The sequence below is a fragment of the Verticillium nonalfalfae genome (assembly GCF_003724135.2).
Source record: "Verticillium nonalfalfae strain VnAa140/NRRL 66861 chromosome Unknown scaffold_33, whole genome shotgun sequence".
In the NCBI taxonomy this organism is placed as follows: Eukaryota; Fungi; Ascomycota; class Sordariomycetes; order Glomerellales; family Plectosphaerellaceae; genus Verticillium; species Verticillium nonalfalfae.
Window position 1 is genome coordinate 1 of NW_021167258.1, and position 254,989 is coordinate 254,989.

General features: G+C 54.5%; 80 protein-coding genes and 5 non-coding genes across 85 annotated transcripts; 46 read left to right on the plus strand and 39 right to left on the minus strand.

Annotated features, from left to right (window-relative positions):
- Positions 1-371: 371 nt before the first annotated feature.
- On the plus strand, positions 372-1,681 carry D7B24_005374 (uncharacterized protein; the record flags this gene model as incomplete). Its single annotated transcript, XM_028639531.1, has 2 exons — positions 372-1,394; positions 1,448-1,681. The coding sequence occupies 2 exons, from the start codon at positions 372-374 to the stop codon at positions 1,679-1,681; spliced, it is 1,257 nt and encodes a 418-aa protein (XP_028496052.1).
- A 1,382-nt stretch (positions 1,682-3,063) lies between these two features.
- D7B24_005375 (uncharacterized protein) lies at positions 3,064-7,782 on the minus strand (the record flags this gene model as incomplete). Its single annotated transcript, XM_028639532.1, has 1 exon — positions 3,064-7,782. One exon carries the CDS (start codon positions 7,780-7,782, stop codon positions 3,064-3,066), a length of 4,719 nt encoding a protein of 1,572 aa, XP_028496053.1.
- Positions 7,783-11,594: 3,812 nt separating this feature from the next.
- D7B24_005376 (uncharacterized protein) lies at positions 11,595-12,871 on the minus strand (the record flags this gene model as incomplete). The annotated part of the gene is made up of 3 exons (XM_028639533.1): positions 11,595-11,651; positions 11,725-11,735; positions 11,812-12,871. The coding sequence occupies 3 exons, from the start codon at positions 12,869-12,871 to the stop codon at positions 11,595-11,597; spliced, it is 1,128 nt and encodes a 375-aa protein (XP_028496054.1).
- Positions 12,872-14,753: 1,882 nt separating this feature from the next.
- On the plus strand, positions 14,754-17,480 carry D7B24_005377 (uncharacterized protein; the record flags this gene model as incomplete). The annotated part of the gene is made up of 2 exons (XM_028639534.1): positions 14,754-15,752; positions 15,810-17,480. The coding sequence occupies 2 exons, from the start codon at positions 14,754-14,756 to the stop codon at positions 17,478-17,480; spliced, it is 2,670 nt and encodes an 889-aa protein (XP_028496055.1).
- A 3,157-nt stretch (positions 17,481-20,637) lies between these two features.
- Positions 20,638-21,306, plus strand: D7B24_005378 (uncharacterized protein; the record flags this gene model as incomplete). The annotated part of the gene is made up of 1 exon (XM_028639535.1): positions 20,638-21,306. One exon carries the CDS (start codon positions 20,638-20,640, stop codon positions 21,304-21,306), a length of 669 nt encoding a protein of 222 aa, XP_028496056.1.
- Positions 21,307-22,365: 1,059 nt separating this feature from the next.
- Positions 22,366-23,307, minus strand: D7B24_005379 (uncharacterized protein; the record flags this gene model as incomplete). Its single annotated transcript, XM_028639536.1, has 2 exons — positions 22,366-22,713; positions 22,801-23,307. 2 exons carry the CDS (start codon positions 23,305-23,307, stop codon positions 22,366-22,368), a joined length of 855 nt encoding a protein of 284 aa, XP_028496057.1.
- Positions 23,308-25,415: 2,108 nt separating this feature from the next.
- Positions 25,416-26,856, minus strand: D7B24_005380 (uncharacterized protein; the record flags this gene model as incomplete). Its single annotated transcript, XM_028639537.1, has 3 exons — positions 25,416-25,451; positions 25,715-25,881; positions 26,439-26,856. 3 exons carry the CDS (start codon positions 26,854-26,856, stop codon positions 25,416-25,418), a joined length of 621 nt encoding a protein of 206 aa, XP_028496058.1.
- Positions 26,857-28,648: 1,792 nt separating this feature from the next.
- Positions 28,649-29,343, minus strand: D7B24_005381 (uncharacterized protein; the record flags this gene model as incomplete). Its single annotated transcript, XM_028639538.1, has 3 exons — positions 28,649-29,154; positions 29,206-29,236; positions 29,302-29,343. The coding sequence occupies 3 exons, from the start codon at positions 29,341-29,343 to the stop codon at positions 28,649-28,651; spliced, it is 579 nt and encodes a 192-aa protein (XP_028496059.1).
- A 1,057-nt stretch (positions 29,344-30,400) lies between these two features.
- On the plus strand, positions 30,401-32,417 carry D7B24_005382 (uncharacterized protein; the record flags this gene model as incomplete). The annotated part of the gene is made up of 2 exons (XM_028639539.1): positions 30,401-31,355; positions 31,417-32,417. The coding sequence occupies 2 exons, from the start codon at positions 30,401-30,403 to the stop codon at positions 32,415-32,417; spliced, it is 1,956 nt and encodes a 651-aa protein (XP_028496060.1).
- A 2,693-nt stretch (positions 32,418-35,110) lies between these two features.
- Positions 35,111-36,877, plus strand: D7B24_005383 (uncharacterized protein; the record flags this gene model as incomplete). The annotated part of the gene is made up of 1 exon (XM_028639540.1): positions 35,111-36,877. One exon carries the CDS (start codon positions 35,111-35,113, stop codon positions 36,875-36,877), a length of 1,767 nt encoding a protein of 588 aa, XP_028496061.1.
- A 415-nt stretch (positions 36,878-37,292) lies between these two features.
- D7B24_005384 (uncharacterized protein) lies at positions 37,293-38,804 on the minus strand (the record flags this gene model as incomplete). Its single annotated transcript, XM_028639541.1, has 6 exons — positions 37,293-37,317; positions 37,397-37,674; positions 37,737-37,905; positions 38,193-38,336; positions 38,390-38,568; positions 38,775-38,804. The coding sequence occupies 6 exons, from the start codon at positions 38,802-38,804 to the stop codon at positions 37,293-37,295; spliced, it is 825 nt and encodes a 274-aa protein (XP_028496062.1).
- A 635-nt stretch (positions 38,805-39,439) lies between these two features.
- On the minus strand, positions 39,440-42,191 carry D7B24_005385 (uncharacterized protein; the record flags this gene model as incomplete). Its single annotated transcript, XM_028639542.1, has 7 exons — positions 39,440-39,493; positions 39,583-40,034; positions 40,120-40,182; positions 40,246-40,564; positions 40,793-41,168; positions 41,218-41,471; positions 41,742-42,191. 7 exons carry the CDS (start codon positions 42,189-42,191, stop codon positions 39,440-39,442), a joined length of 1,968 nt encoding a protein of 655 aa, XP_028496063.1.
- Positions 42,192-43,452: 1,261 nt separating this feature from the next.
- On the minus strand, positions 43,453-45,236 carry HXT1_1 (hexose transporter hxt1; the record flags this gene model as incomplete). Its single annotated transcript, XM_028639543.1, has 2 exons — positions 43,453-45,025; positions 45,076-45,236. 2 exons carry the CDS (start codon positions 45,234-45,236, stop codon positions 43,453-43,455), a joined length of 1,734 nt encoding a protein of 577 aa, XP_028496064.1.
- Positions 45,237-47,888: 2,652 nt separating this feature from the next.
- D7B24_005387 (uncharacterized protein) lies at positions 47,889-48,629 on the plus strand (the record flags this gene model as incomplete). The annotated part of the gene is made up of 1 exon (XM_028639544.1): positions 47,889-48,629. The coding sequence occupies one exon, from the start codon at positions 47,889-47,891 to the stop codon at positions 48,627-48,629; it is 741 nt and encodes a 246-aa protein (XP_028496065.1).
- Positions 48,630-49,095: 466 nt separating this feature from the next.
- D7B24_005388 (uncharacterized protein) lies at positions 49,096-50,100 on the minus strand (the record flags this gene model as incomplete). Its single annotated transcript, XM_028639545.1, has 1 exon — positions 49,096-50,100. The coding sequence occupies one exon, from the start codon at positions 50,098-50,100 to the stop codon at positions 49,096-49,098; it is 1,005 nt and encodes a 334-aa protein (XP_028496066.1).
- A 1,610-nt stretch (positions 50,101-51,710) lies between these two features.
- Positions 51,711-52,952, plus strand: D7B24_005389 (uncharacterized protein; the record flags this gene model as incomplete). Its single annotated transcript, XM_028639546.1, has 1 exon — positions 51,711-52,952. The coding sequence occupies one exon, from the start codon at positions 51,711-51,713 to the stop codon at positions 52,950-52,952; it is 1,242 nt and encodes a 413-aa protein (XP_028496067.1).
- Positions 52,953-53,672: 720 nt separating this feature from the next.
- On the plus strand, positions 53,673-53,753 carry D7B24_005390. The gene has a single exon. It is a non-coding gene; the product is annotated as a tRNA-Ser (tRNA).
- A 647-nt stretch (positions 53,754-54,400) lies between these two features.
- Positions 54,401-55,090, plus strand: D7B24_005391 (uncharacterized protein; the record flags this gene model as incomplete). Its single annotated transcript, XM_028639547.1, has 1 exon — positions 54,401-55,090. One exon carries the CDS (start codon positions 54,401-54,403, stop codon positions 55,088-55,090), a length of 690 nt encoding a protein of 229 aa, XP_028496068.1.
- A 112-nt stretch (positions 55,091-55,202) lies between these two features.
- D7B24_005392 (uncharacterized protein) lies at positions 55,203-56,559 on the minus strand (the record flags this gene model as incomplete). Its single annotated transcript, XM_028639548.1, has 2 exons — positions 55,203-55,546; positions 55,605-56,559. 2 exons carry the CDS (start codon positions 56,557-56,559, stop codon positions 55,203-55,205), a joined length of 1,299 nt encoding a protein of 432 aa, XP_028496069.1.
- A 591-nt stretch (positions 56,560-57,150) lies between these two features.
- On the minus strand, positions 57,151-58,600 carry D7B24_005393 (uncharacterized protein; the record flags this gene model as incomplete). The annotated part of the gene is made up of 5 exons (XM_028639549.1): positions 57,151-57,153; positions 57,206-57,559; positions 57,617-57,748; positions 57,803-58,279; positions 58,328-58,600. The coding sequence occupies 5 exons, from the start codon at positions 58,598-58,600 to the stop codon at positions 57,151-57,153; spliced, it is 1,239 nt and encodes a 412-aa protein (XP_028496070.1).
- Positions 58,601-59,666: 1,066 nt separating this feature from the next.
- D7B24_005394 (uncharacterized protein) lies at positions 59,667-60,479 on the minus strand (the record flags this gene model as incomplete). Its single annotated transcript, XM_028639550.1, has 1 exon — positions 59,667-60,479. One exon carries the CDS (start codon positions 60,477-60,479, stop codon positions 59,667-59,669), a length of 813 nt encoding a protein of 270 aa, XP_028496071.1.
- Positions 60,480-62,393: 1,914 nt separating this feature from the next.
- On the plus strand, positions 62,394-64,074 carry D7B24_005395 (uncharacterized protein; the record flags this gene model as incomplete). Its single annotated transcript, XM_028639551.1, has 2 exons — positions 62,394-62,652; positions 62,720-64,074. The coding sequence occupies 2 exons, from the start codon at positions 62,394-62,396 to the stop codon at positions 64,072-64,074; spliced, it is 1,614 nt and encodes a 537-aa protein (XP_028496072.1).
- Positions 64,075-64,826: 752 nt separating this feature from the next.
- Positions 64,827-66,671, minus strand: D7B24_005396 (uncharacterized protein; the record flags this gene model as incomplete). The annotated part of the gene is made up of 6 exons (XM_028639552.1): positions 64,827-65,680; positions 65,758-65,993; positions 66,048-66,147; positions 66,213-66,237; positions 66,307-66,387; positions 66,447-66,671. 6 exons carry the CDS (start codon positions 66,669-66,671, stop codon positions 64,827-64,829), a joined length of 1,521 nt encoding a protein of 506 aa, XP_028496073.1.
- A 3,128-nt stretch (positions 66,672-69,799) lies between these two features.
- Positions 69,800-71,161, minus strand: D7B24_005397 (uncharacterized protein; the record flags this gene model as incomplete). The annotated part of the gene is made up of 1 exon (XM_028639553.1): positions 69,800-71,161. The coding sequence occupies one exon, from the start codon at positions 71,159-71,161 to the stop codon at positions 69,800-69,802; it is 1,362 nt and encodes a 453-aa protein (XP_028496074.1).
- A 1,344-nt stretch (positions 71,162-72,505) lies between these two features.
- On the minus strand, positions 72,506-73,085 carry D7B24_005398 (uncharacterized protein; the record flags this gene model as incomplete). The annotated part of the gene is made up of 3 exons (XM_028639554.1): positions 72,506-72,739; positions 72,799-72,890; positions 72,947-73,085. 3 exons carry the CDS (start codon positions 73,083-73,085, stop codon positions 72,506-72,508), a joined length of 465 nt encoding a protein of 154 aa, XP_028496075.1.
- Positions 73,086-74,758: 1,673 nt separating this feature from the next.
- D7B24_005399 (uncharacterized protein) lies at positions 74,759-76,798 on the plus strand (the record flags this gene model as incomplete). The annotated part of the gene is made up of 1 exon (XM_028639555.1): positions 74,759-76,798. One exon carries the CDS (start codon positions 74,759-74,761, stop codon positions 76,796-76,798), a length of 2,040 nt encoding a protein of 679 aa, XP_028496076.1.
- Positions 76,799-77,178: 380 nt separating this feature from the next.
- On the minus strand, positions 77,179-78,147 carry D7B24_005400 (uncharacterized protein; the record flags this gene model as incomplete). The annotated part of the gene is made up of 2 exons (XM_028639556.1): positions 77,179-78,057; positions 78,115-78,147. The coding sequence occupies 2 exons, from the start codon at positions 78,145-78,147 to the stop codon at positions 77,179-77,181; spliced, it is 912 nt and encodes a 303-aa protein (XP_028496077.1).
- A 903-nt stretch (positions 78,148-79,050) lies between these two features.
- On the plus strand, positions 79,051-80,144 carry D7B24_005401 (uncharacterized protein; the record flags this gene model as incomplete). Its single annotated transcript, XM_028639557.1, has 2 exons — positions 79,051-79,214; positions 79,271-80,144. The coding sequence occupies 2 exons, from the start codon at positions 79,051-79,053 to the stop codon at positions 80,142-80,144; spliced, it is 1,038 nt and encodes a 345-aa protein (XP_028496078.1).
- A 1,318-nt stretch (positions 80,145-81,462) lies between these two features.
- Positions 81,463-83,099, plus strand: D7B24_005402 (uncharacterized protein; the record flags this gene model as incomplete). Its single annotated transcript, XM_028639558.1, has 3 exons — positions 81,463-81,679; positions 81,855-82,162; positions 82,275-83,099. The coding sequence occupies 3 exons, from the start codon at positions 81,463-81,465 to the stop codon at positions 83,097-83,099; spliced, it is 1,350 nt and encodes a 449-aa protein (XP_028496079.1).
- Positions 83,100-84,762: 1,663 nt separating this feature from the next.
- D7B24_005403 (uncharacterized protein) lies at positions 84,763-85,453 on the plus strand (the record flags this gene model as incomplete). The annotated part of the gene is made up of 2 exons (XM_028639559.1): positions 84,763-84,875; positions 84,934-85,453. 2 exons carry the CDS (start codon positions 84,763-84,765, stop codon positions 85,451-85,453), a joined length of 633 nt encoding a protein of 210 aa, XP_028496080.1.
- A 2,420-nt stretch (positions 85,454-87,873) lies between these two features.
- On the plus strand, positions 87,874-89,741 carry D7B24_005404 (uncharacterized protein; the record flags this gene model as incomplete). The annotated part of the gene is made up of 4 exons (XM_028639560.1): positions 87,874-88,046; positions 88,099-88,200; positions 88,263-89,098; positions 89,152-89,741. The coding sequence occupies 4 exons, from the start codon at positions 87,874-87,876 to the stop codon at positions 89,739-89,741; spliced, it is 1,701 nt and encodes a 566-aa protein (XP_028496081.1).
- A 609-nt stretch (positions 89,742-90,350) lies between these two features.
- Positions 90,351-91,826, minus strand: D7B24_005405 (uncharacterized protein; the record flags this gene model as incomplete). Its single annotated transcript, XM_028639561.1, has 3 exons — positions 90,351-90,518; positions 90,573-91,486; positions 91,571-91,826. The coding sequence occupies 3 exons, from the start codon at positions 91,824-91,826 to the stop codon at positions 90,351-90,353; spliced, it is 1,338 nt and encodes a 445-aa protein (XP_028496082.1).
- A 6,430-nt stretch (positions 91,827-98,256) lies between these two features.
- Positions 98,257-98,574, plus strand: D7B24_005406 (uncharacterized protein; the record flags this gene model as incomplete). Its single annotated transcript, XM_028639562.1, has 1 exon — positions 98,257-98,574. The coding sequence occupies one exon, from the start codon at positions 98,257-98,259 to the stop codon at positions 98,572-98,574; it is 318 nt and encodes a 105-aa protein (XP_028496083.1).
- A 2,283-nt stretch (positions 98,575-100,857) lies between these two features.
- Positions 100,858-102,039, plus strand: D7B24_005407 (uncharacterized protein; the record flags this gene model as incomplete). Its single annotated transcript, XM_028639563.1, has 2 exons — positions 100,858-101,007; positions 101,068-102,039. The coding sequence occupies 2 exons, from the start codon at positions 100,858-100,860 to the stop codon at positions 102,037-102,039; spliced, it is 1,122 nt and encodes a 373-aa protein (XP_028496084.1).
- Positions 102,040-102,614: 575 nt separating this feature from the next.
- Positions 102,615-103,187, minus strand: D7B24_005408 (uncharacterized protein; the record flags this gene model as incomplete). Its single annotated transcript, XM_028639564.1, has 2 exons — positions 102,615-103,039; positions 103,115-103,187. 2 exons carry the CDS (start codon positions 103,185-103,187, stop codon positions 102,615-102,617), a joined length of 498 nt encoding a protein of 165 aa, XP_028496085.1.
- Positions 103,188-103,967: 780 nt separating this feature from the next.
- On the minus strand, positions 103,968-105,729 carry D7B24_005409 (uncharacterized protein; the record flags this gene model as incomplete). Its single annotated transcript, XM_028639565.1, has 3 exons — positions 103,968-104,084; positions 104,138-105,355; positions 105,406-105,729. 3 exons carry the CDS (start codon positions 105,727-105,729, stop codon positions 103,968-103,970), a joined length of 1,659 nt encoding a protein of 552 aa, XP_028496086.1.
- Positions 105,730-108,265: 2,536 nt separating this feature from the next.
- Positions 108,266-108,811, plus strand: D7B24_005410 (uncharacterized protein; the record flags this gene model as incomplete). The annotated part of the gene is made up of 1 exon (XM_028639566.1): positions 108,266-108,811. One exon carries the CDS (start codon positions 108,266-108,268, stop codon positions 108,809-108,811), a length of 546 nt encoding a protein of 181 aa, XP_028496087.1.
- Positions 108,812-109,050: 239 nt separating this feature from the next.
- Positions 109,051-110,410, minus strand: D7B24_005411 (uncharacterized protein; the record flags this gene model as incomplete). Its single annotated transcript, XM_028639567.1, has 2 exons — positions 109,051-109,728; positions 109,799-110,410. The coding sequence occupies 2 exons, from the start codon at positions 110,408-110,410 to the stop codon at positions 109,051-109,053; spliced, it is 1,290 nt and encodes a 429-aa protein (XP_028496088.1).
- A 1,547-nt stretch (positions 110,411-111,957) lies between these two features.
- On the plus strand, positions 111,958-112,893 carry D7B24_005412 (uncharacterized protein; the record flags this gene model as incomplete). The annotated part of the gene is made up of 1 exon (XM_028639568.1): positions 111,958-112,893. The coding sequence occupies one exon, from the start codon at positions 111,958-111,960 to the stop codon at positions 112,891-112,893; it is 936 nt and encodes a 311-aa protein (XP_028496089.1).
- A 149-nt stretch (positions 112,894-113,042) lies between these two features.
- Positions 113,043-118,222, minus strand: D7B24_005413 (uncharacterized protein; the record flags this gene model as incomplete). The annotated part of the gene is made up of 3 exons (XM_028639569.1): positions 113,043-117,710; positions 117,781-118,032; positions 118,088-118,222. The coding sequence occupies 3 exons, from the start codon at positions 118,220-118,222 to the stop codon at positions 113,043-113,045; spliced, it is 5,055 nt and encodes a 1,684-aa protein (XP_028496090.1).
- Positions 118,223-119,761: 1,539 nt separating this feature from the next.
- On the plus strand, positions 119,762-121,651 carry D7B24_005414 (uncharacterized protein; the record flags this gene model as incomplete). Its single annotated transcript, XM_028639570.1, has 4 exons — positions 119,762-120,093; positions 120,158-120,369; positions 120,441-120,746; positions 120,834-121,651. 4 exons carry the CDS (start codon positions 119,762-119,764, stop codon positions 121,649-121,651), a joined length of 1,668 nt encoding a protein of 555 aa, XP_028496091.1.
- Positions 121,652-127,710: 6,059 nt separating this feature from the next.
- On the plus strand, positions 127,711-129,249 carry D7B24_005415 (uncharacterized protein; the record flags this gene model as incomplete). The annotated part of the gene is made up of 1 exon (XM_028639571.1): positions 127,711-129,249. One exon carries the CDS (start codon positions 127,711-127,713, stop codon positions 129,247-129,249), a length of 1,539 nt encoding a protein of 512 aa, XP_028496092.1.
- A 1,085-nt stretch (positions 129,250-130,334) lies between these two features.
- Positions 130,335-131,240, plus strand: D7B24_005416 (uncharacterized protein; the record flags this gene model as incomplete). The annotated part of the gene is made up of 1 exon (XM_028639572.1): positions 130,335-131,240. The coding sequence occupies one exon, from the start codon at positions 130,335-130,337 to the stop codon at positions 131,238-131,240; it is 906 nt and encodes a 301-aa protein (XP_028496093.1).
- A 258-nt stretch (positions 131,241-131,498) lies between these two features.
- Positions 131,499-132,425, minus strand: D7B24_005417 (uncharacterized protein; the record flags this gene model as incomplete). Its single annotated transcript, XM_028639573.1, has 2 exons — positions 131,499-131,591; positions 131,658-132,425. 2 exons carry the CDS (start codon positions 132,423-132,425, stop codon positions 131,499-131,501), a joined length of 861 nt encoding a protein of 286 aa, XP_028496094.1.
- A 2,212-nt stretch (positions 132,426-134,637) lies between these two features.
- Positions 134,638-135,812, plus strand: D7B24_005418 (uncharacterized protein; the record flags this gene model as incomplete). Its single annotated transcript, XM_028639574.1, has 3 exons — positions 134,638-134,768; positions 134,827-135,382; positions 135,441-135,812. 3 exons carry the CDS (start codon positions 134,638-134,640, stop codon positions 135,810-135,812), a joined length of 1,059 nt encoding a protein of 352 aa, XP_028496095.1.
- A 98-nt stretch (positions 135,813-135,910) lies between these two features.
- D7B24_005419 (uncharacterized protein) lies at positions 135,911-136,360 on the minus strand (the record flags this gene model as incomplete). The annotated part of the gene is made up of 1 exon (XM_028639575.1): positions 135,911-136,360. One exon carries the CDS (start codon positions 136,358-136,360, stop codon positions 135,911-135,913), a length of 450 nt encoding a protein of 149 aa, XP_028496096.1.
- Positions 136,361-138,180: 1,820 nt separating this feature from the next.
- On the plus strand, positions 138,181-139,850 carry D7B24_005420 (uncharacterized protein; the record flags this gene model as incomplete). The annotated part of the gene is made up of 5 exons (XM_028639576.1): positions 138,181-138,355; positions 138,423-138,681; positions 138,733-139,480; positions 139,533-139,724; positions 139,785-139,850. The coding sequence occupies 5 exons, from the start codon at positions 138,181-138,183 to the stop codon at positions 139,848-139,850; spliced, it is 1,440 nt and encodes a 479-aa protein (XP_028496097.1).
- Positions 139,851-141,511: 1,661 nt separating this feature from the next.
- D7B24_005421 (uncharacterized protein) lies at positions 141,512-143,035 on the plus strand (the record flags this gene model as incomplete). Its single annotated transcript, XM_028639577.1, has 1 exon — positions 141,512-143,035. One exon carries the CDS (start codon positions 141,512-141,514, stop codon positions 143,033-143,035), a length of 1,524 nt encoding a protein of 507 aa, XP_028496098.1.
- Positions 143,036-143,318: 283 nt separating this feature from the next.
- On the minus strand, positions 143,319-144,165 carry D7B24_005422 (uncharacterized protein; the record flags this gene model as incomplete). Its single annotated transcript, XM_028639578.1, has 2 exons — positions 143,319-143,513; positions 143,563-144,165. The coding sequence occupies 2 exons, from the start codon at positions 144,163-144,165 to the stop codon at positions 143,319-143,321; spliced, it is 798 nt and encodes a 265-aa protein (XP_028496099.1).
- A 2,085-nt stretch (positions 144,166-146,250) lies between these two features.
- FAEB-2_2 (Tannase and feruloyl esterase) lies at positions 146,251-147,567 on the plus strand (the record flags this gene model as incomplete). The annotated part of the gene is made up of 1 exon (XM_028639579.1): positions 146,251-147,567. The coding sequence occupies one exon, from the start codon at positions 146,251-146,253 to the stop codon at positions 147,565-147,567; it is 1,317 nt and encodes a 438-aa protein (XP_028496100.1).
- Positions 147,568-147,770: 203 nt separating this feature from the next.
- D7B24_005424 (uncharacterized protein) lies at positions 147,771-149,504 on the minus strand (the record flags this gene model as incomplete). Its single annotated transcript, XM_028639580.1, has 3 exons — positions 147,771-147,928; positions 147,987-149,327; positions 149,402-149,504. 3 exons carry the CDS (start codon positions 149,502-149,504, stop codon positions 147,771-147,773), a joined length of 1,602 nt encoding a protein of 533 aa, XP_028496101.1.
- A 3,778-nt stretch (positions 149,505-153,282) lies between these two features.
- Positions 153,283-154,944, minus strand: D7B24_005425 (uncharacterized protein; the record flags this gene model as incomplete). Its single annotated transcript, XM_028639581.1, has 4 exons — positions 153,283-153,371; positions 153,458-154,237; positions 154,317-154,393; positions 154,853-154,944. The coding sequence occupies 4 exons, from the start codon at positions 154,942-154,944 to the stop codon at positions 153,283-153,285; spliced, it is 1,038 nt and encodes a 345-aa protein (XP_028496102.1).
- A 4,220-nt stretch (positions 154,945-159,164) lies between these two features.
- On the plus strand, positions 159,165-160,873 carry D7B24_005426 (uncharacterized protein; the record flags this gene model as incomplete). Its single annotated transcript, XM_028639582.1, has 3 exons — positions 159,165-159,782; positions 159,846-159,939; positions 160,008-160,873. The coding sequence occupies 3 exons, from the start codon at positions 159,165-159,167 to the stop codon at positions 160,871-160,873; spliced, it is 1,578 nt and encodes a 525-aa protein (XP_028496103.1).
- A 1,066-nt stretch (positions 160,874-161,939) lies between these two features.
- On the plus strand, positions 161,940-163,416 carry D7B24_005427 (uncharacterized protein; the record flags this gene model as incomplete). Its single annotated transcript, XM_028639583.1, has 2 exons — positions 161,940-162,571; positions 162,624-163,416. 2 exons carry the CDS (start codon positions 161,940-161,942, stop codon positions 163,414-163,416), a joined length of 1,425 nt encoding a protein of 474 aa, XP_028496104.1.
- An 80-nt stretch (positions 163,417-163,496) lies between these two features.
- D7B24_005428 (uncharacterized protein) lies at positions 163,497-166,559 on the minus strand (the record flags this gene model as incomplete). Its single annotated transcript, XM_028639584.1, has 1 exon — positions 163,497-166,559. One exon carries the CDS (start codon positions 166,557-166,559, stop codon positions 163,497-163,499), a length of 3,063 nt encoding a protein of 1,020 aa, XP_028496105.1.
- A 5,814-nt stretch (positions 166,560-172,373) lies between these two features.
- D7B24_005429 (uncharacterized protein) lies at positions 172,374-174,122 on the plus strand (the record flags this gene model as incomplete). The annotated part of the gene is made up of 1 exon (XM_028639585.1): positions 172,374-174,122. The coding sequence occupies one exon, from the start codon at positions 172,374-172,376 to the stop codon at positions 174,120-174,122; it is 1,749 nt and encodes a 582-aa protein (XP_028496106.1).
- Positions 174,123-175,403: 1,281 nt separating this feature from the next.
- Positions 175,404-176,303, plus strand: D7B24_005430 (uncharacterized protein; the record flags this gene model as incomplete). The annotated part of the gene is made up of 3 exons (XM_028639586.1): positions 175,404-175,835; positions 175,911-176,028; positions 176,119-176,303. The coding sequence occupies 3 exons, from the start codon at positions 175,404-175,406 to the stop codon at positions 176,301-176,303; spliced, it is 735 nt and encodes a 244-aa protein (XP_028496107.1).
- A 331-nt stretch (positions 176,304-176,634) lies between these two features.
- D7B24_005431 lies at positions 176,635-176,729 on the plus strand. Its single transcript has one exon. It is a non-coding gene; the product is annotated as a tRNA-Asp (tRNA).
- A 478-nt stretch (positions 176,730-177,207) lies between these two features.
- D7B24_005432 (uncharacterized protein) lies at positions 177,208-178,974 on the minus strand (the record flags this gene model as incomplete). The annotated part of the gene is made up of 1 exon (XM_028639587.1): positions 177,208-178,974. One exon carries the CDS (start codon positions 178,972-178,974, stop codon positions 177,208-177,210), a length of 1,767 nt encoding a protein of 588 aa, XP_028496108.1.
- A 646-nt stretch (positions 178,975-179,620) lies between these two features.
- Positions 179,621-180,881, minus strand: D7B24_005433 (uncharacterized protein; the record flags this gene model as incomplete). The annotated part of the gene is made up of 3 exons (XM_028639588.1): positions 179,621-180,093; positions 180,206-180,670; positions 180,734-180,881. The coding sequence occupies 3 exons, from the start codon at positions 180,879-180,881 to the stop codon at positions 179,621-179,623; spliced, it is 1,086 nt and encodes a 361-aa protein (XP_028496109.1).
- A 981-nt stretch (positions 180,882-181,862) lies between these two features.
- D7B24_005434 (uncharacterized protein) lies at positions 181,863-184,499 on the plus strand (the record flags this gene model as incomplete). Its single annotated transcript, XM_028639589.1, has 2 exons — positions 181,863-184,370; positions 184,422-184,499. 2 exons carry the CDS (start codon positions 181,863-181,865, stop codon positions 184,497-184,499), a joined length of 2,586 nt encoding a protein of 861 aa, XP_028496110.1.
- Positions 184,500-188,541: 4,042 nt separating this feature from the next.
- D7B24_005435 (uncharacterized protein) lies at positions 188,542-189,608 on the plus strand (the record flags this gene model as incomplete). Its single annotated transcript, XM_028639590.1, has 2 exons — positions 188,542-189,020; positions 189,071-189,608. 2 exons carry the CDS (start codon positions 188,542-188,544, stop codon positions 189,606-189,608), a joined length of 1,017 nt encoding a protein of 338 aa, XP_028496111.1.
- Positions 189,609-191,697: 2,089 nt separating this feature from the next.
- D7B24_005436 lies at positions 191,698-191,769 on the plus strand. The gene has a single exon. It is a non-coding gene; the product is annotated as a tRNA-Pro (tRNA).
- A 761-nt stretch (positions 191,770-192,530) lies between these two features.
- Positions 192,531-192,602, plus strand: D7B24_005437. The gene has a single exon. It is a non-coding gene; the product is annotated as a tRNA-Pro (tRNA).
- An 863-nt stretch (positions 192,603-193,465) lies between these two features.
- D7B24_005438 (uncharacterized protein) lies at positions 193,466-194,212 on the minus strand (the record flags this gene model as incomplete). The annotated part of the gene is made up of 2 exons (XM_028639591.1): positions 193,466-193,717; positions 193,772-194,212. The coding sequence occupies 2 exons, from the start codon at positions 194,210-194,212 to the stop codon at positions 193,466-193,468; spliced, it is 693 nt and encodes a 230-aa protein (XP_028496112.1).
- A 3,335-nt stretch (positions 194,213-197,547) lies between these two features.
- D7B24_005439 (uncharacterized protein) lies at positions 197,548-198,991 on the plus strand (the record flags this gene model as incomplete). Its single annotated transcript, XM_028639592.1, has 2 exons — positions 197,548-198,821; positions 198,877-198,991. The coding sequence occupies 2 exons, from the start codon at positions 197,548-197,550 to the stop codon at positions 198,989-198,991; spliced, it is 1,389 nt and encodes a 462-aa protein (XP_028496113.1).
- A 43-nt stretch (positions 198,992-199,034) lies between these two features.
- D7B24_005440 (uncharacterized protein) lies at positions 199,035-200,234 on the minus strand (the record flags this gene model as incomplete). Its single annotated transcript, XM_028639593.1, has 1 exon — positions 199,035-200,234. The coding sequence occupies one exon, from the start codon at positions 200,232-200,234 to the stop codon at positions 199,035-199,037; it is 1,200 nt and encodes a 399-aa protein (XP_028496114.1).
- A 2,003-nt stretch (positions 200,235-202,237) lies between these two features.
- On the plus strand, positions 202,238-202,734 carry D7B24_005441 (uncharacterized protein; the record flags this gene model as incomplete). Its single annotated transcript, XM_028639594.1, has 2 exons — positions 202,238-202,505; positions 202,568-202,734. 2 exons carry the CDS (start codon positions 202,238-202,240, stop codon positions 202,732-202,734), a joined length of 435 nt encoding a protein of 144 aa, XP_028496115.1.
- Positions 202,735-203,004: 270 nt separating this feature from the next.
- D7B24_005442 (uncharacterized protein) lies at positions 203,005-204,432 on the minus strand (the record flags this gene model as incomplete). Its single annotated transcript, XM_028639595.1, has 4 exons — positions 203,005-203,548; positions 203,612-203,763; positions 203,871-203,903; positions 204,301-204,432. 4 exons carry the CDS (start codon positions 204,430-204,432, stop codon positions 203,005-203,007), a joined length of 861 nt encoding a protein of 286 aa, XP_028496116.1.
- A 5,012-nt stretch (positions 204,433-209,444) lies between these two features.
- Positions 209,445-210,036, minus strand: D7B24_005443 (uncharacterized protein; the record flags this gene model as incomplete). The annotated part of the gene is made up of 2 exons (XM_028639596.1): positions 209,445-209,534; positions 209,587-210,036. The coding sequence occupies 2 exons, from the start codon at positions 210,034-210,036 to the stop codon at positions 209,445-209,447; spliced, it is 540 nt and encodes a 179-aa protein (XP_028496117.1).
- Positions 210,037-214,818: 4,782 nt separating this feature from the next.
- Positions 214,819-216,337, plus strand: D7B24_005444 (uncharacterized protein; the record flags this gene model as incomplete). The annotated part of the gene is made up of 5 exons (XM_028639597.1): positions 214,819-215,057; positions 215,154-215,291; positions 215,368-215,462; positions 215,622-216,140; positions 216,192-216,337. 5 exons carry the CDS (start codon positions 214,819-214,821, stop codon positions 216,335-216,337), a joined length of 1,137 nt encoding a protein of 378 aa, XP_028496118.1.
- A 650-nt stretch (positions 216,338-216,987) lies between these two features.
- On the minus strand, positions 216,988-218,557 carry D7B24_005445 (uncharacterized protein; the record flags this gene model as incomplete). Its single annotated transcript, XM_028639598.1, has 3 exons — positions 216,988-217,394; positions 217,448-218,195; positions 218,261-218,557. 3 exons carry the CDS (start codon positions 218,555-218,557, stop codon positions 216,988-216,990), a joined length of 1,452 nt encoding a protein of 483 aa, XP_028496119.1.
- Positions 218,558-220,555: 1,998 nt separating this feature from the next.
- D7B24_005446 (uncharacterized protein) lies at positions 220,556-221,686 on the plus strand (the record flags this gene model as incomplete). The annotated part of the gene is made up of 2 exons (XM_028639599.1): positions 220,556-220,952; positions 221,007-221,686. The coding sequence occupies 2 exons, from the start codon at positions 220,556-220,558 to the stop codon at positions 221,684-221,686; spliced, it is 1,077 nt and encodes a 358-aa protein (XP_028496120.1).
- A 249-nt stretch (positions 221,687-221,935) lies between these two features.
- On the minus strand, positions 221,936-223,670 carry D7B24_005447 (uncharacterized protein; the record flags this gene model as incomplete). Its single annotated transcript, XM_028639600.1, has 3 exons — positions 221,936-222,046; positions 222,120-222,548; positions 222,600-223,670. The coding sequence occupies 3 exons, from the start codon at positions 223,668-223,670 to the stop codon at positions 221,936-221,938; spliced, it is 1,611 nt and encodes a 536-aa protein (XP_028496121.1).
- Positions 223,671-228,981: 5,311 nt separating this feature from the next.
- On the plus strand, positions 228,982-230,860 carry D7B24_005448 (uncharacterized protein; the record flags this gene model as incomplete). Its single annotated transcript, XM_028639601.1, has 4 exons — positions 228,982-229,384; positions 229,498-229,778; positions 229,853-230,624; positions 230,685-230,860. 4 exons carry the CDS (start codon positions 228,982-228,984, stop codon positions 230,858-230,860), a joined length of 1,632 nt encoding a protein of 543 aa, XP_028496122.1.
- A 2,169-nt stretch (positions 230,861-233,029) lies between these two features.
- Positions 233,030-233,110, plus strand: D7B24_005449. The gene has a single exon. It is a non-coding gene; the product is annotated as a tRNA-Ser (tRNA).
- Positions 233,111-233,939: 829 nt separating this feature from the next.
- Positions 233,940-235,254, minus strand: LAP1_1 (Leucine aminopeptidase 1; the record flags this gene model as incomplete). The annotated part of the gene is made up of 4 exons (XM_028639602.1): positions 233,940-234,170; positions 234,218-234,507; positions 234,570-234,993; positions 235,042-235,254. The coding sequence occupies 4 exons, from the start codon at positions 235,252-235,254 to the stop codon at positions 233,940-233,942; spliced, it is 1,158 nt and encodes a 385-aa protein (XP_028496123.1).
- A 305-nt stretch (positions 235,255-235,559) lies between these two features.
- Positions 235,560-237,668, minus strand: D7B24_005451 (uncharacterized protein; the record flags this gene model as incomplete). The annotated part of the gene is made up of 5 exons (XM_028639603.1): positions 235,560-236,443; positions 236,489-236,725; positions 236,772-236,844; positions 237,120-237,526; positions 237,581-237,668. The coding sequence occupies 5 exons, from the start codon at positions 237,666-237,668 to the stop codon at positions 235,560-235,562; spliced, it is 1,689 nt and encodes a 562-aa protein (XP_028496124.1).
- A 719-nt stretch (positions 237,669-238,387) lies between these two features.
- D7B24_005452 (uncharacterized protein) lies at positions 238,388-241,369 on the minus strand (the record flags this gene model as incomplete). The annotated part of the gene is made up of 5 exons (XM_028639604.1): positions 238,388-238,395; positions 238,515-238,729; positions 238,788-238,909; positions 238,971-239,028; positions 240,003-241,369. The coding sequence occupies 5 exons, from the start codon at positions 241,367-241,369 to the stop codon at positions 238,388-238,390; spliced, it is 1,770 nt and encodes a 589-aa protein (XP_028496125.1).
- A 644-nt stretch (positions 241,370-242,013) lies between these two features.
- On the plus strand, positions 242,014-243,882 carry D7B24_005453 (uncharacterized protein; the record flags this gene model as incomplete). The annotated part of the gene is made up of 1 exon (XM_028639605.1): positions 242,014-243,882. The coding sequence occupies one exon, from the start codon at positions 242,014-242,016 to the stop codon at positions 243,880-243,882; it is 1,869 nt and encodes a 622-aa protein (XP_028496126.1).
- Positions 243,883-244,383: 501 nt separating this feature from the next.
- D7B24_005454 (uncharacterized protein) lies at positions 244,384-245,496 on the plus strand (the record flags this gene model as incomplete). The annotated part of the gene is made up of 3 exons (XM_028639606.1): positions 244,384-244,518; positions 244,602-245,395; positions 245,451-245,496. The coding sequence occupies 3 exons, from the start codon at positions 244,384-244,386 to the stop codon at positions 245,494-245,496; spliced, it is 975 nt and encodes a 324-aa protein (XP_028496127.1).
- Positions 245,497-245,786: 290 nt separating this feature from the next.
- On the minus strand, positions 245,787-246,638 carry D7B24_005455 (uncharacterized protein; the record flags this gene model as incomplete). The annotated part of the gene is made up of 1 exon (XM_028639607.1): positions 245,787-246,638. The coding sequence occupies one exon, from the start codon at positions 246,636-246,638 to the stop codon at positions 245,787-245,789; it is 852 nt and encodes a 283-aa protein (XP_028496128.1).
- A 693-nt stretch (positions 246,639-247,331) lies between these two features.
- On the plus strand, positions 247,332-250,945 carry D7B24_005456 (uncharacterized protein; the record flags this gene model as incomplete). The annotated part of the gene is made up of 8 exons (XM_028639608.1): positions 247,332-247,952; positions 249,015-249,096; positions 249,150-249,350; positions 249,402-249,533; positions 249,582-249,749; positions 249,802-250,043; positions 250,092-250,178; positions 250,226-250,945. The coding sequence occupies 8 exons, from the start codon at positions 247,332-247,334 to the stop codon at positions 250,943-250,945; spliced, it is 2,253 nt and encodes a 750-aa protein (XP_028496129.1).
- A 674-nt stretch (positions 250,946-251,619) lies between these two features.
- On the plus strand, positions 251,620-252,587 carry D7B24_005457 (uncharacterized protein; the record flags this gene model as incomplete). Its single annotated transcript, XM_028639609.1, has 3 exons — positions 251,620-252,087; positions 252,148-252,257; positions 252,314-252,587. The coding sequence occupies 3 exons, from the start codon at positions 251,620-251,622 to the stop codon at positions 252,585-252,587; spliced, it is 852 nt and encodes a 283-aa protein (XP_028496130.1).
- A 443-nt stretch (positions 252,588-253,030) lies between these two features.
- On the plus strand, positions 253,031-254,594 carry D7B24_005458 (uncharacterized protein; the record flags this gene model as incomplete). Its single annotated transcript, XM_028639610.1, has 2 exons — positions 253,031-253,252; positions 253,642-254,594. Coding segments are annotated over 2 exons (1,175 nt in total), but the record flags the coding sequence as incomplete, so codon positions are not given.
- Between the last annotated feature and the right edge of the window lie 395 nt (positions 254,595-254,989).

The window sequence follows — 254,989 nt, forward strand, 5'->3', positions numbered from 1 at the left end:
GGGGCGGAGGGGTTTCTTGGTGTGTCTGGGCGCCTGCCCAGTCTCACTTCAATCGCCTGGCGTCTTGTCAGCACGCAGCACAGCACCAATGCCCAGAGCATCCATCGTATTCAGCTGCTTCGCCTTCCCGTCACCCAGCCCACCCTTTTCCTCCCTCTCTCCCTTTTCCCATCACACGCCTCACTCTCTTTAAGGAATTCACGTCCCCCCCCCCACCGTGTCGTCAGCGTCGCATTCGGCTTCTTTTTCTCTCGCTCTCTCTCTCTCTCCGTTTCTTCATTAACTTTGTGTGGTCCTCTCTTCGAGAAGTTCCTCTTCTCAGTCTCTCGTTCGGATTTCGAATCCTCTCACAATACATCAAACCCGATACAATGCGTCACACCACCTTCAAATCGGCGGCCCTGTCGCTGGCCGTCGCCGGTATGGCCTCGGCGCAGACCTGGTCTCTGTGCAACCCCGTCGAGGGCGACGACTGCAAGCCCAACCCTGCCTTCGGTGGCGCCGCCAAATACGACTTCACCACGGCCACCAAGCTCGACGACCTCAACTCCTTCTTCACCGTCGACCCCGGTGTCGTCTACAACGACAAGCAGATGTCCTTCGACGGCGGCGCTGGAGCCTCCATGATCATCTTCGAGGAGAGCAACGCCCCGACCCTCACGTCCAAGGAGTACCTCTTCTTCGGCAAGGTCGAGTGTGTCCTCCGCGCCTCGCCCGGCCAGGGCATCATCACCAGCATTGTCCTCCAGTCCGACGCTCTCGACGAGATTGACTGGGAGTTCATCGGTGGCGACCACACCCACGTCCAGACCAACTACTTCCACCTCGGCAAGAAGGACTACACCTACGGCCGCGAGCACGAGCTTCCCTTCAACGCCATGGACGAGTTCCACGCCTACACCATCGAGTGGACCCATGACGCCATCACCTTCTCCATCGACGGCAACGTTGTCCGCACCGCTACGCCCGCCGAGGGTTCCTACCCCCAGACCCCCATGCAGCTGAAGCTCGGAACCTGGGTTGGCGGCAAGGGTGGCAAGGAGCAGCAGGGCACCATCGACTGGGCTGGCGGTCTCGCTCAGTGGGACCAGGCTCCGTTCGCCGCTCACTACCAGAAGGTCACCATCCAGGACTACGCCGGCGGCAAGAAGGCGGCTCGCGAGTACGTCTACACCAAGGGTCAGGGTAGCTGGGAGAGCATCAAGGTTGTTGGCGGCAAGGAGAGCGACGCCGGCAAGTTCAAGGACACCACCGAAGACCCCGTCAAGTCCGAGACCTCCTCCATTCTCCCCTCGACCACTTCCAAGCTTCCCTCCTCTGCCGCTGCCTCCGCCTCCGCCTCTATCAGCGCCGTCGTCTCCTCCATTGAGGACGTTTTGAGCTCCATCGTCAAGGTACGTTCGATACGGAACCCCCAAGAAAGATGTCATTGCTAATAGGAAAACAGACCAGCACCATCTCATCGGCTCCCGTGAGCTCCTCGCTGCCCGCCAACACGACGACCATCAGGACCACCAGCTCCGCCGCGACTACTCTCACTAGTGCCGAGGCCACCACCACCACTGGAGCGGCCGCTGCCCAGAGCTCCACCGCGTCTGTCGATGAGAGCGCTGCCACTCACATGCAGGCCAGCGCCCTTGTTCTGACCCTGGCCGCCGTTGCCGGTGTCTTCCTCTGGTAAACGACGCCAGTCAACGAGCAAGACCAGTTTTACCCCTCTTCAAAAATACCCAACGCAGAGAAAAGAGATTTACGACCAAAGACGAAATGGAGAGTTTGCTCGCCAGGAAATCAGGTGGCGGCTGCTGGATTGAGCCCTGCCACGCGAACACCACGCATAATACCAGACTACCATGTCATTTGTCTTGGCCGGTTTCGAGGATTGGAAATGGACGGCACTGTTTTGTTTAGCCTGTTCTTGATTACATACCATGGTGCGCTCGGGAGAGCAGGGTGGTTGGTTAGCTGTGGAGGAGGAGAGGAGGTCAAATCGACCGGGCTCATTTTCAGTTTGCCAGACCGGTCCATTTTTTTATTTTATTTTTTGTTTCAGAGGGGTCATTGTGTTTCTCCCCTGGCAGGCTTGTATGATAATCGTGTCATATTGATAGAGTAGAGTGCATTCACCCAATTCTCTTTCCCCCTTTCCGTGCTTGCGTTTCGTCTCGTTCCAGTGCCCTTCTCGCCGGCCAACGCTGTGCCATTGGATGGACGGACGAGTGACCACCATACGGGCACGCGAGGGGGGCTGGGCACACGCGCCGGCGCCGTTGAGGAATCAAGGGCCCACGGAGAGTTCACGCCTACCGCCCGCCATGCCTTGATTTTAGGCTTCGGGCGCCCGGACGACGGCGCCTGCGCCCGCACCCCGCACAGCATACGCAAGCGGGGCCCCTCTTCGTGTTTCGATTTAGAGCTCGACATGCGCCGTGCACCTACCTAGTTATACACAGCGAGAAAAAACCGCTAGTGCAGGCTGACAGACACGAAGAGACCTACGAATTGGCACGCGAAAAGCCTCTCTCATTCTCAACTAATCCTCGTTTTGTTTTATTTCGGGGGCGGCTGGCTGCGTCTGCTACAGTGCACCAATCGTACATGCCCCGCCCCGTACGCGTCCCGTCATGAATCGTCCCATCTCCCCTTTCGAGCCATCATCAAGAGACAGAGCCAAGTTGGTTTTCTTCTCCATCATACCCAGCCCCGATCAAGTGGGTTGGTCATCTTCTGCTCCCCTCTCACCATCTCGCTCTCTGCGTGTGTGTGATGACCCAAGAAGGAATATTACAACATAGGTACAGCAACAGTACAGACACGCCTCGCCCCTGGGGCGAGAAGCCGGGTATCAAACTGCTTGTCATCCGCGTGTCATGGTCAAGATAAAGAAAAAGCAGAAACCGGAATAAGAGCACAAAAAACGAAAAAGCATCCCCGTCGTAAAAAGATGTAACAAAAGAAAAGAAAGAAAGAAATTAAAAGGGGAATCAGTGTCGCCAGCATCGTCTCGTGGAACCAACCGCCCGGATTGGGATTCATCCTAAAAGTGGCTGGACAACTTCAGCCTCACGCTCTTAGCGTCGCATCGCCGTCTGCGGCAACCTCGACTTCCTCGTCGCTCAGGTCGCCGAGCGCTGCTCGTCGCGCGGTGTCTCTCTCGTTGTAGATCTCCTCGCGCCGCGTGTCGGCCTGCTGGAGACAGTCGACATAGGTACGGAACTTGACAATCTCGCGGAGCAGGTAGGAGCTCTTGCGTTCCCAGTTGGCCATGGCGCGCCCGGCATTGTGGCCACGCGGTGTGAACGCGAGCAGCATGGGGCTGCGCAGGCTGTTGTGCACCTGAAGCTCGTCCTCAACACCCTTGACATAGGCCAGCAGTGTGAGGAGTTGTTCTGCCTCGGGCTGTGTGGAGGGCCGCATGCTCTGCGTTGGTGGCGCCCACTCGGAGATGTGGATGCGGTCGCCCGGAAGCTTGACGCCGCGGCTACCACTGCCGTAGGGGCCCGAAGGGTAATCGAAGGAGGCGGACCGGAAGCTACGCGACGACTGCATGCTTGTTCGAGCTGCCGGCGGGTTAGACGCGTTGGCGGTTGCGCTGCTTCCAGGACGAGACGTCCGACCAGAGGGAGGTGCACCGCCAGTAGATTCGTGAATCGCCGTGACGAGAGCGTTGTTGATGATGGCGTCACTCCAGCCGTATTCAATGTTGCTGATGCCACCAATGAGCGGGTGCGTGCTGAGGCGCGCGCTCCAGTAGTTTGCTGTCGTGACAAATTCCTTGCTGATCTCTGGCGTGCCTACCTGGAACAAGTGCACGGCACCGGTTGGAAGGCTCAGTGCCCACACATGCGGTCGTGTCCTAGAGTACCCAGGTGAAGGGAGTGCCGAGGCAAGCGTCTGTCGAAGGCTGAAAGTTCCGAGATTGGTCGCGTTGTCCTGCCAGTTACCACCGCCGACTGCGACAGTGCTGCTCTTTGCAGCATTACGCGCCATTTTGCTCTTGCGCCCCATTGACTTGTTCGCCGTGAAGGAGAAAAGACTCATCTGTCCCTTCTGCACAACTGCAAACACTTCGGTCCAGTTCCTGTCCTTGGCCTTCTTAGCGACTCCGTCCAGGTGGTGCTTGTGAGTGACCATGCCCTCCTTGACCCAAGGGGGACCAGCCAGCTCAAGAGATTCATCTTCGAGAAGAGGCACATGGGCCTCGTCGCTCATGATGGACGCAGCAGGGCCAAACCCTGAGGCATCATCGCGGATAATGGCTTGGCTGAGTGCGTTCGCGAATCCAATCGATTGCTGGTAGTCGCCGCGAGGAAACGGTGTGCCGAAGGAGTCCATGGACATGCTGCCCTGTGTGCGGCCCAAAGAATACCGGCTCCATGTTGCAGACGACGGCGTCGGACTCCAGATGGAATTGCCATCATCGAAACTGGTTCTCGAGGACGAAAAGCCATTGTGACCAAGGCGAGGCCTGGACCTACTCTTAGAGCCAAAGCGGGCCGTGTTGGTGCGAGAGTTCTCGGCGAGGCGACCGCGGATAGACGAGTGACTTTCCGACGGCGCCTTACTGAGCACACTCGGCGAACGCTTGAGCATGCCCATCACTGACAGGTTGCTGTGGGAGGTCGGGCCGAGGTTTCGTGACGGTTCGGCACCGAACAACGGGAGTCGCTCGTCCCTGATCGACGCGTAGATGAGCTTCAACACGATCTCGACCTGTGCCTCCCAAGCCCGCATGGTGCCGCCGAAAGGTGCCTTTACTAGAGGACCACACTCGTCTTTTTCGACACCCTCAGCGCCATCTGCGCTGGGCTCGCGTCGTGGCGCAGGCTTGAAGGAGAACCGGTTCGAGCGCTCGTCAGCAGAAGGTCTGACGTCTTCGTTGGTAGCGTGTAAACTGTCCTTCTCGGGGAGAATACTGGGCCGCTTGAATGCGTTGGGCGCCGCTTCACCAACAGCCTGGATGATCGTTGTGATGGTGTTCTTGACAAACTGGCTGCGGGTCATCTTGGATTCGATGTCTGCCAGATGCAAATCTGTGTTCAGAAGCATAATCGAATAACAGATGGTATGGATAACGTCTGTCCATGTTAGCTTATCGTTCGGCAGGAGACAGGTAGGGGAATGCTGACCAGACGCCTTGAATCCATGATTGGGGTTACAATCGCACCACCTCTTCGAAAAGGCAACCAGAATGCGATCAACCTGCTGCGTCTCCGCTCGGAAGACGAGCCTTTCACAGACCTGTCGCAGAGCCTGCACGACGCTCTTAGTGGCAAAATCGTACAGTTCCATGTAAGCCTGGAGGGTGCGCTGTCGAACAAGGCCTTCTTCTCCCATCCACGCCGCCGCCTTTTCCTTCTGGATGAAATCTTCGTTTCCGTCATAAATCTTCTGTGCTTTTTGCCGGTCATCGTCGGTCGGGTCGCCAACAACGAATTCGGGCTCGTCGAGGGGCTTGCCATTCATGGAGTCGAGCATCTTTGAGCTGTCTTCCACTGTCACGCTGGGTGTCTGGAGTGCCGACTTGTACTCTGTGCCGGTCGACCCTGATCGAATACTAGCCGATCGGGCACCCTCCAGCGGCAGGACAAGTGTGGACCGATTTTCGTCCTCTGAATCAACCACCTCGGTTTCATTGGCCTTCGGCATTCTCGCGCGGTGCGCATTCTCTTTGACGACAGGTGGTGCTAGAGCCGGTGCAGACAACAGTTCTTTGCTCGCCTTCCTCATCCTCTCCGTCGATGCTGTCTTGTACTTTGTTGCAACCTCCACCTCGTTATCATCAGATCCATCCAGATTCAAGAACGAGTCGTCCCTCTTGCCGATGGGTTGTGGTACTTCGGGCGGGGGTCGCGTCGGGGTGTCGTTGCGTCGCTCATTGTCCGAAATTGCCTCGTCAACGTTTGAAGGCTCCGGCTCTTTCTCCGGGTCTGACTTGACCTCTCGGATGCGCGCGTTCGGGCTCGGTTCGTAGTCGGGAGAGAAAGAGCGCTTGTATCCTTGCGGTTCGCGCTCTGGGGTGGAGGGCCTCACGACCTCGGGCTCGGGCGATGCTTCCGCATTTTGGGCAGTAGTTTGGAATGGGTGAGGTGCATTGGGTGTCACCGGGCTACCCTTGAGATATGGGTTCATAACCCTACGCAGACTGCTGACCGGGCTCGGTTCTGGCTTGACGGCCAGCTTGTCCTTGCTGGGAGGAATCAGGAACGGGGGCGGCACCGCAGAGGGCATGGGAGGCTCAATGCTCGGAGCAGGAACCGGCGGTACTGGTGGTTCGGCATTCGATTTTTTCCTTCTCCTGAAAAAGGACGAGGGCTTCTTGTGAAGAACAGGCTGGTGTGACTGGGACGAAGACGTGTCTCGCGAGGGAGGGGTTGATTGCGACTTGGCCTGACTAGCACCGTTCTGGGGGCGGCTGCCGGGCCGGTTTTCGGTATCAGTGACACTGGCCTGTGCCGGCTCGACATTGTTGCTGGCAGCGTTACTCTTAGACGAGCCAAACACTCGCCTGAAGAACCCCGGTCGCTCTTTTGTTTGCGACGGCGGCTGTGTTGGGGCAGGTGCTCCGTGCACGGCAACTTTCGTCTTCTCGTACCCAATATGAGGCGCCGGCGCTGAGTCGGGTTCAGGCGTTGGCGTGTTCTGGGGTATGGACTCGCGCGTCATGGTATTGCTCTTCGAATCGGTCTTGCGGCTTGTTGCTGTGCTTTTCGCAGATCGGGCAGATCGTTTGCGCTCGAGGGCCGGGGCCTGAGGCTCAATCGGTTCAGGGGGTACGGGAGGGAAGGTCGGGCTCGTGATGACGGGAAAGCGACGCGGACCGCCAGGAACAGTCGGGGTCGGTGCCGCGTCGTAGTCGTCGCTAAGGAAAGTGTTGGAGAACTCGACGTGCCAGGGTGCCTGTTGGGAGTTATTGGTAGTTATTTGGGGCCGGTGGCCGTAATCGAAGCTCGACGACCGTTTGCCGAATCCGTGAGCCCAACGCTGACTGCTGAGCACCTGGGCGTAGCCGGCGTCGACGCTATTTGTGCTGCTGCTCTTGCTCCCTTTCCCACCGCCTCGTGAGTGCATGTGCCGGGGCGTGCCCGGGGTGCTGCGAATGCTGTTAATGCGGCCGAGGTTCGTCTGAAAGTTCGAGCTGCTGTTGCTTCTCCTGCCGCGGGAGTGCTGGCTAGAATATCGGCTGGAATCGTCGGCGCCGTCAAAGTCGGAGCTGTAGGAATAGCCGTGTCCGTTTGCGCGCCTGTCTCGACCTGCCGTCGCTCGTGCCAATGGGTCGGCGTCGCTGTTGTACACGTAGCCTTGTGATGCGTCGTCAAACAAAGCGCCTTTGCCGTTGCCGCTGATTGTACCACTTCCACTCGCATTCGTTCCAAGAGATGGCATAGAAAATTGGTCGAGGGACATGAGCATATTGGTCATCAAAGAGTCGCGTGTCACCTGTCTAGCGGGTAGGGACAGGTCGTGGGAGTCCCTGGCCCGGCTGTAGGCGGGATTTGTGTTTTCCTTATTGGACATGTCTGTGTCGATTGGCGTCGGCGTCTCTAAAAAGGAGTCGTCTGCATTATGGGTGGAGTAGGAGGGTGCTTTAAGCGCCCGCGGTGCTGGCTTTTTGGGAAGCGGTGCTGATGTCTTGGATTTTCCAGGGGGCGTTAGGGGATCTGCATCGCACAGTGACTTGTCGCGAGAGACGGCGTGGGTGTTGGAGTCGTGCTTGGGCGAGGTATCAATGTTGAGATCAGGGCGACGACGGCGTCGTTGAGTCGAAGTATCGCCAGACATGACAATGGTGTAGGGGGGAGGACGAGGGACGGTCGACGGGAGGTCGACGGGATGGTCGCTTCGAGGTCGGGGTCAGGGTCGAGGAACGCTCAAAGGGGTTTCTCTCATTTCGCGACCCGAGACCAAGCGGCAGAGATTCCAGAAGCGGGATCCGAAGTAGCGGGTCTCGTGGCGGGGGAAATGACGATGGGCTGGCAATGTTGCACTGTCTTGCAAGCCGGCAACCGATGTGTTCCTGGCGGGCTGGCGGCAGCGGCAGCAGCAGCAGCAGCAGCAAGAGACAGAATAGAGCACGACGGTTGTGCAACGGGTCTCTGCCGCCTCGTCGTGATAATCTAAATGGATAGCGATGCCAATGGACCCCCTAGGTACTTGGTTTATTGCTTTTTTCTTTTGCCTAGGCAGGGTGGTGCGTGCGTGCGTGCGCTGACAAGCTGATTTGGCAAACGAGTTGGTGTTGTAATGTCCAGTTTACTACTGTCGCCGAGAAAGTCTACCCAAGGGATCGAGAGAGTGAAGAGAACAGAGACGACCGACCGGTCAGTTGATTGACTTAATTGATCGATTGAGGGCAGAATGATTGGGCGCTTCGGTTGATTCGGTCGGGTATCAATGATGAGGACAAATGCAGGGTAGAAGAGTAGGAAGAAACAGAGGCACGACATTCACTGCGGACAAGCAGGTATTGGGAGCCCCTAGTTGGACCGGTCCTGCTGTGCTGTGCTGTCTTGCTCCTTTGGGTCTTGAGGCAGCTTTGTTGGCGAGTTGTCGAAGCGTGGTTGCAGCAGTAATGGGGTCAATCGCCTGTGACCATGTATGGCAAAGGCCATGGCGGAGGCGGGTTGAAGAGCTGGACGGCTTGACCTGACCAGGCACAACATGGGGCTGTCTACCTAGGTATCAGGTTCCTTACTGACTGCCTCCCTCGACAGGTACTTACAGACGGGCCAGCAAGTACATGGAGTCGGCAGAGAAGAGGGGGAAGGTTGAGTACCTAGCTCCTACTCACCCAGCCAGCAAGTACATCGAACTCTTGTGGCCGGCAAGATGCAGTGGCCCCGGGACGCTGCGCTGGCTCTGCGACTGCCCACTCACAACACTGCTCGGGTACCTAAAAGCAGGGAGCACTAGCCCCAGTCCGCCGAAAAAAGCTGCAGCGGGAGATGAAGATCCATCGGTCGAAGCTTCACCCCAAGACGATTGCAGCAAGAGGTCCGACCTTTGCCTTCAATAGCACGTTTGGCCTCCCCCCATCTCTGCCAGCTGTCACACAACATCAAGGCCAGGCCATCCGTGCTGACCACTCGTTCCAGCCCCACCAGCCAAATAAACAGGGGCTCCGTTCAGGGGTCACCCCCCCCTTTCCCGCACCGATTGGGACTGACAAGGCTACAGGGCCCACCAATCGAGCGAGGCCCCTGTGGCTGATCTGGGTGCTCCGTGCCGCAGCTGCTGGGTGTTCTGCCATGTGACGGACGGCGCCTGTCATTCTGTGCCCCCAGCTCGAACATGTCAGCAAAGTCGTTGTCCTCCGAGAACCGCCACCCGAGTTTGAGCATCACCCATGGGGCACTGCTGGTGTGAAGGAGGGGATGGAGTCGGGCAGGGACAAGCCGAGGAAGACCGGCCGCCAGCAGCAGAAAACGGCGGTGGCCCTGCCGAAATGAAGTCATTAGCACGCGCAGCTAATGTTTCTGCTCCTGAGCAGCGCCCGGCGCGCTATGCAATGCATGCTGCTCGCTGCCACGACTTCCCCTGAGTCGCGGGGTCCGTGTACCGGCCTTGGCATGGGCTCACCAAGACGTCTGTCAGCCAGGCGCGCGAACCATTATGAGGCTCGAAATATTCTGAGCGTGGTTCAGAGCTATGAGATTGCGCTGCCTCATGAAAACAAGACTGTTCGCGCAGTGGAATGCCAACCCTAAGCTGCAAATCACGCTGTTCTGAGGGAGCCAACAGTCGTTTTCAACAGACATGCGTTCTCGTCCTCAAACACAGAGGGATAAATGCCCCATGTCGTATAGGCTGTGATCCAAAAATATGACTACGAAACACAAATTTTCAGAAGAGCCTCATATTTGCAAGGCATCCATCCCTCGGCACAACGGAGGCCCTGGGTAGAGTACAACAGACGATGGGGGATATTTTCGGACTGTGATGTCTCCAAGAGATTGCTGCACCAGATTGGACATAAAACAACGCCCATAAACTTGCTGAGCTATCTGCAGCCTTGCCAAGCAACGGCAATGGCTGACAAGACTCCACGAGTTGGCATGGCATAGGAATTTCTGAATAGCTTAGGAATCGCTCTGTGGTTTGTGACAAAGTCTGAACCGTGAGGGTCGAGCACGCCAGCGCCGTTGTGTCAATAGGCATGCTTCGGTGACATGATGTCGCAGAGACCTCCTGGTACAGCAACACGTCCAGCAAGTCAGCCGTCCAGTGTTCCCTTGCAGCTGCATGTTGAAAGTATGCCGAGTGGAAAGGGTTAGAAAACAGTGTCGCGCAGGAAACCTTTGAGCCAAGGCGTATGCGTCCATCCTGCGGTCATGATTTCGCTTCTTGCCTTTTGAGTTTGGGTGTATGAAAAGGGGCTATGATCCTATCCCTACCCATGTAGACATGACGAAGATCGTGATACTCGGACTGGAGGAGACAGTGACATTGAAGCCGAGTACCCAATCGATTGCCAGGCTCGTGCAACGTCAGGATAAAGCGTCCGAGTCCAAAGGCGACAGTCATGTAGCTCATGACAACTAACCGAAAGGCAAAACCAGCACCCCTTTGTGTTTGATGCTTCATGATAGCTTCAGGAGTAGACATCTTCTTTGTCCAGAGCAGAGACACTTGGTCGAGGCTGCCCCTTGGAACCCGTCACTTTATTAAGCTTGCATCTGTCGTGCTCCTCTGCACCGCACCCTCATCGCCCAGAGCGACCCTCTGGAACGATTTTCAGAGTTAAATTGGGCGCACAAATGCTCCCTAGCCGCTGTGTCTCTGGCCAACACGTCGCATTGCATCGCTCCAGCATGAACTGACCAACAGTTCTTCCCTCCCCTCGACGAACGCACCCACACGACGCCCATCCTCCATGCCTTTGCCCTTGCATTTGGCCTGCACGTAGTCTCCACAGAATGTCGGGATGCGATTCGTCCGTCAGGAGTGAACGCCACGGAATGACCACCGCTCATCGCAGCGTCAATGCGGGCGCCAGGTTGGGCGAGTGCCTACATGTACCTCTAAACACCGAGATACCTACCTAGGTCAAGACGTGCCTCCACCAGGATGACGAGAGCGGCGGTCTCCAAGTACTCCAAGTGGAAGCCAAATTTCAATTACGGTACAGATTTCCACATGATTGCTCAAGGTCAACTCGGAACAATTCCTACCTGTATTGCCATCCAAGCCCTGCCGTATCGCTCGAGCGCTCTCTCACCCGCAGCGAAACCCCACCTCCCCGCCGCCCCCGACCGTGTACCTGCATCCACCCGACAGCGCGTTGTCCGCCCTGGATTGACGGCACATGTGTACACACCGCCGCAGCCTCGCGGCATGCAATGTGCCCTGCGTCTCGCTGGTGACGCATCGCACCGTGGCCTGAAACACGTCGCTGGCTGCCGTGCTACCTGTCTCGCAAGAGGAAGCGAGACCGCCGAGGCCAGGGCTCAGCGCTAGGGTACGGCAGGCGTTGTGGCGGGTGCGTGGATGGCTCACTATTGTTTCTCTTGGCTTGGAGCTGTCTCCCATTCATCGCCTGCAGTTCGGTTCCAGGCCCTGTGCCGGGATCGTGGTCAGGGCATGGCGGCAGGCTATCACGAGTTGGAACCTTCTGATGATCTCTGCAGTATACCATGAGTGATGAGGTCGATCTTCAATTAGAAGTTTCCATACATATTAGTTTACTGTCGCACTTATGCTAAGAAGGCTCTCTTGAATTATTACCAGAATACCGCCTGTGGTTCGTTTGTCAATATCCAGGTAGCAACATCTTCTCTCTTTTCTCCTCGCCCTCTCCCTCGTCTCGCTCACCCCTTTCTACTCTTGATCTCGTGTCTAGTGGCGCGCCGTCTGCTACCTGAGTCTGATCGTTGACAGCCCCAACAGCCGCCTGCGTCAACTTGGCTCCGTCGTCGCTGAGCCAGTGTCGCATGGCAACGATGGCCGCCTGGTATTCCACGGAGACGCTCGCTTTGGGCGCGAATGGGGGTGGCTTGTCCCACGCGTGCTTCTCTCCCAGCACGACCCTCGAGGTGACTGTGACACCTGCTTCGCGCAGATTATCGGCAAACTTGAGGCCTTCAGTGAGGAGCATGTCCATCTCGCAAAGGCAAAGGTGTACTGGCGGCAGTCGCTCCATGTACTCGAGCGGCATGAGACCGGGGCTGAGGCGGGGGTCGTCGCGGTTGTCGTAGGGGATGGCAGGATGGATATACGAAGCGTCAAAAAGATCTGTCATACTCTTGGGAAGTGTCTCGTGCGGCTTGACACATAACCGGCGCTTAACCGGTCGGCTCGTGGTGAAGTCGAGAAGCGGGTAGAATAGTGCAAGACCCGCGATCGAGGGAGACGATGAAATTTCATACCCCCAGCGAGAAGGGTCTTGAAGGATCACCCACGCGGCCAGTGAGAGGGTGCCGCCTGCTGAGAAGCCGGAAAGGAGGAGACGGTTCGAATCGACGTTGAATTCTCCCGCACGTGCATAAATTTGAAGAATAGAGTCGAGAGTATCTTCAACAGGGGTAGGAAATGGGTAGCCGGGGGCCAGCCGGTAGTTGACGGAGAAGACAACGGCGTCGAGAGACTCGACCACGGCGCAGGCCCAGCGGGCATCATCTGTGCCCGAGCCCAGTATGAAGCCGCCGCCGTGGAGGTTGATGACACCGACACGCTTGACAGGATCGGCGGCAGCACGGGCTTGACTTGGCTGCGTGTCGGCCGACGGTTCGTACACGTCAACTCGAATGGCGTCTTTACCCTTCCATTCTGACAGTGTTGAGTCGAGATAGATGGTTCGTGAGGGAGATGGGGGCGCGGGTGCAGAGCGGTTGCCCCAGTTGAAAGCAAAGGAGGCACCTGAGCGCAACGCCATGGCATTCGCTGACAGTCGCCATCGAGCGACATTTTCTAACGGATTCACATATTCTTCGTCGCAGGGCCCTTCTCCCGGCGTGCTGCGTGATGCAGAACGTGATAGCTTGGCTGACAGACGTGAACGCTTGCTGCTGCTGCTACTGGCTGAAGAGGTCGACTGACCTCCCGAGGTTGTGATTTTGCGCAACATGGCGCCCACCGCGGGGTAGGAGATGACAGGTGCCAGTTGCAGATGCGGTGTGCGAGGCTCAAAGTCGAAAAGAAGGTGGGGGTTGCGATGCGGGCGATGCCGGTGATGCCGGAGAGTCAACACACCACGTGGATGGTCGAGGTACAGGTACCTCAGGACGATTCGGGTCTTTCGGGTGCTTGAAGGGGGCCGACAGTCAGATATGGTCGGCGGATTGTTGTCGGGCAGCTTCGGAGGCCGAGGGAAAGGGTGAGGACGGTGCGTGGCAAGGCGGAAGGTTGCGGTTCATTGAGGGACCTGTGATCGCTGTGAAAGTTCCCGTCATACGATGCCTCTCTCAGTCACTTCCTTCCTTTGTCGAGCTCATGTCGATGCAAGGCAAGCGATCAATAAGTGGACACGCCATGTCCCTTCCGCTGGTGGGGAGAATGGCGTGGCGGGGAGGCTGAAGACCCAACTGCATGTGAAGTGGGGTGACGTCATGGACCCTCGAGTCTTCTTTCCGCATCACGAACTTTCTACGGAAGACAGTTTGTGCTCAGCAGAAGGACATTTCAGCGAGTCGCGCCTTCTGAAGCACGGGGCGGACTCGGCATGTCGTCCCGGCCGAGACAGAACCACCTTGCTGCCCCTGCCCATTCCTGGTCAGCAGACCAAGGCGAATCCAGAGGCAGGTAGGTGTACAGCAACGGAAGGCACGTTCGGCAAGAAGCGAACGGCAGGCGTTGTGTGCAAAGGCTGGGTTTTCTTTTTGGGGGGGGGGCGGTGGAGGATTTGGTCCGGCCGTTCCGCAACCTTTCGGCGTTTGCATCAGAGGGCATCACAATGCGATGCGAGCCGACCACCCACTAATCCCGGTTTGTCTCCCGTGTAAACATCCTACTCGTTCTATGTCCAGTCTTGGAGACGCTAGAAGCCTTACCGGGCGAGATGCTGGACCGACGTGACAGTCGATCTGGTGGGAACCTTCGATCTAGCATGTCCAGATGACTTCACTCGCGAGTCTGCTGAGGGTGCACCCGCCGGAAAGAGCTTGAAGAGCTTGAATAATGGAACCCGGGGCAAAGAACAGGCACCATAGTCAAGTACAGCGACTTGGCTGAGGCTTGTGGAGTGCCGAGCCCCGTCCGACACTGTCGTGACGCCGGCCACGGACACGTCAACTCTTGGTCATGGCCCTGGTCTTACCAAGCCTTTCCACCAAGATCCGAGATATCCATCCCACCCGCCAGTTTGCCAGCTTGAACGACGAGCGCGGGCCCAACTAGGACTCCGAACTGCCTGATCCTTTATTAACCTTTCAATGTCGCCTCCCGCCCTTCTGTTCTCGTGTTTCTTTGCTAATGTTCATGATCGTACTTCACCCAAGGGTCTTGGATCTGTCGCGTTGCCATCACATCTATCAACACACAATCTCACGAAAGTGTCTGCTACGCACACACACCATCAGTCGTCCAACGAACACTGTCCCCTGAACGAACAACACTAGATCGGTCCAATTCGACCTTGCGCCCTGGTGTCCGAGTCCAGAAGGAGGCGCCCTGCTCACCGTTCAGCCTCCACGCCCAACATCCCTGCACCGCAGCCGCTGCCGGTAGTCCTGGTCTGGCCTTGTGCCTGGCAGTCTCACACTGCACACCTAACATCCGGCCGAGACGGCTTGAACCCCGCCGGCACTTGACAGCACATTATGACGACAACCAGCCGCCGCTCAACGGAGAGCCCCTCTCCGGGCTCACCTAACCCATTCTTACGAATTGCACACAAACTCGCCGCCCTCCGCCACGATCACGAAGCCAAGACCACATCGACCGTCAGCCTTGACCGCGTCCGCAAATCTCCCCGTAACAGCAGCAGCACTACAAGCAGCAGTGACAAGGTGCCCCGACTCGACCTGCGCAACGGTGTCAATAGCGCTCCCGATGTTCGACCGAGTGCAAACGCTGCCATCAGCAGTATCCCCTCAACGCCACAAAGCCCGCGAAGTCAGCCCAGAACCGACGATGAAGACCCTGAGACCCCCGAGGAGCACAATCGCTATGGCGCAGAGCTCCATCACCCCGCCAAGCTGGTGACGATCGCTGAAGCGTCCGGCATGCCCGTTGACTCTGTCGTCACATTCCGAGCTCGGATTCACACACAACGCCGAATGTCGAAACATCTCGACTTTCTCTTGTTCAGGGACCAAACGCATACCATCCAGGGCGTGCTGTCGCATACTCACCCGAACATGGTACGGTGGGCTCAGCACCTCAATCCCGAGTCCATTGTCCAGGTCACCGGCACACTTCAGAAGCCCGTGCAGCATGTTCGCTCGGCAACTCACAGCGGCGTTGAGATCAGTATCGACACCATGTATCTTGTCAGTCCTGCGCATGACTTGGCGTTCAGCAACTACAAGGCACCGAGCACGATGCACCGGCGTCTCGAAGCGCGCGTTCTCGATCTACGGCATCCAGCAAACCAGGCTCTCTTCCGGGTCCGCCATACCATCACCCGGACATTTCGCGAATCGCTCGAGAAACAGAACTTCATGGAGATGCACACCCCAAAACTTCAGCCAGCGGCTACGGAGAGCGGGGCGTCCGTGTTCAAGGTGAACTACTTCGGTCGCAGAGCGTTTCTTGCCCAGAGCCCACAGCTAGCCAAGCAAATGGCCATCTCGGCTGATTTCGGTCGAGTTTATGAGGTGTGTTTCTTAGAATGCATTATAATCGCTTTAGACGAGAAACTAACGTGATCGCAGATTGGCCCCGTGTTCAGAGCTGAAAATTCAAACACGCATCGCCACCTCACCGAATACACTGGCCTCGACCTGGAAATGACTATTCAGGACAACTATCATGAGCTCATCAAGGTTCTTGACCGTGTGCTCAAAGACATCTTCACGGCAGCTCAGGCCATGCCGGAGCTTGATGTGGTCCGCGAACGATGGCCGAGTTCTCCCATAGAGTGGCTGGAGGAGACCCCAATCATCCCTTTCGTCGAAGGCATCCAAATGCTGCGTGATGATGGAAGAGATGTCGAAGAGGAGGATTTAAGCACCCGCGACGAAATCCGTCTCGGTGAACTCGTCAAAGAAAAGTACAAGACCGACTACTACATCCTCGACAAATTCCCAAAGAGCGCGCGCCCTTTCTACACGCACAAGGCGGAGGACCCCAAGTGGACCAACTCTTTCGATATTTTCGTCCGGGGACAGGAGATCTGCACTGGTGGCCAACGCATTAATGATGCGGCGGAATTACGGGCAAGCATGGTAGATGCCGGCATTTCCGAGGACGACATGGCCGAGTACCTTACTGCGTTCGACCTGGGAGTACCTCCCCACGGCGGCGCAGGATTGGGCCTGGACCGACTCGTCACCCTTCTCCTCAACCTCGGCGATATTCGATACGCGACGCTCTTCCATCGCGACCCGAAATCGCTGCCGGCGCGTCCCCCCGGTCTGCCACACCCCAATGCCGACACGACAAAGCCGCGGCCTGGTCATGACTTCCCAGCCCTAGAAGACCTCATCGCGAACTATGGCGACGCTTCCAACACCTCATGGCTTGATGATCGATTCCAGATCTGGCGTCACCATACCGGTGCGGCGGTGGGGTACGTCAAGCAAGGAAGGCTTGCCATGGTCATTGGCGATCCTCTCTGCGACATGCGCCAGTATGCCGAAGTCATTCCTGCATTCATCGACTTCACGGCACGTGAGCTTAAGCTGACACCGATTTGGATGCTCGTGTCAGAGGAGGTCCACGAAGTTCTTGGCCACGAGCTGGGATGGCGCACCCTCAGCTGCACAGAGGAACAGCGTACTGATGCCGACCAGCACACGGGACCCCACGGCCAACTCGCTCGTCGGGTTGAGCGTGAGGGTGTCAAGATTCGTGAACTTCGACCTGACAGCGCATTCATTAACCGCGCCAACACAGCAATTGAAGCCTGGAGATCGACGCGAAAGGGCAAGCAAGTTCACCTGACAGAGATTCGGCCCTGGGTGGATATGTCGCATCGCCGCTATTTCGCTGCCGAGAAGGGCGACCAAGTCCACGGGCTTGTTGTGCTGGCGCAACTGGCCCCCAGGCACGGTTGGCAGGTCAAGTGGGCGCTCGACTTCCCCGGCGCGCCGAACGGCACTATCGATGTACTCATTGAGACGGCTCTAGCGAGCATCACTGGCTCCGTCACGTTTGGTGTGGGTGCTGCGGACAAGCTGACACCGGGTGAGCAGCTCCACGGAACGAGGGCCAAGTTCCTGGCGAAAACGTACGAGGCTATTGTTAAGAGCCTAGGTTTGAACAGAAAGACGGAGTTTAGGAGAAAGTTTGGAGTGCTAGGGGAGCAGGTTTACATTTGTTACCCGAAGCACGACGTCACTTTGAAGGACTTGAGAGATGTGGTCAAGTTCTTCGAGGATTAGACTAAGTGTGAAATTCACGTGGGGTGCGCGGCGTCTGGGTTGTATTTCGAATCAACGGCAATTGTCAGTTATAGCAAGCAGTGTCTGGTAGTTGTAGCCTTTCCATCGGAAGATACACATTCTTATGAAATGATTAACTGAATCCATCTTCATCTCCTCATTATGCTGCATACAGACAGATGACCGCTCTTACATGTGTGGCATCTGGTCGGAGGCTGGCAACCAGATGCAAGAATCACGCCGGGTGAATCAGGAACTCGCTTACGTAGAGTGACAGACTGCGACAAATGCCTGCTGGGCCCAATGACTCCGGTCAATGGTCGGCGAGGAGGGGCTGGTATTTGTGGAGTGGACTGGCCAAACCTTGACGTTTTTAGCCTCACTCGGGTAGAGATCTGCCCAACACCGACATGGAGCCCGAGAAGGATGGAATCGAAGTGGCTTTGTGGCCTCGAATGCCCACCTCTAGAGTCAATGCAATAGTCAGCGTGGCCTTGCTCAGACTCATCCTTCTGGCCCACTGCACAAGGTCACGCAGCCCTCAGAAACAGATGAAGGTATCCCATGGCCTCCACGTCAAGTTTCCCCCGGGTGATCCGGCTTCGGGGACGCGCTCGAGAGTGGTGGCTTGATTTCCGGTCGGCATTTCAACCCCATGGAAATGTCACATGTGCTACTTGCCCTGCCTCTCACTCTATAAGCTGTCGAATTATCGATGTATGTCCGGCTGGTCAGAACGATAGGATCACTGCGCCATGCTCAATGATTTCCCTAAGCAGGCTTGCACATCAATATCTATCATCCTGACGCCGCTCACTCCAGCAAATAGACTCTCCACACTGATGCAAGTGGATGGTGCTGACGCGTTTCTGTCGTCGGCACAAGTCACTATGCCAGAAGTTGATCAGGTGAACTCGGTCTCGAGTCTTGTGCTGTCTGAGCCGGCAACTCGCGTCTCATGGTCAGAAACGCCCATGCTTAATCTCCTCTCGTGTTCTCTTCTATAGCTTCCGCCCAGCGGTTTTTAGCCAGGTCCTGATGGGTCTCGGTTTACTTAAGCGGCATGGCATGATTCATTCCAAGGGTGCAATGGTGCGCAGCAATGGGTTCCTTCAGGCAACGAACGAATCGAGCCCTCGGCCACGAAAGCGCCGGCGACTCAATCCGCTCGATTCCACCCATTCCTCAATCGAGATTCTGGGGAAGAAGTGAGGGAGGAAAGAGATGTGTGTGGTCAGAGTGGCGCCATCTTGAGAAGCGTCCACTTCGTGTAGGAAATGGAGCTTCACGAGCTGTCAAGCCTTGTGGGCACGTCTGAGGACAGGCAATCCCAGATTTTGCGATGATGACAAGCCGCACAGCACGGACAACTCAGTGCCCTGATTTTCTGGGGTGCATTGAGGCATCGATACTCGCGCGTCTTGGAAGAAGCTTGACGAGTGCTAAGGTTTCGGAAGTTCAAGATCACATGCAAACACATCAAATCAGGGGGTTTCTTGACTGGCTTGTGCAGAGCTTGTTGGTATCCAGAAACGGGAGAATCCGGCGGGCAGCGAGCTGATGCCGACCTCGTGATTGATCCGCCGCCTCGGGCAAAAGGAGCGCGGCCGACGCCTTGATTGCGCAAACGTGTCGCAACAATTGCCCCTTTCTTGTTGGACCTTGTCACACAAAGCACAAAGAACGCCACGGAGTGTGTGCCTCGCGCTGGTGTTGGTTTCCTCCCCATCGGGACAGCTAGCAAAATCTAGAAGGCCCGCGTCCCTGAGTAATCCTCATTGCCAGAGAAGCCATCGGCAGAGTCAGTCAACCCGGATTTTCCCACGTTCCAGAACCCTTCTGTGCGAGCCGCAGCGCCAGACCAACTGCAAAGCGACTACTCAGAACAGTCGAAGAAGCCCCACCTCCGATGACGGTGTTCCGTCGCCAGTCACGGTACCTGGGCCGTGGTGCAGTGGTCGGTTGTTTGCCGGGAGAAAACTCAGACTCCCCAAGGCCGGACCGACAAGTCCAACCGTCGGCTGGAGAACCACTCATGTCGCCGCGATGACTGGGAAAGGTGGCCCTCGCTCCTCCAGCTCCGAACTTCTGGGTACTTCTGACATATTGGCCCCCTCATTCATCACGTCAAAGGCTGGGTCAGAGGCCGGCGCCGGGAGCCGGCTGTTTTGTCTTTCTCCGCAGCGAATCACGGGCCTCATGCAGACGAGCCGCCCGTGTCGGCGTTACGCCGCCTTTGTCGGCAACCCTTTCGGTCTTCAGTCCGGTGTGCGCCGCCGCGTCGAGGGTGGGCCTGTTGATGGAACCGGGTGGCGTCAAGCCGTGGGCGTGCAAGGCGCGTTCCTGCGCTGCTGCACGGCATCCCACGCTGTCACCACGGCGTGCCTGGCGCGATGCCGTTTCCGGCGACAAAATCGCGGCACCTGCGGGAATTTTTCAGGGGTGGAGGCGCAGGGGCGTTCCAGGTTCTCTGCTCCCTCTTCCTCCCTCTGGCATTCTTCGCTTCTCCTCTAAACGGCCGATAGAACATGGCGAACCGCTTGGCCGGTCCACCAAGGGGGTCCGCCTAATAGCACCGGCGTGACGATTCATGACGGTGGCTTACGGGTCCGCGTGGAGTTTTCGACTCGTGGCCCCGGGCCTAGAAGCCTTTCTCCTCACCAGCTGGATCTCGGCAGCTGTTTCCTGAGGAATCGATCCCTTTCTCCGTCTTACCGAGATCCAGCCTTTTTCGCAAATGCGGAGGTAGTCAAGGGGAGAAAGGAGGGGGAAAGCAATGTGAGAAGAAAAAAGTCTGAAAGAAAGTTGTTGGTGCCTTGGTCTTGGTTTGTTCCTTGTTCAGCCGGCGGAAAACAAAAAAGCACACACACATTCATTGTATTTAACCCGAGGGGGATCCTCGACTTCAGATCTCTTGATCTCTGTTCATCCTCACGCACAACACACAACACTTCCAATCATTTTCTCTCTTCAGTCTCTGCCTCAGCTTCGACAGCTCCAGGACAAGTCATCATTCCTTTTTGACTTTCCATTACGGTATCCACCACGTCAAACATCATCATCGCAGAGCGTTGAGATACACTTGTCCCACCGACAAAAATCCCCTTACTTTTCCAAACGAGGACCTTCTTGCTTCTTTCCCTTCCCTACCATCAACATGTTCACCGCCATCACTGCTCTTCTCGCCGCCTCGGCCACCCTTGTCTCCAGCGCCAGCATCCCTGCGCGCCGTGCCACCAAGGGCTCTGCCTCCATCACCCCCCACGACCAGTACTCGTCTTCCATCGGCGTCCTTGGCTGCAAGATCAACACCAACCGTGTCGCCTACTGGCCTGGCGCTCCCGGCTGCGACGACCTCTGCGTCAAGGTCTCCCACGGCGGCCGCAGCCTCAACCTGCTGCGCATCGACTCCTCGGCCGGCGCCCACGACATCTCTTACGATGCCTGGAACTACCTCGCCTTTGGCTCCTCCGCCACCGACGCCCCCCACATGGGCGGTGGCGTCGACATGGACTACGAGATCGTCCCCATGTCCGAGTGCAAGGACCTCCTCGACGATGGCAAGCTGCCTCTCACCGCCGCCAACAGCATGAACTATGTTTCGGCCTGTATCGCCGACACCAACTCCTGGGCCGGCAAGAACCACGTTCTCTACAACATTGGCAACGCCGTCTGCACCATTGGCCACGACGAGGTCTGCAAGCTCGACCTCGCCGTCAGCAACCAGCCCTCGTGCCCTCACACCCTTGGCGCCGTCGACGCCCTCAAGGAAAACGAGGTCAAGAACATTGCCTACGGTACTGGCAAGGTCTCTGTCGCTCTGTGAGCACGGGACCTCTGCAAAGCAAGCATGACATGAAACTTTATGACATAGATATCAGGATAAACATACAGGATACAGGATACGGTATACAGGATACTAGGTACAGGACAGGCGTTTTATGATGACAATACACTCTTTACCTGAAAGCTCGGTTCGCGCTTGATGGCGCTTGATCTTAGTGATACATCTTGTAGTGTTTCCACTGATCCCAAAGTTACAAGCCGATAAAGCAACAAGCAACCTTGTCGGCGTCGGCCTTCATGATGATTTAATATCGATCGCTGCTTCGGATGGGGGGCTTGACAGTCCACACGAACGCCGTGTTGCCCATCTTCTGGCGGGGTGTGATGTTGAACGTGCCACTTTGATGAGTTAAAGCGAGCGTGTGAAGGAACCACTGTGCGTCAATTGCTTGCTTGTCGTAGAAGCCTGACTTGGAGGCAGCCAATCAATCCATTTTGGCAAATCGGACATTTGAACAATAAAGCATTGCAATTAGTGCGATGGTTGCTGCGATGGTGATTGAATGAAAGGCCCGGCGACTCCAAGAACTTTGACTGAGGCTTCGGAGTTCGGTTGTTCGGAGCACAGACCGATGACGGTCAGACAACAAAGAATATTCTTGACATCTTCCACACCACATGTCAGCATTTTGGCTGGACCTTTCAAGTTGCAAAAAGTGTCGCCGTCCACCGCCTACTGCGTCCTCGTAATGGCCAAGGCGTAGCAGGGGTTGTACATCTTGCCACCCGCAAAATTTGTTTCCTTTTGTTTTATGCACCTCATACGTGGAATGATATGGCGAAGGGGCCAGCAGGAAAAAGGGAGAGCTTGCGCGCGGACCAAGATCACTATTGTAGAGGTGGACGAGAGGGCAAGAGCCATGCCATCTGTCCCCTAGCATTGTTAGTAAAGACACTCTGACGGACCGCTGTTTATTGTGGAACAGGCCTCAAAGTGCGATGCCCTCGCGCATCAACGCGCATACACATGCTCGACCAGTCTAGGAACAGCCGCTTGATGGTATTATAACATATGCTACAGTCATTACAATATCTATTGTCACAGAATCAGAGCTCCAGCCACGGCGGCTACCGCTCCGTAGACAAGCCAACCGCCGACGCTCGTGCGACATGGGGCTGCGCTGCCGATGCGCTCGACGAGCTTATTGCCGCGCTCGGCAATGCTCTCCTGAAAGACGGTGGCGTTGTTGGCAGCCCAGTCGGCGCCATCGTTGCCTGGGACTGCATCGCTGCCGGTGAACGCGATAAAGAGGACGTCGTTGTCGTCATGGCCGTTATCGCCGTTCATGCTGTTGCCAAAGCATAGCGTCGCCAAGGAGATGGAAGCCTCACCCACCATGGCCTCGTCGCCGTCGTCGCCGTTCGTGTCGCCCCAGATGCCGTAGTACTGCGTTCGTCAGCGATAGCCGCTCGATACATCAATCGTCCGAGACTGGTGGTGGCGAAATAAATGAGAAGAGAGGGGGAAACATACGAGCTGGTCGTTGCAGACAACGGCCATGATGCTCAGCGGCTCAATGCCATGAGCGCTGGGGTCAAAGGTCGGCCAACCCTTCTTGTTCTCCTCGCTTTCGTTGCCAAAGACGACGTAAGGGTGGACGTTGGCGTCGAGGTCGGTTTGGTTGGCGCCGTAACTTTGAAGATCCTCCTGGAAGCTCGTCTGCGACTGCGTATCGCCGGACGACCCACAGCGACCGTCATCAGCGGGCCCGCCCTGGATTCCGTCACAGTCAATGTCCAAATTGACAAGCTCGCCGTTGCGGCCCTGAAGGTACACGATATTGTACTTTTCTAGATAGTCGCCGCAGTAATCAAAGTCGCCGCTGTCGCCGTCCGAGCTGTGGAATCCGGTGGCGAGGGCATTTTTGCATTGTTTCTGGTCGCGAATGTGATTGTAGAAAGACCTGAGGTTGTCGGGGATGTCGCGGGCGATGGCCGTGGACAAAGCCGCTGTCGCGACCAGAGTTTTGGCGAGGATCATTTGACCACGAGAGGTGTTCGGAATGAACGAAAGACTGGGTTGCTTGGCAGATGAAAGGTGCAATGGTCAGAGAAACGGACGAATGAAAGGAACGACAAAGTAGGACAAGATGATCGCTTGCTCAGGAACAGGATGCGAACGTCAGTGCGACGAGGCCAATGGCGATGTTCAGGAATCGAGAGCACAAGCAACAGACGGAAGGGCATTGTTTTAAGTACGAAGGGCAGAGGCTCGGTTGGTACCGAGTACGCACAGCTAATACCGATCGGGCGCTTCGAGTAGGGGTGACCTGTGGCAGTCCCGTCTCCTCATCCAGGGGCTCGAGACTCTTGAGTGGTCGCTTATTGTCCGTGATTCGCGCTGTGACAGCAAATACGGGTGGGCGCGGCCAGGCCCGGCGCTAGGGTCTAGGGGAGAAGCAATGGCAATCTCGAAGCGTATTGGGGGGCCGGATGATCACTGATGACGCCCCAGTCAGACAGGGGGGCTGTTAAGGATGCTGGCACCACCACGTTCAGTCAGCTTCTTGATGGAAAGGAAGTATTGAAAATAATGCGGAGTGAATGTGAATCTCTTCCATCGATGGTTCACCATAAATCGATACTTGATCTGCCTATTTTAAGATAAGTGGCTTGAGAAACTCTAGACTCACTCCAGTCGTATCATCTACTTTATCTTTTTGCCCTGGTCTCGGGAAAGCCCTTCTGTTGACTGCGGGGACCGTCATCAATGGGGGGACCTAGGAACCTTGCCTATCTGGATGGGTACTGTAGATGTGTGGTTGTAATTAAAGAGCACGTCTTGAAGTATGGTTTGAAGATCCTTCCCATATGATCTTTCCGGAATTTCGTTTTCTCTGGGGTAACACGCTGCTGGCCTAAGGTAGGGCGCGCTACAAGCGATCGACGAAACCTTGAGATTGCCGGAACTCTCTTCATCCTCAATTCCTACGTTAAGCATTACTAGAGCCCACTGGCTTTGACTTTCGACGCAACACTGCCGATGCAACGGAGATCCACTCTCTAAAGCACAACCTCATTTCGACAACGCGACGATCCCTTGACCATACGCCCGCTCGTCACAACGATGATGTGGTCCAGCTTTCTGAATCTCGCTTGAATTTTTGTCACACACCTACCGGCCAGGACTCGATGCATCTTGATGTGGCTGTTCTTGACCGTGTCGAATATTCTCTACCAATACAATATACATTTGACGCGCGGCCCGTGACTGGGCACTACATAGGTAAGAATCTGCGGGAATCGTATCACAACTGCGGTAGGCAGAAACACGTGCTCAGAAGTTTACACTGCTCGTGCCTGAGCATGTTTGTCGGAAACTGTAGGCAAACGGAATAGACTGGTTTGAAATAATGAGGCACACTCGCCAGGCGATAGGTCCGCAGCTCTGGCTGTGCATTGTGCTCATCAGTGAAGCCTGAATGTCCCACTGCTTGCTTGAACAGCATCTAAGCAGCGTGATACCGTGGACGCAGCACCTAGCTTGTAAACTTGGCCACGATGGGAGTACTTCGCTTGTGAAAGGGGGGTAGAAGAAGGGCGCCAACTTACGCTGGAGGTGTCGACGTCGCCGCATTGCTGCCGCGGGGCTACAAAATCCGGGACGCCGATCCATCGCGTGAGTGATTCCCATGAAAGCAAGTGCCAGACCATAATGTGAATGGGATGTGGATTCCTGTTCGGCAGGTAGTTCATAAGGGAACGTGGAAACGACCATTTTGCTGCATTCGTGAGTGATACACACAAACCTGCACGAATGGGTACTTGCGGCAGGGCTCGATCACTAAGGGGCCACCTATTGGTGATGAGAAAGTTTGCGAGTACAGCCAAATCTTGGTTAGGTTGTTGAATATAACGGTCATCTGTAATTTGCCCTGTATCCTCCGTGATCTGCTTGGTCGACAGCTTACTTGAACCTCCAATGTCCCCACGTACTTTTCTAGGCCTCGTTTTTTCTGCACTCCTTAAGCTGCTGTATAGAACCCAATTTTCATGTCTTCCGAAGCGCAGTGCCTCAATATTGATCTGGCAACATGATCGAGCAGTCTGAAATGACAGAGTTTTCCGTTCCACTCCCTTCAAACGAGCTTACGACTGCGCATATGATGATCGCCCAATGGCCGCCTGTGAATCAGACCATGTAACATATGCCTGGTGCTAATTACTAGGTCATGCTTGAGGCTTCAAAGATCGAAGTTCGTCGATCTTTCGATGAATGACAATATATGAAGACTTAAATCGTTGCCTACATATGGCAGCGCTGGCTCCAAGCTTTCAAGAACCAAGCGAAGACCAGTCGACTACATCCGCGACCGCCCGGCCGATTGTTTATGGACAACCTCTCATGTACTCTGAAGTATCATTTACCTTGGCCTCAGCCCACTCACCTCCCCGGAGATTTTAACACCCGGAGGAAGTCGACCGTACTCAATTAGCGCAAGACTGTGACGGAAAGGCTTGTAGGCACAGTTTTCAGGGGGCCAGCCCTGCGACTGGCATGGGTTGCGGCGCATCATGGGGAGATCATCACTCCAGGATAAGGATGAAGTCGCCACTGAAAACCTCCTGCAGCGACCGGCAGTTCGAGTTATCTGCGGCGGTGACTGCGGCAGATGAGGCTGTGTCATGTCAACATTCATCTTCCCTCTAATGCTTGGGATTTTCGGAGCCGGTATCGATCTCAAGTACGTCTAAATTGCCTGTAGAGAGGGGTAAACCAAACAATAGGCGGGCCCAACCGATATATCGAAGTACCTAGGGATGGTTTACCTGCGTGTCCATTGAATATGGGAGCGTTATCTACCCTAGCCTGGTGGCACCCCTCAGAATGTTGAAAAGACGTAGTTAGACAAAAGACTTGAAAGTGGCTGAATCAATCTTCTTCAAGGTTGGTTACACTGGTCGGAAAAGGCTGGGCGAACACAAATAGGTTTCATTAGCTTCTAGAGCGATACTATCGTGCACGTCATGTTTCTAGCAATGCAAGTATTCAACATTTGACTATAAACCAAGTTATACAAATGGTTGACAAACATCATCGCTCAATGTTGACACATCCTGGTAGCAACAGTCTGCTTCGGTGCCAGGTAGCCTTTTAGTCATGGCGTCCACCCTGCCAATTGTTTCCTGGCCTGTTGTGGTGCTTCCAGGGCTTGTCGCCCCTCCACGGCTTGTTGCCATCCCAGGGCTTGTTGCCGTCCCAAATCTTCCCCGGCTTGTGCGGCTTCTCGGGCTTTCTGGGCTTGCCTGTCTGATCCGAAGCACAAGGGCTGGGGGGATCAACAACTGAGGGCTGCGGGTAGATAGACTCCTCGATTGCACTGGAGTGCTCCGGGATAGGGGGAATGGGCCCGCCAGTGGGTCCGGCAGTAGGGCCAGCGATCTCTGAGCTTGTGACGGTCAGAGTAGCAAATGTGGTGGTCGTCTCGCAGTCCGGGGGGCTGTGGCCCTTGGGTGGTGTCCAAAAGCTAGCTTGGACGGTGGACGCAGCGAGGATAGAAAGCAGGAGTGCTGATTTGTAGTTGCCCATTGTGAAGATAACAGTGATTGTGTCCCTTCGCGCAGGCTGCTTGAGTCGGCTTGCAAGACACTGGTGAGAGGAATACGAATTGATTTGAAGTAATGGGGCAGAAGTAAAATAGTCACTTTGGTTTTGTTTCTGAGGCGCAGTCGATGAGTACACCATCCATCAATCGAGAAGCGAAGCCATCATTATATACGAGCCTCGATCCTGAAGGCTGCTTCAATCACTTTCTTAGCCCTGACTTTTGCAACTAGTTAGCAGGTTACGTGAAGGGGACATGTGTGAGAAACTGAATTAACGATTGGCCATCTCCACCCATCACGTCAGGTCTGGTCGATAGGTTTTGTCGATCCCCCCGCCGCCGGTGCCCTGAGCCATTGATGCATCAGACGCTGTGATCTTAGAATAGCATAAAATCACCAGACATAGGAGAATACTCAGATCGCACCTGGAACAGCCAATCCACACGATTTCTTGCATCAGCTCTATTAGATAGCTTCAGGGGTTCGACGCCACACCCGCTGAGAAGGTTGCGCCTGGACCCGACAGCACGATGACGCTTATAGGCAGAGGTGAGTATGTGGCGTTGATGAGGATGAATCCCCATGTTTTATGACGCTCATCATTAATTCAAGTACTACGTAGGATCAATCCTCCCGTTGAGGGAGGCAATGTTCTTTTTTAATGGTTGTGTAGGATTCTGAGTGGGGTGCTTTTCTCAGCCTGCTGCGATGATCCTCGATGGTCACTAAGGAACTTTTGTGCTCGTGCAGCTTCGACAGTGCTCAGGCCCGTCCCGCTTGCTGAATGGTACCTCGGCAATCAACGATCTGCCTTCAAATGGCTTCGACCATCGCCTATGACTACCATATCACATGTATTCGAGGCTTACAGTATTGTAAGCTGACACTCATATCGTGGCTTGTTCACCTATCGTCTCAGGATGCTCTGAGCTCAAGCATGTTGCTGAGGATGCGACTCTCGGGATTCCTACCCCATTGAGTCGGAGTGCGAGCAGCGGCAGCACCCTCTCCCTCAGGTGAACCACCAATCATCGTGTATGATCCAGTGGCAACTTTTGTTCAGATATGAAGTCAAATTTGCAATGCGATTCAATGATTCGCTGCGAAGATCTGATTCTTAGTCGTTCCAATTGATGCATTGTGTCGGCTTCCATTGATGTAGGATGCGCAACATGACGCGAAAGGTGGGGGCGGCATCGGCCGCCTTGGCGCCCGAAACGCCATTAATAGAACTGCCTTCTTCGGTAATCTTGTCAACTGGCATTGGCTGGGTGGTAAGGGCGTGGTGGGTGAGCTTACGAAAGTGTCTGATACAGATATTATTGTCGACCTGGTCGACCCTTGGGTTGAGATAAAGAAGAATGCTTGTCATTCTAGATCCGAGGGACTAAGAGCGATCTATCCATCGTTGGCCTGTACTTTTGAGAACGTTGATTTCTGCCGAAAACAGATGGCATCCTCGCATCGAGGTGCAGCCTCAGTACTTGCTGTGGGATGCACGAAGACAGCATTGAGGTTTTTCCTATAGGATTTCGGGAGCCTATTTGCAATATCGTCACTTCTGCGTTTGTGAATGATTTGTGGCTATAGGTCTAGACGATGCTGTGGCCAATGCAGCGGCGTATCCCTATCTCCCAAGACGGATTTTATCAAGACAGCACACTCCTCGATGACAGACCATTGGCTTGATAGTTCAATCTGAGCAGTAGCACCGACAACATAATCTCCCAAATCGACCGGAATTGCCATGTCCACACTTGAATTCTGGAGTTTGCCTAGCTGCAACACACGGTCGTCTCATCGATGCCTGTTGCTTTCTCTGCAGCCCCGCCGCCGCCACCAACCTGCACTTTGATAACTAGCCAGTCACAGAGAAACTTGCCTAAGCCTGCTCCGATGATGATGGAGATGATGATATATCCATTGAAGTACATGGCGAGAAGCATGACAATGTACGCAACACCAAAGGTCACAGCGTGGATTACGGCTCTCGCGACCTGCTGTAGTGGAGATGCTCTGAATGTGAGCATGCGCGGCGTCATGATGGCGACTGAGTCTTGTGGAGCACAGCAGCCGCTGCTCTCTCTTGGGCCTTTGTGATCGGTTGCCAAATACGCAGCGTGACGTTGTACCTGATGGATAATCATCCCGTCGTATTCTTTGCCCAGTCGCCGAAGGCATTCTAGTACCACGACGAGAAGGGCGACACCGATACAAGATGCGGCCATCATTCCATTGTTCTCGATCTGCCAGGATTCGGCGAGGAAACCTGTGGCGAAAACTGTCAGAGAATGGAGTTGGCAGCCGTAGGATGCGAAGGGCGTTCACTTACAAGCGTCAACAATGTCCCAGTTCCATAGCATCTAAAATCCTCATGTCAATACGCCAGTGTTCGAATGTGGGAGCAGTGACAGGCAGAAGGCAATACCGAGACCTTACAAGCCGAGCCTTCCGCGGTGCCGTGATTCATGATGGACGGTGTTTATGGCGTTAATCTTGTGGCCTAGAAGATTTGACATCTGCGATCGAGACTTAAATTCTAGGACCGTAGTCGAATACAAGATGAAGGCTTAAGGTCGCGGGAGAAAAAGTCGAGATTCCACAAAGAAGTTTACCCTCTCTTGGAAGAGCTGATGAACGGCCTGGCCTATATCAAGCCACTCACCTTCCGTCGGCAGATTTCCCACTTGCCGACCCGGCATCGTAACAGTGGCGTTACCAAGCATAAAAACCTTCTCAACACTAGTTATTCGGAGCGCAAAACAAGCTTGACGGGCAGGCAATGGAACACTGAATGGTAGACGAAGGAAAAGTTATCGCTGAATACCAAGCCGTGGGGCCAGCGCGCGCCAATGGAAACTTGCTCAATAGAGCTCATTTTGGACCCGCGGCCAGGGATGACGGATGATCGGCGCTCAACAACGTGGATATCTTTCAATCACAGTTCACGGCATTGGTTCGTTTGACGATGGCACATAGCACACATGGCATGTTCCGGATGTCGGGCCCGCCGAATGCTTGGGATTCGGGTTCCAAACGCGCCACTGACCCCGTCGAGCGGTACTTTGAAGATGAAAGTTGGACCGTTTCCCTTGTCAATATGGCAAGAAGGGGCTGGGAAACTTGCTCTTGACTCGAGTCATGTTACACCTTGAGCAAGCCATGTATCATTTTGCCTCGATCTCGGCGATCCACCAACTTGCTCACCAAGTCCACCCCCGGCGAAACCGCCCATAGAGTAGGGTACACAGACTGCAGCATGAAAGGCTCTTCAGTTTTTAATAGCGTACTTGAACCGGCCATGTAGGCCTGGGCCTGTGGCGAGGATATTCGACTGTCTCTTTGTGCATATATGCAGCCGAACCTTGTCGTAAGTCGGCCGGACTGACGTTTACTTCAACCATTGACGCCATCTCCTATGCGTCTTAAGGTAGCAGAGTCTCCCGACTGCACCATTTGTTCCTGCTTTTGCTTTCGGACAGAACAGATCGATAACGAAAGGCCGTCATCAGAGACAACAAGGAATCATGGAGTCCTCATCACAGCTGGTGGCTCGCCAAGGCTACCAGTCTCAGAACATTAGCGAAGGATCTCTGGTCAACTATTGGGGCTACGCGGTTCGGGTTTTGCCCTGCGCAAACGATCCTGGAACATGCGAGTACTTTGAAGTTGTCTATGGCTCTCACGCCGTCGGTATGAAGTACACGGGGGTGCTTTGGGCTACGTTGGGCGGCATTCTCCTTATTCTCGCTGTCGGTCGCCATTTCTGGGCGTCACCCAAAGCCGCCGAAAGTATGCCAGGCGTTGCCGACGACGAGAAGATCAAAACCCCTCCGTCCTCCTTCATCCGGTTGGCAAGGTCTATATCTGCGATGCGGCGCCGGCATCTTCTTCCTGATTCAATCAGGTTCTTATTTGGGAGGACCACTCGCCTGCAGGTGCTTGTCCTTGTTGTTCTGACCGGCTATCTCGCACTTTTCAGCTTCATGGGAATTCACTACCAGACATGGAGAACGCCGGTCAAGGCTCATCCGGGGCTGTTCCAGACGCGATCCAGCGTTGGTGCATGGTCTGATCGAGTCGGCACTCTCGCGTACGCCTTGACACCATTTTCAATTTTACTATCAAGTCGCGAGTCGATTCTCTCGATTCTCACAGGAATTCCCTATCAGAGCTTCAACTTTCTTCACAGGTGGCTCGGATATATCATTTTCGCGCAGTCTCTAGCGCACACCATCGGCTGGACCGTCATTGAGGCGGTCTTGTACCAACCTCAGCCTGCTGTCGCTAACAAATGGATCAAGCAGCTATATATGATCTGGGGCTGTGTCGCCATGATCCTCATTTTCATCATGGTTGCTCTGAGTACTCCGTGGGGTATCCGCCTCACAGGCTACGAGTTCTTCCGAAAGTCGCACTACGTGCTTGCCATGGTGTATATAGGTGCCTGCTGGGGCCATTGGCAACCTTTGAAGGTCTTCAGTATGTTTTGCGGCTGCACAGGCCTTGTTTCAAGGATGATTGCTGACAACATTACCTGCAGTGGTACCCGGCCTCGCCATCTGGCTCTTCGACCGTTTTGCCCGCCTCGCTCGGTCTGCCCTCGTCCACTACCAGTACCTCCCCAACGGAACTATGGGCTTCAAAGCCGCCCAAGCTGCGCTCTCCGTCTTCCCTGACGAAGAGAACGGCGACATTGTGCGCCTTGATTTCAGGCACTCGCAAAGTCCGTGGCAGCCGGGTCAGCACTTCTACATCTGTTTCTCCGAATGCTCCATCTGGCAGTCTCACCCCTTCACGCCCCTCAGCCTCGCTGTAGACCGAAACGGCACCGTCGAACACGCTTACATATTCCGCGCCAAGAAGGGCGAGACCAAGAAGATTGCCAGCCTCGCTGCCCGGAAGCTTGCCGTGCAGGATGGGTCTGCCAAGACGACGCCTGTGATCCTTTCTGGCGCGTACGGCGAGTCCCTCACCGAGAACCTAACGCCCGAAGTCAACGTCCTATGCGTTGCTGGCGGGACGGGCATCTCCTATGTGCTTCCCGTTCTGTTGCACCTCGCCCAACAACCAGGCATTCCTGACAGAAAGATTGAGCTTGTCTGGGCGGTTCGCCGCCGCCAAGACGTGCAGTGGGTGCGGCCTGAATTAGAAGTCCTTCTCGCGGCGGCGAAGTCGCATGGTATCCAGATCCACGTCCGCGTGACGAGGCAAGGAGAGGCAGATCTGGGGTCTGAAGGCTTCAGCCCAAAAGCAGAGAAGCAGGTGGCTGATGCGACCTCATCGTCATCTTCGTCGTCTTCGCGAAACAGCGCTTCGCTCGATCTGCAAATGACTGGAACTCACCCTGATTTGGATACCATTGTGCCAGCCTTTGTGGAGGGAACAATTCGCGGGCGGACGATTGTCTTTGCCAGTGGGCCTGGTTCCATGATCTCTCAGTTGCGAACTGTGGTGGCGTCCTGCAACTCGGGAACCAAGGTCTGGAGGGGAGATGCGAGGTTTGACGTTGCTCTTGAGTGCGATGATAGATTGGAGTGGTAGTCAGTTTACTTAGAGAAAAGTCACCATTTCGCGTTGAACACAAGACACTGGGACAGGATCTTCTGCTCTGTCAGCAATGCCAGCAGGACCCCCCTGTTGTCCAACGTTGCCGTGGCGCACGATCTAGTATATTTTGGGCTGCCTGCATCGCCGTCCAGGCTCGAAGAATACCGCAGCTGAACAGCTCTCCCAGGGGTCTGAATGCTTAGCCTGACGCTCCTCACCCTTGATTCGCCGTCATGGCGAATGGCTTGAAGATGGCTAGGCATCACCCTGCACCTCCATGCAGCCACCAGAGGCTCGGCCATCACAGTATGCCTCACGTAGGCTGTCAGCGGGGGAACAGGCATCCGTACTACCAGAGCGCAATCATCTCTGGCGGCAATGTCTGCTGATTCCAGCCCAGTGGGGATGCGTGCCCCTCATTGACACTGCATACTTATTCCGACAAGGCGCCAGGGGTGTTTCGAAAATCGCCTGGCGGAACGACTCGTCTTTTGGAATCTACTTGCCCTCACGATCACCTCACATTGACGAGCCAGCATATTGCCGAGGGGCGTTATTCGATGGATCACAACTCTGCGCCTTCGGGTCATCAATACCCTCCGCCCCCTCCCAGTCCTTACCGCCAGGTTGACCATCAGGGAGCAGGACAATCACCGCTTCATGGCCTGCACGATGCTTCACTCGGTAGGGCCAATTCCGTTCCATCGTCAATTCACCAACCCATGGTTTCCCAGGACAGCTTTGGACGAGGGCTGTCTCCTGCGGCTCCTCAACAATCCCACTCGTATTTCCCACCCCCGCCGGCTTCGTACTCGGCCCCTCCAGGATCAACATCGCTGCCAGTGCCCGATCACGCGCCAGCAGCTCTGAGTGACACGCCTAGTCATCATGAATACGCTCAGCCTGCTCAAACATGGCGGCCATCGGCCCAATGGCAATCTCCTACTCATCAACAATATCAACAGGCCGACCACGGATCATACGGACAGCATGGGTATAGCCAACCCCCACAGCAACAGCAGCAACAACAGCCGCCACAGCGACCGCCAAATCAACAGCGAATGTCCCTGTCCTCGTTTTCTGGGAAGAAAACAACAGCATGGCTGAAGAAGAACGTTTCACCCCACCTGACAGAAGTCGCAAAGAGCTCGCTAGTCAAGGGAAGCATCAAGGAGCTGGAAAATGTGTACACAGCGGCCAAGGGCATGAGTGCGAGATACTCGAGCCCTCCCTCATCGAACTATAACATATCGACGATTAACCCCCCCAATGCGGCCAACCAAGCCCCTCAGCCGTGGAGCCCTGCCCATGTTGGGGATGCCATGCAGCAACAGCAGCAGCCGCAACATTATAGTGCTTCAACTGTTCCCCTAAATGTCCAACATCAGTCGACTGCGGCTACGTATAGCCCTGCAGCCCCTCAGAGCATAGCCCAAGCCAGTCATCACCAGCAGCCGGCGCTGACACCATTTAGCCCACTGTCTGAGCAACAGCCTTCACCAGCAGTATATACCTTGACACTTCAGCATCATTCGGTGCCCGCCACTCACCCGTCCACGCACGGCTCTGCCACTCAACAACACTATGAAATCCCATTTATCCCGTCGCCAGGTCAACATCACACGTCAATCCCTACATACACTTCACCAAGCCCAAAATTATCAGTCTCGCCGTTAAGCGGTTCACCTGCTCAGCGGTACCAGACCACCCCCTCCAGCCCGCCGATCCAGCATCAATCGGAATCGACTGTGACAGTGTCTCCATCCCACAATCCAGCCACCAGCAGTCCATCAGCTTCAAGTCCCCCAGCTCCAATCGCCCGAAAGCCCGTCGGTGCCGTTCAACGCCAGGACTCTGACCGACGGCCTATCTCCCAGGTAACCTCTCCTGTCACACCGATCCTTCCAGCCGAGGCTGCGGACCGATCTCAAGGTTACATTCTCTCCATCGACCACGAGAGAAAGAAGGCGATACGTTTCATTCCCAGCCCTGACGGCAACGATCGGTATGTTGTCGAAGATCTCCCTGGCTTTGTGCCAAGTGAGGCCGCTGCGGAATTGCCGCCTACTCCTCATGTTCCAGGATACAAGCCACTGCAAGTCGACGCTTCCGCAATTAACCAAGAGCCTGTCGAGCTTTATGCGCCGCCGTCGGTCCCCATGCCAGCGCCAATCTTGCCAAAAGAACCAGCAGCAACATTTGCATCGGCCACGCATCCAGTAGCAGTGTTATCTCCAGCTACCGCTACCGTACCAGCACCACCGCCAGCAGTTCAAGACTCATCACCTACCGTAGTTTCGATACCAGCCCCGGCGTCATATCAAGCGTCGGTACCTCTGCCTATCACAGCGCCAATCCCAAAGCCAGCTTTTGCATTACCATCCCTGCCGCAGGCCTACGACGCTCCAGCCCCGAGTATCGCCCATCGAGAGCCACTTTGGGCTCCTCAGTTATCAACCACCCAACCTTACTCCCTCCCAGTCTCAAACCCCAGCGACAGTAGCCTGATCCCTCAACCGCTGTTTGGTGCAGCATATTCCCACGGGGCCGTGAGACTGTCGGAGCCTCTGGCGCCGGCTCCTCCGCCGATTCCGGAGAAGAAAGGTTTCATGTCGAAGCTCATTTCAGCTGTGTCCCAAATCCAGCTGGCGGACCAACCTGCGTCTATAACGTCCCAAGGATATAGCATGGAGATTGAGGACCCTACGTATGAGCCCCTCGCATTTGCGACGCCGGTCACCGCAACGAACACCCCAAGCTCACCTCTTCGCGTCTGCCCCCAGACTCGTGTTGTCAACTACCAAACAACCTGGCATCATCTCAGAGGCTGTGCCGATTTCGGCATCTGCAGCTGGTGCTTCAACAAATATATTGGTTCTTCACAGTTAACCCACGAATTCGACAGTGAAGTTAAGTCCGGGTTGACTTGCCGCTTCAACGTCCCCCGGATTACCAAGAGCCTCTGGCCGGATGCTAAGCAGACAGCAAATTTGGGATTATTGCGGGATTACATGCTCCGCCACGCCTCTGTTCCTGCCTGTACTAAGGCTGCAGGGGCTGTCGGCACGGATGGGGTCAAATGGTTTGGTCTGGCCGCTGGCGAGCTCGGCATGGTGGCCTGCGAGGCCTGTCATGAAGACATCGTTCTTAGCACGACGTTTGCCGGCCGCTTCTGTCCTCTGAAGCAAGTCCAGGGCGCGTCGGAGCGATGGACCTGCACCATCAGCTACTCCTACGTCAGCCGCGCTTTACAGATATTATCGAGGCGAAGAGACCAAGACACCGCTTGGGTGGAATTCGTCGAAGCAGCGAGGAAGCGCATGGCACTACCGACTTGCGAGGGTAAAGAAATCAACGCTATACAGTGTAACTGGTATCGCCCAAGGCAATCAGTAGCAAACCTCGACTTTTGCGAGACATGCTACCTAGATCAGCTCGCCATGACACCCTACGCCGACGACTTTGCGGACACGGCAGAAGGCGTTGAAGAAAAGCTCTGCATGCGCGCCTGTGACCTGCAACTCATCAACCTCGGCGAATGTGTCTACCTGGCAAGAACCAAGGGCCTCCGTGTTCAGGTTATCCTCCAGGCAGCTGCCAAGATTGCTTCGAGCCCGCGCTGCTTCAAGGGCATGGGAATCATCAATGGCAAGTTTTATAACTTCAAGAGCGGCAGCGCGGCAAATTTTGGCGCGTGTGAGGCATGCCATGCAGGTATCCTCGTGCAGCACGGCGTCGAGGCCTTTTTTGGGTCCGAGCCACAGCTTGTCGCCGGTACAGCGTGGTGTGCTTTCAACCCCAGCGTAGCACGCTTCAATGGCCTCGTCGATCATTGGCAGCAAGCCTCGGAGACAGGCTACTGGGGTGCCTACGAGACGTGGGTGAAGAAGTACGCCGCGCTGCCGGTCTGTCCGAACTTCAATTTGGCGGCGAAAAGCAAGTGGTATGGCTGGCAGGACTGCACCATATGCCCAGAATGCTACGAAACAGCTGTCGAAGGAACCTCTCTGGCTACCAGCATGGAGCTGCACGACGTTGTCATCGAGGGGGAGACGCTTTGTTGCATGTACTCAGATCGCATGAGGGGCAAGTACAAAGAAGCCTGCGAGGCGGGAGACGCGACGGAGCTGCGTGCATTTTGCCGAAAGCGCTGGGAGACTTATCAGCAGACCGTGCCGAGGTTCAAGATGATCTATGAAATGCAAAGCATGCAGTCAGCAATGGCCATGTCGAACATGATGCTCAGTATGTCATACCAACATGCGAATGCCATGAGCGACTGGGTCACTCCCTCTCGTTATGAGTACGGAAACAGCAGTGTGGGATACCATTCGTCGCAGTATGGGGTCGACAGCGCAGAGGCGTGGAACAAAGGTCAGGAAGGGTTTGCGCAGGCGAGGGGAGGCGTTGCCGAAGCAAGCTATCTCAAGGACGTATGGCAGGCTGTGGAGTAGTTTCGTGCTGTCTGTAGTGAAGGTTAAAGTGGAAAGCGTACGCAAGTTTATGAGCCTGAGGAAGCCCGACTATTTGTTCCTTTGCAGGCTAACTCAATAATCATTTACAATCAAAGCTGATCACACTGGTACATATGCATTTTACGATGTAATATAAATGTCATTAATTGTTGCCGTACTGATATCCCTCGGGTAGTCTACTTTGGTAGTGTACGGGTTGTAGACTTGGCCAGTAGCTTCGTTTTCAACCAACAGCTCCCTGTTCTCCTTGCGCAAGAGCCACTCCAGAATGTTCGCCAAGACGATTGTGCAAGCCCCGAAGCTCATCGTCAAAATCATGGCCATCGTATACCTAGGTACGCGCGGATCGATGAAGAAATAAGGCGAGATGATGTTACCGATGGGGCCATGATGTTCACAATAGCATCAGCAGCAGCGCGCTTTTCCGGCGTCAGCGAAAGCGTTGAGACAGTCCATGTATAAAACAAGCCATTCGCAGAGAAAAGGCCGGTAGTGTACAGTAATAACGCGTCGTAGCGAGCAGGAGCGTTGATACTCGAAACAGACATGACGAATCCAACAATGGCCATAGCGAGGTTGGCGCTGATATGGTAGTCTCGCTTCCAATGACGGTCGGAGCTGAAAGCTACGACGAAAGACATAATAGAACCGACGATACAAGGGGTTGCCGCCATAAGTAGAGAATCTGCGCGTGAGCTGATGCCAAAACCCGTGACGATGATGAGGAAGAAATTATTAAAGCCGTAGCTCGAGATCATGCAAATATTGGTGACGACCTGAAAATATCTTCAGCTACAAACTCATGCAAGGGAAATAAGAAGAAGCAGGGACGACTCACGAAGACCCAAGTCCTGTAGTCAGGGACGGCAAGTTTCAGGCCATTCCGAACGGTCTGCTTCTCCTCAGCAGTCGATACTCGGTCGGTAGCCATGCAGACTGCCGCAAGATGACGGAGTCCTTCAAATATGCTCCACTTGGCAGCGGAGCCTGTCTTGGAGGAGGGTAGTCTGGCAACATGAAAAAGGCGAGCAACCCAAGAGCGTTAACGATGGCGCCTGCCAGCCGTGTAGACCAGAGAAAACGCCAGTAGCGATGAGACCAAAAGCGGCTTGGGCAAGGACCAATCCAGAATATAGAATGGCCGTACGCAGGACAAATTCAGAACAGGTATAACAGCTGGACCTGAGGTAGACAACCTAAATATTTTCAGTTTGGATACCTTTCGAAATTCGTGCTTGGGACTATTGTGCTTCCATTAGGGAAGAGAGGAGCTTCGGAGATGCCCTGTACGAACCTAACGGTAATAAGCGAGCTAAAGCTTTTGGTCGTAGCTGTTGTAGCAGAGACTCCGGACCAAACCAGTGCGCAGCACGGTAGGTAGACGCATGGGTAGACCCTAGTGATCAACATCTTTGATGGCAGTCGTGCAACCATGTAACTGGAAAACATCAGTCAGCAGCGCAGTCCGTATTGTAAGGCAAAAAAACTTGCCCTGCTTTTAGGACAGCTACGGCAGTATTGTAGTGACTGCCGTTGATTCCGAGATCCTCTTCGAAGGTATTCAACCTGGCCTGTCTAAGATTCAAATCGGTCCCGTAAGCTCGCACGAGGGCCTGAGGGCCTTGAGACTCCTCACCCCTCACGCAATGGACCACGAGCTTCGATGACCGCTGTGATCATCTACTGCATTATATATCATCTATTCAAATGCAATTAGCCCCTGGTTCTCCGCCCTACTGCTTGTTTTTCTTTTCCACTTGCCCACGAGAACAGCAAGAAGACCGTCGGTCATTCGACAACTGTGAAATCCGGCTCGCTTGTGAACATCCTTGGTCCTATTACAATCAAGATAATGTATCACTGGCATGTCACTCACTCGCCGGGGCTGTCGCCGTCCTTGCCGCATTGGCGCAGCTAGGTGGTTTTGTTTCAAGACTTGAGGCCCCTTTGGTTTTGCTTATAGCCAAGGATGCTAAGACACGAAAAGCTTCGTGTCAGGATGATTGTCTTCTTTCGCAAGCGCACTGCCCCTTGTTCCTCCGGCAGGCTGGTGCGTTGAATTGATAGATGGCAACCAATCTTTGGAGAGACCGAGATACACGTCAGCCACACCACTAGAGGTGATCTGACACCAGCGGTTGAAGTCGGAGCTGTGGAAAGGCATATGGATCACTGGCAACTGATAAACACCTGCATCTATACTTGTAACTGATGCACAGATACGAAGGTCCGGAGTTGCATGTCTGGTCATTCAGACCCAACTCGTGCTAATTAATATGTTGGTACCGTCGAGTGCGTAGTTTGATAGAAAGTGATCGTTTGGAAGAAGTAAGTAACATCGCATCCTTCAAAATACCTGCCCAACCCGTGGAGGACGACCCACCACCAATCGCTGGCGTCAAACTTTCGTCACTCAAGAAAAAGGCATCATCGCTTCCCTGCCAGAAAGTGAACTGGGAGGAAAATCACTCACTCAAGCCCAGCCTCAGTTACATCGCGGCTTGAGACCATCTCGTACGCAAACATTGTCTCAACATGACTCTAGATGCCACCCCCAAACCCTGTGCATCCTGCACCGCCGCCAAACCAGCCAGACTACAATCAAAAGCAAACCAGCGTCAGCATTCAACCCTCAATCGCGGGCAATACATTCGACGGGCAGACAACCGGAAGAGAGAACTTACCCCGACACATCCCGCGGAGCACATGCCCAGCGTCTCGCTCCCGCACCCGCTGTGACCGCCGCACGTCCCCGACGCGCAGCTCCCCACTGACCCGGGCCCAGTGTATACTTCTCCTGGCGGCGTCGCGTACATGGCTGCCGTCGTCGTCGCAGCGGCAATACTGACCCAGGGACCCGCAAGCGGCACCCTCACCCCCCACTTCAGAGCCGTGTCCTCACGTTGCCCCATGCGTGGCTCTCCTGTGGGGAGAGGTTTTGTGGCCTTCTTGCGGGCCTTGACCTCATACTCATCGATGCCGTTGCGGAAGAGCATGCGCTGCATGCGCGTCGTGGCACTGCGGGACTTGGTCTCGACAGTGTGGACGGCATTGTGGGTGGAGATGTGCGCTGACGGAGTGCTCGGCGGCAAGGGGTGCTTTGAGGAGTTGCCAGATGCGTGGTACGACTCCAAAACTAACGAATCGTGTCAGAAGATATGGTAGAAAGCGCCAGGAACTAGCCTCGTGATGAGACCGAAGACCGGATATCTGATGCTTACACTTCTCTTCCTTCGAACTAGCAAACATCTTGGTAATTCTTGGGATGGATTGCATGCGCACGGCTAGAGCTTGTCAGGCTTTCCATCTCTACAACCTTGAACAGAAAACGGAAAGGGTAGACGAACTCTCGCAATACCAGCAACGGCACTCCGCGTACACCTCATTGTACTTCTTCTCGTACGTTTTGGACGTCCACTCAAAAGATACACCGAGCTTCTCTTCATCAACCTTGTCGTTATGGTCCACAAAGTTTCGAGTCATCGATACTGAGTACTCGTAGTACGCTTTCGGACTGAGCTGGTGGGTGTGCCACGCGAGGTCAACATCCAACGTAGGAACAGCCGCCTCGCCTGGGTTCGCGGCCATGATTTCGAAGAAGCGTTCGTACTTGGTCACATTCTTCAGCATGCTTTGCTCTACCGTCGGCAGATGAAGCCAGTTCAACTGAGGGGCGAAGGTCAGTACACTACTAGTTGACAAAAGACACACCAGAAGACCCACTGTAACCATCTTTTCTGTGAACAAGCTCTGTCTTGTGACGCACCCAGTCAAGTCAATCGAAAAAGGCGAGGCATTTTGCCAATACCTTGACATCATTCTCCTTGTCTGCTGCCTTGCCTCCAAGCTCAATCTGAATTCTGTGGCTTTCTTCAAGCCGTGTTTGTCCTGGACATGCTTGAGTTTTGACGAGTCGGCGAATTTACCGGTATAAGTTTCGACGATATCCTTTACGGCGAGCATGGTGGGTATCTTATCATTCTTAGGGTCCATCATGCCGAGAACTTCGATGAGAAGGCCACGACAAGCCAGTCGAGACGGAAATAGTTGATCGTGCTCGTCTTTCTCGTCGTTCTTAATCATAGCAGGGACTCCCGTCTTCAGATCAAGAATAGTTCCCGGCATTGCTGAGCCGCTTTTGGTCGCGTTTTGAATGTCTTTAAGCAGCTTGGTGACGCGAAGGCTGTCGTGCGTGACAATGAAATTGCAACCGTTGCACCTAATTTCCAGCTGTCCGTCGCCGTAGCCGCTGCCTGCAATTCCGGGGCGGCTAACTTTGTGTCAGGTATTTTCCATGGTCCCTCTGTGGCTTCACATACCTGGTGCCGCTGTAACCGTTAGGAAGACCACATGTTGTCCAAGGGACCTGAACTATAGCAGGGCAAGCAGGGCATCGCAGCTCCTTGATGTCGGTATCATCCTGGTTCTTCCAGGCGGCATCTGTTCGTGCGGTCCAATTTGCAAGCCGATCTCCGGTGGAGGTCCAGTTGAACTGGCTGTCGATAGCCTTGTTGACTACATCCCAAGGCATGCCGCCTGCCCAAATGGAGTCGTGTCCATAACGGAGACAATCCTGATCTCGAGGTCAGCAGTCGATCGTGATTACTTGAAAGGATAAGGGAACCACAAACCTCGAAGTAAAGCCTCGGATTCAGCATGTGTGCGTGCCATACCATCAAGACGTCTGCAATACTCCGTTATTACATTGAGTTCCTACAACCACGGTCAAGATCAAAACCAGCTCACCTAGTGGCGGCAACATTTCCTCCGTCCACTTCATTGGTTTTGCCTCTTGAACAAATCCAACATATCTTGACGTTCTTCCAACCCCACCAGGGGTTACGAGATCCGCTTCGAGAAGCATGTCCGGCACAAAACTCTGCCACCACGCCCCATATCGGTCAACAGCCCGGGCAACATACAGGGCCCATCGTTTCTCTCGTAGCGCAGCCAGAACCTGCGCACTTCCCTTGGCTCGCTCGTCCCAGATCTCCCACAGGCCGTCTGTGTAGCCCACCTCGTTCTTGAGCACCTGGAACGCAAACAGTAGGCGCAGATGCGCGAGACAGGCATCAGACGTGAGTTTCTCAGCAGCGGCACCGCTCAGATTGAGTTCACCAAGAGCCGGTGCCAGGTCCACGGCGATAGCAGAGGGGGTAGCATCGTTTCTGGGCTCGGCACTGTAGGCAGGGGGTGCTTCGGTGTTGTCGGTCGGTGGTTTGGTGGCAGCAGCTCGAAGATCGCGTTCGATCAAGCGGGCTTTCTCGCTTACCTTTCCTAGGAAAGAGACCATGATGAGAGTTCTATGCTTGTAGCAGCCAAGCAAAAATGAAAAAGATTGTTTGGTGGGGTGGTCCAGTGTACGAGACTGAAACGTCGACCGATGACCGACACAATATATAGGTGCTGAACATGAAGCAAACAAACGGATTGCGGATAGCCACGAGGGAGAGACGTCACCGTGGGGAAAGCCTAATCATTCTGTGCGGCTGCCGACGCGCGGGCCAACGTGCGGGCGGCACAGCACGACATGGCGCTTGTTCGATGATTTGAGGCCCAGATTTGATTAAAAGCATTGAGGCGCAGTCCCGTGGGTATTGAAGCAACACTGCATTCGGGCGTGTCCAGCGTGGCGAAGCTCGCTGTGGGATTCCCAACCCTGGACTCAACTGCCATCATGAAAGAGGGGTTGCGCTGCAAATGGATTCTTTCACGGCGCCGGGTTCCGGAGCTTCGGGCCACGACCCCGGGACTGGTCCGGCCGTCCTTCCAGCCCCGCACTGAGGGCCACGTACCGCGGAGCTGGGGCGCTCTGCTTGCTTTCAATGACTGCACTGCCTCAAGCCACGCGATTGAGGGTGGCAACGTCAGCATGTGTATCAAAGGGCGCCCAATCCGTTGTACTGAAGTTTGCCTACCGATCCGTTAAGCCTGCTGATTGTAGATGCAGATGTGTCAAGGTGTGGGCTCATCTAGATTCAAGCGTCGTATACGTGCGCACAAAAACCCCTAGAGCCTCTCGCTCATGACATCCTCGGTAACAAGTCAATTTCTATCCTCGCCGTTGATGGTTGCATCCTAGCTTTGGGACCCATAGAGATCTCAATCGGGGAGGCTTAGCATGATCATGGCTTGGGCAGTGCGCGATGAAATGAGGCAACGTGAGCTAATAAATAAATTCATTGATACAGTGGCCTAGTATCTTGGGAGAGTCTAATTTCTTTTCATCTTAAATACTGTTGGTTTGCTAGCTCCTCTCGATGTAGCACCAAAATTCACAAGTGGAACTACAAAGCCAGACTTCACTAAAAGGTTTGGGGATGATAGGTGACCATGACCCCTAACGGACTTGTCAGAGTCGCGATTCGTGGCTCATCAGCGTAATTACAATGGGTTTTCGTTGCTCAGTGGACGATGATCTCCAACTCTCCATTATCCATGCCAACTGCTCTGGCTTCTGACGCCTTACCGCTGTCCAATAAGCCGCTTAGCATACGCATTCATGACGGATGTCGTGGCTGAGACCTCTAGGGTAAGATGCAAGCCATTCCTGATCAAATTCGTTCGTGATGGGTCGGAGGAGCGTCTCCCGCACCATTTGTCTCCTTCTGTGTCGCAGCGCTTTCATCGTTCAGAGCTGTGCCGCTGTCATGGCCGTTGGTGGCAGCCGCCTGTGCTTCCATATCCAGTCCAGCTTCTCTGCGAATCCGGGCCATCTCCTCCGTCGAAGGAGCCACCCACTTTGCGCTTTTCTTGGGGTCGACGCCCTCCAGATACATTGTGTCAATCTCCTCCAGTGTACGTCCCTGGCCCTCCACGACGAAGAAGTAAACGATCAACGCGCCGACAAAATTGCACGCCGCAAACACGTATCCGTAGCGGAAGTCGATTTCGGCAGTAATGAAGGGAGTAGCGAACGCGATGGCAAAATTCCAAATCCAGTTACTGGCCGTCGAGAGCGCCATGCCCTTGGCGCGGTACCGCGATGGGAAGATTTCGGCCATAATGGTCCAAACCATGGGGCCCCAGGTCGTTGCGAACCCGAGGATGAAGAAACATGCGAAGACGATGAGGGCGATGCCCGCACTGCGCGTGGTCTCGGGGTTTTCACGATCGAGCTCGAAGTGACCCACGGAAGCGAAGATAAGGAAGCAAACGAACATCCAGATGGAGCCTGCAATGAGGGACTTGCGGCGGCCGTAGTGCTCAACGAGGTATAGACCGATGAAAGTGACCACAAAGTTGATCGTGTTGAGAATGATCTGGGTGACGTAGCTGTTGATACTGACCGACCGGAAGATGGTGGTGCCATAGTAGAAGAAATAATTGGCGCCCGTGAGTTGTTGGAACATCTGTAGAGCAATACCGAGCGCGAGACGGTAAGCCATGCGCGGTGCTTGCAGCATTTGGACGAATTCCGTAATGACGTTACCCTTGATGGTACTTTCGGCGCGGAACTTGCTTTCGATCTCTTCCATTTGCGTGTGGATGCTCCAATGGTTGGTCGTCGCGCCATACACCTTGCACAGCGTCTCACGTGCTCGCTCGACATGGCCGCTGCGATAGTCGTAGCGAGGCGTCTCGGGGAAGAAGAGGATACCGACGCCAAGGACGATGGTCCAGATCCAACCGAGGCCGATCACAATACGCCAGGACGCAGTACTGTTGGGATAATCTTTCTCCGTGCCGTAGTTGATACACGCGGCCAGGAAGATGCCCATGGTGATAAAGAGCTGGTATGTGCCAATCATGGCGCCACGGATCCAAGGCGGTGCCGTCTCAGCCTGGTACATCGGGACCAAGAGTGACAGTCCTCCAACTCCCAGGCCCGCCACCCAGCGACCCATCATTACCTGTTCCCATGTATCGTCTGCAGCGATCTGGACAATAAAGCCGATAGACGTAATGACGCACCAGAAAGAAATGGAGTATTTGCGGCCAACGCGATCGGCGATAGGGGCTCCGATCAAAGCGCCTATGAGCGTACCGATAGACAAGAGGGCGACGATCAGACCCGACCGCACGTTGCTGAAGTAGTATTCCCCGTCCGAGTTGATCTGACCAAAGCGCTCGAGGAAATCAGGCATCTCTAGAAAGCCCGAGATCTGACCAGTGTCGTAACCAAAGCTGGCACCGATATCAGTCAAGCTCACATTGGACGGCTGTGTCTGACTCACATTAAGCCTCCCATAGACACCAGCATGGCGAGACCGAGAGAACGTCCTGATACTCGTGGAAGTGGTGAGTAGTCCAACCCAGAAAGGGAACGGCGGACGTCTGTGCCTTTCTCATGATTTGGGTTGTGGCTATCAAAGTTTACAGTCATGAACTTGGCCATGTTGGGCGACTGGTGGGCTGGAATTTTGAAAGCCTGACGCAGATGTTGAGGGTGATTTCGATGTGTAACGTATATATTTTTGATGAGTGGCTGGAAACTCATTTGGTGGGCTGCCGTGCATATTTGTAACCTCTGCTGCTCAGCTTACCATGACAAAAACATGAAGCCCGTGACGTCAATCTGTAAGACGGACACCGGGAACTCATCCCACTTGCCTCTGAGCGGCCTCTCCGGCAGGTGCTATGTTGACCACGGGACCCTTTGGATAGTCCCTTCATGGTCTCTTTCGGGCCGTCAGCTTGATCCTAGAGTCTCCAACGATCCATTCAGGAGAAAAGCAACAAGCTTAAACGGCCCGACCTCACAACCTGGAGGTGGAGATATGGGGATGGTGGTACGACGTTGTAGCGTGTGGCAATGCTGCCGATTCGAGAACATGACGGGAATCCAGTCAGCGTTGACCAGAGGCCCTACACCCACGTTCATTTGTTAACGTCTCGTCGTGTGATAGGACGTAACAAGAAAGACATCGTCATAAGCCGCATTGTATATGCTGATCTGCCGGCATGCCCGCTGCTAGCGCCGCTTGCGGCTACGTAGAAGGCTTCCGGGTGTTCCGGACTTTGGTATGGGAAGCTGTCCATGCGACAACAACGTTCTGACCACGCGACGACCTCGTGCACAAAATGCGACCAGCAAACGACCTTTTGTCTGCTGTCTCGAATCGTGTCTTATCGATCTAGGGGTTGCTTCATCTGCGACAACAAGAGTCTTGGATCAGAGTTGGTTTCTCCAACCTTACTCGAGGCTTGCTCGGCGGCCAATTGAGCCCTGAGGTTGCCGACTAGGGGCGCCTCCCGAGTTCCTGGGACCAAGTGCCATCTCCGTTATTCCCGTGACCTGACGTGTTTGTCCGGCTCTCAACCCTGACTTGACGCGGGGCACCACATCGGGCGAGTAAGCTGCGGAGACTCCACGGAGGGTTTCCTCGTGGGGCCGACCCCAGACATACGGCGGCCGAGGGCCTTTCTCGGCGGCACTGAATCGTCTCGTGATGGCATCAAGTACTGCTCCTCGCCGCCGGAAACAAAGAACGATCCGACCAGACCGATGTGCTTACGCATTACGCAGATAGTAACCTTGACCAGCCAAATGCGCGTGTTCCTTCGCGCTGCAGACTGACCTAACCTGCAGGGTTTGCTGACTCCGTCAAATTCAAGCCAGTGTTTTGCGCCAGTGTGTCACATATGGCTTCATCGTGTCGTCCTCTGCGGTTGAGAAGAACGCCAATTGATTCCGATTGCAAGCGATTTCTCAACGCTTTCGATAATTGATCTATTGACATTCTACTTTAATAGGTGTTCGTCAGGTAAACTTCCGGCTGCAAATGATTCATGAAAGGAGCAGAGCCGCCCACGAGAATTCCTCGCCGCCTGAACGAGATGAGTGAGAAGAAGGCTGGCGCTCATGGGCTTAATTTTTTCCACTAAATGAGCGACCTATGTTCATTTGGAGCGTGGTAGCGAACCGATGTACCAACGATGGACCAACACAAAGTAGTGTACAACTCTCAGCATATTCAGAACTTTCCCGCTGGCTGCAGACAAGTTTGAGCGACAACATGTTCGCCCACGAAATGGGTGATGGATCTTCAGATCTCTTGATTTGCCAATAAATGTCTACTGTACGCCTCGCTCTTATGACATTTGAGTGATCTGCCTGAAGAATGATTCAGTAGTCATGATTACCGTTTAGAACCCGCGGCAGCGCCCGTAAGATACCTTGGATTTGTTTCCTATATCATGCAACACATTTATAAAAAATGCCTCCGGCTCCTGAATGGCCCATGCATCCGCTTGGCAACGCAAGTTCCATGTTCACAGCCGACGAATCAAGTGTTGAACGCCACTTGCATGCCCGCTGCCAGCCTGACAAGAGCTAGAAAGTATAGACAACCCCTGTGAGCATCCACGCTATTGCTTCGACTCGCTACACCAGGCGACGAGGAATCATGAAGGGTATAGTGCACCGCGCACTATGCGTCATGCCTGTTTCTCATTCCCCAAAAGCTACAAGCATGAAAAAAGGCAAGATAATCGAAGCTGCGATGACTAGGTGTGAGGATCTCGGCAGACAGCTTTGACCATTAACCAAACAGTACCCTATCGGGCATTCACCACTGGATCCAGGCGGGAGAGGTAAACGCCAGAGATACAATGATCACTCACTATCATCCATTCCTGTTCACTAGACGTACTTGAGAAACTTAAGACAAAATTGGGCCCTGGGGAGTGAATTCACACTCAACACTTCATTTCTCAAATAGACTTTAAGATGAGTTTTTCTAATCCGTCAAGGTTGCTTGTGCCTTGAATGCCCTTTATGGATCGTTGCTGAACCTGGAGAGGTTCGTCACCAAAGTTTAACAAATTTTTACAATATCATCGGAGAAACCTGCAGTTCACGCATATAGTCCGCCAGCTTGACATCCTCTTTGACTGTCCAACCTCGGTTCGCATACTACATCAGGTTCTTATTTGCAGCGTATCTCTCTCGCTTCTCATAGAAGACCAGTATACATCTTCGCATCGCGGGAAAAGATCACGGTCAGCCCCAAGGAACCCGGCCTAGTCAACAACAAGAAAGAAAAAGATGTCCCAAGCACAGGAGAAGGTCCCAGGCAGAGCCAGTCCAATCGAGACCCTCGACGAGGTCCTCAAGCTCTGGGCCCTCGCCGACAAAGCCATGAGCATCAGCGACGCGACCTCCGCTCCACAATCCCCTTACTCGGATCCGGGCTACCGCCTCCGCGACCCGGACCTCTTCGCCGACGACCTGGCAACGCGCCTCGCCCGGTTCGCCGTCTCCGAGGCCAACGCCGCCGACCCGCGCGAAAGTATGCAAACGGTTCTCGAGAGCACCTTTTCGCCCGTAGCCGGCGGACAGCGCACATCTGTTTCGACGCAGCCGACACCCGGCCTAACACGCTTCAACATAAAGCCGACGCGCGGCAGCCCGCCGCCATCACCGCCGCCTGGTTTCGGGTTCGGGTGCTCGCTGAAGCGCATGTCCCGTGCCAGCTTGGACCGGCTTCTTCTGTTGCCAGGCCGCCAGCCGTCGCGCGGTAGTGGCAGAGGCGGCGGCGGCGGGACGGCTGTCCTTGAGATGAGGGAGACCATTGCGCAGGGCCGGATCAGGGCTTCGGCCACGGACGTGGCAGTCCTGCAGGACGGCATCAGGGCGGGGTCGGTCAAGGTGTCGGTGGGACAGCTTTGCCGCTCTGTTGGTCTGCCAGAGCCGCAGGTAGGCGAGAGGTATGAGCTCGTGTTTCGCCCGGGAGAGGAGGAGGAGCCGGTCCGCCCACGGAACGTGAGGAGAGTCACCTGGAAGTAATGAGATACCCCCGTTTCATTGCTGCTTCGAGTTATGGACTTTGGACATGGCACATGGGCGCTCCGAAGGTTGTGCATGCAATGGAATTGTTCGGAGAAATGGTCCCTGGAACTTGGAAGTGGATCAAAGGAACCAAGGAAAAGGGGGGAGGATGGAAAAAGGGAACATGGAGGTAGTATAAGAAGAATACGCTAGTCGTTGATTAAAAATCTTGCTTTAGTGTAAGATCAGTCCCAAAACCTGGTTCAGGGTCCTGTGGATCGGAACGAAGGCATCGGTCGTCCTTAATGTGACATTGATATACCATCCACTGGGGATGGTTTGGGGCGAAGATCGTCGATGCTGGAGCCAGGGTTACCAACAGACAACTTTGTCCGGAGAGCCTGGAATAATCTTCGCATAGCGACCCTGTTCATGCCGCCGACCACCGACCACCCTCCATCACTCGAGGCCAACCACTCGGGGGTCAGCGGCATCTCCACGCGCTGACGTCCTCGTCAGGCTCGTCTTCGGGATCGCTCTGCGGAAATTCGACACCCGCACCATCGTCGTAGAAGGTGCCCCTGCTCTCCTCCTCCCCATCGCCCATCATCCATTCGTCGCTGATGAAGGCACGTCGAAGGTCCTGGCGTACGGCAAAGACCTCGCGCGTCTTGCAAAGGTAATCGACGTCGCCAAAGGAGCCGGGCTGCATCTCGCGGCCGTGGGCGCGGTAGTAGCGCTTGATGCGCGTCTGGCGGACCTTGGAGTCGACCTTTTTGGGGTCGTGCAGGCGGTACATGACGGCCCTCGACAGGGCGATGCGGCTCATGCGTCCCGAGTCGACCGACTTGATAATGTCACGCCACTCGCGGTCGGGGTGCTGCTTGCCGGCCCACTTGCGATACTCCTCCTCGCCGAAGAGCTTGGAGAGGGCGGGCCGCCAGTCAAAGGAGGCTTCAAAACGGTCGTAGTCGACACGCAAGTTGGGCAGTTCCGTATCATTGGCAATGCGGCGCAATACGAGAATGTGCGGAGCCACGTCGTAGCGGTTGGCGGGCGGCGGGGCCAGGTAGGCGGTGACCTTTTCCCGCCACTGCTTGACGCATTCATCGTGCACCGTCGCGTCGCTGGCTATGAGCCTGCTGGTGCCATGCTGGCCGGCCATGGCCTTGTCGGTGTAGATGGCGCGGAGGCCATCGTCTGAGAGACGATCAAAGTCGAGGGCAAAGTTGAGGTCGCGCGGCTGGCGGTGTTCGTCAGTGACGGGTTCAAAGGCCAGAAACTCGAGGCGGCTGCGTCGGAGGTGGCAGTTGGCAAAGACGCGTTCTGTGACTGTTTGGAAGAACCGAGACACGAGGCGCAGATTCAGCCAGACTCGTGGTATGTATCGAGAGTCGGTGATGCAGCCAATGATGTGCATCCAGATTTCGGGAGGGAGATAGGGAAGAGAGCGAGCACGAGTGGCTGTTGGCGGCAGGTCGGTCGTCATGGCGCGATGCGGCGGATGTCCATGTTTGGCTGACGGGTTTGGGCGGCAGCAGACGTCTCGAGCAGCGGCCAGGCGCTTGTCCTTATACGATCTCGTGGGACGATGAGTTGGTGGTATTGGGGACTGCAACAGGCCATCGAGGGTGGGATGGAGAATGGAGGATGGAGGATGGAGGATGGAGGGGTCCAGCGACACGAGCAGACCAGGTGGATTCCAGTGCAACTCGAAGGGCGTCTTGGGTCGATTAAGGGGCGTGGACGAAGCATTCGCTAAGAGCAGGGGCCAAGAGACCCTGCAGGGCCCTGGTGTGGCTCTCTTGGGCGGTGCTCCACCGAAAAGACGTGGGTGCTTGGGGGTTGAATGTCTGGTTGATGCATGGAGATGAAATGCCTGGAGATGAGATGCCTGGAGAAGCTTGAAGTAGAAATGCCCGAGTTGGAGAGCCTGAAGTTCAGAACCAGGTGGAGGGGGGGGGGGGGTGGGAAAGAGAGAGGGGAGAGCACCCTGACAGCCTGGTGCATCAAAGAAGGCAGGGCAGCAAAACAGGTGAGTGAGTGACACCTAGCTGGTGGCGCCCTCCTCATGCTACCCTGTAGGCAGCAGGTATGGGAGATAATTCCAAGGACGAAGTAGGTAGACTGACAATCAACAACACTGCAGTCATGATTTTCAGTAGTGTATACTTCCAAATTAATATACGACAAAAAAAAAAGAAGTGTAATTATGCACCTTGCATTGCACTTCGCCTTCATCACCCTTCACTCGAACAAATCGTGTCCCACGTCGTGATCGAAAAATGGGGGGCAAGGGGCAGTCTGCTCTGTCGTAGTAAGGCAATGTTACACATCATCCCCAGCCTCGAGACAATAGAACAAAGGTCGGCGGCGATTGACAGAAAACGTCGATACCAAGTGCAGCCTCCCATCGGCATGCCACTCTTGAGACCGTTGCGGCAGATCACGCCCAGCTGCTGACACGTCCCGAATCCTGGGGAACACGCTTAGCTTCGTCTACGATGCCATCAGGTCCAACGGCAATAATCCGCTGCCCCTGATCTTCGTCGCAAAGACCAATCCATACCCGAGGCTGTGACCCGGCCGGGTTACGGCAGAAGGGAAAGAGAGTCAGACATTCCAATGCATTCCACTCAAGCATCGATCGAGAGGTTCCTGCTGTCGGCACGTGCTTGACCCCCCGCAAACGGACGCCCCAACGACGTCACCACCTCGGAGCTTCTGGTCCAGCCCGCCCAGAGTCTGGAACAGACAGTGGAGCAGCTGAGGGAGCGAGGTGCGCTTTCTTGACGATAGCTCCAGCTCCGGCGCCGTAGCTCCTGCTGAAGCATGCAGCTCCTGCGTCATCCTGCAAACAGCTTCCCCAATGCCCCTGCTTTCACTGCTGTTACTGCCGCGGCCGCTCCGCCAGACGTTAAGCTCGTCATCCGGCAAGACTATTTCTTGCTCTTGCCTTCCCTTTTTCTCTACCTTCCTCTTCCTTCACCTCAATCAAACCTCCTACGCAGCCCAGTCATCCCTTGTCGTGCTTCTTGCTCCCTCCATCCTACACCTCTCACACCAACCAATCCACACACATCGACAACCACCGCCATCATGATGTCCGCACGCCCCGCCGTTCGTACCATTGTACCCCGGGCCACGCGCTCGGCACGCATGCCAGTCCGCCAGCAGACCCGCCTCCAGTCGACGACCGGCTCTTCCACATCATCATCAGGCGGTGCCGGAGCATCTCACTTCGGTGCTGGTGTCGCCGGCGGCATTGCTGGTGTTGCCCTCTTCTCCGCCATCTACTCCTTCACCCCCGCCGGCCGCACGGCGTCCAAGGTCAACAGCACACTAAAGGACGCCGAAAAGAAGTACACCGAAGCCACGAAGAAGCTGCAGGCCAACACGCCCTCGGCTGACGAGGCTGTCAACTACATCAAGGAGTTTGCCTACTCTTACGTCGGTTGGATTCCCGGCGGCCGCGCCTACGTCGACACGGCCTTTGACGACTGGGAGAAGGTCCGCAAGAACCACAAGGACGAAGCTGATGCCCTCGTCAACGATGCCTACAAGCAGTTTCAGGACCTCTCCAAGTCTGGCCTCAGCGTCGAGACAGCGTCCAAGGCCTACGATGTCGTCGCCGACCTGACGAAGAAGGTCGCCGAGCTCTCGGGTGACGCCATTTCGGACATCATCGACAACCACCCCAAGCTCAAGGAGAAGCTCGGCGGCAACGTCGACAAGCTCAAGGAGATGGGCGAGGCCTACGGTCCCGAGGCCAAGAAGCAGGTTGACCAGACATGGAAGGAGGTCAAGGACATCGTCTCGGGCGGTGTCAGCTTTACGACCCTCGAGAAGGTCCGCAAACTCATTGAGGAGAAGGTCCAGCAGGTCAAGAAACTCGGCGACGAGGCGTGGAAGAAGGCTCTGGAGGAGGCGAAACCCATTCTCGACAAGAACCCCAAGGTCAAGAAGCTTATCGAGGAGAACGCCGACGCGCTGAAGCAGGGCAACGCCAAGGAGCTCTTCGACAATGCCCGCAAGGCCGTCGACTCGGGCGATCTCGGCGACCTCGAGGGCTACGTCAAGGACGCCGTCGAACAGGGCAAGTCCAAGGCCGAGGAGGTCACGGGCGGCAGCTGGAGCAACCTCGAGAAGTACATCAAGATGGTGCCGCAGGGCGGCGACATCCTGCCCAAGCTGCAACAGCTCGGTGAGGTGGCGCAGAAGCACAAGGCCGAGGGCGAGAAGCTGTTCCAGGAGACAATTGAAGAGCTCAAGCAGGTGCTCGAGAAGAAGTCGCAAAAGGCAAAGGAGATTGCCGAAAAGGCCGAGAAGGAGGCCAAATGATTGTATTTACAAATGAATCGGCGTTGGGGACTCGGGCTGGATCTGTACGATACCTTGGGGCACGCATTAAGCGACAGTAGATAATGCATTTGAAGTAACATGATCACAAAATCTTTGCACACGAATGTAACAATGTAACCAGCCCTAGCTCACGGTAGTCGTGATCTGGCGGTATCCTGTCTCGCAACGAAGTGCTTGCATTCATTGTTAAGACGATGGACCAACAGCCCAAAGGCCCGGCGCGGCCCCGAAACGCACATCGACATGATGCCTTGGGGTTCGCGGATGAATGTGAAGATGCTGGGGTGGGCCGAAAACACGATGGAGACTCAAGCATGGGGTTGTCTCGCGGAGCAGGTTCCGTTTGGGGCCCCTGCGCTGATCGTTGGGCACTTTTGTGTCAGTCATCATGGGATAGTAAGCCAGCCACAGCGACGGGGAGAGCAGGGGATCATCACTCTGAGGCATCAAGAGCAGGATGCTTATGAGTCGGGACGCCCCCAATTGATCACTTGGATGATTGTGAAACGCGTCAGAGTAGGGCCGATGGTCCTCTCACTCACCGAGGTAGCTCAAGATGCCTTTGTATTGACATGGGCAATCAGGAGACTGTGGCTTGCTACAGTAGTACACATACCCGGACGGCATTCATCGGCTCTGTAATGGCAGTCCACGGACAAGTGGCTATAATGTCTGGGACTGGGGCCACTAACATCAATTGGCCAGGTGGTGGAGTGGTTAACACGTACCCCTGCTAAGGGTATCTCTCCGGAGGCGCAAGTTCGAATCTTGTCCTGGTCGAACCTTTTGATTTTTGCTTTTGGATTGCAGTGTCGGTAACCGCTCCATCACTTGATGATCCATGGTTCTGTTATTCTGTTGGCACAGCGGCTCGTACACTGGGCTCTACTGTTGTGGCCCTGGTCGATCCCTCCAGCTACCTAGGTACAATGGGCTCGGTCTAGGGTCGGTTTCTCATGTTCATCGTCGGGAGCATGGCAAATACTCAAGCATCTCACTGCCTGCCTCCTCCATGTATGTGTCTGGGGCGCCGAGGCTGCCATGCGCGGAACTAGAGCATGCCATGACCCGCCGACGTCGAACTTAACCCAACGGCCCAAGCCGCCGCGCCGGCAAGACGCGGCCCTCGACTAACACTGGGTTACAACGTCTCACTTCTGCTACACCCTATGAGCTGCCAACACAGACCTCGCCCCTCACGTCTCGGCAGACCTACGCCGCGAGCTTGCAGACATGGCAATGTGCGGCTTAAGCTGGTCGACCGGCCGCCTTGGTCTACCCCAGCCTGCTACCCCAGATCATCCACATCAGCCTTGAGTAAGCTCCTAGATGTTGTGCCAACTGCCTCTTTTACCACCCTGTGAATCCAATCTCATCCCACGTCGAACAAGTGAGAGCGTCCACCGTAGTCGGCCATCATCGTCATCATGTCTGAATACACTCTCTACACATACTTCCGCTCCTCCTCCTCGGCCCGCCTCCGCATAGCCCTCAACTACAAGCAGATCCCCCACACTCTCCACCCCGTCAACCTCCTCAAGAACGAACACCTATCCGACGCCCACCGCGCTCTCAACCCCTCCGCCACCGTGCCCCTACTCGTCCGCGAGCAACCGGACGCTCCCTCTTCCACGCCCCTCCGCATAACCCAGTCCCTCGCCGCCCTCGAGTACCTCGACGAAGCCCACCCGTCGGCCCCCCACCTCCTGCCCCGCGACGACCCCGACAGCAGGGCCGCCGCCCGCGCCCTGGCCGGCATCATCGCTAGCGACACCCAGCCCGTGACGAACCTGCGCATCGTGCGCCGCGTGCGCGCCCTGGGCGGCGATGCCGAGGCATGGATGCGCGAGCTCATGGCCGACGGGCTCGCCGCCTACGAAGCCGTCGCCGCCGCCTCGGCAGGGCGGTGCTCCGTCGGCGACGAGCTGAGTCTTGCCGACTGCTGCCTCATGCCCGCCCTCTGGAATGCCGAGAGGTACGGCGTCGATCTGAGTCCGTACCCGACCATCCTCCGGATCAGGGCGTACCTTGAGACGCTGCCGGCCGTGGCCAAGGCTGGGTATTACGTGCAGCCTGATTGTCCGGCTGATTTGAGGGTGGAACCAGCGGAACAGTGATTCTGTACACATGAGAGCAATTCAGCGAGATGAGAAACGATCAAGTCCGTCGTCAATTGTGATCCCGAAGGGCCGCTTTTGAAAATTCCAATGCTAGCGTGTGTATCTTGCTTCAAAACAGCGGCAGCGCCGCCTCGATCGTGCCACTGACCTCTCCGAACCCGACGAGCGCGCCCTCCTTGCCTGCCCAGCCGCGGATGACGAGCGTGTCGCCGTCCTCGAGGAACTTCCTTTCCTCGCCGCCCTCGAGCCGGATAGCCACCTTGCCGCCCTGCGTCTGCTCGAGGATGCTGCCCTCCGTGCCCGCGTCGGGGCCCGAGATGGTGCCCGAGCCGAGGAGGTCGCCCGTGCGGAGGTTGCAGCCCGTGATGGTGTGGTGGGCGATCATCTGGGGCCACGACCAGAGCAGGTTGCGCGAGTTGGTCCTGCTGATGGTCGTCTTGTGGCCGGCGGGAGCTGTCTCTGTCAGCGCGCGTCCCGCGCCGGCGACGCGATCCGAAGCGTGCACACTTACTGATGAGGTCGACCTCGAGGTCAATGCCCAGGACGTTGTCCTCCCTGCCTTCGCGAAGGTAGGGGAGCAAGTCTGTGTCGTTCTTGATGCCCTGCACCTTGCTGCCGTCGAGCGCATCGGCCAGCACGACCCAGGCGCTGATGCTGGTGCCGAGGTTCTTCGCCGTAAAGGGGCCAAGAGGCACGTACTCCCAGGCCTGCACGTCACGCGCGCTCCAGTCGTTCATGAGGACGTAGCCAAAGACATGCTCTTCTGCCTTGCCCACGGGAACAGGCTCGCCGAGGGTGTTTTCGCGACAGATGAACATGCCAAGCTCGAGCTCTAGGTCGAGCTTGCGGCACGGCTCGAGGGCGGGGATCTTGGGTTCGGCCTTTGGGTCGAGCAGAATCTGTCCCCATGGCCGGCGGATTGGCGTGCCGGAGACGACAACACTGGAGGCGCGGCCGTGGTAGGCAACGGGAAGATGAGTGTAGTTGGGCTGGAAGGCATTGGCAGGGCCCCGGAAGAGAACGCCGACGTTGTACGCGTGATGCTTGCCGGCGTAAAAGTCGGTATAGTCGCCAATCGACAGAGGCAGGTGTGTTTGGACGCTAGACAGAGGGAGCAGCGCAGACTCGCGCAAAGAGGCATTGTCCTTTAGAAGAGCAGCATGCTGTGTGTCCTCGGCGAAGATGGACTGAATGTAGGCCCTGACCTCGCGATGGAAAGGTCGGCCCAGCGCAGCAAAGGTGTTTAGCGTCGGCGATGAGAACACATGAGCCTGCTTTTTTATCGTCGCTGAGCCAGAGAAGCCGTCGGCAGCGGCAAATGCCGCAAGATCAAGCGCATAGTCACCAATGGCAATGGCTGTACGGTGCGTCGAGTCGGACTCTGTAGAGATGACGCCGAAGGGGATGTTGGCCAGCGAGAAGTGGCTCGCCGGCGAGATAGTAAGCCACGAGGTTTGAGACGTCATGGTGGCAATGTGGTGTGTTGGTAGGTATCGGCGGTAAACTGTCAAGGGAATGTACCTTTTCGCGAACAACCGTCGACATGTATGATTAAAAAACGTGGACGCGTGTGCCAGGTCAAAAGAACATTGCCGAGAGCAGTGCTGATTTCATTCAGGAAGGTCTACCATTGCAGGCTGCTGACATGTACACTCAATCCCGCTGCAAGCCGAGCGGCAAGTGGAGGGGTCGCGCGGAATGAGGTCAAGTGAGGGGCAGGGTTGCGACACAGAGTTGCGAACGTTGTGGGGGGCCGAAGGCGGGCGTCAAGGCCGAGTCTAGGCGCCGGCCGGCCTGTGCCGCTGATGCTGCTTTTGTAACGACAATACTTCATCGACCAGAGGGTGCCCCGTTAGCGTACCGCGGAAGAAGACCTTTACCTGCTGTTGTGTTAAACATTCCGGGTCGCCACCATGATCGACGTTTCGTCGTTTCGTTATGCGCGGTGCCGTTCCGAGTTGCTGTTGCTGTTGTGTCGCCTTCCGAGTGTTCAGCCCTGACACTAGGATCCTTCCCAGGTACATCGCTTGATTTAGCTTCTTGACTCGTCCCAGCCTTCACTCCCTGTCTTCCACGCTCCTCCATCCGGCGGCTGCGCCGGGCGTCTCTCACCTGGTCTTTCAGCTTGCTTGTCACCGATATGGCGTGTTTGTAAACGCTGTCACTAGTGAGTCCCATATCCAGCCAGCTGTTATATATCGGCGTTTTCGTGACGATGCCAAACCAAGCAACATGCCAGATGGACCACAAAAACGTCCGGATCCACGTGCTGAAGGCGATCGCAAGCGTGATAGTGATGATGACGATGGAAATGGGGACTGTAGCTTTGTTAGCATGCTGGCCGCGAATTCGGGCAGGTCGTGACTTGCACATGACGGCAAATTCTTCGGCAAGCTTGAGACTTCCATCAGCTCCGAGCTCCATTGCATTCATCCCGAAGATGGCTGCTGTGAAGGTTAACGGGAGCTGCAAACTGTTAGCTGTGGCTACTGGCGCAAAACCTCCACGGTCGTCGTGACGTACGAACACGATTGTCACAACAGTGAACAGCATGATTGATCGGCCTTGTCTGACGGTTTCCTCAGACTGCTTCAGAGACATCCAGGCCTGAACCACACCAGCTTGTTGTTGCTTTAGGGCAAGAAGTCCCTTCACCTGTGAGATGTTATTATGCGGTTCCAGCGCGCCGAGGCAAAGTGATCAGCTCACGCCTTCGCAAGTGCTCATGGCACTGTCCCGCAATTGCTCCAGCTCTTTGATGCGCCACTTGATCTTCGTCTGCACCTCTTTGGCATTCAATTCGAAGAATCGAAAAATATGTTGCCTTGCTTCTGGATTGTTGTACACGGCTGGCGGGCGAGCTTGCATGGCGTTGGGCGTTGGCGATGTCGTATTTTGGCCAGGTGTTGCTCCCGATGTATCGAACAAACTGTCGCCGTCCAGCATGTGCTTCACATGGTTGATGAAACTTTCCAGGACGAAATGGTGTGATCTGACGACATAGATCATAATCTCGAGCTCTTCTTTGATATCTTCGATCTCTCTATGTAAGGCAGCCTCTGGGTTGATGTCGAGCAATGGTACGTGAAGTTCCGACATCTCAATATTCCCCGGACGTCGGTAAATTTTGCTGGCGTTATTCGTCCACTTATAAAGCCTTTCGAATGCAGCTGTCTCATCTCTCGACTGCAGTGCGTCAACACATGTCTTCGCGAAAAGCCCTCATTGACTTACCACATTGCCAATTGCTTCTGAGAACTGGTCAATGACCTGCGGTTGCCGGTCATTCTTCCGCGCGCGATCGAAGAACGTGTTGGAGCATTCATCAATGACCAGCAATCCAAGGTCGAATACTGATCGAATTTGGTTGGGACGAGCTCTGTCAAGCTTTGTGCGGATTGCTTTGTGTACACCAGAGTGGTCGTATTTTTGGGTGCCATAACGTTTTGGAAAGGAGGTTATGATTGTCTTCTCATCCAATATCCACATCCAGAGCTGGTCAACCATCATGACGCGAGAGACCTTTCGGATTCCTGCTGTGCAGCTGCGGCAAGGCGTTTCCACCAGTCCGTTGTGTTCAAGCCAGCCGCCATTAACGAATGTGTGAAAGTCTTGCGCTTTTGCCGTCGTTGCACGATATACGACCTGGTCACGGTCGCGACTCTTGCTGGTGTTTAAGGTCCAGTAGTAGGCCTGGTCGAGGGTCCGCCTGGGATGAAGTGGGGGATCGAAATATAGGTATTTCTTCAACAAGTTCCTGTCCCGACAAGTCGACATGGCCTCGTAGAGCCTAGCAGCATCCAGGAGCAATTGACCTAACTTTCTCTTCGGGTTTTCGTCTGATATGGTGACACGCCCATTCTTTTCGATTCGGAGTCCCTTTTGAACACGGGCAGAATTTGAACCATCGGCGACCGACCCTATGGTTTGGTTCCTTTTGGGCCGAATATCTGGTGCAGTACTCGGGGGAAGGCCAGGAATATCAGGGTGAATGGCCTTTCTAGCTTTAATACGCTCTTCCCTCCTTTTTTGTTCTTTTTGCTGGCGATTCTCGAACCACTCGTCAGCAAGGATGTCCATTTCTAGCGCAAATTTGTTGCGCAACCTGTCAGTCTCCCAGTGAAGATACGGCATCTCAATTCCGGGTCAGCAGCATATCAGGATACGGATTATTCAGGGTCAGCATACAAACAACACCATATTTCTTGGTGTTTGGCTCATGGAATTCGGATCTGGTTGCGTTAGGGTCAACCAGAGTATGAAGAATGACAGAGTCACAAACTAGAAGAAACGGCTTCACACATAGGCCGCATATGGCGAGAATGGGGTGCTGAGCCTGCAGACCCATGCATTTGCCCTCGCCAGTACTGCGGCCTCAGCATCATGTATGTGTCAGTCTTGTATGGCTCTTGTAGCTCACGGTTGACGCTGTCGAAGTTGGGAGGGTCCTGGCCGTAGTACAAACCAAGCGCTCGCTAGCCCTGTTAGAGTAGCCCAGTAACTGCAGACAAGACCCTTGCGGAAGGACAAATACCTCAATCCACTACACATATGATTAGTTTGACAGCGGGTGCTAGGAGCACAGCAAGGGACCACTTGCGCTCATATTGTTCGCAGGAAAGTGCACGTATGAAAGAGACTCCGTTAATCGCAGCTCCGAGAGCCGATTAGGTGTTTCCTCATACTTCTTCGCGAGTTTCAGAATAGTCGCCACATTCGTAGTTTCGAGTTCCTTTTTCAACTTCGAGACTTTCGCCGGTGGTTGATCATTACTCTCACAGCCCCTGGCTTCGAATTCATCCTTGGGAATGCTCTCCGAGTCTTCATAGAGGATGATGTGGACATTGAGATCTTCCTCGGGATCATAATTTTCCTCCGCCGGTTCCGAAGCTGGCGTTTGAGCCTGTGCTGTATTGTTTCTTACTTCTCCTTCGTCGCTGCGGTCCACCGATGCCGATGCCGGCGTGGAAGATTGGTCTGTCCCAGGTGGAGGCTTGGGTGGAGGGTAACATGGCAGGGGATTGATGCCGGAACGTGCGATGAGCTCGACACCTTTCTCGTACTCATCTGAAGCTCTCCAATTCCTTAGGCTCTCTTGGAAGTTGTGCACGACGTGCTTTTCGTCTTGGGATCTAGCCAGCGCCTTTCGGATATGGTCGAACCGCTCCATATTTCGGACGCATTCGTTCTTCCACTTACTTATTTTCTCTTCAACGCGGCTCTTCACAGGCGATCTCTGGTCCATTTGTGGCTCGTTATCTTTGAGTCGATTCCGCTTGCGCTCGCGCTCGCGCTCACGCTCGAATTCTTTCTCCCACACATAATGGCTCACGTCGAAGAAGGCTGCTCGTTCGCCCACTTTGATGCAGCCCAAGTAATGCAGCATGTGGTTGCTGATGTTATCATCGTGTTGTTCAGAGCTGAGACAAGTTGTTTGTGGATAGTCGGACATGGCTTTCCTGAAGAGACCGATTGGAGCATGACAAGACGTTGATCAAACTGAATCACGTTCTCCGGGTACGCCAGGGTAGCGTAGGGCCTGGTTAAATAGGCGATTCGGGGCGGGATGCGGCTCAACTCGACAAGCATGCTACGACGACTGACGACATGCGACCTTGGGGGTGGCTTTGGGGCGCAGCCTCGTCCCGAACAGAACAGGTTCGAACAGGTTCGCCAAGAACAGTCATAACCAGGGGGTTGCGAGGCATGCAAGCCCCTCAGTAGACAGGCAAAAGGTTCAGCCCATTCTGCTCTTGCGCATGAAAAGAACACCGAGGGAGCAGGAGTTGGACCAACAGGAAGCGAGCTGTGGGAGGCATTCACAGCCAAACAAGGTAGAACGGCACCATGTTCCAAGGCTCGGCCGTAAAAACAAGTTGGTGGTCAGCAATGAACTTATCCCACAGATGATGATCGGGCCCGACCTGACTGTCAGTACAAGGGCAGGTGCAGAATGCTTATCGACAACGCAAGGCTGTAGCACTGGCGTCCGGATAGGGTGTCATACGCGCGAAGGATCAGCAAACAGTGAACTATTCCCGGTGGTGCATGATGCGCGTGGCCGTACTGGGACGCCTTGGCTACGCTTCTCCTGAGGTGATCAGGCTGCTCAGTTGAACCGAACACGCGAGGCTGGCGGAAACTGACCAATGTGGCTTGCGATGAGTCCAACGTGAAACGTGACGAGTCGATTTGAGGGTAAGCAAGATCTCGATGGCGGACAAGTGATTTTGCAATAATCGCGTGCCGACAAGAGAGGGTTCACAAATGAGGATGGGGGCCATGGAGCCGCGCTGAGTCGAAGCGTGCGGACGCTGTCGTGTCCTCGGAATCCGTATTTGAAGACAAGATTCTCATGAGAAACTTCACTTCCGTTGCTCATGGCAGCACTGTAATCGACTCTTGGTCGCTACTGCGTTCAGCTGCGATGATCCTGTCTGGGAGCTGTTGTCTACGAAGGTGGCTATGTGATCACAGTACCCAGGTACCCTAGCTTCGAGGTAGATGGCTTGTTCCTGAGGTGGTCAGAGCTCCCACCCGGCCCGGCCCAAGTCCCGACTCCGCTGCCACTGGACCCTCCTCCCTGCGCCCCCTCCTTCCTGCCAAGCCTGCCTACCCACCACCATTTACCATTTCCCCCCTCCTCTGCTGCCCCTCCTCCAGACGATTCCCCAGCAACCATCGCCTGGAGATATTGAAAGCACACCCGCATCTGGACAGACCCATTTGTTCAACAGAAGTTCGAACTTCATCAAGTTGGCAATCCTGATGCCCTGAGAGGAAACAGAAACAAATTTCAGAGGGCAACGCTCCTAACATGGCTACTGCCCCCCACGCCGGGTCCCTCACGTGATACTGGAATAGCCTCAACAACCCGACAGTACCCGTCCCCCAGCGACCATCCCACCCAAGAGATCCAATCGCAGCATCGGCAGACGCAACGATTGCGATGCCAATCCCACGCTCCCAGCCTCAGGGTGCGCTAGCGCCTCGCCTGTCATTTCAACACCTCCGGTACGGATGGACACAACGCGGGCATAACCCAGAAAGCCTCTGAGTGCAAGGCCTGGACCGATCAAAGAACCCAGGGAATGAAGGCTGAAATGCTCCCGAGCAAGCGACCAGGGGAGCTCGACGCGCCAAGCGATGCCACGATCCGCGCTGAAAATTATTTCGCTCGACATCATTCTTTCCTGGGCGCCGCGCCTGGCCAACTCAAAAAATCTGTCATGCCCATGCCACATGCCGTTTGACTCAACGTCTCAAACATTTCTCCTCATTCGCACCCACCGACCGTGTCATGGCTGACGAAAAACGTATTGACGAGTCCAATGCGGTCGCGCCGGCTTCCGCTGCCGTCGCCGACCCCACGCCGGCAGATGTTGAGGCCGCCAGGGCCATGCCCCCGACTGCCGATGTTAGCGGCGCAACCAAAATTCGGGGTGGCGATGAAGCTCTCGCCATGGTTGGCGAGCAGCAGCACAGCTATGATCCAGCCGTTGCGGCGCGTGCTGTGCGTAAGATTGATTGGTTTCTCATGCCTGCCATGATCTTTGGCTGTAAGTCGAGTCGCTTCACCCGCACAACATGATTCATTATCCAGCAGCCCATACTCACAAATGATAGATGGACTCGTCTACTACGACAAGGCCATCTTGGGATCGGCTGTCCTGTTTGGCATGACAAAGGACCTCAAACTCTCGATTGTCGTCGACGCCACCACGACACCTCCCACCATGGACACGACTCGCATGTCTTGGGCGACCTCGCTCTTCTACTTTGGCATGCTCGGTGGCCTGTACCCCATGACATATGCCCTTCAGCGCTTCGACATTGGTCGCATCCTCGGAGGCATCGTCATTCTCTGGGCTGGCATCTGCATGCTGACGGCGGCCGTCGTTGATTACAAAGGTCTCTACGTCCAGCGCTTCTTCCTTGGCTTTGTCGAGTCTATCATCCCCACGGGCTTCATGTGCATCGTCTCTGGCTACTACACGCAAAAGGAACAATCCATGCGCCAGAGCTGGTGGTTTTCCTCCACTGGTCTGTTCACCATTCTCGGCGGTGCCCTCAACTACGGCTTTGCCCAGATCACTGGTGGGGCACTCACCCGATGGCAGTACATCTACCTCCTCGCGGGATGCCTCACGTTCCTCTTTGGCATCTTCTGCTTCTTCATGCCCAACTCACCTGTCAACGCCTGGTTCCTGACGCCAGAGGAGCGATTCGCGGCCGTCGAGCGCCTCCGCTACGGCCAGACCGGTGTTCGCTGCACAACCTTCAAGTTCTCCCAGGTCAAGGAGGCCATCCTCGACATCAAGGTCTGGCTCGTGGCCATCATGATGGCGTCGGCCTACACCATGAACGGCGCCGTCTCGGGCTTCGGCCCCCTCATCGTCTCTACGTTCGGCTGGACCGCCCGCGAGTCCATCCTGTTCCAGTTCCCGCTCGGCGGCCTCTGCTTCATCGTCATTCTCGCCACGGGCTTCGCGGGCTCCCGCTTCCCCAACATTCGCATCTTCATGCTCATCGCCTGCTGCCTCCCCGTCATCGCCGGCTGCGCCATCATCTGGAAGTCGGCCTGGTACCACCACGCCCCGGCCCCCGTCATCGGCTACTCGATCACGGGCTTCTTCGGCGGCGTCGTCTCCCTCATCATCACCGTCGGCATGTCCAACGTCGCCGGCCACACCAAGAAGAGCTTCATGGCCGCCACCATCTTTGTCGCCTACTGCGTCGGCAACATTGTCGGCCCCCTGCTCGTGCGCTCCCAGAGCAGGCCCGACCACTACCCCGAGCTCTGGACCGGCCTCATCGTCTGCTACGTCATTTGCATCCTCGCCGCCGTTGCCCTGTACTTTGTCCTGCGCAGGGAGAATGCCAAGCGGGAGGGCCAGGCGGTTGACGAGGAGGAGCGCGCCAAGCTTGCTTTCCAGGACCTGACGGACAAGGAGAACCCATACTTCCGCTACGTCATGTGAGAAGCGGACGCTGAGACAACAGAAGCCAACATGCTCCATGGTTGAATGCAATGGTAGGAGATGGATACACGATACCTAAAATAAACATGTAGTCGTTGCTTGCCACGAGAAGCACGCTCATCTGTGTGTATGACGTGTGATTTAGGGCCATTTGGTAGGTCACGATGCCAGGCGTGTGGTAGATCCTCATCGACCATTTTTGGACGCTGCCAACACATGACAACATGGTGCACAGGATGGACAGCCCTCGCCCCCATTCAACGACACCCGATACGTGGCGGCCCTGGTGACCCTAGCCCGAGAACGAACGGGAAACCCTAAGCTTTCATTTTGGGAGATCCCAATCTTCGACCCGAAATCTGTCGCACACAAGATTCAAACATCATTCCCTGATCAGCAAGAATCAAGCAAGAAACATTGAAAAGGCCTTTCTCGGCAGCGTATTATCGCTCATGTCCCCCCAGACGCCAATCTATGCAAGAGAAAGAGAAGAGGCACGCGTCGACCCCGACCCCGTGGGCGCGCGAAAAAGGACCCCGAGAGGGAAAATAAAAGAGGTTAAAACAAAGTGACCAAGGGCCCCCGCGTGTACGCCGCGCCTCCGTTGCGCTGCCCTTGTGCCGTCTTGAAATCCAAAATTGCATGCCGCCCATTCGCAGATGCTATGCTGCCCCATCCCCCTGTTCCCGAAATAACGCCAAAAGCCAGAATTGTGTCGCTAAACGAAGTAACTCCCGTCGTCGCCGTTTTCGCTACCTCGGTACCTCTTCTTCTTTGGGCGTCTCTGCTGCTGATGGCTGCTCCGTCGGTGCTTCGTTCCTCGGCAGCTCCACCTGCGCTGGTCGCATCGTTTCCAGGGGCTCAGTTGGTGGCGGTGGCGGCACTTGTGGCGGTGGTGGGTGGTCGTGAGAAGACAGCTCAGCGGGCATGCGCTCGTCGCCAAGCTGTCCGTCGTTGAGCTCTGCTGGTAGGACTGGCCTTGTATGTGCTAGCACAGAGCCCGGTGCCGACGATGCTGGGGGGACCCCCTGGAGATCAGTCTTCGTCGTGGCCATTGGCGCGACCATTGGGAACTGTGGCGAGCCGAACCCTGGCTGTGACTGGCCCGTGTGCTGCGCTGCTATTGGCACCTGCTGCTGGTACATGCTGTAGCTGTGTTGCGGCCAGATGGAGCCTGGGGGACCGTAGTGCGGAGAATGCGGTGGCCACGGCGTGTGTTGTGAGGCACCACCCGGTGAAGCTGTCGCTTGTCGGTTCGGGTCCTGCGGATCAGGTGAATCTTGGTGAGGTCCCTGTTGGGTTGGCGTCGGATACCCCTGAGGATAGGGGTGCATGGGCATCGGGAAATAGGCCGGCATGTAAGGATGAGGACCCGGTGGCACAGACTGTCCGTCAGGTGAGTTGGACGAGGTGGATTGAGGGGGGTAAGGCGCCCCGTAGTATGGGTAGTGAGGGTGAGGTGGGTAGTGAGCCCATGGTGGATAAGCAGCCATGGCGTGTGTCATATGTGGCGATGTGACAGTTTTGTCCGCCTCAGAAGCTTGCGTCGTCGTCTGGGACTTGGTGCTGGCGTTCGACTTTTGGCGCATGTCATGGAGAGCACGACCTGCGATGTGTCAGCTGTTATACCCATTGTCATGGCATGGTGCATCCTGTTGGTCGGCCGGGGAAAGATATGCATACCGAACCGAGCGACCGTGACAACAAAGAGCAGAAAATTGGCAGTTGCCACGCCGGTGGCTGCGAAGGTTGCTACGACAAATCCGCGGGCATATTCCTGTATGAACTCATTATAATGTTTCTTGTACTCAGGGCCGAGGCCAGTGACATAGGCATCGATGGAATCAAGGTCATCCGAGTGGCTGGCGAGAAGTGATGTCACGATGAGCCAGAACACCAGGCTCAGGATTTCAAGACCACTGGGATCCATGTCAGCAAGTGGCGGCACAACATCAACACAGCTCTCCACGTACAGGTGAACCCAACAGTTGTACATGATGGGGAGAACGAGAACTGCTGTACCGAGCCACGCCAGATAGACGAGGGTCCAGGAGAAGGCGAACCATGCAAAAGCTGAAGAAAAGGGTCAGTAACCTGGGGGAGGATGGGCGAGCCAGTCACATTGGGGAGAGACTTACGATACCCCTCGGACCCGCTCCAGTTCTTCCAGAGAGTCAGCCAGCTTTCTTGACTGGATTTGCCTGTAGGATCGCGAATGGAGATCTGTCGTACCGTGATCCTCCTATACCCAACGGCCTTTTGTATAGTGGCCACCCCATATGCAGTCAGGGCCAGTGTGGCTATGGCGAGAAGCTGTATGATCCGTCAGCACGTCGGCCCATGTCACAGATTGACAGACGGGCTCTGCCTACCAGCTGCAAGACGCGAACTCCAGCAATCCAGACAGACATGTGCGGAACATGACTGCGGTTGCGGCCGTCCTTGGCCCAGATGTTCTTTGTCAGGAAACGGTGCACATGTTGCTTGGTGCGCTGCAGGAACGTCGTCGGAGGCGTCGAGGTTTTGGGTTCGGCGTCCACGGGGGAGCCAGAGGGCGTGGTCGCGTCTTCAGCCGGCTTTGGTTCCTGAGCATCCATAGGGCGAAGGGCCGCGGGCGCGGGCGCGGGTGGGAAGGAAGAGGCAAACCCCAGTGGCGAGGTTTGAGTGATCGATCCCGTTGGAGAGTGTAGTGCTTCGTCGGGGCTGTGTTGTTGGTGGTGGTGGTGGCTCGGAAGGTCGGTCAGTTTGGCGAAGTCTCGGTGCTCCTCCCGATTAGAGAGAGGTCGGTCGCGAGGGGAGGGTGAAGCAGGAAGGAGGTGGAGAGAGAGTTAGCGAAGAATCGTGGGCCTAGGTAGGCTCTTGTCGTTGGACGTCACGGGTATGGTCGCGTCGAAGTCGAGGCATGGAAGACGGCGTGTCTCGATTCGGGCGTGTGTGCAGTGCAGGCGAAGCTCGAAAGTTGGCTTTGGAGGTTCGTGACCAGAGACTTGGAAGAGGTGTTCGGTCAAGGGTACGGGTCAAGGTCATCCAGTGGCATGGAATTCGATTGCGGGTAATATGGCGGGCGGCCTGCCTGGCTGGCCGGCTGTCTCCAGTGCGTGGTGCGTCAGGTAGTGCCCAGTTGCAAAGTTGGCCCGGGTGGCAGGTGGGCTTGGGGTGGTGGTGGTGGGGGAGGAGGTGATCCTCGGGAATTGGCACTGTCCTTGATGCCGTTGTTTGTCGCATCACACGAAGAATCAATTCAGAGCTGGCACTGTACTGAGACTGTGCTTCTGGACGCACTTGTCTGCCAAGTTCGCCTTTGGCCCCGGCGCTGGGCAGGATGGGCAGTGCATCCGACGAGATCCATCCTAAGAGACTGATCTGCGGTCATTGGACACATCACTCGGGATGCCCCGCACTGCCAAGAGACAGGCTGATTTTGCTGGTCATGATTCGGCCGTCGGAGTGGCCCAGTGAGAGAAACATCATCATCTCGGACAGGGAACCCACCTCGCAGACACAGACGTCACAACAATAGCCATTGTCTGCTTCAACGCAGTGAGCTGGGGCTACGAGGAAATTGTTCTCATCGTCGGCGCAGCAGGTGCTTGACACCGTCGCTCGTGGCCATGGCCATGACCCACCACGGCGGGCATCGTTCCTGTAGATAAGGTACACAGCATCTCGTTGCAAATGAGCGAGGCGGCAGCTTCTCATCTCTGCCCTGTCAGTACTTCCCACTTTGATCCTCGCCGTCAAGCGCCACAATCGGCCAACCAGACCCGTTTCGCTCAACCATCGAAAACCTTCGTCTTGACTATACATGTACACTCGACCCTTTTAGCCGTGCCTTTGCAACGGGAATGTAGCTTCCAATGGATGATATGGCTCTCTCTCTCGAATCGACCAAGGCTTGCCGAATGCAGGCGGCAGCAACAATGCACCACAAATGACGAATCCTGGTGTGGCTCATCATCCACCTCACTCACCACAACGCCGACACAAGACGACGACCGTTGCTGCGCCCACGAATCGGGCGTGGCATGACGGATAGATCAGCGCGACAGATGCCTCGTCGCTAGGGGGTGCAGATACCCGAGTCAGTGGGAGCAGAAGAGACTTTCCGCGTACGCCTCCTCCGCCTCCACCGCTGGTTCCATCCACTCGCGGTACACGACCGACCACACAACTTGCTTGTCTCTCCATTTTCAAGCCTCGTCGCGGAGGCCAAGCTTCGACATCGCCAAGTTGCCAGGCCGAGCATCAATGGCAAACGAGGATGGGGAAACCCCCGTCCCAATGGCTTTTTCCATCCCAACCCCACTGCTACGTGATGTGACCCCTTTCTACGTACGACCTCAACTCGCCCCAATCCCCCTCCTCAGCTCTGTGTGTGTTCTCCCCCGGTGGTTTATAGTGAGCGACAGGCCTGAAGTGGGTTAGCAGTGTACCATGAAACCACGCTAACAGGGCCATCCTGGTCCAATGCCTGCTCCAATAAGGGCACGTATTCACTGGGCTTCCGTCCCTCCATCTCCCAATCTCTTCGAGCTCGCGCTTCTCCACTGGGCTGGCTGGCCCTCGTCCCCTTTGGCTGTAATTACAGAACACTGGGGCGAGGCACTGCACTGGCGAGGCTGTGAAGTCGAAGGAAGCGCTTTGTCTCTGCATCAAGATGTAGAGGCCAGTCGTCGCGAGGACAGAGACAAATGTGACTGGTTTCGTTGGTCAGTTGACATCTTGTTTTCAATGGGGACGGTGGTCTGATCAGAATTCCAATCCCACGTTTCCCGGCGCAATAAGCTTCAACGGCTGGCCAGAAAAGAAGCTTAAATATCTGACATCCTGGTTCGCCGAGGAAAAGCCCAGCCATCACACTGGATGATGGCCCCCCGCCCAGGTGTGCCGTATTGCCGTGCTACGGATCAACCGGGGGGGGGGGGGTAAGCGCTGGGCGATCGAAGTCCTTGGGTTGACCTACCAAGAAAGAAAAAGAAAAAAAGAAAGAAAAAAAAAAGAGAAAAGACACACTAAAGGAAGCTTTTCGACAACCTTGTATTGTCTCTGATTTTCTCGTGACGCTGATACCAAGCCATGGTTTCTTGGAAAGGCACTTCCAGCGCGCGCTGACTGGGGGCAACAGCACTTTCGCTACTGGGCCATGATGGCACTGTCCATGTGGTGTTTGTCCGACTCTCCCACCTTAGATCGTTATCCTCCGGCGTCGGAAGCTATTCCCAAACGCCAATTCGCCGTCGGCGGCTCGTCACGACGTTCTGCCGAGCCCGTCGTGACTCGTGAACCGCCGTGTGATGACAGAGTTTCAAACTATCGTGTCATTTACTTAACTTTGCCCGGCCCCGGCCAAAAGCCAGAGGAATATCAAATTGGCTGCCATGCACGGGAAAAGCACCCTCAAGCTGATCCAGGAATATGTTTTCTTGAATTTATTGCTTGTTCGTCGTCTCTGAGAGTCGAAAGTCTATGTTGAGGTCGGTATCTACATGCGTGGTTCTGCGGTTGCATGCCGGCCAAGGGCGGCACTCCTTTCGAGCCATACGCCGCGCGCCACCCATGTTTGGCCGTCGATGCGTGGCGGATCAGGAAGGAGTCCGGGTGAACCAAAGCGTCTGTCTATCATCAAAGTCGAAAACGCTTGATCATACAAAAAAAAAAAACATGTAGAAAAAAAAAAAGAAATTAGAAAAAGAACGCTCATGCCGTCCATAAGTCTCTATGATCCTCATTCGCCGCCCGCCTTCTTCATGTCGCGGCCGACGCCGGCCTCGAGCTTCCACACGCCGTTGCACAGAAGCCTGCCATCCTTGTCCGTCTCCCAGAAGATGTCGGGAATGGTCGTGTAGTGGGGGCGCGGGTAGCCAGGCTTGTCGTTGTCGTCGCGGAAATCGTGGTTGTCGATGAGGGGCGCGTCGATGAGGCCGTTCTTGTCAAAGACGGCGGCGACCATGAGCCACTCGTCGTCCTTCTTCAGCTGGTGGATGGCGAGGGCCTCCTTGCCGGCGAGGGCGTGCCAGGGCGACGTGACGTCGGTGCCGTTGCGGGCCCAGGGGGAGTCCTCGCCGCGGCGCGTGTCCTTCTTGTCGAACTCGAACTTTTCCTGCTCGTTCAACACGGCCATGGTAACCTTCTGCTTGCCCTTCATCAGGAGCCAGGCCATGGTGACGTCCTCGCCGGCGATGACGTGGAACTCGTCCTGCAGCACGGGCAGCAGCTCGACAATGTCCCAGGTCACGGTGTAGATGGCGCCATGCGGGAAGGACGTCTTGTGGTGCGAGTCGTAGTAGAACTGGCCGATGACGGTGTAGTCGACGGTCGAGGCGAGCGTCGTGTTGCCGGCCTGGGCCTCGAGCCGCGGCAGGATCTGGCGGTCGTAGTAGCCGCGGGCGTTGACCCAGAGGTCCGTGTCCATCTTGGAGACAAACTCGTACTTGCGCGGGCTCTTCTCGACGAGCCAGCGGTAAAACTCAATCGTCTTGACCGTGTTGGCGGTAAAGTCGTCTTCCTGCAGGTGGTCGAGCACGATGAGGTCGCCGTAGGTGCGGTTCTCCTGGCGGATGACGTCCATCCAGCGAGGGCCCGGGTTCGAGATGACGAAGCGCTGGTCCATGGGCACGTCCTTGTAGAGCTTCATCCACGTGTAGCGGATGAGCATCCTCCTCTTGAGATCCCAGGCCGAGCAGATGACGGCGCCGAGCCACGGGCGCTGGTGGCCGTCGTCGTGGGGCGGGTTGTCCATGGGCGAGTAGGGGAACTTTTCGAGCTTGTACTTGGGGTCACGGCGGATGCCGTCGGAGGCGTGGACACCGTGGACGAGGGCGTCCATGTCGGGGGGCACCCATTCGCGGAGCTCGCCCTCGGCGAGGACGACGGACGTGTCGGGGTAGGGCGGCGGCGGCTTGACCTTGCCCGTCTTGGAGTAGAGGGGAGGCAGACGGGTGCTGCTGTGCAGGTGCATGCCCAGCAGGATGAGGGTCACGGCGACGAAGCTGCTGAGCATGATCCAGTATCGCGTCGTCATCATGCGGGAGCGAGCGACGGATGCGCCGCGCATGCTCTCGTAGATCCAGGATCGCCTGGCCGCCATGACTGTCGACTGTTGGCAGACCGCGTGTGGTCCGACTCGAAGGACCGAACGAACAAACGAGTAAAAGAGTGTGTGGTATGTTGCAGGTCTGGCTGCGTCCGGCAGTCAAGCAGACAAACAGAAACAACGTGGCAAGGAGGCGCGAGGGAGGCAGACAGCAGACAGCAGGCAGCGGCGGGGAGGAGGGGGGGGGGGATACACAGCAATAAAAGCAGACGGATTCGTGAGCGAGCCTTTGAGTTTTTGCCCCGTGCCGCCCCCTGAGCAGAGTGGCCCACGGGTAATCTGCCAAGTGCAGGCGCCAGTGGAAGGATCGGGTGGAAAGGCCCCACTCTCGTATCCATCGAAGAAGGCTTGTCACTAGCCCCGACCTCTTCTGGTTGGTCCTTATCATTCCAGGGCTGAACTGAGGCCCCCCTTCAGCGCACCCTCCGCTGTATTCGCTGCCTGGTGCCGCCCGAAGCATCTCTATAAAAGCATCTCTATAATTGGCATTCAGATCGGACCCTGCAGCCGAACAGCGCCCGAATGCCCGGATAAGGCGGCGGCAGCCGAAGCGAAGGAGCAGAGGCACCAGCCGAAGGAGCAGAGGCACCAGCCGAAGGAGCAGAGGCACCAGCTGCTTGCTACCTGGCGCCATATCGCTGCCGTCGCTCGCCATCGTGCGCCACAGGATCGTTTTAGTGTTTGCCATGTACCTAGGTCCCTGGGCAAGGTCGTCAAGGGAGGGTGAAGGTTCGTTCCACAACATCATGGCATCCCGGCCTACCGGTGCAGGTGGGACGAGCTACCATGTAGCCACTCAGGGTCCGAAACCCACCACGAGCCTGCTGCCGAGCGAACCCTTTCCTTCTTGTTATTCACGTTCCACGCGGCAGAGGAAAAAGCCGGCGGGCAGAACGGTGTACCATGTACATGTACACGGTATACCTGTCGAGAGTGGTCCGAGCTGCTCCCTTCCCATTTTCTACGCTGCACCCCAATACATATACGTCCCGCAGCTACCGCTCTCATGCCTGCCGCTACAAGACGAAGCGGGCCTGCTCCATACCTCTACCTCTACCAGCGCTTAGGGAACAAAGACGGCCATTTCCCTGAGACATCACGACGTAACTTTGCAATGCGCTCGAGGCCAGGTTGGTGAGACGCAAGCTCTGTGAAGCTACTCCTGTGGCGGTGCAGTCTACTCGACAATTGCCTCTTTTCACAGTGTACGGACCCGGTTCAAGCTTCCGTCATGCATTCCGTGTCACTCCATCGCATGCATCTCCCAATCGCAGTGCCAACCAACCCCGTTACACTTGAGCCAGCAACATGATGCGATCGATCGAGTCCGAAGGCTCATCAGCAGTGAGGACGAGCCACCACGGCTTCAATCTCCACCAGAAAGTTGCCTGGCAGCTTGCCCGCTTGAATGGTCGTTCGTGCCGGCTTCGGGTTGGGCAGCAGCTTGCCGTACACGCCGTTCATCGCAGCAAAATCGTCCATGTTGGCGAGGAACACCGTCGTTTTGATGGCCATGTCCCACGACGTGCCCGCTTCCTCCAGAATGATCCCAATATTATTGATGACAGCAGCCTGCTGTTCGTCAGTCGTCGAAGCGTAGAGAGGACAACAACATGTGATTGGTGACGTACCGTCTGGGCCTCGATGCCCTCGGGGATCGTGCCATTGACAGAGGGGATCGTGCCACTGGTGTAGACAATATCCTTGGTCATGACACCACCGGCTGGACAGAGTCAGTAACTGACGAGCTCTGTTGGGACCAAATTTAGACAAACGTACACAAGATGGGGCCCTGAGATCCAAGGTGCGTGATGGGAGACTTGGATCGAGACTGAAGAAGTGTTGAAGGTGCAGCAAAGGCCGACGCAGCAGCAACGAGAAGCAACGTTGCTGTCTTGAGAATCGCCATTCCGAACATTTCGACTTGTTTTTAGTCTTGATATGCGCCAAACGTAATAGTAGTATGATGCAATTGACAATTTCAATTTTTGCTGACGTACGAATGACAATCTCTGCGATGCTTGCCTCAAGTCCTTACTGAAGGTGACGTGCTCGTTTAAATACCATCCTCGCTTTTTTTTTTGTCTATAGTAAGCTTGCCAGTCTATGAGCTCCGATCGGAGACGTCGCCAACCCTGCATTCTGAAGACGATGTTGCGATCGCCAACCTCGTACAATCGTTATCAGCTTTGCCAAGAAAGTTGGCGGCCTTGATTCCCACCGAACCCCGCGCCCTGGCGCAAAGCGCAAGGCGAAGGCATCGCGCCCTTCGCCGACATGATTCTTTCCCACTTTTGTGCATTAATCTCTCAATCTAGAAGGTGACTTATCTGATAATTGTCCGGAGTCTGAAGCCTACAGAACTGCTGAATCATCAGCCTACCGTGGCATCCGTCGGATCGCCGCGTTTGGCTTCCAACTCGGGGGGCTCCTAGCCCAACCCACAATTAACAGCTGAGCCGAGATGTCCCAGAGACGGTAGTTCCAACCCCTCGGGTCCGTTATCTTTGCGCATAGTCTGCTGGATCCGAATCGATTGAACAGTCTCGCCGATGACCCCGCGGGGGGGAGGAACACTCACTCCGGCTGTGCCGTGACTCGAACCATTTTGCTATCGCTCCAGTCTCCAACCTGGACATCTCAAGAAGCGGTATGTCGATGAATCATCTGAATGACACGACGTCATGACCAATGCAGATCAGGTATGACTTCTTTCTATCGCGACTTTTCTGTTCAGACATTCTGCTCGAGATGTCGTAGCTCAGTCACTGACTCGGTCCGTCAACCCACAAGGCCCGGACTCTAGACTCAGCGAATCGAAGTAGCTCTCCCCACACAAGGCTCTGCGAGGCTGGACGATATTGATGAACCTCACTTAGCTCTGCGAATTATGAGAGCGGTGCTGCCATCATCTACGAGACGGACGAGGCAGCAAGCACCAGTTGAAACCTGAACCAGCACGTGGCGCCACGTGCTGTGACGTCCGTTACCTCTTTTCTCCTTCCCGATGGAGATACCGGGTAATTCCATGGCTACCCCGCGTTCCAAGCAGGCGACTAGACACAGACGATCATCCTGATAGGAAAACGTGGTGGTTTGTCTTTATCGCTGCAAGTGCCTCTTGGTGTTATCGCTGCATGGATCCTTCGAGTATACCCGACCAATGGTGAGAGTAATCTTTATGATAAGCCTCACCGACACAAACCGAGGCTTGGGAAAAAACATCAGGGTTGAAAATAAGGCTTGTCAAAATTCGTAGTCATACCGAGATCGGAACTTATCTCATAACGGCCAACCTCGTGGCGTGTCGGAGCGGAGCCGACCAACCTCCGTCCGACGTGATCCTTCTCAGCCCAGCGATTGCAACATCTGCATTAGCCTTGCGGACTACTCGCGGTAGCAAGATGCCAAACTCGCAGATTATGATTAAGAGCTGCTTTGTGGCGGCCAAAGGTCGTAAGCATGGTCGCCGGGCATCGGTCACAGACAACGATATAAGACATCATTGTCGGCGCGCTTCCATGATATTAGAAGTTGGTCGATATCCTCATTTGTTCCAATTTCCCACCAACAGCTCAAACGATATTCAAAATGTTGAGCCCTCAAGCCACCTCGATCCTGGTTCTCGCCCTCAGCAGCAGGGTCCTGTCAAGTCCAGCCTTCATATCTCAAGACACCATCCGCTTCCATGGTCTCGACAGTGTCTCGTCAGAGTCAGTGCATAATATCCATGTCACCTATGAGGACAACTTTCCGCACGGCAATGTTCAAATTGTGTACGGCGAATGTAATTCCAAGAGCACCAACCACTATCAACATGAAGTGGCCTCTCTGTTCACGAGACGGGAGGCTGCCCCAGACCGTCTGGTATGGGTCGTTCCCCATGATGTCAGCCAGGAAGGTTGTCTTCATGCCTACTCTGAGGGCCGTCTGCTTGGTCGTTCCGAGCCTATCAGGTTCTCTGATCCGCTTCGAAAGCGCCAGATCCTACACGAGACGGGCGATTCCAACGGGCTTTGGTTCAACGGCGTCAAGTACTTGAACTCCACCAAGAAGGCCTCTCTGTCTACAGCCGAAGCCAAGAACAAGAAGATCGCCATCGTCGGAGGTGGAATGGCTGGACTCATGACGAGTCTGCTCCTGACCTCAGTTGGCATCACTGACTGGCATATTATTGAGTCTACCGCCCGCGTAGGCGGCCGTGTTCGCACCAAGTACCTCAACGGCACTGGACCCAACGACTACCAATACCAGGAGATGGGCCCCATGCGATTCCCCGTGTCAGTTAAATACACAGACACCAACGAGACCCTCGACATTCAGGACCACAAGATGGTCTTCCAGCTGGCCGATGTGCTCAATGAGATGAATGGCGAAGACTCGGATTTGGCCGTCAAGTTCATCCCCTGGATCCAGAGCAGCCCCAACACGCCAACTAACTCACGCGGATACCGCCTACCGAACGGTCAGATTCCCAGCAGTGCGCAGGCTGCTGCCAGCCCTGACATGATCCCCAAGGCGGCCAATGCCTCTGACCCTGAAGGTGCCGAGCTGGGCGGCAAGTTCCTCGAACGCCTGCTTGACATGTCACCGGAGCGCATGCGCAACATTTCCACGAACGTGTTCCAAGCCCACCGCGACGCCATCGACAGGGGCCTCTTCAGCTGGTCCGAGGCCGCCTACCTCAAGTACCAGCTTGGCCTGGATGAAGACACTGTCGACTTTGTCGGCGGTTCAGGCAACTCGCCCATGTGGGGTGACTGGTATGACAATGTCTACTTCTCGGCCACCACCTGGCGCACTATTGACAAGGGCCTTGACTCGCTCCCTCGGGCTTTCGCGCCTCATGTCGAGGGAAAGATCACGTACGGCCGAAAGATTGACGGGCTTCAGTACAACGAGACGACGTCCAAGGTGGCGCTCACCTGGAGAGAAAGCCCCCTTGACAGGGAGCCCAAGAGTGACGAGTATGACTATGCAGTCGTGGCCGTTCCATTCTCCAAGGTCAGGCTCTGGAGGACTCCCACCTATTCCAGCCTGCTTTCGAGGGCCATCTCCACTTTGAATTACGCCCAGTCTTGCAAGGTTGCTCTGCACTACGAGACCCGCTTCTGGGAGCACCAGGAGAACCCCATCTTCGGAGGCTGCGGGTCAACCGATATCCCCGGAGTCGGCTCCGTCTGCTACCCCGCGTACAAGATCAACTCCACCGGGCCCGGTGTCATCCTTGGCTCCTATACTTCGGGCACGGCAGCGCGCTCCGTCGCTGCTCTCAGTGAAGAGGACCACGTTGCCCTTATCCAGCGCGCCATGGTGGAGGTCCATGGCAAAATCGCCAACGAGCAGTGGACCGGAGCCTACGATCGTCAGTGCTGGGAGGTGGACGAGCACCAGGCTGGCGCATGGGCGTCCCCTACCGTCGGCCAGCAGGAGCTGTTCATTCCTGCGTACCACAAGACCGAGATGAACACCATCTTCGTCGGTGAGCACACTAGCATAACGCATGCCTGGATCTTTTCAGCTCTCGAATCTGCTGTGCGGGGAACCACGCAGCTACTCTTGGATCTCGGCCTTGTCGATGAGGCGAAGGAGATTGTTGACACCTGGATGGCGCGCTGGATCACGGTATAGAGAAGAGTCTCGGCATTCTGGAAGCTAGAGCCCACGTGGTAACGAAAATGGCATACACGTCATGGCATCTGTATGAAGGAGGAGTAGATATAGAGATACTGTTGGCCAGAGTAGTGAAGGTCATCGTGGGGCACCGACTGGAGATGCTCAGAATATAATTGCTATTTACTTGATCGGTTGAACGTTTTCAGTCCATCGCTATTTGATGTTAATTGTGTAAAAGATATCATACCCATGGCTTGAACAACCAGCACTATGCACTAACGAGTGAAGGTTTTCAAACCATACAGTAGTCGCCGAATGAGGAAAGGGTTAGACTTGACGATTAAGATGACATTGTTCATTATCATGACTGGGTATTGAAATCCCTGCATATTTGCTTAAGCGTTCTGCTTGATGGCAGTCTTCACATATTCCTCCAGCTCCTGCCCAGAGAGACCCTTGAGACCAAGAACCTCATTGTCGACATTCTGGAAGTTAGGGCCGTACGACTCGTTGGTGGCGCCCTGCAGAATGTAGTTGAACCAGACCCAACCGTCAAAGACACCCTTGCCGAGAGCTTCGTCCGCCTTGGCCTTGAGCTCGTTGCTGTCGACTTCGGGGGTGCTCCAGCTGCCTGGGATAGCCTCTTGCGCCCACTCGGCAATCTGGCTGTAGGAGACCTTGGCGTCCTCGATGCGCACGCTGCGGTTCGCCGTTGCCTCGGGGTTCTTCAGGACTCCGACAACAGCCTTGCCGACCGTCTCCAGGCGGGTGACGCTAATAGCCAGCTTGCCTCCGTTGTACTGGTTGACAGTCTTCTCCTTGACGTTGAGCAGGCTGCCGTAGGTGATGCCCCAGTCGAGGAAGAGGTTGTTGTAGACGAATGTGTAGGAGAGAGGGGTGTTCTTGGCCTTCTCAACGAGGTAGTCTTCCGTCTTGACCTTCTCGGCGAAGACAGGAAGCTGGCGCGCCAGGGCATTCTGCTGATCGCAGCCAAAGTTGGACGGGATGAAGCGCTGGACGCCGGCCTCGACCGACGCGTCAACAAGGCTGCGCTGGGCGTCACCCACCGCGGGGGCGCCGAGGGTGGAGACGACGGCGTCGATACCAGCTAGCGCGGACTTCAGGGAGGCGGGGTCGTTGTAGTCGACGACAGCCTCCTTAACCTTGTCCGCGAAGCCTGCAGGCACCTTGCCGGCAGCTCTGGTGAGGACGGTCACGTTGAAGCCAGCGTTGACGAGCTCTGTGAGGACAGGCTCACCGAGAGCACCGACGGCCTATGATGAACACTGGTTAGAAGCTGAGACGACCATCTGCTGAGAGGAGAAACTTACGCCGGCGTGAGCGACATTCTTGATGGCAGGCATATTGAGCAGACTGAGTAGAAAGGATTCTGGGTATCACTGATGGAGGAGCCGGATAAGCTGAATGAAGAAGCTCGTTTCTGAGGTATCGAAGTGAGTATGATGATCGTGAGGCCAATTGAGTTTGGTGAATGGATGGGTTGACTCCTAATATAGGCATTCACTCTCTTCCTCGGGCTGGACTTGGGAAAGGGGAATGGAGTCCGGGATCAAATCTCGTCATGTAAGCAGCTAATGGCGACGTGACTTATGCTCAAACTGTGCTGAAATGTCAACTGCCGATCTGGGTCCAGCCCGTCTTCGTCGGCATCTCCATTTGACGAGGGAATCCTAAGACAAGGCCGGTATGGCGTGTCAAGCTTCGCTCGGCTTCAAATCCGGGACGCCCCACCTATGTATGTGCCTGATGAGAGCATCAGTCACTGTCGGAAGATTTTAAATCCCACCTGTTTTATTATTACGAGTTCTACTGGTAGATTCTTAGGCCTACCAATGCAGGAGAAGGCGGGGCAGCCGCCGTCTGTTTGGTCAATGGACATTCCGAGCTTGACCATGGCTTCGTTCCGATGGATTTGACAGCAAGAGCCCCATTTGATTATCAACACCAAGCGTGCCCCACTTGGTTGGCGTGTCGGGTTCGGAGTCAAACTGGTCCCGGGGATTTACGAAGATGGAGCGTGACGCGAGACGATGGTGTGAGTAGCAATTGCGATGGCAGGAGGCGGGAGGCGCGACCTCTAAAGATCTCTCTGATCCAGCTGTCCGTATAAAAGAGATTTCTTGGCATGCAAGGGGAATGGCGGGAGGTCTCACAAGGCTACATGGGTCAATCCCCACGACGCCAATCTGTACTACTTACCTGCCTTACCATCCACCAAGATATTTTTCGCTTGAGTAGTAGTCGCCATGCATCGTTCCTTGTGGTCGTTCTCCTTGAGCGCTAGCCTTGCGCTCTCCTCCTGCCTTCCGAAAGGTTGTCCTGGGGTCAAAGGCGATCTCACCATCGATTCTTTCCAGCTATACCCAGAAAATACCGATTTTGATGCCAAGCGCTGTGTGGCGTACTTCAGGTGGGTAATACCTCAGTAAACTAGCCCCGTGCTACCCCTGTTGACCTCACAATCAGTGTCCTCTACAACGCCACTGTTGCAGTATACGACCCTAGCAAGAATGCTGTCGTTAAGACCCTCGCAATCCCTGGATTGAGTGGAAACCCTCTCCTGCACTCGAGTGGTGTTCAGGTCGATCCTCGGGATCGGCTCTCTATCGTGATTGACGCCGGCTCATCCTTCGACACCGGAGGCCAAAACATTTCGGGCGACAACTTTCTCGTCAAATACGGTCTCAAGGATGACCGGGTCCTTTGGAGAACGAATCTTACAGCTGTCACAGATGGTGTGTACAGTGGGTACCAGGACATTGAGCACGATGAGCTGGGTAATACCTTTGTGCTCGGCACTTTCCCAAGCAGCATCATCCGCGTTAGCGCCGATGGAAAGCAGGCCACGCCTTGGTACCTTGCAACCCCGCCGGATCACACGGTCCACGGCTACAGTGGCATCGTCAACATCGGCAAGAGTCTGATAGTCAGCGACAATACGGATGGGCAGCTCTACAAGTTTGACATTCGCGCTCAAAAGGGCACTCCCGTCAGAATCCCACTGTCGTCTGGGGACGGCGCTATCGGTCTGAATCTCGACGGCGCCTACCTGCCTCCTCGTTACTCGGACAAGGTTCTTCTGATCTCCGACAACGTCAACGGAACCTATGTTCTCCGCTCATCGGATGGCAAGTGGAACACTGCCGAGAACCTTGGAGTGATTCCCAACAGTCTTCTCTCCGAGGGCGGTACTACCGTGGCCTCTCTTCAGATTGGCGAGTCAATCTACACCGTCACCGAGTTCTTTGGGGATGCGCGGGTGCCAGGCACTCTTGCTGGAAACAGGACGAGCTTTCCCCTGGTTGACATTACGTCTCAGGTACAGAGCTTGCTCAAGTAGTTCGTCATCTGCGAATCGTTCAATTCGCCCACTCGAGGAGACACGATGGGCAGGGTTGCGTGTACGCGGGCTTCGGTGTTCTTTTACGGCCGTGTACATGAACTGTCACTTGGAACATCTATGGACACATCTCGCCACGCCAGTAGACCTGTGCAACTCTGGCTCGCACATAAGAGCAATTGGCGATCGTTCTTACCTAAGAAAAGTAATTGGTTGAGATTGGAGATTAATATAGTCACTTCTCCAATCATGACAAGCTCGTCTCGCAAAGACACGTGATGTAAGCCAACCGACGTCAAGGGAGAGCTTTGAACATGATGAGGAAGTGAATCCCTCCCTTGAGGAACCTATGATCAACCCCAGCCAACTCATCCAATCCACAACGGCTGTCGAACCTTTGCTCAGCAACAATGACATGCACCGACGGACGCTGTCGTAAGTCTCCAGTGTGGCAGCCGTCGCTTAGAGTCATCTTCAAAACTCCTGGTAAGCGGGGCACTGGCCGTGTCATGTTTAGCTGCGGAGTGAAAGCGACCAAGACAGCTAGAATGAGCATAACATTGACAACTTGAATGACAAACTTCCCGTTTTTGGGCGCATGATTATGGAAACTGAAAATTGGGAAGGCGTGCGTAAGGCTTTATGGACGGAGAGTACATGGTTGTGTCCTCTTATTCTTTTCTTGTTTCAGGCATCCCAGTGTCGTGCGCGAGCTTTCAACATTTTGTCCGTGAAGAAATTTCCAGTCCTCACCTCTGGCAAAATGGCACTAAAGAGAAAACCTATTCTACCTTTCCTCTATAGATGACTTGCTTTATGGGAGCAAATGTGGCTGTCGCCTCAAACTCTAAAAGGGCGATGCTCGTGCACGTTCAGAACTGAGCGCAGTTCTTGCAAGCGATGTTGAGGACATGGGCTGCTTTTTTTCATCGCACCAGAATGCTGTCATCGCGAGGGATTCTGATAGAAAAAAGAATAAGTTGACGAGTTATCAAAGAAACCCCCAGTGCACCTGCTCAATAATCGTGAGCAAGCCAACCTGCCAAAGAAATGAACGACAAGCGCGTCGCGTATCGGTGAATGCGCAGACAACTCACCAAAAGACAAACAATAGACAAACCGCTCCTGCCGTTGTGTGAAGAAATGCAGCTACATAGAAAATTGTTTGTGCCTGGATTTCCATGCACTTACTAAACTCGCAACCCAGACTCTTCACCTCCTACAGCCGGCACCCTCAATCCGTCAACACAACCGCTGGCGTTATCAGCATCAGCATCACCGCCATAACACTAAAACACGCCGAATTCGCCATTGGAAGATGCCTAAGCAGAATGCTGGCTCCAGCAAGGGCTCTGCCCAGAGCAAAGACTTAGGCTCGCATGTCGTCCAGATTGAACCCGACGCCGAGTACATGCGGTTCCTCACCAGGCTGACCTCAAGCAGCCCTGAGCTGAAGAAAGGAGGCTATATCATAAAGCAGCTCTCAATTAATGATCTCGAGGCTAAAAATCGCTGCCAGCGGTGCGATTTACGTTGTGAGTTTTCATCTGTCTTCTGTGCCTTCCTTCCCTATGCGTCTTTGGATGGCGTGGGTCTTTTCGTGTCACGGAATACCACGAAACGCCACGAAATGCAGCATACCATCGACTTCCGTATCGTGGAGTCTCTTTCCCGAAAGGGTCGAGCTAATTTCTTTATGACGAAAACCAGGCGTCTGCAAGAAGCCCATTGCCGTCACCGTTTCTGTTGCTCAGAATGTGGCTGACACCCTTCCCAACGTTCGCGTCTTCGACGCCGCTGTCAGCGGCAGTACTGGTAGCAAGGGACGGTCTGCTCCTCGAAAGAAGGAAAGCACTCGCGTCAAGTCGTGCAGCGACAACACCAGCAAGAGCTCTGCCAGACTCAGCACCAAAGCTCTCGGAAAGCAGATTGCTCAGGATATCGATGAACACATGAAGGAACACCAGGGACAGAGCAAGTTCAGATGTAACTGGCATAGCGGCGAGATCAAGAACAAGGTCAGTGACGTTGTCCGTGAGCAATCTTTGTCCTCTTTTGTCAAAGCGAAAGAAACCCGTACCCGCTTGGTAATGGCCTATGACAATGTGCAGACGCTGATAATACTTTAAGGTCTGGACTTGCTGCAATCAGCATGTCTCCCAGCCCGGCTGCATGCACGAGAACGAGCATCTTCCCCGCGAGTTCAGCCTCAAGGAGATGACCCTCCGCTTCCAGTGCTACAACACCCCGCGTGCCCACGAGTACTTTCGCAGCCCGAAGCACATCCGCAGCGCCGTCGCTCTCGATTGCGAGATGGGCACTGCCTTTGACAACGAACCCCAGCTCGTTCGCGTCACGCTCATTGACTACTTCACCGCCGAGGTCCTTGTCAACAATCTCGTCTGGCCCGATGTCAACATGGCCCACCTCAACACCCAGTATTCGGGCGTCACCTGGCCGCAGCTGAAGCAGGCCCAGCGCGATGGCATCTGCATCATGGGAACCGGTATTGCTCGCCTCCAGATTCTCAAGTATATCGGACCTCAGACCATTGTCGTCGTCCATGGTGGCGGCTCGGATCTGTCTGCCCTCAATTGGATCCACCCCATCATCGTCGACTCGCACCTCGTCGAAGCTGCTTACCAGAAGGCCAAGCAGGAGCAGGAAGAGGCCGACCGCGAGTCTGCCGAGGCCGAGCGTCAGTGGCTCGAGGGTGGCCCTGGCCCATCCGCTGATGCCGAAAAGATTGACGAGAAGAAGGAGAAGAAGCAACAGTCGTCGCAGCGTGGCAAGCTCACCCTCAAGAGCCTGGCTCAGGAGAGACTCGGCCGCCAGATTCAGATGGGTCGCGGACACGACAGCCTTGAAGACGCTATGGCCGCTCGGGACCTTGTGCACTGGCATGTGCTGCGTCTTCTTGAGCAAGCTATGGAAGATGCTGCTGGTGACGTCTAAAAGTGGTGAGATTGATAACAGTGCACTGCGCAGGCATGAAGCCTGGTCGCTTCTTACAGTGGAAGTGCAGTGCTTTGCATGATTGTGGAGGCTTGGTGCTCAGACCAAGCTGGATTGAAAGTCAGGTCGAGATAGCTTGGAGGGCTTGCACTTTGCCCCATAGGCTTTGTTTACCTTCAGTCAGTCAGCATCGACGACGAGAGGCAGGTCTATCAGCCCGGGAAGCGTGCTAGGCGGCCTCGTTCGTAGGTTGGAACCTGAATTGGAATCTGACTGATCCATCATTGTCTTTGCAAGTGATTTGACACACCATATGTCTGCAATCTTCACGTCAGTCATGTTGGGGAAAATGATATGATCTGCAAGTAGGCACATCCATCACAACATCAAAAGTGGCCCCATTCGCCCAGAAGCCAAGACGGAAACTTGCCCACTTTTACCATGTGTCATGGTGTCCGAAGACCTTGAAAAGGACTTTGAAGAGTCTGCTCGCTGTATCACCTTCCCATGGCAGCCATGGCAGCTGTGAGGGTGGGCAGAGCTTTCGTTAGTCACATCCACCGCTAGCTTGAGTGTTGGTCGTGCGTGGGGGCATCTCTTTTCAAGCACAGTGATGGACTGAAGATTGGATCCCTGGGCATGATGACTTGGCTGAGGACTAAAGCTTCGTATTCTGTAGCAATCATTATCCCGCAGCCATGAACCGAGTCAGAATCGCCAACCGCCGAAGCTAGACGGGTCCATGTGTAGACCGAAGCGAAACTCTTGTCTGTCGGGATTGAAAGGATCAGAACTAGTTAGAGATAAAACGATCGACACGACCTGTTGGCTGCTCAAAAGGCCGGTGGCAACGAGGCTGGCCGGCTGAATAGATGAGCAGGCTCATTTCCATCAAGGTCGACTCGTATGGGGGCCGCAACAAGGGAGGGGGGGGGGGGGGCGAGGTCCGTTATGAGGAGTTTTCTCCCAACCGCCGACAGTGACCAGAGGCAGAATGACGACAAGCTAGACCGAGCAGAAGTCGGCATCGGTGTGGTGGTTGGTGGATGGACCATGTCCGAAAGCGGGAAGAAACCCTCCATCCTCCTCGTGAGGACCCTGATGGCCGGATGGGGAGACGGACTGGAGCCACTGCCAAGACCACCCGCCCCCTCCAGCTTGAGGGCCCTGAGTACTCATTCCCGGTCGATTTGGTAGCTGAGTTGAACGGGTGGCAAGGACGCAATGCCTTCCTTCGAAGCATGAGGCGGCATATGAGCCAATAGGACTCGGGCGGGCTCATCTGTGCAACCAGGCAGTTACTTGCTCACGCCTCAATTCCAATGTCCCTGTCCCGGACCGGGGCCGACGCACATCGCATCGGGGAATCGAGGCGCTTCGTTCAGGTGCCAAGCAACACGCCCGCATTGTGACTGCAAGGTCTCATCCTGGCACAAGACGTTGGCACCACTCTCAGTACGGCCCGGCGCCGTCGAGCCACAGCTCGTGCCATAAGCGTACCTTGAATATAAAGCTCTGGCGCACTCGGTGCCTCTTCTGGTTGACTCTCTTGCTTCTCACCTTCACATTCGTTTCCCACCGAAGAGTCTGCATTCGCTTGTCCCTGTACAATCCATCGACAAAAGCCCATTCCACTTGATACTGATACCCTGCCACCATCAAAATGAAGGCTGCTCAGATCCTCGCCCTCATGGGCCTCGCTTCCGTCTCGGCTGCTCAGTCTCTGCCCCCCGCGCCCACCGAGTCCGTCGGTTGCGTGCCCCACGACGACCACTGGTGAGTTTGTCGCAGCCTCACAACAATTGTCTCACAGGGCATGCTGACTTTTCGCCAGGCACTGCGAGGGCCCTGCCCCCACCAACGCTGCCGTCGACTCGGCCGTCGCCTCGTCCGCCGCCGCCGTCACCACCACGACCGCCGCCGCCGAGGACCACGATCACGACCATGATCACGACCACGACCACGACCACGACCACGAGTCCCACGGCTCCGAGTCTCTCCACCCCTCGCTCCCTCCCTCTCCCACCGCCTCCACCGGCTGCGAACCCCACGGCGACCACTGGCACTGCGAGGCCGCTGTCGAGACGGGCGCCCAGGTGACCACCTCCGCCTCGGCTTCCGTGCACCCCGACCTCCCGCCTGCGCCCACCCAGTCCGTCGGCTGCGAGCCCCACGGCGACCACTGGCACTGCGAGGGCCCTGCCCCTGCTTCCAACGCCACCACCTCGTCTGCCGGCACCACCGGTGACGATGCTGCCGCCTCCTCCACCCCCTCCGACGTCACCGAGGCCGGTGCCGCCAACGTCGCCGCCGGCATGGGTGTCGTCGCCGTCGCCGCCCTGCTCGCCCTGTAAGCGCAAGACGAGGGGTCGGCGTGTCTTGCCTATTGTTTTGGGTCAGCAAAATACTGCAAATCGTGCAGCATGTAATGCGATGGGAATGAAAAACCGAGCCGAGGCTCTGGGGCAACGTTTGTCTTCTTCTTTTCTTGTAGGTCGAGATTGGTCTTGCCTTTTCTTCCTGTGAAGGCATTCTCGGCCTGTACATTACGGATCGACCAAATAGTAGAACCATAGAATGAATTGGGCGTGGCCCTTGCATGAACATGTCACGAGGCCGTGTGATGATAATGATGAGCCGTGATTACAGCCTCCCGCACCCCAAGCTGACGTGGTGGATTTGATCCACGCAACAAGATGCACCAGCGAATATGCCGGCAGCAGGGAGTATGGCCGTTGCAGACACAAGTGAGGCTATGAACATGCACAGCAAAGGTGATTTTTATGGACACGGTAGAGTATAGCCTTGCGAAGTGCGTCTTCAATCTCCTCACCCAGGCTCATTTGCTGCAGTGCCTTCAATACCCTCGCCCACGCTCATTTGCTGCAGTGCCCAACATGAACAGCGCCAGCCACGACCGCGTGGTTTCGGTTGACACGGCATCGTGTGACAGGGCACGAGTCGGGAGAATGCATGGCGAGTTAGGCTTCGGGATAAGCTTAAAAGTAGGGCGCAACTCTCTTTGCGCCGTAGTTTTTGGTTGCATTCGCGAACAAGGTGTCTCTCTCTCTCTCTGTTTGCCTGTCTCCTCGTCGGTTCTCATGACCAGCCACGGCCAGACCACCGGCTAAGCGAGGGCGGCCTCTGCCCGACTGCGTGGACAGGCCCTCGTGGTCGACCAACACCCATCTCGGTCACCCAGTCTCTGTCACCCAGGTCTCGGCGGCACACAGCACTGGCCGTCCTTCATCACGCAGGCGAGGGTCAGCAGGCGGTGGAAGAGGTGAGGTCGAATGTGGGGGTTGTGAGACTAGCGCGGCCATCCAGGTTCTCGGAAGGCGACGCGGGATTTAAGCTTGGCGGGCAGGAGTGGAGCCGCCGGCCGTGTGTTGGCTGCTCTTGCCGGATCCATCCATCTAGAGTTAAGGTTAATTAAGGTCAGTGGTATCTGTCTATCTGTTGGCTTCACACGGCCGCATTTGGAGAACCTCACACGATGGGATGAGTATGGAATGAGACGCTTCTACTGCTGCCTGTCCACGCTGTTGTTGCCCAAGGCACCTGACCTCAGATATTCTGAATGGATGCATGCCACCCCCCAGCGCAGGCAGTCAGCTCCATGACGCGCTTGCCATTTGCGCGCAAGAGGCTGGAGGTGGGACCTGCCAAGAGAAAAAGTAGGCCATCCGGGTCCTCAACCACGTCCAGATGGGCAACAGCGACCGACGAAAGTGGGATGTGGATCCAGATCGTGGCCATCAACGGTTGCCCCCCCCCCCCCCCCCCCTCGGCCCTCAACTCGAGCTCGAGCTCGAGATGCGCACACACTGACCTTTGCCTTTTGCTGCCTTGTCATGATTTTTTTTCTTTCACGCTGTTCTGGAAAACCCGGCGCCTTGGCACCATCCATCGCGGACTCGAGGCCGTCGGCCACATGCTGCGTGTCACCGTACCGTACCACCCACCGCAGCCCGCCCCGGCTCGATGGCAAACTCCGATCTCTCTCCTCTGTCTCTTCTCTTTTCCTCTTCTCTAGCTCACAGTCCCAGGTGCCAGACCAACAAACGAGCCTCAACGTCCACCGACAGGACCCTAGACTAGACCCTGACCCTAGACAGTCAGCCGCCGTCGACGCACCTCCTCTACCCCTTGTCCCTGTGAACGGTCTTGCCGATTCTGTTGCGTCCTGCCTCGATCTCGCTTCTTCCCTCGCACGAAAGCACCGAGGCCTCGAGACAGTCAAGCCCGCCCGTCTCCCCGCCCGCCCGCCGCCGCCGGCACACAACCCGTTGATCAATCTTTCTCTCCATCCTTCAAGCATCACTCCGCCCCAGCCTTGCTTGCGCTGCCCCCCCCCCCTCCTTTGACGTTGGTCCCTCATCCCTCATCCCGCGTCGACAACCGGTATCCATCAGGCCCATTGAACCCTCAAGGTGTTGGCGCCGTGAGAAACTCGACCATTGACTGTCCAGTCTTGGAGGAAAAAAAAACCCTGCCAACCATCATCGTCCCACTGACGGAGGACTCGCCGCTTGATACGACCTACTAAAGGATCCTCGCACCTGCTGAATCGCGCCTTACACTTTGCATCATCATCCGCACCTGCATTGCCCGACTGCAGACCGCCTGCCATTTCACGTGGAACACTGACCGCCTTGCCTCGCACCTCATCGTGAGAGCGCAGTCACCCCGTGTCTCTCGGTTCCCTATCTTATCTCCTCCTTCACTCTCCTCCTCCTCCTCCTCGTCTGCCTGTGCCCATTTTTCACGCGCCATGGCTCGACTTCATGTCTCGGCCCTCGCTGCCGCCGCTGGCCTCGTGGCTAGTGTTGCCGCCTCGGCACACGTTGTTGCTCGCGAGACACCAGGCCCCCGTGTAGTTGCGAGACAGGCTGCCGTTCCCGATGTGTCTGCCATCTCACAATGTGAGGTCGTCGCCAGCACACAGTAGGTTCAACAGGATGCCCTTGGAAGATGAAACTGTACTCATCTTCATCAGGTACTGCACCGGCGACAACACAGAGTTCCGCGTCGTCGCGACGCCGACCACTGGTGACCTTCCCAGCTCATACACCGGATGTCACGCTCATGCCACCGACCTGTAAGTCCTGCCTTCGCATCATACCATCTGGCTCGATGCTGATTTTGCGCCCCTCCCCCCAGGTACTGCTTCTATGAAGGTGGTGCAGAGGTCCAGGTTGTCCTGGCCAGTGCTACCGTTGCGCCGGAAGCTGAGGCATCCACCGCAGACGCGGCTCCGACTGTGTTGACGAGCTGTCACCCCCACGATGCCGCCGTCTACTGTATGCACGGCACCACCGAATACTCCATGGACACCACGGCAACGGCGACGCAGGACATCCCCGCCCAGTTTACCGACTGTCACTCTCACGGCACGGAGCTCTTCTGCGTCGACGAGGCTGGCGCCGATGTCCAGGCTGTGGCCGAGGGTCAAGAGGCCAGCGCCGACGAGAGTGCCAGCGGTGACCCGCAGGGTGAGAACTGCCACTTCCACGCCGGCGTCGAGCACTGCGTTGGCGCTGGTGAGAGCGAGAGCGGTGGCACACGATCCTGCGAGAGGGTCGACCGTGACTACGATATCCCCCTGCGTGTAGGCCTGCTCTTTGTCGTTCTCGTGACCAGCGCCATCGGTGTCTTTGGTCCCATTTTCCTCATGCGTGTGCTGCCGTCGAAGCTGCACGTCATCTTCCTCATCATCAAGCAGTTCGGCACCGGTGTCATCATCTCGACCGCCTTTGTCCACCTGTACACCCACGCGCAACTCATGTTTGCTAATCCCTGCCTGGGCTCGCTCGGCTTCGAGGGTACCACGTCCTCTATTGTCATGGCTGGCATCTTCCTCTCGTTCCTCGTCGAGTACATCGGCCAACGCATCGTCAAGAGGAAGCTGGCCGAAGGGCCAGATGCTAAATCCTGGTTCAGGCCAGAAACTGTGAGCATCATGGTGCTGGAGGCCGGAATTCTGTTCCACTCAATCCGTAGGTTGCTCGACGTCCAGAATCTTGCAGGACGTTTTACTCACACCGTGTAGTCATCGGTATCACCCTGGTCGTCACTGGTGACAGCTTCTTCCGTACGCTCTTCATCGTCATCATTTTCCACCAGATGTTTGAGGGCCTCGCCCTCGGCAGCCGCATTGCCGCTCTCGGCACTGTAGCCCCCGTTCACGCGGCCTCTGGCCATGGTCACAGCCACGGCCACGGGTCAACCCAAGTTGCCCAGACCAAGAGCGCCAGCGACACGGACCCTGCCATTACTCCTTCGGCCGACGCATCCGACCACTCGACAACCGACTCTCTCAAGCCCGCCCACTACTCTCTCAAGAAGAAGTGCCTTCTCGCTAGTGCCTTTGCCCTCATCACGCCCCTCGGCATGGCCATCGGCATCGCCGTCCTCGACTTTTTCAACGGCAACGACCCCGACACCATCCTCGCCATTGGCACTCTCGACGCCCTGTCGGCAGGTATCCTTGTCTGGGTTGGCGTTGTCGAGATGTGGGCCGAGGACTGGATGTACCCCAACTCGGAGCTCATGAACTCGAGCCCCATTGTCACGGCTCTTTCCTTGTTCGGTCTCATGGCTGGCATGGCGCTCATGAGCTTCCTCGGCAAGTGGGCTTAGACGGCATGACAACTTCTGTATTCACGCGTCCCGCCTTTGTACGGCCTGAACGCATCAAAAAGATGGGGAGGATGAACTGGGAAGAATGGATTCTTGTGATTTGAATATCCGGTAATGACCCATATAGATGACGGTCCGAGGGCCGCAATAATACCACTTGCATGGAATGGTACCGTTTTTTTCACCAGTCTGGCCCTGCTGTATCTTTTCACCTGATGCTACCGTGACGGAAATCGTCACACCTGGTCAGATAGGGTACGCTCCTCATTTTGATCCATGGACTGGGTGTACACACATGGTATGCTACCAGGGCCATCTTGCAAATGTGGTCCATCACGACAACAAAGACCAAGTGAATCGACGCTATCATGTCTGCCTGACACGTGACAATTGGCAACGAACAGCAGTTTCTCACATCTGGGCCGGCAAGGTAGGCTGCTCGCCAGAAGACAATTTATCCCAGTTTTGTAATTGAGGCCTTCGCAGAAAAGGTGTGAAAATTCCTCCTGCAGATTCCTTAGTCCATTCTGACAGGGATTTTAAAATGAAGTACCAAACCGGGTGCTCCTTCGCCATTGTTTCAAGCGGCCATACGAAGGTGGTCAGGGGTTAGTTTGATGGCTTCCACCCACCCTCGGCCTCAAAGATCTCGCCGACCTGTTTGCTTACCCTGAGAAGATGCCTGTCGCGATACCTCGGGGCTACAAGCGACACGCCGACGGGCATTCCACGTTCACCCTTGAATCCAGGAACATTGACAACCGGCGTATGCAGGGCCTGGCATTCGAGTCAGAGAGAGAGAGGCGGCTGCGCAGAGCGAAGCATACATACCGTCCAGATGACATTAAACGCCGCGTTTCCTGTCCATTCGATGCCCTCGGGCGCTTCATCCGGCACACTCGGCACCAGGACGGCCGCATACTTGCCCAGCATGGCATCAACCATGGGCCTCGCCGCCGCGATGCTGTCAAAGGCCTTGAGATGCTCGGCATGCGAAGTTTTGCCTCTGTTCTCGACGTGTCCGACGAGAAGATCCGCAATGCTATCCTTGCCGGCGCGATACTCTGACAGAAACGCCGCTCGACCTTCGGCATCCAGCACCGTGGCGTGCCACTTGGGCAGATCCGCCAGGCTCTCGGGGAACGAAATCTCCTCGACATTGGCGCCCTGCGCCCTCAGCAGCTCGACGGCACGCTCCAACGCCCCGACGGTCCCCGGCCCCGCATGCGGCCAGACCATGGTCTTGCAGACGGCAAACCTGGCACCCTGGACCTGAAAGTCCGTCGCTGTCGTCGTCGCTTCGTTGTCGTCGTCGTCCTCAAGCGCAAAGACGTGGGCCATGAGTTCGAGGTCGGCCACCCCCCGCGCAAACACGCCCAGCGTGTCAAAGGTCAGCGAGTACATCTTCTGCCCCTCGCGCGACACGGCGCCCCACGTCGGCTTGAACGCGTACACGCCGTTGAAGGAGCCCGGCCGGATCATGCTGCCGCCCGTCTGCGTGCCCAGGGCGACGGGGCACTGGAAGTCGGCGACGGCGGCGCCCGAGCCGGCCGAGGAGCCGCCGGGCGTGCGCGACGGGTCGTGCGGGTTCGTCGTCGCCGGCCCGCGCGTCGTCGCCGCAAACTCCGTCGTCGTCGTCTTGCCGACGAGGAGCGCGCCGGCTCGGCGGAGGATGATGATGGAGGCGGCGTCTACGTGCGGTGCGTCGTGGGCGTAGAGGGGCGAATTGAACTGCGTGGGCATGTCTTTGGCGCGTCAGCTTGTCAATTCGCCAGGACACGCGCCGTGCAGCGATGGGAGAGGATGAACGCGACACGGCAGATTCTCACCTTTTGTGTAGATGACATCTTTTACGCCAATGGCCACGCCGTGCAGCGGGCCGCGTTCCTCCGGGGGCACCTGGTCCAGCCTTCTCGCCTCGGCGAGGACTCGCTCGGGGTCGAGGTATGCCCAGGCCTTGACGACGGGGTCGCGTGCCTCGATGCGCGAGAGCAGCGAGCGAGCGTACTCCTCAATGGTGACTTGGCCGGAGCGCACCTTGGCTGCGACCTCACTGGCTGTGAGCCTGTACAGTTCGTTGGCCATGGTGAGTTTAATGTTTTGGAAAGGTTTGGTTTAGTGGCTTGTGTCGGCACTGAACTGTGATCACGAGTCTGTCAACAGCTGCATGTGGGTGAGACTGCATGAATAGTTGATCCTGCAGAGCGGCGACAGACAGACAAGACAGTCGTGCTTGTACAAGGGGGGCGGCTCGGACATGGCGTTCTGTGACGCCGCCGCCCTCTCTCCCCGCGCTGAACCCCGCCGCCATCGGGCGCGGGGGGGGCAAAACGTTGTGCGCGCGTCGGCCCGGACGCTGCCGACTGGCGGCGCCCCCCAACGGTGGCGGCCTGCGATAAGCGGCATGTGCCTCAAAGCGTGTCTGTGTGCGTGGGCGTGGGGTGTGGTGTACTCGCAGGTGGGCCAATTACGGCAATATCGGCACCGGAAATCCAGCGATTGACGAGTGGTGGTGTAGCTTGAGACTGGTTCGTCGACGGTGACAATAGTCCATTCATCCTCGATCAAGGGAATCTCTAGCCTTTGAGCGTGGTCAACCTGTTACGTCGCCATGGTCTGCCGCTCTTCCAACGTTTGGCGATGTGACTATGGATCTGAACGCTACCCTTTCTCCTCTGCCTTTCCTGTGCATGTAAAACTGCCGCCGCAAACATGTGGAATCTCAAACCAGTCAAGTCAAGCTCTCCCTCTCAGCTTTCCCTCTCCCTGCTCTGCTCATTCTTCCAGCCCCATCGTCGCCAAGTGCCTCAAACGCCTTTGGCCGCTTAGCAGGAGGGGCATTGACCTTCAGGTCCGCATTGCCCACTCCAGGAGCCAAGGCCAAAGCCAGCGCAGCGCAGACCGCGTAGAGTATGAAGATGCAGTGCAACCCCTTCATGTATACTGCTAGTGTCCTTTCCATTTTTTTTATCCTCAAGTTTCACGACGTCGAGCGCATGAATCGGGCTCATCAGACTTGTCACCTCGATTCACCCATGTAACCACCTTGCGTCAGGTCGCGGCTAAGGTACCCGAAACAACGAGGCCGAATGCGCTGCCAATGGTCAAGATGAAGTTCCGCTGCCCCGTCGTCGCGGCTCGGTCCTCGTTTCGGCTGTTGGCGTACATGCCCACCAGTGTCGGCTGCATCGTCAGTCCAATGCCTCGACGAGTATACGTTTCAGTGCGCCGCGTCCGGTGCTGCGTTTGTACATGAACACAAACTTCGACCTCAAAGTTCACAGGACGAAGCCGACTGCTATGCACGGCATGTACCTGCTCCACTGGCCATGAGATGTCCACTCAGGATAGAGCCGATGGATGCATTAACAACGATGGGAAGTATCAGGGCACCAGAGTCGGAACCGATCGGTCACACCGAGTTCTATCTACCCCAGGCATTTTCCATTCTCCGGCAAGACATGAGGTACTCGATGTGGTAAAGCCAATCACTACCGAAACCTTGGACGCGGTCTGTATCCATGATGATTAAAGCATCGCCAGGCACCTGGACCGCAAATTTAAGACCGCCCTAATTTACCTGCTTCACTATACATCGGCACTATTAAGATTCTTAACCCCACTGAAGGCGAAAGGCCTCATTCCCATTGTATAGCATCACATTGTATGCCGCGCGTCGTACTTTATCAAGCTTTCGTAATATGGATAGCAAGCTTTATACGCGAGGCCGAGAGGCCCGAAGTGTACGGCCAACATGTCAAAGCGTCCATGCTTTTGGACAGGCAACCACGATTAACTTTCAATAACTTAATCGTAAGACTGGAAGATAATATTAGGACTCGCCTTGAAAGCCTCCGCTTGAGAAGCCTCTGCGAAACGAGGCAGTTTCATCCGTGACAAAACTAAGGGAATCCTCCGAGGCGAAGAATAAGAACAAACTTCAAGTCAGTACTACAAGAGACCCTCGTTCTTATAAGTCTCGATATTGGTTTATGTTATTCGCTTCACCTTGGGTCCTAGCGTCGTGAGGTTGATGCTCTCGCCTTGACAGTATTGTTGCCCACGAGATTCATTGGTTGAAAGTGTCTGCAACTATCCCGTGATCTGCTGGTGTGAGAACTGTGACCATCCAAACACATCCCTTGATATGGACAACGACCGAGCTATCGGATATGAGTAACAATATCCTGACACCTACCCAAACGGCCGGCATGCCAGTATTTCATTGCCGTATAGTAATCGCCGCCCTCAATATAGCTTCGATATTCTTAGCATTCTGGATGTCAGGCGGCCCGGCGGAGCCACCAAGCGGGAGTGTCGGTCACGGGCTAAGTTTTGCGAGAAATGTATATATACGGACGGCGGAGGGCCCTCCGGGCTGCGGAGGGCCAGAGTTCAGATGTATTCTGACTCCCAACCTATGTTCTATTGCCTGCGGACCATGTGTGGAAGGCTTCTCCACTCTGCTATACCACGCACTGACAGGGGGCCGGGGAGCTGAGAAAGGTTAATAATGTGTTATTAGCGCACGACTTTTGGTATATGCTATGTAATTACACTTTACATTCTTATCTCCTAAGCATCTCGATTGCCAGATTGTATGCCTGGTTCTTACCAGTCTCCTCAATTGAACCCGGCTTGTAGTTCTTGTCCCAAGCATGATTGCAACCATCCATTCTCTTACATATTACGTACTTCCCTGGAACAGCCTCAATCTTCTGAGCTAGAGCTTCAGCCTCCATTGCGAGGCTGTCACAAGCCCCGGTCATGATGAGGACATTGTCAGGGAAGTCTGCCCCTGGTGCAAAACTCGGCGAGACCATTGGTGTCGTCCTATCGACCCCGGGTGGCAAGTAGGCGTCGTTGAATATTCTTGCTATCCAGCCAGGAATAGGCTTCCCAGACGTATCGGGTGCACGCTTTTCCTTCGCATCTGCACTTAGATCAGTCGGCGGATACACGGCGATGACGTGCCGAATTGAGTATCGGCCGAGGCTGGCTCCTAATGCTAAATTTCCACCTGCGCTAAAGCCTGAGACAGATATCCGCGATATGTCGAACTTTTCTGGTTGCGAGGAAACCCATGTGAGGACATCTTCCGCATCGTTCGTGGCGGCAGGATACGGATGCTCTGGGGCGAGTCGGTAGGATGCATCAATGACAGTCAAGTCGGTCTTTGTCGCAACGTAGCGAGCGAACTCGTCATCGCTGCCATGCCAAGGGATTATGAAACCACTGCCGTGAAAGTTCACAAGCACTGGGCTCGGACTCGGTGCCCGTGATTGATACACGTGAGCCAGAATGGTTCTGCTGGCGTCCCGAGATGGAATGTCGATTCGGTCATCTGGGTGCGGGCTGGCCGGAGCAGGACTACCGAATCGGATGGCGGCAATAGCTGCCTTGTCGAAAACATTAGAGACGAAGGACATGATGATGATGAGACGTGGAGATAAGGTTGGGCAGCGTCCAGTTACAGTCAGACAATGTATAGACAATTCAGCACCGCTGGAAGGAGCTACCGAAGAAGCCGGTACTTGTATACGGTAATCAAATGTGGTGATCGGCAGATCAGCCGGCAATTATTTGCCCAGCGGGAGTGCTTAGGCGGGGCGCGTTAGGATGAGGCGGCCGCCTAATGTAGCCCGTGCTACCGAGCTCGGGGATGTCGTGCACGAAGACGTCCTGAAGCAGTGTGATGGCCTCGATGACCATGTGGACGGCCTCATTGAGGACCCGAACCTGTGTCAATGCAAGCCAGAGTACCTCATCTGTCGCCCCAGTGGGTGCGACACAGGATGCTGCCTCGTGGGCGAGCAGGTTACGGTGCGCGCCGTCTTCTCGCCGTTTTCACGACAAGAACGGCAACCTCACCTATCCCCGACTCCCGCCGAGCGCTGAATCAACTGATTCCTACGACACCGGTATACAGTTCTTTGTTCCTGTCGACTGGTTACGTCGTGTCGTCTATGAAGACCTTACGTGGAATGGTTCTGTTGGCTTAAAAGAGCGTGCCGACGCTGAGGCCGCCGAGCCATTCGGTGTCAACTCCTATAACCCTAAACAATCTCGCGCTCGAGACTCTGGCATCAAGATACTACATTTTCACGAAACGGAAGACTCGGTTATCTCAAGCGAAGCCTCGTCGCGCTACTGTGACCTTATAGCACAGACGATGGAGGTCAGGCCTGGAGATCTCAACGACTTCTACCGCTGCTTTCCTATCTCGGGTATGGCCCACTACTTCGATGGTAGAGGCGCCTTTAGTATCGGGAAATATAGGGGTAACAGTCGCCGTAGAAGACGATGAAAAAAACATTCTAGCGGCACTTGTGACATGGGTGAAGGATGGAAAGGTGACCGAGCATGTTCTTGGCACCGCCTTCACCGACAAAATTAAGTCATCCAGAGGAAGCACTGTAAGTACCCAAGAGGAACAGGTACAGCGGATTAGGAGACCCAAGTCTGCCGACAGCTGGAACTGTGTCTCGGTTTGATGATATGTGACTTGTACCTTGCAGCGCCATTGCAGCTTTTTTGTCCGTATCATCGCCCGTCAAAAAGCGCTGTTGAGGAGACCTGGAGATTCCTGTACACATCTGCCTGGCCAGGACTGAAAATTTGTTGAAACAGCAGAAACCTCTCTGCTAAAGTGTCCATGGCTCCGTACCTTACTCTTCCAGCTTGAAATTTTAGACCGAGGTTATCGGTAGTAGACATTGGAGGATCCGCCGTTTCGTGAAAAGGTCGCTCGCCACTTTGCTCAAGACGATGCATACGACGACACTCCCAGACTGGTGCGCTCTGAAGAAGCCATAGGGTTCGCTGACTCTGCGGTCACCCGCATGATTACTATCCTTGAAGTCTCTCATTGACATCTGGTGTCGGCACCAAGATGCACCGTACCTTAAAGAAGTATCTCGACAAGACATTCTTGAGCGTTCAGAAGATCCGCCGCAGCGCCACAGACGACCAAGACGTTAGCAAGAATATATGGAAGAACTTGCCAAGCAGCTCTCAAGGCCCTCCCACCGCAGCATTAAGGAGGTGACCAGTCTGAAGATAGATGTTGGTTCGAGTGGGAACGGCAGAGCGCGGATTGCTGTCTCGATATCTGCTTAAAGGGCGTCGCTCGACTTGATGAACCGAGGTAGAACAGCGACGATACTACCGAGGGCCTTTTGTAGACCCAGTATAATACGTTCGCGTTCAGAAAACGCGTGGATAACCTAACATTCTACCTTCGGGCGGAGGAATAACTTTCCCGACGCGACCCGCCTGATAGGAAGCCTGATCACGAAGTGGTGGGGGTTCCTTCCTCCGACGAAGATGACAGCCGGCTTATGAGGTAGTCTCGAGTACGAAGTCACCGGACGTCTTAGTATGGACCCGGTAGAACGGCCGAGCATCTCTACTAGTTGCGCCAGAAATTATTTCCGCTGCCAAGTCCGCAGCTACGTCTAGGAAAATGAGACTAGCTCAAGAAGAATACATCGGCCCAAGTCTTGAGTAGTTAAAGAATTTCGCACGACCAATCAGCCCATAGTTAGAAACTACGAAGTATGACAAACGCTTTCATCAAGACTCAGGCAAGAAATGAGCGAGCAGAGTATTCGGTGGTTGAACAAGCTGACACTTTCAGCCCACTTGTAGCCATCTCAAGCTTAATCGACCTGCCCAGGAGCGATATTATCCAACGAAAACGTAGAGCATACCGTGCAATACCGGGAATGCAACTTTTCGAAGGTAAAATCATGTCAATCTGTCACATGGTCCCCGCGCTCATCTGCCGACAGACCAACAGAACGTCTCGAAAGGTGACTGCTACAACACCTCAGTCATTCTACCTCCACCGTGTTAAATTGTCACATGATAATAATATGGCGCTTAAATAATGTGGCTTGGGAAATGGGTTCAGAGTACCACAGACTTTCCGCACTTGATCCCCTCCAACCGACGGTACTTATGCCGATCTCTCGCGTGTGATTTCGTGCTTACGGCCTTGGTTGCCCGTGTATGGATTGGAAATCCAAATTAATCGTGTAGTGGCGAAGATCCTAACAAGCATGGACTTCGGCTCAGGCTCTGGACCCCCGCAGCCAGGAGCTCTTCTCGAAAGCACGAATGCCACATGGTCCTAGCAGTTCCAACGTGAATCTGGGTTGGGTGAGGATTCAATCGTGGGGATCTGATCGATACTGACGACATGCCCTGCGACAAAGTCAAACAAAAGCACACATTGCGACTGGCAACGTCATCAAGTCAATGAACCATATACCTACACCAACGAGGGTTTCACAGCCTCTGTTGATCGGGTCTGTCGAGGTAGGATATCGTCTGGCGATGGCGCCGCTGACTCGCTATCGCTGTGATGACGACTGGACAATAAGGCCAACTACCAAACGTTCGTGACGACGACGTGACCCCTAAGCGAAACGTCAGACCGCTGACGGAATCGTTCCAGAGTACCACGAGAAGCGCGGCACCTATCAACGCCGAAAGTCCGATGCCGGCCACAATGAGCGAGGAAGCAACCTGGCAGGCAAGCGAGCAGTACGCGACCGCCGCGACAAACATCGTTACTGCGGGCTTCAACGGTGTCGAAATCCACGGCGCCAACGGCTACCTCTGCGATCAGTTCCTCCAGACGAGATTCAATAAGAGTATTGACGTGTGGGGCGAAAGCATCGAGAATTGTGCACGTTTCGACGTTGAGATGACGAAGGCTGCTGTTGCGGCGGCAGGTGCAGATAGGGCGGCTATGCGCCTGAGCCCGTACAGTGACCTTGGCGGGATGCTCATGGAGGACCCAGACCCGAGCTTCCGGAATCTCTAGGGGCAGTTGGAGCCACTTGGGCTGGCATGTCTGCACCTCCTCGAGGCCAGGATCAGTGGCAACGACGACGCAGATTTTGGTGGGCAAAGGACTGTTCAGTAGATGGTCGAGCTTTGGGAACAATGTGAGTCCTCGGCTGCTTGCAGGCGGTTTCCAGTCGCACACGGCGCGAAAGGCGGTTGATGAAGTGTTCAAGAAGTACGATGTTGCAACCGTCTTTGGTCGGTACTTCATCACGAATCCTGATCTGGTGTAGCGGGTGCTATCGGGCGTGAATCTTGAGCCCTTTGGCCGCGCAACATTTTATCTACCCAAGAAACCCAAAGGGTACATTGATTGCCCTTTCAGCCAGCAGTTCCTGGCGAGCGTCAAGGCTCGGGACCAGGACGCGTACGAGGACCCGGATATGAGGGTTCAGAGGGAGGTCGAGGACTTTGAGCAACTGCATGAATTATGTAGTTCAGGACGACGTTCAAATGAAGCGAGGCTTGAGATAGCATTCGCCAGAGCGACTTGAATGCTCGCTGGCTGCCGGTCGAAGTGGTGCGGCTGGTATGTCTCCAACAGCATTGGAGAGAGAAGTGTGCGATGCATGTGTTCACAACAGAGATCCCACACCCACAACAGCGTGGATAACCCGCTATCGGGGTTCTTTCCGCCCGACTGGCCATCACCCTCCATCACTAAAAACAGCCATTTCCAAACACCTCCGTCACTGCTGCACCTCCACCCGAACAATGCAATGTAACCCACGCGCGGACATTTGAGGCTCGCCTGTCTTGATATGGGCAACCGAAGGCGTCCGATGAGGATAGATTAACTCGGTGGCGGCCAGCCACTGGCGCGTCCACAACCCCAACACACGAACCTAGGTAGCGATGGCGTGCCCAAATGTTCCGCCTCGCTCGACAAGACATATGCAGGAACAGTCCGTCAACCTTGATGGCCCGATGCCATGCGACTACTTATACATTGAGACACTCCCGCTCAGTGCTTCAGCTCTTCCCATTCCACTTGGTTCCGCTTCCGACGACATCGAGGACCGCCCACCACCCATCTGTTGACGGGCACACAAACGTTTCCTACCCGACTTTCGCATTTCAGCCCGGGCCGAAGATCGAAACCATTGATCAACAAGCGTAACGTATTGCTTGACGCCGGAGTAGCGAACGCCGCCAGACCACATTAGTCATGGTCAAGTCGGTCCCCCGGCGTTGAAGTATTGGACACACAGTTCCATGCGAGCCAAGTTTCCATCAATCGTCGGTTAACACAGCGAGGCAGTGCCAATGCCTCTCGACCTGGCCGGCCGGACCAAAGTCCCCTTGGCGGTATTGTCAGCCTTCCCATTCGGATCATGGGCCAACAACTGCAGATGCATGCCAAGCTTGTTTCCCCGCACAACCAAGCATCCGAACACCAATAGTCGCCATCGGTTCCTGGCCCGAACTGCTTGGCTCCTCCAGTCACCTTCCTCATTCAAACGGCTGCCAAGTGGATGGCCTGTCGGAAGCGTGCCGCTGCACCGACCGGTGGTGTTCCTCGCGCCCAACAAGGCTGATACGGGTTGTGGTGTTTGGATGACAGGGTGTTTGAGTTGTGCGAGTCTCCAGTTGTGGATGCGCGATGACACTCAAGAAAGTTCCTCTGAACAACGAAGAAACAGAAGAGTCAAAAGCATGAGAGCCAGGACCAAATCAGCAGCAACTCGCATCAGCTTCTTTGTGAAAGAAAACGCCTGCCGGTGCTGCTGCTCTTGCAACACCCCTGAGGAGAAAACATGCTCATCAAAAACATGCTCATCAAGGGTACCACAGCGTCGCTTCCGATGCGGGGAGAAAACGAATTCGGACGCACGCGGGCAAGGTACCTTGCACACGCCACAGGATAAATTTGTCAACTGGAGTACCCTCCATTCTGGAAGCTCGGCCTTGGTCCCTGCTCTGAGATGCCCGTCAGCTGTGCCCGCAGCAAGCCGATGCCAATGAGCTTCCTTTTACAGTGTAGCTCTTTCAACTGGGACCGTGGGCAGCATCGTTGCCTCGGGCTCCCAGGCAACGAGGCGAGCAGGAGCGGGGATGCTACAATGGAGCTGAGCAGTGGGTGTCGAATCCATGAAGGCAGAAAGTAGGCACTGCGAGGCTTATATGAAGCTCGTGCCTCCCACTGTGACGCTTCGGAAGCTCTCGGTATCTCCTCAGGATCCAGGTCTGACTGTGTTGATAACCTCGTGTCTCCAAGTTTCACCCCCAATCCCCGAGAACAATAGTCATTACCACCAGTATGCGCTACTCTGCTCCCGTCCTCGCTGCCCTCGTGGCTTCGGCCACTGCTACTGCTCCCATCGGACGTGCTGTCAAGATGTTGACGCTGGAGACCTCCCCTGGTGTCACTATTGAGGTCACCGAGGAGCAGAAGTTTGAGATGATGGACGTAAGTAGCTGCCGACAGGCATCCGATCCTTGTGCAGCGCCGTGCTGATCCCCGCAACAGAGGGGCGCCCATTTCTTCGACATCACTGAGTTCCAGGACAAGGAGGTGTCGGCCAACAGGCTCGCCGTTGCTGCGGCCCTGCCTTTCCCCGACAAGTTCCACCAGAAGTGCACCATCGACGAGCTGATTCCCAAGCTTGACATGGAGAGGATCGAGAGACTTTTGACCAAGTTCTCTTCGTTCCACAACCGCTACTACCTCTCCAACTGGGGCGTCCAGGCCGTCGACTGGCTGCATGACCAGATCAAGGAAGCCATTGATGACAGCGGTATTCCATTTGTCAACCTCCGCCACGTCCGCCACGTTGCCTGGGCCCAGCCCAGCCTGATCGTGACCATCCCCGGCCGCAACCAGCGTACAGTCATCCTCGGCTCCCACCTAGACTCCGTGATCTCGGGCGACCGCGGCACCGGCCGTGCTCCCGGTGCCGACGACAACGGCTCCGGCTCGCTTATGAACCTGGAGGTGCTGCGCGCCGTCCTCTCGGACAAGCGTGTCCAGGACGGCGACATCCTCAACACCCTCGAATTTCACTGGTACGGTGCCGAGGAGGCCGGCTTGCTCGGCTCCCAGGACATCTTCACCCAGTACCGCACCCTCAACCGCCAGGTCGTCTCCATGCTCAACCAGGACATGGTCGGCTACGCTGGCCGTGACGGCATCGAGCGTTTCGGTCTCGTCACTGACTTCACCGACGCCAGCCAAAACGACTTCCTCAAGAAGGCCATCGGCCAGTTCACCAACATTCCCTACGAGGAGACGGTCTGCGGCTACGCGTGCTCCGACCACGCTTCCGCCAACCGGAACGGCTTCCCTTCGTCGTTCATCTTCGAGGCGCCGTTCGGCAACCACAACCCGTACATCCACACGCCCAACGACACGATGCAGCACGTTTCGTTTGATCACGTCAATGAGCACGCCAAGATGGCGCTGGCGTACATGTACGAGCTCGCTTACTGGGCCTTTGCCTAGACGCAGATGCTGCTGCTAGCTTCTCGTGCGACTCGGACGTTGCCCGTAGCTTAATGTATAGACACACAAAACGCACCAATAGTAATGAGCATGAATAATGAAATCTTGGGGTTGGATGCAGTGCCTGTGTTGAATGAGTGAAGACGGCGAATATGCGTTTTAAGGTTCTTGTGAGACCTTTCGTGAGTGGCAGGGCGCAGGGTGTTCGCTTTCACGGCCACCAAGATGGACTCATTCCGTCCGCTCTGCTCAAATTGGTCAACGTAGCAGACAGTAGAAGACGTGCTGCGACGAGGCGATAAATCGGTGACTTGACTTGCTTCCAATTACTCCTGTTGATCCCTATTCCATACAGACCGTTGCCGGTGTCAAAGCCAGGCCTCTGCTGTGAGCAGGGCTCGTCCCGAAACTACCTTTCCCAAGTACACGGCCGAAAACCTCTCCCGAGTACGCGGCCGAAAACATTGCTCCGTCGCCTCATCCGAGGCCAGGCGAGCATAGCAAGCCCCGTCAAATTGACGCCCGTTGTCAATGGTACCCTGTTTGTACCAAGTTCTACACACGTCGAAACAAAGTTATCCCGAATGCGCCCCTGCGAAAAACGACAGAGTCCCCTCTTGCCGGCCGTCGCGTAATGTCGCGGCGCCCATGCCGTCCCGCCGGTCAAGCCTTCGCATCTTGACGCCAAACCCCGTTGCCATGTTTCGCGAGCCGGTCGACGACTCGGCGCCGCTGCCGCTGCTGCTGCTGTCCGAGTCGCTGTCGTCGGAGCTCCGCCTCTTCATCCCCCTCGCGCTGTGGAACGCGTTGCCGCCGGTGCGCACGCCCGCCAGGGGCTCCAGGGACCGTGGTTGGCGCAGCTGGTGGCGGCCCCAGTTGCATCCCGGGTTGTTGCCCGCTTGTTGGCAGCAGGACCATCGGCGGCTCTGAAGAAAGTCTTCCATGGTGGGTTCCGTGTCCATCATGTCGTCAGACGTCGAGGCCATGGGCTGGAGGAAGCCTGGGGGGGCGGTTGTCAGTGGCCTGGCTGAGGTGGAGTTTGGGGGTGGTTAGGGAGGGTAGGCATTGGACGTACCACTGTGGTAATGGCAACCGTCCCGGCCGTGAAGATGCCAGGCAAAATTGCGCTTGCAATTGGAGCACTCCATTTTCAGGATGTGCAATGCAATGTAGGCGTCAGCTTGTTGCTGGCTGGTCTGCGGGTCGAGTATAACAGATGGAAGGACGCGGCGAAGTGCGGGACGTTTGCCGGGAGAAGGAGCGCGAAGATGAGAAATAGAAAGAGTAAATGATTGATGGAGAGCTGTGATGGTTCCTAGAACTGAATCTGGCCCATCAATTGACTCTGAAGAGAGAGGGAGAGGAGAGTAGAGAGAGAGCGGCAAGGTTATGGTAGGCTGGATGGAGGTATGGAAGGTTGAAGGAACGGCCCACGACTGCACCTTACACGGGAAGCGGCCATGAACATGGGGATCCTGTCGCGCCTGCCCACTGAGTTCGAGGATCACCTGGTCGACCACTGGAATTGGTCCAAAAGTAAGCGTTGCCCCACCCACCACTTAACGCGATCGCCATGACAGCACGTGACTCCGCGCCTTGCCCCTCCCGTCTTGGACCCACCCTGACCCCATTGAGGATGGAACACTCACTTTGGTGAGACAACATCCCTTGATCCATGGCCAATTGTCCAATGGAACCGTGTTCAGCTCGCTCGGATCTCCGTCAGTTCAGTCCCCCAATCCCTTGATTGATCAGTCCTCACAGTAGGCTCGCATGTTCGGCATGACATTGGTGGTGCCACTGGCTTGTGTCAAGTCTCCTTCATTGGAAGCGATTACTCGGATATCTATCCAGTCTACTATGCAAATACCATGGAACGCTATCAATCCAGCCTGCCTGGAAAACACCAGGCAACATATGCAGCACGCTCATGAAAAGAAGTTGTGGACCTTGCCCTTGAAGTCCGTTGCAATCGGCTTGGGCGGCGGCTGCTGCGACTCGTGCAGACGACCCGACCACAAATCAATCGTCGCGGCACGTTGGAACTGTCCAATGTTAGCACCCCTGAATCACAGCTCCAAAACGATGACCGACATACCTTGGTCTTGTGCCACAGCTTCCAGCCGATAATGGGCACGATAAAGATGGGAATGCTAATGTACGACGCGATAAAGTCGGCAGTCGACCAGTTGCCCTTGAGGAACACGGGGAAGCCGGCGACAAAAGTAATGATGGTGGCACCGATGAAGCCGAACCACGCCGTGTAAGGCTGGAATGGCGACTTCCACGGCAGAGTGTCACGGCTGATGCCCTGCACCTTCATGGCGCGGTGGAAACGAATGTAGCAGAAGCAGAGCGTCGCCCACGCGATGAGACCCGACACGGTGCTGAGGTTGAGCAGCCACGTGAACGCCTGACCCGCGCCGCCGGAGCCCAGGCTGAGGTATGCGAGAGGTCCGAAGAGCCAGGCCGTGATGACGGCGACGTAGGGCACACCGTTGGACCATGTGCGACCGAAGAAGCTGGGCAGCTGGCCATCAGTGGTCATGGCGACGATCATGCGTGAGCCGACCCAGCAGTACGAGAGGCCGGCAGACCATGCCGATACGAGGATACATGCGTTGACAATGGACGGCAGAATGGAGATACCAGCTTGCCTGATGGCGATGACCCAGGGGGATGCGTTGCCGTTGCCAGCGTCCGAGATGAGGTCTGGGTTGCGAGGGTCCACGATGATACCGATGAGCAGAGCACCGAGAATATAGAAAAGTCCAATACGATATGTGACGCGGCTCGTAGACTTGGGGATAGCCTTGTGGGGGTTGATCGACTCGGCTGCGCATATGACAACCGTTTCAACGCCGATGAAGGAGAAGGATGCGTTGACAAAGGCGGACAGGACACCAAGGAACTGGCCTGTCGTTCCCTTGATGTCGTTGTACTGGACAAAGGGGCCCGGGTTGTTCCAGTACCGGAATCCGATAGCCTCGCCTGTCGGTCCACCTCCGGAGGTGATGACGATGGACACGAGGATAAGGCCAAGGAAGCAGAGCACCTTGACCGAACCGCTGAAGACTTCCACCTCGCCATACCATCGTACATTCAGGAGGTTGATGGCCAGAATCAGCACGAGGGAGATGGTGATGATGACGGCCGGCGTCATGTCTGTCCAGTACGCCACCAGGATGGCCGATGCAGAAGCTTCGGCGGCGATCGAGATGGTGTAGCAGTAGCCATATGAGATGGCCAGCGAGAAGCCGACTGCAGGGTCGATGAAGCGTGTTGCCCAGTGGGGGAAGGTACCCGCCGTTGGAATCTGAAGAGTCAGGTTTGGCTCCCGATGATTGAGAAGCAGTATTCACTCACCAAAGTAGCGAGTTCACCGATGCTCTGCATAACACACCAAAGCACAGCGCCGACGATGATGTACGCGAGCAGCAGACCTGCCGGGCCGGCCTGCGCATACGCCGAGCCGGTGCCGATGAACAGACCGGTACCGATGCCACTGCAGAAGCCAATCATGGTGACCTGGTAGTCACGGAGGTGGCGCTGGGTGCCACCTTGGCCGCCGACGCCCAGCTGCGGCGGTAGAATGGCTTCCTTGTCATCGCTGTCCGCGTGGTAGTCCGGAGCCGCGTGCTCGATGTCCGGAGAGATGTGGTCAACTCCGTCGTGAGAATGGCGCGCCATGGTGATCTAAGCTTCCAATTGCAAACCTTGTTCAGTTGCTGGTTTGGTCATAGAATGGAAGCCGTTACGTCAAGTTTGGGTGGCTAGAGAGGGTCCAGCGTATAAGCAATCCATTCATCCAGACTGCCGCAACATGCAGTACAAGTAGGCTCCAAGTCAGATCAATTTTTTTCTTTCACGATGGCGACACCGGAGCCAAAGAATGGTATCATCAGAGCTAGCCAGGAACATATCCTAGCCATGGTGTGGACCTCGGGCCAGGCGAAAGGATAATAATGTGTGAAGATTTCTTTTCAGACCAGGAGCCTCCGTCTCGGCCACCCTCGCCTCTGGTTCTACGCCTAATGGCAGATCGCAGGTGTGAAAACCGGCACTCCAGTGGATCTTCTCGCGTAACACCAGTGGCCGGACCCAGTTGTGACTGACTCGAACAACGGGGCCAGCGTGGTTTGCTGGAGAGATTTTACGCCACTTGCCTTCACGGTCGGCGGGACCGCCTGTCTCTTGAACAAAACTTACAAGCCGACTTTTCCAGGGTTGGACAAGCGCCGCTGGGCTGAACTGGGTACGCCCTCAAGACCACGCGGCAGGGTAGGGCGGCCCGGTTGTAGGGGTTCGCTCCGGCGCTTGGCGGAGAACATATAGCGAGAAATTCGTGATGGAGCATGTTACGGATCTCGCGGTGTAATTCCGCCGTACTTAATACAATTGTCATCTCGAAGATCGAGCATATCCTCGAAACCGTTTTCTGGCCAGAAAATATTGACCAAGTCGAGGTGAATCTGCCGCTGAGGCAAAGGTCACTGCTGACGTTTTCCGGGTGTGACAAGACCAGCAAAACAAGCCATGGATGCGGCGGCAATGCCGAAAACGACATTTGTGGCTGCCATGTCCTGATTGACCACAAGGTCATTGACGAGTCAGCTGCCCTGTTCGAGCTTGATTGTCTATGGGAACTCGCCTCATGATACCTTCGCTTCCCATATTTATCATTTACCTCGCGGCATGAGTGCCAGCACAGCGGCGGGAGCGCCACGCAGAGGTATCAGTGGCCTAATTACCTTGACCTCAGCCATCGCGTGGTCCTGTCGTCATGGTCCGACCAAGATATCCTTTGCTTAACGATGCCAAGGGGTTTGACTATTACGCGGAGCTTGAAGCTCGAGAAGCAGCCTCGGCATGTGGCACACAGTCTTTCGTCAGCTGCCTGTTCAGCCGAAACAGAACGCGGGCGACACATCCAGATTATCGCCAGCCCCGCACTACCCATCGTTTTGTCACTCGACGCCGCTTGTTGGCTGCTTTGCTCCATGCTGTCACGGATGGGTCACTGAGTCTGGCACAGGTACCTGAACTAGAGCTTGTTTAGCTCGCGGTACACCCTATGGATAGCAAAGCTCCAGCAGTCGCGTCGCGAGTACATCTCTTCTGGCGTACTTGCGAATGGGTCGAACTCGCTAGCACGGACACACCCGACTCCAGATTCAGTGATACGTCAGGTCTATTCTCACTTTTTGCAAAACCCCGTCTCTTGAGGCATGACCATCGTGCCATGTCGGGAGCCGTGGCTGGGGCAGCTAGAGCTGGGTTGTGCCCCGCGTTTGGCTCCCTGACATGAGCTACAGGAATGCTCCGAGTATCGTTGGCCCCGCCGGGTGCACAGTCACGTCGTTTGGGAGCTTTGCATTGTGGTCATGGGCACTCTGGGCCTAGGCCTTTCAATAATTTGCTACGACGCGAGAGAGCCCGCAACGCGCAACTTCATGAGGTGCTTGCAGCCGGGACAAACCCGCTGGGCCTCTCACTGGGATGTATCAGAAAAAGGCTGCGAGGCGCTCAGTCCAACCAGTTGCGGTCGCCCAGCGCAGCTTTTGCTTACATCGGATGCAGAGTGGAACGGAACAGACGCGATCCACTAATGCCGATAGGCCGATATCCGACAGCTCCTTGCCGGACGGCCATGGCGTACCTGGTCCTGGGGCAACATATTGCTGTCATCTGTTCAGATTACCGCCTGTTGAATTCAAAATTGTTGATCAAGAATGAAGAGAGTGTACTCTCGCAGTTTCTCTGATTGTCATACTAATTCTGACGTTGATACCAAATGGAGCGGAGCATCATGACTTGACTGTCACTGTCTCGGCCAGGCTCACTGAGAAACACACTGATTTCATTCACTGACCAACGCAACAAATGGATGGGACGCTTCCATGATACTCTTCGCATCGAGGCCTCCTTGCGTCCTCATGCCTCTGGGGGACTGTTCTGGCATTCTCGCAATCCAAAAATGCCTTGTACGAGATTTGCCAACATCTAAGTCCTGCCTCATAGCAAATCCGGCAAGCTTCTCCTTAGTGTGCGATTGACTTTGTGGCTGGAACCGGAACCCGAACTGGACCTCGATGCGGCTCTAGCGATCATGACCTCATAGACGGGTTGCGCCAAACATACACATACCAGGCGGCTGGCCATCGACATCTCCCAGTCCTTCCCTGCTCATTCTCATCTTGCAGCAGCACAACGGTCACCACTCACCATGTCTCAATCCAACCAGTCTCTTCCTCGCTTCCTCACCAACACCAAGCTTGACCCATCCTTTGATCAGGATATCAAGGATACCCACCTCATATACGACTATGCTGCCCAAGACAAAGATGGAAAGCCTGAGAAATGGCGTTATGAGATGTGGTTTTTCTCCCACGACCGCATAGTTTACGCCATTCACGGTGGGCCTATGGCTGGCCGCATCAACTACCAGACAGCGACATACCAGTGTGTACGACCGGGTGAAATCTGGCAGGTGAACTGGCTCGAGGAGACGGGCACCATCTGCTCTCTCGTTTACGACATTCCCAACCAGAAAGTCACAACCCTGATTGGGTTCTCGAAGGGTCACTGGGAGCACCCACAGGAGGCGCACGGCGACAAGAGAGACCCGGCCGCGTTCGATCGATGGAGGGAACTTGCGAAGATTGGCTCGCAGACTGACCGGTTCATGCTGTCGGAGCAGGCAAACATTCTGGAAAACTTCAAGGGAAAGGGGAATTTGCAGCCAATTGCCAGCGATGCGCAAACCTTTTGAGTGGACATTCGCAATTGGACATTCGCAATTGGACATTCGCAATGACAACGGTCACTAAACAAGGGAAGCATGAAGATTTTGCAACGATGTGCGGTTCTCATTACCTGATCATGGTACATGTCTAACCCAAGTACTCCATGTCGTTCTTTACGTGTACAGCTCCAAATGAGATTCCTACCAATACACACTTATACATACCGATTCAAGCGAGACACACTTTCCCACGGTGAGCACACGATCTATCTCTCGTATTCCGGAGGTGGTCCTGGATACGCAGGAGGAGGCTCGTCGATGGTGGCCTTATTCGGTTCATTTGAATCGGCGATAGCTGCTTGGATCATGATAATCTCGCTCTCAGGCAAAGGTTGTTGCTGTCGATGAGGCGACCCCGCCTCAACATCGACATCGGAAGAGAGCCTTTGCCGGGATTGGTAATAGCCTGCCGGCGATACCACTCGGGGCGGGCTGCTTCTTCTAGTATTGGATGTTCTAAAGGTGGCTGGCGCCTGCAATGTGGCCCCTTGTCTATTCATTTCTGGTGCCTCACCCGGTGTAGTCTCGCGTTGATATTTCACCCAGCCGCTTGTTCCAGGAACGCGGGAGGTGTATTTCACTGGAAGGCGAGGCCAGCAATAGGAAATCAAGCCTACAAGGGCCAGTATGCCTACTGACAGGCCGATCGCCAAGCCAAGACTCTTAGCGCTAGGACCTCCGTCACCTTCACCGTCACCATCGTCCTCGGCGTTTTCACTACTAGCCCTTGTGCTTGTGGGTGACGTCTCTCTGTCCCAGGGAAAGCCAGTTCGAGTTGCTCGAGTCGATTCTGGTGTCTCGCTTGATGTAGTCTTGGTTGTAGGTGTGGCCGCCTGACAAGGCGATGCAGGAACTGGGGCCGTTGTGAACTGGATGTAGGCGCACTGTTGCTTCGTTAATCAAAAATTACCCGTGAAAGTATTGGCATTCTGCAAGGCAGGGGCTCAGACTCACCTGTATGAAAGTTTGTGACGGCAACTCAGTCTGGGAACCTGACAGCTTTTGTTGAAAGCTTATGCCCAATGTCGCGTTAACTCCGTTCCATTGCTCCGGCTTGACCTGGAATATGTCGATAATGCCCTCTTCTTCCCAATTGGGAATCCCATAAGAGTCTGGCGCCAAAAGCCTGTCACCACATGTGACTCCCAAGTCAGACAAGCCGTCGTAGTAGAGGCCGCTGGACCAGGCGAAAGCAGTCGCATTGGCACCATCAAGTCCTTCAAATTGACCGAACGACCAGTCTATCATCCATCTCCCAATTTCGAATGAACTCGAGACGGTCTTGGAATCCCACATCTGTGACAACTGAATATGAAACCCATCAATTGAAAGCAAGGCTCGTTTTGCGTCGGAAGGGGGGTTAACATCTGAGCACTGGAAGTTTCTCGAGCTCGAGCCCCAGTCATCGTGTCCACCATTGTGTGTCACGTTCTTTCCATTGAGGACGCTGTAAAAACTTTCGTTTGCGTCAGGCCAGGTCATTTGGATCAAGGGCTGCTCGTCTTGGCCACGGACAAGCGCTGAGAAGGCTGCCTGTATAGCCATGAAGATTTGCAGCGAGCGCATTGTGGCGTGTCGTGGTTGTTTGGCTGATACTGTTTGGTGACTGAACATGAGCGCAACCTCATTCTCGGGGTCGAGTGTGTCGTGAAAATGATCGGCCTGATGTTGACGTGCTGTTGGTTCGTGAGAAGAATAGATGAACGGACACTCGCCCATTCATATGCTTGTACTTGTGGCTTTTGACACATGGTCGATACGAGGCTAGAAGTGTACCTGGATGCATTGCAGTGGCACAGTGAACACTTGACTGGCCATGGGTCACGGAGGCTGTGTCGAGATGTCGGGGCTTATCGAGGCCAAGAGGGCTGGGGCCTCATTTGAATCTTGGCACACTGTCACGCGAGCAGTGTTGGAAGACACCCAGAAACTGAAGACAGGGGCTGTATGCGACTTTCAGTGAGCCTTGCCGCAATACCATGTGTAGTCATGTCAATACGACAATCACCCGAGGCCAAAGGCTGTTATCGCAGGGCCTACACTCCACCGAACGTTGGCTCAATTGCTTCTGCTTACCACATGTGATCAAAGCGTCAACCTTGTATCTCTTCTATGGTTAGATTATGAGGTTTGGCCTCATTCTAGCACGTCCGACTCTGGCTTAAGCTCATGGTGCCTCAGATGCGTTTGCAGCACAGCCTTTGTCCTGGATCTGTGAAGAGTGCAAGGGTATGAGGCCACTTGACAGCTAGGTCCTTCGCTTCGGATATCGATAGCTGCTCTACATGTTGAGGACATTTCAGCGGTATTAAGTTATTAAATAGCTGCATTTCGGGTATACCAGACCAGCGACACATTTACATGATGTTCAATGGGTGGGTGTCGAAACAAATGATACTATCGCATGTCGACCTGCCCGATTGACACGGAACCATCCAAAACGATACTAAGCTAATGGAAGCGTGCAGGGAATGTATCGAGACGCCTGTTCTATGGAACATGGCCTTCAAGAAGTCAGGTAACCGCTCCCTAGGGTGCGAGACTTGGAATGAGGCTTTCAACGTCGATGAGCCAACATTTACATATGAAGAATTATTTGAGCTCCTCTAGCACATTTCCGTGCTCGGTTCCGCAGCGTTTGCTATCTCCTCTGTAGATAACCACGTGTTCATGGAATTCGTTTGTCGTCGAGATGGTCCCGACAGTAAAAACATCTGAGATGAGCGGGCAGCAAGGAAAATCAGAAAACCGCCGAAGCGCCCAATTGGAGATTGTGAGCCACAAACCTTGGTAAACCGGGTTAGTCAGAAACAGGCCACCGTACAGCTTGACCAAGTCGGCGACAATCTCGACAATATCGAGTCATATATATACGACGCGTTGCTTTCGACGATCTGATGCCCTAGTTACCTACGGAGCTAAACACCATAAAACTAACCTAGCTCGCCACTAACGCCAATACCCAAATCGACCCACGGCTGAGGAGTCTTTACCCCGCTACGCGCTACGACGTTACAAGCTGCGATGTCTCCAGAGCACGAACCCACGACCGTGACCTCGAGGGTGAATTGTTCTTAGACTTCTGAAAAAATACCAGCAGCTGACTCACTATCATGCAGTCCATCAAGATCGTTATCGTAGGCGCCGGCTCTGTCGGCGCAACGACAGCCTATGCTATCCTGCTCAGCGGTCTAGCCGCTGACATTGTCCTCATCGACATTGACAGGCACCGTGCTGATGGGGAGGCTACAGACATTGGTCATGCCGCCCATTTCACACACTCAAAGGTCCGCGCTGGCGATTATTCTGATTGCGCGGGCGCGACCCTCGTGGTCATTACCGCAGGTGTCAACCAGAAGCCCGGCCAAACGCGTCTCGAGCTCGTACAAACAAACTACGCCCTCTTCGCTGACATCGTCCCCCGCATCGCCACAGCTGCTCCGGATACAATACTCATCATCGCCACCAACCCCGCCGACGTTCTTACGCATTCTGCTACCAAGCTCTCCGGCTTTCCTGCTCACCGTGTCATCGGGACCGGTACTTCACTCGACACAACCCGTTTTCGCCGCGAGCTGGGCCACCACTTCGGCATCAGCCCACGTAGCGTTCATGCATTCATCATTGGTGAACATGGCGACTCTCAGCTCCCTGTCTGGTCCCTGGCAAACATTTCCGGAATGCGGCTGCCTGAGTATTGCCGGCAAGCTGGGAGGCCCCACGACGAGGAGGCTATGGCGGCATGCGCGGCCCGTACGAGGGGTGCAGCCTACGCTATCATCGAAAAGAAGGGAAAAACGAACTACGGCATCGCAAGTGTCATTGTCAGCCTTGTGGAGCCAATTGTCAAGGACTCCGATGCTATAATGACCGTCTCTCAGGTCGGAAATTACGCTGGCGTTGAGGACGTAGCCCTCAGCATGCCGTGTAAGATCAACAGGGGCGGAGCGTTTCAGGAAGTGCCTCTGCTCCTTGATGAAAAGGAGACTACGCTGTTGAAACAGTCGGCATCGAGTATTCGAGAGGTTATCTTGTCGATTGAGAAATGATAGGCCTATTTCATGGTGCTATGTAACCCATCGGAGTACCCTAAGAAAATCGCATACTGTCCAACACTATGCTGGTTAGATCATTGAATCGTACAGTATGATCTCAAAATAAAGTTCTCCTTGCCTCCTCCTTGTGAAGCCTCATGTACTCAAACAACAGTGTAGGTAATAGGAGAGATGCGCTGCGCGTTGAAGACATCCAACCAAGCCTCAGCGGCGTCACCAACCTCAGCCCAGCGGGCCTTAATCGTCTCGGCCTCTTCCTTGCCAAATTGGAGTGATGCACCAGCATTCTTCACCTGGTATTGGCTGCAACGAGTATCCATGTCGGACAGAATGTCAGCCATTTGAGCCACGCTGGAGAGCAGGTCCTCCAGTGGCTGCGAGAGGTGTTCCACCGCCGCCACAGAGCGCTCCATGACGACGATAGCTGTCTTGACCAACTGCACAAGCATGCCGAGTTCCTGGAGACTCATCTTGTTGAATAGCGCCTTGCCGAGCTCCGTTCCGCTGGCGGCATCCTTCACCGTGCGGAGAACTCCGCTAAGTGCCGTCCAGGTGTCTTGGGCGGCTTCCACGCGTTTCTGAATGGGGATTTCCTTTTCAGTCTTCTTGGCGGGCGCAGCAGTATCCTCACTCTTGTCTCCAGCCTCCTCAGGAACCTCCTCCTCCTCCGAGTCGACCTTGGGCTTCGCATGGCCGTTGGTGCCGTTGGTGTCGTTGGTGCCGTTGGCAGCCTTGGTTCCATTGGAAGCATTACCTTCCGGCTTGTCTTCTTCCTTGTCTCCCTTTTTGTCGCCATCCTTGCCAAAGACAACCCCGCCGGCTGCGAGAAGGGCAGGAATGGAAGCGATAGCAACCCCTGAATAAGCAGCAAACGCAGCAGCAGCGACCAATCCGCCAGTAGCGAAGCCGGTCAAGCATCCTTCAACAATGATGCCGGTGACCTTGTCGCGATAGGCCTTGTCGCGGCGAGCGAGATCGATGTTGGCGCTTGAGATGGCCTTCTTCAGCTCTCCGATGGACGCCTTCACAAGCTTGAGTTTACCGCTGAGTTCAGCAGATGAGTTGGAAAGCTGCGACTTGACACGAGCAGATTGCTTGCGTGCCATGGAGACTGAGCTGAAGGTACCCTTGAGGAAGACATGCGGAGAGATCTTGCCACTGGCTAGGTTATTTGCGCGGGTGCTCTGCAGAAGAGCCAGCGTGTTGATCTGCTCAACGGTCCCGTAATGGAGCGCGGCCGTCTGGGTGTAGGCATTCCTGATGCTCTGAATGACTTCGTTGAGTGTAACCTTTCGGTTAGAAGCAGCGTCGAAGTAGCCAACGATATCTTCAGTGTAAGTAAGCCTTTGCAACTTGCCGATGTTCTCCCAGACGATTGTCGAGTTGTTAGTCTGGGCCTCAAGCTGTGAAAGCAGAACGGGAGTAGGGGACGCAATCTGCACCAAAGCTGAATCCGCAGCAACGTCTGCAGCAACACCAAGGCCATCGATGTCCATAGCCACCGCCGTGTTCTGGCCTCCCTGAAGCATTGCCTTGACCTCATCCGCTTCCTTGCGGATCTGACCCCACTGCGTATCCGCCAGCTCCTTGTATGCCGCGGCATCAATCTTGATACCGTATTTCACAGACATCAGAGTTCCGTAAATCGAGCCAAGGTTGCCGCTTGTACGCTCACAGAGCTCAACCCAAGTCTGGGTGTGTCCCATGAAGGAGTGGCCGCTTTGGAGGTCCTGCGAACACTGCGAGATTTTGCGTTGAATTTCATCAATCTCGTGGCTGAGTCGGCTCTGCATCTCGTTGGCTCTCTGCATGGCCGACACACGACCAATTCCGAAGTCAAAGAAGTCTGTGACGCGGGGGCTCAGTATCTCCCGGATCTCAGCTTCACCCTGGGCATGGGTGCTTTGGATCCTGTCCCTAAGGAAATTGATCTCACGCTGAAGACGTTCCTGCTCCTGCTGAGCCAGATGATTAAAGTCGACGAAAGCATTGTTGGCAAGCCTAGCCTTTTCCATTGCTTGCTTGCATGTCAGGAGTGCTTGCGCTTGAAGATAAGCAACCTTGGAGATCTCCTCGTCCGACTCAGGAACGGCCGGGATCTGCTTCATCCATCCTTCTGACACTGAAGCCGTGTTGAGAGTCATGTCCAACATGGAAAGTACATTGTTTCGAGCATCGCCCAACATACCGTTGAGCATGCCGCTGCTGGGGTGGTCCGATGAGAACGGGGCCACAGTGGCGAAGATGTTCGTTGCCGCATCAATTGTGTTCTTCAAGAACCAGTTTTGTACTGGGTTCGGGCTGTCGAGCTGTAGACCTCCCAGCGCAAATCCAACGGGAGTGAAGCGCGCAAAATCGGCAATGACTCCAAAAATGTCCGCAGACTCTTGCGACTGGACTTGAGCCTCAGGGATGTTAAGGTCGACGTCGCGCGAAAAGGCGTCCGAGACAAGGTTGACGGTCATACCCATGGGGGTGAAGCGAGCAAAGTTGGCCAAGTCGCCAAAAATGTCGGCAGACTCTGTGCCGTTTGACTGCGTGGTTGCCGGCTGTTCGTTGAGGTCAACATCACGCGCAACGGCCTCGGCCGCTGTCCCGATCGTGTTTACAATCATACCGACGGGACTGACCCTCGCAAAATCGGCCAAAATTCCAAAGATGTCACCTGATTCCCTCTGTTCATCTTGAGGCGCTGACTCAAGGTCAACATCGCGTGACACAGCCTCTTCGACCATTCCGACGGCCATGCCGAGAGGTGTGAAGCGGGCGAAGTTGGCAAGATCACCGAATATGTCCGCCGCCTCGGCGCCCTCCCGCTGGCGAGCTTCGTCCAAGACTTGGGCAACGGCTTCGGGCGCAATTCCCATCTGCCCAGTGTAGACATCAATGAGGTCTGCAACTTCGAGATGCTTCACATACTCGGTGAACTGATCGTTCTCCAAAGCTTGCGTGGCGATATCGACCTGCTTGTTGAAGAGGACAAGGTTCTTGAATCCGGGGTCGACGGGCGAAGTCTCGAGTGACTGCAGCTCAACGTCGGCGGCTTCATCGTCGTCATTGTCCGAGTCGTCGTCAGAATCATCTCGGGGAATCTTGATGCCGGTTCTGTTCAAGACAGCAAGGTAGGTCGCGCAGCCGTTCTTCATCTTGGTCACAACACTGATCGAAGCCTCGATGGATGTTGTGTCCTCAAGAACGCCCGCGCCAATCTGGAGCGCTGTGGCCTCGTTCATGCCGCCAAGACTCGAGGCGGCATTGAACATACGCCCCCAAAACATGTTAAGATTCTCATACATCTTCTCGAGGTCACCAAACCTGTCCGCCACTGACTTGATGTCAGTGATGGCTTGCTGTACACCTCTCGCCTCTGCTTCCAAGTCCTCGATCTGCCCAGCAAGCTTTGCCGACTCGCTGCCAAAGTGGCAAGCCGCAACAAGTCCGCCGACAAACAACGCGCCGCCGACAATGCCCAAGGCGATGACACCAACACCAGTCACAGCGCCGAGAACTGCAAGACCGATGCCGAGAAGCATAACACCAATGGAACCCCAGAAGGCAGCATCCATCTTTGCCTTGGCTTCCTTTGTAGCCTTGATCTGAGCTTGAAGCGAGACAAGCTTATCGCGAAGAACAATGAGCTGTTGGTCGAGCTGAGTACGAACCGAAGAGAGATCGGTACCCATGCCGTTGACAGTATCTTTGACAGAGCTAGACTGCTTGCGCATGATTGTGGCCCAGATCTTCGTCTGCAGGACAAGCTTTTTCGCTTCCTTGATGGCGATCTTTTGCTTCGCCGCGCTGTCCTCGTTCTTCTGATACTCTTCAGCCGTTTCAAGTTGCTTCTTGAGGAAAAGCTCTTGGTTAGTAGCAAATGTCTGCAGCTTGCTGACAACAGGGTAAATGCACTTCTGAGTGTCCATGTAACGGTCTCGCAAAGACCCCGTCAGTGTCTCCAGGTCCAACATCACACCAGGGGAAGCCACACCGAGGTGCGTGACGCCCTTTTGTTGGATCCACCGCTGCCAGCCAGCCTTCTTGTCGTTCTTGGCGGTCTTGTCCGATGGATCATTGACCGTCTCCAGGCGGCGACGATAGATCCAGCCGTCGCTCTGAACAGCGACGGGACCAATGTCAGTGGCGGTCAGCTCGAAGAGTGGGTCTACGGCCATTTGGTCCGAGGCAGTGAAGGTTGAAGCATCGAAATCCACGTCGAGATTCCAAGTGTTACTGCCACTGTCATAGGCCACAATGTTTCCATTGAAGTAGGCCGCCTGCTTGATACTGAGAGCAGCCGCTGCCTTGTTCTTTGCGTCGGAGCTGTTCTTGAGCTCCGTGAACGAGTTGTTGCTTCCAGCCAGGTCGCCGTTCAGAGATAGCAGGCGCCCGTCCTGTCCCAGGATGACGAGATGGAATCGGATGTCTTTGCCGGAGAGACGTGCAAACGGGAGGATACTCCAGGCGTTGCCAACCGGAAGACAGTTGTCGCCAACCTTTTCCCAGGACTCGACGTACAGTTTCGGCCAGTTATCAACTGCCTTCTTGACCTCGGGGTCCCTGTCATCGCGATGCTTCCTGCGCCAGATGGCGGTACCGATGGACATGCAAAAGTCTCCCTTGTAAGGGAAGAAATGAACGGCTTTGCTGCTGTCGATGTTGACATTATCGGGGATACGGCCAAAGACCGACCAATCCTCCTCTACGCCGAGAACCCCGCGGCTCTTGGTTTCGGTGTACATGATGTTGTCGCCCTTTAGCCCGACGATGGGAATTGTGTTGAGCATTGCGTTGTAGTTCTTCAGGTACGGCTTGGTCTTTGGGAAGCGATGTCATATTAGCGAGTCGATTTTGAAACGAAGAGCGCGATGCAAGGGTGTATAGTACCAGAATGTCTTTGAAGGTATCGACGATAGGTCCGATGTTCTCGGCCATCTTCTCGAGTGAAGGGTTCTGCTTGCCAAGGCCAGAATCCTTTCCAGACATGCCCTCTCGGATCACATCGCCTGGAGGCTTGTTGGTATCGTCGGCAACGTCCATTGCTACCAGCTCTGGTTCGACGTCGGCGGCATCCATAGTAACAGAGGACTTCAGAGCAGACTCGACATCTTTGATCTGGCGAGAGATGAGTTTGAGAACCTAAAAGATCGTGTCAGTACGAAATCAACAGTGTTACTGTTCAAGGAGGCCCTACCCGGTTCTTGGCGATGATGCTTTCAACATGCTCTTTAGGCGAAAGGTCAGGAGCACTGCCTGAACGAGCATGAGCATCCCCAATATGGTTGGAGACCTTATCGGCCGCATGGATTATGTCGAGGACAGTATGCATTTTGAAGTAAGAATAAACTGGAGGATTTGGACCAAGTAAATGACGCTGGCAAGAGGTATAAGATGATGTGAGCTCGGAAGAGAGGAAGAGATGATGTCTGCTCAAAACTCCAACTTTCGACGACGGTCGAGTTATCTTAAATAAGTTTTCCAGACCAGTGACTGCCCTCCCTTGTTGGCTGGTCTCTCGTCGAACAAGTGTTGCTCTATCTGGCAAGCAAGAGCGAGCTTCCGTATGCATCGACGCCACACAATGAAGCGGAACTGTGGAATAGACCAGGCTCGTCACTGGTCCTCGTACTGCTGCACTATCGATTTTGGTGACATGGGAGCTCAGGTACGGATACATTCCCCGTAGGACGCTCCTGTGAGCCCGGAGCAAGCTCCCCGGAGACGATCGTGGCCTTTGTCAGGCTGAGCAGACATTGAGATGCCGAGTTCGGTTAGTAGAGACTGACAGGTCAATACGGAAGGTCTTCCCTCAAGCTGAAAACCGACATCTGCTACAGGGGAACGTAGAATGGCCCGAGAGCATCACTTTCTTTCGAATCTGTATGGGGCGAAAGCTACTGGCGAATCGGAACCTTTCGAAGTTCGTACTGTGGTTTGAAGTCTTTGAGGAATTCAGGGGCTTTGGTGTTTATTCGCCTGCTGCCGTAGCCACGCGGATCACCCTCGTTTACCCCACAGGGTCTAGTCGCATGGCTCAGACCCCCGCCGCGACCCTGCTTTTAGTCCATGATCACCAGATTTGGCTTGTGGCTGGCTGGCTGAGCGGTGATCCCTCGTCGTGCATCATTTAGGGGGCGCCCATGATGCGGCCTGGGCCGTTCCCGCTCCTAGCTATCGATCTCGCCGCGCGGCTAGCTCGCGAGGCTGAAGCCTCATCACCATTCTGATGGACGCCCAGGCCACGGTCTCTTGAGACACGGCTGGCAACTGGCTGGCTGAGAGCTGATCGTGTCCCCGGACATTTACAGGGGTTCATGCACGTTACGGCAGCAGCCGTTCCCGCTTCTGGAGCCGACATGGGAAACTCAGTGCTCAATTGGGAGAAGCGTCGAACATGGGTTCTCCGCCACGTTGTTTTCTCTCGGCTGAGTCGCCAGTTCTACCCGCCCGTTTGTCAACAAGTCGGCACGACAGTCCGTAAGAGTTGCCGGTCTTCTGACTTCAAGCTAACGATGTTTGAGATGGAGGAATGGTCTCGACCCATAAACTGTCAGTTTTCGGAATGCCAGTCGTGAAATTTGCGTCAACAGCACAGCTGAACCTCCAGATCCAGTGACACACGTGGTTGAGAAGATTCGATAGTCGGGCCTAGACCGAACACATTGACAAGTCGAACGACGACCGGACTCAGCTTGCCGTTGGCGATGACATTACTATATCCGAGTCGAGCTTATAAGTTGCCCCTCGTCAGCATATTCATGACTTCTGGTCCCACAGCCACTCTAACAAGTGTCTTGCCAATTCTTTACCTCCTCTGTCACAATTCTTAGCGATCACCAGTTTGTTTCGTCACTCACAAATCATCATCATGTCTTTAAAGGCTCATGAAGTATCCGAAACTGTTGAGCACTTTCAGTGCTTCGAGATCCGGAACCCTCCCGAGACGGAAATCGAGTCCCTACGTATTGCCTTGGAAGAAAACCCCCAAAATGCCCTAGGATCGACCCAGGCGCTTCCTGAGTGGACAGGCCCCGATGGTGGAGATGATGAAGAGTCTTATCTCGCTGTCAATATCAAGAAGAACTGGCAGCCAGGTCGCACTCTGAAGATCAAGTTCCTCTCCGGTGAGCCTGCTCTGCATGACAAGGTGAAGAAGTACGCGGACTGGTGGCCGACGTATGCCAACATCAAATTCACCTGGTAAGTGAATTCCAGAACTGCTTCTCGTTCATTGACAGTCCGTCTGATAGCGCTCTGTGCATAGGCTCCCCATGGACGCACCAAAGGCGGACGTTCGCATCGACTTTGTGCAGGGAGGAGGATCGAGCTCACGTGTCGGCACCGATGCCCTGTCTGAGACAAACCAGTCCAAGAGAACCATGAATCTTGATATCAACCTCAGACAGCCGGAGGAGTTTATCCGCCGGAAAGTACTTCACGAGTTCGGCCACGTCATGGGCTGCGAACATGAGCATCGTAGGTGAACCCAATCTACAATCGTCATGTGCCTCAAAAGCCCATCCCCCAGCTTCTAACCAACCACGCAGAGTCGCCCCTTGCCAGCTTTGAGTGGAACACGGAGCTCATTTACGAAGAGCTTAGCCGGCCGCCCAACAGCTGGTCACGGGCGACGATCAACTACAATGTGATCAAGCGCCTCGAGAGCAGCGAGGTCAATGCCAGCGCTTACGACCCCGACTCTATCATGCTGTACCAGTACCCAGCGCGCTGGTTCAAGAACGTTGGAGCCGTCGCGACCAAAAACAACACGACGCTCTCTGAGCGTGACAAGGAGTGGATTGCCAACAACTACCCGCCCTGGTCTAGCGATATTGGGCAGTTCAGCACGCTTCGTATGTATTCCCGACATTGGCCGCGCTGCGCACCCAAGGCACTTCCCTCACCGAGAACACATGACTGACGAGAACACCCCTCACCAGAGGTCAGGTCGTGGGACAGCGTGAACACCGATGCCGACCGTAAGGACGTGGCTTTTGAGCCCGCGTACGCTGACCCTCCTCGCCTGGCCATGGGCCTGAGCTGGCTGGACCTGGATTACACGACCGACATATCCGTCGCCGCCACAGCCGAAGACGTGTCCGACGACCACTTCACAGCCGCGATCGCGCCTGGGCCCGACTCGCGCGTCTTCTCGGCTGCCTGCTCCTGGCTCGAGGCGTCCGCTGCGGAGCCCAACATCAAGACGGGCACGTGGGACGTCAAGACGGACGGCAAGCGCGCCTCCAAGCTCTCGACCATGGTCAAGTACGACGCGCGCTTCGAGGGCGGTGCGGCGCCCACCGTTGTGGCCTGGTTCTCCGGGCTCAGCCTCGGCAAGGACTCGGCATGGCGGCTCAAGACGCATGTGTCCGAGGCCAGCCCCTTCAAGTTCAGGCTCAACCTCGAGGTCGGCGACGACACGGACCTCCGTGGTGCGACGGTCACATGGGTGGCCTTCCCCGCCGACAAGGAAGGCATCACGGGCGGGACCTTTTGCACCGACGACGTCCCCGGGTCCGAGAACGCCGGCACCGTCGATTTCAGCCGTGCTGGCTTCCAAGTGGCCCCTGCTGTAATGATGGCCATTAGCGGATTCGATTTTGAGAATGGGCACAACCTGCGGCTACGCGTCAGCCACTCGTGCGTCAGCAAGGACTCTATGATGTGGCATCTCGATAGCTGGCTCGATTCGGCCCTGAATACCGCTACTGGCGCTTTTGTGGCCGTGTGCCCACCCAATGTTGACGAAGACCTCTGAGTGGTACAGGAGCGATGGGCGCGAAATAAATTTTTATGCATAGGGATAGTTAGTTTGTAATAATACATTGTGATATGGATGATCTCACAACATCGCTCCAATAGCCTGGCCGTCCTTCGGCGGCTTGGTTTCATACGTGGACAAACGCGAAGGGAACCACAAAACACCAAACGTCACCCAAACTCTACTGCTAGGGTTTTTTCTACTTCGTTGCGCGTCCGCTTTGCGCGTCCGCTTTGCGCAGTAATTTATTTTCATGTTTAAAACCCAATGTTGGGTCGTGCTAATTTTGGCTGACATGTAACGGATCAATTGGTCAGTCCACTCTGATGGTGGCGCTCCACGCGGAGGTGTGCCTTGTTGCCATATGTTAGTCATGAAGCGCCGTGTTTGCACTCAGAACGTCCTGTCACCAACGTAAACACACCGACTAGATGCCTTACAGGCCTTCCATCCGGCCATGTCTTCCTTGGCAAGCATTACAGTTGTTCTTGAGAAATGGCGTGCTCGCGGGCTGGCTCTAGTGCTCGGCAGTCTCAGCATCCCGATATCGGATATCGGCGTTAGACCACGACTGACCATTTGAATGCCCAACCAAGGAGCCAACCCTATATCAAGGCGCAATCCAAATACGGACGATGACAAAGGATCGCCGAGACTAGCTGCACACTATTATGGTCTGGTGGTGTCTGGTAAAAACGCCATGTCCACTTACCTCCCGTGAAAGAAGCACGCTAGAAGGCGGTCAAGTTTTTTCTTCTCGAGGGAGCAAAACGAGTTGAGGGTGCGTGTGGAGGGAGGGTGCTGTAAGCTCAAGCGCCCTGGAACCAACCCCATGGGGGTTGCAACATCACGCAAAACTCAAGATGTTTCGGCATTCCCTCCGTTGTGCAACAGCTCAACACTGATCAGTGCTCGTGAAATTCTAAGCGACATCCGGGCTTCGTTCCGTTCGCAAATTATCGTCTTCTGTCTTCTCCAGGGCTGCTTGCCCGAAAACCGAGCCGCCGCCTGATCATCTCACCGCCATGATTCTAGTTCTTCCGAGTAGAATGAAGCCAGCGGGCAGACAATACCAAAGCAGGCAAGCTGATGATAGTCTGAACTGGCTGGAAGGGCCAACATGCAGGGACTTCTGACACGACGCCCCGCGCCGCTCCTCCCACACCACATCTGAGCCGAGCAAAACACCGTCGTCGGTCGAGAGATATCGTGAGAAAACCAGCATCGTGACTCAGATGACAGGATCGTGGCCCCGTGAGTACGCGAATTGTGTAGAGCGAGCGACACAGTGCCGTGGACATGGTGGTAGGTGCTGAGCGTGTCGCCTGAAAAGAAGAGTCTGGGCCGTGGACCCCGGGCCCACTACGGATAATGCTTGACGTAAGAAAAATGGCAGGGTGGCGGTCGAGACCATTGCCGGTCGCACCCGGGGTCTGCCCACGGAATGATCACGGAAGACCAGCATGGCCGGGTGGTTGCAAAGTCGGATATGCGTCCGGCGGGGGCGTTCGGAGTCAATACTGCAAACACTGCAGTAGACAATTGGGCGTTCGGGCACGAAGCCCCGGAGGGAGACAGGATCGCGATCCGGGCACCTGCCGACCTCCACTTGCTAAAGGTCATGACGACAACATCAGCAATGCCATCACGATGTGAGCTCAAGAAAACTGGGGGACAGAAGCTCTGACCCTGAGCGACGGAGGAAAACGTCCCAGTTCTACGGTTCGTTATCAGATCAAGAGCTTTGAACGGAGTCTTGGGAGCTGGTGGTGGGGGTCGTGTCAAGTCGATACAGGGCGGCACTTGGGACGTTGGGTGGATTTTATTGTGTAACAGTTGGGTAACAGGATTTCCGTATCTGGCGAAAGAGATGCAAGTTGGGCAGATGGGCGGGCTGTCCCGGTGCTTAGCGGGCGAGGACCCTGGGGGTTAAGAGAAAGTGGTGCATGGGGCCCAGACCACGTAAACGCTTTGCGCCTGAACGTGGTATGTCGTCCGTGCCTGACGGTTCACGATGTTTGGCGATGTTTCTTTCGGTGAATTCGGTGAAAGAGGAGCTCAAGAGTGACCGAGTCCAAGACCTGCGAGCAGATGGGGGAGAGCTTGATGGAGACCGGTGCATCGCGTCTGTCGAGCGGTTGAGAAAACGCCCAGCCCGCGGACCGCGGAGACGTCAATTTAAGACGTCACGTCACTTTAAGACGTCACGTCACGTTCTTCCTGCTTCGAGCTGGCGTCGTTCCCAGCAGAATGCGGGGAAGGAGGGCTTGCACATTGCCCTGGTCAGTACGCGCCGTGGATTTGCGGTCAGGGCGGAGAGGCGTCACAGAAGTGATCAGGTGAATTGCCAGCGTGATCATGGTATTGCGCCCACTGCATCAGAACCGTCGATGTCATGGTCCATTGTATGAGGAGAGCACCGACAGCGATGAGAACGGGGGGCCTGTGCGGCGCCTGTCGCAAGTGGCTATGCTGGAGGGTCGCTCAGTGCTGTTGGGACGCACGATCGACAAGGCAGTATTGGATGTGGTGAATCAACAGAAGAACGTTAACATCAATGGTCTCCATGAAGCTCAGAATACCGCACGCCGAGAATTGAACTGTCAGGCACTGCGGGCAAAACATCCGCCACTGCCTTCACCGAAGACGCCGTCACGATTTGGCAGTACCAGGCCGGAGGTTCGTTCCCGGCAACGAGACGCTGACTGACTGGCAGTACCTACCCGTTTGACATCATTATCTGGGGAAGGATCGCCTGCAAGGTGTGATCTTCAGTGTCCTAAACAGGTTAGACACTGGCATCAAGGTTTTGGATGACGGGGCTTTTTTTGGGGCCCTTTCCATTTCTCCAGTGCAAGCATACGGTACACACGGAAGGCAGAAAGTAAGGCAGCCACTCTACACAGGAAGTACATGTACATGGCAAGACAGGTGGGCAGGCAGGAAGGAAGGCAGTCACTAACAACAAGAAGTAATAAGGCAGGCAAGGCACCTAGGTAGGAAGAAAAGGCACCGAACACTATGCAACGACAGCTTCACCTTCCAAGGCAGGAAAAAGCTACATGGTCGCATTGCCATCCACTCCCAAGAGCTTGTGCGAGGATGATTCGACTTGAGAGCATGTGCGCGCCCCTCCATGAATCATGCATCCCCACTCCGGCCGGTCCTGAGCAGAGGAGAGAAAAAATTTTGCCATTTCCATGTTGTGATCGCTGCTACTGTCGGTGATCAGGTACCAGCAGGCGAGAAGGTGTGGAGGACGTGCTCACAACCCACCGCGGGCTCAGCTGGGAGCTTGGGCGGCTTGGGAGGGATGGACGTAAGAAAATTTCTGACGACAAAAGCCCAGAAGGGGAACACCTGGGTCAAAGGACTGGCTGGGCTCGACGCTTCTGGACGCGCACATGGTGGGGAAGGGGACCCATCGCGGATTGCGGACAGCCGCCCTCGTGATTGAGAATTTTCTTCTGGGGTCCTCTTACTGTACGAGAGACCTTGGACACGCTGCATCGTACCCGGGCACGCTCGGCTGGCACCCGGGGCGTGTCCATCCATCATGCTTCACAGCATTCCTCTGGATGAGGTGCTCAGCAACGTGGGTCCACAACACCGTAGGCATCGCGAGTGTGTTGAATGTTGTCAATGACGGAGGACAGACGGTGGATAAGGTAACGGAATCCCTCACGACACACGCACACACACTGGGCCATCAAGGTCTTCTGTACAGCTTCGGCGAGTCAATTGGTAATCCAAGCTGTGACTCAGATAGGTTGTCGATTTTGTGCTTGCTCTTCCGTCTTGGAAGCACAGTTCACTTGCGGCAAGCCCAGCGGTGGTGCAGCTACCCCGCATCGTACCTGGTGACCAGGCGATGGTTGAGCATGCTACTCAGTCGCTGGGCTACAGTACCACAGCGCACCAGCAACGCAGTCCACCGGCGGCGATCGCCTGGGCCTTAATCACGACAGGATCATGCGACGGACCTGCGTGACCAAGCTACCCTGACCTCTCTACATGTGCCCACCACTGTACAGGAGCTTGCTCCGGGCTCGACCAGTCGAGCGACGTTGGGGCATGGCGATGGCATGACGACTGCGAAGACCCAGACGTGCTGACGAAATACAGTGGGCATGCCTACGTTGGCCCCTGTGCTCACGGAGCATCAGCAGCAAAGCAGCCCCAGGACCCCTCCCTCCTTTACCATGTACACCAACCACACGCCCTCATCGACACAAGGCATCGCGCCATCCCATCCGGACAATTGCATCACACGCCATCACCGCGCGGTTGCGTGGCCAGCGGCTCGGCTGGCTACCAAGGTTCCCGGTTGCAGATGTTGTGGCAGATCGGTGTGGTTCAGACGGTCAGGCCCAACAAGACAGGAGACGGATAGGCAGTGGACGGTCCGTCGTGCCACATCCTTAATGCACAAAGTCTTTTCCAGCCGTTTGCGACGCCGCCATGGGCCCTCAACCTCGCGCAATTCGGGCCATCCATGCATGCACGTTAGCGGTGTGTTGCGGTACTCCCCGCCCGTCACGCCCTCTGCATTGTGCCGTCGCTTCTTCAAGCCCAAACTCTGTCCTCCCTGCAACCCCGTCTTGTGGACGGGTCTGACGGTTCTGACGGAGCATGGGGCACTGTCGTGAGAAGACGGAATGGCCAGAGACAGACAAAGATGCCCAGTTAATTAGGCGTGTTGGAGTAGGTAGGAGAGGCGGGGCAGAGCACGAGGGCTGGAATCCTGGACTTGCCTGTCCCTTGCCTGACACACAGACCAGACACAATACAGCCTGGCACTTGTTCTCGACGACGGCGACTGCCCCTTGAGGTTCGAGCTCCAAGCCCTGGAGCACGTCAGGAAAGGGGCCGTTTGGGCCAGGTCAGGTGCCACCACAAGAAAAAAAACATCCCTCCCCCCAGCCCCTGCCACAGGCCACATGGTTCCTGTGGGCTGTGGGCAGTGAGTCCCCAAGTAGTGGAGTGTATAAGCGGGCAGTGGGAAGCAAAGTGCAGGCACGCCCCAGGACTCCCTTGAGCACGCCCCCCCAGTGCGTGTCGAGGAAGCAGCAACGGCCCAAACCGAGCCGTGTCATTCGAAAGCGCATACACGGAGCAGACCAGGGGAACCAATTCATGACACATAATTACTCTATGAAAACCACCGGGCATCACGACATGGCGAGCTTCAGACGAATACTAATAATGTTTGACGTCTGCCCTTGACGCCATATAGGTTGTTCTCGTTCTTCATCTATTCACCTTCTGAGCTCTGCCCTCCACGTTGCGTTGAGCCTCGACGACCTTACGATACCGTTCCCATCACCTTCCATTGCCTGCTTTCTCCACCGTACCAGCTGCATCTGCACCCAGCATCGCGCAAGCCTGCTTGCTCACTTACACGGCCCCCCGGTTTATTACCCCTCCATCAGAACCGCCTTGCGCAAAGCGTTCTCTCGAACCGTTTTCTTTACGGCTCGCCAGACGACACCAGCAGCGTCTCTCTTCAGGGTCCCACGAGCATTGCGACCTTCTTTGCCCACCTCACGACCCCGACCGCCCGACCTAGCAACGCTGTCGCTGCAGCCCCAAAGCCCCAGACACCAACTAGTCCTGCAGGGGCGCAAATTTTACCCCGTCAGCTGGACACGTCGAAACTTCATCGCCCTGCCTGCCCCGGCGACTACCCCGCAATCGCTGCACCGGAAATCCTCAAGCAAGCTTTCCAGACCAACTAGCGGGCTGAATGGGTCTGTTGCTCGCCTGACGACGGCACAAGACAGAGCAGCATACCATCGCCCTCAACCCTCGATCCTCGCCTGCTCGATCAGCTGAGCTCTTCCACTGAAGCGGCCCCGCCCCCTCCATCGCCAGCTCCTCCGCCTTGCTCTCTCCCTTGTCGGACCTGAGCAATCAGAGCAGTCAAATACACGCCACATCACATCATACCGACTCCTCATTTCGAGATTTTTCCCTCAGGGACTTCATCACCGCCAAGAATAGAATCCGGGGAAATCCAGTCCAGTGCCAGCACCAGCGCAACCATCGCCGTCACCATGCCCCACAGAGTCGCAGATTTCCTGCGGTCTTCCACTGAGACGTTTTCTGCCGCTGCTGTCAACACGATCAAGTCATCCATCCGGCCCCAGCAACAAGCCCCCGTGCGACGTCGCATTGAGCGCTTCCCCTCCTACGACCCCAGCCTGTCCGAGCAGTACGACGAGATTCCGTACCTGATGTATGCACCTGAGCCTGCTCCCGTCAAGGAAAAGAAAGAGCTGGCCAAGAGGGAGCGCAAAGAAAAGGACAAGATGCTCAAGAGCCACAAGAAGGACAAGACCAACCACCGCATCTCCCTGCCGTTTGGCCGCAGTAGGGAGATCCACGAGAACCCACATGCCGCGCTCGATTGGAAGATTGAGAGCCCGCCAATCATCTTCTTCGGGGACGCCGAGTCGTCTTCGGGCGCCCTTGTGTCGGGCCAGATGATCATTGAGGTCAAGGACGAGCACCTCGAGATTGAGAACTTCTCCGCGGCCCTCAACATCCACGTGCACCAGAAGAAGCCTTTCATGGCCAACTGCGCCGACTGCCTAGACCAGTACACGGAGCTCAAGAAGTGGACATTTCTCAGCCACCCCACCACCCTGCGCAAGGGCAGGCACCAGTACCCCTTCTCCATCCTTCTCGAAGGTCACCTGCCCGCCAGCCTCGACACCCCTCTCGTGTCGATTGCCTACGAGTTCAAGTCGGAGGTGACCCTGGCCAAGAACGCCAGGATCTCTGCGCTGCCGATCAAGTTCTGGAAGGATTTCGACGTCAAGCGCTCCCTCGTGCAGCCAGACACGCCCCACCACTCGGTCCGCGTGTTCCCGCCCACCAACATCAAGGCTGGCGCCGACTACGACCAGATTATCCACTCGACCGGATCGCAGCACGCCGTCCAGCTCCGCCTCGACGGTCTCACGACGGTCAATGACGCCACCAAGACGGTGGAGTACTGGAAGCTCAAGAAGATCACGTGGAAGCTCGAGGAGACGATCAAGACGGTCGCCCCCGCTTGCAAGAAGCACCAGCCTACCACCCCTGCAGAGGGCTCAGCCCCGGTTGCGCAAAAGGGTGCGTCGCGCACCGAGACGCGTGTCCTCGGCGAGAGGCACATGCACGACGGCTGGAAGTCGGATTACACGGCCACAGACGGCCACGTCGAGTTTGGGTTTGAGTACGGCGTCGCGGCGTCGCTCCTCGCGTCTTCGAAGAACGGCACACCGGGCTTTGCCTGCGACAGCCGCTCGCTTGACGGCACCTCGGTTTCGCACGCGCTCATGATCGAGATGGTCGTCAGCAAGGAGTGGGCGCCCGCCGGCAAGCCGCACCTCGCCGCGCAGACGGGCACGGGCCGCATCCTGCGCATGCAGTACCACATTATGCTCACCGAGTGCGCCGGTCTCGGCGTCAGCTGGGACAACGAGGCGCCGCCGGTCTACAGCGACGTGCCTCCGAGCCCGCCGGCGTACCCCAACGCGCAGCCCATCGACTACGAGGCGCTGGAGATGCTCGATGCGCTCCGGACGAGCCCCGAGCCAAGGGCATGAATACACGTCATGTTGGACACATGGAGCCCATTTGGCATTGCGTCCCACATGGATGCACATGACGAAACGATAATGAGACGAAATGTTCTCATGGACACGGATAGGGAGAGAAGGAAAAGCATATGTTTGTTTGTACTGCATCTTGTCATTGGCTTAGCACTATACCCCCCTCTGTATTTTGAGTACTTGGATGGTTTTCATGAACTTGAAAGCGGATGGGCTGGTTTGTAGCTCTATTGAGGGCATTCATCAAGGGCGTTTGGGGACATGATTGAACGGCCACTCCATGGAGTAATCGGGGCATACAGACCCCGAGGCGGCGAACGCATAATTTTACTCTGATGGCTACGGCCTCAATTATTGACTGGTTCTCATGATCATGTTCTTCCGCATCCTCGTGGTTCTTACTTGTTGTCGTGCATGGCTCGTTGAGTGTAGTGCTTGCTGACTGGCGCATACCAGGATTTGCTTGCCTCTCATGTGAAGTGAGTGGAGTGGACGCCTGCCGCTGGTACTCGCGGGTTGCGTCAGAACGATACAAAGCCCCCACGTCGGGCAGAGGTCAAGTCACGTCGACGTTATTCAGCCATCACCATTGATCGATGACTGACCGACAGGCAAGCAACCTGGGGCAACACGGGGCGTGCATGCCAATGATGGGGCGAGGGCTTACCAATGACCAAAGCCCGGCCGATGAGCAATCGCCGAATGGGCAAGGGCGATGCGTGAGACGACGAAAAAGGCAGGCCCGCCACTTCCCAAGTCGAAGGTGATGATGTAATCAGCGGGTTTCCCTTTCCGCGTCGAGATGCCGCTGTGTCCGAAGGGGGTTTAAGAACCCCGCGCAGCCGCATGCCTTCCCTCCATGCCTCCTTGGATCAACGTATGCCCTCATCGACAAGTGCCCTATGTGAAGTAGTCAGAGCATGCATCGAGTCATCAAGACAGTACGCCAACTCTCCTGCAATACCATTCCATTGTCCGTGAGACGAGCATCAGGGACCAGCATCGCAGCGCCCAGATTCACCAGCCTCGCCAGATCCCAACCACAAGCCAGATCGGCGAGCAACAGCACAGCCGCCGCCATGACGACCGGCACCTTCAAGTACATCGACCTTGACTCCTTCACCGGCAAGCCGTGGGGCAAGGTCGACGTCGACAAGACGTCCTTCCAGAGGGTGGAGCGCCAGCGTTCCGTCGCCGACATGCGCGCGGCCGGGCTCGACAGCTTCTCCACGGAAACCGCCGGCTTTGGCGTCTACCACGCGCCCTCGCTTGAGAAGACCTTCACCGACGACGCCGCCGTGCGTGGGCCCTACTACGCCGAGGTCGAGGCCCTGCTGCGCGCAAAGTTGCCAGGCGTCGCCAGGGTCGTCATCTTCGACCACACCATCCGCCGTCGCGTCGAGGGCGCCGCCCGCCAGCCCGTGCAGCAGCTGCACGTCGACCAGACGCCCTGGGCCGCCGAGGCGCGCGTGCGGCGCCACGTCGAGGACCCTGCCGACGCAGACCGCCTGCTGCAGGGCCGCTACCAGATCATCAACGTCTGGCGGCCCATCGGCCACCCTGCGAGCGACTTCCCGCTGGCCGTTGTCGACTGGCGCACCACGCAACCCGACGACCTCGTCAAGGTTGACCTGCTGTACCCCGTGCGCGCCGGCGCCGACGACGACGGCGATGACCGCGGCAAGGAGGCTCTGCCCGACGCCGCGACCGTCGACTCGACCGACGGCTATGCCGCCCGCGGCGAGACGTTTGCCGTCGCGCCGAGCGACGCCCACAAGTTCTTCTACGTCAAGGACATGACGCCCGACGAGGCCATGTTCATCAAGTGCTTTGACTCGCGGAGCCAGGGGCGCCCGCGCGGCAAGCCGGGCCGCGCTGACTACACACCGCACACGGCGTTTGTCGATCCCCAGACGCCTGAGGGGGCCAAGGGGCGGCAGAGCATCGAGGTGCGGTGCCTCGTGTTCTACGAGGATGAGGCATGAGGCACGAGGTATGAGGCATGAGGCATGAATTATGTGGGCAAACCATAGGGATAAGCGAAAAACATCATGTTCTGGCCTTGGACTAAATTGGACTTCTTGTTTCAAAGGGGAAAAAAAGGGGGTATCTGGAAAAAGACTCCGCTGGAGCCGGCATATGTGCTGAAAACATGTGTATACGTGCGCTTGTGTGTACGTGTGCAAGAGTGCGGATGCCAGCGTCCGCCCATCCTGCACAACCTCCAACGCAAGAGCAGGCTTCTAGCCCAGGTCCTGCGAACGGTAGACGGCGACGTAGGCAACCTCCATCATGGCACCGTAGCCACCAAGCGTCTGGTCGTTAGGATCTCCAGGCTATCCACGTGTTAGTCACAAACTTCTATCTTGCACTGCGCAAGGTCGTTGCAGCGAGTGACTTACCAGGGTCCCGCCGACGGCGACGTTCAAGATGAAGTAGACGGGCGACTGACACAGCGCCTTCCAGATGCCCTCGCTGCCGATCCTCGCGCCGCTGACCTGGTGAAACTGCTGGCCGTCGCGGAACCAGGTGATGGTCTGGACGCGCCAGTCCGGCGCCGTGCGGTCAAACTCGAGCCGCCACGCATGCCAGTCCCCGTCCGGCAGCGCCGTCGGCGCCCCGATGCCCGTCGGCGTGTTGCACGCGCCGCCGCCCTCGCGGTCGCAGTGCACCGTCCCCGTCACCTCAGCCGCGCCGTTGACGCGCTCGAGTATGTCAATCTCGCCGCACGCCGGCCAGTCGACGCCGTGCCGCATCGCGTCCCCCAGCATCCAGAACGCCGGCCACAGCCCCTGCCGCGTCGCCGCGTCGTTGGCCCCGAACCGCAGCGTCGCCTCGGCGAACGTCACGCGCCCCGCCTGCGGCGTGAAGACGTACTTGCTCTCGATGCGCCCGCTCGTCCACTGCCCGCGCGCGTCGCGCCACGGCACGAGCTGCACGGTGCCGCCGCCTGAGATCTGCACGTTGCGCGAGTCCTCAGTGTACTTTTGCAGCTCGTTGTTGACGTGGATGTCCGTCATGTAGTTCCACGTCTTGCCGTCGACGCGGTCGCCGGCCGCGCCTGTGAACTCTTCCGACCAGAGCTGCTCGAAGCCGCCATACGTCGGCGCCGTCCAGGCTGCCGCCAGGGGCAGGGCTGCCAGGACCGTTGGCAGGAGGACGAAGCGCATAGTGGCGGGTGCTCGTTGAACGCTGAAAGTGAGCAATGTTGGTTTGGTGAAGGGTCAAGTGCCGCAAGAGGGTGTCTGGGCTGGCAAAACGCAATGAGTGAGGGAATAGAAAAGAAAATGAAGGGATACACAACTTGGTGCGCTTAAAAGAATGTCAGGCGCGACGTGAAAGGAATGGCACGTCCAGCGAGCTCGAGATGGTGAGGATGCCCAGCGGAACACGAGGATGGGATGAAAGATCCGAGGGTCGAAGTAGGGGGTTCGCCCCGACATTTAGATGGAGGTCACCATATATATGTGTAAACAGAACCAACCGACGACAATGCCGTCGAAACGCCAGATCAGACCAAGCCAGCGGAAACGCTTCACTCTCCCGAACAGGAACGCCCAAGCTCGCATTTCTCAACCCCCTTCCCTTTCTTCCTGGCCCAACAAGTCCAGCCCAGACCGATGCATTGCAAAGTCATCTCGGAGGACCCCCGCGGGACGGCAGACAAGCCCCCTCGGGGAGGTGAGCGTGAAACGGGGATCGACGAATGGCAGGCTTCAGAGGTGCTGAGCCAAGGGACAGCGGGAGAGCGCCAGCGGATCTGGGCCTGATCGGGGCAAGACGAAGAGCACGCACGCGGCAGGACAAGGGGGGTGGGCTTGTGGTCGTGGTGGGGTGATGAACAAGGTGGTTGAAACGTCAGGGGGTGGCCAATTGCGATGGCGATACGTGCCATGGCTTGCGGGAGTTTGTTGCGTTGGGCGGCGTGCGTGCGACGTGGCGAGCCGGCGCTTTGGAATTTCTGTCTCGGAGCCGTCAGTCACATCGCCGGGCGCACAGGTTCGTCTGGTGATTGGATAGGACCTTTCATGAGGCTATCTTGTAGAGCGTTGCCCAACAATGTAAGTCAGCAGATGCCAAGGTAGCGAGAGTGGTTTCATCAATGATAGAGGGCCAACGGAGGCCCAGGCCGGGGCTTCTGTCAGCTAGATTGCTCCCTCGCGTCACATTGCTTTGGTGGATTCGGTAGCGATGCCGACCTGGTCCGCGCATGAATTTCCTTGTCGGACGAAGACAGGATGACATGCCAGACAATCGCAGTGCTCTTCGATTTGCATGGGGATGGGTCAGTCGGATGAACCCAAGGGGTTGTGGCTGTACGAGCCCCAGGAGAGCTAGCATCGTGGACTCAGAGTTGCATGGCACACTCTACAGCTCGCATGGCAGACCGTCCCTTTACCCGCAGTCGAATGAACCGAATGCGCCCTTGGCATGTGTTTTCCGGGCACGGGGATCGAGGACAAGGCCAAGCCAGGGCCAAACACCAACGATCCTTTCACGGGGACAAACAAGAGACAAAAGGGGTGCCGCACTGGCATCTGAGTGTTCGACACCCCAACTGGACCGGCGGCGCTTCCTTTCCGACAATGCGCTCTTTATCAGTCGGTGGCCTCGCGCCGTGACAATGCGGAGGCCTTGGAAAAGGAGCTTGGGCGATGCCTCGTTTCAGACTCCGGCTTTGAATCCCTGTCTCGAGCCTGTTATTGGGCATCGCAATGCTCGTCGTCTTAAGGTGCCTTAGGTAATCACGTTGCCCCTATTCCTGGAGTCTGGGAGTGTGTGTTCTCGAAAGAATACAGGCCCCAGCAGCGATAAACATCTTCTGTTTGATGAGACCCATGTAGTCAAAGGCTAGAGTTTGCACTGCTTTTGCACTCATTCACGTCATCAACGACGTGTCTATTAGACCTACAACTCGTGCACGATGCCAAGACCGATTCAGCAGGACAGCAGGGATCGCCATTGATGCCATTGGCGCGCATCCAGCTGAATGGAGACTTACGAGGCAGCGCGATGATCAATGCCGTCCTTTACCCCAGAATATTCCGACTGTCCCCCGCATTCTGGGTCGAATGCCGAAATGCAGCGTCTGCTTCGAGTCGAGAGGTTGGCTTTGTCGTCAGAGGCCTGCACCTACCCCGCGAAGCTCGACTCGGCTCCTATGGGCTTGGATCGTGAAGATCCGGCCATGTGAAGCGCTCATCGTAGATTGGTGCGGAAGAGATGCATTCCTGGGTGTGTTCGGAGTCGTGGCAATAGTCTCGGACGAGAACCTATGCTTAAAAACGGCCATGTCTTCCTTCCACCCGCAGTTGACCAAATATTTGGCAGTGCATTCGTTGTCGAACTCTGTAGAAGCGCCCATCGTCAAGCCCCATAATCATGTTCGTCAGCTGGAAATCAACCCTATTCCAGAGCGTTCTTCTTGCGAGCAGCTCGTTGGCCTTTGAAAACCCTATCCGTGCTCCGGCCCCCGATCCTTCTCTGGTGACGGCAGATGGGGTGTACTACCTGTGCGAAATTCTCACTTTCTCATGGTCTCGGCGAACAGGCTTGCTGACCGCATCACAGAACATTCACCTCCTACGATAAGATAACCATTGTTCGATCAAAGACGCTCAACGGCCTGATCGACGGCGAGCAGCGAACAGTATGGACAGACACAAACACCACGCGCAACGCCAACATGTGGGCCCCAGAGCTTCATCATATTGACAATGTCTGGTACATGTTCTACTCGAGCTGCGACTCGGCTCAGCCCTGCTGTGACAGCTGCAGCACGAGGGTCCTGCGGGGCTGCGACAGTGCCGGGCCCTACGACTGCGAGTTTGAGCATCTCGCCGATCTGATCCCCCCAGAAGGGCAGCGCGGCGGTCGCGACGATAACTTTGCCTTCAGCATCGACGGCACCTTTCTCGAGGTACCGGGTTTCGGGCGCTACCATGTGCTGAGTATCCGTGACAAAGAGTTCAACCAGGCGCTGGCCATCACGACGCTCGACACGCATGAGTGGACGGTCGGCGCGTGGCATGTCATTTCCATTCCCGATCAGCCGTGGGAGCGGAACGTCACGGGAGCAGCTTCGATTCCGCAGGCCGATTTGGTCGGTGTCAACGAGGCCCCTCACGTAAGTGCTCGCAGTCTACCCCGACACCGCCACGACCCGTCAGCTGACCCCTATCCAGCCCCTTGTTCACGGGGACGATCTCTGGCTTTGCTACTCTGGGTCCAACTGCGGAACGCCCAATTACTCCCTGGGTCTCCTCCACTGGAACGGTGGCGACCCTCTGCTGGCCTCATCTTGGGACAAGACGGGCCCGGTCTTCGCACAGGCTAACGGTCTTTACGGCACGGCGCACAACTCATTTTTCACGTCTCCCGATGGCACAGAAATTTGGAACGCTTTCCACGCCACGAAGCAGGCTGGTGGTTCCTGCGGAGGGGATAGGTTCACATCGGCTCACATTGTCACCTTTGACGAGAACAACGTGCCAAGCTTTGGGGAGCCGCGCCCCATCGGTGAGGTCCAGGTGCCTCCCAGCGGAGAGCAGGCATGAGATGCATTTGCTCATCGGAACATTGTAAATAGACCGCAACTTATTCAAGCCAGCATGTGCGAATTCATACGAGACACACACCTCAGCAAAGCGCGCCTCTAAGACAGGTGCTCCAGGTCACACTCGAGAATCCACCTCATGACGGAGATCGCCATGTCCTTGGCTGCTGCCTCTGTCGAGGTCGCCTGGCCGTTATCCCAAGTCAACTCCTCGATCTGAGCTCGGTAGCCCGAGGCCTTTGACTGTGCACCCTGCTGAGACGAGATTCGGCCCTTGATCTGGAATTGCTGATTCGCGGTCCAGCTGCGATAAAGTGACACCAGGAAGATGCCGTCGGCGTCTGGTCCTTCTGCCCGGCTCATCCAGCGATCTTCCATGGAGAGCGGCTGAAACCCCTTGAGAAGTTTGGTGACGTCGCTCTGTGATAGGTCCAGTGTCCACTTTGAAACGATAGGATTCGGCATCGGATTGACTTTCCAGGTTTCCCCGACGACTCTTTCAAAGGGAACGCCAGGGAACCCTTGCGCGGGGGCTGATGTGGAAGCCATGTCGGTCGCTGCACTGTTCAGCGAGAAGCTGTCCTCAAAAGCGGACGAAAACGCAGAGCAAGCGTTGGTTAGTGACTGTAGGTTGACAACGCGGTTTCAGCTCTGTCGCCGGGAGCTGGGGTACTGCGACTTTATACCTCGGTATCTGCGAGCCAGCAATGCAATGAGGGCCTGGCTGTGATTGGTTTGCAATGTCCCCTCTTTGACGCACTATCGTGGCTTCAGAAGCTGAAGTTCATTCTCTCTCGGGCTGACTAAGATGCACGGCTTAGCCCGCTGAAGCTGACAACATGGCCTTGATAGCCCGCGGGGGTCGAAGTCAGATTGGACCAGTGCATCCGAAGTCATAGAGTTGGGTCGGTGGGATTGGTTTGCATCACTCTTGCAAGCAATTAACCCTGATGCCGATGGATGACGTGCGATTGAATCACGAATCGTGCTCTTATGTATGAGCGGTCTGCAACAACCTTCATTGTAGGAGGAAACCTTTCTTTTGGGGCCGGGGCGGTAATGAGATATAACGATGACACAGACAGTAGAGGCACGATTCATGTTGCTACACGATCTGCATATACTCATACCGGATAAGGACCGTAGGGTCTCCCCCCCTCTACAGACTTGGAATATGAGTCTGATGCATGACGTTGCCTGAGCTTCAAGTATCAAAAGCCTCGCGGCCTGCGCAGGCTTGTGAACTAGTCGCGGAAGCGTTTGAAGACCCAAACAATGTCCTGATCTCGCAATAAAGGCATTGCCAAACGACCACCGAGTCTGCTCATGAAGCTATGCGTCATGTGTCTTAGATCTTCTCATAGGTTAATTATCAAAGTTGATTTACATACAGGTGACGACGATGTCAACGGTCAGCGAGACAACGCTGAAGCATAGAAAGCATTCGCGGACGAGTGAATTAGATTGCATTCCGTCATTTACTTCGACTTGAATCATATGCAAAGTCATACGAGGACAACGATATGATTGATCCATCAACCTAGGCTTTCATTCGTGGCGTGTTGAAAAGGGGATTGTACAGTCGCGTATGTATTCGAATACAAGGCCAGCAGAACAAGGCGCTCGATGTGCAAACGGGTGCGGATAGCTCGTGATGGAGACCAGCGTATCAAGCAATCAGTAGCCCCATAGCAATTAGCTTGAGCAAGGGTGAAAATGTGTTTCCGATCCTTTTAAAAAAAGAATCAGCATGATCGAATGTAGGTGGTGGCGGCTGGGGTCATCATTGCCATCCGGCACATTGGACTCTAAATAGAGCGTCGCATGATGACGAGGAATCTTCCTCGCGTTAGAGAGGACGGTTGGTAGTGTTTTGACCAAAGAAGATCTTTAACGGTGATCCGTATAATGGGACCTGACGTCCACGAGCAGTGTTACACAATGCCGAGACCTCGCGACTCAGCATCCGACAACCCCGACGGCATACGGCTCCGTGGCCCTGACAGGCACAAAGCGGATCACTTTTAATTGACAGACCCTCTTTCGAGCTCGAAATCAACCTTACTTGGGCGACTTCCGTGCGTTTTCATCATCGCATCCCCGCATCACCCCAGCACCCGCTACCCAGTATGCCGGAGCCTCCCCCTCCGCGACAGCCGAATCCGCGCCCGGGTCCGACGTCCCGCCCGTTTTCCAATAATTGCAGATGATCTCTGAGCTAATTACCACGCACCCCATCGCGCCATCTCGTTCCATGGCATATAAGGACAGGCTGGTAGACGGGCGGCCTACTGCCACCCAAGCCCGGGGTGCAGGGACGGATCTTCTAGCCGAACCAGACTTGACGAGTCGATTTTCATCACTGAGCCATGCGGTCAATTGCTTTCTACCTCCAGTTCGCGCTCGCCGCGGCGGCAATCGTCAAGCGATGCCCTCAGCAGCCCGAGGAGCCTGGCACGGGGAACGCGACAAAAGTGTATGAGGCCGAAGATGCTACACTAGTCGGCAGCACAAGGGTCGCGACCGAACTCGCTGGTTTCACTGGTGAGCAGATGCCTTCCACTTAGGAATAGAGAGTAGACAAGATTCTTCTGCTGACACGACGTCTCAGGCACTGGCTACGTAACTGGCTTCGAGGGACCCAACGACAAGCTCACCTTCACTGTTACGAGCGCGAAGCAAGGCCTCTACGACCTTACCATCCGCTACGCCGGTATCTACGGCAACAAGTATACCAACATTGTCCTCAACAACGGCGGCACTGAGCAGGTCTACCTTCCCGAGACCACTGACTTCCAGAATGCTGCTGGCGGACAGGTGCTTTTGAATGCTGGCGACAACACTATTGACATCCTGACCCACTGGGGATGGTGAGTCCCATCCGATCTCTTGATGGTGTTTTGCACTAAGCAGATAGATAGGTACCTCATCGACTCGATCACCATTGCACCCACTGCCCCTCGCGGACCGCACAACGTCAACGCCAACCTCGTGAACCCCAATGCCGACGCCCCGACCAAGGCCCTCTACAGCTACCTCCGCTCCATCTACGGCAAGAAGATCCTCTCAGGTCAACAGGAGCTCGAATGGGCCGACTGGCTCCAGCAGCAGACTGGCGAGACCCCGGCTCTTCTCGCGGTTGACCTCATGGACTACTCTCCTTCCCGTGTCGAGCGTCAGGGCCAGGTCGCTACCACTGTCGAGGACGCCATCGAGTTCCACAACCGCGGCGGTATTGTCTCGGTGCTTTGGCACTGGAACGCGCCCGTTGGTTTGTACGACACCCCGGAGCAACGCTGGTGGAGCGGTTTCTACACGGCTGCCACTGACTTCAACGTGGCTACTGCTTTGGCCGACACAACCAACGCCAACTACACGCTTCTGATCCGTGACATTGATGCCATCGCTGTTCAACTCAAGAGGCTCGAGGATGCTGGTGTTCCCGTACTCTGGCGCCCACTTCACGAAGCCGAGGGCAAGTGGTTCTGGTGGGGTGCCCAGGGCCCCGAGCCCGTCAAGAAGCTGTGGAACATTCTGTATGAGCGCCTCGTCAACCACCACGGTATCAACAACTTGATCTGGGTGTGGAACTCTGTTGAGGCGGACTGGTACCCAGGTGACGCGACGATCGACATCCTCAGCGCAGACGTCTACTCCCAGGGCAACGGCGTAAGTTGAGGAACTGCAAGCGGGAGAGAAACCAGGCTAATTGACGTCACAGCCCATGTCCGGCTTGTACAATCAGCTCGTCGAGCTAGGCAACGATAAGAAGCTGATTGCGGCATCGGAGGTTGGCGCCGCGCCGCTTCCCGATCTTCTACAACTTTACGAGGCTCACTGGCTATGGTTCGCCGTGTGGACCTCGCCCTTCATCAACGATCCTGCGTGGAACAGCCTCGATGTTCTTCGTGAGGTAAGAATTGGCCGAAAGAGCTGCAGAATTGCTGAACGCTTTGCTAACAGCCATACACAGGTTTACGGCAGCGATTATGTTCTGACGCTGAGCGAAATCCAAGGATGGCAGGCAGCACATAGCTGAACGCTCCACCCTTGGATGAAAGTATGGCCTGTATCCTGATTGAATCGCAAGTGCGCGTCTGTTTCCCATTCGTATAGTGGCCAAGCCACGGATGTGGGAGCAATTGGCATCTTAGCAGCACTTGTGTTTGGATATATCCAGACAGCGAGTAAGACACAGAATTGACGTGTACCTGCTCATGCCCAGGCTGCGATGTAGATAATCAATATGCACAATTGATGAAGAAACGTGTGAGCGTTCTTTCCCCTCGTATGGGCGCCTGATTCGTTCTCCATGGCCTATTGTAGAGGACACATCTCTAGTTCGAAGGCAGTACAAGGTTGCACCTCGAGATCGATCTGCATCACGACGAGCGATTGCAGACGCCCAGCCCACGCAGTCTCAGCTGTGCTGATACCGCCATATACTGACCTCCGCCTGCTCGTGAGGGGTAGCCAAGGTTCAGCAAGGGCATACCATGCTTTCCCGGAATTATACCCTGTTAGGTCGTGACCGGAATGGAGATTCATGCAGCGACACCACCTCTAACCAGTGATGATCTTCACCCTACCTAACCTTATCACAAGTATGAACCCAGCACTGGCCTCGGAATCGGGCTTTTCACCCAGGCACATCGAGTACTCAACGGCCACGGCGCATCTCCAGCTGGATCCGCAGTAGCATCTGCGTGCTTCGCCGTCTGTCAACACGTCAGGTGCACTTGTAACGTTGCCGATGCGGCCGCTCGGTTGTTGGAGACCACTTGGCGCCCGTGGAGCTTTATCTTCCAGCGCATTGCTACGTGACCCCTGTTTTATTGCTGGGTGCAGCTTGGACTACGACTCATCGACGTCGCCACAAGTTCTCTTCTTCACGTCTTTCCGCTGGAAATCAAAGCCCGAATCAGGAATGGCGACGCGATGCCAAGGCTGGGGTTCAGATCTCGCAATGATAAAAACTCCAAAGTCCGCTAGACGTTTGTTAAGGTCCTAGTTAACCAGCTCCAGGAAATAGCAAATCAACATGGACATCATCAGCCTTGTGATCTTAGCTTTCATCCAGGCAATCTGTGCCCAGCTCTCCGTTATTCCTAGTGTCGTATTCAGCTCGACAGGCGATGGGACTTTGGATGTGTTGAGCTTGTCCAATATCATTGTTGATAACAAGTTTGCAAATTCTCGCGATGAGGACGGCGCAACACTTATCCCTCCAACCCTCGCGGAGTTCGCCGACACATTCTCGCAGGATTTAGCTTCAGTTCTCGATTGGAGACTGTCAGTTGAAATTGCCGGTTCAACTAACTCATCAGCTATTTTTTTAACCATAGGAGACCCAAGCGACTTTCTCGACGTAGCTGGGCGACCTACATCAGAGGGCTATTCACTGGAATTCTTTCCTACTGGCATTACCATAACCGGTGCAAGCCCACTCGGTGTCTGGTGGGGCACCCGTACACTCCTTCAACATCTTGTGGCAAATGGCACTGGGACGGCTCCCCTTGGGCGGGTCGTAGATAACCCTGGCTGGGCCACGCGGGGGATGATGGTGGGTGCTGATGGCCAATATGATACTCTCCTTGCTGATTTTATTTCTAGCTTGACGTCGCCCGACACTATTACCCGGTTGAGTTTTTGGAGGAAATGTGCGCGTACATGTCTTTTTACAAGCAGAATACCTGGCACATGCACCTTAGCGACAACCTTTGGAACAACGTCCGTTTGTATAGCTACGAGCACCAGCAGGGGCTCTATGCCGCCTTCCGACTTTGGTCGGATGATCCGGCTGTAGAAGGCCTCAACACCCGCCGGAATGAATCTTACACTCGGGAGGAGTTTGATCGCCTGCAGTACACCTGCGCTTCTCGTGGAGTGACAATTCTTCCTGAGATTGAAGCGCCAGGGCATGCTTTGGTCATCTCTCAATGGAAGCCTGAGATTGCTCTTCCTACTGACATGAGTCTGCTCAACATATCACACCCGGATACAATACCGACGGTCAAGGCGATCTGGGAGGTCTTTCTGCCATGGTTCCACACAAAGGTTGTTCACATGGGAGCTGACGAATATCGGCACCCAACACTGTCCGACGAGTTTCTGGCCTCCGAATACACCCGCTTCGTCCAGGAGATCAACGACTTCATCGTTGCGAAGTCTGGCCAGCAAACCAGGATTTGGGGAACTTTCCCTCCCCGCCAAGGTGGCAACACAGATAAAGAGGTCTCGATCCAGCACTGGGCACCCTGGGAAGCCAACCCACGCTGGGACTTCCTTCAAAATGGCTACAAGATTCTCAACTCCGGCGACCGAGCCTACATAGTGGGTAAGTGGTCGGAGCCGTACCCTCAAGAGCTCAACCTTGATTTCATCTTCGGCGGCAATCCCGAGGGTGGCCCGTTCTATCCGAACATCTTCGATAACAATAATGCGACCAACAATGCTCCTCTTGACGATCCAAATATTCTAGGCCACATTGCTGCCCAATGGAACGACTTCGGACCGAACGCGACAACAGTCCTCGAGGCCTACTACCAATGGAAAGACGGCATTGCAGCAGTAGCAAATCAGCAGTGGGGCAGCAGGCTCTCTCGCGAAGACTATGCCGACTTGTATACTGTCCTCCAGCCCCACGCTCCTGGACAGAACCTTGATCGGCGTATTCCCTCAGTCGGCCCTACCATTCTGGATTACGACTTTGTCAAAGGTCGTCGCTGCAACGGCAAGTACAAAGATGCGTCTGGAAACAACTACCATGCGGATTCGACATGTTTCAATTCAGGCGAAGGAATCATTCTACAGCCTGGGTGCGAAGTGACTACGCCCCTCGACTCTAAAGGCCGAAACTATACTCTGAGCTTCAGAATCAAACCAACCAGTGACGCCAAAGGACCTATTCTGAGAGGCAGAGATAGCGAACTATGGTTCGGGAATGGCACCTCGAACGCTGTGATGCTATTCTCGGGAGAGAGTGCGTATGCCTTGAACTATACGTTCCCTATCGGCGAGTGGACAGAGGCAAGTCTCGCAGGGAAAGGCAAAAGTACGTATCTCGATGTAGGTGAGGGGCCGATGGAGTTTCTGACAATACTTGGCTGGGAGGGGGACAAGAATGTGTGGACGTATATTGGCATTGAGGCGCCTCTGAAAACTATTGGCGGTGGAAGTTTTGAAGGTGTAATTGGCAAGATGAAACTCGTCGATGGTGCCTAGGGATATTGCATCAATTTATTAGGACAGACATAGAGCGAGTTTCTACTTTGTCATGACCATTCCTTTACAAGGTTGCCATAAGCCATGGATGATTACCGAGCATGCTGAAGTCTAATAAGGCACCTGTCTATCGCCAGTCCCAGAAACTGAAATAAATCGAAAGGAAGCAGAGCTAGAGTAGCCTGGAAGTTGTTGTCCCATTATTTAGCGAATCAAATGGGTAGGTTACTGTGTGCAATGGAACTTTGAGTCTACTGATTTGGGGCCAGAAGCCTTGGTCATGCTACTCTGAGTCGAGCTCTGGGTAGTGCCTGTAGATGCCGTCTGCGTACTTCTGCCTTCTCTCACTTTTAAGGTATTCCTTGATGTTGGGGCGTTCCTTGACAGCATCGTAGAGCTTAAAAACTCCATTGTATTTGTTACTGTCCTGCAGTTTGGTCAATGCCTTGGGGAAGGCGAATTTGACGCCGTCAATGCACTGGCATACGATTAGCAGCCGGATTTCAGTCGAACGAAATTGAACCCACTTGGAATAAGACCAGATCAGCGTACGTGAGCGATCCGCCATATAGCCACGGTCCCTCTCCACTGGCCTCACCCTTGAGCACGCGCTCAAAGTAGCCAAGGAATTTAGGAAGTCTGATTTCAACGTAATCCTTTGCCCTTTTCTTCGATTCCTCCTTCTGGTCCTCATAAGTGAGGCCCATAGCGATGGGGTGATGTGTGTCGTGGACCTCGTTGCTCAGGCCATCTAGAGCTGTAAGAGCCAGCTGGTTGACGTGATAAACTCCGTCATTCTCATCTCCGGGCTTGGGGGCTAGGCCGTGACGGACTCCGAGATACTGGAGAATGTTGGGCACCTGTGCGATGAGAAGGTCGCCGTGTATCAGGATTGGCGGTGCGAAAGGAGGAGGATTCGAGGCGTCCCCTGTGTTGGTGTCGGCGGTATGCTTCAACACCTCGTCGACTCCATTCTCAGCTGCTGCTGTGTCTGTGTATGAGGCTCCGGCTTCTTCAAGGACGAGGCGAACATGCTCTCCCCGCCCGGGAACGCCAGGCCAGTAGACGAGGCTGTAGGAGACATCCTTGGCCGTCTTCGTTCGCTTCGCAGATGGAGATGTAACAGACATAATTCTTGTACGTGGATCGTGGTTTCTGGTATCGTATCAATCGATGAAGAGAGAGATTGAGATTGAGATTTAGATGCTAACAGGACGTCGCGTGCGAAGTTCGAGTCCGACGCCGAAAGCGGCTGAAACATTGCCGACCCATAGTGTGGGGTAAGGCGCCGGAAGTGATGTCATGTACCCGGAATCGACTGTCGCTGCCTCGGATTGCCCTATTTTGACGTCAAAATGGTGTAACCTTGTTTTTGATGGAGAGGTCTCTACTCCGAACCGGATGAGAGGTATGCAAGCCCGAAATCAATCGTAGCACGCAGGATAGGACATTGGGTTGAAGTGTGTTCATTGAAGACGGCTGGCACTGCCACACAACGCGCCGCGATTTCATTCCACCACTAAATCTATCAACAAAGAAAGAAAAGAAAATGATCGAAATTTACTACATACTGTGTCCATTATGAGGCATCTAGAACTCGTAAAGCTGCTCCAATAAATTGAGGTCATTACTTTAAGCCAGTGACCAATGCTTGATAATACTTGAAAGGTTTGATTGGCATGATATGCGCTCGTAATTGAGTGTGTCTGCTGTGAAATCCTGGCTTATTATGTGGATTCATGTAGCAGTTTGATCGTGATGTCCAGGGATCGCAGCGAATTACCTGACAAATCGGTCAACGTCACGTAAAGATCGCGTCTTACCAACCCCGCTCATCAAAGGACTGGGTGCATTCTGTTGATTTCGATGCGCAGCGCCAGCCCTATTGAGATCGTACCAATAGTGGCTGGACTTCTGCCGCAATTACCGAACGACTTGGCTTCCCCGGACTTTCTACCCCTCGTTGAGTCGGATTCGCTTTCGGCTGAATCCGTTGGACCACGACTGCCGATTTCTACGATATATGCTGCTGCACATGCCGAGTCTGGCTACGAAAGCAGTATCGTGGCTTGCAGCCAGACCAAATGTAATTGTCCAGGTTTGTGACGGCCGGCTACGGCTCATGCTAACATATGTGGTATTGAGCCCTGGTCTGTGAGATGCATACTGATCTCCGCACGTCTCGAGTCATGGCACACTGCATGTCATGACAAGAGAAAGCAAAAGCCCCGGTTTGTGTCAGTGTCTGGGCGAGAACCCTCGATTGCAGCTGCAGTAGCACCGCTCTTCTTGCTCGACCAAAGTCACGTCTGAAAGATTCGTCTACCTAGCTGTTCGGTCCATCGAATCGTGAATCAAGCGCAGTTTGGCTGTCATCTGAGAGAATTCGTATCAGTCCATGAGGAGGCTCGGGCAGCGAACCCTCCTACCAAGTTTTACGGGAACATCATGTGAACACAAGCCCCCAGTAGGGGTTTCTCCTCCACGCCCAGTCCTTTGTTCTCGGAGTAATTATTAGGGACTCCAACGAAACTCCACTGAGTTTAGCTTGCCGTGGGGTATTGACCGCCAGCAACACACGAAACTCGCCCTAGCCTGATTGAGCAGTGCTGCCGCCAAATTGCAACTACCGAACCAGGGCGTCGTCAGCCAACTCCCCGCTTCCAAAAACGCCCCTTCCGATTTCTCCTGAGACTCGGCATAGATACAAGGCAATCCATATGAAGTACCTGACATTTCTGGTTGATCAAATGGTATGCCGGGTTAAAATGGGATTACCAGTGATATAAAGGCAGGATCTTTTCGGATGCCAAGTGATTCGCCTGCTCCTGGTGTATGCTATTTCGCGTATAACTCTCTACCCATCTCTCTGCTCAGGCTTAAGATCAACCTTGAAAATCAATTCATTCTTTTGAAACAGTTTAGGCAGCATGGTTCGATCTGGTCACCTAATCCTCTCGTTGGTTGGGTTGGCAGAAGCGACATGCAACCCCCCTATCAATAATGCCGCTGTATTTAAGGAACGATGTCGGAACTTGCCAGCATTTCTCAAGATTCCAAACTCCAACACGACATCAACGGAGTTTGTGCCTGCAGGAACTACACTCCTCTTCCCAAATGCCGTGCCAAGCTGTGGTCGCACCTCTCAAAATGTTACCGTCGATCTCTGCCGTGTTACGGCCGAGGTGGCAACCTCTGCTCAATCGGGTATCAAAATGGAGACTTGGCTGCCGCTGGACTGGTCTGGGAGATTTCTGAGTACCGGCAATGGTGGTCTGGGAGGGTGCATTCAATACGAAGACATCCAGTACGCCACCTCACTGGGTTTCGCAACTGTCGGTACTAACAACGGACACGACGGCGGAGATGGATCGACATTTACTCAGCTCGATGTTGTAGAGGACTATGCCTACCGTGCGCTACATACTGGTGTCGTCCTCGGCAAGCAAGTCTCCAGAACCTTCTATGGCAGACCCCACACAAAAAGCTACTACCTAGGCTGCTCTACGGGTGGACGTCAGGGTTTCAAGGAGGCCCAGAGCTTCCCTGACGATTTTGACGGCATCGTTGCAGGCGCTCCGGCATTTTCTTTCAACAATCTTACGTCCTGGAGTTCATTCTTCTATCCCTTGACCGGTCCACCGACCGCCGATACCTTTGTGCCATTTAGTGTATGGCCCTTGATCACGAAGGACATTCTGAAGCAGTGCGATCACCTTGACGGCGCTGTCGATGGGATTCTGGAGTCTCCAGACCTTTGCAACTATGATCCATCTGATCTACTCTGCGCCGAGGGTCAAAATAGCCCCATATGCCTGACGCAAACACAAGCAAATACGGTGCGAAGCATCTACTCTCCTCTACGCGACGTCGAAGGGAGCTTTGTCTATCCTGGCATGCAACCCGGCGGCGAGTCCACCGAGGCTGTCTTCGCCATGTTCAACGGCAAACCTTTTGGTGCGTCAGACTGGTGGAAGTACGCTGTCTTCAACGACTCGAGCTGGGATCCCCTGACGTTGAAGAGGGAGGACTTTACTGTCGCTTCGCACCTCAACCTCTTCAACATTGACACGTGGGAGGGCGACCTTTCAGCGTTCCAGAGGAAGGGCGGCAAGCTGCTTCACTACCACGGCCTGACTGACGGTATCATCACCAGCGAGAACTCACCTCGATACTACGAGCATGTTTCGCAAACCATGGGGCTTTCTCCTCCCGAGTTGGATGAGTTTTATCGCTTCTTCCGCGTTTCGGGCATGGCGCACTGCTTCGGTGGACCTGGTGCCAGCAACATCGGCAACGGAGGATTCACCCCGCCAGCCAGCCTCGAGCCTGAAGAGAACGTTCTGATGGCCATGGTGCAATGGGTGGAGAAGGGCATCGCGCCGGAGTATGTGGTCGGAACTGCCTTTATCAACGGTACGCAGAGCGCTGGGGTTGATTACAAACGGCGACACTGCCGCTGGCCCGCGCGCAACGTGTATCAGGGTCCCGGCGACGTCAAGGACGAGAATAGTTGGGCGTGTGTTCAGTAGACGTGATGTCACGTGGCTGTCGTGGTGTACATTCTGAAGTGTTTCCTCATATCTTCGTTACGCACTGCCCGCTGCTGGCAGTGCTGTGTATATCCGACTACGTAGCTTTGTCGTGGCTCGTTCACAGATCTCGCAATAAAACTCAAACATGCACTACCTCCCGCCAGCGCTACCTAGTCCTGCCCTTCTCACGAAACATTGCGTTACTCCTTCCTCTCGAACTGCTCTGACTCGATGTACTTCTTCTCGTCGGAGACGGAATCGGTTCGCTCGGGCACGAGCTCCTTGCCGCGCAGCTGGGCCCAGACGGCCTTGTGCATGGGCTTCATGAAGAGAGCATCCATCTCCTCGAGAGTAATTCCTGGAGGTCAAAGTTAGCACCGAGTAATGGTACAACGCGAGGAGGTGGAACAGCTTACCCTTGGTCTCAGGAACGAAAATGAAGGCCCAAATACCCATGCAGACAAGAATGGCGCTGAAGAAGAAATAGGCACCATAGCCGAGATCAGAAATCATGTAGGGCGTCGAGCGCGCAATGATGAAGGAACCGAGCCAGGTGTCGGCGGTGGTGATGGCGACGCAGAGCATACGGATGTCGAGGGGGAAGATCTCGGAACAATAAGTCCAGGTGATGCCTTGCCACGTGGCACAAATGATGAAGCCGTTGACATAGACGCAGACCATGGCGAGGTAGCCCCAGGCATCGCGGTTGACGACACCGGCGGCGGCAGCGCCAGCGGGATCGGCCCTCATAACGTAGCCGCCAATGTACCACATGGGAATGCAGCCGAGTGCGGCACCCCAGATGAGGCCCTTGCGACGACCGACCTTTTCGACGACGTAGAAGGTAAAGCAGATCATGCCGAGCGTCTTGGCAATGCCGTAGAAGCCGGTCGAGAACAGGCGCAACGAAGTACCGGACACGCCAAGCGTCTCGAAGATACGGGGTGCGTAGTAGGTGATGATGTTGACGCCGGTGAAACTCTGGAGGAACATGAGCGCCATGCCAATGCCCATGCGGTTTCGTGTGCCCTTCTGGAAAAGCTTCTTGAACTGCTGCTTCTTGCTCATGCGCATAGTCGATCGCTCCTCAACCTGCTGGCGGATCTCGCCCATCTCGCGGCGGACGTATTCGTGGTCGCGGTCGAGGCCGCGCAGTCTGCAGAGGATACGCTCGGCGCCTTCAAAGTCGTCACCTCTGGCGAGCCAGCGGGGAGACTCGGGACACCACCACATGCCGAAGAATAGACCGACACCGGGAACCAGCTGCAGAGCGAGGGGGATGATCCATTGGGCTTGCGATTCAACGTCGATAGTCTGGTCTGTTGCGTAGTTGATCCAAAAGCCCAGCATGCCGCCGCCTTGGGAAGCAATTTCGAAGATACCGACGAGTCGACCACGAATAGACGGCGGTGCTGTTTCGGCAATGTAGACGGGGACGACGAGAGAAGAAGCGCCAATGCCGAGACCGGCGACGGCGCGGCCTGCAATGATCATTTCGAGCTTGCCGTGGGCGGCGGTCATGAGAGTACCTCCGATGAGGAAGACGAGAGCGGCGAGCATGACGGTCTTGCGACGACCCCATTTCTCGGCAAGCGGGAACGTGAGAAGTGCGCCGAAGAAGCAGCCGGCTTGGAAGGTAGAGACAATGTTGCCTTGGACAGTATCACGGTGAGATTGGGACTTGCCAGCGAGGTCGAAGTCGCGGCGGAACGAGTCAAGCGCCATGGTGCCGCCGATGACGGCCGTATCGTAACCCACTAAATGCTGTCAGCATGGCACTAAATGGCAAGGCCTGCCTGTTGTAGACGACGCAAAGATTGGCTTAACATACTGGCGAGAGCAGAGCAGGAGGCGACAAGGGCGACAAGATGGATGCGCCAGTTGCGAACCTCGGGGGGATCAAGAGTCCCGGAGGCGTGGGTGCTCCAACCCATGATGGCGATGATGTAGAGTGAAACACTCTGCCTGAATAGTTGACTAGACTTCAAGCTGCGCAGTCGAACTCGCTGAGAGACCGAGTAAGCCGGAGACGAGAGAAAATTCGCTTCTCGGGTGGAGGAGAGGTTGCTTCGTCAGGGTCTATCTGGATCCAAGACTCGTGGGCTGCTCCGTCGTATTATATAGGCGAGCCCTTGGTGCCCCATCGCTTGAAATTCTCCATGGAACCCACCCCCAGAACCAGGGTCGGCGTGAGATGTGAGATGGACTGGAGCACGAGATGCCGCGCCGTCGATGGCGCCGGCCAACGACCGTGAAGCATGCACCCTGGAGAGGTCCGTGGCGGCCCGGTCTGGGGGAGAGTCGGACTAGCTTGGGCAGAATACTACGCTGCTACCCCGCGCTTCCCACGTCGCGAAGCACAAAAAGGACGGGGATCTGGTCGCGCTGGCAGCGGCAAGCTTGGGCTGGCGTGTGGGGATGGACTGAATGTTGATCTGGGGGAGGGGGCGGTTAGGGGCGACTAGAGTCAGAGATTTCCGGGGAAATATCGCGAGGCAAAGAAGGGATCATCGCGATAGAGGCATGGCGGACGGCAGGGTCATTTCGTTACATGGTCACACTTGTACATGGTGTGAGTGCTGGTCTTGGCACTCAAGACGATTGGACCAACGTCGGGATCCGCGAGTCAATGGGTGGTAAGATATTCATGAAGATTGAGGGTTTGTAGTCGATAGGTCGGCATTTCCGAGGTTGGATTACCTCACGGTGCATATGATGTGCCAGCAGAAAGAAAATGAGGTTGGTAATGGGAGGCATGGACTTGCTCAATGATGGTCCCGAATCTGGCATGATGGAGGCGCATGCAGCCGAACGAAGAATGGAATCAAGCGTGCAGACTTGCTGACAGTCTCGAACTCCGTCCTCGCGTGCTCTTCTTCGCGCCCGCAATGGTAGCCGCCGGCCTTGCGAGTTTCCGCTCCAAACTGAAGTAAACGGCTACACGGTCCAACGCCAAGCGGCCACACCAGGTTCTTGGTGTCGGACCAAATCCCGCCCTAGATGGAGCCGCACTACCCTCGTGATGAAGCTAGACCATTGCTTAAGCTTAAGTCGGTGGGTCAGTCCAGGTTCACCGCGGGGTTTCGACACAGGGATTGGGCGGGAGAAGCGCACACGATGCATCGCAACCAGGGGGCTATGTCGTGAAATCTGCATTTCGGCCAGTTTCCGAGCAGCGGCAGTTGGCTGGAGCCTTCCTCAGGTCTGTCGTGAAGTTTCACAGCTGGGAAGCGGCAAGGAGCCATGGCGGTTGTGGCGTGCTGAAGTGCAATGTCGAGTCCCGAAGTTTTCCGCGTGGGTGACCCAGTCAGTGGTGGACTAGAAGCACGGAAAAGTCGCCAGAGTTTCTTGTCCTGAAGCAATTTCTAAGCTTGTGATCCGTAGTTTAAAACGGGGGATGACCGAGAGTCCCATTTGCTAAAGCCAGGAAATATGTGTCGAAGCTCGGACAGCGGCCGAATGTTGCATCTCGGCATGCGTCTTGAGGCTCGACAAGCAGTGCCAGGGTCGGAACTTGGCCGACTCTTGGCGACGGCCGTAGATGAAGGGTGCGGGCCAGGCTGGCTGCCGGTGGCCATTCCGCTGAACAACACGAAACTACGACTTTTGAAAGCACGGGAGTATTCGTAACGCTCGCGAAGAAGACTTGGAATCCCTTCAGTTTGATCTTTTTTTTTTGATCGTCTTGCTTGCAGAGGCAATGTATCGCGCCGAATGCTTTACACAGACCAGCATCCCCCAGCGCTCAAGGATGCGCATGGTTGTGGCAACATGGCGGGCATACATTTAGGCTCCGCCTGTTGACCCGGATGGATCCCGGCCGTCAGCTTTTCCGACGGTAACCCAACCACCACCACATCGGCCATTACCCACAACACCGAGGGGAGTATATCACACACCTACCTAACCAGCGCGAATAATCCCTAGCGTCGGCCATCCTCCGGCGGTTGTCTCCACTGATCCCGCAACATGGCCTGATTGCTACACAAGAAGTTGTGAAATATCAAGGGAGAAGTGTAAATGAGGTGTGCTGAAACGATCCCTACAACGTGAGAAGCGCCGTTAACAGCAAGCATTATTCGGTTCCCATGTCTTTTGACGACTATCGCATCTGTTGGCGGATGAAATAGTACAAGTCGCCGAGGAAGCCCAACGCTATTACCCCAGACACATCCTGATTTCCCCAGATTGTCAACTTTTCTTTCCTTTGTTTCTCTTCATCGCGTCGAACCCCACCTCACCCACCATAGCAGATGCGCTGGCTGGCGCTTTTCGCCGATTCTCGTTGCTGTACATCTCCACCACGCTACATCTGGCCCTACTCGTGCCCATACTACTGTGACAGTCTGCGACGCTCCCTCCGAAGTTTCTCCAGCCATCCTTCCCGCGACTCGATTGCCCAAAGGCAAAAGGGTGTCAATATGGATGAGGCTTCGAGCGCGGGAACAACACCGAGAATGACGTCGCACACCGATGTCTTAAAAGGGAGGATTAGCGACGATCCCCCAGGGCCGCCGTAGCGCCACATGCGTGGCCCCTGAAAGGGGTGGTGTTCAGAGCCTCGGTCTTGTGCCTTATCGGTAGCTGTAGCCAGGGGCCTGCGTACGGGCTTGCAGGGGCGCTACAGGGGCGCTGCAGGGGCTCTAGCCGGGCCAAAGTGCTCCGTTTTGTTCTCACACGTGTGCTAACGACAGCCTACTTCTGTGTGAGTTCGCGGCCGAGGATACGACGTCCTTGGGTGTTGGTAAAGTAAGCCTGGCTATCAAAGTTAATGGGTAGCGATCTTCATACTCGTAGGTGATGAAATGCTGTACGAAATCCGTACTAAGACAAATTGATGGATTGCATGATCATCTCTAGTGCGGGGAGATTGACAAATGGATAACTCAAGACGTAGATGATGCCAAAAGGAGTCCAAAATGTGAAGGTTATGAGTTCCGCTACGATGCCGCCCATATCCCGAAGTCTACCAATGGCCAATCTCTTGGATCATTTGACGAGTTCCATGCCTTGTCGGATCAGAGGACAGGTAGCCAATTGCGCGCTAGGCGATCCGCCCAGAGTTCTGCTGTCACAAAGGTGCCATCGTCTCGAAACATGCGCCCTATCCCATCCACTCGAGATATTTCTTTTACGCCAATACTTAGAAGCGAGACAATAGAGAAGTTCTTGGTGTAAGGATCAACAATATAATATCTCCAATTCCCACAGTATTCGATGGCTTGGTCGCTCTTGCAAGTTGCTCCCTAGCATGTCCATCACTTCCAGAGAAGCCAGATTCAGTGTCTCAAGCACATACCTGAACGAGTTGGACATTCCGGGCCCATATATGCTTGAAGACGCCGAGACGATCTGTATGATATCAGCTAAGAAGTGATGACATGTCGTGAGCCGTGTGTTGGGCGCCGCTCGGGGTACAGGAACATGGGCACGTGAGCCTCCCGCCTTGATGCTGATCGGCCCCTCTAATACACAAAGGTTTGGCACTCATAACATAGATTCAGAATCCGTTATACGAGCCTTCTGTGAAGATGTCACGCTGTCTTGAACCGGCTTTCTGGATATTTGTGACAGGGTTTCGGCGGCGGAGAGCCCGCAACTTGAGGAAGACTCTCGAAGCATTACGTATTCAGGTCAAATACTGACAGCTCGGCAGAGCGCACCAAGAGCTCAGGGTCTGGGGATCAACCAAAAATTCTCATTATTTATTGTTCATCCCGTCTGTACGGCTTGTATACTGTGGATGGTAAAGGCGGTAGTGGCCGGTCCGCTATACTTGGAGGAACCGAAAAGTGGGAAGCCTGATGTAGGGAAGGCGTCCTCATCGATGGGGTGTAGTACGACATCAACTCCGGTGACAAAACGCTGCTGCTTGCAATGCTCGTACCCCCCGAACTTGCTATGCTCGTGACGCTCTGCCTCTGCTTGGCAAGACTCTGCCTGGCGAGATTTTGCCTCTGCTTCTGAACCGGCTTCCTGCGAATCGCCGGCGGTGAAAGTCCCGTAGCTTGGAACTTCTCTTGCGGCAGCACTAAAGGCTCAGGCCAGCTAGTAAGGGGGTCGGGGCTGGGGATGGGACTGGGCTGCGGCGAGTCAGCGTCCATCATTCTCATCTTCTCCTCAAGCGCTGCTGCTTCTATTGCGGCGTTCGCCGTCTCCGCTCTCTCCGCAATGTCACGGCGAGATTTGCGCAACATTGTCGAGATTGTGCTCCTTGAAGCACGTGAGGAGCTCGGCTTGAGCTTGCCAGACTGTGTGCTGTACTGCTCATTATGGGAACTGCTAATGGTTGATCGCATTGTCGATGGCATGGTCGACCGTGTTGAGAGGGTAGGCCAGCGGAAGATTTTAATGATGCCGGTCTCGCTCTCAGGCTGTGGGGGTGGGGGACTGTGTTGGGCCCATGCCGCTGTAGTGGCTTCGCGATCAAATTGCGAGGGCTGACCTTGGAATTTGCGATAGTGATGCTGTTCGTGGGAGTACTTGTAGCCGGCTTCGGCGTCGACAGAAAAATCATTTACGGGTGGTAAAGGAGACTTCTTCTCGTAGGGATGTGCACCATAAGGCAGTTGGGCAAATGATTGGCGTCTTTGGCGTCTTCGACGCCAGAGAAACAAGAAAAGAGCGACAATGGCAAGAACACCGACTGCTTGGCTATCAGCTACATCTTCAACATGGCCTTTTCGGCATTGACTTACAAGTGATGCCAAAACCTAGGGCAAGTTTGAAAGGAAGCATGGAGTTACCGTCACCCTGAGAGTCGATACTCGGAGTCTGCGCTGGCTCACCCGCCGGGAATGTAGTGCTAGGAGAGATAGAGGTGCTGGTTGTTGAAGTTATTGGTGTAGTTTCACGGAATAGGTCTGTTGGCACGCCAATACTGAGATGCGCTTCCTCAGGCTTGGCTGTGATTATAGGTGACGTTGATGATGATGATGATGATGAAGGTGCCTGAGGATGTTCCTGAGGTTGAGTAGTCGTTACTGGTAGTGGTGTAGGAGATGGTGTCGAAGAGGGCCCTGGTGCTGGATCTGGCACTGTTTCAACCGGCTTTGTTGTAAGAACTGGTTGGGCCTTCTCAGTCGTGGGACTAGGACCAGCTTGAATGGGCGCTGGAGTCGGTGTCGGCTCTGGAGTTGGGGCTGGTGTTGCCTTGGGAGTGGATGTTGGCTTCGGGGCCTGAGTCCTGGGAGTCTCTGCAGGCTTTGTTGTCGGTGATGGTGCAGCTTGAGGGGTGGAAGTCGTGGCCGCTCCTGGATTAAGAATTCCTTCAACGAGTGACTTGGGTCCATTCAAGATGTCGCCAATGATTCCTCGGCGCGTGATGTTGCCATCCGGCCTGGCCTGCAGGCGTCCTGCACTGCGGGAGGGCATGATATGTTTAATGAGAGTTCGGATCGCACTGTGAGAGAGTCGAAGGTGTTCATGACATGGTCATCCGATCCGCCAAGTAGGTACAAAGTTAAGAGAAGAAAAAAGAAGAAAGAGTAGCTATGCGGCAGAGGTCGTCTCCTGGGTCAGTTTCTCCAAGACCATCCTAGTCCAATTCGCTGAGTCCAGGAGGTTGCGACGAGGATAGAGCAGAGCTCTGGGACAAGAGAATGGAGAAACAAACAAACTTTCTCGAAGTTGACTGGGGGGTTTTGAGCCATCACGAACTCGAGGTCAATGCGGAGGCTGGCCTGCACTAAATCGACCTAGGTGTGATTGCGGCGTCTGTGCACAAGGCTTCGGCCGCAACACCATGCTTTTTCAGGAGCTACGGTGTCTCTAGGTCACAGTAGCTGCCGTCCGAGCGACGACGCCTCGCCCGTTCCAGTCGATTCCTGTTGCTCAATCGCTCTAGGCATGCAGCCGCCCGTCGCGATAGCGTGATGCGCACAGGGGCACCCCAAGCCGCAAACCCCCCTTCTCAGCCTGGGAAGTGTATCGTCAGTGTCCAGATTTGCGCCAAGGGCACCATGGCTTACTCGTGCTGTAGCGTCCGGTGTGGCATCGTGCGTACCAGAGTCCACCGTGCAGATCGGACGACAGCCATGGCATGTTTTGCGCGAATTGGAGATGTATCTGGTTGTCCTCCATTCAGCCGTGGGATGAGGCCACAGCCGCCATTCCTCAAATGGCTATCACTTCGCGAGAGACATATGGAGAGTGGGAGTCTCTGGCTGCGGGAGACATCGCAATTGCCCGGCGTAGCAGTCAGCATCGAAAACGTGATTAACACGAGACATGGTTGTGAGAAAATGCCCATCCCTTTCCAGCCACCAGCTTGGATGGAAACCCCCAGGCGGAGAAGGTGGGACGAGGGCTTCGGAGGGTCATTCACAACGTAAAACCGAAAGTACAACATTGGCGGGAATGATACAAAGAGCAAGCTGGTGTCCTCAGGGCAGGGTATCCCATGGTTCTTTAGCTAGACCGAAGCACAAACGAGCTGTGCACATCCGTCAACCCCACGGAGAACAGGTGTCTATTCGTGTAGACTTTCTGCCACTTGATCGATTGGCACGTGGAAGGTTTGACGCCACGAAGGGTTTGAGATCCATCTGATTGAACTTTGCTTGACAAGTGCAGGCGAACGCTGCTTCGCAGGGCATGGTGGAGAGACATCGCGGGGCCAAACAGCTGTCTTCGTGACTGACCGTCGTGTCATCCGTTTCCACGCTGGCTGATGTGGCGCGGCACGGTTTCGATCACGGTCCCGGAGTTTGCTGGCGCTAGCTACAGCGCTACAGTTTCCAATCAGGAACTGATCAAGAGGTGAAGCTCTGAGTCCGTCAGACTTACTTACAGGATAAAGAAGGCTTTGCGGAACTGGTGCTGATCGGCGATACCTACCCTGATTCGGCGCTTTCGGACTGGCTGGACCCATACAAGCGAACAGAGAGCCCGAGCATCCTATACCGGATGGGTACCAGGGTCTCATAATCATCGACCCTTAGGTCACGACCTGACTGTGGTTGTTGGGGTCATGGGAAGTACCAAGATGGAATGATGCAGGTGAGCAGGCCGGGCGTCGACTGGACCTAGGATATCCTGGCTTCGATAGTGCAGATGCCCTGGGAAAGGAGTAAGAGAGACCCGAGGCTGACCAACGACATGATTTCTCCGACTCGGCCGAGACGCGACCAGCCTAAATGGTCGTAGCTCACCACATTATGGTGATTGCACGGTCCTCCACGTCGCGTCGCTGCGTTCCCTGAAAGCAGAATTTGGCCCGTCTTGCGTCTCTCCGAGCGACCGGAGTTATTGGAGGTCAAAGCCAACACTACGAATTCCGCCCCACTAAGTTGCCATTATCAAGTTAAGTACGAGGCATGACCGTCTCTTTGGTTCTTCATATATCACCACATAGCCCACCTGTGCTGATAGGCACCTACCTGTATACTGGGTCTTCTCCTGACTCAAAATTCGGAATCGCCATCATGCGTGTCCCTTTGGTGCTCAAACATTCCTAATAGGGCAGGTCACACATGAACGGATTCAGAACAGCAGTCTGATCCACCTGCCGAACTCCGCACGTGCGTCGCTAGTCATCTTCACTGCTACTCTCTCGACTGCACCTCACCTCTTGACATAGTGGACTAAAACCATTCAAATCCACCGATTATAAAAATTGTGCTGCGGTTCCAGTTTGCTTCGTTTCACCCTTGAAGCTTTTGGACGGGTAGTTAAGCAGGAAGCAATGCTTTGCTGAACCGTATCGAGGACTCACCATACCAGGCACTTCAGGCTCAAGAAAGCATGGGGAACTTTGACGAGTGGTGGAGGAGAAAGCGGCTTTGAAGATACCCAGAAAAGGGGTCATGAAAATGTTCTTTGCATGCCCACGCAGGCAGCCAGCCATCATTTCGGCGATGCTTGGGCCTTGGCGTGAAAGACGGAGCCTTCCGTGTCAACCGGGGCAATGATTGACATCACTTAGAATCCAAACGCAAGAAACGTCATCCAATTCAAAAATCGCGGCTGATTAAAAGCCGCCTGGGCAAAGGGCTCACTGAAGATCAACGGGTGGAGGGATTGGGCCAGGGTTATCGCGGGGAACCAAGATGCTGGGCGACGGAGGCTAGCAGTGCGCGGTTGGATTGAGCAGGACGCGTCTGAGACGGCACGTTGCATCTTGCCCCTATTGGCTACTATCAGTCAGTGCCTAATTATAATCATGCGGCCATGCAAACATTTACACTCATGCAAATTGCCTCGGTCTCCGGGAGAGCGGGCGGTGGCGAACGGCTATTCCAGGAGGCATTGCAGCCCCACAGTCAGATTGGTACCGATGTAGGTAGGCTGCCTCGAATCAAGATTCCTGGTATGGTGCTTCAATATTGCATTTTGGTAGTGACTTTACTATGCGTAAGGCGCCAGCCGCATAGTGTGCATGTCGCCGTTGCGGCTCTGCACACATCACGTAACGTCACCGTGGGTTGGCTGTCTTTTACGGCTGATAATCGTTTGCAAAACTTCCTGGACTGACGGGCACTTTTCCCTACAATCTGCAACGGAAATCGAATTGCAGCGCAGTCATCGCAGAAGAAATGGCGTGGCCCTTACAACTCTACGCTGCGTGACTTGAGAAAAGTGGCGCCTGACGCTGGGCGCCATGGCAATGTGCGGGGGATGACATTCTTGTGCGTACTTGGCGATATCTTGGTGTTGAGCAGACCTGCCAACGCAAGCAGCAAGTCGGAACCTGTTTTGCTTTTGCAAGCTTTTGCAAATGCGAATCTTGACGACCTTTCATTCTGAGTGAATCTTTGATCCAAGAAAGTAAACGGCGCCTACAATCTGTCCTATACCAACTGTTCCTTAATCTTCAAGCCTCAGTAGGTTGTCTTCAATTTCTGCAGAGTCATGTCAAGTGAGATACATGTAGAACGGATTCTCTTGATGCAGCAAGATGCCGTAGTCCTCGGCGCCGAGCCGGTGGCAGGCTTCCGCGACGGGCCCCGAATAAGGCTTTCCGTCTTGCCACAAACGTCCCCATCGAGCCGTCGTAATCCTATCCACGTCGAATATGACCTGCAGCATTGCTAAATACTGCAAGAAAATATGTTCAACAATTATGCAAGGAAACGGGACGACCTCCGTTCTGTACTTGAACATTGCCTCTAGATCATCAATTCGTCCGTCCGCCTTGGCTGCAGATTCGGAAACAACAGCCGTCACTAGGTATATTGACAATCAAGAGCTCTTCGGGACCACCTGAAATGCTGCCAATTGACACTAGGACTCGTCCTCGGCATTGCATGTAAAACTATCAGTGTCGTCGCACTCGCGGTCCGGCACCCGCCTATCATTCACATGTTGATGGCTCCTTTGATACGATTCCTATTTCTGTTCTTTACTACCCTTGGCAAGCTAGTGCCGTAGCATCCCAAGCTGTAAGGATTTGACGGCGCTAGGAGCACGATGTTCCGTTTCGCACAACTGAAGTTCACAAACTATGACGGAAGGTCATCTTGACGCGTCTACTCCTTGGGGAGAACTCTATATAATAAGCACTGACACTTCCCCTCGTCAGTCTTCCTTTTTATCATCTCATCCACAATCTCTCCAGCCTAACACCATCTTACGCCAGCCACACACGCTTCATCATGAAGACCAACTTCTCTGCCCTCCTGGCCTTGTTGGCCGCCAACCGAGCTCTTGCGCAGCAGGCCTGTAGCGTTACGGAAGAGGTTGCACCATCGCTGACATGGTCGAAGTGCTCGGTAGGCGGCAGCTGTGCCGCGCAGACCGGTAGCCTCGTCATTGATGCCAACTGGCGATGGACTCATACTGTTGAAGGCTACGACAACTGTTATGAAGGCAACTCTTGGGACAGCACCCTCTGCCCCGATGGCGACACTTGCGCGCAGAACTGCTGCGTTGACGGCGCGGACTACGAGGGAACCTACGGTGTCACCTCGACCGCTGATTCAGTCACTATTAAGCTGGTCACCGAGAACGAGCATGGCCGCAACGTTGGCGCTCGCTTGTATCTTACAGATGGCGGATCTAAGTACCAGCTATTCAACCTCCTTGGGAACGAATTCACCTTTGACGTGGACTCCTCCAACGTGGACTGTGGTCTCAACGGCGCGCTTTACTTCATCTCCATGGATGCAGATGGTGGCCAAGGCAAGTTCCCTGGTAACAAGGCCGGCGCTAAATATGGCACTGGATACTGTGACGCCCAGTGTGCCCGCGATCTGAAGTGGATAGACGGCACCGTAAGTGCTTCTGTTCCGAGTGTTCTTTCAACCAGGCTACCGACTTGCTAACCAACATCATAGGGTAATGTTGAGGGCTGGCAGCCCGTGGGCGAATTCGCCCCAGATGTCGGCACTGGTGACATGGGCGCATGCTGCGCTGAGATGGATATGTGGGGTATGACTCCAATTCCTATTCTTTCAGAGCAACTCACTTCTAAGCTTGCCGCTGACCACAACCTGCAGAGGCCAACAAGGCGGCCACGTCCTACACTCCTCACCCTTGCGTTAACAACGCCTACCATTCCTGCTCCGGCGATAGCTGCGGTGGTACCTTTTCTGCGGATCGGTACGGCGGCACTTGCGACGCTGACGGCTGTGACTTCAACCCTTTCCGCCAGGGCAACCGAGAGTTCTATGGAGAGGGCTCCGGCTTCACCATTGACTCCACCAGCAAAATCACTGTTGTGACACAGTTCATCAATGAAGGACCTGGTGGCGATCTCTCCCAGATCCGCCGCCTCTATGTCCAGAATGGTGAGGTCATCGGTAACTCCGAGTCCACTGCCCCTAACAACCCCGGCAACGCCATCACCGACGAATTCTGCGCTGCCCAGAAGGAGGCGTTCGGCGAGGAGCAGGATCAGTTCACCGAGTTCGGTGGTCTGTCTCACATGGGCCAGGCTCTCGATGCCGGCATGGTTCTGGCCGTCAGTCTTTGGACCGACGCCCACGCCAACATGCTCTGGCTCGACTCAACCTACCCCATCGGAGAGACCGGCTGGGGAGCCGAGCGAGGACCCTGCCCGTCCGAGAACCGCACGCCTCCCGAGATCGAGGCCCGTGTTCCCGATGCTTCGGTCACTTTCTCCAACATCAAGTTCGGCCCCATCGGCTCCACCTTCACCGAGGGTGAGGTTACTCCTCCTGGCCCCGGTAACCCTCCTGTTGCCACGACCACAGCTTCGACACCCGCTCCCACTCAAGCTCCCGGCGGCCCTACTGCTCCCCAATGGGGTCAGTGCGGTGGACAGGGCTGGTCCGGCGCCACCACTTGCGTCTCTGGTACCACCTGCACTGTCGTCAACGACTGGTACCACCAGTGTCTCTAAATTGTTGATGCGACACTGTTTCAATGCTGAACTTCCCAAGCTTGTGCCAACACACGCTATAGTACAACGCAACGACTTTGCGGTGGATGAGCACCTTCTCCTACGTATCTCGATCCTCAGCTCAATTAGCCTCCACCTTGCCAGCCCAGGTAGAGAAAAATCAGGCACTTGGCGTAGGTAACGTACACCTTCTGAGAACCATACGAGGAAAGAAACACAGAGACTGGTGCCAGCTGGTACAGCTATAGGCTGCGGCCAAACGGTGGTAGTGACGTTAAAAGGCATTTGCCGTTGCGAGTTACAAACTTTTGCAGTACATAGTTTTCCGCTGGCCGTAAAGCTGGATTTTGGCGTGGCAACTTTGCCCTCACGCAGTATATAAGAACATCTTACTCTCTTTATATCGTGTTCTCAATTTCATTGTGATGGTGACTATCTCATCTTGTCGATAGGCACACTAGACCTGTACTAAGGAAAGATATGTCTTGTAGACCTGGTACCGCGAGAAACGCCCAATCATCCTGCGCTGGCTCTGAACGGAACAACTTCACGAGGCCTAGGCTTCTATGCGACATACTTTGGACCAGCCGATATGCTGCGGAGTTAGCTGCTGCAAGTAACCTACAAGAGCGTGTGGATTCATACCATGCGATATCAGGCTGAATTCAGGACCAGCTCTTTGTGAGCGCTTAAGGCTGCCGAGATGCGGAGGGCATCTTGGCTTTGGGGTAAAACTGAGATCATTTCCTAGTACGTGCAATCCTAGTTGGAGAAGACCATGTGTGCCTGTTGAGCCAAGGCTCTTTTTGAGGGGTTGCCAAGAGAACGCATCTTGAAACCTAACTCTGGAAGTCAGCGGGCTCGGTCTTTGTAGACTTCACCGCGTCATCTCGAGCCGACTTTATCCAGACATCCATCACGTTCCGTTAATCCGAATCTTGCAGCTCGGCCTTTGACGTATATAAAATCCCAGTCTTCGCGACTGAGTCCTCAATGGTGACATAGCCGGCCCTGCGCCCCCCAGCACCCAGGAATAACCAATCGATTACGATCCTCATTAGTCACCATGCGCTCTGGAACGATTTTCACCTTTTCGGTTACAGTACTCTCGTCTGTCGTCTATGCTGCTCCTACGCACGACACGTGCACCGAGGCAACCGAGATCGTCATCCGTCCCGACCTGAAGCATCAGGTCATTGAAGGATTCGGCTTTTCCGGAGCATTTCAGCGCGCCCAGCTCCTACTCAATGCCACTGAGACCGTCCAAAAGGAACTCCTGGACCTCATTTACAGCACAGAAACAGGTATCGGATTTTCAATCCTGCGCAATGGCATTGGTTCTTCCAACAGTAGCTACAATGACTGGATGAACACCATTCTGCCTGCCTCCCCTGGGTCTCCTGATGGGGAGTTCAACTATGTCTGGGACGAGTACGACTCTGGCCAATTCTTCCTCGCTCAGCAGGCTGTCAAGTATGGTGTTGACCGCATCTATGCCAACGCCTGGAGTGCGCCTGGATTCATGAAGAATAATAGTGATGACGCCAACGGTGGCTTGCTATGCGGCGTTCCGGGCAGCGACTGCGAATATGACTGGCGCCAGGCTTATGCCGACTACCTCGTCAAGTACATCAAGATCTACCAGGAAGAGGGTATTAAGATCACAGATGTTGCTTGGCTTAACGAGCCTGATCTGACGTGAGTCATGATGTCACTCGCTGCCCAGGCTCTTTGATGCTCATTTTTGTAGAACCTCGTATGCGTCCATGCGCTCCAATGCTGAGCAGACAGCTGACTTCCTGCCCATCCTCTGGGCGTCCCTCAACGCCGCGGGTCTCGATGTCGGCATCGCCTGCTGCGAGCTCACCGGCTGGGAGAGAACGATCGAGCTGGTGGCTGCCCTGCAAGAGCTTGGCGTCGAGGATCTGCTGACGACCTGGACCAGCCACGAATATACATCCAGGATTGATCAGCCGCTCGACACAGACATCTCAGTCTGGCAGTCCGAGTACTGTGACCTCTCCGATCGATGGACCACAGCCTGGGACAGCGGCGTCTCCGACGGTGACGGTTGGTACTGGGCCGACAGGCTGCACAACGCTCTGACGGTCGGCAATGTGAATGCATACATTTGGTGGTTGGCTGTGCAGGACGAGGCCACTAACAACAATAACAACGAGAAGCTAATCCTTGTCGAAGATGGAGAGTACGAGGTTGCGAAAAGAACGTGGTCGTTTGCGCAATACTCTCGTCATGTCCGTCCAGACGCGCAACGTGTGGTGACTGAAGGCGGCGACCTGAAAACGACAGCATACCAAAATGCGGATGGGTCGGTGGTAACTGTCATCTTGAACCCTCACTACCATGCCGAAACCGTCAGCCTTCGGGTTATTAGCTGCAAATTCCGCGAGTTTGAGAAGGTAACTGCCTGGTTGACGGATGAATTTCACGACATGGAGGAGGTTGAGGTTGATGCCGACGATGAAGGAAATTTGACAGTGCAGCTATCTGCCCGGGGACTGATCACGATCAAGGCAGAGTAACTCATTCATTTGTGATGAGGGCAAACCTGTGAGTGCTACAGTAGATATGAGGAGATTTATCTTCTGGCTCAAAGACCACCCTAAATCCTCATCCTGCCACAAGCCAGCAACCCACCAAATGCTAAAATGCGATAAAGTGTTCCAATAGCAAAGAGTACCAAAGCTCCAATCTGCAGTGTTCCGAGGTTGTAGCCTGTGAACTCGGCTGCCATGTCGATGTCGTACAGGTATTTGAAAGGCCCAGCCAACTGGCCAAAGTAGACCTCCGCAAACCAGGTTCCCGGTGACGCCCGCCAAAGCCATTCCATATGCCATGTTCTGACTTGCGAGAGAGCAGGTGATGCTCCCGAAAGCAGGCCGACGATGAAGCTGACCATTGTCGAGATGAGGGGGGCGTCTTCTCGTCGGACAACCATGCTGACGACACTTGCAAGACCATAAATACAGTAAAAGTACAAGAGGTTCATGCAGTATGCGAGGGTCCAGCTGATGATGGGTCGCGAAAGGATGTGGACGAGGGTGGTGAAATGAAGGCAGCTGAGGACCATCCGAGGCAATACAGAGACCGTCTTGGCAAGGAAGTACGCCAGCCGCGAGTGGCCTGCTTCAGCCTCTCTTCTGTGCAGAATCACCTCTTCTGAAAATATCTTCACCCCCGGCGCCCCACATATGAGACCGATGCCGATGGCCTGGAGCAGAGCCAGCTGGGCTGGTGAGGCAAAGTCTGCGGATAGGCTAAGGTCCTCATAAGGCGCCTTGTAGTAGCCTCGGAAGAGCACACCCTTTTTTCCATCTTGAGATAAACCAATGAGGAATCCTGAAAGAACGCTTAAGCCAATTTCAAAGAATAGTGCGGGCTTGAGACGATACTGTTGCAGCATGGCGCGTCGGAGGCAAAGCCATGTCTGCTTATGCCGGCGGGCACCACGGCGTTTCAAAAGTGCTCTCATAGAGACCCTGATACTCTTTGCCTCGGAGTCATCGCCAGAATCTTCATCGCTTTCGCCCCGGCGATGATGGGATGCCCAGTGGCTGATGAGGGCCTCCTTAGAGACGTCACCGCCCTTCTTGTATGCCCTCCCATTACCGGTAATGATATCTGTAACCACGTCGCCAATATTGCTGTGCTTAGGAAACTTGAACCCCATGCCCTCAAAATATGCCTGCGCTTCATTTTCCGGTCCTTCGTAGATGACCTGGCCGTTGCCGAGAAGAATGAGATTGTCGAGCATCTCGAAGATCTCCATACGCGGCTGGTGAATGATTGCAATGACCGAGATACCGAGACGCGCAAGAGCCTTCAAGGTCAGCATGATTGAGCTGGCGGCAGTAGCGTCCAATCCACTTGTCGGTTCGTCGAGGAAAATGGCCATGGGCGCAGCGGCCAGCTCCATACCGATACTAACGCGCTTGCGCTGGCCACCACTGATGACAGGCTTTCCAACGCTGCCGACTAGGGAGTCTCGGACGTGAGAGAGCTCGAGGCAGTCAACAACAGAGTCGACGTGGGCCGAGATGTCCTTGTCGGACCAGGATCTGGGCAGACGGATGCGTGCCGAGTGCAGGATATTTTCCCGGACTGTCAGCTCGGGAAGGACAACATCATCTTGAGGCACGTAGCCTATAATTTTCTTGTACTGCTCGATCTTCCCCGGAATGTTGTTGACAGTGACAGTCCCTCCAGTGTTCTTGGTCTTGCCCATGAGCACGTTGACAAAGGTCGACTTTCCGGCGCCGGAACCGCCCATGACGGCGACGAGAGATCCCTTATCTATGCGGCCAGTGACATCCTGTAGAATGGGCGTGGGTCGGCCTTTCGGTTGAAATGTGAGGCCGTTGTATGCGAAAGATAGGCCAAGGTTGTCGGCTTGTACATCCGTGGCTCTTGACATTGAGTCGACAAAGGCCTTGAGCTGCGGATTCAATGCAGCCAGTGTGTTAGCTCGGCGCAACTTGACGGTTGGGGCGCGTGCCACGGGCACGTCGAGAACAGCCTGAAAGCCATTCCCGGGCCTATATGGCAGAAATGTGGGCTGCATAGGTTGCATCTCCTGGTCTATCTCGTCGTCAAGCTGCTTGTACCCCGTGACTGTAGCTTGAATTCCCTTCTTTGATGCAGACTTGGCCATGAATGGGATTCCTGGGAATCTCATCCTCTTGCCACTCTTCCTTCGCTGCCGCAAGACAACCCACAGCAAGATGGCGCCAATGAAAAGATCAACAATGACAACAATGCCCACTGGGATCACAACAGCCTCGCTCGTAGCGCCCTTGGGACAGTAGCTGCCGGTGCTACAAGGGGTCGGTGATGGTGCGCCGGGCTGGCAGTATGAACCGGAGGGGCATCGAATGGTTGTCCTCTGTGCTGGCGGGCAGTAGTAGCCCCCTTGGCAGATTATGGGCTCAAAAACGCCCATCCCAATATTACGGCCCTCAAACTCGCAAGCCTTGCCAGCCAGACGGGCTCGTTGGCAGATCGTCAACGGCGTGCAGTATTGCGGAAGAGAGTTGACAGTGTTATTTTGGCCCGTGTGGATATCAGCATAAATACAAATATGATCGAGCCCACAGAAACACTCACAGAGAAAGCCTTCAGCACAGCCATGCTCCTGCCACTCGTCGATGGTTTGCATTTGCACAGGTACGGCACCAGGCCTGAAACAAGGAGCACCATCCACGGGTGCTTCGTCTCGCTCAAGCTGAGCTGCTGCCCTATAGTAGGAGGTGGAGAAAGTTGTGTGATTCGTGCCTGAGCAGGTTTGGTCGTAGACTGGCAAGTCTTTGTTGCTTGTGATGGGCACCAATTCAGACTTGTCATCAGCCCACTTAAGAGCCTTCGTTATGTCGGGAGGATTTGTCGAATCGTATGTCGGGCCGTCAAGCGTTGCCGCGCCATTTTGTGCGTTGAACCATTTGCCGTCATTTGTGAGGTACATCTCCTCTGTTCGGTTGCCAAGACATCGCCAGGAAGCGCCCGCATCTTGTCCGGGAGTGGTGCGTAATGAACACACGCACGCTTGTGTGTCGACGAAGGTCGGTCCCTCTGCTTGAACACGCGGTAGCAATGGTGCTTGTGGTTGACCAATCGTTGTCAGAAATGTGGCCTTGCTTTCAAAACCGTTGAAGCTATCGTTGTCGCCCATGATGAGGGCCCGGTAGTGGTGAAATTCCTGGTTGACACAATGAGGTTGGAAATTGCTGTGTAAGAACGCCCGTGTTTGTCCAAAAGACCAACAGCGCTGTCGACCACAGCCATAAGTCTTATTTGTATGGCATTTCATCGTCTCAACCCAAAAGAGCAGCCCGTAAGCACACGGAGGCTTTTCCCTTGCCCTCACTGCAGCACCCCTAATCTCATGCTGAGGTTGCGAAGGATGACCACAGCCTTCTTTCCCCTGTAGCTGGAGCGATCTACAGGGAGCAATGCTCGCCAGAGTCAGCACTATAGGGAGGACGGATATTTGCTCGGCCCTTGTTAGATATTTGCTCTGCCTAACAGGGGGAAAGCTATAAAAGATAGGGGGAAAGCTATAAATATAGCCCTATTACTAAAATTAGCTATAGTAACTATATACCTCTACTCGTCTCTTATACCTTTAAGTCTCTCTATAGATTCTAAGCTAAAATCCGAGCTATAAACTAGCTATAACTAGCTAATAAACTAACGCAAGCAGCCCCCTAAGGCTCTATAGCCCCCTAAGGCTCTATAATTACCTTATCTATCCGCTAAATTCTTAATAACCTTAAATATATTAATATTACTAAATACGCCTATTTTAAGCCCTCTAGATATCGCTAACGTATTATTTTATCGTTAAAAGAAGCCTCTCTAATACCTCCTTTACTAATAGACTTACTAGCTATTACTAAGGCCGTTACTAAGGGTCCTATCGTTTCCTTTACTATAAATACGTATAAAGAGCTATTTAAGACCGTTTATAACTACTATACCTATTAAGGGTACGGATTAACTATAGAACGGATCTAGAAGAAGATTAACGGAGTTAGGAACGGCCCGATAACGTAGATAAAGCTCCTCTATAACCGAGGGAAGGCTAGACCCTCTATATTAAAGGGTCTCTAGTAGAAGCCTTCCTCTAAAATTAACTATTTATAGTAAGGAACTCTCGAGGAAGTAAATAGTTAATAGAGATACGTACCTATCTTATTAGATAACTATTATAATTACTCTATTATTATAGAGATAGGAATTAAAGTATCGTTTATAATTTAGAAGGTATTTTACGATCTTAGTATTATAAGTTATATTAATATTTATATATTAATTAGTTAGTTAATTAATAAGTAAATTACTTAGTAGATTATTAAGGAATATATAAATAAAAGCTAAAATATCCTCTTTTTTAATATAAATATAAGGAATTAGCAGAGTTAATTATAAAAGGCTTAATAAAGCTATTACTCTCTTACTTAACTCTTTATTAACGACCTCGAATAGAATAAAGATATATACTATTACGTTATATACTATAATCTTATTATATAAAAGATCGATTACGTTTTCTAGATTTACTCTTAATATAGTTAATTATAGAAGTAGAACGCCGACCTCTTATTAATAGATTCTATATATTAAACGAATTATCTATACCTTAAAGCCTCGTCTATAATCTATTAAATAGCTTCCTTCTAACTAAAAACTATAAGTAAATTACTATAAAATACTTCTCTTCTAAGTAAATAGGGTAATAGTAATTTATACTTTATTTAATTACTATTTTATACTCTTTTCTAATAAGAGTATTAATATATATATATAAATAATTACTTATATAAAAGAGGTAATAGAGAAGGAGAATATTAAGGCCTTTAATATTATAATTATAGATTTCGATCGAAAGCTTAAAAATACTCTTAAAATCGTATTCCTTTATCTCTTATAATAAATTTATATATAATATATAAATAAAAATATTCTCCTCTATATAAGAAAGAAATAGAATAGCTACTTAGAGGGTATTATTATAATTAGAGGCCTTTATAGTAACTATATAAGTAGCTATTCCTATTATTCTTATAGGAGATATTAATTACGTTAACTTAATTAAGTAAATAGTAATATAATAGAAAACTCTATAATTAGCGAAATCGTCGAAAATAGCTTAATAGTAAAGGTATTTCTAATTATTAATTTAATACTTAATACTATAGATAATAGAAATAGCCTATAATACTTAAATTCTATATTTTTATTATTAGATCTATTATTAAATTAATCTCCTAATAGCTTCTTATTCGCTTAGAAGTAGTATATTAATACTAAAACGGAAAAAGCGTTCTAGCTCGTATAAGCTTTATTTTATTATAGGTTTAATCCTAAATAGCTTAATTTACTTACTTCCTTCTTTTTCTATATTCTTAATTAAAAAGTTAATATCTTAACTCTAAAGCTTATTTATTACTTAAATACTACTTAGCTTCTATTCTATAATTAATTCTATAAGTTTTCTATTAAGAGATTCCGAAATTATAGCTTTAGAATTATATCTTTAATAAAAAGAGCTTACGCTAAGCTTAAGAGCTACCTTCTAAGAGGTAAAAGCTAAGTTAACCTTTATACTCTATAAAAGCGAATTATTTAAATAGTTAACGAGAAAAAAGAATAATATAAGATTTTAATTTAATCGTAAATACGCTATATTAATATTAAATTTTAATAAAAATAGATTATATAATAGCTTATATTTCTTATATTCTTTAAAGCCCTCGAGAAGATATAGAACGAGCTATAAGTAGCTTTAAGAGCTAGGAATTTAGATTAATTATAATTCTAACTATTACTTTATTCTAATAGCTTTACTAAGTAATAAAAGTAATATAGTTATAGTTACGGGGACTTATAATCTCAGATCTTAAATACTTAGTTTATAGTATTATATTAAGATACCCTCCCCTAGTAGGAGGGGCTCTAGAGGTTCTCTATATATTATAACTCCTAGTTATATAACTAGGAGTCGTATAGGCTAGTAATTACTATTCCGTAATTACTATATAGTATTCGCCTAATAGTAATTACGGTTCCGTAATTACTGAGAGGATTACGATCCCGTAATTACTAACCTTATAGTTACGTAATAGGCTCTACTTATTACCTATCTACTATACCCGTAATAAAAAGCTACTTTATTAATATATACTATATTCCTATTTATCTCTTAATTAGCTATTAACCTTTAAGGATATCTTAATATATTAATAACTCGATTAAAATACTATTAGTTTTACTATTTACTCTCTTTCCCTCTTCTAGCTTTTACTTATTAATTTTACTATAAATAGGCTATCCTCTAAAAAGCTTATAAAGAAGCTCTTAAACTACCTCTAAATAAAGTCTTAAAAAGTATTAAATATATTAAATAAGAACGCCTCTAATACCTCTAATACTTTAAGGAAAATACTAATAACGCTTCTATTATAAGGTCCTATAATACCCCGATTTCCCTCGCCTCTACTATATAAACTATTACTTCTAGCTAAGTACTATCGGAATAGGAGTAGTTAGAACTATTATTATTATATTCTATACTAATCTTACTTTAGAAGCGCCCTCCTACTATCTAGCCGAGGAAGAAGAGGAAGATTAATAGCGATAAATAGATAGAGCTTATTATAACGTAATTAGCGAACCTTATAGAGGCGTCTTACTAATAAGAGGCTATATAACGTCTCTTAGCTAAGGAGTAGATATATAATACTTCTCTATAATTATAGCTATTATTAACGGCTATTAATATATAACTATTATAGGATATACTATAATTCTAATAATAACTATAGTAGTAGTTTTAGGGCGAGTAGCTTAAGCTATTTACTCTAAGGGCTTCTAGAGATTATAGTTAGTAATAGGGAGGGTTCTAAATAGCCTCTAATTAAGGCTAATTTAGCGTTTATTATAGTCTTTTTAATATCCTAACTTATAATATAAAAAGATTAGTACTAGCTGCCTTAGGCCGCTAAGGGCTATTAATAGCTATTTAGTAACTCGTTTACCTTACTATTCTATCGAGTGACTTAGAGGTATAAGAGACGAGCAGAGGTATATAGTTACTATAGCTAATTTTAGTAGTAGGGCTGTATTTATAGCTTTCCCCTTGTCTTTTATGGCTTTCCCCCTATTAGGCAGAGCAAATATCTAACAAGGGCCGAGCAAATATCCGTCCTCCACTATGGGCACCGCAGACAGGGATGGAATCTGACAAGACCATGCAGGGGCCTGGGCCCCGTGACACAGACTTAACTTGCGATGTAAATGGCAGGCATCGCCAATGCAAAGCGAAGATTCTATTTTGGACAATGCATGGATTGATTGAGAGAACAGTGAAGCTCGCGAATGAAGCGAGTTGCACAAGGTATTGCAGCGGGGTGTGGCTGGTCTCCGAGCCTTCATTTGTCCACCATACGCGAGATTTACGCGTATCGCGAATTGATCGCGGCGATGATCTCAGCATGACCGCAGATGTATGGTGGGTACTTCATCGCTGAAGCAGAAGCTGTTGCTCAGCCCAGAGTTGCCTGATAGTATCTTGCACAATTGGGATCGCGGTAAGACCATTGCATTGTGAGGACAAACCCTTTCTTCGACCAAAGGCGAGACTAATGGAAAGGTCTTTCTTGGAGCTGCTGGAGGCGCCGTCGAACGAAAATTGGATGGTGCAGGATCGCGATCCTCGACAATTGGTGGTTCTACGTTTCAAGGCTTTGCTCCTTCTGCTCGAGGGATCTTGTCCCTGTGCCTCGGCCGAGTCCAAGTACTGCTTGGCGCGGCAACGCGGGTGCGGGAGAGGGCCGCCTGCGGTCACGGCACTGCCTGGGTAGATTGTTGACATGGCGCTAAAAATAAAGTGTCAAGCGTTGTGGTAAACTTCTCGGTCAGCACACCCTGCACCGCACCGTCCTTCAGTCGTTGCACATCGTGTCGCTTGAAGATCGATGGTACAGAGTCGAACCAAAGTTGACCGTCGGCAGCATCGGGGGCTTCCTCCCTTGCATTCCTCGCTGTCGTTAACGACTTTGTCTTGGTTGCGCGTTGCGAGCGGTGTCGACCGTTCGCAAAAGCTGGGACTGTCTCAGGCCCTAGTGTCTCAAGAACATGCCGATTGTGATTGTCCGGGAGCATTTGGTATTGTCGGTATTGGGTTCGATGCTGTAGAGGTTAGTAAGTAGGCATGGGTGAACGAACCATACAGCCAAGTCACGAGACAGCCGTTAGGCATATCGCCAGAACAAGGATAGATAAAGAAGCTATTGTGCGGCTGATGCCGGCAAACAGCGGCTGAGCGGGAGCGATATGAGATGCATGTCGCTTCGCGTGGCATTTGGTGGCCACAGTCATGTTGATAAAGGATGTTTCGTCAGTCGATAAATATATGACTGATTGTCGTAGGGCGAGGAATGCCGTGAGAAGGAAGGCCAATGGAGCCTCAATGGGCATTCAATTCACATGCTGTTGTTGGATGAAGGGATGGTGCCGTCCAGGGAGGGCATTGGGTTGGCTAGACAAGAGGGCCGATGTTGGGTCGAGGAGAGAAACGAGGAAACAAGCACGATGGAGACAGAGAGAGACAGAGAGAGAGAGAGAGAGAGAGACAAAGCACTGACGTAGGACGCTTTCATCGGGTCCACCTCGTTTCCCCCGCGTTAGCAGTGACCTCAGTCAGCACGCTATAGCCACTGGAATTTCCGTACCCACCATCTGAGGACGCTGCCCCACCTGCGATGGCTGGAGCTGCCTTGGACGTCTGGGCCGGCGCTCGCCATGGCCGGCACTGCTGATCCCATCCGTCTTAATTTTCGGATCGTCACCTTCTTGGCTTTTTGTCCTACCCCAAGCCTGGGCTTCCTTCCTCCACCGCCTCTTCGCCCTCCTGCCTCTGTCGCCTCCATCCTGCCATTGACGGCCAATCGATGGTCGATCGCTCCTCATCAACATTGCCAACATGTCCGACTCAGGTACCATCACCTCTGAAGAGCAGGCTCGTCGTGCTGTCATCGCTGAGCATCTTCCCGCTGGCTATGGCACCGGCTTCGACGCCAACTTGGCCGGCTCTCCCGAGCAGTCGAGACACGCTTCCCACACGGAAGTGAACGAGATGGACGAGCCGCAAGAAGAGTCCTCTCTGCTGCTGCAGGGTGGCGACATCCACAGAAGTCTCTACAAGCTGGACGCTCGCGAGCGGACTCCCAGCATCCGCCGAGCCCAGACCTTCTCCCACCCTCACCGAACCCTCGACGACGATGACGAATCGGTTCTCCCCGCCGACGAGATGTTGCAGCCTCAGGGCTTCCGACGTCAGTTTGTCCTCCAGAAGCACGGCGGCGTCGCCGGCGCCAACCTGCCCATCACCAGAAACTTTGTCGAGTTCCTTGACCTATACGGCTCGTTTGCCGGCGAGGACCTGGCCGATTCGGACGACGAGGCCATTGAGGATGATGAAGAGGAGGACGCGGAACAAGCCGGGGAGAGGCGGCCTCTGCTGCCACGCCGCAAGTCGTCTCGTCACGTCCGAGCCGGCGATGCCAGCACCATGCAGACCTTCTTCACGCTGCTGAAGGCCTTCATCGGCACCGGCATCATGTTCCTGCCGAAAGCGTTCAAGAACGGCGGCATCCTCTTCTCGTCCCTCACCATGGTCGTGGTTGCCGCCATATCGATGGTGGCCTTCCATCTACTTCTCCAGTGCCGCGCTCGCTTCGGTGGAGGTTATGGCGACATCGGCCGCGAGATTGCTGGTCCCCGCATGCGAACACTGATCCTGGGGTCCATCACCCTTTCTCAGCTCGGTTTCGTGTGCACAGGACTCGTTTTCGTCGCCGACAACTGGTTCTCGTTCCTCAAGGCCGTCACCCATGGAGCCAACCCCTTGTCTTCGACAGCCCTGATTGCCATCCAGGCTCTGATCATGGTCCCGCTGTCGTTCATCCGCAACATCTCCAAGCTCGGCCCCGCCGCCCTGCTGGCTGATGTCTTCATCGTCATTGGCGTTGGCTACATCTGGTACTTTGACATTTCGGCCCTCTCCACACACGGCATCCACGAGTCTGTCAAGCTCTTCAACCCGGAAGCATACACCCTGACCATTGGTGCCTCAATTTTCACCTTTGAGGGCATTGGCCTGATTCTGCCGATTCAATCCTCGATGAAGGAACCCGAGCACTTTGAACGGCTCCTCGGCATGGTCATGTTGCTCATCACCTGCGTCTTCACCAGCGTCGGCGCAATGTGTTACGCCACCTTTGGCTCCGAGACGAAGATCGAGGTCATTGACAACTTCCCACAGGACTCCAAGTTTGTCAATGCAGTACAGTTCATGTACGCCCTTGCTGTCCTGGTCGGCAACCCCGTCCAGCTCTTCCCAGCGCTGCGTATCATCGAGGGCAAGATCTTCCAGCATAGGTCAGGCAAGAAGGATCTCTTGACCAAGTGGAAGAAGAACGTCTTCCGCACGATGCTCGTCGCCCTGTGTATCGCCATTTCCATCGGCGGCTCCGCCAATCTCGACCGCTTCGTCGCCCTCATTGGCTCCTTTGCTTGCGTCCCGCTCGTCTACATCTACCCGCCTTACCTGCACTACAAGGGTGTCGCCGGCACCCGCAAGCAGAAGCTTTTCGACATTGGCCTCATGACGCTGGGTCTTGTCGGCATGGTATATACGACCGCCATCACCCTCGCCACAAGCTTCCTGTAAGAAACAATTTTGCATCCTCTTTTGCATTGTGCTATTGGTGGCACTGGGCGTTTTCATGTTTTCAACGCGCGTGGGATGGACGGGATCTGGCGGTAAAACAAAACGGCAGAGAAGAGAGAAGAGCACATGTCTGGATTCAGAGCTGGTCAACACATATTCTGTACTTGGAACCCGACGGCAATTGTACTAGTTCGGCTGCGGCGGTAATTCTGTGATATGTTGGCCTCCATCTTGTGAGAAATATTGGGTGATTGAGGTGAGGGCCGAAATGCAATCTGCAGTTTTCGCCCAGTCTACCTTGACGTCAATAAAACATGCCTCAAGAACGGCAATGGATTCACGTTTTCGGCCTGTGCAGCAGCTCCTCCTGAACCCTCTTGTTCATCCCGCTGCCGAACCGAAGGTATTGAGCTGCCGGTTTTGTGTGTCGTCACTTCGTCAGCGGCTGGACGTGACAACGGCCCGACTTTGACATCGCGCATTCTGCTGTATTGTTTCGAATAAATACCACCCCGACGCGCCTCTCGGACACCATTCACGGTCGGGCTTTCATGCCTCCGTGCAGCTATCGCCGATCTCGTCGCTCGGCACATGAGTCTGTCGCCGGCGGCAGCTCACGCAAAAGGCAGGTCTTGACGGAGTTTTTCTCGGATCACGTCACAGAGCCCACCGTGAAGCAGTCCACGATGTCGTCCTGGACCTCGGAACCCCTCACACGTCCCGCCCAACTCGCAGGGTGGCTTAGCGCCCGCTGGTGGCCCCTGAGATGCCTATCTCGTCCCCAACTCCCGGTGCGGCGTCATGGCAGCTTCCACATGCGGAATGCCGCGCGCCGGCGATCGCCCGCATCGATCAACCCCGCAGATCCATCGCATGTGCCGTGGGGTACGGATTTGGGGAAGAATACCGGCTTTACGTGCATAGCCTGACAGAAAGACTAATCCCACGTGGATGCCAGGATGGCTCTTCAGTGGAAGAGCCTGTCAGGAAGAACAATAATGAGGCTGTCGACGGGAAAAGCCGACTGTGGTGATGGTTTTCCCGCCAGTTTCCCGCTGACGATGACGCCCGATCGAGCTTGATCAACGCAGGGCGACGGCGGTGCATGCCAGTTTCGACCATTGTCAGGGAAAAGAAGAAGAGACATATGATGACTACCGTTGAAGCAAAGGGGAAAATTATATAAAGACGTCGATCTCGCGAGCGAGGGGAAGCTTGTCTCTACAGCGACAACCTCTCACCCGCACTCTCTCTCTTCTCTCTTCGGTTCACCCATCCACCATGAAGGCCGTCCAGACCCTGCTGCTCGCCCTCGCGGGTACTGCTCTCGCTGCCCCTGTCGAGGCTCCCTCTTCGCAGCTCGACCCCGACTTCCCCCTCGCCGAGCTCGAGGCCTACTACGCCTCGAAGTTTGAGGAGACCTCGCCCGCCACCCCTCTCGCGGCACGCCAGTACTCCGCCAGCGTCTCGAACCAGCTGACGGACGGAACCCCCTGCCGCGCCGTGACGCTGATCTACGCCCGCGGCACCACCCAGCAGGGCAACATTGGTGACCCCGCCGCCGTCGGGCCCCTGACCTTCAACAACCTTGCGCGCCTCATCGGAACGGCCAACCTCGCCGTCCAGGGCGTGACGTACCCCGCCAACGTCGCGGGCTTCCTCGCCGGCGGTGACGCCGCTGGGAGCCGCACCATGGCCCAGCTCACTGCTCGCGTAAGACCGTTCCGTGCACTCCGGCACATGTCGAACAGTGAAGCAGGAGCATCAAGCTGACCGTGACCCGTCCAGGCCGTGACCCAGTGCCCCAACACCAAGATCGTCCTCAGCGGCTACAGCCAGGGCGCGCAGGTCGTCCACAACGCTGCCGGCCAGCTGACTGCCGCCCAGACCAACAGGGTCACCGCCGGTACGCCGTGCCCCTCTTCCTCTTCCCATGATGATGCGGCGGCGCAGTCCGTTCCCTGCGCAAGGAGTCCAACCAAGCTGACAAGACCAGTCCTCACCTTTGGCGACCCCAAGCGCAACCAGCCGTTCGGCACCATCCCCGCCTCGCGCACGCGGGTCATCTGCCGCACCGGCGACAACATTTGCGAGGGCGGCTTCACCATCACCCCTGCCCACACGCAGTACCAGCAGGACGCGCCCGCCGCGGCCTCTTGGATCGCGGCCAGGGTTCGCTAGATTGTGCATGGCACGTGAGCCTGGATGCACGTCGAGGGGGTGTAAGGTGTTGGGCAGCTACTCGGACCAGTGTAGGATCTGCGATGATGGAGTGATGTGTGGATAATGGAGATTGAGTGTCAGGAGAAGAGGGGTCAGTTTCTGTCAATGTGTTTCAAATACTGATGATGATGAAGAACGTAGTCTCGCTGTCCCATTTAATTCAAACCCTACAAAGATGCTCTGAGTATTCGCAACAAATCAAGGGCAGCATGCATACCTATCTGGAAACTCGTTGTGTGTAGAAAATTACTAGTATATAAATAAGACGAACGAAGCTCATATCATCCAATTCCGATTAGTCTAGTGGTTAGGATATCGGCTTGTCACCAAGAACTCTGGTTCTGATATTCGCCGGGGACCGGGGTTCAATTCCCCGATCGGAAGACTTTTTGCTCTCGCATCAGAGCTGATGATCAAAAGCACGTTGTCAGTGTCATCGATGCCTTTCCTTCTTTTGATGCTGCGAGCTACAACAATTCCGTTGTCAGGTAGGGTACCTATGCCCCAGGGCAGGATGCATCAGGACCGTGTGGCCTCCTCACTCCGAGCATCGAAAGTGTGCTTCCTCAAAAAGCCGAAGCCAGTTGTGTCTTGTCGAGTAATTCATGCCATCCGTCAATACCTACTAGGTCTCGATGCGTGGTTCTGAGACAATCATATCTCGGTTTCGCTCTACGATGATAGCGATCACGCACATTACATACACTATTTGCGGGCCTTACAGCCAGCAAGGTTATCTAGGTAAAAACCCACGAAATGCAATCGATTGAATCTAAGCTTGCTACGACGTATCTCATACAAAAAGATGCACATGACCCCTACTCCCTCTTCCTCTTCCCCCTGTACTTCACCATGTGTAAGTCTACAGCTTGCTCGCAGGCTCTCGCTTTCTCAGCCTCTCATCGAGAATGCCATCCTCGCCAAGCAGCTCGGCGGCAATGCCCCGGCCCGCCGCCCGGCCGGAGAAGATGCAGCCGCCGAGGAAGGTGCCCTCGAGCGAGTTGTAGCCGTGCACGCCGCCGCCGCCGAAGCCAGCGACCTCGCCGGCAGCATACAGGCCGGGAAAGGGCGTGCGTCCGTCCGTCTTCATGACGTTGCTGCGCAGGTTCGTCTCGATGCCGCCGAGCGTCTTGCGCGTCAGCAGGTTCATGCGGACGGCGATGAGGGGCCCGTGCTTGGGGTCGAGGAGGCGGTGCGGCGGCGCGACGCGGCTGCGGCGGTCGGCCCAGTAGGCGCGGCCGTTGTTGATGAGCATGGCCTGCGCGTCCTTGGAGAAGGGGTTCCCCATCTGGCCGTCGCGGGCCTCGACGGTGGCGCGGATGGCGGCGGCGTCGAGGGCGGGCCCGCCGCGTTCGCGGGCGAGGTCGTTCATGCCGTCTACGAGGGCGTCGAGCGTGTCGCGCACGACAAAGTCGGCGCCGTGCTGCTGGAAGCGCTGCACGGGGACGGTGCCCTTTTTGCCGAAGACGCGCGTCAGCAGCTGCCAGATGCTCTTGCCCGTGATGTCGGGGTTCTGCTCGCTGCCCGAGAGGGCAAACTCGCGCGCGATGATGGTCTGGTCGAGGATGAACCACGAGTAGTCGTAGCCCGTGGAGCAGATGTGCTTGAGCGTCGCCATGGTGTCGGCGCCGGGGAACAGCGGCGGCGGCAGGCGCTTGCCCGTGGCATCGAGCCAGAGCGACGACGGCGCCGGCAGCACGCGGATGCCGTGGGACGGCCAGATGGGATCCCAGTTGGCGAGACCCTCGGTGTAGTGCCACATGCGGTCGCGGTTGATCACGTGGGCGCCGCTCGACTCGGCGATGCCGATCATGCGGCCGTCGACGTGGGCCGGCACGCCGACGACAAAGTGCTCTGGCACCTTGGGCCCGAGGCGATCGACGGGCCAGGCGGCGCGGACAGCCTCCACATTGCCGCCGATGCCGCCCGACGTGACGACGACGGCGGCGCCGCGAAGCTCAAAGGTGCCCGTCTCGGTGCGCGACGTGGCGACGCCGCGCGGCAGGTCCGTCGCCTCGAGGGTACGGCCGCGCACACCAACAGCGCGGCCCGTGGTCTCGTCAATGATGAGCTCGTCGACAGCGTGGCGGAAGCGGAACTGGATGATGCCCTCCTTCTCGGCCTTGAGCACGGGCTCGCGGAAGACGCGGACGACCTCGGGCCCCGTGCCCCAGGTGAGATGGAACCTGGGCACCGAGTTGCCGTGGCCCTCGGCACGGCCGTCGCCTCGCTCGGCCCAGCCGACGTTGAACATGAAGCCCAGCCCGAGCCCCTTGACGTAGCCCTCCATGCCGTCGTCGCCCTTTTCGGCGGCAAAGTCGACAAAGGCCTCGGCCCACTTGCGCGGCCAGTAGTCCTCGTCCTCGCGGTCAAACTGGGCGGAGCCGAGCCAGTCGCGCATGGCGAGGGCCTTGTTGTCGCGGATGCCGAGGCGGCGCTGCTCTGTGGAGTCGACGACGAAGAGGCCGCCGAGAGACCAAAAGGCCTGGCCGCCGAGGTTCTGACGGGACTCTTGGTCGATGATGAGAGTTGGGATGCCGCGTAGCGAGAGTTCATAGGCGGCGACGAGGCCGGCCAAGCCGCCGCCCACGATGAGGACGGGGTTGTCGGGAGTTGCCTTGGCCGCCATGGTTGTGGATGTCTCGTCTCGGTATGGGAGGGGGGGAGATGGAGCTGCGAAGGAGGAGCAGATCTTTGTCGGAGCAGATCTTTGTCGGAGCAGATCTTTGTTGGAGCAGATCTTTGTCGGAGCAGATCTTTGTCGGAGGAGGTGGAGGTCGATGAGATGGGCCCTACTGCGAAATCCGGGGAAGAGGGGACGCAATCGCGGGGATGACAATGGGTCGAGCTGTCGGACGATGGATGGGCTGACGAAAGGCTGGGGTTGAAGACCCTCGATTACTATGCCCACGCAGGAGGAGCCTCGGCCCCGCAGTCTGACAAGCTCGGCGGTTGGCCGGGGTCTGGGATGTATGCATGGTGGTGTATTGCCTACCTTGGGTGGTACTCAGGTGGAGAGAGAGGGAAGAGTGTGGAGGTGTACAGAGCTTGGAGGCATGTGACCGAGGCATCCGGCAGGCTATTGCAGCAAATGGTAGTACGGTGTGCTGTGGGACCAGCAAGGCTGCAACCCTAACCCTCACGGCTGAGGAGCCTACTGTTACTGTTATGCTCTTCACGGGTATTTCTTTGGTCGAGTGGCACACCCCTAGGACCTAGGTGCCCGGTATGCCCCGTTCCCTCCGCTACCTACCTCCCTAGGTACCTTAAGACTTCTACACATCGACCTTCACCACGACCTTGCCAAAGTGCGACCCGCTGAACAGATACTGCAACGCCTCCCTGCCCTCCTCGAACCCGAAAACGCGATCGACGACCGGCCGAATGGCGTGCGCCTCGTAGAACCGCACCATCTCCTCGAACCGGTCGCGCGGCCCGTTGAGGATGCCCTTGAGCGTCACGTTGCGCGCCAGCGCCAGCAGGTTGACGTTGGTCCGGTCGCCCGCCTCGTCCTGCTTGCCCGACAGGTAGCCGATGCACGCGATGACGCCGCCGTACGCGACGCAGTCGAACGACCTGCGCAGCGTCTGCGCGCCGCCCGTCTCGAGGATCACGTCGGCGCCCTCCTCGCCCGTCAGCGCCATGACCTGGGCCTGCCAGTCGGGCGTCGTGCGGTAGTTGATGACGTGGTCGGCGCCGAGGGCCTTGGCCTTTTCGAGCTTGGCGTCCGAGGACGACGTGATGATGGCTGGGACTGTTAGCGGGCCTGCGGTGCAAGGGCTTCAGGGGCAGTCTAGAGCAAAGAAAAGCCGACAACGGAAAAAAGAAGCAAAGCCGACAAGCGGGGGAATCAAACATACTCGTCGCCCCCGCGGCCTTGGCAATCTGCAGCCCGCTGACGCTGACGCCCCCTGTGCCCTGCAGCAGCACCGTCTCGCCGCGGCCGCCGGGCGCGCCCAGGGGGCGGAACTGGTTGATGGCCATCCAGGCCGTGACGGCGGCGATGGGCAGGCACGCCGCCTCCTCGTCGGACATGTGGCTCGGCGCGCGCACGAGGCCCGTCGCGGGGAAGACGCGGTGCGTCTGCAGCACGCCCTCGAGCGGCAGGCCGAGGCCCGACGCCATGATGGGCGCCTTGATCTGGCCCGTGAGGTGGGCCTGGTTGAAGGTCGAGAGGACGCGGTCGCCGACAGCCCAGAGCGGGGCGTCGTTGTCGTTGTCGACGCCGACGGCCACGACGGTGCCGCACATGTCGGAGCAGGGCACGAGGGGGTCAATGTCACCCGCGTTGACTGTTTTGTGGTGGTTGTAGAGACCCATGATGACTGTGTGTGTGTGTGTGTGTGTGAGCGACCCTTCTTGTTCTTACGCGTGACGCGAAGACCTACCCTCGGTGTCGCGGTAGTTGAGAGACACGGCACTGATCTTGACGAGGACCTCGCCCTTGCTGGGCTTGGGCATGGCGCCGGCGGCCCTAGAAAGGTTCTCGAGGCCATCGAGCTTGGTCTGCCACTTTTGCGCTTGTATGCCGGCCATTTTTTTTTTGGTCTAAGGGATGGGATTGATACTAGGCGTCGTGTCGAGGGACAATGAACAGCGGCATGCGTCTTATATATCCATGCTGCGGCGTGCCTCTTGAAAATGGAGGTGATTGCTAATACGGAGGGTCGCGCAGTGGGTTGAGTGGATGGCCATGATCATCATGACGAGGGACCGTCCCCGCTTCGGAGTTGTGGACGGAACTCGGACTCTGCTGGTGGCTACCTACTAAGCCAACGACAGAAAAATGGCCTACCAAAAGTCTCTACTGTAGGCCTAGTACGCGACAGCGAGGCATGGGTCGCCGCTGATTGACTGGTAGTTTCGGTGCTCTCTCACTTGATGGGTAGTTTTGTCGACAGTTTTGTCGACCAGATACTACTTAGGTACTTACCTAGGTAGGTGCCCTATCACCCTAGGCACCTAAGGTGGGTACCTAGGTATGTAGCTTGTGCTTGTGCTCACTACCGGTACGCACCCCGAAGTGAGGTAGCAGACCTGGTCAACAGGTGATGCTAGGACTTCCATCGTTCGCCTCTGTAATTCCGTTTTCGAAGTTCCCTCCGAAGATGGATGCTAAATACATATACATATATATATATACCACAATTTAGCAACAACTGTCAACAATGCAGCGATGCAATCTGTCTACCTAGCTAAGGTACCTAAGGTACGCCTGTAAGGACAGTGCTTGAGCAACCAAGACGGAAGCTGACAGCTGTCGCCAGGGTGCGCTAACGATGTGGGGCTGCCTTTGTTTGCGGTTTGCGGCAGTCACCGCCAACACCAGCGATATCCCAATCTCGATCCAGCCTCACCAACGACCTGCCTTTCGTCGCGACTCGCGAGCCTTCTCTCACCATCACCACAACCCTCTTGCCACACGAACAATCGACCGTCAACCGCACCCTTCTTTCATCTTCATACCCCCCCTCCCCCCCCCTCAGTATCCTCATCCAGCTCCATGCATGCCATCAGATGGCATCCGTCTCCCACACGCGCACATTCGCAACCACCCCGCCTGCCCCACAACTCCAGACACCCCCGGCCAAGGACCAGGATGACGACGACGACGCCCTTGTCCTGACGCGGGACCAGCTGCGACGGCTGCATGCCTTTCGCGACGCCCTGCACCGCTGTGCGAGCGCCTCTGATCGGGACCGCCTCTGCCTCGTGCTACGCGACCAGCTCATCGATCACGAGGGCGGCCATGAGATCCTCGTCGCCTGCGCCGAGCGCCTCACCGCCAAGGCCTGCGCCGAGTACTTCCAGTGGAGGGTCGACATGGCCGGACGCCCTCCGATGCCCCTTGCCGTGACCTTTCGGGAGGATCACGTGGCCCCGTGGGACCGCTTCTTCGGCCTCGCCTCCATCGGCTACGCCGCGCGCCTTCGATGTCTCGACGCCCTGACCGAGGTCGCCCATCGCTGGGGCTGCCACGTTGTGCTTCACTACGACTTGGTCCTCGGTGGCCCAGAGTACTGCCATCATGTTCGCCTCGCCGCTCGTGTCATTCCCACCTTTGATAACGCCGTCGTCGCACTCAACAGGTGCACAGAGGCGCGCGTTGCAACCCAGCCGCCGTCGCATCCGCCGCGCGATGTTTCAAATCATCTCGACGTCGAGGACCTCCAGCGCATCATGCAGTGGTGGGAGAACGGCACCTACCCGCGGAAACACCTGCGCGAAGAGGACCTGCCTCCGGGCTACGGCTTTGACGACTTCCACCTCATGGTTCCGCTGGAGCATGCTTGGCCGCCCATCAAGAGCGCCTCCTCGTCGCCTGTGAGCTGGCCGGCGACGAGCCTCATCACGCCGGTACGCTCCATACGGGAGAGCGTCAAGACGGCGCCGGCGGCGGCAGCAACCCCTCAGTGGTCGCCCTACCGGTTGGTGCCCATCCCTCGTGAGCGCACGACACTGGCGCCCCCGAAGACGAAGGTTCCGGCCACCCAGAGCACTGGGTGCTCTGAGAACCCGGCAGGCGAGATACGCGGTCACCACCCGCCTCCAGCAACACCCGTGGCGGCAGACCCCCGATGTGTCTGTCCCGATGACGTCCCATCCATGCTTCTCTTGGCCCTCGACATTCCCACGGCATTCACACCAGCCTTTGCGACGAAACTGATTCCCTTGCTTGGCAAGCTCTGCCGGCCGCATCTGCAACATTTCGCCGAGCACACCGCTGCGGCAATGAACATCCAGCCCCATATCACTCCAACCACGGCGATAGAAACTAACCCAACCAACCCCACCACGCCTGCTGCGTCTGCCGCCCGGCGCAGATCATCGCTTGGCAGTGTCGATGAGCAGAGGCCGAAGAGACAGCGAGTCGACGACCAGAGCCCACATGGGACCGCGTCACAGGGGCGGGCCTTGCATGACCGCGACGCCGACGAGGCCTATCGAAAGCAAGTATTAAGCGAGCTGCGGCAGACGGTCGAGGACACGATCTTCCCACGGAGTACGCATGGCGAGGGAACCAACAGACTGATTCAGGAACTTCTCGAGAAGGCTGAGCCGCCAAACACGTCCCGCGACAAGGGCGCCATCGAGATGCTGTTCTGCAGCGGCGACCAAGCAGAGGCCCTCGTCGACTTTGAGTCACCGCACGGCGCACCCATCGTCACCGACGGCCAGCAACAGTTCCGCTGGAAGACGAGGGAGCGCCCGATCGCCCAATTTCTCCGTCGCATGGGAAACCTCGACAGGTTCATCTCGGTCCAGATCCCTTCGCGCAGCGCCCTCTCGGAGTCGTTCGAGGTCCGCAAGTTGAGCGAGGTCAAGTCTCGCTACCTCGCCGACGAGAGCACCGACGACCCGTGGAATATTCTCGACCTGCAGAGCCCCCTGCCGTCGGCGATCCTGCCGAGTTTTTTGTCGGGCGAGAATTGCCAGTTGCTCCTCCAAGTCCGCGACACGGTCCTCATGGAGGAGAGCGCCGAGAGGGTCGTCGCCTCCAGCCGACAGTGGAACGAGTGGCGGAACGTGCTCGAATGGGTCCTCATGTCGCAGGGCGGCCACAACACGGCCCCCCACACGGACAGCCACGGCTTCTCGACCTGGATCACGGCACAGGAGGGTCAAATCGGCTTCGGCTGGCTCTCCGACCCCACGGACAACGAGCGCGCCGCCTGGATCGCCAATCCGGGCTCCTACACCGGCGGCCGCTGGCGCTACACCGTGCTCAAGCCCGGCCAGACCGTCTTCTTCGTCTCAGGTACCATCCACTTTGTCTTTCGCATACGCACGCCTCAGACGCTGGCGCTCGGCGGGCACGTCCTGCAGTGGTCCGGTCTTGAGCGGTGGATGGCCATCGTCCTGACGCAGATGCAAAACCCGTCCATCACCAACGAGGACATGGGCATCAGCGCAGCGAAATATGTTGGCGTCGTCTCGAGACTCGTGGCGGCCAAGGTGAATGAGGACAGGTCGAACGGGCTCGAGATTGAGGACCGCATCCTGCGTTTTCTGGGCTCTGTCAAGGTATGTACAGGGGGTGCCTGGGTTTCTCAGGTCTGCTGCTAATCACGACAGGCATTTGAAACGGCATATGGTCAACTGAGCAAGAAGAAGCGTCGCTCGCCGGCCGGTTCAAAGAAACGGGCTCGATGAGTTGTCGGTACGAGCCCTGGCTGAAGCTGCAGGTCAGCGACATGGTGCAGTGACCGCAGCCAGCGCATCCACAGTCTACAAACCCCGAAGCGGCAGAACATGAGGTGCAGAACCGCACCTTCAGTTGAAGCCATTGTATCTGTATAACAAAGGATGCCTGGGATGCCATGCAGAGCGCCGCGCTTCCGCCACCCTTCGAAACCAGCAGCTTTTGTTTCTCTAGCGACTGGAAGCCTTCCCAGTATCATCTGTGCTTTCCGATTTCGATTACTCTCCTTGTCTACATACGGCGTGCGCGCATCAGCTCGGGGCTAGTGGGGGAACTTGTACAATAAGCATCTTGGGGCGGGCCCTTGGCATCAATGGCGTTTTGTACAGTACGGAACATGATGGACGGTATGACTCATTTTATTTTGTTGGTTCGGCAATACGATTCTGTTGTAGCTTTTGAAAGCAGTACTTGCTTATTCGTTTCTCTTGTCATGTTGTGTCCGTCCAAGAGCCTAGTAACTGATATCTGGTCTAATGTGTGACGGCTTTCCGGGGTCTCGCTGATGATTGTTCTTGGGAGCATTGTTTGTGGAGAGGCAACCCGGCGATGACCCCTGTTGGGAAACCTCCCTCGGTGTCTGGCAGTGAGTCACTACAGGGACTTGGCACGGACATTCCGGCCTCTGGAGCCGTACAGTCTTGGAGTGTTCTGGCAGACGTAGGCGAGGTACCCGTCATCGACTAGACCATTCTATCCCACCGGTGTGGACAACACGCTGTTGCCGGAGTATATCGACAAGCACACGGCTTCCTCAGAAAATCCAGACATGGGACAACTGTGAATCGAGTCATACGAGGCCTGTGGAGAGATGTAAAGGATAGTACGGGGGGTTAGGCGGTGACCAGCATTGGTCTCCTTACTGGACCCACTCGTGGCAACAATATGCAAGATAAGGCAGTATGTGAGGTTGAGTTCATGGCCCGGATGTATTGTGGAAAGGCTGTCAACGTTTCTCGATAGAATCGGTGAACTATGATGCAGATGGGCTGGGGACACTGGTTGCAAAACAGTAGTCGAGGTGGATGGACCCGCTCATATTTCATCTTATATCGCTGACATGCGCCCCCCCTGAGGTGGTACGCATACTAATGCCAGTTGAAAAGAAAGAACCATTTCCCAGTTGCGTTCACGTACTATTTGTGAATGAGCTACCAGCTGTAGATGCTGCTGTAATGTGATCGGCGAGATGCCGATTCTCGTCAGGTTTCCACGTACCATTATGGAGGTGGACCGTCCTTTGACTCTGAAATCCTGAATTGTACAGAAGCAAGCGGCACTTTGTCCTGGAATACTGACTCGGGGAATGAGCGAAAAATAATGCAGGTGGAAAGGTGCAAAGCAATCGAGCATCAACAGACAAACTGTCCCGATACTGCCGCACCTTGACCGAGGATGCGACCCAGATTCCGACACCTTACTGCCGGCTTCGGCGGATTTGTTTTATAGAAGGAAAATGACTCGAGGCACACACCTTCTTCGCCGGCCGGAATACCTCTTGTTCATCTCGAGAATCAGCACAAGCCAGACTCGGATGTCGGTCACTGATGACATGACCCATCAACCCCACCTTCTGGTCCACAGTCCGAGATCCAGGTCCACGATGCCCCTTCCGCAAAGTCAGCCAGAATCAGCCATGCCGAGGCGAGCATGATCCAACATAGCTTTGATGTCTGGTTGCGATCATCAAATGCACCAAATGGACTTCTCCAATCGTCATATGACTATGCCGACTGCATATATTAGTGTTTACTACCCACACAACATGGTCCTCGGTGCGTCTCACGACACATCTGACTTGTGTAGATACCCTATGTTGCCCACCTGGGGCTAGCAGTTATTACACCACGCACGAGGAACAAGTATCATGTGCCAAGACCGTGAAACACCCTGACTCTGACTCGAACCGGACGCTTCTCGTGCGACAAAAGTCCGTAAATCACATCAATGACTCGGGTGACGGGGGGAAATCCTCCGATCGTGAGCACGAATAGCAATTCGATCCAGAAAATTATGTTGGACCCTCGTCCGCTTCCGCGGCCCCTGTTCCGGGTGATCAAGCGCCAGAACGAGAGCTCTGGTCCCCGTGCGGCTGGTTTGCGGCTGGCTGCTACCCGCTGCACCTACATGTAGAAACGCCATCTTGTAGAGCCGCTTTCGCCGAGGGCGAGCTCTGGGAGCAATTGCCCATGTCGCGGCCGCTGGTGGCAACCATATAGCCATTTCGGCATTATGATCTCGCGGTTGCCCACAATTTCCTCGGCGCACAGCCTTGCGATTCTCCACCGCGGGTTCTCTCATCGCTTCCCGTCATTGCCTCATCTGCAAGATGTTCTTTTAGTTTCAGTCTTGAATGGTGCAGAAGAAGACCTGCTGCTGGCGTTGGACGTCTTCGGATAAAGGGCTGAATAATGGCAAGGCGCTACCTGACAAGAGGCTGGCCTGACCAGACGGTCCGGACAAAATAATAAACAACTGCTCATGGATCGCGGACAGACGCAATTACATGGACAACTAGCAACTGCCAGCAGACCCTGGAGTTCTGTAGCACGACTCGGAGCGTCTTTGCTCGAGGGTCGCAACCCGTGGAGAACATCGCCCGAACCGTTCGCCATCATCATGCTGATCATGTTCTGATTACCAACCATGCGACTTGTGCATCCTGGCCATCATTCACATCTAACACGCCAATCCAACAATCAGCGGGACCATGATAAGGATTGGGCATGGCTAAATCTGATCCCATGTACGTGAAAGCTTGTCTGTAGCTCGATTCGGGGCGCGCATCTCCACAGGGCCTGGCGCCCCGAACCAACCGCGTCTCAAGCCGGACCCCTCCCATGCGTTGTGGAAGATTCGCCAATGGGCAGCAAAAGAAAGGCTTCTAGAAGGTGAACGGGCCCAGCCCTAGGGACCCCTGGACGCGCGAGTCAAACTCAAAAAGGACCTGTGGCTGTGGCCACGGACCTTTCGAGGGAGCCCATTCTGCCGCATTAGAGTTCGCCGCCGCCTGTGACTTCCTGTGCTACACGCATTTCCAGCGTCCTTCCGCAGCGGACGCGAAGCCTCCAGGTCTCAAGTGCCTGACTCGCCGCGATGCCATCGGGCTCCCCCGCCTGAGCCGGACCTTTCTGTCCATGTAGATCATCCGAGCTCGAAACACATTCAGTTAGCTTTGAGCCGGCCTCTGGCTATCTCGTCCATGCGTGGACGAGCCTTGTCAGTGTCCCATTTGTCTTTGTGTGTGTGCGGGCCATGGCAGCCACGCCCCCAACGGGCCCTCTACCACATCTGCTCCCATAACTGTGTGACGTCCCCTCTCTCCCCCACGCCTACTTTGCTGGTTGTTCTATTGAGCTCGAATTGAACGTGGAATCGATAGATCATATTGCGAAAAATCCCCTGGTCGCCACTGTCCATTCAAGCCTCTCCCGATCCACCATCGACGAGAATGGACAGCCAGTCGTCCACGGCCCGAACCTCCTGACAAGGGCTGGGAACATGGCATCCTCCGATAGCGAGCCCTCTCGACAGCTTGGGTACCTACCGCCGCCGCCCGGCGTCACACCAGACTTTGACCATCCACGAGACGCAGGCAGGGTGGTGGTTCTGGCTGGGCTGATTGTCTGCAATGTTCTCGTCACCATTTTCGTCTCTCTGCGAGGCTACGTCAAAGTTTTTATCAATCGCCGCATTCTGTTGGCCGACTGTATGGGCGAGACATACCTTTCGATTTGGAGATGACGAAAGCTAACAGAACGCCCAGGGGCGTGCCTGGTATCTTGGGTTCTGATCCTGGTCTATTCCGCGACCGTGTTCACCAGTGAGCAAGACACGTATGGTCAACCTGTTCATTTCTCGTGCTCAACTCATCGCAGTGATCCATTACGGTCTGGGGCACTACGCCTGGGAAGTGACGGTGGAGAATTACTCTGAAGTGCTCAAGGTGAGCCCACGTCCGCCGTTTGCCTACGAAATAGCCACAACTGATCGATGAAGTGGCTCTATGCGAGTTCCATCGTCTACATACCAGCGGCATACCTCACCAAAGTCACCCTCCTGTTGCTGATTGCCCGCGTTTTCGCCGTCAATGAGCGCGTCGCCAAAGGCATCCACTGGTTTCTCTGGGCACTGCTCCTCCTCTACACCCCCGTGCAGACCATCAAGATCATCATCTGCGTGCCGATCAACTCATATTGGGACTTTTCCGTATCGGGACGATGCATCAATCAGCGCAGAGTATTCATCGTCGACCTGTCCATCGCCGTCATGGCTGACCTCGTTATTATCATCCTCCCCATCCCGATGACCTGGTCGCTGAACCTGCCTCTGAGAAAGAAGATCAAGATCATCCTCATGCTTGGGGCCGGCGGTGCCGCAACAGCCGTCACCATCTTCCGCTTGATCAGGGTAGTCCAATTCGTCGGCTCCAAGGACGTAACAGCCGACTTTGGCGTTCTTGGCTTGACGACGTATGTATTTCTTTGCTTCCGCCAGCTGCCCATGTACTGATTGCATGCAGATGCGTTGAGCTTACTGTAGGCCTCATCTGTGCTTGCCTCCCCTCCGTCAATCTCCTCTTCGAACGCCACCAGTCCGCTCGCAAGCGCTCTACGGCCCGCAACGTCCCGCGCACCGGCCGCTGGAGCCCTGCTGTTGACAAGACGTCGCACTGGTGGGACACGGTCACGGGCAGGCGGACAGCTGACGCCACAGCCGTGACAACCACCTCTCAGACGCCGGCGACGGCCTTGTCGCAGACTGCCATGACTGAGGTTGCCCCTAGTCAGCAGCAGACTTGCACACCATCCCACTGTCGGCAGATGACCTTCGACGTTGAGCTGGCAATGTTTACGGGACAGCCTGTTGACGAAGCGTCGGCTGCGCCGGAGGTCAAAGGATCCGATGTGAGGATTAACTCGTTCGAAGGACGACGGGAGGGATGGCTCGCGCCCCGAGCGGACGGGGCAGTCGAGTCGAGGGACTTTAATCAGATTATGGGGACAAGGTTATGGAGCACTATCTGGGACGGGTGCAAAGACGATATCCCAAGAGCATGATACGCTTTTGCTACTGTAACTTACAGCAATGGAAAATCTACTTGGATGCTCGTTGTTTCACAGCTGAACGTTGATGAGTACTCGCTGTTGGCGTTAGAAGATCGATGAAACTCTGAGTCCAAGGACATCTTCATGTTGAGAGAAACCTTTCTACAACCATCGGCCATGTGAATAGAAGTTACTAACAAGCATTACACGTACTTCATAAACTGTGCATATCCCCTTCATAGCGGTATCAATGTCGTGTGATATTCTGCATAACCTGATGAGTGTTTCTTGGTTTGATAAGCGGTTCCGTATCTTTACTCCAGTGGAGGCACAATAACTGAGGCGCACTTTGTGAGACGGTGGGCGAAGGACCTAAAGACTCCATGTTCTTGCCAATGACGTCAAGTGAAGGATTCGGCTGTGAGTCTTCGTCTCCTCCTCTAAATCTGTGAACAGATGTTGTTCGTATGTTGTGTGCGTTCCAAGAGCTCATTTCTCCTGCAAACTCCTGAGGGCATAAACATGAAACCTTCACGTCCAACTCAAGCCCCTAAGCCATGACCTTTGGATGACAGCATGGAGCTGCGGACCGAAGGTCAAAGAGACTATGAAGGAGCAGATCAAACTTGTCATCTCTGGTAAGTTCAGGATCAGTTTTCCTCCCTTGTGGGAGGTTTGCGTCTCGCCAGCTGCTAGCCATGGTGAGGTCGAGCGTTCCGACCTTCGGATCGAGCATAACAGATGGTCCACGGCTTCACTCAATGGTCATCTGTAACTCTACGGATGCGAATCAATGACTCATGGCGCCATCCTTTGTCGAGCATCACCTTGGGTGCCATGCTCAAGTGTTACGGGTTATAGGGTCTTTAGTGTAGCCGTCGTGGTTACCTTGGCTGTGCGAAGCTTAGCTTTAGTCTGGCAAGCCAACGGAGTGAGATTGTCCTGTGGGGAAGAATATGACATTGAGGTGATGTTGGCGCTCTGTTATCTCAGGTTGTCGAGAGTAAATAGCTGGATATTATATCCCTTTCCAGCATGCTTTGAGGTGTGACTACTGATTAATGTGCCGTGGATGAGGCGTGCGCGTTGTCGTGTTTCACCTGTAGTGACAGTCGTTTGACGCTGAAGGTAAGGCAGCCATGGGCCGTTTCGTCTCGTTGCAGGGGCGTGTTGTGTACGAGGCCGATGAGCTGGATGCATGGAAGCATTTCAGTCCCAGTATGCAGAGAGGGCCATCTTACTATCTGCCAGTGTTGGTCATGTATGGCGTATCAGAAGCTTGACTACCCTTGTAGGCACAGAATTGACGGGTAGAAAATGGTTCGGAACGTATTGGACGTCATCCCACGGAACTCAGAACACTACGATCAGAAGTCCTGCATTTTTGGTGAGTTGACGTCAAGTCTGGATTATAGTGTTTGCGCTCCAGGTTGAGACGAATCTGCAAACCTATACACAGGTCGCTTGATTTAGAACAGGATGAAGCTACAACGGACATGGTTAGTAGAAACGGAGGCGCGGAGCGAGGTTCAGAAGGCAGGCTGCTTGTGACGTCTATACGAGAGCAGGACGAGCCTCTAAACTTTTACTTTGACAAGAAGCCAGGAAACAGCACGTTAGTTGGTGTTACAGGATCGCGATTGTATAAGATGCAACTGTGCGCCGAGCGTGTCGACTTGGGAAGTTATGTCCGCCACGAAACGCGACAGGCTGAATATCTAGTCCGTGGTGGCTCCACACGTTCCATCTGCAGGATTCAAGGTTAGATTGCTTCCAGAACGCTATACGATATTGCAACCGATGTGGAAACACGAAGAATAAAGGCTATTGGAGATACCATGAGTATTATTTCTGCCTGCTACGAAGCCGAGCCCAGGCTGCGAAACAAAGCTCCAGAGTGCGCTATTAGGCCTGCGAGAAATAAGAGTGCTGCGACAATGGAAACGCGTTTGGCTCTGCCTTCCCGTTCTTTTGCAATCAGTGGGACCAATGCTGGGTACGACTCCACCACATGGTAGGCCACGCTACCTTTGCGAGGTCTGAGTCAGATGATAAACCCATTGGCCGTCGCCGATTTCAACAACTAATTAGCACCCTCACGGCTTTCGTGGTCTAGTGGTATGATACCTGCTTCGGGTGCAGGTGGTCCCGCGTTCGAATCGCGGCGAGAGCCCATCTCATTTTTTGCATTTCTTTTTGTCGATGTGTCCCAATACTCCCCAAACCAACACAGCCCGGGGTGAGGGCGGGGTGAGGGCGGGGCGAGGGTGGGGTCAAGAACATCAAAGATCACGAGTCGCACCGCCAAATATGACTAGCCTCTACGGAGTCTACGAGGGGCACTTGGTAGCCACACCAAACTGTGTGGGGTGCCCAAATTTGGCCTCGGGACTTACCACGCACATTCGAATGCTTGCACGATACTTGTGGTCCACAGTGCTGTTCACCTCTAGCGAAGTACCGTCTTAGCTTCTGGCAACATCATTGCCCGGCCTGCTTGGGACGACGGTGACAATACTATACGGAGGCCAAATTTGGGCATCAAAGGGATAATAGTGATGGCGAGAAGCGACGCGATGTGCCTTCATACCTGACCAAGGAACTGTAGACTTTTTAGTTTCGGATTGAACATTATGAGTAGTCGGATCAGGAGGAAGTTTCAATTGGATACCTTCACAAAAGCAAGACGCAACATTCACCATCCTTCATTAAGTCTAACATGATTTATCGTTGGGTTTTCGACGCCATTTCATTCCGGTGTTTTCATTCCACTTGAATGGACCGGTTCTCGCGGAAAGCATCGAGTCGCCCGATGTCAGCCCCTGAAGCATCGTGAATCGACGTCCCTTAGAGAAAATGCACATTATCTTTGAATTATCCGTATATGTATGTGCCGGCAGTCTCCCGAAGTAACAACCAATAAGCATCCCCACCGTCTGTGTGGTCTAGAGGTATGATACCTGCTTCGGGTGCAGGTGGTCCCGCGTTCGAATCGCGGCACAGACCCAACCCTTTTTGCATTGGCCCACACTGTTTCCATTGGCGTCCTTTTGATGTTTCACAAGCATGGCTTTTGCCCTGATAACCATTGCTATTCAAGCATCCCTTTCTTTTCCATGTGTCTCTGATAGTCGTCTTGTGTCGACTTCTACTTTGACGAGGGCGATTGTTATTTGGATGGCATTTTGGACCATTACTTGTGACACGAGGTAATCATCGGTCGGAAGTGCCCAAGCGAGTACCATGTCCGTGAGCGCGCCATATCAGTCTCATAATTCTGAGTTCATTCTCCAAAAGTAAATCTCTCAGCGCCTGGAGATGAATGTGTCCTTGATCAATCACGCTTGCCTCATGGGTTCCTAGCTCAAACCGAGATAGCCGGGTTCACGAGCAAGGGCAGCACACAGGCTAGCCATGTGTTCACCACAGCATACCAGATTCCAACACACAAGCACAACATAACATACTGCCGTGCATGAATGAGCCGTCTCCGTTTCAAGCAAAAAAGACTTGCGTATGGGCATGTTCGCTGAGTGATGATTGAAGGCACTGTGATTTGGGCCAGAACTGCGGCTACATCTCATCACGTGAGGGTATCGGGGACACAGCGGATGCAAAGAACTTGTTTATACAATATGAAGGCACATAGTTTGTAGATTGCTTCCATTACTATTGTGAGCCTCCACTACAGCACGCTTAGCATGAATGGAAGATGCTCTCATTACTGCAGTGATTCATTCCAGTTGACCGATTCAGCTGCAACCCCATACCCAACAACCCATGAATTCCGTCCAAGCCAGTAGACCCGATTCCCTCAGGCGCCAGCGCCATTTCTCTCGTGTACGCCTATGGAGCACGAGGTATCAATCTCACTGAAGGTCGCGCTTCATCTTCTCGTAGAGGCGGGCCTTCTCCATGGTGGCGCGAGCCAGCAAGCGGCGGGCTTCGGTGGCATTGGCGGTACCAGCAAGCTGCACGGGGACGACGCCGCCAAAGGGACCAGCGTTGGCATCATTCATGCAGCGGACCATACAGACATTCTCCTGGCCGGCGACGGTGCCCGTGCAGGTCTGACTAGCGGGAATAGCGGCCACCATGGGGAAGTCCGACTGCTCGCCATCCTGCGACATGTATTAGCGATGAACTCTGAAGTCACACGATTTAAAAAGTCTTACGCGATTGCGAGAGTTGCGGCCGGGCGGGCTCTGCATGACGGTAATGTCGGTCCAGGTCTGGGCAGTACCGTCGGCGTTGATGGCGCAAGTGTAGGGGCCGCCGCCGTCCGAGTTGACCTGGTGCAACGTCATGTCAAGTTGACCACCAGGGCTGACCTGCGGCAGCTGATCACCCATTTCCGTCATGATCGCGGTAGTGCCGCTCTCGATGTTGTTGTCGCCGGCACCGACAGTCTCGCCGATGGTCTCAGACTGGTCACCCCGGAAGCGAGTCGCATCTTGCTGGAAGGGGTTGCGGCGAGTGCCATCGCGTGGGGTGGACGTGTCGACGCCGAGAGCCATGCCAGTGCCGCCAGCGTCACCAGTGGCGGCGATGATGGCCGCGTGGCCCGAGACGAGCTGAGCAATGGCGAAGAGGGAGGCGAGCGCGGAGGTCTTCATTTTGATGGATTGTGATGTGTCTGCTTGTGAAACGGTGTGAAAGTGGAATCAATGGTACCGGACCTGCGAAAGAGAATAGAAGGCGGCGTCAACGCTCTGGATGGGTGAAGAGGGGATGAGGGTGTCGATGCTTGCGGATGCTGTGAGTGATGAACAACAAGCTACCTGAATGGAGCGAACACGATGATCTTTTGTATTCGAAAGTTGGGGTTGTCGTCGGTGGATTCACTGACGAGCCTCGAAGAAAATTTCGAGGCCGCGTTTCCGCCTTGTCGCCCCCTCATCCGAAGATTGTCGTGAGCACAGCCATCTCAAACAAGCTTATCGAGCGTGATATCCCCAGATCAGTCGGTTCTGAGGCGGGCACGCCCTCTGCCCAGCCGCACCTGCGACTAGCAGGAGGTGGTGACCGTCTGTCCTTTTGCTACAATCCCCTCTCGTTTCTCCCTTACCGTGAGTAAATGCTGTGCGACGTAATCGAATCGCGCAGTCAAGGTGAGCCCTTCTTCATGAAGGCCCCAGGGAGCATCGATGGGCCCTCCACTTTGGGAGTGGGCCTCGCAGCGGGAAACGTTGGCGAAAGAGCACACGGCACTTCTTGGTATATCCTCAAACTAGAACCCGCGACACGGTCCCCGTGGTGGTTCTGACCTGCCACATGTGCTGCGGACGAGATGGGAGGAGATGAGACGGAACAGTGACACGAACAGGACTGCAGTTTGTTCTCTTCTAGAATTAGCCTGCGTTTGATTGTGTGTGTGGCGTGTGAGGTTATTCGGCGTCTTCGCTTGAAGACAGGGATGACCTGTGTCGTCGAGCTCTCGGGTTGATCACGAAGAACACGATTCACGTCAGTTCGCGACATCCCCCATGAAGAGGAGCAGACCCCACGATACGATGTGCTGCAGGCATGATCAGTACCGTCGATCATGGAGCCCCTGTACCCAGCGGGAGCGACGGCATTCTACGATTCCACGCAGGGCTGCAGTGCCCATCTCCCGCTCGTGGCGAAGCTGCCAAGAGAGACGGTGCGCGGGCGACTAAGACTCCGCGCGTTTTTGACCAAGGATCGCGTGGTCTGTGGGTAAGCGCTGTGACGCGGGAGGAACAGGGAGCTGAGACGCGCTGAGCAGCAGAAGTTATGGGGCTGTCTGGCTGTGTAGGAATGTCAAAGCTCATTCATGATGACGGAGGCTGTGATAGAGCGGACGGAATAAGGTCAATGGGAAACGAGAGGAGGATGTATTGTTTGGCTTCTTGAAACTGCGTGGGCAGGGTTTGTTACCGCCTTGGCAGGTGGGTACAGTGAGGATCTTGAGCGCACCGAGCCAGATGCGCCCTGTGATGGACGCTCTCAGCGCTTTCTCAGCGCTTGAGATTCATGGCGGATACCAGGAACTGAGCAACATGGTCAATCTGACGAGTGAACCTGAATCCGATGGCGCTACTTCCTCGCCAAGCAGGGAACAATTGTCGGGGAATTGAGATGAAGCAGAACTCGATGACCTCGTGCAAACAGCTGACGTATTGCGTGCAGCTTGGGTGGGAGGATAGATGGAAAGGGGTCCGTCAAGTCAGATCAGCGGTATGTGGCGCTGCGCTCACGACTGACGACAGGGGCCCAGGAATCATCTCCAGACCGTTTCTTCTTCAAAATTCATCACCATGAGCTTAGTTTTCGATACGCTGATTCAGGACCCAAGGATTCAGATGATGCATCAGTCGATCAAGTTGGTTGGTCGATCAACCTCCAACACCCCCGAACCCCCATCATTCTCTCATTAGGCTTGAGCTCCAAGTCTGCTCTCTCGACGAAGACGCTACGCTCCGCTGCAGAAGAGTCGTATCGGTGGTCGTGGTGGTACGATGAATGAGAAGTAAACATTACAGTCTGTTCTCTTTTCAGGTGCCAGTGCGATGAAACGAACAGAGAAATGGAAGAACGAATGCTTGCTTTCTGTGCCACCAGGAGCTGCAGCTTTGCATGAGGTGGCTGAGCTTCGTACCTGTATGGCATGAGTAATGCCAAACGATGCAGCGTTGGTGTTACGAAGATGATCTCAATGCCGGGATTCGACCCGACCCATATGCCTATTCACGAGGACAGCGACCGCAGTCGGAAGCGCCTGTTCAGCTCTTCAATAGCAAAAAATCGCTATCGAGATGCCTTCAACGCGTGGTACCGCCAAGAACCTCCATGTTTTTAATCATGAAACGTGATTATCAAAGTAGCCCTGCGTCACATGGATGAGGCGCAAATATGCAGCCCGAGAGCACAATAGCCCTGTCGATCCCCCCACCTCCTCGGACAGTTTGATGCCCCGACAGTGCTAGGCCAACGCCGCTGCGCTGCAAGCCGGCTCTTTAGCGGACCTCGCCAGGCCAAACGGGAGGATGCCGTCCGTCAGGGAGCATGTTGCAGACCAGGGTCCTAGGTCGTTTTGCTAAACTATTGAATGGACGACTGCATAATCGTTGCACCCCTCGAGTTTAGGGCCTAAAAGATGGCTGTCGTGTCACTACATGACATGCATCCGGTACAAAGAAAAGAATCTGATAGAGAACGCCACTTCCCCGCTTCCCCGCCACATTGTCCTTTATCAAACTGCCCTGTCTCGTGAAGTTGAAAAATCGTGGTCTTTCTTTGTAGACATGACATGCCAGTGGTGTATTGCGACATTCTAGCGCCTCTGACCCATTTGTTGTCTAGGTAGTGCACCACAGGCGCGTGCCAATCAATATCTGGAGTTCACCTAATCACAAACGCATCCAGCAACTTGGATCACAACCATTGTTGGTGCACATCCACCAGTACGCAAACCCAATTACCACAGGCGACTCAGAGCAGGGCGCTTCTCTCTGGTGGAGACTGTTCCCATCATGATGTATGACACGGATGTCAACGTGTCGAGCAGACGGTCTTTGACGCAATCTTTAATCCGGTTAAGTTTCTTGGTTCTGCTGATCGGTTTTGGTTACTTGGTCGCAAGGCTTGTCCAGGTCCGGCTGAAATTTCGACGATTAAGGGCACAGGGCGTGGTAAGTCTTCCTATTTCAGCGAGACTTAGTCTGAAATGCATCGTGATACTGTGTCTAGGCCGAGGGGCACACTTCTGCTTGGCTTGAGACCAAATGTCTAATAGGTTCCAAATCTGACTACATGACAGCCATTGATGCCTCATGCCTTCTTGACGGGCCATCTTCGCATCATTGCTAAACTCACTGGCGGGTTGCCTACGGACCTTCATCCCAACTACATCTCTCAGCTTATCTACCAAAATTGGCGGACACTGTTTCCCGACCGCGTATCATGCCCCGGCGCCCTCTACGTCGATATGTGGCCGATCGCGCCGCCCCTGCTTTTCATCACTGACGCCTTCCTCGCTAACCAGTTCATCGTCGAGCCGTCGCTCCCTCGCCCTCCTAACGCGAAGAAATACCTGGCTCCTCTCACACACAACCTTGACTTGGTCTCTCTCGAAGGCACTCCTTGGAAGACATGGCGCAGCATCTTCAATCCTGGTTTCAGTGCCAAGAATCTCATGACACTTGCTCCGGCCATCCTTGATGAGGTTGCCACCTTTGCCGACATACTCCGCGAGCATGCTGGCACGTCAGAGAAACCTAGCTCATGGGGCCCTGTTTTGCAGCTCGAGACGCTGACAACCAACCTCACATTTGACGTGATTGCCCGTGCAGTTCTCGATATATCACTGAACGAGCAGCGTGCCGGACCCTCTGTGCTGAAGGAGGCGCTTGTTGACCAGCTTTCGCTCTGCATGTTCGACTACAACATCCTAACGCTACCCAAGATGCTTTCGCCACGACGTCACCTTTCCATAGCTAGGAACACAGCCGCTATGCGAGGCGTTCTTCTGCCTGCTGTGGAGCGCAGCCTCCGTCCTGATCGCGCCAAGGAGACAACCGCGAGAACGATCATTGACCTGGCTGTGAAGGCGTACGCAAAGGAGTTCAACGAAGCTGCTGTCATACCGCCGCCTGACGCGGCGTTTGTTGACTCGGTGCTTGCGCAGCTGAAAATCTTTCTTTTCGCTGGTCACGACACCACCGCCACAGCCATCTGCTGGCTACTGTACAGCATTGCCAAGCACCCTCAGGTTGCGGAGCGCATCCGACAGGAGCATATTTCCGTCTTTGGAACGACAAGGCATGCGACGCGCGAGAAAATCAGGCAGGCGCCTCATCTGCTGAACTCACTCCCGTACACGCTCGCGGTCATCAAGGAAACCTTCCGTATATTCCCCGGCCCTGGCGGTATTCGGAACGGATCTGCTGACTTCTTCATGACGGATCCCACCAATGGCATGCGCTTTCCCACCGACGGGTTCATGATCTGGGATGGCATTCGTTCGAAAGTCCGGGCCGAAGAGCAGTGGCATCGCGCCGACGAGTTTCTCCCCGAGCGATGGCTCATAACTGATCATGAAGATGCGCTGTGCCCAGGCAAAGATTCGTGGCGCGTATTTGGACTAGGGCCTCGAAATTGCATTGGTCAAGAGCTGGCACTGATGGAGCTGAAGCTCGTTGTCGCGCTTGTGATCAGAGAGATGGACGTCGAATGCGCATGGGAAGAATGGGATATTCAAAGGTAAGAGGATACCTCTAATCACTCATGAATTCCGTAACTGACTTGATATTTGCAGTGGCAACACTGGGCCAAAAGATGTGGTTGATGGCGAACGAGCATATCAGAGTGGTGCAGGGACACCACACACAAAGGACGGAATGCCAGTACATGTGAGGCTCAGACAACCCTGAGAACATGACATGGGAAGATGAAGTCATATAAATGTGGCCTAGGTCAAGCAGCTCTTGCCGATCGCGCAGGAATATCTACGTTGATCGTGAAGCCAGTCCTCCGACTCTTTGCATCCGCATAGAGGTATGGATATTGCCACGGTGGCACGGTAAAGTAGAAGAAGACAAACACCCAGAAAATCCCGAGAACCTTGGACAACAGGCCGAACCATGGCGAGCTTTCTTTGCGCTGCTGCATCTTCGTGAACATCAACCGAGTCAAGCAGACTTCAAACAGTCCACCGAAAAAGTTCAGCATCAAGAAGACCATGTCTCCGATGAGATCCTCCACAGGGGCCGTTGCTTTCGTAACCCAATTTACGGCAATATGTGTAGCTCCCGAGACGGCGAATACCCAGAATGCCACGAATATTTTCTCACTCTTTGAGCCGGCCTCGATACCCAGACCACCTCTTGCGATAGTTCGACCCCATATTGCCTGCGATGTGGACCCTATCTTGTGCCAAAAGGCGCCCCAGAAGTGCCTCAGTGAACAAGCCTTGAGCGGACTTCCATACAGGGGGGGCCAGTCCGCCGGCTCGTCAAACTGTAGGACACCAACGAAAACAATAGCGAGTAGAGCATTGGCAACGACGAGAATGAGATACGTCAAATATGCCCAATGGAATGCGTATATGACGCGTAGCATCATTCCTCGATCTGCCGTCAGATGGACATAGCTCCTCGTTTTGGCGGTAAAGTCATTTGGCCGAGGTGTGATGGCCAAGAGAATGACGAATTCGACAAAATGGTACGATGTCCATAAAGCAATTAGAAGTCCAAGTTTGCGAGCAACGAAGCCGACCCGGGAGCCATGTCGAGTTATGGGGACAGTGGGAATATTCAGACGCCTAGGGTTCATCCATACTTTGTAGCAGGCGAGAAGGCTCCAGCCAGCTGATTTTGTGCTTCCTGGGGCCCAGCACTCAATGTAGAGAGCTGACGTGACGTGGAACACGTAGATGATGGATGTGAAAGCCCAAAGCCAGTCGAGACCTGCTGCCAGTGTGCCAGCGCTGTTGAAGCAGAGCAGCGGCCCCATGATGTTGAAAGGGAGTAGCGCCCATCGTCGTGGACCTGGCTCTTTGTGCGCCGTAAGTACAAAAGCTGGGTAGGAGGTCAAGAACCATGCGATTGGTTTTGAACCTCGCAATATGGCCATCATGTCTGCATTCCAGAGCAGACGAAGGAACCGGCTTTCCATTGCAGGCTTTCGGTTAGCAGTTTGGTTGTGTATGCGAGATGATTGAGGTGTCAACAAAGACTTCGGTGCAGTCTGGAGGTTTTCTCTACAGTGCAGTATTGGGAGCAGAAAAATATATTGCCCAAGTACTCGTGAGGTGAGATACCTCGGCAGCTTTGCATGAGAATCGATATGTCAGATTGTGATGGTCGTGAAGATCATTCGGAGACCATAAAAAGGTCCGAGTACGATGTATGATCAGCCGGGGTCTTGGCAAAGTAATGTGAGGCTGAATTCGATGTCCTGTGCAGAAATTGCATGTAAGAAGCCGAAAATGGAAGAGAACTTTCGTAGTCAAATCCACCGACCCTCCGCTTCCCCGCATGGGAAGGATTCCGCTAGACGCCGACTTGGCTCCGGCACTTGCGCTAGGATCGTCACCCGTCCGCCGCGACTCATAGGGAAAGTAAGACAATGTAACATGGAAATGTTACATCAAGCGCAAGAAGGATTCAAACAATGGAGCACGTATCCCACCTTCTCAAAAAGCTCTTGTCGTACCACTTCAAATGTGTGGAGTTGAGGCCCTACCTCGATTACATCATTGGCCATTGTAAGAACACCAAGACGGAGAGCGGCCGATTGGGTTCCACTCTGGCACACCTGTTCCCGCGGGGAGCTGGTGTTCATTAAACGGAATTTCTGGCACCCGTTAGTGCTGATATGCTCCAGATGTCGTGTTGGCCTGGTTGCAAGCCGAGCCTTGTCTACACTTTACGCGTACATCGCCTGACATTGAGCGCAGGTGCTTTGTATGGCCAAGAGCTTGACTAGTCGTGCCAAGTCGAATCCTTTGAGCTCGAAGACTGGGTCAATGGAGTAGCTCAATCGGCATTCAACGACTGGCTGAGACCTCCTCATAGTCAATGTACATCACAGCTGGACAGGCATTTCCATTGCAGGGAGTTGAAGTTCCGATGATGTTTACAGATCCACAACCTCCCAGCTCTGGATAGGCGATAGCGTCTTCATTCTGCTTCTTGTAGGCATGTTCGAGCTCATGACCATTTTGGCTGTATATATTCTCTAACACGGTCCTGCCCTGCCAATCACTTTGGCCCCATAAAAAGCTTCGGAAGTACACAGTTTACCACCTTTGAAAGAATGAACTCAGCAGGCCCTTCGTCAACGGACTTGAATTCTTGGCAATACTGAAATCGGAATGATGTGTTCTAGTTACGCAATTGCCCAGGCATACTGGCTCGCACGGGCTTCGCCGGCTACGAAGCAAGGATGTTGGTCTTGTCGTAACTAACATAGTTTGTGACGAACCAGCATTGTAACAACGCATCGGTAGGAAGCTGGGCACTGCTTGGATTATCTTCCTAAATTCGCGCACGAACTTGTCTTTTTGGCCACCTGGCATAGGCTTTTCGGGAGACCTGTACCCTCTTGTTCGCAAAAAGACCTCTCAAGGACATCCATGGAATACGATGAAGAACGGCGTTTTCTATCCGCCACATGTGGCACGAAGTTTGCAGCTCCGATGCCAGCACGACGAAGAAGCCTGTCCTGGCTATCGGCACCACGAATCCGAACTGCACGTTGCAAGGTGGCAACATCCAAAATACCACGGCTCAACATAGTTTCAGAGGCCTGTTGCTGACCAACTTGGCTCTAATGCATTGTGATCTTCACCCAATGGCTAAGGATACGGAGATTTACCTCCAGTCAATCTTGGCAATCATACAATAGACATGAATCCCTCGGGTCTAACAGCTTTCTTGCTAGCATAGCCAATGTGTAGAACGTGTAGCACTTGCAGTGGAGCAATGTGAGAAAGCCCTCACTCGCATGAGCCGGTGATTTGTGGAACTGGGTGAATCGTTAAATGTTTATAAAAGCCGTTGACTCTTGCTTTCTATTTTCTTTTGTCCGTATTCATTATCCTGCGACCTCAAGCACTTCCATTCAGAAAACTCATTCCTCATACACATTCTCGTCAAACATATCGAATATCCATCATGAAGACCTCTGCCGTCCTGACGCCTCTCGCCCTCGTTGCTGTTGGCCTGCAACCAGTCAGCGCCGACATTGGCCGTGGCGCTGGTCTTGTCATCGACTTGTTTGGCCAGGGTATTGCAGAGCTCTTTGTAGAGATCTTCTCGAAGAGAGACGCTGCCAACGTTATTGTTCGTCGTCAGGTTCCCGGCGTTCCGGAGTTTGAGTACCAGCGCTGCCGCGAAGACATTGCGGGCCTTACCATCACTGCCACTTCTCCTGCCCCGAATTGTAAGTCGGACCATAGGTCTCACACCTCGAATCCGTGATTGCTGAATCAAGTAAATCTGCAGCTGTTCAGTTCACTGGTGTGCCTCCTACCTGTATGAACCTGGCTGGTGTGCTTGTCGGTGACGAACCCGGCCCGTATGCCCTTCCTTGTGGCTCCGACTGCCTCATCTACGAGGACCTCACACCCGAACAGTTTGATGAGCTTGTCAGCGTTCTTCAGAGTGTGTAAGCAGAAAACACATACCACCTGCCAGATCCCGGCATGCCATAGGTAATCGCACGACATGGTAATGCAGTAATGGTAGATAAGAGGTTTTCGGTCAAAGCCGCAATATTCCTCATCATAGGACTTTCTCATGTTGCAAATTTCAACAATTTGACGACTTATACACACAATAAAACGTTCTGGCCAACCCTATTTTCCCTGGCCCTATGTTGATAATCATGAGATATCATGCAATATTCAAATAAACAAATTTAGTCCGAGATTATGGGAACCTCACTGAACGCTGATCTCCTTGGTGATGCTTTCATCATTACCACCGCCTTCACCATCGCCGTGCCTTTCAGAGTCCGCGCCCCGCGTTTCAGTCCCAGCGGTGCGGAACTTTCTTACAGGTACTCCGCGCAAGAATAGCTCATCTATCTCTTCTAAAGTCTTGCCGCCGCATTCTGGAATACAGAACCAGGCAAAAAGAATGGCGAAGAAGGATGTGGATCCAAATATGAAGCCAACCTTTGACCCAAGCCCGGCATACGCTGGGCTCAGAAGGTATGGAATGCTGAAGGACACTGCGAACTGAATTGTTATGTTAAAGACCGACCCGAACGCATACGTAAGATCCCGCAGCGCAGTGGTGGGAATCTCGGCTGCCACAACATGCGAGAGCGGTGCCCATACAAGGCAGAAGCCGGCGCCAAAGAGAATTGACACGGAAACGATGCCGCTCTTGATACTGTCAGACGGGTCCGGTATAGTCCCGAGTCCGCCCATTGTAAGAAGCGCTCCAGTCTGGATAACAGCTCCAGATACCAACAAAGGTCTTAGAAAATTCAGTTGCTAGTCTCAAGGCATGTCAAGATGTCTTCAAGTTGAAATCACTTACACTCTACCAGTCTTATCACTAATGAGCTGTGTGACGAGAACCATAAAGAAGCCAGTGGCGGTTGAGACACGCGACATGGCAAAGGGATTGACAGTGCCCAGAGACTGGATGAAAGTTGTGCCATAGATGGAGCCGCAGTTCTGACCGGTAAGCTGTAACAAAACATTGGTGCCAACAGTAATTAATGTTCTCTTGCAGTTGGCTGTTTCTCTGTGACCAGTTGAGAACTCGCCTAATGCAAGTGAAGGATGCAACCTACTGCCTTCAAAAAGGTTCCTGAAGCTTGCTGACTCTACAGTGACGTTAAGAGCATTCTGTATCTCATTAAACTCGTCTGTTATTTCTTGCTCAGTGTAACGTCCCTCACGAAGGAGGCGAAGTGAGTTGAGTGCCTCCTCTGGTCGATTTCTTAGGAGAAGCCAACGGGGTGACTGTCAATGTAGTCAGTATCTCTGCAGGCGCGTAGATAAGTGGACGAATTAATAAGTACCTCCGGAATCCACCAAATTCCAACAGTTAAGATGGATGGAATAATAAAAAAGAGTCCAAGAGGTATACGCCAAGAAGCATGGCTGTCAATGTCGCTTGTACCTCGACAGATGACGGCCATCACAAGAGCTCCAATCTTTGGAATGCACTGGTCAGCAATTCCGAGCATAGCAGAACTGAAGGCAAAGGTTGAGACATACCATCACTCCTTGCTGATAGGTCCCAACCACAAAGCCGCGCACTTCAGCTGGTGCCAATTCTGATTGTAACACGGGAACAAGAGCCAGCTCCATGCCAATGTAAACGTAAGCTACTATACGGCCGACGATCATTTGAACGCCATGCTTCGATGTAACCAGAATGACGGCCGATAATAAGGCCCAGAGGCACATAACAAAAAGCGCTATCCTTCGGCCAAATCGACGACTTAGAAGATTACCTGTCACCAGGCCAAACATGAAACCAACGTAGTTAATGCTGTTAAGAAGAGACAGATAGACCGTGTCGAGGTCGTGGGTGCCCGTGGCTTCGTTGAAAGCTCCAAAATGTTGCTTGAAAAAAGGCATAGCTTGAGTGTTCCCGAATGCAGCCTGGTCGGAGCCAAAATTGACTTGGGATAAGGCGATGAGGACGCAGGAATACAAGAGGCAACCATTGAAGCAGGCGGAAATGCCGCGAGAACGCTTCGTAGGTATAGTGCCTTTTAGTGCCATAGTAGAACATGTGCGATGATGTGTTAATGTTTGCATGTGTCTGCCCAGATACCGAAATGGTGCATGCGAGGTTGGAAGCTCTTACACAAACTGGACATAGTGGTTGGGAGCGCAAAAACACTTTTTGTCGTCAGAACCTCGCATAAGCACGCAACGCGGCCTAGATATCGATTGTGAGGTCCATCCCCCAGCCGAGAAACCAATCTTGTCGAGAGGAGATATCCCACCCCAACGCTGTTCTGAAGCTTAACTGCCAGGTACTTGCACAAAGAAGTTCACTGATATTGACAAATTGCGTCAACGCTAAGGACGAGACAAGATAGGTGGCTTCGTCGAAGACGTACCAAAGTGGAGCTACCAACGGACTTTGACGGGGAAGCACGGAATTCAGAGGAGAACCCCTGACACTGACCCATGTGGGTTGTAGACTTCCTTGGTTGCCGCGCGGGGCACTCACGCTTCTAGTTCGTGACTCCGTTCATACCCGTCGTGCAAACGAAGGCGTCATTGTCCACCGATGCCCGTCAAAGTCCGGTTCTAGATCCTTGAATTGACTATCATAAAAAATACTTGGGTAGTAAGCTATTGTACGGAGCCAGTGGGGGATAATTCATCGCCAAGATTAAAAACCCTCCCGCCTGCCATCTATTTCGCCCCAGAGGATGTTTGCGAAATGAAGAGCGTTCCACATACCAAGATCTGAAGGTTTGGTTCTGCCACATAAAAAGTCTCAACACATCAAAACTTCGGGACCGACTGACAAGATGGGATCTATACCGTCGACAAAACGCCCCAACTTTCTCATCATCATCGCTGATGACTTGGGCTACAGCGATATTGGGTGCTTTGGTTCTGAGATCAAGACTCCTGCCTTGACCAGCCTTGCTCGAACCGGCATTCAGCTCACAAACTTCCATACGGCTCCAGCATGCTCTCCAACGAGGAGCATGCTCTTTTCTGGGACTGACAGGCACATTGCTCGATTAGGTCAGATTTCAGAGTACATGAATCAAGACCCCCAGCCGTATACAGGGAGGCCAGGCTACGAAGGCTACCTCAACTTTCGAGTTGCTGCTCTAAGCGAAATCTTGCAGGATAATGGCTACCATACCATTATGTCAGGAAAATGGTCAGTCAGGAATACTTTCCTCACACAGAAACCTCGTTCGCTGACACTTTCCTTCAGGCATCTTGGTCTCAGCAAAGAAACATCTCCAGCCGCCAGGGGTTTTGACAACAGCTTTGTCTTTCTCTCCGGCTGCGGCAACCACTACAATTATGAACCTCAACTCGATAACCCATGGCATTCACTGGTCACGCCAATGAATGCCGGAAAGTTCTGGCTGCAAGACACCGATTTCCTTGACAGGACCAAACATATCCCCGAAGATTTCTACTCGACCACTACCTTCACTGATAGATTGATCGGTTATCTTGATGAGAGAGAAGACAGTGCACAACCATTCTTCGCTTACCTACCATTCACTGCCCCACACTGGCCCTTACAAGCACCCCGCGAAACAATCGACAAATACAAAGGTCTATATGACGAAAGACCCGTAGTGTTGCGGAGGAAGAGGCTGGACAAACTGGTCGAGCTAGGGCTTATCTCAAAGGACGTGGAACCAGCACAAATGACTGTCGAGCTTTGGGACACGATGTCCCCTACCGAGCGAGCGGAGTCCGCGAGAAAGATGAAGATCTACGCCGCGATGGTTGATCTCATCGACGTCAACATTGGTCGGGTCGTGGACCATCTTGAGGCCACTGGAGAGCTTGATAACACCTTTGTTCTATTCATGTCCGACAATGACGCTGAAGGAGCCATGCTGGAAGCCCTCCCGCTGATGGGTGGCGCTGGTACTTTCCAAACGATTATTGACAAGTACTACGATAACTCACTGAAAAACATGGGGATGGCGAATTCCTTTGTCTACTACGGCACGGAATGGGCTTGTGCTTCCATGGCACCATCGAGGGGTTTCAATACATATAATACTGAAGGTGGCACCCGCTGCCCCTGTCTAGTCCGGTATCCAGCCTTCGCCAAATCCGGGACGAATACAGACTCGTTTGCAACTGTGATGGATATCCTCCCGACAATCATAGAGCTGGCCGCCATCCCCCTGCCGGGAAAAAGGCCGGCAGGTAGTCACTGTACGAGGAGCTTCTTGGGCACCGCATCTAGACAATCACGCCCCCTCCTTTCATGATGAGGAAAATCAAATCACAGGCTGGGAGTTGTTTGGCCTAAGAGCCTTACGTCAAGGGCCGTGGAAGGCGTTTTACATGACTGCCCCTCGTCTGAGTGAGATTTCAGACAGGTAGTAGCACCATCCGCGCTCATTTATGCGGCTATGGGTATCATCAACGCAATTGGGGCTCTCGCCAGTGCCAGATGACATCTCTGTTGCTGTGAACTCAAGGTCCTCTGGCGGTTCTGGAAAGGCGTCTGGGTACCGAAAGTCGTTAAGTCCACTGGGTCGAAAGTCTAATTCCAGTAGGAACTCACTGGGAAAGGTTAACCGACAGGAAGCGGCGGTGTACACGGATCACGTAGGAGTCTCATACTTTTCTGCTCGACAGCATGACCAGAACAGGCGTTGCTCAAGGTGCCGATCTTCAGTCTGTGACCCACGAAATGGGGCACCAGGCCGTTCTCCTCGTGCCAGGAATAACGTCTGCAGACCGAAACAAGCTTGTTGAATAAAGGACCATGCCTGTAGTGGACGCAGTGAGAACTTTTCAAATACTGAGGCAAGAAAAAAGCATTGTATGTCGCGGACGGAATGACCAAGGGCCCCAACTCGTTTTAAGGCTGCAGCATAGTAAGCCTCTGCTGTCGCCCGATTCTCTTTCTCGAAGACCGTCGATCCTTGCCAGGCGTCCACAATATCGGGGATTTGACTTGGCTTGACCCATGGCAAAGTATAGGAGCCCATGGCGCACGCAACAAGCTATGAAATATTCAGATAGGATACAGGCCGTAATGTGATGGAGTAAGTACTTACAACAAGGCACGAGGCTGAGTCCCACTGCAACCCATTTTCTTCGACCAATCGAGCATGGTGCAGGAGGTCATGCCCGTCAAGTATGGGATTACGTGGATGGACGATGGCAAGGAAGCGCTTGCTAAAGTGAACAAATTGATCATCCGGCAAAGTTCGAGAGGAACTGCTGGTATTTCCCTGTTTTTGATCATTCTCTAGCGCGTATTCAAAAGGAAATGACACTATGTTGGCGACGTTGTTCGGTACAACATCTCGGAGAGCGGGTCACTTCAAGACGGCTTCGCATCTGAGCGACGCGAAGGATGGTCTTGTTTCAAGATCAAATTCCAGAGTCTGCCTTGTGGTTTTCGTTGGCATTCCTTGAGAATCACCTTTCCAAGTGTCAAGGGCCAGCGATTGCGGCGACGCTGTATGCAGGGTTCTAACCTGGGGTGATGATAGTGCCGGTGAGAGACCAACAATGGACTTGGAGGTGTTTACACTACTCTGTCCTCGCTGCAACATGTCTTTAAGTTCGTCCAGTCGCGCAAGAACTTCCTGGTGATTCGTGGCCAGGTTGGCCGCTGAACCGCTGTTGTTGACAGGCTCCTCCGTCTCTTCCCCATAAATGCACCTAGCTTTATGCCGTGTACAGTACCCGCATCGTGGCCTGGTGTTGTCACAGCGCGTCTTGCGGACTCGACAGAACTGACATGCTGTCACGGCGCGCTTCCTACGAGTGAAATCCGTGGTTCAGAGGCGTCGTTTCTTGGTGATTCCAGTCGTACCTGCAACATTCTGCTCGTCATCGTCGCAATTGATGGATGGGTCATCTGCAAGGGGTGATCGCGTCAAGTCGTTGTCAGACGATGCAGCTACGGGGGAAACTGCGATTGGAGTTTGCCATGACTTAGATGTTCGAAAATCAAATGTTTTCATGGTGAAAATCGACATCGTCGTGGGATTGTTCGCGGTGGGCGTCGTGTACTGCGCTTTGCTTCGTTTCGGTCTCGTGCACTCGACGGGGAATGACGGTACTCATCATCGACGAAGAAGAATTTGACGGAAGGAGACGGAGGTCTTCGAAGACTGCAATACGGAGAGGTATTGTGCGGAGACGACTGGAACATCTCTAGACTGATAACAGGCACTGGCCTGCACGGTCGCTAGCGCCATTGCGTGATGTCTGATTGCAATGAGGTGATGGCATCTCGTCCCCTTCGGGTTATCAAAAGGTTCGCCGAAGCCTCTCTGAAAGAAACTTCTTGCCTCGCGGTCCATGGTAAGCCAATTTTAAACACATATTGACCACATGTATGTGGTCAGCTACTGTTGATTGATGATAGCTAGGGACCCTAATCATGGCGGCAGAGTCAGTACCCATTTTGACTGGGTATCACACACTGCCGGTTTGGCCCAGTTGATTCTCGACTCATGGGCGCATTTGAGTTCGAACCAGCACGGTTTACCATCGCAGGGGCGTAGAGGCAACATTTGTATACCTAGGTTGGACTGATTAAGGGTACTTGTATCACGTGGGTAGATCATGGATGCAAAGAGATTCTTTGGTATACATTTATGCTTGGTAAATACTGGTCATCATCAACTCTTCAGCACATTAGACAAGTGGCCGGTATGCGTTCACATCAGGCCGGCGGCAGCAAGCATGGCAAATAGCATGACGCTCGACCCTGTCAGCTGAGCGGCACCATTATCCTCAGTCGCAGCCGACTATCGGTATGTCAACGGTTACTCTTCATGACGTTGGTACAAATCGTCTTACAGGAGTGGCGGTAGCCTCAGCAGTGGTTTGGGCAGCGGCAGTAGTTGAGCCAGCAGCCGTGGTAGCGTCAGCAGTCGCGGCAGAGCCGACAGGAACAGCCTCAAGGTCGCATGCCTCGGCGCCTTCCTCAACGCCCTTGCCGTAGTGCTGCCAGATGTCGAACTCGTTGGCGCACTCGAGGCACTCCTCAAAGAGGCCGAGCCAGGTGGAGTTGCTGCAGTGGACTTCGCCATCCTTGCTGCCCAGGATGGCATTTCCTGCGAATATTAGTGATCGGAAACAAAGGATGGTAAGTGTGATCTGAAGCGTACCACAGTTAGAGTGGCACTCAAACTTCTCCCCAGTAGCTTGACGGGCCTCGAGGGGCACGACGTCGAGATACTCATAACCAGCGACGACAGGGACGGAGGCAATGCCGGCGGCGGCAAGGAGGGCAAAGTAAGACTTCATCTTGTCAGTGTTGGAGTGGCAATGACAAGAGACTGGTGCTTGACGAGAGGCTCGATAAGGGTGAGAGCTGTGGGTTGGATCTGCGGGAAGCTAGACAGGATGCCAAAGCGAAGAAACCGCGGGAACAGCGACGTGAGGAAGTGGGAATACTATATAGAATGGGACCACCTCGGTGATGGGGCCCACGGAGATGCCTGGCTGTGTGGCCCCTGGTCCCGGAACGGCCTAGGACCTTAGGCCTAGTCTCGTTGGCAACTCTGGGCACTGCGAGGCCGGGAAAGTGTGCCTGTATAGGCAGTCATCCGATTTAGGATTCGACGTCTAGTTCTAGCCTACGTTGAGCCCACCTACGCCATTCCTCGAGTGGAGGAATTACTAACAAGTCTTCTTGGTTGCACTAGTTCCTCCTGCCTGAACGAGAGCATCCAGGCTGGCTGGTACAGTAGCTTTTGCGAATCGCAGAAACTGGTGTTCCCCGAGCTTGAAGATCAGCTGCGCAGAAAGCTTGGGGGACCGCGAGGAGACCCCATGGCAAGAACAAGCTAGCATCACTAATTTTAATGCTATTGGGCGCCCCCTTCGTAACCAGGGAATGGTGGTGCGAGCCGGGCCGTTATCTGATTGGTGTGATTCATCTTATCTGATGATCTGATAACTTTCTGGCCCTGTCCGCATCCACTCGCTCACGCACGCCAAGCCCTACGCTTCCGAACTTTGATTTTGAGCCAATCACCGAGGAAGAAGCCTTTGCAGCAGCATGCCCGGTGCCGGAGTCTGTCGGCAAGAGGGGGAGGAACACGCGAGTGGAGCGGTAAAGCGGGCGCTCGACTTGCCGGCGACTGCGTGATATAAAGGCCCAGATGCCCAGGCCTCGCCAGCAGTGAGCCGTTGGCCAAGACCCGAGCTGTCTTGGGACGACATCCGAGCCGCGAGGAGTTGCCTGCTGGGAGCCGACGCTATGCCGACCACTCTCGAGGCTTAGACAGGTACGAGTCGGTGGCAAGAGAGAAGAGTCATACTACACGAGTCGATGCGCAGAAGTTCTGCTGTCTCCATCGGGTGCCAATTACGATGACGCGCAACGCGGGCAGTCGACTCCTCGGATTCCTGAACGCTTCGAGGGCAGCATGTCAGTCGAAAAATGGCCATGAAGGCACGATGCGGCGAGGACCGAATTTCTGTCCACCACCCAGGCGAAGCCGGTTGGCCTCCAGCGCAACTCTCTGCTTGTCGATTCTGCAGAAGGCCTCAATGCGAGGACCATGCCTACTGATGCTTCCAAACGATTACTCAATTGAGAAAAAACAGTCCCCTGAGGTCTTGGAGTGGAGATAATCAACTTTCTTTTCAGATCCAAGGTCTCTGCGTCAAACGCAATGTGAACAAGAGGGCAGCACATTTCATCGAAATTGTTGTCCCTCTCAATCTTCCCGGATTGCGAAACATGTTGAGAGGCTGCCCGACGCCATAGATAAATGACTGAAGCGCATTTACACGATGCCTACACGCTGCAGCATAGCGTGAACTAAGTACAAATTGGCAATGATCGCAATTATGAAGACGCACGCCTTCCGTGGGCAATTCCTCATCCAAAGCCCGCCAGAAATATCATGCGCCCTCTCGTCACGGTCTCGTGTAGATCCGTCGAATAATGCAAGGTCGGGCTAACAGCTATACTGAAAAGCCCGGAGCGGCGCCTCGGCTTTGGTGTACATCGCAGAGCCAGCCGTGGTGTCCAATTTCTGGAGACGAGGCGCTCGCTACTGACGCGATAATCCCAAGGTGTAGGAGGAGTCGAAACCCCAAATGGTGCCATTAACTAATTGGATCAATACCAGAGGTGACTTAGAGGCCATTATTTTGATCTGGCATGATCTTGGCGGCAGTCGATTATATATCTTTCGCAGCGAGAATTTTACCCAGGTGGTCCGTTGGAGGGTGCGACGTAAGTCGATGAACCAGTTCTCTTAACCAATCTAGACGCTGCATTTCCTCTAGCACTGTGGTATTGTTGGTGGTCATGAGCAGAGGAATACTCTTGCATGGCCGACATTGTCGTCGGATCGGTAGCAGATGAAATGACATGGCAAGCTCTTAGCGTCGTGCGTGGAAGCATGCCACAGTCGGCTGCGCTGATTGCGCCTCCATTTAGACGTATTCAATCAGTCTTGTAAGCGACAACTGGATCGTCAGCGCGTGGTTTGAATAGCGTGAAGAGGTCTCCTTCTGACGTGGTCAGAGCAACTGACATTCCCACAGCCTTGTGTACAAGTCTCACATGGTTCGGATCAATGGTGCCGCGACTATAGCGAAGCCCCGATGATATTGTCTGGATCCCGTCGTCACGCTCTTAGCAGAGGTGGCCCGCTCACACAAGGGCATCTGCTGCATTGCAAAAGCAAGACCTCGTGTCCCTTATCTCGCCAGGCTCAAGGAGACTTTTCTTCACTCACATCACAAGTGCACCGTTTTTTGCGGCGTTCAAGAGACTCGGCCTCTCAACTGTGGGCAGCGAGGCGGATCTCACCAATGCACAAAGGTATGATATCCGGGATGTAGCGGAAGACAAAAGGGTATGATCGGAGGTGGAGGAGTCAGCTCTGTGCCAGTTTCGATGTGGGAGATCCGCACAAAACGACTGCAGCCTGTTTGGACGGGCAAGTTGAATGGCGAGGTGAGTGAACTTCTGTATGCGTCAGCCTGTTTTGGCACAGTTTGGCCTTCATTGAATGACGAGGGCTTGAGGTGGTATCTTCATGCCCTCAAGGTACGTACTCGTGCGACCACTCGTATCAACACGCTCAATGCAATTAAACGAGCCAGAAATGAAACATGTCAGCCACTGCCTCTCGGGAAGGCTCGCCCGATCATGCACTCGGGGTCGGCAATCTGTCGTAGGCCTTGACTGCAATCTACATCGTCCTTTTCGTCGGGTGGGGTGGATGCTGTAACTGGAGCCATCTTCAGCATCCAGCCGATTGCCTCAAATTACGAAGAATAGTCTGGTATTGGTTTGTGTCTACAACAGTGCCCTCTTGACATCTCGAAAATGCCAGATAAGAAATAGGGGCGTATACCCTGTCTATCGCCAGACTCGTGCTACCAGCAGGTCAAAGCGGCCTAGAGGCGGCCCAGTGCTCTGCTGCTACACAAGAAGAAGCAATCAGGATCCCGCATGTCCATGATTTTCACAAAAACAGTAGTGAGAGATTCTTGAATGATCGTAGAAATGACCACAGGTGAGTATTTTGGTCCCCCTTTGAGCGGGGATGTAAGGCAAAGCAGCGAGAAAAGCGATTGAGGTCACCGTGACAAAGTGACTTCATAAGGGGTATGTTGATGGCCAATGCCATGCAGGCCTGTAAGCGAGAATTTCTGGGCGTGACGGCGGCGTTGTTATGGCTTGACTGACCGTTTGTGCATAGAGGTCCAGCGTCCGCCCACCACCCACCAAAGGGCACCCACGACGTTAACAAGAAGACTAGTCAGTGAACGGGACTGTGGCATCCCATGCTATCAGATACTGTATTCATTGTCTGACCTTCATCGCTATAGGTTATCAAAGAGGACATGAAAGACCACAGGAATGTCGACAGTCCCTAGTGATTCGGGAGCAGTACGCGAGCGCTGCTTCTCGAAAGCACTACCAGGGGCCACACTTCTTGGCTGATCGCGGGTGACTTGGCTTGCTCTCAAGAATCATATCTTGCGTGTACCTAAGCCGCGGGGTATTTGCTGGTGGCCTATAGCAAGTCTATGAATGACCATTTGGCCTTACATGTTTTTAAATAACGCTCCGACTGGTGATGGTGCTGGGAGCAATCTGGTTGAGTTCAAGCCCGACGCCCATACGCCCGCCAGTGGCGTGATGGAACATCCCACCACGGGTTCGACCTGGCCGTCCCCTGCGTTCAGCACCCCTTGACCCTTCTACCCACCGAACCTGGCCAAGTGCCTGCATATGGCATCAAATTGCTAGCCAATATGGATGGAGGAGCCTGTGCTGGATGGTCATGATCTAGGAATATAAAATGCTCGGGACAGAGTTCTACACAGGCAGAATCTCTTCCCCGTGGGTGTATACCTCGACTTTCCCAATGAACATGTGCAGCTCAAGGCGGTCGGAACCCTTTTGGGCAGCATCGCAGGCGCTTTGGAGCAAACCCTTCTCTTCAGGACGCCCATTGTGCCAAAGTCCCTCAACACCCATGTCTTCCTCAACGGCATGGCTGCCCTTCCCAAGAATTGATTACCCTAGCGCCCAAAATCAGGAACACTCGAGACCATCTTCAGCATTATATCATAGGGTCAGAACAATGATCACGGCGTTATCGACTAGTTGGCCATCATCAGGGCATGCGATAGCGCTAGAGCTGCTGATGGCCACCGCCCAAAGCCACCATCGCTGCTCATGTCCTTTCGCTAACCAGGTTTCGCCATGACGCCGACTGCACGATCCATTCCACATGACAAGGTGGTCCCATCGAAGCGCCATTCACGAGCGAATAGCACGCAGCCACGAACCTCTAGGTCGTCCAGCGTCTGGTCCAGCCTGCGCGCAATCCCGTTTTGAGTCTGACATGCGTTTGACGCTGCCTGCTTCGCACCAAGGAGCGCCCTTGCTTCGATGACCCAGCTGCCGACAGTCTTAAGACTCATCCCGCTCCCTATCCAGGCTGTCGGGCCATCACCTCGTTAGTCGCTCGATGAGGGTGCTTCATCTACTCTTTTCCTTGGACCCCTTATCGACGGCATGGCCAACCGAGCACTCCAAAACTCAAAATGGCGATGACCCCCACAGACACAGAGGCCCCCGACCCAGCGCTGTCTGCCGCAGCACAACCAATGCTGTCTTCATCCCCCGAAGATACCCCTGCACCGCAACACGAGGTACGGGCCCAGGTTCGCGTCCGATTCAGGGCTGGCGTGTCCCGAGCATCTGGTACGCCAAGGTCTAATGGCATGCAGGATGAGGAGAACGAGGACCATGATTCGGCCCTGGGCGAAGACGAACAAGACGGGTAAGCCACCAACTGATGGCGCACCCATTCCCTCGGGTCGGCGGAGAACCTCTGCCCCCTCTACCTTTTACCCACTGACTGACACATGGGCCGTAGATCTGCGTCAACGCGGTCCATCACCTCCAGCGTCCTGAACTACCGAGAGCGACATGGCCGCACGTGGCACAGCGAGCGGACCGACACGCAGTACTTTCTGCCGAACGACTCGAAGCAGCTCGAATGCATCGACATGACGTACGTCGAAACCTATCGCTCTTGCCCCTCCTCCAGACCAGCTCGTCGCTCATCACATCACATCTCATGACATCAGCCATCGCTTCCTGACGATCCTGCTCGATGGCAAACTCCTGCTCGCCCCATTGGAACCCGGCGCCAAGCGTGTCCTCGACGTCGGCACAGGGACAGGTATGCGCGTCTTCGTCCTGTCCACCTGCTTGCGCGAACCCCCCCCCCGAAGCTAATGCTAGAACCAGGGATATGGGCAATGTAAACCAACCACCAATAAGGGCCCCAACTAAACCTGCCTCTTCGTGCCGTGACCGACCGACTGACCACGGCGCAGAGCCTTCGCCGACGCGTTCCCCGAAGCCGAAGTCACGGGCACCGACCTCTCCCCAACCCAGCCGACATGGCTGCCCTCCAACCTCTCGTTCGAGATTGACGACTGCACGCGCCCCTGGACCTGGGAGGCCAACACGTTCGACCTAGTACACATGCGCCTCCTCTTCGGCGCCATAACCGACTGGCCCGCCCTGTTTCGCGAGGCGTACCGTACGGCGCGGCCCGGTGGCTGGTGTCAGTCGTGCGAGGCGGAGTGCCTGATTCGCTCTGACGATGACAGTATCACGCCCGACACGGCCATGGTCTCTTCGTGGTCGCGTCTGTTTGTCGAAGGGGCCGAGAAGTTCGGGCGTTCATTCACCGTCCTGTCGGATGAACTGCAGCGGAAAGGGATGCAAGAGGCGGGATTCGTGGATCTGCACGAAGTGAACTTCAAGGTACCTATTGGGGACTGGCCGTTGGATCCCAAGCTTGCCGAGGTCGGGCAGTGGGTTCGCTTGACCATGGAGAATGATCTTGAAGGTACGTACCCGGCATGGCTGTGATGGGAAGAGCTGTAGTTGACGCGCTTAGGCTATACGCTTTACATGTGGAAGGATGTCCTCGGGTGGGATACGGACGAATACCGGACATTCTTGACGTCGATGAAGGACGAGATGAGATCACGAAAACTACATGGGTATATGACAGTGAGGTACATCTACGGGCGCAAGCCTTAGAACGGTCTCGAAAAAATAGGCTCAGGGAAAGAAAGACAAGGAGGCAGATGGAGCCTATCGAGGACTTGTCTATGTTCTATGTTTCTTTAAACAGGTAAGAGATTCCATAGATGGCAATGACACCATTACAGCGGAACTTTTCTAGTGGCACTGAAATGGTCATCCCACCTATGCTGTCTTTCAATACTCGAGGCGATGTTCGTCGAAACCAGTAGCAAATGCCGCGAAACACTGCTTACTCTGTGATGGAAAACGTCCGTGTCGACTGGGAACGGCTGGTATCAGCAACGGTTCATTGAGAACGCTAGTCGACAAGAGCCAGCGACAATAGGAGCTGTCAAACATGACTCGTCTGCTCTACGAGTCTCGTTGCTTGGTTGGTGACTCTTCAACCGAATTGTGTACCTCGCATACGGGACATGTCAGTACCAAAGTCAAGGACCGTGGCGGCAAGCACCATGGTCGTGCTCCCCGAGTCGCTTTCAATCAATATATGGCACGAGTCGATACTCGACCGCGCTGACAAAACACAAGATTCGAGGTACAGGTCAATTCTTGTTCCAAAAGAGTATGTATGTGTTCATAGGCTACATGGCCCAACGCTGTTCGTGAAATCATCATGATTTTATCCCTCCCTTTCTGTTTTCTTCTTACATCAGCAGGAAAGCAGTCATAACGGCCACGGCCGCAACACCCAGTGACCCAACAGCCAGACCCGTCGCGGCGCTGTCGTCATTGTTGCCGCTGCCGCCATTACTTGAGTCGGTAGAGCCCGTCTCGGTGGGCTGGACGAGAGTACCAGATTCGGTGGATGACGGTGTACCAGACTGGCGCTCAAGGATGAAGATCTCGCCTGTCGAGTCAGAGGTGACGTAAAGGCGACCCTGGGTCCCCCAGGCGAGACCGACGGGGCGGAAGCAGTTCTCGGGACAGGTGGAGAGGTCGGTCATGCGGACGATGTGCGTCAGGCTGTCAGCGGAGGTGTGAGGCTCAGTGGGCTCGCCGTTAGCGAAGTCGACCACCGAAAGCGAATAACCCTGGGGGTTTTCGCGGTTGACTGGGGCTTGTAAGCATTCATTCACGGGAGAAGTGGCGGAGAGAGAAACATACAGCTGCCGTGGAAGGAGATCCAAGCCTCGGTACCGTTTTCATTGAAGATGATGTCGAGAGGGGCAGTGTGGGCGGGGAAAGCCAGACGAGGAGCCTGGTATTCTTCACGGCAGGTAGTGTCGTCAAGAGTTGTATTTGTGTCAATGGCGAACTGATCGCCGACCTCGAGATTGTCGTGGTCGGGAATGTCATCGGCGTCCCAGACAGCGTAACACTGAGGGTAGCCGTAGTTGGTGGCATTGGCTTCATTCTCGGGGGCATCCTCAATAGTGCCGTGCTCGTTGAGCTCCTCGGCAGGGTTGTCTTCCTTGATCAACTGCCCGTTACGTTCAACATCGTCGACCGAGTTCTCCACAGAGTAGAACCTGCCAGATGTGGGCTCCTCAGCAACACCGACTGAGTTGCGCAGACCCCAGCCGAGGACACGGCCCTCAAGATAGTCAATGGGGAACGAATCGGTGTTGTTGATGTTGAAGGCGCGAATCTGAGACATGCCCGAGTCGATGTTCATAGCTTCAGTAGCCAGATTGTCGCCGCTGCCGCGAGAGACGACGAGGTATCCAGGGCTGTGGCGCGAGACGACGAGTGTACGGGTGACATGCTGGTTGCTGGCCATGCCAGTGATCACCTCTGTTCCATTACCGCTGACGGCGCCGGTGGAGGGGTCGTAAGGCCAAGCGAAGACGGAATCGACTGTGGAGGCATACAGGGTCCATCCGTCGACGGAGAAGGCCATACCGTGGTTGAGCTGTGCGTGAACCATTAATTTGGCTGAAAACCATTGGCAAAGGATGTGAGACAATCGCAACTTACCCCTTCGAGCTCAATAATGACCTTGTTCTGGTCGACCTCGAGACAGGTGTGGCCGTGGTCCGTGAAGGTGATGTGACGAACACCAACGCCAGCGTCCAGGACGATGAGAGCGCCAGCGTTGTCGACGGCAATGGTGCGCGGCTTGACGAGGCCATTCATAATAAGCTGAGCTTGCCATCCGGGGTGGACAGCAGGTGCATTGTACTGGGTGGAGAGGATATTCTGACACTCGCTTTGAGCGAGAGCAGTGGCAGACAGAACCACAGCCGCCGTGGCAGCAGTGCGGAGGCCCTTCATGCTGGCGATTGGCGCACGACAGTGTTGTCTTGGGGTCCTTTTGTTTCTGTCGACGGGCAAGATGCTGACCTTCAGGGACTTGGTGAAAGAAGAGGAAATGCTGTTCGATCGGGATCGCGCGTGCAACGAAATGCAGAGAGGGCCCGGATTCTCTCAGCCAGTTCCGCAATGCAGACGAAGGATGGAAGGATACCAAGGTCGACCCCACCAGGAGACCCCTCCTTCTGATCGCCCCTCACTTATCATTTTGCTCCTCGCGTAGGCTTCGTTCGGCCAACCTCGTGGTAGTGCCTGTGGCATCAGGCCCTCACGCGGGGCCGCCAAGTGTCGCCTAGGCCCGACCGGAGCAAGTCGAATGCAGGCGGACGAGCCAGTCGATCACGTTGGCGAGGATTCGGCGCACCTGGCAGCGCCTGCACCAATGCGCCTGGCGTCGGCAAGCCTACCCTGGCCGCCCTTTGGTGTGTCCGCTCTAGCAGTCGGACGGATCAGACGAGAGAAGCTCAGTAGCTGCTGAATACGGAAGGACGAGGTTGGGCCCCACGCGATAGCTTCGCCTGAACTCCGCCTGGTGTGCCACTTGGTCCAGCGCGGCGGTACATTTATTCAAGTTCCGTCGGGAGAATCAGGGCTGGCCTGAATTGGCACTGTCATCGATCATACTCCTGGAGTCGTTCAGGCCCTACGCCAATGTTGCTTGTTTGATAGGAGGCTGCAATTGCCCCGGTGATGACGGGTGCGTGACCTCTATCAGAGGATCGATCGCGTGGCGAATTCACGCACTCGCTGATGATCGGCGGTGTCGATGTGCTTGCGAATTGCTTTCCTCAAATCGAACGACTCGGTAATCGATGTGGACTGATGGAGGAGCGATTCGATTCGATCCTTCCTTTGGGGCTCCGAATACTGGTAGACTAAACCGCATTCCATCTGTTTGAAGCAGCTAATGACATAGGCTATCTGGCTGGAGTGGCCTGCAAACGACAACAGGACCTATCTCGAAGAAGGCAAGCTTGCCATGCGTGTGAGAGGAGGAGGAATTCGGCAAGCGACACAGAAGCGTGGGATGTTGGGATTCCACAAGGTCTTGTCATGTCAAGCTTGTGGAAAGAGGATGCGGGAGATGCCCAGGCTCCTGGGGCGGGGTAGGGACGCTTCCACTGCCATTGGCTCTGGAGCGTACGCCTTCAGGTACCTGGGCCACCTAAGGCACCCAGAAGACATGCAGCCAGAAATTTGGCAGCGGCCATCTTTGCTGCTTCACACTGTGAAATTATCCATCAACCCACCGGCAATTCCATCGTCTTGGAGCGGTCAAACCCTGGACCAGGGTTCCGATAGCATCCATCAGGAACACGCTGAATCTTGCCGTGACGTCCGAAACCCACCGCCAGAAAGTTGCAAACTACTGCAATATTTTAGCATCACGTCTCTCCGCCGTGGCCATCGCTGATAGTCCGCTTCTCGATGAGTGTCAGCTTCTTGGTCCACCAAGCCCACCAAGCCCCGTCAAGCCGTCAATTGTCTTGAGAGGCAAGGTACGGCTTCTCACAGCCGGCGATGGTTGAAGAGCTCGGGTCTGCCATTGGACGAAAGAAAAAACCGCAGACAGGACCGATGAGACCGATGAGACCGATGAGACCGATGAGACCCTTTTAGGAGCCTGGGCGAAAACTACCAGTAGAGACACAGCACCAGAGACTTTGCCGTCCCAGCCATCCATATACGTTTGCGCTAGGCTTGTTGTTCGTGGATCGATTGCTTGGCGAACGCGAGCCCCGCCATCCATTACCCCTCCCCCTCCATCAGCGCACGATTTTGACGGAGGAGAGCTCTTGGCACACACGTTGATCAGCACCGCCCCCGAGACACCTGACGCCTCTGCCTCGCGCCGATGTGCAATTCGAGGTCAGTCTGCTCGGCTTCATCGTCTCCTTTCGCAGAACCTTCCAAGCAGTCCATACCAGCACTGCAAGCTTCGCTTCGAGACCACGCACCATGGTCGCCCTGACATCCCGACTGGCGCTGGCTCTCCTCGCCGCCTCCCCTCTCTCTGCTTCTGTGCTGCGCCCACGAGCCGGCGCCAACAGGCAATGGGTCTCAGTCGACTCTGATGGCAACGCGCGCACCTACATCCCGACCTCGACACAGGTCAATGGCGTTGCGACGACACTATCAGCCGCCCCCTACATCTTGACCGGCTCCGTCTTCACCGTCACGGCTACAAATGGCGACGTGAGCACAAGCACAGGCGCCCCGCCTCCACCACGAGCCACTGACTCTGATGGTGGTCGCGGCGTCTTCAATGTCTGCATGGACAATGCCAACAGCCAGATTGCCCCCTTCTGCCAGCCGCGCGCCCGCTCCGAGCTCTACGTCAAGGAACCGTACTACAGTATGTTGCATCTTTGTTCACACAATCCCTCGCCGCGTGCTGACCCGTCAACAGTCACCTGGGACAGTAGCGGCTTCGGCGCAGACCTCAATACAGTCGCCAACATTGTCGGCCTCGCCGTGACCCGCCAGAGCGGCACCCCGACCAATGCCGAACCCAACTTTATCATCAACGACACGACCATCGTCCTCGGCAGGGGATACTACGCCTGGACTCCCTCCGAAGCTGACCTCAAGGGTAGCACCGACTTCCACAATGTCTCGCTCATGCTGCAGTTTGTTTCTTCGGAATCAAACGAGCTGACCAATGTCACGGGGCCAACGATTACCCTCCTTCCTGCGCGCGCCAACATACCCGAGGAGCATTCGGATGATGACGATGACGAAGACGACGACGACGACGACGACGATGATGATGATGATAAGAACGGTGGTCCGAATGTGCTGGCGATTGCCCTCCCCATTGTTTTCGTGGTTCTCGCCATTGCTGGTCTCGCTGCTTTCTGTCTATTCCGTCGCAAGAGGAGGGGCGCTGCTGCTGGTGCTAGCATCAACAGAACGAGCAGCGGCTTTGGCGCCCAAGCAGCTCACGACCAGCATCTCGGCAGAAAGGACAACAACGACATCCAACTCGAGGACAGGAGTGATACCGTTTCGCCCATTTCGCCTGCGAGCACATCTGGCCGCAATGTCTTCCAGGAGGAGGTCGCCAGGCAGGAGAGGGAAAGGGTGTAATCTAGGGAATTTGCATGGAACATGTCACCGACGACCTTTGTCTGAAATTTTTCGGGGAACCATCCTAGAGCGATACCTGAAGTTACGCTCTTCGCGTGTATCAGCGAACAATGAATATCACGATGCTTATGACTTGTTGGTTTTCATCACCGTGCTACCTGGGAACTGTTCTTCCCTTGTGTTATGCTAGAATGATCTCGTATAAGGGTACCATGACGATGACGCCCTGACTGTCTGTCGGACGTTAGGTCAAACACCCAGGGGGATCTCGACCCGGCATGCTCTTGTCAACAGAGTCGACCAGAAGAAACGCTTCGCTCTGGGGCCTATTACTACTTGTTCATCGGCTTGCACCAGAAGCTGCAAAACGACATTCGCTCCTGCCAAAATTAGCCAAAGTTCCCTCGCCGAGGCTTCGGAATCATAAACTCACCCAGGTTCCAGATTCAATCTTGCCATCCTTCTCAGGTCGCTTCCAGCTGCCGCCGCGGCACTTGGGAAGGTAGCCCGAACCTCGAGGTGTCGCGTCCCCCTTGTACTCGTACAGGTGATCGCCAAACCGCACATTCGGATGCCACGTATCGTAGTCCGGTCGCTTATCAGAGTTGGTCCTCCAAGAGTCATCCGGTTTGTATATGAGAGTGACATCCTCCTCGAAATCTTGGCTGCCAATAGGGATTCCCTCGTCATGCTGCCCATCTAACTCGTAGCGCATCAGTCTGATCTCGCCGTCGCCGTCATTGCCCGCACCCTTGGTCCGCCATGGCCGCACGACGACGTTTAGATAGTTCTTGCCCTCATCGTCAGTCGGGTTCGCAATGGTTCGAATCTCGAGGTTGCACCGCGCCGAGTCCGGATAGTCCTAATCATCCGCCCACGGCGCGTCCCATTCGCGGTCCAATGACTTGACCACCTGCCACTCCCACATGCCGCGGAACCGCTTCCGCTTGACCCATTTGCCCTCGTCGTTGTTGCCCCAATACGTCTTGTACCGCCACGTGAAGAAGCGGTCGTACAGGTTGTATCGGAACGCAGGCGACCCGTCATCGTTGTCCTCGCCCGTGGCGTACAGCCTGTACGACTCGATTTCCTCTTCATCGACGCCACAGAGGGAAGCGAGGTCCGTTTTGAACTGCGTCATGGCCTTGAGGTTCTTCCTGACTGGTTCGTCGTCGACCCAGTAATTTGCGCGTGGCGAGAAGACAACGATCGAACGCCAGAGCACCGACGCCTTGTCGAGGATCATGCCGGGCTTGAAGAGGTCGACGATCGGGGGTGATGCCGGGGGCGGGTCCTGGCGGCCACCTTTCTGTACAAGGGGTGAAACGGGGTACGCCATGCCGTATTTCAAAAAGTCAATGACATTAGTCTGGTACCCTGCAGCCTGGCGCTCGGGATCATGATTGCCGGTCTCGGGATTCATGGCGACAAAGGTCGGCACCTCCCAGAAGTGAGCGAGAACGAGGCCGAGGTTGCTCGCGAAGACGACAATAGTGCAGCAGGTCACAGGCTGCGTGCCGCCGGCCTGGGGGTCGTTGAGCCTCCAGGGGCTGTCGCCCTGGTCGTCTTCGTCTAAAGGGTAGACCTCGGCGTTGCTGTCGGCGTGAACAATGCGCCTGCCGTTCGGACCGGGTTCGATCCAGTGATAGTACCACAGGCCACGAGTTTGCTGGATGGCGTTCATCTTCTCCCACCAGTCTTTTTCTCCCCCGGGCCAAGTCAGCGGATCAGTGAATTCGCGGGTTTTGTCCTTTGGGATAATGTCGTCGGCGCCGCGCACATGGAGGTACGATCGATCATGTGTCTGACAGCCTGCTTCAGAAGCGCTGCAAACCGAAGTGGCTGGGTCTTCGAAAACAGAGTCTTGATGAACAGTGCCACTTCCGTCGAGGTATCGCTTCGTGGAGGAAGCGGTTGACCAGTCGCAGTCCTCACAGAGATCACCGCAACCAACTGGGCAACAGTATGGACCATTGGCCTCCATTTTATCTGTGGGGGTTACTATGTTAATGATTCTCAATCTTTTCTGGACGGAAAATAAATGGGAGTCAACGTGAAGTGGCAATATCGTCTCTTTTGACAGTAGATGTCGGAGTGGCTCTCCTCGAGACGTGTCTGTTATGGGGGAGCATGGAATTGCTACAGCGGAGGAAAGTACTGACTCTGCTTTTTGGCCTTGCTCTTGCAAAAGGCATGTCCAACGAACAGCAAGAACAAAACAATGATTCCCCATCGTGGGCCTTTGAGATGTATACGTCGGGGATCCATTGAGAGATGGTGCTTCACATACGCATTAGAAGCCAGCGCTTGGGAGCTATGACGATTAAAACTAAGTTCTGATAGCTTTGGGAGCCGACGATAAATCTGATTCGAGTTTTATTGAAAGTCGTAAATTACATAGTGTCTCGATGGTCCGGTGAATGGCCTCACGCATAATGGAAGGAGCTGGCCTAGGCTGTGGGGATAGGTTCGTGAATGGAAATTGACACATTCACTTGCGAAAAAAAGCTCCAGGCATCTTATACACGCCTACCTGCAGGCCTTGAGCTCAGGTTTTGATCATTGTTTCGATGGAGTGCCCTACTCTTACTACCTAAATAAGCATATATATTCGAACTAACCACCGCAACAAGATTTCATAGTCGAACCCTTGTGGAGCTCTCAAAGCCTCAACAATTGCAGCAATGGCAATCAACTTTTCGCTCAGATATCGAGGACTGGCAAAGCTGTCTTGCACAAGAACTCACGGCAAGGAACAGCAACGTCGTTATGACTTCTCGTACCAAGCCATGTTGCTCACCCTGCTGCAACTTACACATATCAACATTGAACAAGCTCAGGCGTTTATGTTCTTGCGGTAGTCCTTATAAGCTTCGTTCGAGAATGGTCAAATACAATCTGAAGAATCTTGTGAATTAACAGGTCGTGCTCGTACTCGATACAACCCAGTGGCCGATAACCAGCCCTGGTCATCACAATCAAGCCAGCATTAACACACTTAAGCTTTAAGTGTTTTGTTTCTAATGGGCTTACCAGACTGACCCTTTATGGCTGGGTGCTGCGCTCGGGATCCGGCATAAAATCTGAAGCCTCGTCATCAGTACGACGAATTCAAGCATTGAATGTTTTCCCATCACTTAGCCTTGCAGAATCAAAGCCATTCAGCCCCAGTGGCGCATGGCGTTCTTTAGACCCTCAATTGAACGACCGATGCGCGGATGAAATTGAACGACACAGATTCTGCCGGCAGTCAACACACCCTCTACAATGATCTTCTCAACCTCTTCTGACGGGCTCCGGATGCGCATCAACATGATGTGCCATTGCCATTTCCTTTTTGAATTCGGTTTCTTGCACACCAACTCGTTACATATCATTATCAATAGTCAGATCAGCGCCGCAAAACATTTGTCTCTAGTCGGAACCAATTTCTATCATCTCTTCTTGCCGTGTGGCCTCGCAACATGCGTCAAGTGATGCAGCTGTATAAAGGCCTCGGACGTTTGTCTGATCACCCTTCAAGTACCATGTATGACTTCTAGGACCCCCCATTTAAGCCCTACCTTTCAGATAATTACGTCATGTAGCCAACGACAGTATGGCAAGGGACCCTGATCCTCCACAAACGGCTGCCCCATTTGCATGGCCTCTCCACGATATGTGAAATGCGCTGATGGGATCGATGTCCGAAACGTGGGTCTTGTTCAAGGCGAGCAGGCTCCGCTGGCGGGCCTTTCTGCGCGACTGACTCGAAGCCATCGTGGCCTGCGTCTGTCTGGCGGAGCCATGCCGTCATTGCCGAATCAGGCTTGGAGCTTTCTTGGTAAACGTATGTTGATTGTCTTGGAGTCTACAAAGCGAGATCAATGTGCTCTCATCTCCGAGGCGGCCGTTGGAAGACTTCGCATGCGGCCATGTGTTGCTGATAGCGTCTCTGTCGGCCTTGGCTTGCAGTAGTTCAGAAGAGAATCATTGAAAGGGGTGTGGCATGTCCGTTCCACAATACATAGACACCATTCACTGGAGTACATCTAAGGATGCGATGTACCAATGCAAGGGATCACGAATTCAGGATCAGACACGGTTCACCAGAGAGCTTCCAGCGATAACTTACATCACCGTCGTTTAGTTACAATCACCACGCATAACAGCTCAGTCTTGGGACCAAGACGCAGTACGCCAGGATGAAAGGTTTACGGTTAGAGACCAGAAGCACCGCCATTGAAAGAAAGTGCAGGCCCCATTTACTCTGCCTAGAGCTCTTTGACCCTAGAGTTTGAGGCTTTGGGCGACGTTTAATCCAGGTAGGACTGACAGTGGAACGATCCATGCAGAATGGCGTGCCCATGGAATGCAAAAATGTCTTGTGTCAGCGTTTACACATTGGAAAGCTGATAGACGCAGCTGTCAGTGGGTAAAACATTTGCCAAGTAGCATGACTTGTGGTTGAGGCAAGCGTCGTCATCACCACTTAGAGTTGGCTTCCAGATTCGGGTGGTTAGAGACGCAACAGAGCTTTTCATCATTTGTCGGTTTGAACAATGACGTAGAGACGGATCGCACATCCGACATGGAGACTCTCGAGCTCCATCTGTATCCGCTGTCATGAAGTTTCTTACCGTGAGGCTTTACCACGCGACACATACCCGCAATAAATGGGCAATTGACAACCCTCCTCGTCGATGGCACCCCGTCATGTTATGTAAACCCCACAGCAGTAGCCTGCGGGATTTCCAGTGGCGCAAATGAGGCCGCCAATCCCAATTGTGTCGAGGTCCGCAACGCCAACAAATGTTCGAGTCAAGTACCAGGACCCGCCAAGGTATGGCCCTTGTCGGTGAGATGAGTGGACGGAAAGGGGGAAACAGTAGGAAGCATTGGAGACCCGAAAGAGAAACCCCGAGCCGCATGATTACTGGGTTTCGAGCCAGCCAACACGAGGTTGCAGCTTTGTACAATCCAATGGCCAGCCGCACCAACGTCCGCTACAGTCCCGTTGCGCGGCAGTGGGACGTTGTATTCATGTGCCCCCCCCCATCCCTCCCAGTCCCCTTCTTTACCGTTCCCCGATGCCAAGCGATAGCAGATGCTATGTTGAATGGTGACCATCACGGGCCACCGAGGCAATGAGGCTTGCCGGCTGGCTGCCCCGGCAAACGCGCTAGGGGCCAAGGCTGCACATGCTGCAACACACTGGGAAAATCCCCTGACAAGTATCATGCAGTTCCGATGAGGGGCACATCCCCGTCGCCAAAAGTTCCTCTCCTGGATCGACAAGGCAGTTGCAGGTGGAGAGCGCAGTGAAGGCAGACTTAAGGAAGGAGAGGAAGAAGAACATGGGATGGATGCAATACACCCTGATCGACATATCTAAGGGTCCCCTTTGGGACAGGTGACAGGATTCTCGAACCACGATGGAAGGCTGCACCGACGAACACGATCAGCGCTTTTAGGGGGTCGCAGCAGAGCAAGCCTCACGCGGGCCGGGCAGAAGCCAAGATGCAACGCACAGAGTATAATTCGCGGCACAGACTCGTGGCACATGCCTGGGGCGCGACCTGGTGGCGGCATGCAGGGCCTGGGACAGCCTGGTCAAGGTGCATGGTTGGCGCCATAATGGTTCGGGGACAGCCCCGATGTCGATGCTCAAGGCCGAACAAATTGAAGCTTGAATAACGAACATCTTCCACAAGTGTTCGATGAAATTGATGAATCCGATGAACAAGATGAGGCGCCGGGCTCTTCTCACTTAGGAAAAGCGTCGCAGCTGGTGGGCCCTTTTTGTGATATCGCGGGGGCCCCAGTGGCCATCGTGTTCCCAAGACTCCCGCCATGCAACCACCAACAGCATGTGCTTTTTCTGATAGGAGATGGGTCTCAGGCGCCAATATGAAAGCAAGCGAGCGAGAGTAAGGCCCCGCGGATTCGAATCGTACGTCATACACATTCTCACGCGTGGTCCACCAGAGAACCCCTGAGTCTCCCTGAAGTCTTTCAACAGGCAAAACATGCGCCTAGGATACTCTTACGTACTTAATGCCCCTTGGCTTGATGCAACCACCGAGTCGCTAAGGCAGGGAGCTAGGTCGCTTGCAGTAGGAGAGCAGCTGATCGCGACCCGCCGGACAGGGAGTCAATTGGCATTGTGGCAAGTCCCATTTCCCTCGCCTCTCCAAGCTAGAGCGTCTCTCGCCAATCAGCAGCGTGCTAAAACTCTTCATCAAACAGATGGCACGCTACCAGAACCTTGCGCGTGGCCCCCGGTCCTGATACTGCGCGCACGATTCAGTCGCTTTGCGACGGGCTGTGAACAAGACGAGACACGCTTCATGCGAGAAAGATGCCTGGAGCTTAAGGCACCCTCGTGTTGACCGTCTTGGAATGGTACCAAGGCCGAACCTGAAGGCGAGCAGTGACTGGCAGGGGTCTCGAGCCCAGGCCGAGCATAGGTAAACAGAGATGCTCTCATAGTAAAGCCTCATCAGAAATCCATACGATCGAACAAGAGTCGAAATGCAAGCGATTGAGTTTTTTTCCGTTTTTCTACAAACCACCTGGCTGGTAACGTGTTACCCAGGTCACGTTGGCACTGGTCAGCCAGCCAGACAACCCACAGAGACACCATTCGTGCCACGATGGGCTCAGCTTTCCCGTCAGCTCGGCGCCATTGAGACCAACCGTCCTATCATTGCGACGTATCGCGACGCAGGCTACAGCAGTCGGCGGGCCTTGATGCCTCAAAGGGTATAGCCTTCTCTGGCCTGCTTCATATCTGAACGAGGGGGAGGGTCGCCTTTCAGGATAGCTTGAAAGCCAAGCCTATCCCAAGCTTCCCCATCTAGGCTGCCGTACCACAAGGATCACGGCCTTGCCGACTCGGTCCTGCATGTCCACCCTGGCTCCATCATGCTGCCGAGCGTCCGACTTATGCCCCATCTCGCCCAGTCGGTGCGCCGTGATCCTCGGACGTCATTTCGCCCACCTCTCTGCTACCGTTCCCGACGTAGTGTGCAGCTTGAGGTGCTTGTCAACCCGAGACGCAGAGTCTGTTTGCTTATCATCTCCGCCTTGCCCATCCTCGCTACTCAAGCCCATTCTTCTCCTCTTCCCCATCCCATTTCGAGCCGACATCGACAACCCCTCCTTCGAGCGCCCATCCCTCCCTTCGACAACAGCCTGCCGCATGCCAATTGACACGCAGAGCTGAGCTCGTTTATCGTCTCTTTGTCTCCTCTCCCTCTACAGAGCGACACACCACTATCCCACCCAGGCCAATCCGGTCGTCACCATTCACCATGTCTCACGTCCTCTCTCAGGACCCGGGCGCTCGCGACCCATACGCCGATCAATATGGTCGTGATATGTATTCCTCCGGTTACGAGAACGGCACCAACGGCGGCAAAAAGAGCTCTTTCGACATGCACCGCCGCGTCTCGGGCGTCGACGGCACCGCCGACAACGTCCTCGAGTCTCTCGGCTACAAGCCTGAGCTGTCGCGCAACCGCTCCACCAAGCAGGTTGCCTTCATGTCTTTCGTCCTCGCCTCTATCCCCTACGGTCTCTCTACCACGCTTTACTACCCTCTTGTCGGTGGTGGTCCCGTCACTATCATTTGGGGCTGGCTCGCTGTTTCCATGATCATCGTCTGTGTCGCTGCCTCTCTCGGAGAGATCACCAGTGTTTACCCCACTGCCGGAGGTACTAACTTTCCCTCCGTAATCGCGTCGTTGAGTGCTCGTGTTGTGGGCGATTCAATGCCGCCTTTTATCGAGCGCTTCCAATCGTGATCATTGCTGACTGCTCGTGACCAGGTGTCTACTACCAGGCCTTCATGCTCGCACCCGCTTCTTGGCGTCGTGTTGCCAGTTGGATCTGCGGTTGGGCTTATGTCGTGGGCAACATTACCATTACCCTGGCCGTTAACTTCGGCACCAGCTTGTTCTTTGTCGGCTGCATCAACGTGTTCGAGTCCGAACCTGGTGTCGGTATCTTCCAGTACGAGAACTACCAGCTGTACCTGATTTTCTTGGGTATCACGATTCTTTGCAACCTCGTGTCAGCCCTCGGCAACCGTTGGCTTCCCGTCCTTGACGTATGTTCCTCGCCTATCACGCCATATCCGCTGTCTTAGCTTGCGGTTGATGCATTTCACTAACCTGCCCTCAGACTGCCGCCGTCTTCTGGACCTTCGCTGGTGTCCTTGCCATTATCATCACTGTTCTTGTCATGGCCAAGGGCGGTCGTCGCGATGCTGAGTTCGTCTTCACCCACTTCGAGCCCACCTCTGGATGGCCTGATGGCTGGGCCTTCATGGTCGGTCTTCTCCACGCCGGTTACGCCACCTCGTCTACGGGCATGATCATTTCCATGTGCGAGGAGGTTCGCGACCCCTCAACCCAGGTTCCCAAGGCCATGGTTGCCACCATCTTCATCAACACTTTCGCTGGCCTCCTCTTCCTCATTCCCCTCGTCTTCGTCATGCCCGACATCAGCGAGCTCGTCCTCGCCCAGCAGCCCGTGCCCGCCATCATCAAGTCCGCCGTCGGCTCCCCTGGTGCGGCTATCGGCCTCTGCGTGCCTCTCCTTGTCCTCGCGCTCCTGTGCGGCATTGGCTGCACCACCGCTGCCTCTCGCTGCACATGGGCTTTCGCCCGTGACGGCGCCATTCCGGGCTCCCGCTGGTGGAAGACCATCCACCCTAAGCTCGATGTTCCTTTCAACGCCATGATGCTCTCCATGGTCGTTCAGATCCTGCTTGGCCTTCTGTGGTTCGGCTCATCGGCTGCCTTCAACGCCTTCTCTGGTGTCGGTGTCATTTCTCTGACTGCCGCTTACGCCACTCCCATTGCCATCAACTTGTTCACCGGCCGCCGTGCTGTCAAGGACGCCAAGTTCAGCCTCGGCAAGTTTGGCGTTGCTGCCAACATCATCGCTCTCGGTATGTGCCACGTGCCTGTTTCCAATATATCTTCCCCTTCGCAATGCTAACACTGTCCAGCTTGGTCCGCCCTCGCCATGCCCCTCTTCTGCATGCCTGCCACCATCCCTGTCACTCTGACCACGGTCAACTACGCCCCCGTCGTCTTTGTCTTCGCAACTCTGGTCTCGGCCGTGTGGTACGTCATCTGGGGCCACAAGAACTACGCTGGCCCTCCTTCCAACGAGATGTACTGAGGCCAGGCCAACCAACCACTCCTCGGCCCGGATACGATAATCGATCTCAATGTCTTCTGATGGAGAGGACGATAATGAAGTTGAACTTTGTTTTGGGATACACGGGTCCTGCTTAGGTCTTAGCACCTGGGCCGGGCAACGAGGACGTAGGCAGGGATTGTGTTGCAGCCTTTTCTTTACATAGACAATTGAGATACCCCAATGCTTTCAATTAATGCTCTGGCATCAATATTTGTCGCTCTGTAGTGTGTATGTCAGTCCGCTTGAAGCTTGATCCGCTGTCGCGAGGCCTGCATTTAAAAACATGTGTATCTGCTTTGATCTGCCCCAGGTACTCGAGAAATGGAGTATGTCATAGCAAGCTTGAAGGCCAAACCTTTGGCAGGCGAATATCAAAGTCAGTTTTTGTGTATCGATTCTTTCCATGTATAGGCTCAGCAACTGCCTGGGGCGAACGTTTTGTTGGTAATTTCCCGGAAGTTGTGGCACCGCTCATTCGGACGTGTATATCGAGATCCCCAACCGCGTCAATGGGACATAGTCTGATCGTTGCGCCGGTATCCAGTATAAGCGTGCAACAGTCCGTGCCAGGTTTCTCCAATCGAAACTTTCGGAAAGCGAGAAAATGCTGCAGCGACTCGCCAGTGAGACTATTTCAGCCGTCGTAGCTGAAACCGAGACAACCAGTTGGGCCTTGGCCGTTATTACATAGCCCCCATGGATAGACAGGAACTTCTTTCAACTCTGAGACAAGACCTACTTTAGGTCGTTCAATATCAACAAGCTCCTCCTATGTGGATGGTATTAGAGAAGCCACCTTATCTTGGGGCGGGTGTCAAGGAAGGGCTGTGACTATAATATGAGGTCTCAAGTCACACAGCACGCCTTCAAACGCAAGAGAGCCTCTTGTATCGAGGCGAGTTTGAAGAAAAGTCAGTTGAGCTGGTCGTGCCTCGAGCTTTCGCGATCAGTATGGCGGAAGCTATCACTATTCACGATGAGTCAATATGAAGAGATCCGTGCTCTTTTCTACTAGAAGATGGCTCAATGAGCAGAACGAGGTCCGGCAGGAGGTAGATAGAGTTCTTTTTCCGTTGACCAGAGGACTTAGGAAGTGCACTGAAAAGGTATGTCACAGGAATTGTCCTTTAGGTGCTCCTACTATCAGAAACTCGGGTCCGGGGCTTCTTAAGCTCCAGCCTGTCGTTATGTGAGCTCTGTCTCGCCCTCGTAGCCCTTATTTTTCGTATCACGCCACGCATGCGACTGGAAGGAACATGGCCTACAGGCATGACATGTTTGTATTCCTGGCTGTTGTGGGAACCAACAGTGTCCGTGTAGTCATCGAGTGAAGAAGTATCTGTCAAGAGGCACCTACGGAGTCAGGTATCAGGGGGGCTTGGAAGGCTTTTTCAGAAGCTTGAGACCAAGGGAGCGCGCACATTAGGACTGCGGAGTGTCAGAAATCAGGGGCATCCTCGCCCCATAAGTATGAGTTGACTACGGATATCACTGGCTGAAGACGGGTTTGCTCTGCTCGTTCCACCGCTTTGATGGTATAACGACAAAAAGCTTGGCAGGTGAGAACAACTTAAAGGCCAAGGTCCCTGCTGAGAAAATGCACCATCTATAATTTCTAGGGAGTCAAGCCCTGGGCTGGAGTACGGCAACTGTGCCAAGAGGCAGTTACAGAGTCAAGGAGCAAGGTAGGCCAGGACTGTAAAGGCTACATAGGGTCTTCCTAGGTACTGAGGGCTAGATCTCACACGAGTTCCTACCCTATACCTGATATTCAACTGTGGATATCACTCACGAAGACGCCCTCACCATTCTCACCCATCGCTCTAATACTCTGGCATAGCAATGAAAAAAGAGCCTTAAATATCACGCAGCGCGAAAACTCACTTAAAGCCGCTGCAATAAGTCTGCATTTTGCAAAGTACCGATAGATTTGATTTGTAGGGTTGCATTGCTGTAGTCGTTCATGGAAGACATTGCTCCACCGCCTGGTCCTAAGAACTTTCGCCCTGCATATCGCGCAGAACGAAATCCACTTGACCCCTCCACTCACCCCGCCCAAAAGACTTGACTTAGGGCTTGCCTCGGCTATCAAACGATATGAATACCTGTAGAATCTTGGTCTGTCATGAATCCATTGGATAATGTATTGGCCAGGTGGTGGAGTGGTTAACACGTACCCCTGCTAAGGGTATCTCTCCGGAGGCGCAAGTTCGAATCTTGTCCTGGTCGTTCATTTTTGCCACTTGAACTATTGAACTCGAGACAGAATGTTCGAGGATCAATTACAATTTCATCGCGTTGATCTGACTTGCACAAATGCGTTGTTAGGAGGTGACTAAATAGCGAGCACACGAATGGAGGAAATCTCCATCCTTTTATACTTCACCCACATATAAGTTGCGATTAGTCATTTTTCACGATCCTCGCCCATACTCCAGGGAAATGTTTGAACGAGACATTATTGGCGCAGACACACGCTCGAATACTTGTGAATTATCTTGCTTCCACGTATATGCAATTCAGTCCCATGATGATCGTCTAAGCCACCTATTTGAGAGAAGAACCAACAGCACTTCAAAGGGCTGCCTTCACGCTATCTTGCATTTAAAACTACATGCTAAATCATACACCATGAGAGATCTGCCTCTTGATCTCGCCGTGGGCAGATGTAGATATTGTGTGCAAGTGAGTTTGTAGTCAAGCTGTAATCAAGGTTGGGTCTTAGTATCACATCCTCCAGAATCAGCAGAAGAAACATATAACAAACAATTGCGATATCTTTGAAAGCCGTAAACATTCAATTGCAGCATGAAAGTGTCATATTTACGGAGGACAGTGATGGTATATGCAATCGCCTTTCTATGATCAGGAGATAGTCAAATCATCACATCCTAACACCGTGGCTCACATAGGTTTCGGTCTCGCATCAGCTCGCCCCACCCTCTACCAGAGTCTAATCTTTCTGAATACCCACCAAACAACTAAGGAGTTCTTCTGTAGAGAATGGTTATTCTTCCAGCGATATTGTTTTTGTGAGGATTTGGCCTTTTCCTTTACGTCAGAGGTCCGCGAACCCAAGCTCAAACACATATCCGAGGACGAGCTTGACGTGTTCAACGAGGTGGCTAATACGAATCTTATCCAGGGTATCTGACTCAGAGCCCTTCCATGGGTTCCGTGTAAAGGCACTGTCAGAGACATGAGCAGCGGGATATCCATACTTTGTTGCGGCAGCATGATCAGAGCCTGCAAAGCCACCCCCCGTCTCGACCCAGAAGATAGAACAGTACTGCGTTGGTCAGCTCTACGTTGTGAGGGTTCTATCAGACATCTTACCTCGCGAATCACTCGCTTTAGAAAGTCATTTAGAGGATCGTAGGTGCCTGTGCTGACGATGTTGAAATAGTCTGGTAGACTCTGTTCCGACAGGAAGGATCCCGCCATGTCTTGGTTCAACATGGCTGCGACTGATATGTTTTGGTTCTTGTATTGCTGAAAGATGTCCAGGCTGCCCTTCAGCCCGGCGTCTCCAGCAGCGTAGAATTGAAAAACAACACGATTCTTGAAGTCCGAAAGTTTGTGGTTTCGTAGAAGGAGGTTCAAGGCCTCGAGTAGAACAACGACGCCTGATGCATTGCTGTCTGCAGCGGCTCAGTATTCGATCTTATCGGGTTGGCATCAGACTTACTTGCACCGGGAGCTCTTGCTGTATCCCGCTCGCTCTCTGCGACAAACTTATTGCTTGCATCGAGATGAGCTCCGACAATGATAGTCTTTCTCTTCTTGCTTCTCCCTTCTGAGATCTGCATTTCGATGCTGTTCTGTGGCCAGCTGTGCCTAAAGCGACCCAATTTCATCACGCCGGGTAACCTTTTCATCTCCTGGTAGATCCACTCCGAGGCAGCGACACCATGCTCCGACTGGTAATATCGGTTCTGAAAAGTGACCAAGGCCTCCATGTTGTTGGCGATTCTCTCCATGTCAATGCCGCGGATGAGGTTCCGCGTCTCTCGCTGTTGAACCATCCTCGTAGGGTAGTCCTGGTCCACATCTTGGAGGTCTGCTAGCGGAGGGTCAATGAGATCCGTCAAGTCGAAGAAGGACCTATTAGGCTGCAGATATTAACGCGGAACGATACCGGCAAATCCTGCGGTACTCACCCGAAGGATCCTGGCTCTTGCTACAGTATTGAGATGACGGAGGTCGCTAGGGCCAAGCTGGACGCGCGCAATCTGGTCACCGGACGTCAGGGACGCCAGTGTAGACTCGGGCGCCACGAACACAGCAGCAGCAATGCCAAAGATTATAGTACTGTACATGATGATGGTCTTGGGTATCTCAGTTGGCGTTGCCTGTGCCGAGCTCTTCAGCATGATGAAAGGTCTAGGACACTGCGTTTTAAAGAAATCTGCGGCCATTCTTATGTCATGGGAAGATCAAAATTGAACGTTTCACCGGGAAAACCTTGTGAAGTCCAGAGCTAGGATAAACTCTAGGAGGCTCATGTGTAAAATTAAATTGCGAGGATACATGATCACTGCATCGATGGCATCCAGGAAAGAACATTGTGGGATGCAGTGCCGGCGTTGTCATTTACGGGTGGCCAAGCTCGCCTTGATTGGTCATGTATGAATGGGGATTTCTTGCTTCTGAGACTCATTCAATACTTCATAGCGTGCTAAATCCTTCCTCGCTCCAAGAACGTGTTCGGAATGTCTACATGCTTCGCCCGAATATATTCGCACAGGTTCTTCCCTAGGCTGTCAAAGCTGCTGGTGGAGTTGAAACCACGGTCCAGATGATCCTTCAACAAGAAGTGAACCGCTCGAATGTTAGGGAACTCACATCGATCGATCTGGTTTCCAACATCATCCTTACCCAACATACTTCTCAACTGTTTAGTGGTCATGATGGTCCTCAGCCAATTCCATTCGTCGTCGTGGCGAACAAATAGGCCCAGGTTGCAATTGGAACTCTTGTCGCCAGAACGTCCCATGGCCACCCAGCCGATGGGGCCCCTTGTAGTCGGCCCAAAATCCTCGAGGTTGGCAGGGGACTCGGTCTCGTAACTGGGCTGCTCGCGGGCATACTCTCTCGTCACCACCGGTGACGGAATGTCCAGGACCCTACCGTCTGGCAGATGCACCGTCTCATTCACGAAACTTTGTGGCAGCAGGCTGACCCAGTATTCAAAAAATGGCCTTCCGATGGCTGTGCGCATGTCTGGCGCCATTGTGCTACCCGGATAACCCTGAAGAAGGTTCTCGATACAAAATCGCGCGAAGGAGCCACGATCCGAATCGACAAAGTTATTTCCCGAAAGCAGATCCGGGTCGCGCGTCTGGGCGAAAATTCGCATATCGACAGTGGCTTCTTCCTGGGATTGCGGATCAGAGGGGACATTTCCGGCCACCATGAATTTTAAGCAGGAGAAGCGCTTGATATGGTGACCCATGAGTGCCCTAGTCTGGCGCTCAACCATTGCGGCTTTCTCAGCAATATCAAGTCCCGTTAGGTAGAAGTGAAACTCGGCTTGCCAGCCGCCCTTGGCTGTGATACCGACTGCTCGAGTTAGTCATGTTCTGATCCTGCCAACGCATGATTTACCTTTCGTCGTAGAAGGAGGTGGTAAACCCTTCACGCCTGAGACGTGCACGGCATTCTCGCCGATTTCCTGGAGATACATGTCTTCGATGGAGGCTGTAACATCCGAGTTGTAATACAAAGGTCCCTGAATCTCGTACAGGAGCTGACTAGCGACAGTCTGCGTATTGACCAGACCATGTTTGCCTTTCTCCATGGTGATAATGGCCTCTCCTTTTTCGTCGATGGCAGCGATGGGATCTCGCACATGTCAGCGATGGTCAAATGGCCAGTAAACAAAACTTACATCCCATATCCGTGTCCTTGCCCTCCAGGTCCTTGAAACCAGAGTAGTAGCCGCCTGTGGCATAGGTGCTGCACTCGATGATATGTCCAATCATTAGTGCACCCGCCAGCTCGGTCAAGTTTTCGCGTGTCCAGCCATGCCACCACATAGCAGCACCGACTGTCACTGAAGCATCTGCGACCCGTCCACAAAGTACGATGTCTGCGCCATTTCTGAAGCATTCGGCAATGCCTGTGCCACCGAGATAGCATTGTGCGCAAACGGGGTCGAACCCCCACTCTTGGATAGGTTTATTCGCAGGGAGATTGGGAAACGTTTCGCCTTCAACTTGTTAGTATTTATTTTGACATGTGAAATGAGGTATGGTATTTCACCCTTTTGATACAGATCCAGGACAGCGTCAGTCACATCATCGCCATCCACCACGCCAACCTTCAGGTCGACGCCGTGTTTCATGATCAGCTCCTTGACAGCCAAAGCGAGGCCATGGACGTCACTTGCTCCGGCGTTGACAGCAATTTTAATTCCCCGGCTCGCGAGATGAGGAATCGCAGGGTCCAATTCGTCCAAAAAGTACGGCTCGTATCCCTTGGCGACGACGGTCGAGCCAGAAGACATCTTTTTCTGGGCGAGTCTGTCACGCTTGTCGGAGCCGCGGAGAGTCATATTACACTCAGACATCCAATCGCCGGTAATGACATCAACGTCTTCATTCTTTGCCATGTCATGAATCGCTCTTTTGCGATCGTAGACACCTGAGGGTGTTAGGACTGGTTCCTCACATCGAAATTCTGATCAACGAGACTGACCTCCAGAGCAACCCGCGATGTTGATGGGCCGCTTGGCAACATGCCCGTTTGTCTCACGATGGCCATTGTTGGTTGCGCTTGGTGCCATTACGTGGAATTCGTGAATCAAATTATGTAATCCGGAGTGGTTGTACTGCAGCGTTCAATTGATGTTTTTGATCCGGTTCAATTGCAAGTTTTGGGGATTAAAACACATACAAGTGACAGTGGCTCACGATCTAGTGCATAAATACTCGACATCCGAACAATTTATACTGAGCCCTGTGATTCGTATCCATTCGCAACGGTGCCCCCGAGTAGCGGGGAAACACTGCTGAATCGTGCGTGTCTCGTTGTAGTGAACTAATGATTCAGTACCCGTCAAAAGGTATTTGGGGTGCTGGCGGGTATCGTTCCCGGGCTTCGGGGGAAGATTTACCTTGATCGCCCTAAACTTGACTCCACATCAACCTTTGACTCGGTTGAACCCTGGTCTCGTCGGAATGAATCAGTTGCTTGTCGATCACGAGCCTGGTCTTCTCTTCTATCAAACGGCAGCTGGCAGATAGTACTGTCTTCAAAATAATGATCGCGAGATCGAGTGGACCGAAGACCACACAAAGCTCTTGAGGGCCTTCCTAAAACGAGGTGCAGGGAGTAAATTGATGACTATGGCTCTTCTACTTTTCTCTCATCTACTTGTGTAGGAAACCTGCCACCAGCCTGAGAAATGACCACTCGATGCCAGTGCGCAAATGTTTCGTGTCCCTGATGCTTGCCGCGATAGCATCACTTTTGACATGGATATCTTTCAGGTATGCCTCGCTCTCATAGGCCTCCATTGTGAACAACCTTTCAACAGTGCCTTCATCCTTCAATATGCCATAAACCAAAGTGCCCACTTCCTCCTCGCGGCCTTGATCCACAACAGCCTGCCAATATGGAAGGGACGTACCAACACCTCCAACCATGTAATTGAGTTCCGCGATGATGATCCAAGGGTCGGTATGTTCATTGACCTGTTGCCGCGAGAATTGAAATGAATCTGATGGGTACGTGAGGATATGCATCGTCGGAGGCTTTGGTCCAACGTTTTCACCCATCCAGGCCCGCATGGCGTTGACAGAGGGAAGAGACATGTGGTGGTCGAAAGCAGCCTCGTTAACGTATCTTCGCATATTCTGTCAGTGACATTGCCTGCTTGGTTGTGGCTTGGGCGCGAACGCACTCCTCAACCACCCAGATGTCTGTCTCCCTAGCAATATCGCGCGATGTAAGGACGGCATATTTCAGCGTCCCATCTTCGTTTACCTGGGCCTCATGGGCGGATTTGGCTAGTTCGTTGATGAACTGTCATGGTCAGAGGTTATACCTTCTTTGTAGGAGCAAGCCCTGTAGGGTAGGTGCTTGCCTCGTCGCGTTTCGCCACTGACGCTGTTGGCACAATCGCGATGACAAACTTGCGCTTGCTGAGGGTGGCCATCGTGCGATTATTGTTGAATTATTTCAAGTTTTCTTTCTTCCCGCTCCTACAAAGTCCGCTCCACAGGATGTCATGTGGTTTAAGAGGCCTGGTCGATGCAATATTCCCCGCAATTCTCCAAACCTCTCGCATTTGCTTACCCGGCTGGCACCATCTCACGGGCAAACAAACGGCGTCATCCTCCCATACCCTACCCACAATGATGCTTGACCGCATCAATCGTTCTGTAGTTCTATGCCAAAGTTTGGGCCTCTGTAGATAAGATGAATGTATGCCAATGCTTAACCCTGAAAAAGACGTGCTAGTCATCAGATATCGACGCTGGTTTGGCAACGTACCACTTGAAAAACCATTGCCTTTCATCGATGGCTTTTACCTCAAGAACGGAAGTCAAAGACTAGGCTGTCGTCATCACACACATGTTGCGTCACCTTAGGATATCTGGCAATGCGCTGAGCAAATGATTGGGAAGTAGAGCAGCCATCGACTACCAACAGAATATATGCCAAAGCTTACATTCTCGAAAGTGACCCAAAGGGCAGCATCATGAACCTATTTGGGCGTTCAAGGGCCATCCATATGTAGCACTGGGAAGCAGACAATGCAAATACGTGGCTATGATTGATTATCTATAACTTGGAATTGATGTGTCGGTTTCCTAACTTTAACGAACACATTCCATCAGTCATGTGAATCAGCTGTTTCCTCAAAATCTTGCCTGTAGCGTTCCTGGGTAGTTTGTCAACGAGCCATACCCCGCCGCGAAGCTTTTTGTATCCGCTGACTTGACCATCGACAACAAATTGCACGTCTCTCAACACTTGTTGTTTCTCCTCTTCAGACAAGAGATTGTCTGTATCCTTGAGTACCACCCATGCTGCGGGCAACTCCGTGAGTTGGCCATCATCCCAAAGCGCCCCAACACCCCCCTCAGCTACCAGCGGGTGGGAGTTCACATACACCTCAAGCTCTGCAGGGCTCACTTGGAATCCCTTATACTTGATAAGGTCCTTAGTTCGCCCAACAATAGATACTCTTCCTTGCTCATCTATGCGGCACACGTCGCCAGTGTTGTACCACCCTGGCATCGGAAAGGCCCGTTCGTTTGCCTCAGCATCGAATGCATATCCTCTCGAAATGTTGGGCCCACGCAGCCACAATTCTCCTGTTTCCCCATCTGGCACATCTTCCACCCCTCCCTCCTGTTTGAGACACGCCTCGATTCCGGGTAACAACTTACCTGTGCATCCGTCGTATAGAACCTCGTCATATTCCTGATAAGCGACGTATCCGGCTGCTTCCGTCATGCCATAGGCTTGACAAAGCCGCCATGGCGCTCGAGCCAGGAGCTTCTCGAGCTGAGCTTTCTTGAGCGGCACACCGCCAACAGCTATGACGCGTGCAGCGGAGAAGTCGTATTTCGCTGTCACGTCCGAGTCTCCCAAGGCCAGGACAACACTTGGAACGCCCTGGAACGACGTGGCTTGCACGGAGCCAACCAGTCTGGCGAATTGCTCCAAGTTGTAAACTGGCATCGCATGGTGAAGCATGCCTGCGTAAGGCCCGAGGAACAGTGGCGCTGTTGTGTTCGCAATATGGGCCCACGGCGTGAAGGCAACCGTGCGCGCGGCCGGATGGAACATCTTGTGCCCCCCTGGCGCATCGAAGGCGAGGAGCTGCAAGACGTTTGCGACAAAGTTTTGGTGAGTGAGCTCGACGCCTTTGGGCTGACCTGTTGTTCCCGAGGAGAGATGGATGGAGGCAAGACGGATTGACGTATCGTCGAAGTGCGGAACCGGAAGACGCGTCGCGGCGATAAAATCGGACGATATGTGTTTCAGTCCGGGAGCAGGAAGGACGATAGAAATTACACGAGGCCGAGTCCAACTCCCCTTTTCTTTGACGAGCATCTCGGCGGCGAAATCGAGAGCCTGTTCGACCACATGGACAACAGGGCCATATGCAACAACAAAATGCGGGCGGGCGACTGCGAGCCCTGGACCTATTTCTGAATACCGTAAGGCATGGTTTACAGGACAGACTACACCACCGGTCCACAGGATAGCATGGAATATCTCGAGAAAGTCTACGCTGTTCGGTAGCACGATGGCCCAGCGTGCTTGGTCTGGTGGGTTCAATTGGTCGTACAGCCCTTTTGCGAGACGACCAGCTCGATCTCGGAGCTCCCCCAGAGTCGTACTTCTGTTGGTGAGGCTATCGGATGCAATGAGGTGTGATTCGGGAATGGGAAAAGCTGTGGTGTGCAATAGTTCAGTAAGATTGAGGTCCCTGGGAATGTTGATGTCGGATGACTTGTAGATTTTCATTTTGACAGATTAAATGCACTGTTGATTAATTACAATCAGTGCCGGAGCATGCTACTCGAGGAAGATATGTATGTGGTGAATGTAGGTATTGTCGCAATGACATCCAGGGGCAAAAGTTAGCCACGGCCTCTGACACAGCCTTTCGTTGGACTCTTACCATTAGAAACCAAAGATGATCAGAGGTTGATGACAGCCGTGATGCAGGACAGGCACGGAACAATTCCCCGGCAGCTAGCTAACCATGCCAATAATCCTTTGACCCGATACTCAGTCATATTCCTCGCCATCGCAGAATCAGGGTTTCTGCACAAGAGACCTTGGGTGACCTCCAGGTGCCATTCTGAATCATTAGTGCTACCCCGCGTTCACGCCTCTTAACCCCCTTTCGTTGTCTGATGACCATGGAAAAGCGACTCCGCACCACTGTCACAACTGACGAAGGCGCCACCCAAGGCATGTGTGCGGCGGCCAAGGATCACTCTAGTATTGGCTTGAAGGCAATGCATCCGTGGTGGCCTTGCGAACCTCGCGCTCGAAAGGTGCTTCCATGACACGACACAGAGACCGCGAACGATTTATGGCTCCTGTCACAACAGGACTCGGGAGTCAGCAAACTCTCCTCTGAGATCATCGAAATTGCCACCATGTTCCATCGACCCATTCGCATCGGCAACTGCTCTGGGGCAATTAATGATGGCATTGACCAGATATATCGCCTCGCGAAGCATGGTCAGGTCGACGCCATCACTGCCGACTACCTTGCTGAGTTCAACATCGCGTGGAAAGCCATAGAGCTTCAGACAGATCCTGCGTCAGGCTATGAACCGAATTTTCTTGAGCAGATTGCCTGGCACAACGGTGATGCAGCGCGACTCGTCGCCAAGAAGCGTATCAAGATTGTGCACGATGGTGGAGCGCTCAACCCCCGAGGTCTGGCGGAGAAGACAGACGCCTATCTTCAGAGTATCGGAATCCACAACTTGAAGATTGCGTGGGTAAGCGGCGATGATGTTACAGAGAAAGTTCGCAGTGGCGGCTTTGGGACAATTCCTCACCTGGATCAACCAGGCGTGCAGCTACGTCTTGAGAACGAGAAGTTGCTGGCTGCGAATGTCTACACTGGATATGCTGGCATCGTCAGGGCTCTGGCCGAAGGTGCGGACATTGTCATCTGCGGGAGATGCACAGATGCTTCACCGGTTATGGGCCTCGCGGCCTGGTGGCACGGGTGGAAGGCAACAGACTATAATGCGTTGGCCGGCAGCCTCATGGCTGGTCATCTCATTGAATGCGGTCCATACGTCACGGGCGGCAACTATTGCGGTCAACGCGAACTCCTGGACATGCAGAGATTGGGGTGGCCGATTGCCGAGATCGACAGCGAAGGTGGCGTCGTTATCACGAAGCCTGAAGGCTCGAACGGCATTGTCACTGTCGACACATGCAAAGCACAACTGTTGTACGAGATCCAAGGGCCAATATACCTCAACCCTGATGTCATTGCTAACAATCACGGTGTCAAACTCACGCAAGTCGGCACTGACCGCGTACGTCTCAGCAACATCAAAGGCCTTCCGCCGCCGCTGACAGCCAAGCTTGCGGTGTGTCTACTTGGCGGCTTCCAAGCTGAGATCCCTATCTATGCTGCAGGACTTGACACGGATTTCAAGTTCAATGTACTCAAAAACCAAGTCCTCAAGACCATTGATCGATCCGCCTTTACGGCATTCACGATTGAAAAGTACGGCACTGCACAGCATGATCCGCGCTCGCAAGCAGCTGCAACGGTGCAGTTCCGCATCTTTGCGCAGGGCTCTCGGGCTGAGGCCTTTGACGACTTCAAGCGCGCCGTGTTCTACAACGGTCTTCAAGGTTTCTGCGGATTCCACGCGGGTATGGATTGGCGGACCATGGTACCAAGGCCGTATGTCAAGTACTTTCCGGCGTTGGTGCAGCAGGATAAGGTCCCAATGGCGGTGCATTTCATCGACGGAAAGAAAGATGCCGTATTAATACCTGCGAGAGACGCAAAGGACTGTGTTCAAGCCCCGACACAGCCGACTGATGAGCCGAAAAGTGCCGCGTCGTCCTCAATGATGGGCAAGATCTTCCCTCCCGGGATGACGCGACGACCGCTGGGAGACCTCGTTTTGGCAAGAAGCGGTGACAAAGGAGGAAACGCGAACATCGGTTTCTGGGTCAGAGATGAAAGTGCATATGCATGGCTTCAAGGCTACCTGACAAGCCAACGTGTCAAGGAATTGCTAGGGGATGACTGGGACGATAGGTATCATATCGAGAGGTGCGAGTTTGTCAACTTGCAGGCGGTGCACTTTGTCATCAAGGGCATTTTACAGGACGGAGTGAGCAGCAGCAACGTGCTCGACGGATTTGCCAAAAGCATGGGCGAGTTTGTCAGGGCCCGAGTCATCGAGATGCCAACTGAGCTTGTCCAGAATGAAGCACAGCGGAGGAAGATGTTAGCGGCCAATGCCGGCCGGCCAAAACTGTGAACCTAGAGCCAGCCAACACAACAAGGAACTCAAAGAAACCAGTCGGCCCAAATTTTGTGCGTGAGGCGCCTCAATTAGTGCATCACATCGAAAGCAGACTGACACGACCCGAGATTGCCCGTTCAGACACGCCGACATTGAGCACCGCGAGTGCTGAAGTGAGAACAATAGATGGCACTACCGGCCTCGGTTGTCTTTAGCACGAAAGCAGGCCGACCACCTGACGCTATAATGCCTCCTCCCCTGGTGACCGTTATCCGGTTCAATCCCCTTGCGTTAAACCCGTTGAATGCCCGGGGATGGGGAACCGAGCCAGCAGGACATGCAACCGAGGCTACTCTGGGGAAGCCGGAGTCACAGGAGCAACAAGCTCATAACAGGCCGTCCCAGATTCCCTTGCTCCGGCCCCTGTCGGCACTCAATCATGCGATGCGATCTGAGTCACCCCACCACTGAAATCATAAGCTCCCAGACCGCCCCCTTCATCCCACGTCACCGATCATGTCAGTCAACACCACCGACGAGCCCACCAAGAACGCATCAGGCCGTTACGACAACGTTGACTTTCGAAAGGCAGCTGGCTACAAATATCCTCCCATCAAGTGCAGCTACAACCGGCGCGATGTTCTTCTCTTCGTGAGTACAGGCCTAGTGACTCAGACGCCCGTGAAGAAACCCCACTATCACCAAAAGTTCCGGACAGCTAACACCTTAGACAGGCCAATGCGATCGGCGTTCCCAAGGACTCGCTACACTTCTTATACGAGCTTCACCCCGCCTTCGCCGCGTTCCCGACCTTCCCCATCAACCTCGCCTTCAAGCAGACAGACCAGGATATCTTCGACTTCATCGCGCGCACAACGACAGGCGGCGTTCCAGGCGTTCCGCCGTTCGATGCTCAACGTTCTGTAGATGGCGAGCGCGCCATTACGGTCTTGCGGCAACTGCCTGTCTCCTCAGACGGCCTCGACCTTGAGGTGCGCGGCTGCGTCATCGGCGTCTACGATAAAGGTGGCGCCATGATTCTCGAGGCGGAACATACACTTGTAGACGCCAACACGGGGGTTGAGTACACGAAAATGGCGAGCACAGCATTCGGCATCGGTCAGGGCGGATACGGTGGGCCGAGGGGGCCGACGAAGTCGACAGTCAGCATCCCCGCTACGACACCGGACGCCGTGCATGTGTATCATACGAGCGAGACAACAGCTTTGCTGTATCGGCTGTGCGGCGATTACAATCCCATGCACGCAGACGAGGAGTTCGGGAAGAGGGCTGGTTTCAAGGGATCGATCTTGCATGGGCTTGGCACGTGGAACATAGCGGCGCAGGGGCTGCTGCGAGAGATGGGTGGGTCAGACCCAAGAAGATTCAAGTCTTTTGGTGCGCGATTCAAGAGTGTTGTCTACCCAGGAGACACTCTTGAGACCCGTATGTGGCGAATGGGCAATGAGGGTAATTTTGACCTCATCTTATTTGAGACGGTGGTCAAGGAGGACGGAAGGGTTGCCTTGTAAGTTGCTGATCAGCTTGACGTGACTTAATGATGTGCTGACCAGTGCCCACAGATCCAACGGGTTCGCAAAAATACTCCAGCGAGATACCAAGCTGTAATCTACGACGATGATGAGGAGTTCAACTGGTCGAGGCACGGGCGGCTAAGCATTTCCACCAGCATAGCAGTGTCTCACTCGGATTAGGGAGGCTTATGAAGTCATGATTTTAGCGTATTTGATCTCTATGTGAAGACCCCCCCCCCCCCCCATTTTGTGCTACTGGATTATTTTCTTGAATTCAACTGGAAACTTTTCATGACGATTGCAAGGTTAAGTCTAGTGTAATGAGTTTGTGATCTACCTCACGTATGTTTTGAGCCTGGCATGAACTGATGCTGCGATTTCTGTTTAAAGGTGCGAGGGCACCCATTTAGGTTGTCTCTTCTCCTTGTATGCATTCAACCCTTCGTCAGCGTTCGGTCCTCTCAACATCTTGTCCGCCCACAACTCCTGTCCCCTCATCGTGGCCCTGCTGACCCCCGTCTCCCAAACTTCCCTTGCCGCCAGGCGCGAAATAATAACGCTATCTGGACTCAGACTCGCAATCTCTTCAGCATAGGTCAAAGCTCTACTCAGCAACTTGCCCTGCGGTACAATCTCCTTGACAAGCCCCCACCGCTCAGCCTCTTCAACACTCATTTGCCTTCCAGTCAGGATCAAATCCATTGTCCGATGATTCCCGAACAATAGCATGGCCCTTGGCAGTGCCCCCGCCAGCGCCGAAACTCCTCTCAAGACCTCTGGCAGCCTAAAAGTTGCGTTCTCCGACGCGAAGATGACATCTGCGTTCAGCAGTGCCTCGAAGCCCCCGCCATGAGCGTGGCCGTTGCACGCGACGACGATTGGTTTTTTGCCCGTGCGATTGCTCATGCCGGCGAATTGGCCAGACGGGTACTCAAAGGCGATATCGCCCGTCCGCACCATGTCGCCGCGTTCCTTGAGGTCCATACCGGAGCAAAAGGCCTGGTCACCAGCACCGGTGAAGACGGCGCAGCGGAGCCCAGGCTCGGCATCGTACCACTTCCAAAAGTGACCGAGCTCAAGAGTCGCAGTGATTGGCAGGCAATTCATTTGCCGAGGGCGGTTGATGGTGACAAGTAAGACATGAGGGCGTGGGAAATCGACGTTACAGTGAGTGAGGTGAGGATAAGGGGTTTCGATCCATGACGGTACAGGGTTCCTGGTACGGGGCGCTGTCATCGCAGCTGGCGAAAAGACGTGGATAGAGAGTAGGCGGCTGATTTGCGGCAGTTGGTTCCAACGGCTGTCAAAAGTCGGGATGTATGTCTGGAAAGGGGTTCGCGACGGTCAAATTTGATGCGTTGATAGTTTTCTCCCAGGCTTTGTAAAGCCTCCCACATATCTTTCAGACGACGAATGCATCCACACTGAAAACATACGATGGTCGTTGATTGCCATCCTGGCATTCTTCCTTTCATTACCCGTCAAAGGTCCCCGTCTCAGCCATGATTCATTAGCGTCGTGGTCGATCGTTGCCCCTCCCCCAGATTTCGTATGCATGTCAGTGGAATATGCGGGGTAGACCAGGGTGATGGCCATATCACGCTCGGAGTATGTTAGCCACGCGAAGCAGTTCCCATCGGGTTAGAGGATGAGCCTTCGCATAGGATTCGGAGAGCTTCAGTTCGGTTAAAATCAGTTCACGGCTGTCTCGGCACTCTCCTCGGCGGAGCCCTGGCAGCAGGCTCGGTGCGAAGGCAAGGGTCCGAGTTGGTCAAATGTGCCGAACAGTACCCGCCATGCCAAGGTTGGATGGGGGGGGGAGCTGATGTGTCAATGTGTACGAAATAATTCAATGAATTTCTTCCTTGCTTGGAACTTGGTCGAAAACTGAACACTTATCGCTTCACCACTTGCATCATCTCGCTCACGATGGCCTCTCAGCATATGACCAAGGCTGCTCCTCCATTGACACCAACCTTCCTCGTTCTGACGTTTCCGGCCCCTCGTATCGTCCTCATCCGCATGAACCGGCCTGCGGCCCTCAACGCTATGTCAACTGCGGCTCAGTGGGAGATGGATGCCATCTGGAAGTGGTTTGATGACGAGCCAACGCTCTCCGTCGCCATTATCACTGGTACGGGCCGCGCGTTCTCTGCAGGCGCCGACCTCAAGGATTGGAACAACAGCATGGACAGCAATGCTGACCCCAGCAAGAGAATGGGCAATACGCCCGCGTTCACCCCATTGAGTCGTCGCCTGGGCAAGAAACCCGTCATCGCAGCAGTCAACGGCCTCGCCATGGGGGGCGGCTGCGAGTTCGTGGTCAATTGTGACCTGGTCATTGCGGCTGAGGAGGCCGTCTTTGGACTGCCTGAAGTCAAGCGAGGCATTGCGGCAATTGGAGGTGCGCTACCTCGCTTGATACGGACTATCGGCCTCCAGAGAGCAAGCGAATTTGCCTTGACCGGAAGAAACGTGACGGCCAGGGAGATGGAGGCATGGGGCATAGTGAACAAGGTTGTGTCTCGAGAAAGCCTCATCGAAGAGGCCGTTCGTTACGCAACTATGATCGCTGTCAACAGTCCCGATGCCATCATCTGCACAAGAGCTGGGCTCCGACAAGGATGGGAAACAGCACCCGTGGAGGGGGCTGTCACTATCACACTAGAGAGGGAATTTGCGGAGTTGCAAAGAGGAGAAAACATAATCGAGGGACTACAAGCCTTCGCAGAAAAGCGAGAGCCTATTTGGAAAAGTAGTAGACTGTGAGAGCCTGGTATTTCCGAAGCTAGTCATCCATACACAATGAAGCGATGTGCAGCCTAATATTATGTTGTCCTCGTGGAACGCGCGGATGCGTTGATGCAGCCGGCCGCGTTAGCTAGTCTCAGGCTTCGTAACAGTACATCCGATTATGTGCCAATGCTTGCATGATGAAAATTGACAAAAAAACAGTGTGGTACATTACTAGCAGAGCACCATTTCAGACAGAGATTAGCGGTCGTTCGAGCTAATGATTCAGTGTGGCTCGGATTGATCCTGGACCCCGAAAACCCGCAGTTTCATACAACGTGAGACGAATGCCCTGCTTCGCTTTTCCCCGCTGAAGGACTTCTACCCGTAGTCGCCAGGGTCCGGCGGGGTTGGCGCCCAGCATGGGCATTTCAAAATGAATGGTCTGGTTCGTGACCAGTCGCCTACTTTTCCGCAGTCTGTGGCTTGCTCACTCCATCTCGTAGCAAAGCACCAACGGCAGTATTTGATCTCTTGTGTTGTCTCTCGCATTGCCAAACCAGTTTCGTACAAGAGGCGTGGGTATATTATAAACTGATGTGCTTGGTTCCCCCGATTGCTCCCACGAATCCTCTCGTTTGATCAAATTCAAGCAACTAATTCAATTGCAATGCATGTCAACAAAGTCGAGTCGGCACATGAGGTTGAGAGAGCAGGTGACGGAAGCATTGTGGTGCGAGATGATGCATCTTCCATACGCTCTGAGGCTCTGGGGGACAACCTGCCTCCTGGCTATTTTTACTCTCCTCGGTTCATTGGCTGCATGACGGTTGGTCGAGCCAGCGCATCACACATCAAAGCTCTTTTTAATTGATCTAGGGTTTCTGTCTTTCGGCAATTTCCGCCTACATCTTTCTTATCTTGCCAACTAATGTCCTGACGTACATCAACGCCGACATTGGTAAGTGTATTGACATTGGCACTGAGTACATTCAGAAGTACTGACTATCGAAGGACCGAGCCCCTACATCTCATGGGTCAATATCGCCAGGACCCTCGGCCTTTCTTTCTGCTACACCATTCTCGGCCGCCTTTCAGATCTCTTCGGTCGAAGATGGTTTTTCATCGGCGGAAACTGTGTAGCCCTAATCGGAATCATAGTTTGTGCAGCTGCGCCGAATGTTAACAGCCTCATCATCGGTGCCGCGATATATGGTGAGTCGCTCTCTTTCCGTACAGCGCGATTCATTGACTTATGTGGCCTAGGTGTCGGAGAGACTGTGCAACTCAGTTTCAACGTAGCCATCGGCGAGCTGGTGCCAAACAAATACCGACCCATGGTGCTTTCGTTTGTCTTCCTGACCAATGCGCCCATCGCCACCTTTGGTCCCATCATCGGTATGTTCTGCATGCCAACATACAACGATCGGGCTGACTCGATGATAGCCCGCAAGTTCGTGAACACACCTAGCCTTGGGTGGCGCTGGTGCTTCTACATCAATATTATCTGCGTTGGCTTAACAATCATTTTGCTGTACTGTTTCTATCACCCGCCCACGTTCAATCTATTGCACGAGCGTAAGACCAAGAGACAGCTGATGAGGGAACTTGACTGTAAGTTTGTCTGGATATCTTGCTGATGCATAGATAGCTAATCCATGAGTAGATCTCGGGATCTTCCTATGGACGGCGGGTCTGACCCTTCTCTTGATGGGTGTCTCCTGGGGTGGCAACATGTACCCCTGGAAATCAGCAGCAACGATTTCGAGCCTGATCATCGGCGCGAGTCTCCTTGTGGCGCTATTCTTTTGGGAGGGCTATGCGGACCTGAAATATCCTGCCATCCCCATCAAGTTTTTCCTTAATCGTGGCTGGTTTAGTCTGGTCATATGTGCGACCGTCGCAAGTGTGAGTGGGACATGTTCATGCATGATTAAAGTATTCTGACAGTGGTAGATGTTTTACTACTCGGCTGTCCTGCTCTGGCCTCAACAAGTTCAGGCACTGTACACGCGAGATATCACATACGCTGGATGGCTTTCCGTAAGTGCTCCAGCTTGCCGTGAAGGGCCCAAGCTGACTTGTTGCAGACCACCGTGGCGAGCTCTACAGCACTCGGGCAAATTGTAGCTGGCGCCATCGTCAAGTGGGGAGGCAATGTCCGGTACTGGATCATCTTCTCGACGTTCGCCATGGTGGGCTTCGTAGGCGCTTTAGCGTCCCTGACCCCTGAGACGAAGAACACTGGAATCGCCCTGACCATCATTGGTCCTTTCTTTGTCGGTTTCATTGAATTAGCAGCTCTGGCCCTGGCACCTCTGTATTGTAAGCCGGCAGACATCGGCCTTGCGTCGGGTCTCTTGGCATCGATCCGGTCAGCAGGAGGTTCCGTCGCGGTCGCCGTTTATACGACCATCCTAGCTAACCGACTCTCGACGACCATCCCATCGAACATCGCCGGGCCAGCGATCGAGGCTGGTTTACCGGCGGACCAGGTTGGTGCTCTAGCCGCTGCTGTGCGCGCCGGTAAGATGGCCACTTTTCCAGGTATCACCGACTCGATTCAGGAGGCTGTGCGGTCTGTTCTGCCTGTAGCCTATTCACAGGCATTCAAGACGGTGTATCTGGCAAGCCTTGGGTTCGGTGGCATTGCCATAGTCGGTTGCCTATTCTCGAAGGACGCGCAGAAGCACCTAACAGACCGTGTTGAAAGGCGAATGGGAGATGGGAAGAGGAAGCCAGAATTGGAGGCGAAAACGGTTGACGATGATCCTCGTCGGGAATCAAGGGAGATCCAGGAAGGTGCCTAGCTGTCCCAAGCTGTGCACGTCACGGCGCAGCAGGGAACATCGCGCAAGGTATTATGTTTGGAAGATAGCTGAAGGATAAACTTTTGATATCAGATTAGTAAATCATCGTTCATGGAGCTCGGGTTGGCGTGAGACGTGACCATTGAGTTGGGTAAAGTCACCGGCTGGCTACGGCATCATCAGTCGCAGCGCGTTGCACTGCCCTGCAAAACGCCGTCATAAGCCACGGCGCGCCTACAGTGGCTATAGCGTCATGCCGGTTGCCCCCTCTACCCCGCCTCTGTACTAAGGCCTAATTACGTTAAAGTCAAGTCAGTCCCAAGCTTCGAGAACCTGAAGCCAGCCGTGAGCCCTGAGCACAATTTCACACGCAAAGTCCGTCTGCCAAGAGTATCTATTTGACACAATAATGTTGCTGGGCAGTGATTCATTGCTCGCGCAACATGGATGCCTCCCGGACGCCCAAGCCGCCTCGTCGGAACTCCGTGGCCCGATCAATTAATTCGGCGACATCGCCCTCCTCCGTCGATTCGACAGCTGCCCAAAATAGGATCTCAAGTATCGGATCTCGAGATGTTGAGCTTCAGAAAAAGCGAGCACGAGACCGCAAATCTCAACAGGCCATGCGAGATCGCAACAAGTGGGCGATTCACAATTTGACGGAACAAGTCGCAATGCTTACCCGCGCCGTCGAGGAGCGAAGCCAGCAGACAGCCATGCTCCATGCTCGTGTGGCTACTCTTGAGGTTGAGAATTCGCAGCTGCGGACACAGAATGCCGCGCTCCAGCTCAGCTTGATGGGGCGAGATGCTAGCACGACACCTTCGAGTGGACTACTGATCACGAGTCGCGAGCCCTGGGAGACAGCACCCAAGAACGCACAATCCACGTGCCTCGCAGATGAGATACTGCAAGGCTTTATTGCTTCTGTCAGGACTGACAACTTCCTATCGGCAACGAGCATGGTGGAAAGGGCGGCAGCGTACTCTCTGAAGCCCAAACTCTGCTCACTAATCGAACCTGACAGGAGCACGGAGGATGACATTAGCAATGTCGTAGCGGACATAGTGCGGTCATATCCCGAGATTGAGACTCTGCCAAAGCAGGTCGCTGTGTTCTGGAACATGGCACTGCTTCTCAAGGTTGGTTGAAGCTTGGTGCCCACCTTGAATCATTGCATGCCTTGCTAACATTTGGCCCAGTGGATGGTTCTCCTAGATCAGCAGAGTTGGGATCTGATGCCCGAATGGTTGCGTCCGACCCCAAGCCAACGCGAAACTCCCCACGCAGCCTGGATCGATCGCATACCTTGGTGAGGACGTCTCTTCAGTTCATCGGAGCAAGGAGCACCTGTTCACAAAACCACAGGCCACGCGCGCGCGAATACCTGATCGCACACCCCGACATCACTCTTGATGACTGGGCTGCCCCCTACAGCTCAAGCTTTGGCGTAAGCTGGACTTACGATCCTTCACTCGTGGTCATAGCCTGCATAGCGCCCGATTCGGGCAGCACTGAGCTATCGATTAATCCTGTCTACGAAGAGCACCTGCGACAACTGAGGAATTGGACCGTGGGCGACGTTTTCCGGCAACAATTCCCAGAAATTTCCAAACTCGTCGACGAGGATACTGCATTCTGAACTGGAGATCAGCCCTGCTTTCCTCTGTACACACCCGAAAGTTGTGTGACTAAAGCAGGAGCTCACATGACTGACGCCGCTGTCCACGTCCCAGTTTACTCGAAGCTGTCGATTCGCGCTACTGATTCATCACAGCTCCTTGGTCTGCCCATGAGAGCCGACGGACCAAATCGCGGAGTATGATTCCCGACCAGCGACGCTTAGGGGAGTCGCCACAGTGCGATCAGCACCTTACCTAGTCAGTGATTAACCTTCCAGCACCAGTTATCCCACTGAGGGCCAGCAAATGTGTCCATCTAGAGCGCTCGAAATTCATCCAAGCTTACGCCTCGTCAATGAGACGCAAAGCATCCTCGCCACCAACATATGCTTCCTTCATTGACTCTCTTTTCAAAGGACGGAATCATAATCAACAGATGCTCTCACACACTGATCGAATCAAAATGGCCGACCTCCATATCTATTACTCACCCTACCCGAACATTAAGGTGCCAACCACCCTTTCTGTCTCCCAGTTCCTCGTTCAAACGAATCCGGATGACGTGTCACCGGAGAAAGTCATTTGGCAAGACTTTGGCGATGAAGATCAGAAGGTCACATACGCTGGGCTTCGATCCAACGCTGCCTTCGATGCGGCATGTCTGAGGGAGATGCTGGGCCTGAAGGTAGGCGATGTCGTGTGCATCGTAGCCACTAATTCGGCTCTGTGGGCCTCTCTTGCGCATGCCATTCTTTGGGCTGGGGCGTGCTTCTCGTCAGTGTCCCTTTACTCTACACTCTCTTCCTGAGCTATCTCTAAAAGCAAACTGCAGAGGCATCAACCCGCAAGCTACAAGTCATGAACTCATCCACTATTTCTCTGTCGCCCGACCCAAGTTGATAGCAGCGGATGCGGAACAGATTACAAAGATCAAGGTTGCGATACAAGAATTACATTGGTCCACGGAGCCAACGATCATAGCCATTGGGAGTTCTTCAACCATTGGACCGGACCATCTCAGGGTGAGCCACATCCACGTATCCAACTGGTGTGCTCATACTGATGGACAGTCAGTATCCTCGTGACATTCGCAACGCTGCGGTTAATCCCATGTATCCGTTCGGCATATCGAATGGCGACAATACCAAAATACCGGCAGGCATGTGCTTCAGCTCCGGCACGTCTGGCAAGCCCAAGGCGGTCGTTTTATCTCACCACAACCTCATCGCGCAACTCCTCAGCGTGCGGGCAACAAACCCCTTCACCCACACCTCGACCAGCCGTGAGCCTTTCTTCCCCTCGTTTGCACATATTTATGGCATTGTATCCGGTGTTCTAGCACCCGCCTGGATCGGCAATTACGTGCAACCGATGAGACGGTTTGAGTATCATCCTTATCTCCAAAGAGCCGCTGAGCTGAAGGCCAACATACTGCGCCTTGTGCCTGCGACGGCTGTGAGGATGACCAAAGACCCAGAGATTAAGAATCTTGATTTGAGTGCCGTTCACACCATCATGTGCTCTGACTCACCGTTATCCAGAGATACGATTGTGGCACTCCAACAAATCTTAAACCCAGAAGCAATAGTTCTCAACGGCTACGGCATGAGCGAGGCAACCGTGACGCTCCTCCGCAACACTCGCGGTGGTCAAAAAGGTGCCAGCGTCGGAAAGCCAGCTGCGGGCATGGAGGTCCGCATAGTGGACGAAAATTACAACGATGTCCAAGAGGGCGTGGATGGAGAGTGCCTCATTAGAGGGCCGTCAGTGTTCATGGAGTACAAGAACAACGAAGCTGAGACTGCGGCAGCATTTAAGGGTGGATGGATGTGTACTGGCGATATTGTTCATGTCGACCAGGACGGTTATTTTTGGCTCACCGGTCGAAAGAAGGAACTCATCAAGTACAAGGGCCATCAAATTGCCCCAGCGGAGCTCGAAGAAGTGCTCCTTTCCCATCCCTCCGTCTCAGATGCTGGTGTTTGTGGCGTGAGGGACAAGGCTACGCAGGAAGAACTCCCAGTCGGGTTTGTTTCCCTCTCCACGGCCATGAGTAACAGAGATAGGAGCCAGACAATGAAATGTCTGAGTGCTTTCATGAATGAGAGGGTTGCATCTTACAAGAGGCTCAGAGGTGGGCTGTTCTTAGTCGAATCACTGCCCAAAAACAGCTCTGGTAAGCTGTTGAGAAGAGAGCTTGTCCTACTTGCGGAGTGCTTGAGGAGCTCACGACCTAGAATATAGCATAAGGCAAGGTATGACACCTACATGTCCGCAAAATTAGCCATGGGCCAGCTGTTAGTTGGTCTACTCCCTCCCGTTTGATTAAATGGCGTGGGTCCTCGTGCAGAAGCGCAAAACAACAAGGCAAAAACATACAACATCAGGGATTCGCTGGTGGTCACCCACCCAACTACTAGTC